The sequence below is a fragment of the Venturia canescens genome, chromosome 6, assembly GCF_019457755.1.
Source record: "Venturia canescens isolate UGA chromosome 6, ASM1945775v1, whole genome shotgun sequence".
Lineage (NCBI taxonomy): Eukaryota > Metazoa > Arthropoda > Insecta > Hymenoptera > Ichneumonidae > Venturia > Venturia canescens.
Window position 1 is genome coordinate 604,560 of NC_057426.1, and position 215,274 is coordinate 819,833.

General features: G+C 41.2%; 3 protein-coding genes and 3 long non-coding RNA genes across 12 annotated transcripts; 4 read left to right on the forward strand and 2 right to left on the reverse strand.

Moving 5' to 3' along the window:
* Positions 1-1,710: 1,710 nt before the first annotated feature.
* On the reverse strand, positions 1,711-126,924 carry sano (serrano). Of its 4 annotated transcripts, XM_043421543.1 has the most exons (7): positions 126,436-126,924; positions 100,765-100,907; positions 79,775-79,825; positions 53,169-53,309; positions 26,495-28,422; positions 26,193-26,388; positions 1,711-4,114 (listed from the first exon to the last, which is right to left on the reverse strand). In XM_043421543.1, exons 5-6 carry the CDS (start codon positions 28,204-28,206, stop codon positions 26,196-26,198), a joined length of 1,905 nt encoding a protein of 634 aa, XP_043277478.1. In that variant the 5' UTR covers positions 28,207-28,422; positions 53,169-53,309; positions 79,775-79,825; positions 100,765-100,907; positions 126,436-126,924; the 3' UTR covers positions 1,711-4,114; positions 26,193-26,195. The 4 variants fall into 4 exon arrangements, with proteins under 4 accessions (XP_043277478.1, XP_043277477.1, XP_043277479.1 ...); XM_043421542.1 differs by lacking the exon at positions 100,765-100,907; XM_043421544.1 differs by lacking the exons at positions 100,765-100,907; positions 126,436-126,924 and adding an exon at positions 101,256-101,324.
* LOC122412311 (chitinase-3-like protein 1) lies at positions 46,313-49,484 on the forward strand. The gene is made up of 4 exons (XM_043421778.1): positions 46,313-46,463; positions 47,846-48,501; positions 48,603-48,892; positions 49,033-49,484. Exons 1-4 carry the CDS (start codon positions 46,313-46,315, stop codon positions 49,442-49,444), a joined length of 1,509 nt encoding a protein of 502 aa, XP_043277713.1. The 3' UTR covers positions 49,445-49,484.
* A 352-nt stretch (positions 126,925-127,276) lies between the features above and the next one.
* Positions 127,277-128,943, forward strand: LOC122412177 (uncharacterized). Its single transcript, XR_006261300.1, has 2 exons — positions 127,277-127,461; positions 128,717-128,943. It is a non-coding gene; the product is annotated as an uncharacterized lncRNA (long non-coding RNA).
* A 13,716-nt stretch (positions 128,944-142,659) lies between these two features.
* Positions 142,660-211,070, forward strand: trc (Serine/threonine-protein kinase tricornered). 4 transcript variants are annotated; one of them, XM_043420828.1, is made up of 11 exons: positions 142,660-143,469; positions 145,380-145,498; positions 199,725-199,801; positions 203,298-203,531; positions 203,703-203,910; positions 204,216-204,333; positions 204,754-204,893; positions 204,975-205,175; positions 205,259-205,411; positions 205,543-205,701; positions 205,883-211,070. In XM_043420828.1, coding segments are annotated over exons 1-11 (1,527 nt in total). In that variant the 5' UTR covers positions 142,660-143,467; the 3' UTR covers positions 205,999-211,070. The 4 variants fall into 4 exon arrangements, with proteins under 4 accessions (XP_043276763.1, XP_043276761.1, XP_043276760.1 ...); XM_043420826.1 differs by lacking the exon at positions 142,660-143,469 and adding an exon at positions 163,311-163,903 and having other exon boundaries at positions 145,450-145,498; XM_043420825.1 differs by lacking the exons at positions 142,660-143,469; positions 145,380-145,498 and adding exons at positions 156,407-157,254; positions 163,311-163,903.
* Positions 190,022-194,986, forward strand: LOC122411794 (uncharacterized). Its single transcript, XR_006261225.1, has 2 exons — positions 190,022-190,626; positions 194,580-194,986. It is a non-coding gene; the product is annotated as an uncharacterized lncRNA (long non-coding RNA).
* LOC122411795 (uncharacterized) lies at positions 191,716-193,269 on the reverse strand. Its single transcript, XR_006261226.1, has 2 exons — positions 192,866-193,269; positions 191,716-192,716 (listed from the first exon to the last, which is right to left on the reverse strand). It is a non-coding gene; the product is annotated as an uncharacterized lncRNA (long non-coding RNA).
* Positions 211,071-215,274: the final 4,204 nt, after the last annotated feature.

Below are 215,274 nucleotides of genomic sequence, written 5' to 3' on the forward strand. Positions count from 1 at the left end.
TATGGATTGAACTGAAGAAATCAATTAATATCAATTGAGATTTACCAACGAATGTAAATGTCAAATTCGAATACCGCATTTCTATGGGGCCTTGGCAATCGGTTCTTAGCAAAGAAAAATTATCTCTTGATCAATGTTTGGATGAACAGATGGTCCGATTCAAAGAAAAGTCGTCTACTGATTCAGCTTCTTTTTTTTGTTTGTTGACTGCTTTTTAGGCACATTTGAAAATTACTCAAAAGTTTCTATTGTACGATATATGGATGGCAATACAGAAAACATTTTCCGTAATCTTCTGTAGAAAACAAAGGGGATATTTCTGTTGACCGATATATTGAGTTCCGTTTTCATCGACGGCCAGCAATACAGGAATACTTCGATCATTCCGGAAACAATGAAAGTTATGAAAAAATATACCGACCGAGTTACATTCCGTCGATAGATTAGCAATAAGCTTATCGTACAACAAGCCTACCAACGAAATTTGAAGAAACCCTTGATGATGGAATTTAATCTTGGCGGATTAATCTTGGCGGAAATGATCTCATCCAACTTACTTACCACATGTCAGTCCATGATTTTTGTTTTTTTTTCTCAACGATTCTCATTCCATCTTCCTCTTCATTGAATATTATGTCTTAACCCACGTACCGAGCAATGACGAGGCATAAAAAAAAATTCAAGGTTCAAGCCGACCATCAGATCATTCTTCCAGTACTTGCTCGATTGAATAAGTCTTATATATTCCAAGGATCAAGATCATGAATCGTATAAGCCTTTCAATATGTGCAACAATTATACGAGCAATATTTGGATAGAGCCAGCACCTTGTAATATCGAGTTACGTCAGACATTAGTTATTAAAACACGGTTGGTGACTTTGAAAAATACAATTGAATGAATTTGAAACAATTCAGAATATTCGAATAAGCTGCCTCGATATCTGTGAGATGAGCTTTGACAGGTAATCTTCCTCGGAATTTTCAGCTTTCGTTATTCATATTGTAACGTTTAGATATTCGGGAGATAGTCAATTTCCCCAATATCGGAACTTAGTTAGAATTTTCTTCTCTCACGTAGGAGAGGTGTCTGTGCAAATTCTTGCACTGACCGGCGGATTTTGCTAGGAGTGGGTAAAGAGCATCGAGTCCTCGGAAACGTACTATCGTGACGACGCCAGGCGAAGTGCAATGCCTTGGTAGTGCGTCACCGTACTTGTATTATACGGATAGACGTTTTTTCAACATCTGATCGGGCAGAGTGCAATGCCTTGATGATTGACGTGCTTAAACTTCCTATAACGAAGGGTAATGCTCCATTATCTCTTTTGTATTCGTCCAATTTTGGTAGAAATAAGGAGGAGGATGAAGGAAAGGTTAGGAGCCTTAAGACACGAGAACGCTCCGTCCGTAGCCCTGACAGACTTCTATGAAACCAGAAATTGTGACAGGGGATAAGGCTGTCCCGTTACAATAAATATATAATTTTTTTCTTATTTTCATCAAGGAACATAAATTGTTTCCAAACGACAAGGTTTGTTGGTTATTTCCGTTCTGAATGTCGGACTAACATTTATTACTTTCGTTCATAAATCAAGAGTTTCTTCAACATCTTGTTCTTACGGAATTCCCAACTCACCCAGAATTGATTTCCAGATTGCAGTAAGGATTTTGCGGATAATAATAAGATATGATTGAACACATCGGGGAGTCTGAATTCACAGGCATTTATTGAAACACTCTTGAGGGAATACATTTTAAGCTAGTCTATAAGCATTACGTAAAGTATTAAAAAAAGAGAAACGAACAAAACGTTCATTGAATCACAAAAATGGATATCAGCCGTTCTTGCGATCATTAATTAATAAAATCGACGATCGTATTCGAAGGCACCGCGATCCTCGACCCTTACGTATGAGCACGTTGCCACGAAAACGAGTGTGGTTAGTTTCAGTGCTGATGGGGGAAATACAAAAAATTGAAACAGCGACAATGGAGGTGTTAAGCAAGTTTGGCTGGTGCCAAAGTCGAGGGAGAAAGGTAATTGGATGAAAAAATATCTAGATAACTATAAAAAGTTGAGTTATCGGGATTGTTTTGTAATCGTGGCAATATGAAGCTTCCTGAGAACATCGACGCGCGAAATATTCATTCACATACTGAAGAATAAAGAGAACAAAAGGAAAAAAAACACAAAAAAAACAAAGTCACATATATATGTCGCACAGAGTTCAATCGTAAAGGGGACCGAGTGCCTTCTCTCAAAACTCACTACACACACGTAATATTACTATGATCAATACTCCCGAGGCTCGGACTTCGAGACCCTATCATACAGTTTTAAATCACTAATTTTTTTCATCGCATTGCTACAAAAACGTACAATATTCCTTATCAGCGTGATAAATAGTATTTTTGTTGTTTTTTTTCTCGGGGCTCCGAAAAAAATAGTGAGAAAATATTCTCCAAAGGCCACTTGACTGTCACTATATGCGCTTCTCCTTATTCGCTCCCTATTATGCCATTCGTTAATCGGTAATCGCTTGACTTATTGCCACGTATCGGGACGCATCCGACTGGCCCATGAGTCCTTCTCGCACGATAAAAAATCCCTCTTTTATTGCGGTGAAATTCTTTCTTTATCTCTCTCACACTCTTTTGCTCTCGCTCTCGCTCGCACGCAATTGGAAAAAAAACCTAACCTATTCTACTCTTCATTTTTAATCGTATTTCGTCTACTTCTGTAATCACAACATGAAAAAAAAACTATTATAAATGAAGGAAAAATACATGTGAAACCTGGATCCAGACATCCCACTGTGGATACTGGAAAAATTAATCGCCAAACGTGGTCCCGAGCTCAGGTCGTTTTCCTGCAATAGTTCGTTTATGGCAAACTCGCCGATATCAAATAAAATATCGATTACAAATTTCTAACTCCGTGAGTGTGTCCACTTAAAACACTCGCGCATTTTCGTGTACAAATTTGCGTACTTTCATATCGTATGAAAATTCAGTGGTCCATTAATGAAAATTTCAATTCAAGGTAATAAAATGGAGCTAATCAGAATTTAAAAGGCGGTTCAACTGTGTTTATTCTATTATTGCAATGCAATGAGAACACGTCTATACGATTTTCTCGCACTTGCATTCCTCAGCTCATGGAAAAACAAAACTTAATAAGTACGAGTACACTATTTTTAACATTGTTTTTTTTTTGTATCACACTGGTTCGCTTACATCTCGAAGGTATAATGTCGTATATCATGTAGCTACGAAAATCCGCAGATTGAAAAATATATCTTGCCCTTGGAATCGCTCATACAAGCTGCCACATTTGAGACCAAAGTTCCAGTGGTTAAGCGGGGCATTTCTCCGAATTTTTGTTCCAATAACGGCTCTTTTCTAAGGAGATAAAAAAACGATTTGATCCATTGCGCACGAATAGAACATATCGCGAAACTACCCATTGCATACCAATGAATTCTAATGCTGCAAATATTTCGAGTTACATGGTATACTGTTGATTGGTGTGTAATTACTAATCGATAACACACTCTGATATGGGAATGCGTAAGTTTCGCCGGATGTCTAAAATTCTCGAAGCAAAAAAACCTTTAATTAATATGACTTAAGTAGAACCACAAAATCTGGTCATTATTATGGCATTCTTGTCCCTCAACTGAATTTCCTTATATGCAAGAAAGAACAACAACATTCCTTTTTTCTCTTTCTCCCTCTCCCTCTCCCTCTCTCTCTCTCTCTTTCCGTTTTCTAGTATCTCTATTTTTCTAATCGTAAATAACTCGTGGATCAGCGAGGCACTTGTGTACGTCAATCCGTGTCAAAGGAGTTCGTTGTCTCCTTGGTGTCCAGACATCAATTTGTCAATGATCATAGTTGGAAGGAACGAATGAAGTTGGGAAATTTCGTGAATGGCACTCGCCAACCCGCTCGTGAGTTTGTATCATTTCCAATGATTCAGCTCTGATGCTTGCTACGAATTTTGATTCTTCAAAGACTCATTGTCGGAGATCGCTCAGTTTTACATTCGAACCACGCACTCTGTTCCCTCTTTGTCTCGCTCTCCTCCCGCTTCAGTCCTGTGGTTGAATCTGCAAAATCAAACGGAAAGAGGAACGTTAAAAATACTGATTGAGCACAAAGAATGACGGCTGCAATGAAGGATGACAGAAATGATGACATCGATACTTGATTCGAAGTTAATTGACAATTTTCAAAGGTCAGGAAAACATTCATGCCCCTGTAATCATTAAACCGTTCACTTGTGATTGAAAAGGCCTTGCTGCTGAAGGGACTGTCACTATTTTTAATCCAATATCCTTCCATCCATTACACGAATTGTTAATGATTGAATCGTGAATAAAAGTGGGAAGATGACGCATGTATTAATAGCATACTCGCCTGGAGCATATTTTGATCGATATAATCGAAGAGACTGTGAAAAAGCAAGTAGCTGCATCCAGAGGGAGAGAGAGAGGTTCGCGGTGATTTCCTCCAGTGGGCAGGAAGAGTGGCGTTCCGCGTAATGGCCCAATTGGATACATCGGGGAATAAACGAATAAATGGAAGACGATTATGGGCAACGCTATTTTCGTCCCTTCCCTCAAATTATGTTAAAACGATTGCAGTGGAACGGTAGACTTTGAACCAATAATTATGCGTAATTTAATAAACGTGCGGAGCGTAGGTACGTCGTGTGAAGAAAATGGGACGGGAGAGAGGGAGATAGGGATAAAGATGAGAATGGGAGTTCTCGATCGACGCAAGTTGGCATATAACGTGTTTATGATAAGCAACCTCAACCCCAGACTCGAAGCAACGATGAAAGAAGACCATGGCGACGAGGACGACAACAATGACGTCTGTACGGTCTAACTATGAGGCCTTTACATTTGTTGTCTGTTATTACAGACAGTTTGATCGTATCTTTGGCTTGAGGGTAATGATGATAGTAGTCACTGCCGGAGTTTCTCTCTCTCTTTCCGTCTTTCTCAATTACTGCCAATGCGTAGACGGCACGATTGCCGTGTACTTATACCACCGCTAACTGCCATTCGAGCAATAGTAAAAAGTTGCTGCAGCTGCATCGCAGGCTAGAAGCGTCAGTAGCGGGCAAACAGTGTGAATTGCTCCGGAAGTCTCGTCAACCGAAGTCGATTCGTGAAAGACAGTATACGAAGAGGACGTCCAACAACTAGATCCAGAGTTGCGTGATTAAAGACTCATCTGTTATTACCCTCGTAGAATGTCAATGGACCTGGATCCTGGAACTCAAATCCTAGACGTTTGGATTCCGGTCTCGAATGATAAGATTGTTATAATACAAGTGTGATTGATAATTCGCATCCAACTCGAAACAAAGGTATTTCGAGGTAGGTAGATATAGACGAATGGTCGCCTCAGGAACTCTCCAGATCGAAGAATGTGACTCACGACAAGGAGGTGCACACTCACTACCGAACGACACTAGTACTTTGGCTACTTCAAATCGAGCATTCACCGACCGATATGTTTGGAATAAAAGTGATTGGATTGCGTGTGCGTATCGACGGTTGCGTAATTTTATATGCTATTCAGTACTTTCATAGCCTTCTTCCGCCGGTTCTCCAGCGAGGACTCTTTTCCTACCGATATACCACTATTCTCTTTCTATCAATGGAGCTACCATAACACTTTTTATTAATTCCCTATCACATTCTCGTGGAATAATACAATGGCGTTTTTCATTTGCAGATTTTCTTTTCCAGTTGGAGAGCAGTTAATACAAAAGGACATCATTACTCCCCGAAAGTCCGCGATACCGGGAATTCCGTATCTTTCTCTCTTTTCTTCTTTCTGATTCCGCAGGCTCTATATTTTCTCTCTCATCAATTTGTTCTTGTCGATATTCCACGCCATAAATGCGTTGCGTGTCTATTCGTCGTTCACCAGGCGCCAACTTCGCTAACTTCGCTATCGGCCGAACTCTTCCTCCAATATCTTTTGTAATACGGTAAGCGATCTCATGACTGCAAAAGTCAGTGAGAACCAATATCACGTCATTGTGATCTCCGCCGTTCTTATTGAGTAGTTTCCTCGCACGATACGCCAGTAGAAGGAAGCGGATTCTTTTTTTGCATCAGCTAGACTCAAAAATAAATTGGTTTCGTGAGTGTCAAATCAATGGCGTAGTGCTCCTGGAAATAGTTACGACCGCACAGAGGTCAAAACCGTGATTATATCGGACGAGAGAGAGAGAGAGAGAGAGAGAGAGAGAGAGAGAGAGAAAGCCGGAGTAGATATGAGTACAGATGAACAAAGAGGGGAACGCGCGCATGACGGCAACGACGATACATGCTTGGCGACAGCGAGGCAGACGATAGGTCCTGAAAATCGTACCACAGCAACAGCAGGAGCACGTACCTTTCTCCGAAACGATAACCCTTCTTCGCCCCCTCTTTATACTCGACGTCACCTCTGTCACGTTTGTTTTTCTCTCAGCCTTTTTTAATTCTCTTCTCTGCATTCTCCTCGAGCGTACACAATGCCAATGTGCTTTTATACTTATTATCATACACAAAGACTAGTCCATTGACGCGGAACTCGACAAACGTCTTGAGGCACACGGACACTATACTTTTTTTTCGCTCTCAACAGTAAGCGTGCCCAGAAAGTCATGCTTAAAAATGAACCAGATGTTCTTACTCTGAAATATTAGAAAGCTCGGTACCAGACAAATACGGAATGTTTGAATCGTTGGTGTGATTATAAATATAGCCCTCAATGGGCGATCAATACTAACAATGACGAGCTATCATCGGGATCATCCTCAGAAAACCTAAAAGGGATAAAAACGCACAATCGATATTATTCGCGTTGGAATCCCTTTGGTCAAACATTCGTCCACAGTATGAGCAAAAAAAATCTTACGCATTTGTGCGACACGCAAGAACGAAGATAAGGGTATGCTCGTTTGGTGACAGTCATAGTAGTCGTTCTCGCATCCACCTCATTTCATTCAGTTTGATAGTTTCGCCAGTATGACCACCCAAGCGGGTAGCGTTTATCGCATCAAAGAGAATATGCAAGTACCAATAGGCGCGTTGTCGAATGGAACGCGCGGTGACGTTTCGAAGACGCGAAGCACTCGCACAGAGGAAGTAAGCAAGGTGTGTCGCAGGCTCAAACTCAGCACAATCGTCTAGCTACGCCATTGCATATTTCAGGGTAAGAAAGGAAGAGTTTCCGAGTGTGAGTATGTGTCAGGGAAGAAACCACGCTGGAACCATAATGGCCAATACCACATGGGCACCCGTGAATATGTGAGCGGTTGGATAAGTTAACGGAAGGAAGACAGACAGCGAAAGCGAGAGAGAAAGGGAGGATTGGGACAAAGCATATACTACAAGTCCAACCCACGCGTTCTTTCTCTCATCGTACCGACGCGGATACCTCTCATCATATTCGTATCCATGTATGCGAAGATAACAGCACTGACGGGCTTGCAAAAATACATATACGGGTTCCTTCAAAGTAAATTTATTTTGCTTAACGAGCAAAGACCTGAGCTACCGTTCAGACTCGATGAAATCCTAACAGGGTTTCTCACAGTAATTTCTAAAAACTCGTTTTTTGTTTTGAAAATTGTCAATCGATCTATTGTCCGACGGTGCATGTGCTGCTCGACTTTTTTACGAGACTACGCAAAAGAATAGCGTTTTCATGGATAACCTCAGAGATATCAGAAGTGATTCTCGTGTTCGTATCTTCGTATGCAATAACGAAAGTGGAGTCAGCATCATATAGATGAGTATGGGGTAATGTGGACCACTTAAGGAATTTAACGAGTTATATCGATGAACAAAGGGTCATTCACTTATTTTTATATCCCAAAATTGATTCCACCTTCTTGTTTGCCCCATGGTCCCGGAAACAAAAAACAAAAAGGAAAGTTCAATAATAAATCGTCAGCTCGTTGTAAATTTAATCCCCAAATAGACTCATTTGATTAGTAAGAGAAATAATCATCAAGAGAGTATGAGAAAGGTCAGCGTGATTAGAGTGTAACTCCTATTACTCGGGGATAGAGTTTTCGTTCACGATTTTGCACGGATCTCAACCTCTTACTCTTTATCTCTGTGGTCGTGGAGAACCTTTCATCTGTCATGAATGAATAAATTCTTATGGCACAGGCAAGTAATCAGTGGCAGCGGGATATATATAATCATTTATATGTATACATAAGTGCAGTATAAGTTACTGTTGGTTAGGCGCGCGCAGGTCTGCGATTACAACCCATGCGCACTCGCTTCTTCACACTACGCTCATCTCCCTCTCTCTCTCTCTCTCTTTCTCTACCATCGTTAGTTTTTTCCTCCAGTTCCACTGTGTCATCTATATCGGGACGCATATATATGCGACTAAATGTGGGACTTTGCTCACGAGTGCAGTGATGCTCTCAAAGGCATCGGATGAATAGCATTAGTCACACTTGTTAATTCGAACTATGTGTATCATTCGTAGGTTAGATTCTTGTTGTTCAAAGATATCACTCTGTGAAGTTAGAATCGCGAATGGCGCAACAGCAAGCAAAAGCATATATGAACGATGAATATACACGTATACATATCATACGAATACATGCATATAGGAAGAGAGATATACACGAAGAGCTCACATTTTACAGGACACGATGAATTAAGATTGCAGCTATGTGTATGAGTAGCTGAAGCTATCATTGGATTGGTTATGCCATCGACCGTATACTACAAGTGACGTGAGACTACATCTTGTTTACTCCCATTACTCTAGGTCATTCCTGATTTTATTTAATTACCGAAATTGTCAATTATGCATTAACAGTGCGTACTTCTATCGATGGGAATTCGCGGAGAACTCAAACTGTCAGCTCGTCGAATGATCTTCTAGCAACGTGTAACGAAATTGATGTTAAACTACCGATGGCTCGTGTGTATCGTGGCTGTGGAATGACAAATGAATCTATTATAATGGTTTCAATCGTGTTTGTAGATATGAGCTATCGGTACTATCGAATTTGAACATCTTGGGCCAGAAAAGACCAAAAATAAGTGCTCACGCCGAGGGTCATTGAGCTTCTTTAAAAGGCACGGATACTTACATCATTTCATTATTACAATTTTATGCTTACAATTATGCATTTGAGCCGCAAAGTTTAACTCGGAGAGATACCATTTTTCGGGAATTCCAGTAGTGTTTTATGACCGTTTTTATATCCGCGCATATATAACCCGAGTTTTTTACCTTGAGGGTTTCAAAGGCAGATAAAGTAGCAACTGCCACAACAATGGAATCATTACCGAAACTCGGGAAAAAAGTGGCGAACGAAAAGAGAGAGAGAGAGAGAGAGAGAGTAAAAGAACGAAAAGAGCGAGGCCAACGACCTTCTCGGTCTCTCCGATGTTCTCGGCCACTTATGCAGACTTGTGTCTGGTTGTTGGTCCTTTATTCGTTTCTGCTGCCGCTGGCTAGCTCTTTCTGCGTTGAGCTTGAGCAAGAGCTTTGCTCTCAGTATATAATCGAGGAGAACGTAAGACCACGAAAGAAGGTGCGCACGCACTCATCCGGACAGAGGGGGCGATAAACCTCAACTTTATGCACTGTTACTTTCTTCGGACAGCAGAAACGGGCGAATGCAATCGAATGAACTGTATATAATGTGCTATATACCTATATTTTCATACATGTATGTGCGTGCACGCGTACGTCCATTTCGTTTACATACATATATCGGCTCAAAGAAATAAAGAGAAGAATCAAAGCGCCGACCCTTGCAGAATATATTTTAAGGCTTACTCGAAGTGAAAAAGAGAAGCTAGCAGAGCCAAACTTCTCGCTATTTTCCTACCTTCCTCCCCTGCTGCTTTCATCTTCTACTTCATCATCGAAAGTTCACCTAGCACACTTCATTCCTTTCTTCCTATTCCTTCTTGGTACCGCTTCTACTTTCTTGCCTTCTCAGGCTACCTTCAATATGGAGAGTAAAATAAGCCGTGCGTGCATTTCACGGTTGTCGAAGCATGGAAAAGTATGCCGCAGAAATTCACTCTTTCTACGTGCATTCTCCTTTCGCATTTTACGTCCAGACACTTTCTGCCTGGTCTTCTTTCGTAGGATGGGGAACGCCCATTATAAACTCGGACGAGGAAGTCGAGAAAATTTTTTGTTCGATGACACTGACCCAACGATGAAAGGAAAAGAAAATTTCCTCGAAATAGCAACAATAGAATTAATAATAATCTCGTGAAAAGCCATAAGAAATCATGCCTAGGAAAAATACGTTTCTTCCTGAAACACCCAGGTTTATGTATGGATGAAACATGAATTCGTATTTTATGATGTACAATTGAAAACGCAACTACTTTCAAACAGAAAATATTATGCTGTGCGTTCATAGAAATTTTTCAGAACAATCGAGGCGTGTCGCATGCACTTCCATTTATAGGAATTTTGATGCTCTGGTATTCCAAAAGAAAAATAGATCTAGAGTTTGTGGATTCGACAACGAACGAGCCTTATCGAAAATTTCATTTGTAGAATACGTACAGAAATTTAAGACTCGAGAGGCTTCGGTGACCAAAGGACTGTAGTTGATTTTTTAAGAAAAAGTAAGTCATCGAATATGGTGTGCACAGAAATTCCATGCGGTGCTGTGTTCCATCAAGTCAAATCATCCGTATAGGAGGCCTCTCTTTCTTTTATCCTCGAGTTTGTCATGCACGAATATTTTGATGATCGGCTGTTTTTGACACGCCTTGTCTTACAAGCAACGTTTGGAAAACCGAGAAACATATTCTCAGAGTCTCTGAAGTACACTCGACTGATACATACGGCTCTTTTCCACGAATGAGAATGACAACATCAGCAGCAATTTGAAGTATTATAATGACACGGAGCTTCTTGGAGTATACAAATGAAGGGAGCTGATAATTTTTTACAAACTTTACGATTCAATGCCCATAATTTCCAAAAGAACGGACATCCAACAACCCTTCTAATTGTCGTTCGGTTTCTCGGAGAACTTACAATCTTGACACGTTTTCGGCTGTATAAAATTCTCGAGCTCAAGGAATCTATATATACGGAATGAACGATTATTTCGTAACTCCAGTCTTGCGTCTTGCGATGGTGACCAATTGTAGCGGTACGGTCGATCTATCCTTTCGTTGTACGACAACGAGACTTGCACGGAATTTGGTTACCTCCACCGCTCTCATGGAACAAACAATTGCTAATGAGTTACGAGTTTGCGACTAACTGGCCCTAGTTGTGCTTATATGTCCTCCAGTCGCAAGAACATTCCTTTCTCGGGGGCCTCTAGATATGAAAAAGCTGTGACACGAAGCTGAGCAACTCCTCCGGCTTTTTGATTAATTGTTACTCACTGCGAGCTCTTGCAGGCTTATTGAATTACCGGATGAAACTTTCGAAGACGATACTATAACACGTATACGAAAGCGGATGAGAATAAAGAGAAAGAGAGAACTCGTTACACTTTGATAGGTTGGAAAAAGTTGTATTTTAACTCCGTGCGTAGGCGAGGAGCAAACTTTAGTTAATCGAAAGGGCGTCCATTGTGTCACACTCAAAACGACGCAGTAACGGCCACTGACTATACGGCTATACTCGAATGCATGACGAAAAAAGTGGAAATGAGAAAAAAGTCAAACCACTCGTTCAAGCGACACAAAGCGCATTATATTGTCGCAATCGACCGACCCAGATCACATCCTTAGAAAAAAAAGAGAGCAATAAACAGGAGCTGGTTTTCTTTCTTTGCTTCCCGGAAAAACATATGTACTTACGTTTTCGGCCATTTTGTCGGTCGTTGACGATCCTCGTATATGCGCGCTTCTTATATTCTTACAATAAAATCTGATAGAAAGCATTTTGCGAAAGCGTACAAAGTTGATTATGTTATCGCAACGCCGTTGTGGGGAGGCAACTCCGGGCTATTACAACATGTCTCCATGTCGACGATCATATGGTTATGGAAAAATAATATTGCTAGAGGCAACGAAGAATATGAGTTCACAGATTTAGTACTAAAACAACCTGAAGCTTGCTCAAATTTGTAAAGTGGTGTAAGATGGAATATCGAACGCTGACGTCCATGGGCTCGAGTCTATCGACTCGGCAGAGAGTTCTCGTTTATGCACGATCCCGGTGTAATTATTCGGTGTGTCCGCGTGATGCACCGCGTCGCGATGAAAAAGTGATTGTTGGAAAGTAGCCATCGTAATCGAAGTGATGCAAGACCATTGCACCGAACACGATTATGATTATGATGATGATGGTGATGAAGATTATACCGACGATGATGTTGATGAAGCAGCGTCAAACTATACCAAGAGGCATGAACTTTCTCAGCGGAAGCCGAGAATCCTGAGCTTCGAGAAATATAATATTTGTGGATAGTTCAATGCTGGCTTTCCTCTTCGAGGTTAAAAAGAAGAAAAAAAAACCCTGTACACCGGATAATCAATGATAAAGAACCGGGAAATGTCGGTACCTATCAAGCACTTGATGTAGGTGTGCCTTCGCGCAACACAATATCGGTCTATCGGAAGCTTTTTTTTCCTATCTTCTGCACAACGTGCACACTGCGGGTAAGTTACTCCGACAGCTCTGATCTAACGTTTCCCGCATCCTGTGAACTCATGAGCCCCCATCCTTCATGGGATACGAACTAACTGCACGTTGAGGTATCGCGGTGCATCGTGCGTTCCTCAAAAGACAATGCAACCAAATCCACACATATGTACAACAACAGACGCTACACTTCACCTTACTTTTCTCTGTACACGAAGGTCGCCGTTAATCGACCCGTAATTAAAATGGAGAGATTTCATGGGACCGTATCGGTGAAGCACTTTGTAAAGATATAAAATGCACTCTGCATAGAAACGTATACCATTAACGTAGACGCGTATGGAAGGCAGAATAATGGCCAACAATACATATAAATAATGGGGGAAGGGGAGGGGGTAAAGGACTCTGTGTATTCCCGGTAGTAACACGGAGCACGTGACTTTGACCCTCCCGCAAAGGAAATAACAAATACCAATTGGATAGAAAAACCTTAAACGAGAAAGGAAAGTTAGATTCGTTGGAGAAGCTCACGGCTTTGCAAGCCTGTGTACGCATCTATTGATGGAATGAAAATGCCGAGTCAATGGGCCATTACAAATGAGCTGAAAGGAAAATTGGATCCCTAAGATTTTTTTTACGATGGTACCCTCCTTAATTTTTCGATCAGCAACATGATAGTCCAGAAGTGAAATGACGTTCCGAGTTCTCATCGCCGTGAAAGTCACTCTCGAATGAAAATATCAGCTTGAGTTATAGTTAATAATGAAAGTAATGATACCCAAGAAGAAATTGTCCCATCTTGAAAGAATAGCATGCGTTTCGATATCAGTGAGGACAACAGAGAACTGGAGGAGTACGAGGTAGCGAATACTCGAGATTGGAAGTTGGTGAGAACGGCGAAAACTCGGTGCTTCGCTACTACTTCGTCCGGTTCGTATCTGTACGCATGTACCGTTGAAACTCGAGATGAGAATAAGGAAATGATGGAGAGATCGAAAAAAAGGAAAAATGAAAGCAATCTTTCATAAACGTCGAGTGAGGTTAAAAATCGAATGCACCAAGAAACACGCGCTTAGCGGCTACAGCTCAGCAAGATAGGCTCTGACCGAGGTGCAAAAAACTTTGATGGTACATAAAGCAAAATCACTATGAGCAAAGAATTAATGTGAGCAACATGATGAGGAGAGGTGGCTTTGTTTTGTTTTTGGTGCTGTATATACACGCCTTGGATCTTCCAAGAGGCGTTCAGTTCTCGTCTGTATATTCTCAGCCACTCATATATATATATAGATACAACGTCGAGCAATAAATCCGGGAGCTGAACCCAGGAAGAAATCACGATGATACTAAGAGAAGCCCGATGTCACAAGAATAAGGGCTCTACCAACCTATAAGACAGCTCGTAATTGAGTTTTAACTCGAGAAAACGATCTCGACGAGTTTGAGCGCAAGCACACATCTGGATGTCTCAGTTTTGCTGAGTACCCAATGTTGTTTCACAAGATAATAATTAATTATGGATAATCTCCCATGAATTATGGCTTTTCTCGCTACGTAGCTATAGCTCAAATATGATAAGACTTATAAATTGGAATGAGGAGAGAGCAGAATTTCAACAGAAGCGTTATTCCTCGTGTTCTTGGTCATGTGACCTTGAATTAAGCAACGCATCAACGGATTTACGGATTTGACGATTTTTGTATTAAGACCTCTTCTAATACGTTTCTCGTTCAACGAAGTATTCCCTTTTTAATGAAATATCAATGGCAAAGCTAATCTCGAGCTTCGTTTTCTTTGGATATGAGGATTTTTATAGCGTCGGTAACGCATTCAACACTTTCACAGTTTCTCAGCAATCGCATGAGCTTCTAAAGTCATACCTTTCAATGCAAATGGTATGATTATCTACGCATTTATTAGCCGGCACGCCAACTCTCGGTATGTGATGTCTATCCAAAGTGCTCTACGCGAACGGCTCTCAAGCTGGAAAACAGCCAAGTACGTGTCTTACAGTTGTGAATAAAGGTGATGATTCGTGCAGTCAAGGACTCAAAGCTTCGTGACGGATATGCTCCGGCATTTCACGCGCCAATAAAATTATTTTTATTTTAATGTAAGATTACTCTATTATTTTAATGTAAGAAGTTGTTTCAATCGGACGATCCAGATTTGGGCTTTTGGTCCGACCGAAATCATCGCGTCGAGATATGCATCGCTCCACGTTTTTCGCTTACGGTTGACCTATCGCAATAGCTAGTAAAGAGACACCTTATTATTTTTAAAACTTCAAATTAACAATAGATAATGGATTTATATATTATTTTATTAGTATTACGAAAGTCCATGATTTTTCAGGTGTGTATCGTGATGATTTATAGAACATCATTTATTATAAAGTTTTTTAATGTCATTCTCATTTGACTCACATCGTCCAATCAGCCATACTCATAATACATATGGCTTGACCAGAAACATTGTCTTCAAACAAATTTATTTTTTCTGGCATTCTGTTTCTCGGATAAAAACCCTCAATTCAACTATTCAATGAATACAGTTTGACGGTTCACATATTCAAATCCGTTTCGTGTTATTCGAGGTTATGCAGCGATGCCAACTTTACGCAGCCAGAGCGGTAGTAGCAGAAGACAACGGCGCACCACGTAATTACTCGATTAAATCGAAGATTTTTATTTTATTTGTTTGGCAAATTTCGTTTTTTTTTTTATTCATAAATGATCCTCATCATTTTTTCAACATTTGAGAATTCTTTTTTAAAAGATATCTAATCGGGAAAATTAGTTATTCATGGCTCAAGTCTTTGTTGGAGCTTGGTCTTCATAAGCTGTGTATTAAATTTCGAAATTTTATCGATTATTTATTATTATAACTAGTCAATGATGCGCTCAAAAATTTTGCAGGCATTTTCCTGTGCACTTCAACTATGAAATAAAAAAATATCACGTTTGTATCTAAAAATGAAGTTTGCGATAGATCAACCTTAAAACTCTAAATCCTCCAAATCGCTCCAAATACATTCACGATGAAATTATCTACCGCTCCCATATCAACCTGACAATATTAAAGACTATAGATAACGTTAATTTGTTGAATAAAAAGGACCAATTTTATAAACAATATTTCCTGAATTTTTTAAAACTCAATATTAATAATCAACTCGATGGTAGCAGAGACACTTCAGGGAAAAGTTGTCCACCATCAATCTACTCGAACGATTCTTTTACAATTTAGTATAATACTTCCTTACATAATTGATCAGATACTAACGAGAGATTTTTTTCAATTTTTTATTATTATTAAATTTACAATAATAAATAGGCTTATTTTATAGATGTCAAACCGGTGTTTTTACTTCTAAGTGTCACTAAAAATAAAAAAATGCTGAAAATTGAAATTTGCAAATTGCTTCCTCAAGATGGTCAAGATGCACGGTGCTCAAAGCTTACTCTATGAGATGCTATATTTTTCATTTTAGCTTCCTCATAGAGGAAGCATTCAGCATTGTTCTAAAAGCTTAAGAAAGCAATTTGTTACTTTTAATTTTCTTTTAAATAAAATTTTAACTCATTTATCGACTTTTAACTTTTCCAAATTTCAAAAACATATATCAGCTCTATGATTTTTTTATAAATTTGTATTAGAAGTACAGACTTATTCACAATATCTTACAAAATTTCCAAAAATTAAAGCGGTTAGATGATTTTTCGAAAAACTCATATTTTCGAAAAATTCCAAAAATCATAAAATTTAAACCGCTCAACCGATATTTCCCAAATTCAATACCAACCTTCCTATAACGATAATCCATAAAAAAAAAATAAAAAAAATAGTAATAAATCTTAACATTTTCGGAAGTTGGAGCGTCGATACCCTTTTTTTGAAAATTTCAAAACGTCGTAGGATTCGTATTTTTTTTACAAATTCTGACAAAATTATCAGAGAATGGAGAGCTTGTACAGATTATCATCTGTGCAAAACCGTAGCCCTATATCTCAAATCATTTTCGAGTTATTTTTTCCGGTTTTTTTTCCAGATATGATTTTTCGATGTTTTGGGACATTTTGAGCACATTAACATTGAAAACTGAAAAAAAAAATTTCATCATCACATAGCTTACTCTATGAGGAAGCAAAAATTGAAAAAAAATAACCTCCCTTAGATATCTGGTCAAGTACGTAAGGAAGTAGTACGCAAAATTGAAAAAAAAATCGGTCGAGTAGATTTGAATGATTTATACTGTTCAACGGTGGACAATTTTTTTCAATACAATATATTATAATGTCTTAACCAATAAATTAACTTTGTATTATCTGTAGCCTAAAAAATCTGTAGTCTAAAAAAATTCTTCAAATTTGACTTTTTTTCACCGAATTGACGTTACCCTGCTCTTAAAGCAATTGGATTTCCAGCACAAATTGAAAAAAAAATATTTCGTGCCACTGGTAATAATATTATTTCTATTTCTCACGCGGGCGCAACGAACCTGCCCGGATGCTTTTTCCACCGTACAGCCTGACAGCATGGGTATGTGGTACCTGGTCATGAGAGCACGTATAAATACCTTACACGTACTAGCTAGATCGCCTCGCCTTCCGGGTGACTGTTGTAACGTTACGAACAACAATAAATCGATATACACGAGTATGGGTGAGATAGGTAAAGGGAAAGGTCGATAGAGCATCAATCTGTTTTCTCCGCTTCTCGGTATCTGTTTAAGATTCGTCGCCCGATCGCTTCCTCTCTTTCTCTCACCTCTGTTTATCTTATTCAAGAACTACTTTCGCATACAGGCTAATAGATCGCGGGGCGTAAGGAAACACGACTTTCTCATGAAGATAGTAACCAAGTGTAAAAGTATTTAATACTAGTCATAGTTCCGTAGGCAATGTGAGTAGTAAAATACGATTGTATATGTATATATTATATTAGGTTTGAGACGTGTTTATCTCTACGTGTGTATATGATGTTGCTCCTGAGAAGACATCGATTGCCCGGCTATTGGCTCCGGCTATAATTCTCTCCGGGGGTTTCGTACTCTCGCGTCCTTCGCGAGGCTACGTGCCTCCGAGAGCAAGAAGAAAAAAGAGAGTGAGAGCGTATTTCACGTTCAGGAGACGACCACAGTAATTTAAGTTGCCTCGACGTTCGAAGATCACCACAGGAAAGAGTGGTCTGTGTGTGTGTGCGTGTGCAAGAGTTTCTCGAATTAGTCGAGCGGAACGATGCTGCATGTGCATGTTTCTAGTCGCGATGCGTCTTTACACCCACGTACACCCTCTGGGCGAAGCGAGGGAGTCGATGACGATGATGCGATGGAAAAGATGACGAAGAATAATTTGAAGAAGGCAATAAGAGGAGACAAGAAAGAAAGAGAGAGAGAGAGAGAGAGAGAAAGGAAAAAATTAACGAAAAGGAAAAAGGTGGCAGTACAAGTCGATATATTAGTAATGCTCGGGGCAAAACGTACTCGTTCATTGCCAAGGCAAAAGGCGTAGTCTACTCTTCGTGCTGTCACGTGCCTATGTCGGAGCTTGCATACATGTGGTGTTCCCTAGGAATTGGGAACTGCCAGCAGGCGTACGCTCTTCCAGCGCGACCATATCTATCCATTATTTATACCTCTTTATTCATTATTCTCATATTTGTTTATCTCTTCGTCAAATTGCTTTTTCCACGTGCGGTCAATATTCCCTAAGGAAAAATTAACTCCGGCCTCAAGCATTCGTCCAAGTCATAATCCAATGAGCTCAGCTATGAAATCGGTACACGCTCACTCGGTTCGATAACACAGGGGAAAAGGACTTAAAAGCCTTTTATGAGCGAACAATTTTGTGAAACAACCCTCAAACGCGTTCAGCTATTTTTATACAGCTTCGCGACGATCATAATTGAAAACAGGTGCTTTCCTTATCTTTGCTGCTGCACAAGACCCTTCGGAGCTTTTCTCCGCTTCATTGTTTAATCCTATACCGTATCGAAATGCGATTCTCGATCAAAGTCCCACAACGATGACAATAAACACCTCTCAGGGAATTATCTAGGCACACGCGCGCATCATTACTCATCTTGACCGAAATATCATCGCGAAAAAGTTATTATGCCTGTAAGATTCACCGTCCTAATTTACTTCTTCAAAATGCAAACAGGGTCGTTGGATCCTCGAACGAATGCGAGTGTTCAACGCAAACGTTCAACACACGTGCAAGTCAAGGTAATAACAATATTCTAGAGGGAGCAATCCTCAATAAGCTCTTTTTTTTGGATTACACCTCATCGAGTTTCAGTTGATTCTAAGCATCGATGGATGGTCCTCGCTTCCGATTCCCTTGATCCTCTTATCTTCTACAACGTAAAGGTGCCTGTCCACGTGAGAGCAAATTTTGAAAGTTGTTCTCGAAAGTACTCTCACGACTAAGAGTAACATGCCTGTAGTTACTCTCGGCAGCATGTCCACTGGCGAGTACTACTCTCGAGAGTAAATTCTGAAAGCTGCTCTCGAGAGTACTCTCACGACTGAGAGTAACACGCCTGCAGTTACTCTCGGCAGCGTGTCCACTGGCGAGTACTACTCTCGAGAGCGACTTGACTCTCACGTGGACAGGCACCTTTAGTATGACCCTTGGAGACACCTTGTATATGCACACACATACGTTAATGCAAATTTGAGAGCCACGACGACCGGAGAACCAGGATCCTGGTTTGGCAACTCTCTCTATCTCTCTCTCTCTCTCAACGTGGCAATATAAATCAATAGATTCGGATTTAATGATGGAAGATGAGTAAAAAAACATGCCGTAAACCCCTTTGGAGTGAATAATGATGACGATACGGGGAAGATGCGACGAACTGATGAATTAAACGACACGATCGAAAAGAGTAAGTTAAACCTGTAAGGCGTGTGTGCGGCTCTCATATGCTTCGCTTTTGAGAAGCAATGAATAATCGGTCCTCTCTCGATCCCGATCACATTTTTTTCATTCAAATTTACGAGTCGTGCAGAGCTAGAGCAAATATAGTTAGGAACAATCAATCAACCCATTTAGTCTGATCCGTATAGATTAGATTTGTGTTTTAAGCATCGAACAAAAAAAAACTAAATGCTCGTGTGTATTCTAAGTGAGGAGAGAACCGGAGTATACCGTTATGAGATGTTGCCAATGTGCTGCCAGGAACGCAAGAGCGCCTCGGGCGATGATTCACTGATTATAATATCGATTAACATCGTTGCGCGTTATCGGCGTTCTTAGATATGTCAAGAAAGCCTCTTCTCAATAGAAAGGCTACTCAACGCTAGGAAATATTGAACAGTAAAGCGATAGAAGAAAACGAAGACAGTGACAGTATTTATAAGAGATAGCTGCAAACGAAACATTTTAATTCGGAAAAAAAATAATGTAATACCTAATATTATCCACAGATTTGCTATCAAAGTCTGAAATAAAAGCTTTGAATGGTTTCAATCGCTATTCCATTCTCATGTGTGTTAACAGATTGTAATCGATGTTTTCTATAATAAATAATGTCTCAAAGTCTTTAGAGAAGCATCCTTTATCATGTAAGCAGATACCCATAAAATCTTTTATCCACATGAACGAGAATAGCATCATGGGAGTCTGAGAATTTACATTTGTGAGCAATTCGAAGTCACTGATGGGAATTCACGAGAAATCAGATGGATCACGTGCTAAAGGATCTGCGAGGGAATTAAAGCGAGAGGGATAAGAGAGAATGGTCTGGTAACAGTAGAGAGACAGCGAGGAGCATGAAAGAGCAAAGGGGTTGGTGGCGTGTTCACGGTCGAGACGACTTTGGCATGGGACACACGAGCCATAAACATGTTTGAGCAGAGACCACCCACCAATGTGTCGTGGTCGGTGGTGGTTGGTGGTCAGAGCACACACTTTTTGCCAAGAACTCATGGCTGGCAATCGCAGCGTTCGAGGAGTTTCACAAGAGTCTTATCGCTGTCGTCGTCATCGTCGATGCTGCGAACTTGGCCATTTTCCCAAGTTACTTGCATAATGAATTCACTTCTAATATTGGCGGTTTATTGCGAGCGGCAAATGCTATCTGTATACATATATTACGTACGTTGTATAGATACAAAGAGCATGTTGTACATGCGGATATATATTATGGTCCATCATGCCTTGTGCAAGTAAGACAGCCATGAATCAAAGCTTCATCCGTGGGTAGAGGTAGATGATCCTGAGAAAAAGATTTGTGAACATTTTTAAATGTGACCAAAAGCGGGAACGAGGATCTTTAACTCCTTTCAAACTTGTATGTCTCGAAGATCTTCCTCTCTACTGAGATATTTTGCGATCGCAATCAGGGCATTAATCAGTTGAAGAGGGAATATTTACATCCATGAGAAAAATGATATAGTACCCTGAAAGTTCCCCTATCTCGGTGTAGCCGTGAGCATATCTAATTAGATTTTTTTTTCCAACGGTCTCTGGAAGATTGTCCGTGATATTCTGTGATTGGCGGCACATAGAAACCGGGATAACGGATTGCGAATAAGAGAAGGCGATCAAGAGCTGTTCTGTTGTAGCTCGTTCTAGACCACGGAGAACCGACATCCGTCACCGATGCGATTGATCATCGGGCGATACGCAAACGGCGGATGGTGATGTGGGACTTTTTAGTAAAACGAGGAAAACGTATGTCGCTTATATAGATATATATATATATATATTATATCGAAGGAAAAAACGAATTGTGATGTATTTGCTATTTGTAAATGTGTTTAACTAACGTGCGATCGAAAAATAATGTGTTCTGGGGTGTGATGAAAGAAAAACCGATCTACAGCTAAGTTACGGTATCAATGTTTTATTCTCAGGATGAGATAATAAGTCGGTCCTTGAAGAGCGGACCAAGTGTGAGCAAAAAGATGAAGAGTTGTCTCGTCGTCCGGCAATCTACCATATCATCGATCGGAGATTGTTCACCTACCGGGGACAACATGACGCGTACACGGGCATCAGTATACATTAGCTATTTCAAAGGCAAGAAGCAGAAAGCGGATGCTTGGTGGCGGCGAGAAACACTCGAGGAGAAAAGAAGGAAAGGCAAGGAAGAAAGAGAGAGAGGGAGATGTGAACGGTCAACCAAGTGGAGAAGGACGCGGTGCCATTTTAATCGGCAGATCCTCTACGGGCGTGGTTCATCAATCCTCATTCCCCAAGGGACGGAGCCGGGTGAAGGATTCGAGCGAAATAACGTGAATGACTTCTCTGGGACTCACAAAGTAAAACCCAAGGACACCCGCGAGTTCTTTTCGCAACATTAAATACTGTGCATCTTCAGCTTATCCTAATTCCGTGTTTAGTTATTTCTCGTTTAATTGAAAGACTCGGATGAAGATACCCCTTACAAATCGTTCTTGCACGCAAGCTGAATATTCCGGAAGCCTTCATGTTCATTCGTATATCCAAGATGATCGCGCGTATCAAAGAATCAACATTCTAACATTTTTGCACATACTGTGTAAAAAATAAAAATTTTGGTATCACTTATCAGCGCTATATCTCTTGTACTGTAATTCTACACCCATTTACTAATGAGTATCAAATTCCCAAGTTTATAAAGTTGCTCTCACAACTATCCATAAACGACGGATCTTTGCAGCTAGGACCAAATGCAATCCATTTTTGTATTAATGGGATTAGAACCTATGATTTTACGCAATTGTATCATAGAAAAAGCCGAATCCGATCATCGTCTCTGCTGACCATTATCATACAGGAATTCTAACAGCTTGTGAAGATAACGAAACGTTTTTGTTTGGATAGTTCTGAGACGATAGTAAAAATCAGGCAGATCTTTTTCCGCGCAATCTTCTTTATCATTCGACGACGACCGGACTTTGTGGGAATCTGAAGATTCTTGCTATGGTATATCGGTGCGAATAACGGTAGAGGACCGGATTCTGTCTGAAATATGCAGAAGCGTCCGGTCAGAGTACACAGTTCTTCGCGGTAGGCACGAAGAAGCATTGGAGTAAAGGGGGAAGGATGGGAAAGGAGCGAGCACAAGAATAAGGAATGGGTCGATATATGAGAGAGAACGAGAGAAAGGGAGAAAGAGACCGATCATCCCGAAGAGAACCTGGAGCTTGAGCACACGACCGAAGAATAAGGAACCGTGCACGCTTGCGCGATCGTTTCTATTATTTGTTCAACAAATTTGTGCACTTACTCGGGAGTGTACTAGTCGAGATTTCTATACAGAAAAGGTATGTGCACATTTCCTTCTTGCTGTTTCTCACAACATACATACACGAGGAACAAAGTGGAATATGTGTGTGTCTGTGTGTGTGTGTGTGTGTGTCTAGGCATCGAAACGTCTCGCGGAGAAAGAGAAAAGTGCACTACGAATGACCTGCTGCTGCTGCGGTGGTTTTCTCGTGCTGTATATACGATAACTTTATGCATTGTACCGTATGCAAGAAATATCGAGGAAAGCAAAGCGATGAAGAGGAATAAGAGAAGGAAGATTTGCGCAAGCTGACTAGATTCACTTGATTCTAGCTGCATAAGGTAAGGAACAACGTTTGCAATGATCGAGTCTACGTTCCGAGAGAGTTGAGAAGAGAGAAAGTGTGTGTAAGTGTGCATGCGTGCGTGCGAGTGTGACAAAGAACAGGACAAAGACAGACACAGGTAGCAAACGAAAAAGACATGAAAAATCTAGTGTATGGAAACGATTTCTCAACACACCGCAGATTATATAGATTATGTACAGTACACTCCCTGTCCCTATACATGTAGATGTGGGCGAATTTGATTGTAGAAGTGTAATAAACCCGCAGCTCTTCACACATCTACTGATCAACCATGTACTGCTGCTGCTGCTACTGCTGCTGCCCATGCATACGTGCATAGGTAGAGTAGCATACGAACGCGTATGTGAGAGAGTTCCGTACCTTATAGTACTATATACACTGAAGCTGCAAGCCAGCAAGTAGTAATAATAAAGTAGTAGTGGTCAAGTTCGTAGCACGGTGCGCCCCGTCATGGTCGAACAGGCTGATCAACCGCCTGTGTACTAAGCTGGCTACTGGTCACTCCTCCTCCTCCTCCCACGCACAAACGCATATCCATATGTATGTTAGTAATATACACAAAATGTTGCTGCCTCTACCATATTGTAGCGAGCGATACAACTACATAATCTTAACATGGATGCAAATAACTCGATGCTTATCCTCTGGCAACAAATTTGACCGTAGTCCTGTATGATTTTTGGATTTCTTTCATCAAGCCCTTATATACATACAGAGAATGAATACCAGATGAGTCCAGTATAATTCCCCGGCAAGATATTACGAACGATTCGTATCTTCAAAGTCACACTATACACGTAAGTAAACTGAACAAAATTTGCCAGCACAAATATGTCACTCATTCTTAGTTTATATCCGCAGCTTCCCTTCTTTTTTCGCATCATGCTTCATCGCATTTCCCTTTCCTGTTTTCACTTTCTTTGTAGAGCTTGCATCGCCTCCTTCGTCAAAGGTTTTTATTCGGCGCGCATGTGAATGCTCAATTAAAGGGATACGAGAGTAATTTGTCATAGAGGATTCGGAACGATTGATTCATATTCGCCCTATCACCACGTTCTCACAATAAGTCAATAAGACATGTAATTAAGCTACCCCACGTATGTACACTTTTTATCTACTTGCAGCCTGGTGAATTTGCCCAATTATCATTTACACGTGGAACTTCTAAAAGTGCGTTAGCTGCTGGAAGATCCTTGACCTCCCTCCATATAAAAGCTCCATTTGACTCCACTGCGTTCGTGCTAAATGTTATATGTATATGCAAAACGAGAACATCATTCCATTCATTCTTAATCGATCATCAGAATAATTGTCAAGCGAAGCACATCGAGAGCAATGTGATTAATAATGGTCACAAGAGAAAGAGACTCAAAGTGTTGAGGGGCATTAGACTTTCATAGAGCTTCGAATAAGAGGGTGGACCGGCTTTTAGATGAATCGAAAGAAAGTAGATCTATGATTCTTCGGCTGATTTCCGAAACCTTGAGAATCACCCCAAAAGGATTTGCTAGAAATTGAAGGAATGTGTGCTGTTTGAAAACAATTCTTATACTCGTTTTTGCTTCTTGTTGTTCTCAGGCACGTATCACGCCAAGTATTAAAAGAAAAAATTGCAGCGCAAAAAAAAGCCAGCGCGAGCCCTGCCGTACTCTTACACACGCGTATATGTCGGTTTTATGATGTGTCACAGAATTTTCAAACGGCTCTCACAAACAAACCATTTCATGAAAGGATCATTCTTATACGCCCAACAGCTCAAGTATAAGGCGACGTACTCTGACTCTCGAAAATAGGTGAAAAAGTGTTTGGCAGTGAGTCAGTGAAACACGCTGTCTCTATAGCAGCTTCTATGCGATTGTAAGCGCATGCATGCTTTCTCGTAAGCAGACGGTGAGAAGAGGGAGAAGAAAAATAGTAAGCAGCTAAGCGGGTATGCGTTCGAGACGTAGGTAGACAATGGAATAGAAATTCTTCTGTAGTAGCTGCATGCATGGGCTTTCTCTCGTCTCCTCTGTCCTTATTTCATTTCTTGTTTCCTTACGGTCTTGAGTAGAACCAAGGCATGTCTATCATCCGAGGGAGCAGATAAAAGGCGCGGCTGTTCTGGAAATATGCTTATATTTTAAACCCACCGAACGAGGCTTTCCTCATAGCAGCAATGAACCATCTGCATGGAACGAGTCATCATCGGATGTCCGGGAACGTTTCAAACATGAATCATCGATATCTCGGTTTTTATATAAAATTGCATTGCAACGAAGAAAAAAAAAATAATCGGAAGTATATTCGGAGAGAAATGAATACAGCTATATAGAGATTGTAACGAGCCATTTAGCAGATGCCACATTTTAAAATGTAAGAATTTCGCGCGTTAGGAAATCCCTCTCTAAATTTTTGAGGATAGTCGCTCGCGCATGATCAATTGATCCTCATCGGTGGTCCTCGCAAATTATCGCTCGAACTCGCTCTCTTTCGTTCTGGGGATTTCATCGCGACAACACCTCCGAGATCGCTACACTGTACTAGATGCTATACTCGCCAATTATTCGAGTGGCCACCCGAATCCGACATCAAGTCAGAGAGGGCTGTAAGATTTCCCCGGAACAGGAGAAAGAGCCAACGTCGGACCTGATCAATCACTAGATAAGCAAATCATTTATATTCTCAATATATGCGCATCCGCACCTCGAATCAAATTGTATGTGAGAATGTCGATTTTTCAACGCTATTTTATGTGAATTTGTGTACGAATGTACGTGTGTGTGCGCGTGTCCGTGTGCGTGTGCGTGTGCGTGTGTGTGAATGGATATGCGTGCTCTCCTCGTTTATAATAAATTATGTTCTTTGATACTGCATAAAAAGAAAACGAAAAATATATTCATCACAAGATGGAAACGCATTCGAAATAAAAATTTTCTATTACAAATCTCTTGTATTTATTGTGCTCAATAAAAATATTTGCTACTTACGAATTAGAGGTAGAGAGTGCCAACACGTCGAGGCGCCACGACAGTGAGTGCCAGTCTCGGTCCGCATTTAGCAAGAGGCAAAGGAGCCGCGATAACAGGCGGCGGAGTCTCGGGTCTTGTACACCCACCTCCGCTGCCGCCACGGAGTTCCCACACGAGGTTCGTCAAGGATCGAGGTCGGCTTAAGCGTCGTGATCTATCGAAAGGAGTAAAGCAATGGACAAAGGTCAAGAAGTTCGGTAGGTAAAGCGAGCAGGATGAACGATAATGGGCTAATCGATCAACCGAAAAACAGACTCTACCTCTTCTCCGGAAGTTTGGCTCCAGCACCAGAATCCCCGGAGGTTCTTCCGCCGGAGTGACTGGAATCTAGTGTTCCATCGAGTTCCATAGCTTGTTGAAGATTCGTTAGACTCTTGTACCGGATATTGAAAAGTGGTGAGCCACCCTTGAATCCGGGTGGTGTTTCTTTGAGAGGTGATGCGCTTTTCTGCCTCATGAGAGGTCTGCCACGTTGAGTTCCACTGTTCTTGACGTACAGCTTAGCGAGTGGAGGTTTCTCAATTCTCAACATCGGTGCTTCCTTCACGGCCCTCCTCGTTCTTTTTTCCGCCTGCATTTTCTTCGTTGGTATAGTCTCGATAGGTGGTGGCTCCGGTCGATCATCAAGGAAAGGCGCGATTGTCACAGTCACCGGTGTCAGAGGTGGACTCGCGTTATTCGACTGGCCAGATGGCACGCACCCGTTGCTACTGACTGGACTTTCATAGGGGGATCTAACGCTTTTTGGCAATGGCGCGAAACCCCTGACGTAGTCATAAATCTGATCAATCTCATCGTACTCCTCGGTGTAGGACGGTGGTACGCGGTTTTCATCGCGATAAGCACTACCGCTGCTGTGACTGCTGAAATGATTGTGATGATAATGATGATGGTGATGATGACGGTGTGGCTGCTGCTGCTGCTGCTGCTGAGATTGATGAGTATTCGCGCTATCGGAACTTGCTGATCTCCTAAGAAAACCACCGCCCCTTGTATGTCTCGCCTGTTTGGTTTCGCCGAGCCGGCCATCCAATACATGAGCTCTGTCGGCAACGTCGGCAACGAGACGAGATGCTCTTTCGACCAGTCGGGTAAACTCAGGCATCGATCTCAATGACTCCTCGTTTCGGGCTTTGACGAGCTTCAACGGTGCCGCCAGGGGTAATGCCACAGCGGCTCCCTCTCTCTGCAACGGTAATGCGAAAACATGCTCTTCCTCGAAAGTCGATAATAATCTTAATTCCGGTACGAATTGCGAGGATGATTTGAGACCTCTCGGTGGTTGACCGTGGACCAATCGCACTGTAAGCGGTAATCGTTTACTTAGCAGAGCTCGTGCTGTATGAACACCGCTGATGTTGTCCTCCCTCGCTAAGGCACTGAAACGACCACGCTGTTCCATGCCAAGGAGCACACTCTCACCTCGACCATCTACGCAACGGAGAAAACGTCCTCGGCCTGGTATGCTAACCTCGCCAGCGGCAACAATCGTTTCACCGGTGTTCAACATTCTACTTCCTTCCGGTATGACATTACCCGTTTCCTCGCCAACTTTGCACGCTATTCCTCGTATAGTCTCTCTCACGAGGGCTCCCTCGTCGGGACATCTGCGCGCGAGTTCGTTGACCGATTCGATACCGCGCACAGCTCGACCTTCTTCGCTAAGTATCTCGAAGTAACCGGCATAAGAGTCCGGTATGGCGAGTCTTGGCCCAACACCTACGACCCTTCGACCTTCCTTGATCTTGACCGCTTGGGCGACGATCTTGCGTCTTCTACCGGCCGACACAAGGAGCGATGTACTCTGTAGACTCGGAGCGGGTAGTGTTGGTACACCAAGACCACCATACTGACCTTTCGTGATCTTTATGACTGCCGGCAGCCGATGTTTCGTTACGAATTCACGGAGATAGGTGGCCTCGTCGGCCCAGCGTGCAGCTGCGACGACGATCTGACCGTCAGTCGCAGCCATTGCCACCAAATTCGCACGATCACTCTCGCACGATCGGCAAGCAGCAACTGGTGATGGCCTGCCAGCTCGTCACGATACGTTTTTTTCTGTTTTTAATATCGTAACAATATACGAACGACCAAATTGTCTAGGCAGTCAATGAGCATTGGCTCGCCACGAGACTCGGCACTCCTTCTGCTGCGCACTTGCCACGACGACAGTACCTCGATTCCCCATCTGTAATAGATGAAATGATGCATAAGTATTGAATCTTCCTTACTTAATCTTACGAAAATCATCGGGTTCAGTCTTGTGGGAATGATTGAGATAAGACTCGATCATTTAACATGATATAATAACATAACTGGTATACGAAAATGTCAATTTCCTTGTATAACGTTTATGCCCTCCGATAGCATATAACCAGACTCACTTGGCTCTTCGTAAAAGCCGCAAAAAATACATATTTTTTTATTAATCTATCCTTACTTTTTTTTATCCCATGGTTTTTGTCCCTTTTGGACTTTTCATAGTGGCTATTACGTTTAGCTCATTTATCGCTCTATACACGCACAAGGCATGTCGGTGAAGCGTGCATTCACATTGGATGCATTTGAATTAAGGATCCGGGAGAGAATACGCCAGAGATATCACGCTCCCTGTTTACCTTGATTTCTCGATCATTTTCTTGCTGAATCAAAACTCGTCCGTGTCGACCGATCCCGAATTATTACGGAGGAATAACGACAGCAGAAATTACGTTTTGAAAAGTTTGCAACCGCGCAACATTGTTATTCCAATGATAAACTTCCTATCAAGATTTTCCATACTTCAATAAAATTGATTCTCAACTACTGTAAGTCAAAGAAGAATATCTCTAGTACGGACATTCTGTAGTCGTCCAGAGCTGCGAGACGTCTCGGCTACAGGAAGAAATAGCGTGGTGCATATCCTCACGCGAATATGCGCGAGCAGGAATATCCTCTCCAGAAAGAGAAGAGAGTTTGGGTACCAATTAGGGACCGGTTCTATCATTTTTAACACCAGACAACTAGTCGCTCTTCCTCCATCCCACCTTTTCTCGCGCTCTTGCTCTCTCTCTCTCTCTCTTTCTCTTTCTCTCTTCCCTTTGCTATACATTCATATCGAAGCAGTACCAAGTGAAGACGAAACATAGTACTGGCACCACCACCACCACCACCACCACCACCACTTGTTCTATCGGATGTACACAACCGCTTCTGAACGAAGCACTTTGTACCCATGTAAAATGTTTCCTCTCCTATTCCCTATACCTCTTCCGCTTATTTTCATCTTTCATCTTTCAACACTATTCTACAATACCAAGTCCCTCTTCCAACTTAATCGGAGAACTTTCATTCTCGAAGAAGACAACTTTCCTCGCATAAAGAGCAAGTATTTCAATTATAATCTTTTCGCAATATGCTTACCATATCAAAAAATGATTGAAAAATTTAATTGGCTCGAGATAACAGTCGAGCGATATTGTTATCAAATACATTGCGCTAGAGACGGAAGCAATAGTAAACGGAGACTCTTTCCCGACGGTTCAGGATTATACGTGCATTTCGCCAAGAAACAACGCATACCAAAGAGCACTGTGCAGCAACTTGGTTACGCGATGCCCCGAAGACACTCAGAGATAAGGTAACAAAAGACAGAAGAAGAGAATAAGTTGAAGAGCAATAGAAGAGAATGGACCAAGAAGACCAGAGCGGACAGTCGTGACCAATAACCCTGATTCGGTATAGGTATCGTGATGAGGCCGCGCCTCTAGGAAGTCATTCGACACACCGCGATGATCTTTACGCTCTCTCATTTCTCCCTGTTAATCTGAATCTTGTAATATCTGGATTGAACATTAAAAGCATTAACACAAAAGAGAGAGTTTCGTTATTCTGGCCGGCTAACCAAGATCTCGTGATGAGTTTAATGACTCTTTTATATCGTAATTTTGCAATATCGCTGTGTGTTCTCACAGACAATTCACAGGAGAGTCACGATCATAAGGATTATAAGTGGATCACTGTTTTGAAAAATTGCCAATCTTAAATATTCTATTTGCAGTTCTGTTTCACGTGAAGCACTCAACCCTACCCTTTCGTTCCGGTATGATGGAGAAAGCCTGAGAATTACGAAACTATTTGTTTTTGTCGTTTTATTTATATCAAGAAGTAGATACCGATAAATTTTTAAACCTATGTACTGTAACAGAAGTATTTTCATCGAAGAAAATGGAATATCACTTCTATGAGTTTGCACTTTCAACATGTATGAAATCTTTTCATGTTTTCGACTATGCATATACGTGTGTTCTTGACATTGGTCGCCATACATGACTAGTGGATGCAGCATGGCTAATTCACCTCACTTATAGTTATCGCCCATATCAGAAGACAACTGATTCTAGCGGGAAAACTTAAAAAGAAAGGTATTCCGATAGGTCAGTCTCGAAAAGTGAAGAATATTAACAAAGCATAATAACGGACGAGCGCTCCGAGAATTCAAGAACGCTGATGAATTCTTGACATCCCTTGCATCATCAAACGATTTGCTGTACTCTCTTTCTCTCTCTTGCTCATCTGATCTCGTCAGCTCCTGGTTTTTTCTGTATTCAATTTTATTCTCCATTCTCTTGGAATGATCTGCGAGTGGTGGTAGATCGTCTCCTATCTTGCGCTAATTCGCGGGGCTTTCTACCGCTAGTTCAGCAATCTCTTGTCTCCGTCTTCTTTTTTTTTTTGCACCGTAGCGGCACGTTTCGCCGACTCGGAAAGCCCTCGCAAACCATAATAACTTCCTCATGAACGAGTAAGAACACGCTCGCGACCATCAATCATCCCTGTGAAACGTGACTCTCAACTGCGCTGGGAGGAATCGAGAGCAATCTCGTCCTAGAACAGGTATCAGCAGTGTATGGCCACCAGCACATTACATACTGACTCGAAGGATCAATACAGGAAGTCCCTGTGAAGAAAATGTTCAAATCGTAACTGCAGTAGGCAGATCACACGAGTCCGGACTGATTGTCTCTTGTTCATTTGTTCGGTGTATCAATTTTACGTATGTGAATCAACGTGGAATAATTCTGATACGAAGATTCAAATAACGATCGAAGCCCGCCTGGAGACGCCTTCAAATATGTTAATGCAAGATATAACCGCAAGACCGCCGCTTCGCAGAACAACTAATGTCCGGTCACAGCGCAACGTAATGGATTCATCTACTTTCATGGAAAACGTTCGATTGTTTTTTGCTCAAGTTAGATCAGCTTTTTATTTCACGGAAACGCTTTTTTCTTACGTGTTACTACCTTCTTCCGCGATTTCAATTATTTTTGTGTTGCTCATTGCAGAAATGGCAGTAAATGAGCACCGCTCTTCAGGAACGAGTACAAATTAATATTAAATTGAATTATAATGACAGTGTTTACTGAGAGAAATATCCCTCCAAGTACATCACTCGGAGGGTCTCTCTGTACTGGTGCAACATGAGATCTCTCTGAAAGGATCATGCCCGATGGATCCGCACACGCTAAGATCGTTCCTCTCGTTCTCGAGCTGTATATCGGTGTGTGCATTATATTTTCTGCAACTCAACTTCGCTCTCTCTCTCATCTCGTAATAATTCATACTGTATGCAATGCCCATTTAGATTTATTCAACTACACGCAAGAGGTGAGAAAGAATCGCGGACGTTATGAGGAAAGAAAGAAAGAAGGAAAATAAATGAGCAGAATAAAAATATTTGAGATATGGATAAACGAGAAACGAGCACTTAAATCTTAAGACTCATTCTTCACTTTTGCGCCTCGGGAAAAGTACTCAATGATGGACCAAGTATGGCTAAGTACATCAATCGCGATGTCGTCGTCTCATGTGTATGTGTTGGGCAATGCACCTTTCGAGAAGTTTCATGTCAGGTCTAAATCCGTTTATCCTCATCACAAAATTCATTCAATTACTCCCGTATATATCTCATTCGGTGTCTCATTTATAAATTAAATAATTTTATTTGCATATATTCCAATCATCCTAGTATTTCGATAGTCTTTATATATTTATATCCACACAAATCACAATTTATATTTAATGATGAAAAGTTTTGAAAAATATGGGTTTCGTGCAATTCATTTGAAATGAATTTATGTAAGGTTGGTAAACGCCTCTTCTACGTCAGGAAGTTGTTTTGCTCAAGGAGAATATTTATTGAATTTCTCTAGGTTTGAAGGTGACTAGTCAAGCATAAATCGTAACTCTAATTTGGATCGAAGATTAAGTGTACGATTGCACGATTGAATAAAACAGAACCAGTGCGGCTGAGATAACCGTAAAGTTTCGGGTCAAAGTTCTACGAGCTACAAATTTGCAGTCATTACTTTCATAGTTATCGCAGTGACCTCGATTACTCGGAGAGGTATTCGGTGAAATATAGCTGGGAATGGGAAATCCTGGAGCTTCTGGTAGTGCTGTACTTAAAAAATGTGCAGGCACCGGAGTTAAATCACTGTCGCGTCATAATTATTAATTATATATACGTCGAATCGTGACCTCGTTGAAATGAGTAAGAGCGAGGGCAACGAGAGAAACTACGGAGGAAGGAAAAGGCTTTCCGTGCTTACGAAGGACGGAAGTTCCACAGGATCACCGGGTTCACTCATTAATTAAAGTGCGCGTAATCTCGGCATGGCGTCCGCGTAATGTGCGTGTCCGTCTGCGCACTCAGTCTTGTCTCTCAACCTAAACTTTAACATTTAGCTACTTCGGCTAGAATCTCATATATTGTTTGTCTCGCCGAGGACTCGCCGCAAAACTACTGTCTCACAATTGGACGAATCTAAAAACCCTTTAATTTTCCTTTAAAACCGGCTTGTTATGTACTTATTTAATGCATTTGTACGTGCGAAAAATCTAAACCTTGACTATTCTGAACATCGCGAAATTCTGATTACGTTTCTTCTCCCCAGGATTGGTTGGACTGAGTGCCCTTTGTCATTCCTTTCACGAGAGAAGCTTTGGTCGACGAAAAATGTTATCTTTTCTCAATCTTCAAATGACTTCTTATTTGGAGAAAAAGAAAATTAATTAACGAAAATATTACGTAAAACTTTCCGGGCTGTTACAACTTTACTCGAAAGTTAATATGTTAAAATAGTAACTCTATTAATGTTTTATGGACGATTATTATTTATCGATCAATATCTGTATAAAACGACGTAACCAATATTTCTTATTCACTCTTCCACCTGACGTATAGCCCATGTGTGCTGATTCTTGAATTATTGAATTATTTTCGCCGATACAATTTGAATGAGTAACACGAGTCAAGTCATGATTTACAATCACTTGCTATTGCTCACGGTATGTTTGAATTGGCGATGCGACGCAAATGTATATCGACACCGTTCGTCGATAAACCTGAAAATAATATGAATATAACGTTCAATTTGAATTCACGGATTCAAAAATTAGGGTGTGATCATATTCTGAACTTGCAGCGAAAGGCTTTTCTCGTGAAATTTGAAAATTATAAAATATTGGAAGCCGACCGGCTAAGAGGGTCGAAAGACTTCGCACTCTCTAACCCGTAGAATGATGCTCACCTCGGTAATATTTAAAGAAGTGTTGGTCCAGAAAAGCGAGAAGAAGGAGCATAGGATGAAAGAAGTCCAAGACTTCCTTGGTGCGTGAATCGAATTACGAAGGTGGCGGGGCACAGAAAAAAAAAGAGAAAGATGTAGAAGAGAGCGTGAATATATACACTACATCGGATATATAACAGAGTCGCTGAGTGGTTTACCTGGAACGAAAGAAAAAAAAATCAAGGGGGAGCGAGAGACCGAGGGAGCGATCTCGTTGGAGATCGCGCGCAAGCTAAGGTGTACCCGCCCACAGAGATATACCAAATCCATTTCGCTTTCAACTCTCCGTGTTTCATAACGCAAAATAAAGCCGCAGCAACGCTGCTTCAACGTCTGTTGCGGAGTTACGTCCCCTAGATTTATATATACCTATATCGCTTTATACTGTGATTTTTCTGCTTTCTCTCTCGCCCGAACCTTGCGGTTATACTCGCATAAAGTTCACAGGAAAAACATTGCTAACAGAAACGAAACCAAAATGGACCAATATCACCAATTGTATCTTTGTGCCGCGCTCTGGAGGTCTCCTATCGAGATATTAAAAGTGTTCCTCTTGATGTTCGGAAGCATCCCACGAGAGGGTCTGCAATTAGAAATTAAAATCACAAATCCTTGGACCAGTGTCGAGCTGAGACCCTGCCGAAAAAAATAAAGGATTTTTCACGTTTAAAAACTCTGCGCTTCAAGACTGACTTTTGAAATTGATAGTCTCCATTGAGTAAGGTGATATAGCTCAATGAAAGAGAACAAAATGGGAAGAATTCGGATAATGCAATTTATCTTTGACTCGACTTGATTGATGGATCAAATAGTTTGTATGAAAATCTGTGTTGCACAAGCCTACTAAAAACTCGGATGATTTACTCGGAATAGGAATGATATTTGATTATTGAGATAAATTCGTTGAAATCATTATATGAAAATTATGTGAATTGTTGGAGGTGTAATGTATTTTTTTTCCAAATGCGAAGTGTACGCATTACTTTCCGGGGTAAGTGTGGACGTGAGGAAAAAAAGTGCACGATAAATGCATCAACGAGCGTGTAAGATATGCTCCATGTATATAAAGAGCTGCCGAGTGAGGATTTTGACTTATTGCTAAGCACGCGGTTGCGCGCCTCGATGTAGTAGTAGAGTATACAGCTGCGTGTCTATATAGAAGGCTTCTGCCCTGCTGGCACGGGTAAACGAGAGATGAGATTCCGCGGAGGATGACGATGAGTTAACGCTATCACTGGTAACCCAGTCGCGCCTCCACGCTGCACTGAGCTAGAGAGCGACGGCAAATAAATACTTTTATAGGCGAATAGACAGAGGGAGAGAGGGACTCGGAGAGAAAGAGAGAGATAGAGGAAAAAGGCAAGGCGGTTAAATCACGAGTCTGTTTAACGATGATGTCCTCCTACGATTCTTTGCTTCACTGACTCTCATTATCTCGCCGTTCTCTTTATCTACCCATCTTTCTTATATCTTTATGCTACACTTTACCCACTCTCCTCTCTCTATTTTGCTTCTTGTGAATTAACGAATGGATTTGAAACAATAATCATCAACCGATGCACAATTGAAAAAGAATACATCCGATCGAATGCATTTCGTTCGATATTCATATTCGATTGCATAAAATCTGCATTAATTGAGGGCGTTAGAGGATTGATGATATCACGCGATGATCCCTCCTGCGAAATAACACAGCGTGTTAATTAACGAAATTATCGAGGTTCTAGCCAAGAGGATCTCCTGACGCGTGCCCTAGCGGATCGTACGACCAAAGCATCGGTAGAAAAAAGTACAATAACGACCGAAAACAACCGAAAAACGACCAATTTCGGTCGTTTGGTCGTACAATCCGCTAGGGTATATCCGTAAAACGCTGTTGGGCGAGATTGAGACTGACTTGTAGAGGTTGTATGGACTCTATAGTCTTTTATGTAAAACAAGAAGCGCACGAACACGAGAATGGGAGCGGGTGACGCGGCGAGGAGAGACACGAAGGAAAGAGAAAGAGGAGCGATCCTAGAAGAGACCGAGCTGAAAAAAGAAGTAAAGAATAGAAGAGGCGGAGAGAGAAAACCGGCGGGTTGAATCTAAATATAACTACTTGACGGGAGCGTGAAGACACACACTGATGTATCCAGCATCTTCCTGCTCAAATCCTCTTCTGTGAGCGAGAGTAAACCTTTTCTCCCCCGCAAGTACCGAGAGGGATAGATAAGCGACCGCGTCGGCCATCTCGCCTGTCTTCTCTCCTCATTCTCAACCACCTGCATCGCTTTTCCTCCCTCTTCGAGCTCCCTCACAGATGTGCACACTCTGAGAGAGAACGAGATACCTGTTTGTAGTGGCTCGAGAAAGAGCACGGCGACGCGACGACGCCAGCTCAACCACGAGTGCACATACTACGAGCTATATGAATATACAGACTACTAGCTACACTCGGACCTCCTGGCGATCGTACGTCCGACCGCATCATACGCATATACAGGGTGTCCAGACACAGACGCTCCATGTCCCAAATTCCAGACCAGTTCGAGCTTCTGAGTCTGATCGTTCAACGTATTTGGTTCAAGCCTTGAGATAACATTCCGATACCCAAACTCATCATCCGATGAAAGTACATTCACACAAGTATTTTCAACCTAAATTTCTGTCTCCAATTCCATTCGATTTTTTTTCTTTTCAGTGAGACACCGTGTATAGTTCGATATATATGTACATAGACATGTAAAAAGTTGGATGAACTCGCGCTTCGACAATGCGAAGAACGTTTCGGTTTCTATGCTCCTACACGAACTCTTGCACCTTTCATCCGAAGAGTATTTTGTTGGTCAAAGGTGCCCGGTTTCCCCTTTTTTTCATTCTCTCACTCTTCCTTGCCTCGACTTATTATCTTCGATTCTCGCTCTTTCATGCCAGTGAGCCTCAAACTGCACATCGCATCGCTCCCCAACCCACCAACTTCTTAGTATCAATTCATCGTTTTAATTCCTTTTCGAGCTCCTTCTTCCATCTAGCTGGAATCATATTTGTGGTAAAAAAAAACCAGGAAACTCATCGCTTCCGATGTTCAACGTGAATGAGGGAATAAAAAAATTCATATTCCATAACTTGACGCAAACTTCGAAATCTGATTAGTTTTGCATGAGATCTTGAGATTCAAAATGTTTATAAGAAATTCAAGAATGTTGAATAATATCGACGAAATATGAATATCGAATCTCATGGAATAAGGTAATCGCCCCTTGATATCCGGAAAAAATGATAAAACCCGTTGACAGCTCCTAGCAAAGCGGGTCGACACGAAACATCCATCATTTTATAATTTCTAAAAACACTTGGGTAAAATGCGTTTTTTTTCCTTGGATTCGAAACGAAGGGAAAGATCGTGTAAATCCCCATAATTAATAATCTATTATGACGCGGTGGACAGAGAACGGAAAAGGGAATTGATTATGATGCTGTACGACCCATCGCCCGCTGATGCATCTATAATCGAGGCTCTCTCATTCTTCCTCTTTATCCCTCATTTGTCCCGCGCCGATAATAATCGAAATACGTACGTGGGCAATCTTTCCCATCATCACTGACGAGTTGCCTCGTTTAGAGCTTAGGGAAGAAAAAAAGAAAAAGCGTCCGAAGGTCGGATATAAGTATCTTTGCGTTCAATAAGCATGTGGGGTGTTATACGTTCGCATATATAGTGCTCATAAAGTGCATGAACACGAGTGGACGAACATATCGGTGAAGGAGAGAAGAAGTTCAGTACCAGCGAAAGATAGCGAATAGACAAACTCGGTGCTCAAGGACTCGGTGTAACTCGTTGAGAGCAGCTCCGTTTCTCCAGCGAATCGTAATACGGGTAGAGAACTCTACCGTCCTGGTTTCTGTATGCAGGGGGAGAGGAAAGCACGCTCCGTAGGGACCTCTCGCAGTTTCTTCCCGGCTACTGTATCTTTTTTTTGGCTCTTTTGCTGCTGTACTTGTATTATATACTATGTATAAGCTGGAGTTGAGCAACGAGAAGAATCGAGTAAGAGAGAGAGAAGCTGCTTCTTGTATACCCATGTTTTCCGAGTTACGCACGAAGCGATTTGTGAGTTGAATCATTAAATCGATATGTTTCTCTTTCCCTCTCTTTCTTTCCGTGTATCGCAGTATTTTTTGTTCCATTCGATAAAAAAAAGATTGGAACTTGTTGGAGCTCTTCTATGCTGTCCGAGTTAAACGAGTCGATATTAAACGTTTGCAACGGTGTGGATACGATATCATGAGCAAAAAGCCAATATTACAACCGCCCATCATCTTATTATACATTAAATGCATCATTAATTGTTGCAGCTACTTCATAAATGCATGAGAGCGATAAGTAATCAATAAATCATTGACCGATTGAAAACGTCTCGATGCACATCGTGTGGCATCATGTACCACAAGCCTTAATCATCACATATGTGAAACCGTTAGAATTTATCACTTTAATTATAATTGGCACGTGAAATTAGCTGGGAGTAGTCGTTAGGATATTTCTGTTAATAATCTGTACACCATCGATATATGATATCCAATGGTACCATGTCGATGGTTGATTTATTCACAAACATAACCCCTAGCAATGAATGTTTCGAGATAGATTATGTGGAATAATTTTAAAAATATTGAGAAGCATGTCGCAAGATCGTAAGTTTTTGGAAACGACCAATAAATCACATTGGTCCTCCGATCACAATTAACCTCGTGAACACGGAGGATAATTCACCGAGAACCACTCCCATTATCTAAGGACGTAGCAGGACACTCCGTAACAATCATTGGTAAATGTTGGAGAAAAGCGTAATTTATAAAAAGTTGGACAAAAGTAGCAGCGACAGTAACAGGATTCAGAGGGAATTGAGAGGATTTAGCGTCTCACTCAAAACCTCTGGGATTCTCACAAAAAAGGAAAATGAAAAAGGATTCGCGCTCGGGTGTACGAAGCGGCATCTGCGCTTTGAGCAGCAAACGCGCGACGCCTGTCGTTGTTCCCCGGCAAAGGAAGCCCCTGTGTGATCTAAGAGGAAAGAGTATCGGAATACACGTCCGTAAATATAAACTGTGTTACAATATTTTCCGGAGACTGAACAAAGACGACGTTATGCGGCGTTAGCCGATCTTGGCATACTATGTAAATAGTATAAAATCGTATACTACCTCGTGGTAGTTGGGACTACTGGTGTCCCGCAGCTGGTTAACAAACGACTCTTTCTCTCTCTCTCTCTCTCTCTCTCTCTCTCTCTCTCTCTCTCTCTCTCTCTCTCTTTCTCTCTCTGTGTGTCTTTCTCTGTGACTACTCGAGAGTCCGTGGTATGCGATCAGCGAGAGGCAGTGCGCGGGGCTGCGGGACCAACGCATTAAGAGGAGGGCATACTGGCAAAAGGAGACACACACGAGTGGAGTCACGCCACCGGGAGATACACAGGAAATGTAGGGATTGCATTACCACGGAGAATCTAATATACGAACACGAAAACGCAAAGCGCATGCGAGTAAGAGAGTACCGAGAGGTAAGCACGTGCGACTTTGGAACGCGGAACCTTTGATGATTGACGGACAGTATGGAATCACACCAGGCTGAGAGCTTCACGGTTTATTCACGATGCAGCGATGTTCACATGCGCGGGAATGAACACACATGCGATCAAACTGCGATTAGAGTTGAAATTGTTCTACCAAAACGGAGATATAAGAGAGTACACTTTCTTACCCGAGTTCAAATGCCGTGAGCCTTGTATCAGGGCCGCGTGTATGGTATCTGCGCTCTCTTGTGTCGATAGCCATTCAGAAGATCGTCGGAAAACCGTCAGTAACCGATCCCAGACTCGGGCTACGTTATCTCGGTTGGTTTAATTGGTGCGAGAGAGAAAGCTGCCAGAGGTACTGTCGATTATACGTAATTATACCGATAGATGGCTCTCAGGAGAGATTATTATTATGTGCCCTACGAGAATTTCATCCCTGAACCTGAACCTGAACTTGACATTGAACCTTGAAGGATCGCGAGGTACGAAGGTAAAAAGCTATGCCGTTCGGTGACTATCGTTCCTCGTGTGTGTTGCATGAGAGTCCAAGAACTGTTCACGATACTTCCAGTCGAAAGAGAATAAGGACCTCCCGAGTGAGAGGAGCGCGCAACCTCCTTGACCTCCGTGACGTCGTTCGGAACGGCGTGTACGTTTATATACTTGGCTGTGACTGAGGGGGCCCATACCAGGTTGGATTAATCGTTGTATAAGGTCTTCTTGGATATAACGGCACGTCATAATGAGACACGAACGAGTGCTTTGCTATAGGATAAGGTACATATCTAACCACCCTTTATGTATATTCCAGTACCGCGCGATGCCATACACAGTGTACTGTTTGTAATAGTAACACGGGTCCACGTGCGAGCACGTACGTCGACTTACCGACCCAGCATGCTCTGAATCATTCAACGCTGGGCTGCGTCGGGCTCACTGTGTACTGCACTTCCGCAAGTAATACATTCATGCATTAACGTACTTATCTATATATAATTAAATTTGTATTCGCGTACGTACGCGCGGGTTCGATGTGTATTAAAACGATATGAGACACACTACGGGAGCACAGAAGCAACGGTTGCGCTGACTTAGCCTCTTGCAGGCTGAATATTAAATAATGAATAATAAAGTTACGTCGAGCCAACGAGACAAATATGTACGTACTTCGTACTCTGGTTTACAAATGAATCATAACGTAATACCATATAAATGTATCAACATTTAGAACGGGATTTGGCCAAGCTTCTGCGACAGGTTTCTATATCCGCTGCCGCTGCCCCACCGCCTCTATAAGGTCTGGACTTGACAGACTAACGTCGTGGAACATGTATTAAAGTTACATTCAATAAATATTAAGTGGTCCCATGGACCAGTACACTCTGGAAGGTCCTGGCGACCTATCATTAGAGACGCACTCCCAACGGGTAGTCCGTTTATGGCATTGTACGATTTCATACAGTGAAAACCGATGATAAATCTTCAGGATTACGGCTAAGTGAGTTTTCATAAAGGATAGAAATATGATGCCGAATTTGCTGTATGGCATCGAGAGTCGAACAGAGTCACGTAACGCATCCACGGTATCGTTAGTGAACTCGATGGATTCCGATAACGTGCAGAAAACTTTAAAAATCGTTTCGCGGGAAATATGTCGCAAAGCAACGGTAATTGAGACTCGTGAACCCTCGCGATACTTAATCTCAGCAGAGGCCTTTTTTTATATCTATTGTATTTAACATTGCATAAATATAGATATATCGGGTGGATCGATATTCGTATTCACAGTCATCAGAATAAGCTTATTACTGAATTCAGAAGAGACCACAGTGAAAGAGTCAAAGTTAACACGTTGGCTACAATAATGATTCCACGCAATGAGACATTATATTCGATCGATCTACGAGACACGTCGAAGAGACCAATAGCTAAAGACTCTTCTTATCAAAGTTATACCTGGTTGGGTTTTAACTTGAATCTTCGGTGCAACTTTAGACTACCCTATATAGCTGCTCATACTTCAGTTACTTCAGTTAACATTGAGCCAGGCGAAAGGGGGCAATGCAGTTTTTTTCTTAACCTCGTCAAGAAATTCCGCAATTATTTAAGATTCTACTGTGATACGCATGTGTAACACACAACTCACCTTAACCTTTCTATGCCATACCGTACTACATCGAGTTTGTAGTGTCTCTACTGTACCTACCGATGGTACAATCCTCTTCGTACATGGCGTATTACGGATTCTTTATCTCCCCTTCCTCACCCCCTCTTTTCTCTTACTGCACATTGGTACGTGATGGTAGTTGGCATTATAGATGGAGAAGGGGGTGGAAGAAGAAGTTAAAAAAAAGAAGCAAACTCCTGAGGTCATGTTCACACGAAAGATTATCTTTCTTCGTTCCTCTCTTTCTATTTTTTTTTCTTTCTCCTATGTGATAACCGGACGCACATGAGCTGACTTATTAATTCACTCATTCTAATTAATATTAATGCCTTGTGCATAGTCATAGCGCATTTGTCTCGTTGCTCCTAAGCAGACCCACTCGACCACTCACCGCGGTTATTATTCTTATGTGTCACCAGGTGGGGTCATCATGTTTCTCTATAAACTAAACTCGTGAGATTCATTAATAAACCGTTAACTCATTGAGATACAGCGGTTTTTTTTAGAAATCGCAATTGAAATTGAAGAATCCTAAATTTCGACGAACGAAGAAACTTTAAAGATTCCAAATAGTTTTCTCCGTGTATCTCCAGCGCGTAGCTTTTTTTCGTTAACAATTGTTTCTGAGCAAAAGCGAGTTGCATATAATAATAAATTTTTTCCATGGTTGCATTGAATAACGGCGATAACGCCTACTCGGGACGTTTCACTGCGAAAGTACTGGAAATCGGGAAGCCACAAAGAACCAACATTGTCCAAGAAAAGAGTTCTAGCGGAACGTTTGAAAAATGACGTTGAGCTAGGAAGCCGACACCGAAAGAGAAATATCGTGTCGCTTGTCCAATGACCAAAGGTCAGATGCCATCGAAATCGATTTTTCATTCATTGTTCCTACGTATTGTTTCGCTGCGGCATGGCTGTTTAAATAAGTTGTGATCGGTGCAGCGCAAGTGAAAGACGTACATATATGTAGACTTTTAGATACCTTCCGATTTAGATATTCCGGACAATCTGACTTGATCTTTAATCGACGTTCAAGTACGATCCGAAAATGCTTGATTATTACCAGTGATCGTTTATTCGGACATCAATCGAAATAGTCACGTTACCAACTCAATATTTCATGATTATCACTGCTAGGCATTATCAAAACGTGACTTTCAGGCACGTTGTAAATGAATTCTTGTTCAATCATTTTTTATCTGATTTCCTTCCGGATATATATCAGCTGATTCATTGAAGATTAAAGGAAACCGTGAGTGAAACTATTACGTTTGCTCATTCGAGAAATTGACGGTAGTTTTTGAATTTGAAGTGAAAATATCATTTTTATTTACAGAGAACGATAAAAGTGATGTGAAGAGAAAAATATTTGAAAGAAAACGAGAAGAAGAGACATTGATCATTGAATCGAAGAATAATTAGAGAAATCGGTCACGTGAACAGTTGCCCATCGCAAAGAGAGCGAGAAAGAGAGAGGGAAAGAAAAATCTTTAGAGGCTCACGGGTATAGGATGACACTCTGCGGGTCCTCTGAAGTGTACTCCAGGACGTCCGACGACGTCGTCGTCTTCACCAACGTCATTGAATCGTGAGGCTGCGGGCCCACACTTCGCTCTCTTGAAACCGCAGCGCACCAAGAAACCAGCAACAGTCGCGAGTTCTTCCCGCATTTCTCTTTCTCTCTCTCTCTCTCTCTCTCTCTCTCTCTCTCTCTCTCTCTCTTTCTTTCTCCCGTTGCTTGCTTGAGAGACTCTTGGCTCGACCTTGAACGGGCCCTGTATGGTCTATGCCACTGACACGGACCAAGGACGCGAGGCGGCAGCATCGGCGGCTGAGTCTCGCTCTCCTTCTCTCCTTTTTACTCTCCCTTTACTCTTTCCCTCTCTCTCTCTCTCTCTCTATCTCCCTCCATCTCTCACCCGTTGCTGCCTTTGCTGCCCCCTCACGGTACTCACAGTAGAAGAAGAGCCTACCAAGTAAAAGGAGTAACACGGTACGTGGAAAGAGAAAAATAAAATTAAAAAAAAAAAAAAAAACCAGAGAGAATACCATCCTGACTTTGTATGCTTCGTCTCTCTTCGTGACCGCGAACAGAGGAGTGTCCCAAAATGCGGTCGAGGAACTCGCCCGTGCGCCAGCTCCTTTGGACTCTCCCGCCAGTTTTATACCAAGCTACCTGAGTATATGTAACAGAATTTTCCATAAACTGATAACATACGTTACTAACGTGGCTAACGTCCACACTTTGAAAGCCAAACGTCTCAATCATATCAAACTTCGCTCACTCATTTACCCGATTTCATTAGCAGCTTGCCAATTTCTATTTTTGGAAACTCGAGCACCAGAATCAGTGCTACGCGATCGTGTTTCACTGGAATCTAGAAATTATATTCACTCTGTTATGAATACGCGTATGCAGAATTTGCGGCGAATAACGTAGTTTCAAGCAAAAATGTGAAAGAATGTTGATTTCGTTGATTTTCTCAATTTCATGCTCTGACTTGTTTATAATACGCTTCTATTCTACAGAATGTGAAACACCACACTTATGAAAATGTGAATTTGTATGTGTTGAGATTCGTAGTAATACAAATAAATCATCGATCGCTGTTGTAACAGGGAATGAACGTATATAATGCAAAGACTGCTTTTATTTTGAAAATGGGCTTTTTTCGTGTGTCGTGCGCGGGAGCTGATGCCCTCGTAAGTGTTCTGTGTAAACTGGACGCAGCTTACCTCTCTTTCTCTCTCTCTCTCTTCCTTTTCCACTCTTCGCTTTCTTATAGAGGATCCAAAGAGGGGCATTGGCGCAGAAAACAGTAGGTAGAGGTCGCTGCCCTCTTGCTCGCCACTTAACGAAGTCGCTCCCTATTTCGCTGTCTATTTCATAGGATCGCAAAAATTTTCGCGGTTGAAATATACTCAGCGTAGCCCAGTGAAGAAAATTATTGGCATTCTCCCAGACAGCGAACACTTGAAATATCCAACGTTTAGCTTTCTCATTGAGAAAAAGCGATGAGTATAATCGAGATGACAAACCTACCTTTACATGCAAGCTCACAAACTAAAGATTGTAAGATCTTCGCTACGCCTCATTCAGCACGTTATTATATATATATCGATGACAAGGCATCCCATAATCGATCGGATAGGACCAGACAAGATCCTCAATCCTCTCTCGATACTCATCTTTCTCAAATCCTTTCAATAAAAGACCAGAAAAACGAAGAGTGAGAAAGAGAGAAAGGACGGTGCGCATGGCAAATGAGGATGAAGCAAGGATGAAAAACGAGGCATCCGAAGGGCCCAAAGGCTCTGGTCGTCTACCGCGAACCCATACCCATTCGCAACCTTAGGAATGTATGTGCAACGCCCACACGAATATTTAAAATATTTCGTTTCGTTTGAAATTTCAAGGATACAATGGTAGGCCCTCGAGACAAATTACCGAGACTCCAAAAAGAGCGTTTAAAAAAATGGCCAACATGGTACACGAGATGGAGATTCATTCCCGATCGTTTACCGTTTTCAATGACAATGATTTATCAAAGTTCTCAATATACATATCTGAAATGCAAATGATTTTCCAGCGAGCCTCGTCAGTCAACCCGGGCTCAGCTCTCGTCAGGGAAGGACAATGAGCCAGAAGTCACTGACTCGGATGGCTCATCTCTTAGCACTGAGCACTGATCCCCGGCATCATTCAGTGAGTACACTCGTGAATTTTTGTCGAAAGCAGCAACAGCAAAGGGAAATTGTAAAGAAGGTTTGAGCCGGCGAGAAAGGAGAAGGACCCAATACATCGATATGCTGCCCTTGCACGCAACACCGTAAATGTTTACGACGTATATTGTGCGAGACGCGTGCACGCAAACCCCTTCCTCTCTTGCTCTCCCTTTTTCTCTCCGAATGTGGATTTTAACTCTGTTCGCACCGACAACATCCTGTTTTAACTAGATTCCCGGTGTCTCAATTTATGCCCAAGGATACCCCGTGATCCTGCGCTCTTCTCATTCCCTGCTAGGACCCGTTTTTTTCTACACGCGCACGCACACTATTCACCGATGAGGAAACGCCTATTCACGTATAGTTATAACGTGCCGCACTCATATATATGAGACGTCCGCACTCACCGCTCAATGGCGCAAAAACGATTCACGGTGAATTTGCACGCTTGGATTAATATACTAACCAGGACTGCAGCAGCACAGCTCTCGATATAATCCAAGAAATACACCGCAAGTTTTGAATAATAAATAATGAGAAGAAAATGAAAATCCTCATGCGACAATCCTTTTTCCTTGATATTCTTATAGGATAATCACATGGATAAGAGCGAAGTACGACTAGTACGAGTAGCTTTGAAATTTCTTCTACCGTCACCGTGTATGTATCACCGTTCAAGTATCTTCCACCGGCACCGTGTATGTACCCGAGAAATTATGTACCCCAACCAACAGTACCATGTTTTTCGTAAAAGATTTATTTCAGCTATTGGATAGTAAAAGAAAGGTTCAAGGGATGATGACAGAATCGGATGAGCAATCCTCCGAATTTAAACACAATTTATTCGTTAAATTTCGTACCCAATGAGTTTTGTCACCAATTAAGAAGCCGAAGAATCGTCGTAATTGTCTTTAGCCAAGTACGTAGGCTATAGCGATAGGCTTTAGAGGCGTGCTTTAAGCTTTTATACGAATACCATGGGTTCCGAGTCATGTATAGATATCTCTCCTTACAATGCTGCACAATGTAAGGACATTTTACGTTTCACTATTCACCGCAGTTTCTCTACGACATTACGAGCTATCGCAACTGAGAAAACAAGTCAGAAAATTAACGAGCCTAACTTGGATGTACAAACGGAATTGCACGGCAGCGCGTTCTCGAAGTACGAGACCGATAAACATCAATATGACCTTCAGGAATGTCGGACAATCTTGTTTATGATTATTGGCTTGTGAGCCCTAAACTTACCGGACCAGTAATTATGCACGTAGACTTGAACTCTCCTTAAGCCGGAATCTTTGTACGAACATTTCGCTGCCATATAGTATGTCTCACCTTTATCATTAATTTTTTCAGACTTGATATGTTTATACACAAATATTGACTCTTTTCTGTAAAATTAACGCTGATTAAAACTAATTTAGAATTCGCTTCAGAAAATCCATTTGACTGAGTGAACTGCTGTGAAGAGTTCGATAATAAAAATGTCCAACCGAATTTATTTTTTTTGTGATTTAACGATAAAAAAACGACATGTGAGCTGTTCGCATCCATGAGTCGTATATCCGAAGGCTTACGTAATTTATTGAATGTGATTGGGCAGCGTAGGAGTGCTCTCTTATCTACAAATATGTTCGTACCGGTTGGTTGTCTCCTCCAGACACGTTTCATATATCATCGATTATTTATTATCCAGTCATCCAAAAAAAATTAAACATCATTTACCAGCGCCCGAAATTTATGTATTTGTACGAAAAAAATTTCAATCAAAATGTCAAAAATGTCACGCGTTACTCGAATAGGACAGCCACATTACTGACAATCCGATCGGAAATGATTCTCTAATCATTTTTATAATTTTTTCCTCGATTATTTATTAAAATTAAAATTAAAGTTTGAATGATAGATCCCGAATATAATTGATTTTCGCTTTAAACAATCTTGCTCTTCCATATTCCATCAGTCAATGAAAAGAACAGTAAAAAGTACCTACGTAATTCTGATTTCGATACCTCGCTGTAGCCTTGAACTATATTTCCATTTACGTGCCAAGTACCCTACCTGGTATCCCAAAAATTCAGATTGATTTATCATTGCAAGTTGGGATCATACTCGGAGATTCAATATTTAATCCGGTCCGAGTGATAGGTATTGCAGCAACTGTCGCCATAAATTAATGATCCCAGTTCATATTTATGGCATTCGTTCAATCGTGGAAGTGGCTTAACACATTATTATTGGACTGATAACAACTCAGCTATAAATACTTTGGCGCTCATATGGTAGAATTTAATTCGAGTTGAAATAGTATAGCAGCAACAATCCTTGTCAAGCGGTAAGTAAGACTTTATTTTTCGCTCGAGTACACGAATATCAGTCAGTGTAACAAGAACTCTTCATTTCAGATGCGTTTCCTACTGTTATTAATTTTTGGTGGACTGATTGTGGCCACTTGGGCATCAAACGACAGTAAGGACTCGCCACTAATACTTTTTTCCGTCTAATTGAGAGTTTGAGCAATCATTGAACAATACTTGTTTTCAGAGAAAGTCATTTGTTACCTCGGAAGTTGGTCAACATATCGTCAGGGAGATGGAAAATTCCAAATCGAAGATATCGACCCAAGTCTGTGTACTCATTTGATATACAGCTTCGTCGGGGTGACTAACAATGATGTGAAAATTCTCGATCCAGAATTAGATTTGAACAAGAATGGTTTCAGTCGTTTTAATGAGTTACGGAAGAAAAATCCAGAGCTCAAAACGATGGTAGCGGTTGGAGGTTGGACCGAAGGATCTGCAGGTTTCTCGCGTATGGCATCCAATCCGAGCTCGCGGGGAGAATTCGTAAAAAATGTAGTTGCGTTTATCAAAAAATATAAGTTCAATGGTTTGGATATGGATTGGGAATATCCCGCTCAACGCGATGGCGCCAGCCCTGCAGACGTAGACAACTTTGTTGCTCTGCTGAAGGAACTGCGAGCAACTTTCGATCGTGAAAAATTCCTGCTCAGCGCAGCCGTCGGGGCTGCTGAATCTTCAGCATCCAAGTCTTATAATATTCCTGAAATTTCAAAGTATCTCCATTTCATCAACCTAATGACGTATGACCTGCACGGTTATTGGGACCGGAAAACTGGTATGCATTCAGCCCTGTACTCTGCCTCTTCTGAAATTGGCGATGCTGCCAAACGGAATATCGTTAGTATACCCGCAATCAATAGCCACTGATTTTACGAACTACCAATACATCTATAAATGCCAAAATACTAACTGATTCATTATGACGCTCATTCCCGCAGGATGTCATTGTCAAGTATTGGCTATCGCAAGGAACGCCCAAAGAGAAATTAATTCTTGGTACGCCCCTGTATGGCCGATCATTCACCATCAATTCTGGTAGCAATGCAGTTGACTCCGTTTCATCAGGACCGGGCGCGAAAGGGATTTATACCGGCGAGGGTGGTCTACTCGGATACAACGAAATTTGCGAATTAATCAAGAATAGCGGATGGCAGGTCAAATTCGATGTAGAGAGAAGGGTGCCTTACGCTTACCACGCCAACCAATGGGTCAGCTTCGACAATGTCAAGTAAGTAGCAATTGTTTTATTGCTAACGCGATGATAATAAGAAGCAGCCTATGACCGAACAGGACTGGCCAGCTGCTAGACACATTGAAAATCTCAATAAGAAACAATACAATTAAATGTCTCTTGTTTTCAAACAACAGATCTATGACGGAGAAGGCTGAGTTCGTTAACAAAATGGGTCTTGGTGGTGCGATGGTATGGTCCATCGATACTGACGACTTCAAGGGCAATTGCGGTATCAAATATCCCCTGCTCAAAACTCTTAATGCCGTTCTCCGTAATGGAGAGTCAGTTACCGATCCTCGAGCTGAAGCGTCGCTAGAACCCACCAATGAAGGAACAGCTATGCCAGTGGAGGAGCCCCAAAATCCCACATACGCTGAAAATGATGCGGAATGCACGGCTGCCGGAGCCTTCCCTGACCCTACTAACTGCAATCAATTTTTCTACTGTGTTGCTGACGGCATTGGAAACTTTATCAAATATCCAGCCAGCTGTCCTACCAAGAATTTGTGTTTCAACAAAGAGTCTGGCTTTTGTGATTGGTCTTAAAACTATTGAATCCTGTTTCCAAGAAGCTGTTGCCACACTCTTGAGCTAAATAATAACATTTTGCTTATACTCTTAGTCTCGCTTAAGTTTTTTCTCAACGATTTTGGCAGTCGGACAATTCTATATTAAAATGTAAAAAAATGATAACAAGTTGCTTCTTTTCTGCTGATCAATTGGACGCCAAGCGAGAAAAGTTTCGGAACTACAACAGTTATCGGCTATTGACTAGGCGTTTATATTTTGCAATGAAATCAGTGGATCTGAAAATGTTATGCGGGAAAAGGAAGCAATGAAAGCTTGTTGCAAAAATTAACTGTCCGAATGTTCTTCCAATTTAAAAGGCGATAAGATAGGATTGCCTCCGTGTTATGCAGGTGAATATTGCAGAAAGCAGTGCGAGAGATTGACTCTAATCCCGATAAGAAAGCCGTATATAATCTACGAGGTATTTTACACGTTGAGCTGGAGTAAGTTCTCCGGAAGTTCTCTATCACTGGTTTCCACCGAAGGGTGCACTATGTGTGTATAGTCTTCCTCAGCAGGAGAGCACACACGTGCATCGAGTATACCTAGCGAGAATCTGGTGAATTGTATCAATGCGCATCATCTCCGTCACGTATGCTCTATCGGAGAAGCCCGACACGTTTAAACGTGAGGTGGACGAGCAGGAGGTACCGTTTGAACAATCCTTTTTCTCGAAGGGCACTGTGAAGAATCGGGGTTTGGAAAAATTTTCAGTTCCAGGGTGGAAGTGATTCTGAGGGCAAACGGAGATAGATTTTCAAAAAAAGAATCGTTAAAACTACGATCATGGAGATGAGTCACGGTTGAGTTTTTTTCGTTAAAGTTTAAATGATGACGAGCTCCATCCTGATGGACCTCGCACGTTAATGGGATGTATTGTGAAAAAAAAGATAAAAAAAAAGAAGAAGAAAATAAAACGATTCAGCAATGGTATGTGAGCTTGTATTTGTCCAGGTCTACATATCTTTGTTCAATCTGATCGATTTTCAACAGGAAAAAGGAGAGCATGGCAACTCTGAATGGTCGAGCAATCGTGTGAATTGCCGTTGGCAGATTTTCAAAGCAAAATTCTCTGTTCCGAAGGTATAGAAATGGGAAAGGGATAGGATATAGTAGAAGATGTGTGACTTGGGACGAGTTGTCAAGCAAGTTTCATTCTCAAACAGGAATATGATTCCTCGTGATCGTGATATATATATTTATTCGAGTTGCCTCAATACTAGTGCCGCAAAACAGATAGTGTATGCACGTCTCAGGAAAGAGGCACCAAGAGTGTTTATGGGATACAGCATAGAGAAAATAGTTGGTGGATCACGCCGTTAGAATATACGTCTAGCAAAGACTAAAGAGACCAGAAGTAAGAGGAATAAAGACGAAAGGTAGAGACGAGTACACATACGATGGCACGATCACGCGCGTGAAACGACGACAGGTCGTTAGTCATTTCTCTTCTCTCTTTCTCTTTCTCCTTTTCCCCTCTACATTCAACCCCTTTCTCTCTTTCTCGCTTTCTCGTCTTTCCCTTTTGACGGCTTGACTCTCCTCGTCGCAGAAAATATACGTGCAGTCAAGTGTCAAGTAGCCCATATGTAACGACTTATATATACACGTTACCAACCATGCACCGGGAGATGGAGACTCTTCGAGTTCTCAATCTTCCTACACCTCGTGCTTTCGCTCCAAACTAGAAAATTATTCAAATCGTACTATTCTTCGGTGAGCGAAGTTCTAAGGTTGAATGATCTTTTTCACTCTATTTGCGAACGTTCGAACTAAAAAAGTATCTGGATCTGATTGAGCGAGATTTAAAGCTAACGAACGCTACGCCTTCTGCTTACTTTCATCGCTGTTTATTCAACTACAAAGATATTGATGTCGAATGGCCTCGGGAGTTTGATTTTCTTCGGTCCCTGACAAATAATAATTCACGCTCTTGTTGTCGCACTCTACAGCATATGACGCGTAACCCGGAGCCGTTAACCCCGTGGGATTAATCGCCCCAACGGAAGTCTCGGCAATTATCAGGCTAACGACCTTCACGACAGAATCAGTATAGAGGTCTCTTTTGTTCTGCTATGTTATTGACGTATACCGTATAATACGTATGTAAGACTAAATATATGCGTGTACCTTTGGTACGCGACACGGAACAAGCGCACAAAATTTCCAGCGAGTGTACGAACCCGAGCGTCGAGCTCGAGGATTTATGCATCGTTACTTTTTGACACAGCGGGATCGGAATCACGTGGGGAAATGGACAATGCCATGCTATTTCTTACATTATAGTAGTTTGCCTGTTATCGCATTCATATTATATTCGTTGTACTACCCACTGTCTTCGCTGACCTCGCATAATCGTAAAAATGAAAGAGTTTTATGTGGAATCACAATAAAAAAGCAAGTGTAAGTTATCAGCATCGTTCGACTCCTTTTTCTAGATATTTGGATAATGACACTATATAAACATATTTAACGAAAGGATAAAAGCCGAATACCCATAGTTGAAGTCTTTCAGAGCATTGTTTCCAAACTTACAGACTCAACCATCCCTACTATCGATCGTTGTTTATCAAAACTTACCGCGGTACATGATTGCTAGTATTCTGAAGATAACGATTGGTCATTGAGCGCCGAGTCACTGTAAAATCAAGGCAAGTACAAAGGCGATACTAAGCGTCTAATTAGTGGAACACGGAGTTCATAATTTCTCGCAATTTCTTGAAATCGGTTGGCCAGCAGTGCCTATCTTCTATACGATCCCCGCACGATGAGGGAGCTCATTACACATACCCACACGTGGGTCGATGCAAACGGATGAACCAACGGGCACGTAGAAATGTGCATGAAAGAGAGGCAAAGAGGATGAGCTCACCGCCCTTGTATTCTCCTTGGAAGGATTTTACGACAAAACGAGTGTCTGCCGGTGCGTTCACGGGTCCGAAGAAAACCGCCGAGAGCCTATGTGGAAAATAATTTGAAAAAAAGTAAAAAAAATATATAAAAACACGAGTGCAAAAGAAAAGAAAATGAAATAAAACAAAAGGGAGACTTGTCCGTTGCCTTGACAAGAACGCACAACCACCACCATTCCTGGACGAATACACTCTCGAGTTTGCAAGCCGCGGTAGAAGAAAGAGAGACAGCGGGGGACGGAAAACTTAGTGGCGAAGCTCGTGTGAGCCGATGTGGTTCGGGTGAGTCCATAAGGATGTTTTATGCTCAAAACTTACTATATATACAGTACTCTTGTATTAAAGGACGCACACACAAGGAATAGGGAGGAGGAACTCCGACTTTAAGGCGGAGTTCCTCCTCCAACCCCTCTCTCAACCTCATGCACGTACGCGCATGAGGTTTTCATTCTTCGTTCTTCCTTTTTTCAAACCTTAAGGCCGACAGTTGCGGGAGCAACGGTAGCCAGCAACCGAGAACACGATGGGGTTTCATACCAGTGCGCGAAAAGATCTCTGACTGAGAAGCAGAGTATTACAACAAAAGAGGTCATCCTCCTCCTATGATTCTACTGCAGAAATATCCTCCGCACATCAGCCTGTTGCTGTGCCCAAGTCTCGGCGGGAAACCCAACTCTTCCATGTGTATATACCTACCTACGTTTCACTACTCCTATATACATTGTTAACGCCCTCGCACATTTCTACAGGATATTCCAAGCGCATTCATACCTCTGAGAAATACTTACCCGAAAGGATTCTCGATTCTGCATCGTTAAAATCTTACGGAATTTCTCTTCATCGGTATTCTACGTTGTTCTTCCCCATTTAAGTATCGAAAGCTGGTGACACTTGAGCTCGCTTATCTTTCAGGTGTTCCCCAACCGAATCTGCAAAAAACAAAATGGTAACTTAAGAGAAAAATTTAAAAAAAGCCAATTCAAATGACTCCATTTTTTGACTTCGGCTTTCAATGAATCGATTAATTTGATAAGTTTGGTTTACAAAGAAAATATTGCACGCTGCCATCAATTTTCATATCACATTTGACACGAATAAATTGAGCGATGCATTGATCTGCTCATCAATAATTTATTAAATAAAACGCTCACGATAGTATTTACAATAAGTTGTAAATTCCTCAGATTGTCGCACAGAAAACAAAACTTGAAATACAAACGATCGCAAGCCTCTGATTTATAATAAAAATAACTTATTTATACAAAAGTAATTATACATCGTCACCATTTATTTGGGGATATTTTTTCATCATTGCGAATGATTCGTTGAATTTTTGTTAATTAATAGCTGACGCGACAGATAAGAAAAAGATGGGAAGAGAGGGAAAGAAAAATCCATATCGAAGGGAGCGAGGACGAAGATCTTGGTGTTAACAATTCGCATATAATACTCCATATAATTTGTATGCGTACGAATATAGGGATTGGTGCGTGTGCGTTTATACTCGTCCATCAGGTACAAACGTCCGGAGGGGAACCGGCGTTGCGCTCGGCAAGCTATGACGAAGGTTAACCTATCTCTGTGCTCGAATCTAAACGTTTTGGTATATAGGAATAGTGTACTACGTGCCGCTCTATAGCATGCTCCCTCCGTTCCTATTCGTGGCTCGCCCCGAGCAACAGGCACTTTTATATCATTTTATAACAATTATGAAGATAATGAAAGACTATACGATGGCGAAAACGATCGTGGACGTGTCGTTAACGATCGCTTTAGCGATACTGGTACTTTGGACGAAGAAAAATTACTCCCTTCGGTCCGTCCAAATATTTTTTTATTTTTTTACATGGCAACCGGAATATACCTACGGGTTTGTCCGGCAGTTTGAAAAAACCTCGATTCTTCAACTCCCTTCGTTCAACCTCATGCTTTTTCTATTCTCTGCAAATGTTGGACAAGTTGCATATTAAGACAAATACGAATAAAATAGGTTTCAATGATTATAATAAAGGCCAAAAAAATAGTTGTTTTGAGAATCTCGCCGAGGCTGCGATCGTACAGAAAAAAAGCTCACTCGGCTCACTTGGCTCGAGCGAATGACAGGCCCGTGGTGGATTCCAAAGTACATCCTGAAGAAAAGTTTATCTGCAAAAAAAATCGAATCGCAAAGAGGAACGAAAACTTCGAGACGTAATAAGCAATGTAAACGGAAATGCACGGAAGAGGCATAAAAGTACCGAGATTAATCGTCACTAATATGGTGGGATCTTCGACCGTATCACGTACGCCCCGACTCTTCGCTGAACGTGACTTTCGAAATTTGCAAAGTTTCGAAATTGCCTTAACCGGAATATTAAAATGGAACAGGACACGAGTAAAATGAGAGAGACGCAAAATTGTCTCGCGCTACGGGCTCACGATCCATTGTCACTTTCCTGCGTGCTCTTCCCGGGTGTGTAACATACGAACGATTTGTTTCCATGACAAAGCGCGTTTATTGTACGAATACCATACGGATCCCCCGGGGTTTGAAGTTAAGGAGAGTGGATCACGAAATCAAAATAATCGCAATATGATAAAATTTGGTGATAACATTCTTTGGCATCAAGTATACAAATGCAATTTTTTCAAATTTTTTTACCACATAGTTATCGAATAATTGAGCGTTAAATCGAAGTTCTTATGCACGAGATGTATAATTATTGTATATGCGTAAACTCTATGCTTATACACGTGAACTTTAGTGTTCAATTACTCGAGAGTTATGTGCGATAGAAAAATCTAAAAAAATTTATATTGTCTTATATATTTTTAAAGAATACATGTATCAAATTTTATTAAATTCTTATTATTTTGAAATTCTTAATATTTTTAACATGATTTAGCACGGCAACATCGTATCGTCGCGATCCACCCTCCTTAATTTAGCTTGAAACTCTTACACGCCACGGAGGCAAATTTTTACAATAGACATGCTCGTTTTCATATGAAAAGAGAAAGAATTCATCCATATGCTCGAGATATGTGAGTTTTCATTGAGTTATTCTAGAATATTCTTATAAACCCTTTGGTAACCCTGGTGACAAAAATGACCGATTTCTCTTTCTCTACCAATCAAAATTCAAGTTTCTTCAACGTTCTAAATGTTTCATTCGACTATCAACGATCATTACGTCATTTCACATAAAATGAAATGAAGACTTTGAAAACACTCGCTTTCCTTCGGAATTTGTAAGAGGTGAAGAAGGATCAATGACTCGAGATTTTATCCTTGTTGCCTGCTTCTGGCAAGCGATGCAATATGAACAATTGTCCGAAGAGAAACCAGGCTTTTAATAGGTTCAGAGTTTAGCTGGCTGCCAGAATTCTGCGAAAGAAAAAATGTCTCAGTGGCAACACAGCTGTGTCGAGCTTATTAAATTTATGAAGTGAACGTATGCTTGAATTCGGTCAGAGAAATTTTTTTGTTTCTTTACGAAGGATGGATCCTACAAAATTGAATCCCTCTAAGGACTCCTGATTTATTTTATTTAATGAGTGGTCAAATGAGAGCTGCATTTCTGCTGAAGAAATTCGGGTTATTAAATAGGTACATATTTTTGAGAACTTAATTCTTTCAAGAATTTGAGGACCCAATTTTATGATCAATACAATCATTTTAACTCGAAAGTGTTTCTTACTTTTCCACCATAGTTGTTCAAAATAAACGTGATGCAATAGATGACGGAGGTGAGAAGTAAGAAAGCTTTGGGAAATTGCGACAAGTACTAATAAGACCAAAAATGGCAAAAAAAGTCATTATTTCGATCGAAGAGCATGCTTATGAAAGCGCAGATCAGTTCTATCGGTGTCTCAATAACAAAACAGACATTTCATTACTGTTTAATATCATGATCATCTCAATTTTGCAAATCCCTTTGATGAAAAATTGAACTGCATTCACATAATGGTGGAATGAGGGTCATTAAAATCATCACGTTGTCGTCGTTTTACATAAAATTGATCATTGCGAATGTCAAAGAGCTCTCTAGCGAGAAGGGGGGCGGGAGACTCGACGTGTGTGCGATGGAGGAAAAATCTCGCAGTATGAAGATAGAGAAAAGAGAATGAAGAAATGAAGAACATGAGAAAAAAATTTAAAAAAAAGGAAGAGAAGAAAAGAAGAGAAATGAGGATGTATAGGAGAAAATCCAGACGTGCGAAGGTGAAGGTGGAGTTCCGCAGGAAGAACGAGAGAGAGAGAGAAAAGAAAAGAGGTGAGTTGGAGCGAAATCGTCCGGGTGCCTCGACCTCTACCTTGGTCACCACGCTTCGGGGTCTCTTCGAGAAAGCCTGCTTCTCCGGTTACAGACACACTTTGCATTCTACAATCCGGTAATAGTCATTACGAGACGAGAGCTCACTCATATCCGTACTGTTACGAATGAAAGTAACATAATTGAGAGAGAAAAAAAAACACTTGTGAGCCCTTTTCGGAGGTCATTTCAAATACCCTCGAAATCGGATGTTAAATGATTTTTAAGCTTTAACTTTGACTGAAAAGTTAGTGATTGTGAAAAAGCGCGCTTTTTGAAAAATATTTGCATAAAAAATTTCAAGACTGCCAATTTGAAAACACTACGATCGGTTCAATTGGTGATGCATAAATATTACATTCTGATTAATGCGGAATCTTATAAAAGTACGGGAAAATAAATAATAACTGGATAATATGCGGGATGTAGCGAGCACTACGACAGTAGCGTTATCGAGGCACTATCAGGAGTGCATTCGAGTACACATGTAAAAAGAGGCTAACACCAAATATACGTATATGCATATACATGTATGTGAGTATGTATGCGTGAAGATTAACGTCCGTTCTACACGTATGTATACAGTCTCATTTTGCACTCTTGCGTTCCGCATGGTGGACGGCAGACAATGACGCAACCCGATCTCCTTGGCGCCATCGTACGTTGCATCGTTTTAACTCGTTGCAGCGCGAGATCTCTCCACTTGGTGCATGTACCAGAGAGAGATGGAGAGAGTATCTGCAGTAAGATGAGGCAATATACGTAGGAATGAGAGAAAGATAAAGATGAAGAGGGACGAAAGGATGAAAAATGTAGAGTCTTAGGGAAAATAGTGAAATGAACAAATTGAAAGCGGTAGAGTGTCAAAGTCGTGAGGAGAAAAAGGAAAGCAAAAAGAAAGAAAAAGATAAAGAGAGAAGCATTGGAGGTGGGATCGCGAGAGAAGAGAAACTCGAGAGAACATCTCTCGAGCACTTATCCAGAGACTAGTACCGTTCTCCAATTGACATTGTAGCGGACAAAGATAGAAAAAAGAAGACAAAAGGAGGAGGCAAGAGGTGGAAAAGGACGAGCCTATACCACCAAGAGTCTCGATAAGGCTCGCAGACGACAACGACAGCGACGAAGAACACTTCGATACCGATAAATTTGTCTTCCCTCTCTTTTAGTTTCCTTCTCCTCTCTCGCTCCATCTTTCTGTACATGGATTACGAAGCTTGTGGACTCAACAGATCGCTCAGTCTTATTCTCGTTCAAAAGATATAGGACTTACCTAAAGAGAGATCCTTCGCCCCCGCCCGTACAACCTTCTCCTCCTATTCGTGATCGTTTCCATTCGTCTCCTTTTCTCTTAAACTCTTTTTCATGTGCTAGCTGGTCGCATTTCCGGGTTACGATGCCTCTCTCAATTGTCGAGAGAAAATCTGCGGGAGGAGGCGAGCAGGAGAAAGAGAGAAGCATCCGTGATAAAGTTCTCGAAGAAACAACGCTCGTAAACAGCAATCGGACCATCGAGATCTGGGATCGCGATCTCTTATTCCCTTATTCTCGGTCTCTTTCTGCAAGCTTGTTGCATAACACACTCGAAAGATCTCAACAAGAGCGCATCACTGGATGCTTCTATGTCGCCCTATGCTCACGACAATCAAAGACAAAGAAGGAGCAATAAGAGATTACATTAAAAGAGACGGAGAATAAGTCCGCCGTATTTGAGATCTGCTAGACGTCACATCTCCCAGATTTATGTCATGATCTTCGAGCTAACGGTGCATATAAATGCGATTCGATTTCATTCTCAAAGTCTCCTTTTCATTCTATATACAGGGTGTCCTGACTCGGATCATTCATATCGCGAATGTAAAAGTTGATGATCGAAATCTCATTTGAAGATGAGTTCAATTATTCTCTTTCTCGTTGTTGAGATGGAATCTGCGGCTAGCAAAGAAGAAGCATCAGACTTGGCTCCGCTTCGGTATTTTGTCCTGAGCTCGTTAACGCTGTTGACCATCAAGAAATGGCATCATTCGTATACATATATTCAGCATGAACAAATGGTTGTGTCGTAATTCGTTTATCTCGACATTTCACCAGGCAGACGTATCGACACTGTGGTTACGGAACAGTCTTGCCAAAGGAATGGACACTTTGTTAGCGCTCCTTGTTTTATTTATATTTCCATTCAGACATCCTTATTTTCTTCTTCAACTTGAGGCTGCTGATAGATGTAAGAGGATCTGACAATTGCATGGCTGAAATCGTGCGACCCTGAAGCGACGGAGCCGCGAATGAGACTGAATGGGGAGTGTGACAAAAAACCAGTGCTGCCAGATACTAACAACTGTATCGACGCCACGTGGAATCTCTTTTGTCTAGCTAGAAAAATCAAGTTCCCAGGGCACGGAGTGCCGCTGCCATGAGAAAAGAGAGCCAGGGAGAAGGAAACAATGAAAAACAAGAATTGCAAAATAGCGTGTGGCACCTTCGCAAGGCCGTTGCGCTATTTTTGCCCGAATAATAACACCTCCAACCGCTTTTTCATTTACCGAGTTCTCCTCTGTCGTCTGCAACTACAGAGACCAGTTGACGTTCTCGCAAATGACGAGGCAATCATTTTGCCAATCGTCGCCCGTTTTTTTTTCTATCTCTCACCTTTTAACGCTTTACTGCCCACAACTGAGAAAAAACTGCTATACCATCGGATCAATTATACTTATATACTTTTTATATCCTGACCGGCAATTGCCCGTCAGATAAGTCAGACGTGTTTCCTCTAATTATTTATCAGTGAATCACCAATTACGTTATTACTCCGAGTCTCAAGTCACTGTTTGAAATATCTTCAGCACGGAAAAAAGGGTATTAATGTTGATTAATAAACCTGCTACTATCAGACGCATTTCATTTGAAAAATACGATAAAAAAAATGCTGAAAATTAAAATTTGTAAATTGCTTCCTCAAGATGGTCAAGATGCACGATGTTCAAGATGCACGATGCTCAAAGCTAACTCTATGAGGTGCTATATTTTTCATTTTGGCTTCCTCATAGAGGAAGCTTTTAGCATCGTGCATCTTGAGGAAGCAATTGCAAATTTTTATTTTCAACATTTTTTTTTGTATACAAGGAAATAATGTATTTTCTCTACCTTCTTTTACGAACATAAATTTATCCCTTTGTTTAAATCCATTAAAAAAAAACTGAATGACGAGCCATCAGAAAAAACAGCTTGCAACTTTCAATTTTCATCGTTTTTCTATTTACATTTAAATTAAATAATTCCGACAACTTTGCTGGAAACTATAGAGGAAGTACAGACTTATACACATTATTTTACAAAATTTCCAAAAATTAAAGCGGTTAGACGATTTTTTGAAAAACTTATATTTTCGTAAAATTCAAAAAATCATAAAATTTAAACTGCTCAACCGATATTTCCCAAATTCAATACCAACCTTTCTATTATGAAAATCTATTTATAAAAAAAAAAAAAAATTAGCAATAAATCTTAAAATTTTCGGAAGTTAGATCGTCGACACCCTTTTTATGAAAATTTCAAAACGTCGTAGGATTCGTATTTTTTTACAAATTCTGACAAAATTATTAGAGAATGAAGAGCTTGTATAGATTAACATCTGTGCAAAACGGCAGTCCTGTATCTCAAATCGTTTTCGAGTTATAAGGCGTTTTAATTTTGCAGTGTCATAACATACACACGAACACACATCCAGATATTTTTTCTAGATATGATTTTTCGACATTTTGGGACATTTTAAGCACATTGACATTGAAAACTGGAAAAAAAATATTTTCATCATCACATAGCTTCCTCTATGAGGAAGCAAAAACGATTGAATATATTTGAATCATGAAGCGTTTTTAAGCGTGCCAACATAGTCGGCTGAAGGTAGTATATGCCCACTGCCCGGGACAGTAACCAATTGTCTAGCGACACTGTTCTTTCTTGTTCCTTTCCATTGTATTAATTTTTTTACACACTCGCGATTGTGTTGTCATTCCCACGTGAAATCGAGGCACGTGTAAAAAGTTCACAAACTCTGGCTAAATAAAATGCAAGGAACGTGCTCTTGGTTTCACATGTTAACGTTTTTTTTTTTTTCATTTCATCGTTATATATTTATCTCGGTAAGACAGCAGTACAATTTATTAACCGATTTATTTACCGATCACTGATAGCTGTCCTTGGAACCAAATTTAGGGCCCGTGGGTGAAAAGAAAATTTCAAAAAATGAGAAAAATTAATGTGCACTGCCCTCGCCATATTTGTTTTTCTTCAATACGTACGATAACACTTTACTCATGAATGAATTCAGGTAACACGAAATTTTATTAAAAAATAAGCTCAATTCCGAGTAGAATAATGAATAATGAGCGATTGATAAATATCCATCCGCATGGTTCGTTGCATCAGAAGGGTTGCGAAAGGCAATATCAATTGATTTAAACGAGCTTATAGACACGTACCTACGCACAGTGTAGAAAATGATTTGATATACAGAGAGTGATAGTAATCAAACAATTGACGCAGGATTTATAGTGTCCATTTGGCGGCGATAAAATCAGGGAACTTTATGACAAGATTCAGCGCTATATGCATTTCTATTGGATCACATCTGTGAATCAATGTCGCTGTGCGAGTGTGTTAATATTAGAGTTGAAATGGATGGCGAACTGGAGGGGAATGAGCTGAGGCGTAGTGTGTAATCGCATTAATAATATTATCCAACGATCGAGAGAGTTCGGAAGAGAGGAAAGAGCAAAACGAGAGTTGAAGAAAAAAGAGTAAAAGAGAGAGAGAGAGAGAGCGCGATGCATGGGGCTGAAAGAAGGAAGAAATATCCGCACACCCTGTAACCCAGTGAACTACAAGCTCGAGGGCTCTCGGTATTGCGCGTCCGCGCGCACGCTCTCAGACAATGAGGACAATGAATTTCGTATCTCGTTTCTCTCTATCGCTTCTCCGATACTTGTGTGACTTGCACACATCTCAAGCTGCAACCTCTCTCTCTCTCTCTCTTTGCCTTTGTTTACCCTCTTCGTCTTTGTTTCTCTCTGCTCACAGCCACTGGTCGGATACACCAGAGTTGTTATAGACCTACACAACATGCACTGTGCAACGGAGGGGAGGCATGCATTGTAGCGGAGAAAGCCAGCAAGTAAAGAGCGATCTTGTGCTCTGTCCAAAAGACGTGCAACGCGGGAGCTCAGCTTTTATCTTTCTATTTCTCTAACCACTTTTTTATCTTTCCCTCTCTGTTTATCACTTGGCAAACGAATGAATAGCTAGATTACGCCACAATAAGCAAAAGACCCAGCAAAAAGAAAAATGCGGCATTGTCGTTCGGGATTTTCGAACGCATCTTCACAACTCGTTTGTCATACCGCTCGTTTTGTCAGCAATCTCATCCCACCTCTCTTCCATTTTCATTGCTGTTCTCGATTCTTGGGAGAGCACGTACATACAACAACATCGTTTGCCTGAACTAGACTAAACTTTTTTTTATTTTCTATTATTCAAGGGCGTACGGGCGAGCAGGCAGGGTAAGGGGGGACCGGTCATTTTTACGAACAATGCCGACAAAAATATCGATTCTTGGTCATTCCTTAATTCCACAAAACACGAATGACTATTCAAAAATTTGTTACACAAGTTCACAGTTTCATATAGTTTCATCATGTAAAAGAAGCTTCAAAATTAGTGGAAAAGAGGTCTAAATAATTTTCTTTACCATTTCAACTTGGAAAACTGACGCGGTTATATAATTATCGAGAGGTTACGGGGGTAGTTACTTCTGGATGCTGAAATTCTAGAAGTACTATGTACGTATTATCGGTATTGGTTAGATATGTCGAGAATTCGTGACTCTTTTTCTCGTTCCTGTGAGATTATGCAAGCGAATGAAAAATTCAACATCTCTGCTCGGGAAATGGAGTATATGGAGAAAAGGGATTCAGAGATGAGCACATCTCCGAAGAAAACACAACACGAGATTTCAACAGGCGAGATGTAATCCCGCGATATATTCTTCACAAGAAAATCGATATTACATCGCAAATGATTGCATCCGCTATAGAAATCGATGAGAAAATACATCTCTCAATCGCTGCTCCCTCCTCCCCTTCTCCCCGCCCTTCGAGAAAATATACATACACGCATGTATTTAGTATAAGAAAAAGCCTGGCCTTCTATATATTGTGGTGAAATTATTGTTTGTCAAACACACTGTATCGCATTTCTGGGTACGTGTTCATGTTGAGGGTTGAGAATAGCATTGGTTCAACGTGTTGAATTTCGTTCGATTCGCGATAGAGAAAAAGAAACTGCGATTCGATCTCCCCCAACGATATCGTCTGTGAATATACATATACAGATCGATGTTTACGTATGTTGTGTCTACACACGAGAATTGCAACGCGTAACGTATATCTGTGTATAGATTTTCTAGGCATAGAATCCAACTATCTCTCGACTATATATAAAATAAAGAAGGCGAAGAGCAACCTCGAGGATCACGCGGGTTCCTCACCGGAGAAGAGGATCCATAGTCCATCTTCATACTTCAGCCTTGTGTACGGTTTATTCGGTGTACTCGCCAGATTGTTTCTATATTCTATAACTATACAGACTCGAATGAATAATTTATCGGTCACGTTGCCCTCGTTGCTCGTTCCTGCTAGCTACAATATATATCCTCTTACACGTAACAACACGTAAGAAGAAACGATTGTGTCCATTCGTGTTTGTACGTATACACAGACTCGGGGGTATACCGGCATATGCGATCGTCGCGGAGCAATATCGCTAAACAATCGTTTCACTAGTTTTATAGCAATATAGGTTACCACTTTTTTCTATACGCCCTCGCCACATTTTGCCAAACCCGATTTTCCCCGCACGAGCGAGCCTAAAAATCTCACACTCTAAAATAATGAAACAAAAATCCGAAAAATTTTCCGATTTTCTTTTTTTTTTATTACTCAGTTGCGAGTGCTGGCACCAAAGGTGCACAAGATTTGCATCCAAGAACAATGAATCTTCGTTGCAGAGACTCGATGAAAATACTTAAAGTTTCCACTTTCAAAATAGATCGAAGGGCTTGTTGGTTACGCTACGGTGAAGACATAGCCATCACCACACAAGACTTTTCAACCGATATTTGTTCGGACGAAAACAGAAATTGGCTGGTTCTCTATGTTTGCCAGCCTCAGATATCGAAACTATACGCCTTATCGAGAACGAATCGTTCAAGAAGAGTAAATTGAATTTCCAGTCTCTGCTATACAGCGATTATAAAATCGCCCTCGTTTCTTGCAGAGCGTTGAGCGATATTCTGGTCTTTGAAAACATTTACCGGAGTCTCACGAATGTGACAAAATTTTGCCAAGTGGATGAAGCTATAGGGGAGAGAGGAAAAATAAGAAATTCGAGATCCAGGAAAGCATGCGCGTGTGTGTGTGCGCGAGCGCGGGTGCGTGCGTGTCTATATATGAACGGACTTGAGAAGATTATCTAGCACGAACAAGGGAATAAGCAAAGCGCCGCGAGAGCGCAACGAGTCTTATCGCGTTTGATCTTCACGCGGATGGCGCCTACGAGGGGAGAGGGAGGGGGATCCTCTTTCTCTCATGGTCGCGGCACGAAAAATGGCTAATTGCCCCCCACTCTTTCATTCGGTGGTCGGCGAGTATATTACTCGGCTGACCATAACGAGTTCAATACACGCATACATAATCTGTAAATATATGCATGTAAACATATGTCTTTCCGTAATGAGATTTTGTATTCAAATACACGGAACGTTCCACGTCAAATAAACAACGGTAGAAACGAGGCCTGAAAAATCATTGTAACATAGCATTGTAACAGCATTTTTTTAAATTGTCAAGATTTTGACTCATTATCTGATAATTGTGGTTGTTGGTATTATACTTTCTGCCAGGATTTGAAACTCATGCTAATTGACAATTTTCATAGAAGAAAAACAAAAAAAAAACGAGTCCAAATATTCTGCATGCGAAATCGAAAAGGTACATTATTCTATCCTTCAAATTCAATGTTCAGCGCTTTAAGGTCATCACTCTCAATTCCCTGTCAGAGTACTTTGTGATCCCCGAGAATGAAATTCGGGGTTGGAAAACACCGAAGCATGACAGAATCCGGAGATCGTTAACCTCCGAGTGAAATATCAGGCGTATGTATGTATCGATTTAGAGGAATAAAGCAGCAAGTTGCTGTGCACGTTGCATACATAATAATCCACTTCCTCATAGCCCGACGACTCTGTTGTTCGATTCTTTCATGTGACATCCCATCATCATAGATAAAAAAAAATTTATTGAAACTACGAGACAAGACGGCAGAGAAATGGACAAATCGATACTGAAGTAATTTCATTGCTGAACAATTGCATAATTATTAACGCGTATAATTGCGTAATTATATAGACATGTGTATTTGCACTTAGACAAAATTACAACGGAACTACGAATGAAGAATCTGAAGAGATATTCCAACGTTTCTAGCTCAACTAGACGAATATGCGAACGGAAAATGAAAGGTCGACGGGCCTAAAATACAGTACCTACTGGCGATTGGAATCCTAAGTACAAAACCGACGCACGTCTCGAAATACGTAGAGGGCATACGTATACAAAAGAATGGCGATTTGATGGAGGGAACAAACCTCACGTATTGAGTCTGACGCGTGAGCCCGAGGCTATCGTCAACGAGCAAGAGCTGTAGCGACGAGTCAGCAGCGCTATCGACTAACGTAACATCGACGATTCATACATGATCATGGTAGCACCGTGCATATTTTGATTACCAGATATTTGCAGTTTCATCGGCTCGGTTTTGCTGATGATATAGTCCAACGTAGCACCAGGTGTCGAGTACAATATCGAGATAATGGCGCCGAGTCATAAGTGACTAAACGCAGTCAATTGCTGATTTATTCGTTCACTCAATTATCGCTTCAAGTCCATTGATTTATTCTATCGATCCGTTCTATTATTTCTATTTATAATTATTGAAGACTGTTCTTGTTTACTGTTTTCTTCTTTCAGAATGAATCTCTCTCATTCAAACTGTAATTATACCGTATTTTTGTCCTCCCGATCACTCGCACATGTAAATATCTCACAGAGAATAATGACGAAAAATCATTCTGCGAGAGCCCACGTTAACCATTAATTCGATTCAATTGAATGTAAAGAAGCGCAAGGAATTACGTAACATAAAGTTTGTCAACCTAATATCATTCCCAATCTATATATACGCGCATACATTGCAGATATACGATGCAAATAAAACCGATATTATAATGAGCTCCATCCTATTATATCGCGGTGCTGGATAACAGAATTCTGCCTACTGCTGTTACAAATCAACAATCAGGAATCGTGTATTTCTAATCACGGGAGAATCATTAACGCTCACGAAGGATTCCTCGTCACAGCCTCAAAGACGTAGGAAAATATTTTTATCACGCGCGCGTCTTTCTCGACTCAATCCTGTGATGGATGGATTAACCCAACCTCGGGTTCAGCCTTTTTCTCTTGCCGAAGTAGAGAGAGAGAGAGAGAGAGAGATTGATTGATTGAGTAATATATTTATGCCCTAGCATAGCTTTGGGGCACAGGGTATAAAGAATACAATAGCAAAGTGTAGAAAGGTAATATAAGAATAAGCGTAACAAGTAAATATTAAAATATAGGAAATTAATTAGCAATAAGTAGGTCTAAGTAATAATAGCCTAGCACGGACTATAGTGATCGAAAAAGAAATAATCAAGGTAGAAGCGGGGTACAAACGTAGTACAGACGAGGAGGCAACTAGAGAAATAAGCTGAACAGTAGCCAAAGAAGATAAAACAACATAAGCAATTATGTAGAAATACGTAAGAAGACAAATAGTAATGTAATAACGCAAGAGTAACAATAAAATAAAAGTAAAATAAAATAAAAATAAATCACCAAAAGCCAGCGAACCGCAAGCTATAAAGACCTAGAAGATCTAAAGGGCCTAGAACAAGAAAGAAAAATGGAAACGAATATGGAAAAGAATGCATCACAAATCAGAATCGAAGAGAAATTTGAAAAGTCTTGGTTTGAAGGCGAGGAGAGGGTAACCGAAGACGTGACAGAGAGTGGTAGGGAGTGCCAAAAATACACACCGGAGAGGGCAAAAGAATTTTGAAGAGTGGTCGTACGGAAGTGAGGGATCATGAAAGAGAGAGAGAATGTTGTGAAATTCAATCATATACACGTTTTTGTCAAACTTTTTACTTTTAAAATCAACCCAATGAATGTGAAATCTATCACGAACATTACAATTTTAAAGAATATATTACCAACAGGCATTTCAAATGGACGAAAATGCTTTTTTCGCGATTGAAATAATAAAAACTTTGGTTTCAAAAAGAACGACTAATGGAATTCCTAGAAAAATACAGGTTCTATACAAGAAAAAACAACTGTTACACGCAAACGAATGCGATATTGAGGCGGAAAATATTAAATTACGCTCGTCTACGTGGTCACGCGACAAACGTGTAGACTCGTTTGTCGGTGCGATCTAACTTGAATCGTTATTGCATCTGTACGTTTTGTTCTTTCATTTCTGATGTCGTATAATAAGAGCGAAGTGAGAGTGGTTGCACGTGCTGCGAGCACGTCGGTCAACGTTATATTATCAACTCGTGAAGGTTTGTTAAACTCCTTCTCCGGAGTGCATTATATTTATACGCAAACATGCAGAGCGATCATCCGCGAGATGAAAATCTTTATACGTCTGTGCCTCGAATGTTTTTCCTTGTTCGATCGATCTGTCGTACTATGAATATAGAATGTAGGCTCCGTTTGAGCACGGCTTTTGTAGAGCTCATTGACATTTAAACTTTCGAAATTGCGCGCTATTGAAGAACTCACGTATTTCTGGCCTCGTGCATTAAAGCATACGAAGAGCACACGAATAAAACGTAAATTCACAAAAGTACGACGAGGGAGTCGTTCGCTCTCCCTCAAACTCATTACCTCATACACGTTGTACGGAGCCAGCGATCGTTACATATCCCAATATACACATGTACACATATTTGATCTTTCATAAACCTTGGTAAATTTGCCATCGAGTGTATGTGTGTGTGTGCGCGCGCGCCCGCGCATCAAAGCATAGAAAAGCGTAAATGCGACGAGTCCGCACTGGCAAATACCAACGGGAAGATCATTGGTACTCTAACATTTAAATGCCAATTGCTTACTATGAAAAACTATATAAAGTATCCGCATCCATACATTTTTATGTGATACCTAAACTCACGAATATCCTTAGGCAGATTTTTACGAATTCGTTAATACATAAGAGCGTGCCTGAGCCTTGGTAAACACGTTGCAGCTGTATGATCAAACCGTTGTGCAAGTGTGGGGGGACATTGACTAACGTACGCGTACTGGCATATGTTAATTCCTATAAAAACCACATCGAATCTGTGACACCGATTCTGGTTCCAAGTCTATTTTCTCTCATGAAATTTGGCCCCCGCCTTCGTATAACTGTATGCTACTGCTGCAGCTGCTGCCGCCGACATCGCTTAATTTTTTCGTCTAGGATCGAGCCACAATTGTTTGATTCTTGGGAACCGCAGACACGATGTCAGCCCTTCACGCATTGGAGGAAACTCAAATTGGGTGTACAAATCGAAAGCCAGCGAGTACGCGGAGTTCAGAGTGTTTGGACATTATTGCGGAGTAAAGACAAAACCGCGAAAGCCACAGTTTGACGAGGGCTCATTGCGTGTACAAGAAAGTCAGACTTGGAAATTCGTGTTGCCACCCACGTGAATGAGAGGAGGATTGAAAGAACATCGAAACCGAGAAAATCGAGACTGGGTCTGCTCGAGTGGAGACGGAGAGAGAGAAAGAAAGAGCCGATAAAGAGCAGCAGAGCGCGAAGCACGCGACCGCAATAAAGTCAACGAGGCTATAGAGCGATAATCTTCCCGAAGAGATGAGAACGAATGATGAAAAGCAAGGAAGAGAGACAGTACAAGTGAAGTGAATTTATGCATTGAAAATCTTTATCGTAGATGATCTTAAATAAGTATATACCACACCAGCTTTTTTAACCTTTCAATTTTTTTAACGCGAAATCAAGAAATTTTAAACGAAAATCAAGAGATATCATAAACGAAGATAAACAAGATAGAAACTTTATTCCAATTGTCTACACATTCTGAAACTCTGAATCCACCAAAGTTAACAAATTCATAATCAAGTCTATAATGAAAGTTTTTGGAAAAAAGTAAGTAAAAAGAAAGAATTGTAAATGTTTTATCAGCCGAAAGAAAATACAACAACGCCGTCGAGTTTGGAAAATTCTCTGAAACGCAGGGCCCGTTCATTCCTGTTAAAGATATAGGCGTAGATGGACAGAATGATGGAGAGGTGAGTGGAGTTACGTATTAGGCTAACAAGACTCACTTCCGACTGGAGAGTAAAGGGTCTCTCGGATAACCTACAGCTCCTCTCGACACAACAACGATGGAAACGAGCAAGATCGAGAACCACGCTAGAAGAGGCATGCATTGTTCCACGTAGGTAGACGGTAATGTACTCTCTTTAGTAGTAACAGCAACATATAACGACGCCAGTAGTAACGGCAGAAGCTTGACTGGGTGGCAAGCTGTTACGATCAACTTGCTGATGCCTACTCCCTAGTATGGCAGCGTAGCATTATGCTTGTACATTATGTCCGATCTACACAAGAAATAAATGCATTATATCATCTCGAGCGTGCCTGTGTCAAAGGGTTACACAACTTATACAGATCGAGCAATCTCGAACTAAAAAATTCTCATCCATTTTCAGCCACGGTTCACCCCTGAGCAAACATCAACTCGGAAGCAACAAATTCATCGCGGAAGCACTCTAAAAAATGCGGCGACCAACACCGCGTCAAAGTCCAAAGCAATGCCTCTAACCTCGATTCTTTCTTTTTCTGCTTTTGATGTGCTGTACGCAATTACTCATCAAATTTACTAATAGCTCATGAAAAGTACACCGATTAAAAATGTTCTTTCTAATATCTGACCTTATATAACGCATCGAGCATTCATCTGTAAAATCGTCTCGCACCTTATCATGGAAACGTACGACATGTAGTTTCAGCGTTTGGTAGATTTTTTGAAATACCTGAACACGAATCCATTTTTATCTTTATTTTTGTATATTTTTATTCAATGTGTATTCATCCATCTATTCAAACGAACACGGTATATAATACCGGATAAATTCTATGTAATCTTCCGTATGGTAGTGCAGATTCAACGAAGAAAGAGAAATATTGGTGAGAGGGTAAAGGGGAAGAGAAACAGGAAGGATCACAATAGGATCTTGACTCTCTTCTTTCTCACACGCTCTTCTTCACCTCCTCCTCGACCATCTTTCTTCCTATCAACCTCGTATATTTTCTTCCTGCGAATCCACACGACCTTATTGTCCTTCCTCTTATATCGGTCGCACGTACTATACGTTTTCTCTCGTTCCTTGTCCTCGAAGTTCTGATCCTCGCTGATACGACATCGTGCGAGGCATCCCTGGGTCAGAGGGAACAACCCAACAGGATTTCAATCCTAGCCACGATCCCTAACACGAACGTACAGTTTCAGCGAGATTTCCTTCTTGAAAAATGTACAATTCGTTGACAATGATAAACAAAACTGGGGCATGAATGTCAGAATATTCATCACTCGATTATACGGATGCACAGCTTAATAAACAGCTTCGCAAAGTGAACTTGGCAAAGTGAAATTATTATTTAAATAATAGGAGACATCACACATTCCCTAAGAACGAAGGAAGTAGTGAATCAGCATGCCAAGTCTCTCATTCAGTCAGAAGATGCATTCCTGTGCGTCTCATTTGCAGCTCGGGGATATAATCTTTCGCGATCGAAAAAGAACTGAAGAATGCTTGAATGAGAAGCCTTACATGAGTTACCAGCTACGTCCAAACGATTTATCCTCAGATTATTCCATATCGACAAAATCCAATGATTTTTAAACTCCTCTTTTGCACCATCAATCAAGTTTCCCCGTATAAATCCTCTTGAGGTTCAGATTCGGCAGTTGATTTGTCCCTTTAACATCTTATATAACAAATACGCTTGTGAAAAAACAATGGTAATCTTGAAAATTGAGCCTGCAATGGAGTTTAGTACTGATTTCAAAAATGTCTGTGTCACGAGAAGACGAAAAGGAGACAAAAGCGAAACTCCATTCCATCTCCATCCATAACTGTACTATTTGTATTTACCTAACAATCATTTTGAGAAATAATCTATAAATTATCATGGGTTGGTATTTTGCTTTTTTCAAATACAAAATATAATCCATCTGAACGTTAATGTGCGTTAGGGTCGAGGCTCCGGAATGGAGCCTACGGCCACCCTATCCGTTATCTTGGCCACGTATACGTGCATTCGCTACGGAAGAAGAAAAAAGATATTCTCGCTTTACATGTACAACGAAAATTGGTTTAGTGTACATGCATTAGGAGGAATACTTATACGCTGTTTCTCTCATCCTCATCATTTCTGACACACGTGTCGTGACGAGATGGAACGCCCAAGGCTCATCCGTGTCCCACCTTCAGGCGTCCATATACATAAATGCATATTTATATACGTGGATAATGTATGTGCAGCAGATGAAAGATTTGACCTACGAATGGACCACATAAAATACGAGATGTTCGAAGGAAGTCTCTCCGTGTCGTCTGTCTGATCGTTCTGTCTTGTCTCGTTAAACCTCGTACACCCGCGGTCTCCACTCTCTACTCTTCAAGCCTATACACCTATATGTATATCATTCTACGTGGTGTATCAAAAGTCATATTCAACATTAACCTGGAGTTGAATCATTGAGTATCCAGCAAAACACTCCTCAGCCATTCGCCATGCACACACACGCACACACACACACACACACACACACACACACACACACACACACACACAAGTTTTTCGAGTGTTCACATTCATTCGAGCTCATTTGGAGAGCCCAAGCGAAGAATGCTTTCTAATTTTAAGCTCGAACGAAGGAATGTCCGCTTTCATAAATCATTCAAAAAAACTGGACTTCCGAATGCTCCAACGTCACTTGATCGATGCAAGATGAACCGCGATTTAAGCGGGTTCGTTAAGATTTCGCGATGCTGCAATCTTCCGCAACGCTCCATAAACCTTTGCAATGTAAGAGTTTCGCAACACCCTATGAACGAATATATACATACGCAAATGACATTCGTATTCTCCGTTGAGACGGAAGAAAATTCTCAGAGTTCAAGCAGAGAAGAGATTCGAGTTTCCCACGGGAGAAATTCCATTTGAACCTCTGTCAGTTTCGTCTCTCTTGCTCTCCTCGCACCAAAAAAAAAACCTATGCACCGTCGCACGAAAGAATCGCGCCCTTCTCGAGCTCCGCCGGCTGGCTAGCGTCGCGAAGAATTCCCGCATCATCGATCAGTAACAAGCAAGTAGTCTTTGCAACGCTTGTGTATACGAAGGTGTCGGAGACCTTTCCCCGAGAACCGGGAAACTAACCGCAGAAGCACGTACTCCTATCGACCACGTTGGATGAAGTGGTGTGCAGCGTGCATAGGTAATGGCAAACTTGGATCCATGCAGAGCCGACCTCTTTGTGCCTTATAGCGAGATGCGCTGAGATAATTACAGATTCTTCGGCTCGCTGTTCGTTCCGTTTCAGTTGTGTCATCGAGCAACTAAGCCCGGCCAAAACTTTCGAGTGTTCGACAACTTTCTAATTATTACTTCATTGATAATTAATTTCGTTCACAAATAATCCGTTCGAAGAAAAACGTTTTGAATTAACTCTCAAAGAAAAAATATCGAGTACCTTGATGATGATGAAGCTCGCCGACTAAAAACTATTTCGATTTTGAAACACGCTTTCATCGATGGATTTACTTAACGTTCCATTTTCACGGAGTTCCACGGTATAAAAGTTTTAGGATCATATAACGTTTTAATCGTTGACCGCATACAAAGTCTGAAAAATGAATTGCATCCGAGCTTTTTTGATGAGAGGGCGAATCCGAATCGATATATAATTAACGGTCTGATAATAATCGGCCAGAATGATCCGTTATATTGGCAGGTTATTTTTCGTCGAATAGAAATGAAGCCAGGCGTAAAATTCCCGCAGCATTCTTAGCTCGCAAAAGAATTTTCACATAGGCGGAAGCGCGACACACGGCTTTTCTCGTCTTCGGGTGAAAGAGTGTGTCGCGCGCACTCGGCGGAAGAATTAATCGTCATGGAGCCAAGCGGACTCGCTGCTGACGCGTGAGACTAAAAGAATTACGAGAAATATGTTCGGGAGGCTGCCCAGAGGTGTTACTTGTATACGAGTCTCATTGCGGGAGAAAGAAGGGAGGAAGAAGTACTAAACTTGTACGTACAAATACAACGAGGAAAAACAAGTTGGTAGCGGATAAACAAAGCGATTGAATAAAACATCATAGGCATGGTAATCGATCGTTGTTATCAAAGGTCTAAGGTTTTCAACGTTTCATATTTCCGAGTCATGTCAACCGCAGATGAATTATTATTGCCGTGACCATGGTTATACCGATCACGTTGTCATTCGAAATTGGGCACTTGAGACTCGGATAAAAAATAACGAGTTGCCCTAATCGATACCAGAATCATTTGAATTTAGTCACGCGATATGATAATGATGCGAGACCTAAAAACGAAGCAGTTTTTGAGGTATCATAAGCGCGTCGGTTTTGTAAGCATGGTTATGGAATGGATCTATGAGCGTTCTGTGTGAACGCTAATGGAAACAAAAATCGTCTTCAAATTCCTGTTGTCAGTGCGGAAGAAAGATATTAATGAAGGTATAGAAGAAATGATAGCGCGCAGGCGAGTATTATTTTTGACAAGACACGAGCCTGCTGGAACGAGGCATGATATATCCCTTTAAATGAGATAAATCTCACCTTCTCAATTGCCCAGCTAATGACTGAGTAATTTGTTTTTGTTAGGTGCATATGCATCGGATTATTACTTCACGTAAGCCAACGAAGGTAGGCTATGCATTAACGATGGAAGAAAAGCCACGAGCAATTAAGCATCGTCAAAGAATCTATTCGTGAAGTTACCGTTCGGATGATACACGCGAAGAGCTGAAACGAGAGAAGAGAGAGTGTGAGAGAGGGGGATTTTTCTTCTGCTCATATTTCAAGGAGGCAAGATTTAGAGCCCTTCGGACGTGGCCAGAAGCTACTTGACATTACAGAAAACCAACGAGGAAAATTGTTCCAATGAGGCTGCTATCTCCCTCTCTTTCCCTGCTTCTGTCTCACTTTTAAGTTCCGAGAGTTTGCGATCACCGGGCTCGAAAGGTCGTGAAGACTTGTAAATCCTGCAAGAGTCCCGCAAGTCGCTGACGGTTCACCGTTGACCGTTGCCTCATCTCCGCTCGCGCGAGTAAAACATCGTTTTTTTTCGTATCTTCGTACACTTTTCCATCTCGATCTTCCGCGCTCTTTCTCTTTTCCTCTCGTATGTCGCAAGCCAAACGAGAATTCGAATAAATCGCTAATCGCGGGTATTTATCCTTCCGCAAGAGGCAGCACACGCGGAGTCCTTTCTCGGCGGATTTTGTTGTAAGAGAGTCAAGTGCAACTGTGAGCGTGCGTCTCATGTCCACGGAGCCCCCTCACGTCTTATTCATCTTAAGCCCAGTGTTTTTTCAATATCTTCTCATTTTCCATTTTTTCTCTTTTTTTTTCCTTTTCTTTCCACTTGATTTTGTCTCTCGACATCGCCTTCGTCGTTGTCATCGTCGAATACCAAGGAATAAATCTATCCGTGTACGCTGTCAAGTTCAGAGAAGTACGAGGAGCGAATAAAAGTAAAAATAAAAAAAGTTTTGAAGTGGAGTGAAACACGAAGATGGTTAAGCAGAACGATGCGAGCCGGTTCTCTTCGCGTTCGTTTTGCAATGCACCGACCGTCCTGAATTGAAAGAGGGAACTCTTTTTCGGAGTTCATAGCCCTCGATAAGAAAGCCCTTCGATAAATTTCAACAGCCCGACGTATTTATAATCCCGGTGCTCTTTTCACCGCACGCACCAACTCGCCGCCCTTTCGCGGTTGAATATTTTGTCGACGCGCAACGGACCCATACATTGTTCGCTCTCTATCGTTAGTTTTATTATACATTAGCTATACCTGCAAATACCGGGTGTCGCGAAAGGAACGCAGAGCCCAAGTTCTAAAACTCTTGATGTTAGATATGCAAGGATTGACCGTTGGAACTGGAATTCTTTTCAAAACTTCGGAATTTCCGGTGGACACCCGATACATACGCAAAGGTGCGTGAGTTATTCACGGCTGCGAATACTTTTGGCGATGTTCCTCAATTTAGTCAACATCTCCACCAGTCCGGGAATGCCGGTACATTCGTAAATATATTTGCATCCGCGAGTCCTCGCATTAACGATCTACCAATCTGTCGAAAGATGCCTGCCACTATATTACGGTTTTGTCGGCCTTCTGACGTATTTCATATTTTATTTTTCAGGCTAAAATGAGCGTGTCATTATAAAACATATAATTCGAACGAGAGGACCAAATTCCACGCAGGCAAAAACGTCGCACAAATATTTCGCCCGTTAACCCTTTGACATCGAAGTAGCAGCTAACACGTACGCGCGCACCTACATTAATTATATACGTATAAATGATGGAATAAAATTTGTATGGCTTCCAAGAGAATATCCTCACTACAGATAATATTATATACTATTTTAAGAGGATCGTTTACCGTTTATTTGACCGGGCGTTTTATCTCGGTAGCGCGATACAAACTCAACTTTTCAGCTATATGTGTATATACGACTCAACTGGATATCTTCCCAAGCTGCACACCAGGTCGCGACTTTGTACCATCAGACACGACACACTCCGAGTTTATAGTATCTGCTGTGATTCAACACTTTTTACTCCCTTAAATATCCAGCAACTCGCCAATGAAGAAGTTTCCTTCTACAGTTTTCAATTCTTTACGAATAAATATCCCTACAAATTATTTTAAACATCGATCATTATTTTAGATTGTCTCGCCACGATTTGTACCTATCATCAACTACCAAACAACGGAAGATAATTTTGGTTGGTTAGTCGAATGGGCTTTCTTTACATCAAATATTCAAAAGGATGCCGGAACAAGTTTTCCAAGATCCGTGCATGGATGTCATCCCACAAGTATACCCAACGAGTCCCGATCTCTCGATTGCTCCCGACACTATTGATTCAACTGTTTGCCATTTTAATTTAGGGCCAAAAGAAGAATCGATCGTACACTGCCTTTGTTCAGTGAAGATGTGAATCTTAAATGAATTTTAAGTCGATTTCATGCCTGTAGCACGCTTGCCGACTCTCTCTCTCTCTCTCTCTCTCTCTCTCTCTCTCTTGGATTATCGATGAGCTTCGATAATATTTTAGAGTAATTCAATGTCGTGTATTATTCCGTCGGGATAATTTTTATCGGCATTATTATATTATACATTATAATAATCTTCATGAAGATAATATCGATGTGGTGTTCTCACCACAGCGGCCAGACAACAGGAGACGATTGGATGTTACCGCGCTCTCTCTCCCTTTTTGTCCCTTTCCTTCTCTTGTCCATGGAATGGGGATTGGCTGGGCAAGCTTGTTCTCTATTACCGGTCTCTCTGTACCTGCCCACCAGACAAATCCCGGCTATTACTCGAGCGACGTTATGTTAGATACCGAACGTCGAGAGAGCTCCACGGCATTTCAGCATGCCGAGCTCTCACTGCCGCGGCCTGTGGATAACCCTGCTCGTATGGATACAAACACATGCGCGCGCGCACACACACACGCGCAAATTCTTAGATGTAAATACATTTATATATTCGTATATACGTACGGGGTGTCTTGCCACAGGTTGTCGGTACGGCAAATCAAATTTGAGCGCCTAGCCCCGAGCAGGAACGACCATATAGAGCTTTATATTGAAGCCCTCATCTTTCATTAATGAAGAAATCCAGACGATTGGTAGTAACGCATTGAGGATTTCATGACAAAAAGATTCCGACAACGTTATGGTTGAACATCCTTCAATATTTACTGACTTATCAGGTCTCAGCCTCGTCTTATTCACTTTCGAAAAAAAAACGCTTAATGGAAATTATAATCATGGATTCGTACCCTTCGGTATTAGGCAGCTGAAGTTCAAAGATGTTTCAACGGCCTCACGTTCGTCGAAAATTCTGTTGCTGCGTTCTTCTCCGAGGCCACTGAGTTTTCGAGAAAAGTAAAAGTTACAGCTCATACTTCATTCTTCGTAAGAAAAGTGCAAGTTCAATTTTGCCCGCGATGTCAAGCGTTTTAAGACGAAAACGATTCTATTCTCCAGCGCTCTCTTCGGCGCTCACGCCTATCGTTACCAATCGATAAATCACAGTGTTACATTCGGTACAATCTACCGTAAATGGTAGGAATGTTGATACGATTTTATGAAGATATCCACTTAAAAATTAGAGCTCCAACTTATGCCTATGATGATAATAATTTGTGATGGGACACCCTATACATGGGACGTTGGGAGTCTCGCGAGACCTGTGTCTTCGTCGAAGAATATAATGGTGGACCGAGGATTGACCCTTGCGGTACTCCCACCACACTCAACGTCCCTGCACGAAGCAACGCCTATGCATTCATCTCTCTCACTCTCGGACGATCGCGAAAGGAACGAGAACTAGCTATATGTATATAGCGGTGAGCAATCCTGAGAGAACTGCGGCCGGGGTCATATTCTCATCACCGATGTATGCCGCCAGATCTCTCTCTCTCTCTCTCTTTCTCTTCATCTTCGAAGACAAAGAGAAGAAGGAAGAGAAATGGAAGTACTGGACAATCATGAATATTTGACTTTCAAGTCCCGTCATCAAATTACGCGACACCTGAGCAGCAAAACAATATTTTGGTCCAAAATTTTTATCTTTGGAGCAGTGTGCCCCGATAATTTAATACAAAGCAACTCCACTCGTTGTTAACACTCGAAGAAATGGCTGTCATTTCACTGGACAATCACTGCGTAATAAATAATGGATTATAAATGTGATTTCTAGAAAGACGTCGACCGTTTCTTAGTCACGCTATGCCATGGTGCAAAATATATAAGAATGCCTGAGACACCAAGTGTAGGAGGACTTTTATAAATAAGTAGGATAACCTAACCTCAAGCGATTAAAGACAATATGGCGGTTATTATTCTCGCTAATTCATATGAATTATTTGATGTCGTAGAATCTTTTTTTTTCTGATTCAATAATGCAGATTGATAAAATGTCTAAATAATTTTTTCTTCTGAATTCCAGCAGTGAGTCAGCTTGATTTTCAATTCTGTCTCTTGTCCTGGGGGACCCGAAATTTATACAAAGTTAACTCAAGTGGCAATCGCATATGTATTTTTCAACGCTAGGGAGGGTACGTACTTCCGAAAGTTGATAACCGAATTTCGAGCTGGAATTTGTCACGCAGCTTGGTTTCGATATGAGCAAAACTTCCCTCCAAAAGATTTTTAGCGTGGTTGAATATTTTCGGAGATCTCAAATTTAGAAAAATTCCTCCTCGGCAGAGGAGAGCCTTCTTATGTCTAAACGTGCAAAGCTGTGTATCAAATTTTAGTTCGAAATTCGGTTATCAGCTTTCGGAAGTTTATCCGCCATGCAGGGATATGCGAATATTCTCTCGAAGGGATCGGCCATCCTCGGGGTGGTTGGTCATACATCGCCGGTCCCTGCTGTAACCACTGTAGCTGTTCCGAGAGACAAGAGAGGATCAACGCACCTTGTCTCGACTATGGTACAGTTACACATACCTCACTGCTCTTTGCATGGGTGGCATGTGTCCGAACAAAAAAGAAAATCATATCAGCAGATAGAGGAAAACAACGAAAGAGTTAGAGAGGGAAAGAGAGGGATGTACGAAGGAAGTTAACCAGACGGATGTACCGTAAGAGTGAGATTTCGCATCGAGAGCTTTGTCCTGAGCTTAATCCCGTAACCAAGGCAAAGAGATAGCTTATTTCCCTCTCTTACTTCGCTTTCGAGTAAACCCGCGACTTTATATATATTATCGTTCATTCTCCCCGTACCGAAAGCGCGTGCAACGTCCGGACTCACATATTCCCTCCATCTCCTACTCTCTGTCTCTCTCTCTCTCTCTCTCTCTCTCTCTCTCTCTCTCTCTTCCTCTCTCTTTCCACTGCTGTTTCAAAGCGGAGAAAAAGTATGAGGGGGCGCTCGCGAGACTTTATGTAATCCCGTTAGCAGCCCAACGACGACAACTACGACAATGCGGATGGAAGAGCCCGGCCGATAAGTATTCTCGAGAAGGGAGTAAACCCGTGCGGGTTTACCTTATCGCGAGGTCGTCATTTTTATTTTTTTTTACTCATGATTCTTCCAACCCTCTGGTCGCGAATCAACCAAAGAGGAAAGTCGATATTTACCGACACGTGAATCCGAAACTTTTTCGATGAGTCGAAACTTGTTCGACTGAAATGTGCGTTTTTACCCGCGCACGCATAAATTTTTGAATGTTAACAAAATAGATGAATACACTCGAAAGCTAGAAACGGTTTTCTCCTTTTTAGGATAAAAATATTGGAATAACTCGAATTTACCGACGATCTCATCGATCGTCGGCGTTTTTCAAAAATCGTAAATTATATCTTTTTATTCATAACTACTCCGATAATCAGGGGCTGTTGGAATGTGAGTTGAATCTAATACTCATATCCAATAACAATGTAGTCCATAAATCATTTGGTCCCGATCGAACAAAAGATTCGTCACTAAAAAGAAAGTGACAAATAGTAAAAAGATCAAGTACAAAAGTCAAATTCGTCAAGAATGATTAAATCTCATGAAACTAGGCTTTGTCGATTTGTCTGTTTGATGACCTCACTCGACAAAGAATGAAAGAACAAGCCAAGGCGAACGACACCATCAACTTACCGATAATGTAACGTATCCCCTGATTGTTATGGCGTCGAATCTTGATTCTTTCTGCAATGAAATAGAAAAAGTACGTTAAAAATATATGGACAGTGGACACGCGATTAGAAGATTTTCAATGTTTAATTTTTCGGTTTAACGTTTTCAGTGAATTTTCACTGACATTCGAAATCAATAAAATATAGGCATACGGCGGCTCTGTTCAATCAAAAACGAGTTTACAATCATTAATTCGAGTGAATTCATTTCCAAATCATTCCCATAAAAATTTTTGTTGAAAAAAGTCAAGGATAAGCACTAAAAATTCCATAAAAATGAGGAACATAAAAAAACGAGTCAAAAAAAGAAGCACACATCAAAATCGCTGAACGAATGTAGGCTTATTTGATTTTAATAAATGTATTATATATCTATGCTGGTTGTGTATACGCGATACAAGTCCGAATGCGTTCAATTCACTATTGGGACGCGAGAGTAAAATCGAGAGTGAATAAACGGAGAAGGCAAAGGCGGAAGAGCCCCGGTGAGCGCAAAATTATAATGGCTTATAAACGAACGAGAACGTTGAGTTTCGTTCGTTCCATACGCTCTACACGCTCTCTCGGTAGACTATTTATTATATGTTCGTATTACACTATGTAGGCTGCGAGAACGCACGAGAACATAGGCGGAATCTGGACCAGGGCTCCTTTCTGCTATCTCAGTCGCGTGACATCGAGACCCTCGAGGTACGTCTATACAAACTCGATGTGTGGATATCATAGAGGCGATTCAATTCAGAATTGATCCAGTTTTATCCTTGCCGTGTGCTATTATTTTGGAGCTTATTTAATTGGAGAAAGCTTCACAACGTTCGATCATTCAATTTCAGGATGCCTGCTTGAACTCGTTTCTACAAACAGTATTTCGTTCCACTAATAAAACGCCGTAATGACTTTTGAGTAATATAAATGCTTTTGCCGAAAACAAAAATAATTAAACGCCCAAAAATTAGTTTCTAATCGATGGATTGTAGAAAAATTAGAGTAAAACATACAGATAAACGAATGTTCCGCGCATACATTGAATGAATTGTTGCGCATGCACATGTGTCGTGTTACATGTAAAATGTAGATGGAGTACAGAGTCTTGAGTTGATACACAGTGAGGTTGAAGTATAATGACAATGAAACAAACGCGAATATTCTCGCCGGGCACGCTCCCGCTTACTTAATCGAGTGTCTCGCGTCGTTGCCTTCACGCTTGGCACCGCGTCGACTATCGCGCTGCAAACACTTCTCGGAGAAGGTTCTCTATCTTTCCTACTTTCTTTCCCTTTCTCCCTCCGACTCCGCATTATTAGCTGACTAAATCTCAGGCTGAACTGTGCTGGCCAGTACCAAGCCACCAATCATAATGCAAAGCCCTCTCTCGATACTTTGGGTTCAACGACGCGTGAACGTTCCTCAATGCGAGTGTGCAATTTCGTTGCATTTTCCTCACTCGATCTTGGTCGAACCGACTATCGTCATCGAACCAACAACCAAAGAAGCATCGAATTCAGAGGGATCGAGAAAAGGGAAAGGGTGCGCGAATTAACTACAAAAATAAAGAGTGACGCGAGTGGGAAAAGGAGAATGACTGACAATGGAACGATGAAGGAAGCACTGAAAAAACACCTCATCGCGGAATGTAAATTGAGGACATTAAAAGATGGAGGAATCTCGAGGAATCTGAAAAATATACTCCCAAGACAAATGAAACCATAAAAATGATTTTCGATTGGGAGTGTCGAAGAGCCTTTTCTGCCATTAAGTACGAAGCATTCGCTCCAGTTGCACAGCGAGTGTTAAGATTGAAATAAATCATCCTCACGGACAATAATAAATGATGATAACAGAAATAATAGAATGATTCATGAGTTATAACATGTTCCAGCAATACAATGAGCTCTTTTGGAGTGCGCAGGCCCTTTGAGACTGCTTAAAAATCTTAATTCACGCATTTGTTACTTTCGAAGTTGCCCCCCGAGGTATTATTGTTGTTGCAAGAATACGAGAAACCAAATAATTATATAAAACGGAAGGCGTGAACTCAGCGTGTACGTGTCAATCTTATAAGAGAGCAGCAAAACTCAAATCGATTTACATAACTTTATGTGCGTTTAAAAATAAAGACTGTCCGATCGCGGTCATTTCGTAAGAGAGGTGAAGGGAACGAGGCGAGTGTCCCAGTTATTTCATTATAGTCTAATCTGATATGACGTTCGATTCATACGACGCCGACAGAAAGTTTGAAAACTGAAAGATCGATGTTGATTTTTCGTTCCACTTCCACTACACCAGAGGCTTTCTTAGGCTCAACTCTCTATACACTTTAATTCGTAAATGATTCAAGTTGCGCAGTGAATTTCGTCTCTAGCGTAGAGACGCATTATCGAGCTCGGGAATCAGCAGAGAGAATAAAATCGACAAAATTTCGTCCATCGATCAAAAGTCATTGGTCTTATTGAACTCGATCTCAAAAGAACATATGTTTTGGAACTTGGAAAATTTCCTAACTGTTCAGTTCTTATCGACCAATTGTCCTAATTTTATGTAGCACCGACTTTTTATATTTATGCTATATCATAGCAAGATTCATATTCTTCTCAATTAGAATTAACGAAAATGTAAATTTCATATAAAAGTAAAAAAATCACTTTTACTCATCTCACTCAACGCTTGATTGCGAGTAATAAACGGTCATCTCCCACTTTGATATGATTGTTTTTTGATTGCTATGCTTTTAGTTTTATCTCACATGTTCTTATACTGGTATGTCACAAGCATGTTTGAATTGTCAGCATTTCTTAATCATTGGTTAAATTCTCAACTTTTTCTTCATCGTTATTGTTGCTCAGCAACTTCAGCAAATTGTTATCCCGATGCGATAGAGTGTAATCGAATAATTTTCTGCTTATCTTTCACTACCTCCCGTGCGATTTCACATGAAAACTGCGAGCACGATATGCATTGTCTTCGAGATCAGGAGTCAATAACGCGTGAACGAGTGACCTTTGACCGCGATGAAATATTCGCTATCGTTCTCCGGCGATTTGACATCCGCGGATGCTGAATTTGCAAAGAGTATGCATGAATGAGTCTCCGTTGCACACAATCCGAAGTATTACGTCCATAATCCCGCATCAATTATCTGTAGAACTTAGAGGAGAGAATATTTACTCAGCTCCGATCTCCAAACAATGCGAGAGTTCGCGACGAAAAGAAAAAAACAAATAACGGGAGAGAAATCGCACTGCGATCATACGACGGGTAATCGAGCAACGTATTTTGCTTCTCTTACAATGTGTATCGACGAAACGTGAACCCTCTAGTTTCAATGCAATCGGAGAAAGTTTGATGCAGTAATGCTTTACGATCAGAGTGTCACGCCTTCGGCAAAGATAGTTGTCCCTGGGCACGCAACACTACTCTACTTCGATAAACGTATCTCCAGATTGATTTGTAAAAAAACGAACGGAAAATATCTTTTTTATATGAATCCTTCGACATCTTGTAGACTCGTAGTTTCTTCAACCTTACAATATAGAATTTTCTAGCTACAATTAAATAGGATTTACCACTTTTTTCATCCACTTTCGATTATCAAATTCGATTATCACTTCGATTTATAAACGTTTCTGATATATTTTCAATAAATTTCTTGTTTTTAGATAAATGGAATCAATCCAATGAAATTTTACAAATTCTCTGCCTTCAGTCGTCGTTACTCCATGAGTGGCCAAAGATTCCAATCATTCCCACTGAGAATTCGGTTCCGAAGTTATGTCAAGGATATTGATTATTTTCGCGGAGGACACCCTGTATATAATGTCCCAACGAATGGTAGCGCTATTGCATGTCGAAATAATACGTCAATCGGGAGCAGAGAATGAGACTGAATAATCGAAAGTGACGAACTCTTTCAAACTTCTCAACTAACTATGGTAATCACCCAGTCTGGCGAACCTTATTTTACCATAGTGACGAAGAGCCACGGGAAAAAATAGAAAGAAAAAAGGCGCAGTGAGCCCAGTAGTGATTAAATAGAAACGACAATGAGGCAATTGAGGCAGACCTTGTCTCTGCATAGCTTCTCTGCGAATCCCGATTATGTCACAACTGTTTTTTTTCGAGTCTCTAACTCCCTGTCCTGGGGCGAACTTGATGTGTATTTGAAAATCGATTCAAACTGCGTGATGGAATTCTGAGATAAAAATCTGATCAAAAGCCAATTGAAATACTGAAATCCCTTTTGATCTTAATAAATGAATGTTGTAATTTTCAAAAATATTAATTCTGAAACTCGTCCAATTGTTCAGGATTGCGACTGGGGAAGACTGGAAGGTCATTCATTAGCTCCTCAAGAACGTTCTCAACAGCATTTCGGACACATTCACAAAGGACGTCGAGTGATTCTCAGGAATATGTTTGAGAATATTGTGCAGGATATCCTGAGAGCAATAATCACAAAAAGAATCCTTGAGATTCTTTTTGTGATTCCTGCTGAGTCTGTCAGACGATGTAAAGGTCATGAATGCTTTTAGAAACATAAATAGGTCGTAAACAGTGATGTTAACTTCCGGGCTGAATGCCCAATTATCGTTTAGCGAGCAATCCTTAACGATTAATTGCCCGCATCAGAGTGAAGCGTCGAATAGTTAACGATGTAACAAGCGGAATAACTCTTTTGCATTTCCAAACGATTACTCCTGGAAAATATGTAAATTAGTACCGAAAACGATCGGATGCGAAACCATTTCAGAATCATATCACAAAAGAAAGTTGCCAAGTTTGAGGGAAAGAGAGGGAGAATAGAAGCAAAGAGGAAAAGGGTCACGACTATAACTCGAGGGGTTTTCCTGCGGGGCTAGGAGAAGGCGAGAGAGAGAGAGAGAGAGAGAGAGAGAGAAAAGGTTCCACAATGACGTTTTATTTCTCTCCATAAGTTTCCCTCGGGCAAGAAATTATGATGTTTTCAGCGGTGTAATAAAGATTGCCGAGGCTCCCCTCCCCCGTTCTCATAGCCGAGTATAGTTGGTAGTATCGCCACGGGAAATCGAGCCACTCTGAATTATCTCACGGGGTTTATGAGCCGTGCGCGTGAGCCCCGTAGAGCAGCTATGGAAAGAAAGGAAGAAAGAGGGAGGGAGAGAGAGAGAGAGAGAGGGAGTCTGAGCCGCATCCTACCCTCTCGAGGGCACACCATACAGATTTGAGCCAGGAGTAAAAGAGAGAAAAAGCGCGAGTTGGTACTGATACCGATACGAAAGTTAGCGAGCGATATCTTTCAAACTCGCCGGGTTATTATACATTCTCTCTCGCTCGCTCACTCGTTCATCCACTATCGCTTCAGCCCCTTTCTTCCCTATCTCTCTTAGTCAACCGCATCTCTTCAACGTTTTTTTTTCTCCTCAGCAAAGGGTATATGACAGGCAGACTTTAATTTACTTGAACGGTCTCTCGAGGCTCTCTACCTGACTCGCGCATAAATTCTGACAAGAGTATGGTATTATATTTGTATTATACTGTGCTATACGGGTATGCGCACGGACACGTACGGAGCACATGCGTTTTAATGTTTGTATATGTTATCCGCGACGTAATAAATAATGAATAATAAACGTATGGGTGATATATATGACACGGTCACTGAACGAAATGATAAAAAAAAACATCCGTCTAGCTACATGTATGTATACATATATAAATCTACAGCTTCTCGCATCCAACGTGTACTATTGTAGTTACCCTGGCAGATAGAAAGAGGAAGAGAAGGGGGAGGGGGTGAGAGAGTGCATCGTCGTCGAGGGACGATGCGGGAGGGCAATCGCGAGGGATAAAATAAATTGACAGAACGTTGACAGGCCAGAGAGCAAGAGGAGCAGAGTAAGGAGCACAAACGAACAAAAAATATATGCATATATACATACATGTATATATACACAAGGATATACTGGACAAGGATATACTGTACAGGTATATCCTTATTCCATGTTTCAGAATGCCTCGAGAAACGAGCAGGCGACCCTCCCTCCTTACCTCCATAATTTCTCCTTAACGATTATCGATCCGAAGAATACGAGGGGACGATCGAGCGATGGTAAGGATCGACCAAAATAAAGATTTCGTTCAGGCACGTACGAAACGACACTCTGCAGGCGAATATGTTTGTCTTGTATAGCGAAATTATTCGTGTACCTACAGCCAAAATGTTACTGCGCGACTCGACGATCCTTTTGCAGCTTCTCTCGCCCGAGATCGTCTGCGCTGCTCTAAACGAAATTAACTTTTCGCGAATGGTGTGCGATACTCAAAAAGATGATCGCATTCGTTGTGAGGGAAAGTCACTGAGAGGAATGCGCAACGCCACCCCCTTCATCTTTTGTTCTTTTATACTTTTTCTCTTTATCTCCATCTTCCGCGCGCAAGAAAGGAAGTAGAAACCGATGTTCAGAAAACACTTTCGAGCCTTCATCTTCGTTCCAAAAAGTACTGCTAATGGCCAGCACAGCACTCTCGTCCACCAGTTTATATGGTCACAGAAATTAATAAAAGAAATTTTATCCGCTCAGCCTTTATAAATTCAACACTCAGCATTCGAATTTCTGTTCTGTTTTTACTCTCATTCGGGAATGCAAGCTTGTGGCGAATAATCGCAAAAGCACCTCAGGATATTAAAACTGGAGAAACATAAAATTCGTAAGAGGATTAACTCGTGAAACTATTCAAAACAAATGGGCCTGACGCTCTCGTGAGTGTTATTATGACAGAAGCAGGGAAGAAAATAGTGAAACGAAGTCCCTGAGAAATTGAATGAGCTATGCGAGCTCGCGAGAGCTATTGAGGCTTTAATTAAATTACGTGTTGTGTAGATGAAAATAGCAGTCTCTTCGCAGTGGTATTAAAGGAGAGAAAGAAAAGAAAGAGATAAAAACAGTGAGGACTAATCACAGCTCAGGTTGCGCGCACACCCGTGCCAATGATGACAACGACGACGCAGTAGAGCAGGGTGCGGCACAGGGTGCGCCGATCACCCTAACGAACTCACTCTCTCTTTATCTCTTTCCCTTTCCTTTTCCCTCTTCCTCTCTCTTTCCCTGTGTGGCCTTAACACCTTTTTTCCTTTTCACGTTTCCTTCCCCGGGGGAAAGTGTGCATACAGGGTTGGGCTATTGGGCAAAACGTGTTACACGCGCAAGATTCTATCTTTCGTTTTCACCGGAACAGTTAGTCGTATGAATTTGTGAATATTAAAAAAAGGCGAATAATTCATGTCGCGGCTAGACTCTTAATTTAATGACTGATGACGCAGAAACTCAGGAATTCTTACCGTCTGTGCTACTACCGAGCAGAGGAACGAGATTAATGTTATAAAGTGGTAGCAACTAAATCCGATGAAAATGTGATATATAATTTCGGTCATGTCGTTAGAAAGGTTTTACTGTTTCTTTGTAGAAACACTCAGGCAGGATATCAATTCTACATCGGGTAACTCGCCATTGTGTCATCTCTCCAGTCAATCTTTCCATCGTTGAAACTGTCCAAGTGTAGCAAGTGCACAAGCACGTCAACCCTCTATCGCGGGGTGAGTCCCGATCGTAGCAATCCGATATTTCCTCGACTCTCATATGTGCTCGTATTTTTCATTGACTGTACTTTTTGCACAGAACCGCTCGTACTGGACGAAAATCTTTGAAACGTGTCAATCCTTCCATATTTACCAGCGCCCGCTTCGTCAGTTTTCAAGTTTGTCGACAAATTTCTAATAGAAAACTACGAGCAAATATTCATGACAATCTTAATAAATTTCTCTCCATAATCTTTTGAAATAATAATTGTACATTGCGTAACGATAAGCATTCTAACTTCATAACTTATTAGCTTCTCGAATAAATCTGAAACAAATTCCATCTCATTATTCTAGGTATATATTTATTAGGATGTGTCAAAAAACATGTTTTTTTTTTTCAAAGAATAGCCTTCAGGTAGAATATTGAAGACTATTCACTTTTTGAAGGCTTCATTCTACTTCAATCTACAGATTGATTCTAGTAGATTTTGAATCTTTGCCACTGTTCTTTGCCACCATGGCTTGATTGGACTTGTTGGAACTTATTTCGGTTCGGATTTATTGGGTTTATATGGGTTTGTTCCAAACAAACCCGAGTATTCCCAAGAAAATCCCAAACAAGCCCAAATAAGCCTAAACAAACCGAAACGAGTCCAAACAAGCCTAAACAAGCCCTTGAAATTGGAATAATTGAGATTTAAATTGGATATTTTTTCAGTTATTGAAAAACAAGCGTAAGTATCCAAAAGGAGAAAAAAAAACGAGAAATGCAAGAATTATCGTGATCGCAGAACAAGTATAGTTGCCTCTGAATCCCGCAACGCACTAGAAATTGAATGAACTGCGGGATTTTTTCAACCAACCGATTAAATGGACTATTAAAGTTCGAAAAGTTTATTCAAGTCTCATAACATTAAACCGTATAAGCCAATATCAATTTCGACCACTATTCCAATAGTGAAGGCAATGGGAATATAGTTGGATACTATTTACACATATACAAGCGTATATAAGTAAATGGGCGTTGAAAGATAAATGTGAAAAGTTTGGAGCACGCGAGAAAGTAAATGACACGGAAATGTAGAAAACGATTTATTATCATTCCAATCAAGCTGAAAGAGAGTGGATCTCCCATCAGCCAATGTCTACAGTTTATACAAACCGCTGCTGTACATTCAAAAACTTTTCCGAGCAGCTGTTCAAATTATACACACACGCACGCAATGCAAGAGAGTCCATAACACACATAAATGATACGAATTGGAACGCTGAATACGTTCATAATAGGATTGTACACGAGGCATTACATTCACAAAGCACTTGTTTTTTTATAAATGATTTTCTTCTAATCAACACGATCATTTTTTGGGGGAAACGTTGTCGTTGCCAACGAGTAGTCAAATTCTAGCCTGGATCTCGAAAACCTAAAAAAGAAACTGTCGCTGCGAACTTGCGAATCGCAGTACTTCTATCTCCTCCAAAAGTCAATCGAAGATATGGAAATCTTGAATTTTCGAATTTTTCAACGTATGTTTCTTTATTGACAATGATAAGTATCGAACGCGCATTTATATTTAATGGAACAGACCAGTTGATTATTTGATTGCGAAGAAAACAGGAAAAAGTTAGCTGGAGGTTCAAAACAATTTGACACAGAATGACCGTTATATACGTAGTATTGTACACGATAGGTTGAACTGCGCCTAGGATGGAGGCCGCATGTATCACATACGTAAGGGGGCAACTAAAATAATTTCTCTCGCCGTGTACTTACTGTACGAGAAGAAAACGGAGAGAGGGGGGAATAAAGAGAAAGAAAGAGTGGGGGTAGTACCGTAAATTGTGGCACGAGTGGGTTGGTACTGGAGGATACTTATACGGCTCGGTCACGAACCCCACAAGCAGCAGGACTCTCCTCTTTCTCTCTCTCTCTCTCTCTCTTCCTTATTCTGCTATTATCCTTTACTCTCTTGCAGTGTTACAGGATGCACTAGGCGGATCGTAGCAATCGTGCCAATGTCCTCCTTCACCCTGACAACCTCGTGTGTATTTTTTTCCCTCATTGGTTCTCACTCTTGTTGAATGATACGACTGAATCGGAAAAGGTAAATGGATCGATCAAGTTTCACGAAAATCCATTACAATTAGAGAACCTGTTTGCATTCATTATATTATTTTCTATATAAATTAATATAGAGGGAAAAAAGCCTCATGAGGCGACGTATCAAAATTTTATTCTTCTTTACTCTTCTAACATTGTTTTTCAGGAGCAGTTTTCACTGCCACTCGAAGGCAAAGAGATTATTAAACATTGCCCCCAATAAGGCCACACACTTGGTTGATAAAAAGAATCCCAATATTTATAAAATATCAGATATGAAATACCAGAGAGCGACTGTGAAGTGATCTCATAAAAATATTCGCGCAACGCAAACGTATGATTATACGATCAACGTTTCCGTGTTTTTGACGTTATGTATTTTTATATTTATTTTTTTTCAAGTATGGCCAGGGTACATCAGGGTAAATGGCTCTGTCGTCCCTATAAAAATCACGAGATATTTCGCGACTGCCATAGTTTCTCATTTAAAGTCAGAGCGGTGATGGCAGCCACGTTTTCATCATGCCATATAATTAAAAAAATACATAGTTGGAAGAGCGCTCCTCTCTCACACGTCGTAGCGGACGCTCCGGAGTTAGTAGGATCATAATAATAATCAAATTTCCTCTTTTAATCAAGAGCCCCTGGAATTAAGACTCAATAAAAGATGATGATACGTTTCGTTAGGAAAACATGATTCGCTTTGTCGAATACAACCGCAGTCAACATCGTTCTATTATTATTAAGAGAAGCATTCTGAATCTCGAAATGATATATCAAACGAACACCATCATTTTAGCTTGCATGAAATGACGTCAACTCCAAAATCGTCAAATTACAAGAAACGTTCCAGTTCAATGAGCTAAAAAAAATAATGAAGGCATGCGCACAAGCATATTTACAAATTCCAATGCCATCCGGAATGCGTTTTTACCCTTTTTATGTCGACCTTTTTAAGTCCACGAATCGCGATTGATCGCGTAGATCTCGCCTCTAACTATTCGATGTGTCTCAATTACCGTTCATTAAAATTTAACAAAATGTAGTTACGATTACGAAGGAGATAAACGTTAAATAGAAGTATACGAGAGTTCGCGATGTCCGAGCTCGTGTCTTTGACATGACTCGCCTCATAAATATCATGTTTACACATATATGTATATTGTGTACACGTTTATTGGTGGACGCGGCTGGAGCTGTGCGTTAATTAGCGACGGGCTCGCGTTCAGGATAGATAAGAAACTATTAATGTACGGGAGAAGGAGGGAGAGAGCGCGCGAGGGGGACCGAGATAGGTGGCGAGAGAACGCCGAGTCATCGTCAAAGTCTCGCTGGGATGGTGCGTTTTCCAGCCTGGTCATCGAGCACCCTTGAAAAGGGAGGTGATGGTGAAGTCACGACGAGGGAGAGAAAGACACCTGTAACGGTGATTTCCGGTTCTGAATGTCCGCTCGAACGTTCGCATCGTTCAATAAAATAACAGACGTGCGAGGGTCAATAAAAGTAGCAAATTTCCTGATTGGATACGTTGTTGGCGTTGATTACTGATATATAATGAGATTTCAAGAAAAATCTGAAGAAAAAATGTATGCATGTAATATATGAATGCCAATTGAAACTGAATGATAATGAAACCTCGATTTTATACGCTCCATTTACTCGGATATGTAGTAATAAAGAGGCCGCACGGTTGGCTCTATGCGTGCATACCACCATTGAGTCGTTGCACTCCGGCGAGTAAATTACAAAGTCCTTCCAAATCCGGAAGTATAGAATTCATAAGATTGCGAAGAAGTGAAATTTTCGCCATAGCTAAATAGTAAACCGTTCAACAGGATTGACAGGACGACTGAAAAACACGAAGATCAGGTTCACACCGCGCGTGTATATATAAGCTCATATGCAGTTTCTACTCGGACGTATGTTGCTTTCACGGATCTGTATATACATGGGTATACCACGGGCATATACGTATGGAGGTTGCTAAGTGTGAGCAACGTATTCGCTCCGAGCGATTTCTTCGACACGGTAGGATATATAAACCCGTATGTATTATCCTCATCGCCGTGAAGAGACCAAAGTCACGTACTCACAAGGGCTGCTGCAGGGTGGAGAACCGATGAGTCAGAGGAGAAAGAGAAAGGGGACAGAACAATTAACTGAGAGAGCTCTGTGGGCCTGGAGCATTTTCTTACTTTTTATTTTACGCTACGACGCGAGGCGAGAAAAGGACCCCGAGAATATACAGCAATTAGTAATTCCTCATTTCTCCGCCCTCCCGCCCCTCTTTTTCAACATTTACAGAGTATACGCGTGAACAATGCGAGAAATCTCGACTCCAGCCGGAAAATCATGAATCGCCACGCTTATGTTATATGTCCAAGATGTGGTGTGCTTGTAATCAAGTAGAAGTACTCGAGGTGGAGGTCATTGACGGCAGAGGGACATCGGTGTATATGTATGCGTTTGTAAGTACATGAGTATCTGTGTCGGGTATACGAGTGAATTGCATGATGAGAGGATTGAGTTCGTCATACAAATTTTTGCCGAGTCACCGGTCACCGCGTGAGCAAAGTGCCCGAACGTTATTCCGCGACTCCGCACGACCTTGTTGTCCTCTCTGCTCAATCCTCTCAGAGGCATCTCCTCGCTACATCCGTACGGTAAGGACGCAAGTGCGCCTGCGGTGCGTATATACACCTGTGTATATACTCACAATACTGAGTATACCCCTTGTTAATTTCAATATCACTCGAATCTATACACGCGGATGCATATATACTTTTCGAGTTGGAAACGTACGTTCGAGATGAATCATATTTTGGCTGCACCGCGAACGCACTCCAATTTACTCACATCGAATGCTGTACACGCGGAATTCGAAACAAACGTGCATCTGTTTCTTCGTAGTTCACAAAAATGTATGATCCAAAGAACTTTGTACTAACAATGAATATAATCAAAGAAGGGATTACCTGGGAGAGAGAAAAGAGCCTAAAAGTCGAGTATAGTGCCGTTTGAGGAAAATGACAAGCCATCGTCTGATTAGTGCCAATGGAAGTGAGAATCGCGAGCGCTCAACTTCTTACCGAACGAACATGTTCTCCTTCGTTTTCTCAACATCAAATTGTCTCCGTCACGGGCATGAAGCAGACCCGGAAGTATTTAAGGCGCGGTAACTTTCAATCTATCATTTACAGTGCCACACGCGTGTGCACACACAAACGCGCAGAACCCAGTGCGTAGAATGTAGTAGACATGCAAAGCCCGGGCAAATATGAAGCGACCGTTACCCGAGGAGAAAGCATTGGATATTATCAACAAATAAATCCTTCTGTTCCAGTGACCTGAAAATATATTATTATCGTACTCATACCCGAAGCAGGTAGGCCTCGGAATGATCAAATCTAGTGAATTTCCATAATTGGATGAATTTACGCGCCGACCACCGAACTATAAAATAATATGCAAAAAATTCACATGCACCAACCGAATGGGGAATTCCTCAAATGTATGCCGCGATCATGGGGCTGCTCTGTGGGCTCTTCATTTTTCGCGCGGAATATAAGTGCACGAGGAAGTTTCACACAGTTGCAAGACGCCGGCGTTATGATGATTCGGCTTAATACAGCCGTTGAGGAGGAGGGGGGGGGGGGGGGGGGCGGGGTGAGTTGAGAATCCTCGTAAAGAGGAGCACTTCGCGGCTGTTCCTCGTTTTACAACACATTTCGTGCGTAATAACTTGGGCCCCGCGCGTGCACGAGAGATAGGCGCAACCGAGCGACTAATTTTCTAACTAACCTAACGGTTTTATTCTCGCCACTGGCAGCCCACGTTCCACTGACCTCAAACTCACATAATGGATTCGAATATGTGTAAATGGATAATTTATATACATAGGAATGTATTGCTATGCAGGAACCTCGTCCTTACAACGAAACAACATAAAAACGCCGAGAAAACAGAAGATAACACCGCGTGCGATGACTCGGCAACTCGATTTCGTTAGAAACGTTCACATAGATGAGCAATTTGGAATGTGCGTTTTACGAAAAATATATATATCAAGGAGTTGAATGCACGTAATAGAAAACGACTCAACGAAACTTTGATGGATTTCTGTATATATAAGCACAAGGAAGTTGGCCTAGGTTTTTGCTCTATTTCGAATAACGTTATACAGCAGGAAATAAAAAGGGAGGAAAATTACACCGAGAGTCTGATTAGTCGAGTGGCTCCTTCGGCTCTCATGCTCCTCATTCCTTTTTTCCTGTTTAAACTTTTATTTTTGTATTTTTCTTTGTTTTTTAGCTCTGGTTTTGCTCCCTTTTTGTCTTGTACTCTTGGGTAGAGCTCCTGATTCAAGGGCTCTGAGAGCACACACAGATTGGCCTCTTCCTGTTTGCTCCTCTTCTTCGTGTATATAGGCTCTCTGAGCTGCGCGCGTAAGCATCGCGCTGTGATGTAGCGAGGCTGCTGCGCGTGGATGGATGTATATCTCTTTGCGTTGGCTCACTCAGTCGGGGAACTCGAGCGCGCGCGCGGGCGCGGATATGTACGTATACCCTGCTCCCCAATGAGAGGAAAGAAGATCGGAGCAAAGCAGCGGACCCACACGCTCGTCGAGAATTTAAAGGCGAGGTTAAGTAATTATCCGAGACTGAAGGGTAAACGAAGAAGCGAACAAGGATGAGTGCACGAACCGGTATGATTATTACCAAGTCCAAGTCAGTCAGGGACGCGAGGCGCAACATCTCATTTTTTTCTTCTGCGCGCATTTCTTTATCAGGTACGTCCCAATGTACCACGTATCGAGCGAGTATGCGTATATAATAATTTCGTATCGACACACAGAAGGCCTTTACGCCTGTATTTATGATCCGATACAGTTTGCCCATGCAAAGAATAGTATTTACAAACATGCATATATACAAGGCAGCCATGCAGCATCAGCTTCCTCCTACTACTCGGCACTTCATCCTTCGCAAAGATGTATTAAGATCGCCGGATACGATAGACCACGCGCTTGGTGCATTCATTCGTCCAGTCATAAAGATAACGTACTCAGCCTATTCGTTCCATATTCAAGCTATATACGTATGCAGAGTTGTATACGAATACAGGGTATGATGGGTACATAGTAGCTGCTTCCGTTCGTTTCCTTTTCTTGCCTTCTCCACCGCTACTAATTAAACTTTTATTTCTCTCGCTGAGAAATGACAAAGTTAGGCTCGTTTATCGTACGATTCGAGAAAATAGAAAATCAATGCTAGCCGCGTTCGAAAATGTGTGCTGACGCATCAACTAATTTTCTCTGCGAATCCCGGAATTGAAGCCCAGCGCAGTGTTAAACGTTTGAGTTTGTACTGGCCGACAAAGAATGCGTGTATCAGATCAATATAGTACAAAATGTACGCTGAATAAATAACGTCTATTCCTGTTGCGATTTAATACGTCGGTACCTTCTCGTAGAATCCACGAATGGAATACCAATTGTAGATTAAACGCTAACGCATCATTGTTATTATGAGAATTTGTACCGGATGTGCAATAGCGTCAACCGGTTTTTGTTCTCTCCCTCTTTAACTCGAGGAAAGTATTAGATTAGGGCTAATCGCGAAGTTCAACGACGACGATGGGACGCGCCATGCAGATTTCCCGCCAACAATTCAAGCGTTTTATTGAATTTGCAAATTGAGTTACGATTATTGGCTCTTATCTCGTCCCCTTTTGGCGCGACCCTGAGTAACAACGTCCTGTTTCATTGTATCCTGCTCCTTCGTTTATGTTCTTGTGTAAAAATACCTGGTAAGTATATATTAAACTTGGAGGTTTCGCATTGAGCAAAGAAGGCGTCAATTACGAGGATGTGGAGGAGAAAAACAGAGAGGAACACGAGCAAGCACATCATACACCGAAATAAATTAATCGGGCAATTAAGTGTCACCGCCAAAATACCGCGGATGCATTGCACACGCGCAATTTTACGTGCCTTTACGAGAAACAATCAGAGCTTTGGATGCCGCGCGAGGCCAAGAACCGGTCGATCGACCAGTCTCTTTGGTCCGCCAACCAACGTAGTACCACCTCGACCCAGAGGGACAAACATTGTCGCGATGCGCTGCTCCCCCCTCCTTTAAACTGCAATTTCGGTTGTGCGAGCTATGCAATCGTTGTGTAGTATTAAAAGCCAATGTCGCTCGATCGCCTGCTTTCGTCTTTGTCCATGACTTTATCTTCGCCTTCGGATACTCTATTAGAAGCGACATGACGGCGCTTATGTATTTATTTTCGAATTGAGAAGTAAAAAAGAAAATATCCATCGAGCGAGCAGTCCAATCAAGATGCTCACGAGCATAAACATCGAGATATTTGATCTGCTGGTTATCCCGTCCATTAATTAACAATCATCCTGTTTGAGGGATTGAAACGCGGTTGAAATCGTAAATCAAATTGACTTCAGGGGTCATTCGACGACAAGCCAATTCCGTAATTCTCCACTGGTAAAAGTTGCATGTTTATGATACGCCCGTTCTCGGTGTATAGACAGTGCGGGCCACTGTCAGCCGAAGATGTAGGCTTTGCGGTCAAGTCCGACACACCACTTGTTTCGACGTTCCCACATGTTTAACGGAATGCCGTGTAACGCATCGCTGGCCACCTCCCCTTTCTCCGAGTTTCACTGGCTCCCTTGCTAAAGGATCATCAGCATCGTTGATTCAACAAATCAACTCATCCGGATATGTGAAGAAAAAAAATACGTACAAGGAAGAAGAAAGATGGCTAATCAATCAAGTCCTCATGGAGTGAATAACGTACTGGTTGAGGCGCACAGCGAGCGACGAGAGTTTCCTTGTGTGTCAGCGGTTTAATAATAAATATGAGTAGTGCGTAAACGGTACGTCGGAGAGTCCAAGGAATACCAAGGATTAGCGGAGTGAGAGAAAGAATATGAACTAATGTATTTGCTGAATCTAGGACTTAGCCGGTTGTCCTTGGGTCTTGCAACACCAATCCAGTCAGCGGAGACAATTAATCACTGGTCAGCTTATTACACTATTTATTTAACCTTTGCAGGACGGATCTGGTCGAAATATCGACCACTAGTTATTGCTCGGACACTCCACTTGAAAAATTCATCGATATTATGCACAAATTTAGTGTAAAAAAGTTCGATTTTAACGTAAAAATCCCCGTTCTTAAAAGGTTAATATCTCGATCTTCAGCACGAAATATTAGGGCGAGCCTCATTCAGCTATTCCTCCATCATCAGAAACTGATTCTATCGCGTCATCGCGCGTGTGCTCGTCGTCTCTGCAGGCTAGAGTCCCCCGAATATTCTTATCCGCATAAGAGGCTCGGATGGTGACTCTGGTTTTTTGGGTGTAATCAAGTCACTATTGTTCTTGGATGTTCGGTCCAGCCGCCATTTTTTTCCTCTCCAGCACAATACTCCGTATTATGTATTAAGCACAGAATCGAGTGAGTCGATCGGAGTTTTAAAACGAACCGCCTGGTAGATAACTGATCATTAGGCTTTTGCCTGGATGCGCGCACCCGGGCCCACAACGAGGTTTATGAAGACGAGAGTACGCATACCTACTCTCAGCCCGTATGTAGCGGGACCAACATCCTCTGACATCAAGCTATATTCGAACCGGGCTTAAAGTTGTCCCGACGAGAAAGGCAAGACGAGAAGTGAGAGAGCCTCTCGCAAGCGTATGATGCTCATCCACACATCCGGAACAAGACTTCAAAGTCTATACCCCTTTCCTCTCGTTTCTCGCCTTTCTCTCACTCTTGTGAGTTATTCATTTTGTCTCTCATTGCAAACCCGTCGCTCGCTTCAATGTATACAATATGAACAATCTTCTTCGGATCTCCATTATCATCAATGAAACTCCACCAAACTCTTTCTGTGTGAAATCCTTATTTTTTCTTCGTCTCCCAGTCGCTCCGTGTCATTAGTAGATTGTATGTTGTTTTTTTATTTTATTCTGACTAGGTCTGCCGAGCCGAGATAGCCGGTCATTACGCCTTGACCAGATAGTTGCCAAAGTAGCGGTATCCGCATCCTGGCAAAGTCAAAGAGAAAGAAAGAGAGAGAGAGAGAGAGAGAAAGAAAAGTAGGAGACTCCTTTTCATTAATTTTATAACTTACGCAAGCTCCAGAAAATCAACAATTTTATGTGATCGACATGATCAACACATTGAGTTGATTCGTAAGATACGTCCAATTTGATTCATAGTTATTAATGTCAGCCTAACTACGCTTTGACAATCGTTGCATGTCGGGCATAACATTCATGTCCATCGAACCAACTATAAAAACGCTAATCTTGTCTTCCATCTCTTTGGTTGCTGTTTGCCTTGTTTTTCGTTAGTTCCTTAGAACGTACATATCTTTTACTAAAAAGCTGGTTTAACGTACCCAGTATCGTCTCCAGCCAGCTTTCATTTGTTCCGTCATTAGCACAATTTTTTTGACTTGGCACAAAATTTCCCAGCGACGGTGTATCTCCCGGGACTTTCCTCCGTTGGTTTCCCACAAAACCACAATTCTTCAATCACTCTCATTCCCTCCCTTTCTTCCTCCCTACTTAAACAACCGCAATTACTGATGACCCAAATTTCCCTGGCTTATTTCCACATATGAGAGATCCAAAAGTTACTTTCCCAGAATGTTGTTTCTCGTATTTGTACTCCCGTGGCACCTGATATTTTCACTTTGAGTTGGCTCATTCCGAGGTCCCGTTCATTGCATGAAATGGCGTCATGCCTATACGCATTGACGAAACAATAAATCACTAATTGTAAATTGAACCATCGTATTAAATCTAATCGAGGATCGTTACGCCATGCTGGGGATTGAAATGGAATAAAATAATCCTCGTGACCTTGTCATGAAAGTGGCATTCATATAGGAGACGTTCACCGACGTAATTTTTAAGAGTCTTTGTCTCCTTTCCAAGCTTTTAACCATTAGCTCCGCAGCAACAAACGTAATCGAGCCTATTCGATCCGAGCCATGGAGAATAAAAATGCAATTGCAATGCTCGACAGAATGTTTTCACTTTCTCGCAGGTCGTAGGTTAATCCGAGAGAAACGATCTTTGAGCCCATATCTATGCCTAATTATTGAAGTCGATACGATTCCCGGGGGGTTGACGCCATCTCTTTTAGCATTACCGCGGCGTGAGCAAAAGAGCCAGCGGGGGCGGAGACGTGAACTTTTCATGGAGAACTCAATGCCACGCGAGCAATTGACATTCCCCACGTCCTGTAATTTCAGTCCGGGACTCCAGCACGTACACCATCAACTCGTTCTTTCTCTCTCTCTCTCTCTCTCTCTCTATTGCGCTCTCTTTTCGCTATAATATCGCGATGACGCCAGAGCAGCAGCAGCGCGCGTGAATTTACCATCGCGACAACTCTCTTTCGCTCATGAAACTCGTCATTCGAGCTCACGTTACACTTACATGCTGTGTGAGATTCATGCATACATTAACTCCCAACAGATGATAGTCGAAAGACCAGTAGGTACCGTAGTTACTTGGACGATTGATAGTGGTATGAGCACCTAGAGGTATTTTCTGTTGAGCATTATTACTCTGTCTGAATTACACATAGCTGAAAGCTGAAGGGACAAATTTTGAGCCTAGTAACTGGTTATATCGGCTTCTTGTCCTCGCACGTTGATTTCTTATTCATCATGGTAAACACATATCATCAAGCGCGCCTCTAGACCGATATTGTTTTTGTATCAGATATGCGACATTGGTTGAATTTTCATGCGTGCAGGTGACAATCTTCGTAATTGGCGATGTTGTAAAGTTCAAAAGTTCAAAAGCGACCCTCCTTTAACGTCAACGAGATTCGAAGAAGGAGCTGAACCAATTTCGATATACTAGGCCAGCTCAGCCAAATTTTGTTTATACATTAAAGCATCTCATCGTTTGCTCGTGAGGATCCTTTGAGATTAGCATAGTGTTTGATATAAGTATGGATTTAATATCAACGCAGTAAGCAAGTCACTTGGTTCATGAAAGCATCAAGGCTGCATGTACGCGGCTCCTGGGAGAGCCCTCATCAACAATAGGTTTCAAACCATGAAATAAAAGAGTGAGTATGGGATGGAAGCAAGAGAGACGAAGGAAACTTCTCCTTGGAGTATAATTTAGACGAAAAGAAATTACGCGTCCTTTTTATTAAGTCGTTACATCGCGTGGATGATGGACACAGCGCATGCAGCTGAAAGAGTTCAATGGTCAAATGTGCATTGTGGCTCTGATGCATCAGATTTGTTCGTGCTGCTGCTATCTCCTTTCGCCATGTTTTCGCACTATTTATTTATGCATCAACTTCTTCCACACACGTCCGTGAGCGCACTTTTTCTAAGTATCTCGAGGAATCGTTTGCAGTTTGATATGATGCAGACGCGGTTGATTACGATCGTTGATTCAACGATGACGACTAAGAATTTGGACACTAAAATCCTCGAAGGTCAAGACACGAAAATTGATGTTCCACCGGGGGGAACAAATGAAAGGTCTTTTCATTGGGAGAGCATATACTAGTTGGGTCGCCGCGGCTACACATTGTCGTCCAACAGAATTATAATGCTTTTGGAAGAGTCATCATGCCACGATATTCACGAGAACATTAATGAACTAAAACAAGTAACGCGGCATGGTTTCAAAATATTTTATGATTTCGTGACCATCTGGAAGTCTCTGCAGGAAGTTTGAGAAAAAAATGTTAGCAGAGGAGGTTCTCGATAAAAATAATTTTCATCGGGACATGTTCGGAGCATAAACAGTCAATGATGGCTTTAGAAGCAGCAGCGAAGCTCATCGACGAACATCCCAAGTAGCCTCGTAAGCAGGTGATAATGCCAGTATTGGTAGTCTTTGACTAACAGTTAAACACAGTATTCCTGCCGTTGGAGATAAGAATTTTCTCACTGGCCAGCTGATGTGAATCCCTGCTGCTCTGAGCCCCCTTATGAGCGGGACCTCTTGCTTGGGATAACCCCGGATTAACGGCTTGACCCGGGGCCTTGAAATCCACACACCCACAAAGTGAATATTAAATCTCTCGAATGGTCAGCAGATATGCCGGGTCGTTTTTTCGCATCAAGCCAAGTGATACATCAATTAATGATGATCCTGTGCCGGGGGATCGTTTGCCCGAGGCACAACATTTTCCTCTCAATCACACAAAACGAACGGTTTCTCGGCGTCCAAAGAGTAAATTCCGATGATCTCTAATATATACAACGGAGGAGATTACTCACGTATGTAACGATGCGCTGGCCTTATAGGTTTACACATATTTGACCTTCGCACACGAGACTCGACGATGGCCAGAGGATAGAGGAGGCCCCGTCACGGCGAAAGAGCATGGAAAACTGACGAATGTAGACGTGAGAAGACTTACCTGTAAAAAAAGGAGAGAAAACAATTAGCATGATTCAGAGGGCTCTATCATGGAGGTTGTGCGCCGCTGCGTTGAATTTCGCGGAGCCGAGCGCCCCACGATCCAACACTCGCATCGCGTGCATACATTTTCATATTAATAGTACACGCATACAATATCCAGTCAATTCTCATCGCGAGTTAGAGAATCTTGTATCGTTCTAACGGGAAAAACGAGTTTTAACGTCCATCATTCTTTTTATGTATAATATACGCAACACTATGATCAAACGGGGAAAACCTCGCGAATTATTTTCACGCGTTTACGAAAATATTCGTTGAAAACGCGTTATCGATTTTTCCTATTTACCTCGTAGACGATTCCCGTCGTGCTCGATTGAATATTCCTCTGAAAATAGTGCTCATCCGGCGATAGAACCCTTATCAAATCTCACAAAAGAAATTCAAAGATGCAGGGGATTTATGAACGCGGCTCGTAAATCCTGGCGCGCTGGCCACTCGCACTATTTTTTCGCCGTTTTTCCATTTTTCCTTCTCTCAGTTTCACTAACCTTCCAACTTTTAATCCCCAACAAATTCACCACTAAACTCGTACATTCTCACTCCCACGAGCTGTAGTGCCAGCTCTCTCCCGCGAGAATCAACTTGATATAGAGATTAATCCTAGTTGACACAACTTAATGCACAAAACGTGCGGTCACACATCTTCGTCTGATATACATATATTATGGACAATTGATGTATATATCGAAGGCAGGATATGCAGGCTATGTCGAGAAACTGCACTCAAGAAATAAGAGTGAGGGAGGAGCGCGAAAGAGAAGAGTGGGGGCAAAACTTGCTGCTTCGGGCGAAAGTCATGACCACTGTGCTTGGTTGCAGAGCGGTCGATGACATAAGAAATCGTGAATTCTCCTTGTAGATGTCGTTTATTCTTCTTCTATTATCATTATTGTTTTATTTCATTTTTTCATCACTCGACCAGCGTGCTGTTAGTAATTGGCTCAGTTGCTACGCGATCACGATTGCAGTGAACAATAGCAATTATTATAAATAATAACTCGAAGTCGTAGGGTCAATTTTTATTAATGCACGTTGCTTAGAATATCTAAATTAGTTATGAAAAAATTCCAATCGCCACTTGTCAACTGCAGGCACTGCTCCAAATAAGTGTTTTTATAATAACATGGAATTCGTGCAATTATGTGATGAAATGTAAAACTGTATATTGATTATTCTTAAGCTCGAGGTCTGCGATTTCAAACAATAATTATTTTTCCAGTTTTCTTTCGCGTTGAAATATCATTTCCAGATATGGGCCAAAATAAATAAATAGCTTCTTCGACCGACAATATTATTCGTTGCGTAAGATTTTGTCAAAAAATGATGGCGCGAATTACTGCCATGTTTATAAACATCGAGTCGTGAGTGGCGCCGGAACTCGTGAAAAGAATTTCATCAATTTGAATGTTAGAATATTCCGATGGACGATTCATTATCTAGTGACACATCTCTGCATCTCAATAAAACGTAACGTACTATGTACTGAACTTGGATCGTTCTGTGATTGAGCTTTTCACTATACCAATACGTTTGATGACAGCTTCAATGTTTTTAATGAGAATTACGTTTATCCGTTGCTCAATGGATTCATAACGTATGCACGCGATTCTCATGAGTAATCGAGAAGAGCGATGAGGAGGGGGGAAGGGGGGGGGGGGGGGTCGAAAGATAAAAAAGAGAATTTTCTACCAATCTACGAAATTGTGCATCTTGATTTTCCCGGATACTCGCGGTATATGAGATCGCACGCGCGCTCATATACGTACATACAGATGAAGCGCCCGTTTGCGCACCGTACAATGAAAAAAAGACTTGAGAAAGTGGGTGGAGAGGTTGGTTGTTCACATGTGAATTCCCATCGGTGCGAATACTATCTGCGTTCGTTCGCATCTCGCGATATGTTGATTACTTATACATATATATATATACATATATAAATATGTCCGACGCATAGGGTGTAATCAGTATGTAATGACACCTGCGAAAACGATAAACATGAAACTCGCATCATACCGTACGGGAAACATGAACAGTTTGATGGGTCTGTCGCTGTATGGTCACGATAAAGGGAGATCGAGCCAGGGATGGGTAAAAAGAGAGCAAATAAATGAAGCCTCTTCTCATATGCTTTTCATGCACAATACGACAAAAACAAGCAAATTGCAGTGTATTTTTAGCAAAGATACCGAGAAGTATAAGAGAGACAGAGAGAGGGACCTTTCTCGTTGAGCTTCTCGTCGAATTATCATTCGTTCCTCTCATTGCCATCGAGGACTTGCGAAAATGTACGCCCATACGTCTATTCTCTTTAGTGGCTCGACTACAGGAGGCACGCGCAAGCGAATCACGCCGCGACGAGACGCTTCTTCGCAATAAGCAACAACAATAATATGAATGTGGCTGCTTTTTTTATCGCTCCTCATAATATGGTGAGCACATGCCCCTGCGTATTACCGCTATGTCCACGTTCCTCCAGGTATATTCAAGTTTTCGCACATTCTTTATGGTCCCGTATTCATAGATGTAGCCATGGAATTATTATTGGCAGCTCGCGGGGGCGCGCCCTTTGCGTGCGTCTATGCGTAGCGCACGTATACGTCCGTGCAATAATAATGCAAATGTGTATTATATACGCCCATATAGGGGAATAGCATGTAATAAAGTAAATGTACATAGCTATAGCTCATTTGGTTCATAAGCCAGGGTGTACTTTAACACGACGTGCAAAAAGCAGAAAGTAATCAAGCATGAACGCGCGAGTAGAGAAAGAGATCTTATATAGTAAACAGTATGGTTCTGTAGATATATGGCGAATGATCCACGTTGGATCTTGCTTCGTATATATATGTGCTGTCCTGATATGGACGTGCTAAGGTCAGGGTTTGCTTTTGTCCATTGCTTTTTCTCTACTCGAAGCAGGCATCGTCGCCCCGAGCACAATCCATGACACAAGGATATAATATGCACTTCCAACGGAGTCAGCGATACTTTGCTATCAAGAAGAGCTGAGAATCTTGCGCGGAGCTGAGGTGAACGCGTCTGGAATCTCATTAGCGATGAGCTGAACTCATTTAATCTTGGACTCGATAAGAACAGAAGTACTGAAACCACCAGAAAATACATAATGAAACATCCACCGATCACTTATGAACTCAGTTTTTCCTCTTCGATTACAGGTTGCAAGATTCAAATTTAGTGAACCCAGATGCAGATTCTATAATAGTCTTTAGTTAGGAAGCTGTCACGCTCCCTAACTAAAGAGATGATAAAAAGTTCATGAAAATGATTTAGTTCATAAAAGAAATATTATTATACTTGATGAGATTTAAGGCTGTTGGATCGGACACGTTATAGGAGCTCAATCGAGAGTGTATCGAGAGAAAAGGATAAACGCCTGGGGCGATATATTATTATGGTTATACGAGTAGCGCACGTTGTCAGGAGATCGGGGACCTCATGTGCGAAGCCCTTTAGACGCACAGGGAGAATCGTTGGCCAGAAGCAACGGGGTAGAAGCAGTAGACAAGACCTCTCGAATCGGCCATTTTTGATGCCTCCTATGAAGGCTGTTTTTCTCTTTCTCTTCTCTTCCGCCTCTTTTACCTTTTACCTTCATAGTATGCTGACCACTGACCGCTATGGCTCTTTCCAAGAGAGGAAAGAGGAGAGCATTTGCATTCTCAACTCTCGACCTTCGGAATCCTCCTCCACGGATCTTTCAACCTCTATTATCGAATACACACACCAACACGTTCCCTTCCTCCTTCTCCTTCGTTGTTGTTCCTGCTCCTACATCATTCGAGCTCTTTGGAACCCGAAATTTTGAAGGCTTCGAAGGAATTTCATGTTCGCACTAAACCGCGAGTAAATATCCCGACTAAAAACGAGACTCAACTTTCGGAGCCAGCAGCGTAATAACTTTACAAGCTATTTAAATTATCCCGAGGATATTTTCCTCATCGTTTTTTTTTGTTACCGAGAAGATTCTCCAGGAAAAAAGTATTGGGTGGAAAAAATTAACGGCACGAGACGGGAAAAAGAAGTGAAGTATTTATATTCGAGGGAAAATACACGCCTATGCAGACGCACACTGACAGAAGAGAGACCGTGGCCGTGCAACGAGTGTGCATCGCATCAGAAGTGCAACGAGTCCGAGCTAATATCAGCCCCAAGAGAGAAAAGAGCGAAGTCCAGAGCAAGAGACAGAGAGAGAGAGAGAGAGAGAGGGTATATAGAGTCGCCGAGATCTCGAATAGTGGCGGAGCCCGGGCATAAAACAAGCTGCCATACATGGGGCGACCGTCAGCTCGGCGGCACAACAGCAGCAACAGAACTCTCTGAGAAGCCTCCAGGTTATAGCAGGACCAATGTTCAGGCTCTCTTGCTCTATCTCCTTCCCTCGCTCCGTCTCTCTCTCTCTTTCTTTCTCTCGCAGTCTCTTGGAGTCTCTATCGTAAAGGCCCTCGGAATACGAGAGCACCATGAGAGCCTCCCCAACCGAGCGAGATACTCCGAGCAATATTATTCGTGACGAGAGACGAATCCTTTTCTGGAGCATTTCAAGTTTGTGCAAATACTTTTGCAGAAGAGCATTCAAGAGTTACTACCAGGTTTTTATAAAGCTTTTTCAGGTACTTTTGCATCGGTTTGATGAAGAATTGCAATAACTCTAACGGCAAACAAGTAGCTTGTACTTTGTACTTCCACTCAACCATTGCTCTACCTTCTATTATTTCGTATATTTCTAGCAAAGCTTCCAAAGCATACAAGTTGTGTCCGGATCACGACGATCATCGTTATCGCATATGTGCGAAGAATGAAAACTGATGATAGTAGGTGCAGCGGAAATTCACAAATTGCTTATTCATTCATAAGTCAATTTTCGACGTCGCGCGCTTGTCTATAAAGAGTGTGAGCGAAAAAACAAGAGAGATTCACAGCTGAGTGATATGCCAGGAGAGAACGAGGAATCAATACAAATGTATGCTTCGAGGCGCCTTGCTCCAAGTACACGACTTGGAATCTAATGGACAGTGATCGATTTATAACCGGATCGATTGGCTCTGGCAGTCTTTCTCTTTCTCCATCTTCCTTTCATACACCCGAGCATACATAAAATAACTACACACACATACACACACACACACGCATACACACAACATTATACACGTATTCTGGTATTTCTACGATATTCGATGAAGCGATTATGAACGATTGAGAGGTTCTCACATTACCTGATCGTCGTGGGTGTTGATTATAATACGTCAAGTGATTTCATGGAAAATCCCACTTTACGAAACTCATCTCTTTGATATTCGACTCTTACTTTCCCTCTTATCAAGCTAGTTCTCGTTTCTCAATGGCTCTCAGAACGACAGATGTATGAAGGAGCGATTTCAGAATACGCAGCTTCGAGTTTTCATTGGTGTCAACCTCCGTCTTCAAACTCGATTATTGTATTTCAAATCAAGAGCGGTTCCCGAAATTAATTTGCATTGAAATCCCATTTTTCCAATTTTCGGACGCTTGCTTATGGCAACGTCCGATGACTCGATGTATTTTCATTGTCATGCAGACAAACCCGTTTTTCTAACAGCGGAGTTCAAGTTTAAATTTATGCAAAACTTATCAACATTCTTGTATACTAAATAGCTTAATTATATATACCATTCGAGATTCGTATTGTTTTTATGTACAAGCGAATAGTACAAAAATCTTTTAAACGTGAACTGCGAAGAGTCTCATTGTCGTATCATTGATCATCTACGACTCTATAACCAGTTTAGATGGCAACAAACGAGAATGAACTTTTACATTGGCGACGGATAGCGACTGAGATGAATGGCCCGGTTTTTCAACGAGTCAAATGATCACTTGACTATCGAAGAATGAATCGATCTGAGAGAATTTGATTAATCCCAGGAACCGTGATGAAGCAAAAAATAATCAAGCGCAAACAGAGCCGAAACATCATTGAAACGAATGAAAAGAGAGTTTCCGAAGCTTCGGATGATATTTTGTCCCTTGAAAATGTGTTATTCTCACGAAAAATAAGTCGGAGAAACGTATTTACAAGTTTCGATATCGCGGCGGTTGAAGCGGTTCGACTTCATTCCAGTGACCGAGATCGATCATTGCGAAGAAAGATAGAAACGCGAGCAATTCTCGGGGACAACTGGAGCACGGAGCGTTCGATTTGTGTTCGATGAGCCGATAATTGTATCGAGTTCTTTTTGACCAACTTTCGTGAACGTACATATATACAAGAGAAGTAGTCGAGTAGTCGCGGTCAGGATTGCTTATTGCTTGCTGTCGAAAAGTCTGATGAAGGACACGTCGCGGTAAGGGACAAGGCCCGCAGACCTTCCTACAACAAAGCCCGCTCTCCGGGCAAGCTTTGGAATGGATCGACCAGTGAATTCAACGAATGGTATATAGCGAAGGGAAAACCGCAGAGGGATGACATTGATCATTCCAAGTATGACAGCGACGGCGACTCATCGCGACAATAGTGGAAGATGCGAACCTCGAAGCTTGTCACCCGCAACGACCATCACAGATTCCGGATCTTCCATTAAGCCCAGCGATACGGAGATACAGAGATATACAGAGAGCGGAAAAGACGAGAATTTGAAAGATGTTGGTCGATGGAAGAAACGACCTCGGTGGACACGGATCTGACGCTTGGATGAACCGTTGTATGCGAAAGGTACCTTGGAAAAAGCGGACTTGACTGTGATAGCCGAAAATTTACCGAATTTCGTAGCTCCCAGGGCACGCTTAGATTCGGGATGCAATATCACTTGTCATTAAAATTATTCCAAGTATTCCTTAGGGATATGAATTATTCCGAGAAAGCGCTTAGCAGAAACTGCAACGAACGGCATGTTGGACTACACAAACCCCATTGCACCACAATGTGCAAAACAAAGTAGGTGCTCACATCTCTTTATTTCTGCCACATAGGACTCCCGCTTATCCAATATTTCATTCACCCCCGCTTCCGGGGTTGACACTAGCAAATCGCTTCCTCGGTTTGAGCACGTAATCGATCGTAGTTTCAAATAACATCGCAATCTACGAAGCTTTTTAAGGCTGAACTGTGACAGAGTTACCGCGCGCGAACGTATATTATTGTATATATTACCATTAAGATTAATGGGCTATTATCCCACCGGGATATTCGATAAAACGCTATATTCACACTGCCTTTTCTTCCGCATACTAAATCTGTTTAAACGCATCGAGTCTTCAGGATTGGCTGAGTCGAAAAGTAGCTCGAAAAACAGCCCTCGCGAAAAATGTTTCGCACCAGAAGTTGTTATACTCAAACATAACACAACGATCTTACCGTTTCCCAACTCATTCCTGATTTCATCTGACCTCAAACCTTGAGTTCCATATTTTTCTACAAAGAAAAGCCACTGGCCATCGTGGAGAAACATCAAAGAGTAATCATGCACTCGGCCGAACCGAATTCCGTTTAAATCGCGTGATTTGCCAAGTCCCAACCGAAAGCATCGTTCGATTTCATGCGAGAGGCTAATCGATTGTGCATTTCGAGAGAATAATCCCCAAGTGAACAAGAGGAATACCTACGAGGCGTACACTATCGGCTAAAAGTTTGCGGAAATATCCGAATTTCACTGTTTTCTTGAAAACATATCCAATTGAAATAATAAAATTCAATAAACACACTACTGTGGTATAGATTAGCACAAGATATGAATTCATCCCAATTGGTGGATGGTTTAATGATTTTCTTCAAAAGTATTTTTACTTCAATTCGAAGCTATGTATATTGGAATACGACGGCAATTGGCATGAATAATAAAATTTCTGTCGAAATTGAAAATATTTCGGTTCTAACGAACAAAAATAATTCACGAGATAATCGACGTTTGCAAACTTTCTGACGGTATTGTATGTAAAATTTGCTATTACGATAAAAGTCCATATGCTACAGGTCACGGAGGAGAGGCACGTCGGACTTTCGTACTTTATTACTTGGGTACAGTATATTGCAGAGAGTTCGAGGAGACCCCAAGTCTGACGTGGGTATTAAGTAACGCTCCTGCTTTCACTGTCGCCTACACGGCTGTTGAATTCCTTGCGGGGTTACGGAACACGAGAGAATGAGTAAGAACTTGCATGGAGAAAAAAATGATATTGTCGAAATATAAATATTCTCGATTAGTTAATAAAATTATTACAATGAAATATGTTGGATATATTTGTTGGGAACTTGTAAAAAGCATCGAACGAACAGTCGCGATTTCGGATCGAATAGAATTATTGGAGCGTTTTACATAGTGATTTGACTCGGAACGTATAATAACAATTTGATTGGTCCGGAATAGATGTTCTCCGTAGCTTCGGATTCTCACTGAATCCCGAGCTCAAACAGCCCCCGCCGAGTTTTGTTGCTTATTCCGATCCATTATCTGCACCACGTTGTTTGACTCGATTGTCTTGAAAAAAATGAAAAAATAAAGAAAAGAGGGAGCAATCGGAGGGAGAGAAGACGGGACTGTTCGGAATAATCCCTGACCCTGGGCAAGGTATACGCACGGAGGAAACCGAGAATTAAGCCGCCTCCTCCGGATTCCTGGGGTTCTTTCGTGGAATAAATTAGCATTTTGACGAATTATTACTTCTCACAGGTTGGATATAACTAAATATATACGAAGAGGAATGAGGGTACACATAAGTATAAACAAGATCGCGGATATAGCCGCTTTTCTGTAGAAATCAATTACAGGAGTGCTTAATGAAGCGTCACAGAGACGCGAAAGAGAAAAGAGGAAACGAGATGGAATAAAACGAACGAAAAAACTGCCGAGGACGAAAGATAAATATGTAAGAATAGGGACGAGAGAAAGAGAGCTATGGAGGCGAGACGATGAACTGAGGAATCGCGGCCACGAAGAGTGCGTTCTTTCGGAGCAGCGTCTGCAAATGGACGCGCCGACGCTACCGACAATGAACAACCTTGAATTTAGCAGAGCGGAAACACCCGGCCGTGGTCTCTAACTACTTTCTCCGGCAGAAAACTATATATACGCTGTGAGCTCGAGTATCTCGCCGAGATCGAGGCGAATAGGTGCGAAGTAACACAAAGCGGGAGAGAAAGAGATTGCAGATAGACAAAAAGGCGAGATCGTGTGCGCGAGTTCTATATAACTTCGTTTCTCTTTCCTTCTCACTCAACAAGCCGCTCGCTCGCTTGCTCAGCCTCTCAATATTCTTATAGCCCTATCAGTATTCTCATTTTTTTGAAATTATTGTTTCATATATTCGAGTCATCTTGGTATTAGTCGTCGCGCGATAATTATAGTTTCATATTTTTGTCCATCATTTTGGTACTCCGCTCGAGCACATTGAGGTTTCACGGAGTGTAACTTGCTTGACGAAAAATTCCTTCATTCGCTATTTCATTTCCAGGAACTTCACTGAGAATGCTTTACCTGAAATTCTCATAATATTGCTGGGTTTTTTTCATTCATAGTGCGCGCCGAAATCTCAAAAGGTTCATACGACAGAGAATATGCATTTGTAACAACTTTCATGACGCAACGGTAATATACATGCGGTATAACCTACTTCCGACGAGAGCTCGCGCTTACACCTCTTTCATGCATGCCTCGCGTTCATTCACCGCACACAACCCTGAGATGTCACACACACACACACACACACACACACACTTGCTTGCTCAAACTTTTTCGCAAAGCGAATCACCCGTGTGTACTTGCACTCTCGGTACATCAACCTCGTCCCTAATCGCATCTAATTTCGGTAAAGTGATTGCCTACAAATTTGAATATTTTTCTTCTTCTTCTTTCCTTGCAAGGAACGAGCTCTATGAATATTATTCTCGCACTGAATTTGTAGTTGTAAGGAACATGGCAAAAATGACGAAAACTTAAGAAGATGAAGGATGAAAAGGCGATTTTTCAAATTCGATTCCTTTGTCAGAGAAACCCAAATGGAATGAGACTTTCAAAGCTCAACTAAATTAATGAGCCACTTGAAAAAACGAATGTAAAAAGGGCCTGATCGACGATGATGAATTATTCCTCGTATCGAGTCTCCAATGGACCGTCAAGTGGCGATCCATTATTATGCCTTTATTCCCACCGACAAAACAATGCATAAGATTTCTTCAAATCGTATTGCTCAATTGGGCTCACCGAAGCAGTGCAGATAATCTCGGAAAGAACTCTTGGCTTTTAGGATTCCTAACAATACACGAGAGTAGTTCCTCCGCTCCGCACCTCTTTTCCGCGTCAATAATGCGATGTTAGAAGTTGGAAGTGATGTTTTATTCATTCATTCTTTTTGTCTTTCAATCGAAAGGGCGAAGTTTCGAATAAAAATGGAAGGTTTTGATGATCGGAGCGGCTTTGCGATCAACTTCAAAAGAATATATGGTGCAAAAAACTTGAAATCTCAAAGACGTTGAGGCTCCTTTTTCACGTACGTGCATGGCAGCAAATAAATAGAGCCGATATAGTAATAGGGCGAGAGGCATGATTCCTCACTATTCCCAGTATTATTATAATAGATATTTAAAGGATCTGACCCTCCCAAATCCTATGTCTATGTATATGTATATATGAGCTAATGTATTCGAAACGGTCAAATCGAAAATCTACGGCGTGTCTGAATAAGAAGAACTGCAGATTGGGCAGAACCAGATTCGGAGTCGATAAGTTGATTTTTTCATCGGATCTCCTCGTTCTCGATGATGATGATGATGATGATGATGATGATGATGATGATGATGACGATGAGATGATGATTGAACTTGAACGAATCATGTTTCGATCATGAAAAGTAATTGCCGCGGAGAAGTCATTGCCCCAGGGGGGAGCCCTTTCGCTTTCGTTCCGGTTGGAATTCGAGTCGACAACGTTCATCATCTCCGTCAAGACACCCTGTACATGAGAATATATTTGAAATTCGACTCGAAGCTAAGGAGTTGGAAGGGGGAGGAGATCCTGGCGAGCGATGCCCTAGCGAGAAAGAAACAGTGCTGGACTCGCCCAGCTACGAAGTTACTGGAGCATGGCCCGTTGTTCCTCGCTGGCTAATGCCAAAGAATGCATATATGCTCTCAGCATGTCTCGGTGTGTAGCCAAGCTTCTAGACCTGCTCGAAACCTTGCTCCGGGTCTGCATATCTCGGGAGAATGAAACGAGAAGAGCTTTTGTACCAGAAACCCACACGAACGAGAAAGAGAGAGAGAGAGAGAGAGAGAGAGAGAGAGAGAGAGAGAGAGAGAAAAGGGAGAGAGGGTTGGAGAAACAGAAAAAAATAAAAGAACCTCGTATTAAATAGATAGAAAACACAACGCCATAGAGAAATCGAGTTCTCCGGTCGAGGATAAAAGCGAGAGGGACTAGAAGTAGCGGTGAGTGCGTTTCAGTGCTCCTCCATCTTATAAGTTTCGTCTACGAGGCGAACATGAAGATGAAAAGAAGAGTGAAAGTTGGATCAATCAGAAGTTCAGTAGGTTTTCAATTCTTTGGCCAATATTCTAGTTTTTTTTTTTCATTATCTCGATACAGTTAATACTTTACTGCTCTTCATTCTATACTGCTTCGCACTTGGTTGCGGAAACAATAAATGGACTATTATTGTACCTCAAAATATGACTCAAACATATTGGCGCACCTTCGGAGTAGAACTTGAGTTTCTACGTACATCGCAGAGGGTTTTCTTCGGGTAGACAAGCACCCGCTTGAGAACCAGGGCACGACTTAGAAGCCTTGGAAAAAAAAATTTGAAAGTCGACCAGAATCGATCAGAGCCAGCGAGATAAGAATAGTGTATCGGTAATGATTTTTTAACTCACCGCTAGACTTGGCACGATACATATGCATGAAAATAAATCAGAAAGAGCCCCCGAAGAATTCCGATGTAAACCAAGTATAATCAGCGATATCAAAGTACGATAACAATATATGAGACAAGCTCAGCACGAGGACGTATGGCAGTTCCCGCTTTTATCGACCCAGTTATGTGAGAGTTTGTATGTAATCTCGTTGGGTCATCGATATGGCCGCTATTTGCCACGAGAGAAAAGAGAGGCAGACTTGAGACAAGATAAATTACATCGTCGCGTCCACTGCGAATCTGTCTATCACTATATGTGTGCATGCATTCATAAACCGTAATACAGATATTCATACGTTTTTTTTCTTTCGTTCTTTGTTCCTTCGGTAATTAAGATTCCAAAGCACAGTTTCCAAACGCATGTGTTTAGGAACAATTACGATCAAGCTTTGAATCTTGAAAACAAATAATATTGGGACAAAAATTGGTTAAACAACCGTAATTCAGGAGAACTCAATGGCTCCAACTGTTGAAACGAGTTGATAAATTAGTCAACCGATTCGTTCCACTTTATTCGAACGTTGAAAATGAGATTTACGAATCATTTTCTCTAATTAGAAAAGCTTGGGCTCTTTTACATTGTTTGCGGTTTGATTAGATACTTTTTTATGACTCGGTTACGTCGAAGAGGAAGTTTCAGAGTTGGTTAAAGAAATTAGAGTTCGCTCGGACACATGTGCGATATAAGATGTGTAAATAGATGAAACTGAAAAAAAGTGCCCGATACGACGCGGTGCGATGTTTGGAGTACGTCACACCGTTGATCATTCGGCACAGCTTCAAAAGAAACGGGATCTCCTCGACGTATTGCACAATACATGTGAGTCCCGCGAGTAGTGTTTTGAGAGAGTGAGAATATAAACCAACCGAAATCATGCGTGAGCTGAAAAAATCGTCGCGACAAAACGGACTGTAACGGGTTATAATACAGCCTCGCTTCTACGGACTTGGGAAGATTTCAGTCTTTCCTCCACTCACAACCTCCGCGTGGATACATTCATGAATATACATTTTATATTCACACGAAAAAGCAACTCCGCACATTTGAACGGTGCTGAGGACGAAGACCCCAAAAACGGGTCAATACATTCATTTTAAAATACTTGGCGAATCTTTCCTCGGAATTTTGAGTTTATTCGTCATAAAATCCTCCAACCGTTTTGGAATCGTTTCTTGATGAGTTTGGATTATTTTATTCGGCTGCTTGAACTTTCGCGAGTATTTGAGGAAATATCAGATAAACTTTTAATTGTTTTAACTATTGTTAATAATCTTGAGAAATAATATTCTTTTGAAAAATGATCACTTTTAATATGCGCCTTGTATTTTCAGAGCTCAAAAATCCTCAGGCGCATTCGTCGCTTACGCACAGACATATATTTAGCATCCTTTCGAGATAACGTTCCATACCAATAAAGAATTTTTCGACCCGAAAAACATCATCCAAAACGTCATTGAACTTTCGATTCAATAATAATTAAAAATGAAGTAATTCTGAAAATAACAAATACCTCGTACAGCACAAGAGGGTTCCAAATGAACAAAAAAGGTGGAAATATTTCAGGCTAAAACTCAGTGATTGTTCGACATTACAATAAATAAAGTTGGATCGGATTTGTTTACGGAAAGCTAAAGAGGTTAAACTTGACCCTGAATAAAAAATCAAGCTCGTTCGATCTCCGCGAAGCAGTAAAACTTTTATTGCGAATCTCGCGAGAGATCTATTCGTCATCTATCTGTATATGTATATATACGTAAAACTTCATATATGTATGTTGGTTGTATTTGAAAACGATTGAGGGATAAAAGTGAAGATAAACGTGTGTCGAAGAACTCATGAATAAAATCGTCCTTCCGAGGCTACGAGCACCCACAGATATAAATATAAATAAATAAATAAATAAATAAATAAATAAATATAAAAGAAAACGCTCAATAGAGAAAGTACGAAAAACCCCTGCGGCCTGCTGATGCACTTACGGAGCAGAGAACGAGAAAATATTTCCAACTAGATGAAACATTGAAAGTGGATGATAGGCGAGGGAGCTCGCCCGGCAGTCTCGTCAGTTTTCTCGATCGACTAGGTCTGCTAATTGGCCGCGTGGTCAGATAAATTCTCCGAGGAGCATGAGACAAAGGAGCCTCCCTTCTCTCATCCTTCTTCAACTATATTTCTCTCTCACTCTTTTTCTATCTAAATATAACGAAACTAATATTACATAGTATACCATTTTTATCGACTCGAATTCACACCCGTTGATCTCAAATTATTTAATTATATTAAGTTTCAAGTACTAATTGATTTCTGTAGAATTTTCGCTTATTATTTTTCGGGCGATTATTATTTCAAGTTAGTACAGTGCAGAAGTGCGATTTGTATTAATAATTGCCTGCAGCTATACGGCTAGCAGAGCACAAATAATCAAGTCAAATCTCTCTCCCTCTCTCGCCATCTGCGACATGTCGTTACCTCATTCTTTGTCTCTTTGACTCGTTTTTCCTCTTTCCAGCAGAATTCAGATTCAATGGGGACTTTCAAAACATATCCTTCGAGGCTCTCAATACGCATCAGTACGCTTTCGCTCGGAAGAGCTCGAGTTCTCGGCACCCTTTGGCCTTTCCTCATTCATTCTCCACTCCAATAGTATAATTATCCATTGCACACTCCTAATGCACATTTGCTCAACACGGATTAGAAACATCTTTCTCATCTCGCGGCCACCCAAAATCTCTTTCCCATCGCGATACACGAATAGGCTGCTTCTACTTGGTTATCGATTAATTCAATTCTCCATTTGTATTTTTAACGATATAATGGAAAAAAAGAAAATAATCTCGAATCCTCAAACTGCCACCAAACTCCAAATTTTTTTCCTCTTCTAGTTTTTCAAAGTTTTTAAGAGTTCTCAATTGAATTATGTACACATTGAATGTCATCGTCAATTATTCAAAACTCATTTTCGGAGAAAATATTCCAGAAATCCAGACAATCATCCAATTTGGATTGATGAATTTGTACAATCATAAAATATTAAAAATTTATTAAAAGAAATTGTTTAATTCTCTTTAATGTTCAATAAGATTTCATTATGCTCAACTCAATTTTGACGTTCCATTGATTCATAATTAATTTGAATGACATTCCAATTACGAAATCCCATATGTCTCTTAATCGATCAATTTCTTTATCAAATTTATCCTGGAAAGAGAAATTGAACGTTCTTTTGGCTCTTTGTGAAGTATCATGGACCGATAAAAAAAGAAATAACTTGAAAAATAGCAAGGAGATACGAAGAAGAATCGTTGGGCTGAGCGAGGTTGAATGCAGTACAATTAACGACATGTCCGATATGATTTCCGTTTGGGAAATCATACTGAAAATTACCTATTGCGATATCGTCGGTGGTCGGACAATGAAGGCTTGTCGTTGAACATCGAGAGAAATTACACCCACGTATGCTGGATTATTCATTGATCGAAGTACATAGACGCGCTCGGAGACATCGACGACAAGCTCATAACCTTTCATCGAGTTTCTTGCAAGTAGTTGAAGGGAGTGCATGTGCATTATAGAACCTTGATATCTGTTGTAAAACAAAAGAAACACCCCTGCAATCCCCGTGCAGCTTCGGCATCCCCACCTGAGCATCCTCTCAGCAATATTGTCTTTCATTCGAACAAAACGCAAGACGTATATCCCGATGCTGGGATGAAGATGACACGAAGGATTTTCCTACGCGTTTGTCGACTTGTATCGTTTCATGAATATTCAATGCTCGAAATAATACGTTTCTAGCCTTCTTTCAACTCCGCGTAGCCACGGATTTCTATATACACATGCACCTTTGGAAAGAGAGATAATTTTATATCCTCTGATACTTCTATGATAGCAGAGTGAATAGTACTCCGTGAACCTCCATATCCATGTGCCTACATTTGTATAAGACACTCAGAAGAAACTATGCTAATAGTTGCGGAAAGAGAACATTTTGTCATGACGTGTTTTGTAAGCGCTGGGGAACAAAATATAATTGCGTTCTTATATACATATATATATATATATAAGAATCTTCACCATAGCAGAGGCAAAAGGACACGGCATAAGTGATGATTATAACAAAAATGCAAACAACCCAAAAGTCAAACTGGAAACATCACATTTTCTAAATGACACCAATGAAAATGGAATTTGAGCAGGAAGTCGGGACTCGAGAATGGCGAATTGATGGCGAAAATCATCGTTCAAAGCACGTAAACGATTTAACGCTTGCAAAGGAGACTGTTCCTCACGATTCTTCCAAGTGACAGAGTTCGTTGATGAGAGAGAAAAAAGATGGCTGACGATTTTACGGCGAAACTTCTCACGACCGAGGAAAAAAGGGAAGGGGTGAGAAGGCTAACACAAATGAAAAAAGAAGTGAAAAGAGCGACAGAGAGACAACGACAACGACGAGGCGAGTTGACGCTTTTCTCTCGACCCAATTATTAAAGCGACGATGATCTACCGTTTTACAGCACAATTTCACCATGTGGCACGAGCAAAAGAGTCGAACGATTTTCTTTTTTGTCACGAGAACACGCGACACGAGTTCGCGAAAGCTGACGTGGCACACAAACAAGAGAAACGAGCACACAAGCCCAGAAAATTAACACAAACTCTCAGATTATCGCATACGTAGACAATTCTGACAACGAATGTGCACTCCAACGTAAACATATGCAGAAGGAAGACATAGAGGCATCAAAGCAAATATCAATATCGCGTACAAGAAGAAAGACGTAGTGGAAGAAAGATCGCGCACGCGGTGTTTAAGCACCTTCTCAGCTTCTGTATTTGAAACACACGTGATAAGGCTCGTTAATTGGGAACGACGGGGTGGGACAATGAGGGGAAAGGGAGACACAGCGGCAAACCGTTAATTGTATGGAACCGCATTGTTCCCGAATAGGAGTTGGCAAGGTCGGAGAAAATGAGTTCTCTCGGTGTCGCGGGTATTCGAAGACGACAAAACCGCGGCGGCGATGGTGATGGTGGTGCTGACAGCGACAAAGATGATGTGCACCTCTTTCAAAAGTACTCATTACCAAGTTTCTCCGAGACTACCGAAAGAAAAGAAAGAGAGGAAGAGAAATGTGTAAACAGCGAATGGAGGAGCGAAACGAAGCAAAAGCGTCGAATGTGTCGCCCGAGTAGGCATCTGTTTCGAATATTAATTGGAGTCATTCAGCGATAAAAACGAAGTTGTGGTTCGCGCACGCAATACGTTTGTTTCATTGATGACCAATCTCATATATATATATATATATATATATATATATATATATTAAGGAAATTCATACAAGTTCATCTCATTATATACCCGAGTAACTGGGTCAATCGATTCTGACGTATACGATACGACTATACCTATGCATCAACTATTTTCGTTTCCATTAATTACAGACTGCCCGATTAACTTTCTAAGCTCCCATTTCTTCGTTACGCATGAGCATCGTTGGAAATTGATTTCTACTCGTGTGTATCGATGAGAAATCAGAGCACTCAGTAATTTTACTATACTACAACTACTAAATTTGGTAAATTTTACTAAAGACTGACCTACGTGACAATTTATGGGAAGAACGGTTGGAAAATGTCAAAACGATAAAATCTTTTTTCATATCGTTATTCAATAACGAAGAGGCCAATGAAACTGATGATTATTGAACAAATGATTAATCTTGTGGAATGGACCATTCGGGTCCAACGTGTCAAGGAATAAAAAATTTGTTCGACCCGATGTTATTCCATTTTTGTTTGATGAGTCGGTGTTGACGGAACCTCCAGACTTGAACGACGAAAAATCTATTTGCTTAACGAACAGGAAGTGAATATTGTGCTCTCCGATGGATTTTAATGGTTCCATAAATTTCGAAGTTTTTTATAGAAGCTCTCCGTTTACGGAGCTCGCACGCACACGCACGTATGTATTTAACTCTAGGTCGAATCTGCTCGTCAAAGTCTCGGGCTCTCTCGTCTCTCCTTTAGATCGATGTGATTGCCTCGTTCGCGTTGGTTCGCGAGTTCGTTGGACCTCAGAGGCCTGATGGGACTCACGAAGAGAACCCGATCTTCCGGTTCTCCACTTCGCCGAGCCAGGTGAAGTTGTACGCGACGTTTTGTATGTAACATGCCCCTAAGCCACTTGGCAAAGCACACCGAGTATACACCACCGACTCTATATACGAAAATCCCGGGGAGCACGGGGCAAAATGGAACCCTTTTTTTCTTCAACCAGTTCGTTATCTTGACGGATAAGGAAAGTTAGTCAAAGATCGAGCATTTATGTTGGCTCATGCAATCGTTCGTAGCCTACGAAGCAAAATGAATTATTTCATTTCAAAAAATTATTATCGGAGCGGCAGAAAATTCGATAAAGCAAAGTCTCATTTTTTCGTTCACGTGACTAAAACCCTTTTTCGATTTCTCGTCGAGTTTGTTATTTGGTACAATTTTTTATGTTAAACTTCTCAAAAAAAAGTCATTCTTTTTTCATTAGAAATTGTCAAAATAGAAGCTTAACGTAGTGTCGATAAAGATTTTTACCACGCTTCCCTAATCGTGATGAACCGATCGCTGCAGCATAAATAAACTTGTAATTGCTGCACTTAAACGAAATAAAAAACGTTCTTGTTGACGTAGGAAAAATAGCCTGTAGAGTAACCAAGGAGGAAAAAAAACGTACATACGCCGCTTAATCATACTCTATTTTTTTTTCTCCGCCGATCGCCGGACCTGAAAGAAGAAACTTCGCAAGCACGTGTTAAGGTATTCCTTTCGCATGACCGTATTTTTTGGTCGCGCAAACTAGGGCATTCGAAATTTGGACTGATTCCTAACCTCTGAGAAGTCGATGTTATATGGGAAAAGCTTCTGCTTCTACCATTTTTCCAACTTCTATCGTTAATATCTCTTTTAAACATTCGGTAACCCTTTATTTTTATCGTCGCTATGGATTCCTTACATTTTTTTATATCTGTGAGACAGTTTGTATCAGGAATTTAGAGATATTCAGTGTATGAATTATTGAATAGAAATGTGGTTATGATGGAATCTCCGTAAGCTTCCGTATAAATTTTATGATTTTTGAAATTTTAATTCTTCATTAAATGTTCGATAACCTGATCTGAAATTTCGCCAATCTATTCGCATGCACTTGTATTTTAATGTAAATTAAAATCAACTTTTTGTAGAGTGTTCGGGTTCGTGAAACCTTAATGCAGAATCATGTACCTATAATATGCGATGCGATCGCACGAATTACAAACACCGGAGTACGAGACTTATTAGTCGATGAAAATCGTATTATATTCCAAGTTAGCGGCAAGACACGTGATCGTTAGCTTTTTTCGTAAAATACGCTCTGGGGGTCCCTTTTTTCTTCGCGGTTTTAATCACATTGGTAAGTTCGGTAGATTGGTTCCTCGATATTGGAGAGTCTGAGAGAAGCTCTCATCCCTTTTTGCTGTTTCTTTCCTCTCAAGATATTTGGGGATCGCAGCGGGAGATTATTGCAATGAGAGTACTCGATGGAAGGAGCGGCAAGAGCGAGGAAGGGGGTGCACGAATCGTGAAAAGTTGTGACTCATTTTATTTTAACGAGCGAGTATTGGTTCAGAATTTTTAACACAATTTTTACTTCACTTATTGCAATTCTTCTCTTCTTATTTTATTTAATGCAAATCCGCATATCATTAAGGTAGTAATGATGATGCGGTGTAGATAAAAGATCAATTTTTGATGAAAATTATATTTGGCGAATTCTTTTACTTTAATTCTTCCTCAATTACGCCAAAGTTCAACTCCCGCCTCCCGTTACGTATTATTTGAGTAATCGAGTTAAGGCATCAATCAATTCTTGTAACCTGCGAATTTTTTAATAGATTAGTCGATAAGTTTACAAAGAAGCGACATCATGAGTTGAGAGAAACTGCAAGGGAAGAGCACAAAGCACGAACGAACCTGAAAACGAGATACGGATGGAAATTAAATAAAAAAAAAGGATTGAGGGAAGAGAAAACTCGGGAAAAAAAGAAGAGAAAGAAGGAGAAGGAAAAAAATGGACAGGAAAGAGAAAAGAGGGCTCGCGGCCTCCTCGTTAATTACGGGAGGGCCTGGTGCGGTGACGGCCGTGGAGAACGCGCGCGAGAAAGCCGCAAAATTGACCGAGAGAGAGGGAGAGCAAAAGCGAGAATAATGGAAGAGAGGACGAAGAAGACAGGCAAGAGAAAGGAGGAGGAGGAGGAGGAGGAGGAGGAGGAGGAGAACGGAGAAGATGAAGAAGAAGGGCCCAAGCAGAAAATGGCCCTTCGAGGGCAAACGTAACGAACCAAACGAACGGAACAGGAAAAAACGAAGCAAAGAAAAAGGGACGGCGGCGTCGGGCGGGGGCAGCGGATAAGAGCCCAGAGATCAAAAAGAAACCAAGACTCGAGAGCAGGCTTCGAGCGCGAACGCAAAAGAGCCAGATTATCACGAATCCCAGAGGGAGGCAAGTCTCGGCTCGAGTTTTGTTAATTCTACGAAAACCCAAAGTTTCGCGCTAGCGTACACCAGAAGTTTCGGCTTGTGGAAGTCGAATGTAGTAATGAAGAATAGTTTCATTCGTGTGTTTTATCATCAACCAAATCCAACATCAGAATTCATCATCACTTTAATTGAAGACACAGCTTATTTTGACAGGGGTTTTATCCATCTTGAACATTTTACCAACGGAATAAATTATTTCGATTTGGATATTCATCTAGTGTAACCCGATCCGTGCCAACAAAAACTGGAACGTGAATTATATAAAGAAAAACGAGGTGAGGAAAAATCAAAACATTTTCATTACTCGTTCCCAAAGAAGAGGAGAAAATTCAAGAGCTGGTTTAGGTTCACTCGAGTGTTCTCGGCCATTCCGAATTCCAACAGACACTTTTCTCATACAACATTTTCTTTTTAACAAAAGTAACGATCGCAAGTGGCTTCAAGGTTTCATTTAGACATGTGAGCTGCCTGAGAAAAATGTTTCCTCATTGTTTCCTGATTCTTTTCTATTATGTTTACAATCAACCAGTTAAATTTTTTATAAAAGAAGCTCTCCTCTAAATGGATGAAAATATAAGAAAACAGCGGGGAATTCACTCTGCTGATACTCTTTATTGCAACTTTGTAAGCTGTACCAGCTTCGTTCAACGACCACCAGGCAACGACGGAAAACATATATATTCTTCAAAGAGAACACTGCACCAACCTGCGTCAGCGTTTATCGAATTTCATACTTTCTCGAAAATCTTAAAAAACCACGGCTGTAACCGAAACGAGGCTATAACCCAAACAAACCGAAACAAACCGAAACAGAACCAAAACAAACCGAAAAAGGCTGCAATTAAAATTTGCAAATTGCTTCCTCAAGATGGTCAAGATGCACGATGTTCAAAGCTTACTCTATGAGCTGCTATATTTTTCATTTTGGCTTTCTCATAGAGTAAGCTTTGAGCATCGTGCATCTTGAGCACCGTGCATCTTGACCATCTTGAGGAAGCAATTTGCAAATTTTAATTTGCAGCATTTTTTTTTGTATACAAGGAAATAATGTATTTTCTCTACCTTCTTTTACGAACTTTAGTTTATCTCTTTGTTTAAATCCATAAAAAACAAATGAATGACGAGCGATCAGAAAAAACAGTTTGCAACTTTCAATTTTCATCGTTTTTCTATTTACATTGAAATTAAATAATTCCGATAACTTTGCTGGAAAGTATAGAGGAAGTACAGACTTATACACAATATCTTACAAAATTTCCAAAAATGGGAGCGGTTAGACAATTTTTTGAAAAACTCATATTTTCGTAAAATTCAAAATGTCATAAAATTTAAACCGCTCAACCGATATTCCCCAAATTCAATACCAACCTTTCTATTATGATAGTCTATTTATTAAAAAAAAATTATTAATAAATCTCTAAATTTTCGAAAGTTAGAGCATCGACACCATTTTTATGAAAATTTCAAAACGTCGTCATATTCGTATTTTTTTTTAAATTCTGATAAAATTATCAGAGAATGAAATGCTTGTATATATTAACATCTGTGCAAAACGGTAGCCCTGTATCTCAAACCGTTTCCGAGTTATAAACGTTTGAATTTTGCAATGCCATAACACACACACACACACACACACACACACACACACACACACACACACACACACACACACACACACACACACACACACACACACACACACACACACACACACACACACACACACACACACACACACACACATCCGGACATTTTTTCTAGATAGGATTTTTCGATGTTTTGGAACATTTTGAGCACATTGACATTGAAAACTGTAAAAAAAAAATTTCATCGTCACAAAGCTTCCTCTATGAGGAAGCAAAACTAAGAAATATTACCCTACGATTCAATTACGCGAGTTCGGGTGAATCGAATAAAAATACTAATAAACTCGCTTCTTTCTACCAAAATCTATAGCCACTCGTAATATGGAATACCGATCAAGCTTAGACAATTCAACTTTATAGAAAATTTTAGCTCCGTTTCTCCAATCCACCTTTTCACCTCCCTTACAATATTTCGTAGTATGTAAATAAATGCGAATCCCATTGAATCGCGTGCTGGACACCGAACGCTCCTATCAAACTGTCTCCCGAGTGAATTGCAAAGAAAAACACACGCTCGATGAATCGTCATTTTTCATGGGGCGAAAAGGTCCAAGCAGAAACATGATTTCTCTCATTTTTCCAAAACCAGTAAACATGCACTCAGACTGGGGAATCGTGAAAAAATAAAGAAAAAATTGGACTATTACATGGCGCTTTCTCCTCGAGGAGTTGATTTTTCGAGAGTTGCAGAAAAGCGCAGCTCGTAATGATCATAATATTAGGCGAAATATAAGAGCAACATACGTCCCTGTGCGAGTAAACGGAATAATAAAAAAAGATAATAGTATATTACACACCTAGGGACAGAAGTAGACTACTTAAAACCGCGGGCAAAATGTTTGAGGTGGTCTAATTTCACTCCCGTGGAGTGTATACTATTTTTCACCACACATGCACCGAAAATTCAACCTTCCGATTTCGGAAAGTTGAACTTTCGGCGCATGTGTGGTGAAAAATGTTTATACATAGATAGGCATGGGGTTGGATAACCAGAATAGAGAAAAGACAGAGTTACAATTTGTATGAGAAAGATTGATCAGATAGCACCGAGAGTTAATTCTTAATCTCGTTGCTCCTTCATATACCGGATGTCCTGAGAGTTAGCAGAAAAAGAGAAGTTTTTCATACAATGATAGCATTTTCGAGATGTTTTGGAAATAACCGGCGAGGAATTTATCTCGAGAACTCAATGACTTATGCTACTGTACCGTATATCACCTACGATCTCCTCGGTTTGTAACCTACTCGGTATGAACTGCGTTATAATACTCGTTACACTTATCAACGAGCATATTAATTACCAGAGGACAGTGAGGTAAAGAATATGAACGCGGAGACAGTCATTTGGGTTATGATCATTATTATTCCGCAACTAACTTATTGTAAAAGTCAGGCAGATTTTAGATTCTAGGCCAGATTGTTGTGTCACTTTTATACCCGATTGTAACGTAATATCACTCGAATGACGAGAATAATCGCGCTGCTAATATAGAGTCAAGATAATACGAGTATTTGCGGTGATGCAGTTTCATGAAATCAGCAAAACAAACAAGTAAATAAACCGTATCACTAACTGCTGCGAACTCTGATTCATTTACGATCCCGTCTTTCATCAAGGGTAAATTATTATTCACCATTTGAGTCCTCATTTCTACTGCGCTATATGCAGAAGAGTTTCGAGTCACCGCGCCCAATTCAAGCTAATTTCATTCAACTTAATCTTGTGCTATCATGCGTATTATTGATCGAAAGTATTTTCTACTCAATTAACGTCAGTAGATATTTTGGACATGAAATGAAGGCAAAAAAATTAGATTAAAAAAAAGTAGCTACGACCAATACAAGAAAGAAATTCTGTAAGCGTTCCTCGCAAAGAACGAAGTTCATAGAAAAAAAATCTCTTCTTTTCTTTGCGAAATCCAGAGCATAAAGAATCTTCCTAATGTATTGACTATACACGCAGCGCACGAGCCAAATACCTTCAAACGTTTTCCTAAAACAAAAGAAATGTGTTCCTTCGCACTCGATTACCGTCATTAATAATGTTCGTCGATATCGCCTTCAGTTTAAAAAATGTGCTTTTGTCAAAGTTTCGTAAATGTTCCATTTTCGATATAAAACTCTTCCACAATCCGAGGCGAAATCTTCCATATTTTCTACTTGTTCGGTGTAACTTGAATCTCAATAGACAATAAATATAATTTAATCACAGAACAGAGTCTACAACTCGAACCTGTATAAATCAAACAAAATGCGTGCGTTCCCTTTCATTCTGGCCTCAAAACCTCTACCCGCTACGTATCACAAACCTCCTTGACTTCCATTTTATAATTTTTCTTGTACACTCTGACTAACAAAGATCCTACTTACAAAAACTTGCGCTATTATCAATGGAACATAATTTCGATCGATAAACATATTCCGAATGTCAATTGTACTACTAAACGGGCATCGGTAACTCTCGAGTAATTTCTAAATTTATACGTTTTTTCCCGTGTTCACTTTTAATATTGTAATTGATTTTATGACCAACCGATCGGACTGAAACGATCGAATTCAGCCACGGATCCCGGCCTCGGACAGGACGAAATTCAGTTGTGTGATTGTTTGTGAACTTGGGAAAATGGAATTTTATCGGTTTTTCTGTAGTGTACACGTCGATATAAAATAAATAACAAGATGGAAAAATCTACGTACGACGTAGACGTAGCGCCAAGAGGAGATACGACGACGAGAGGGAACGTAAGAGGCAATGCCTATGTTACAGCTCATAAAAAACTAGACTGGTGCTTTTTCAAGGATGTGCTGCAGGTTCAGTGAATTCTCGGGTAAACCGGTGGTGCGGTCTCTTCTTGGTGTGCAAGAGACTTCTCTCGCGAGTTGGCAAACGGTCTCGTTCGCTCTCTGGCTCTTCTCGAGAGTGCTCTCTCTCTCTCTCTCTCTCTCTCTCTCTCTCTCTCTCTCTCTCTCTCTCTCTCTCTCTCTCTCTCTCTCTCTCTCTCTCTCTCTCTCTTTCTCTCTACGTAGCTCGTCACGAAGCAGCGGCAGCAGCAGCAGCAGCGAACGGGTTGCATTTCGAGCCAGTTTATATAGAGGCTCGAGTCGTGGCCATAAGCGAGTACAGACAGAAGCGAGCGTATACGTGCACCCAGCCCTGCTCTTACTCCCTCTATCGTCTACATATTATACATATTATTTTTGAAACATATAGTGTGTGGCAGAGAAATATTCATAAAAACTATAACGAAAGTCTCTGATGATGGGTGTCCTGCAAAAGCCCTCATCATTTTGCCAGGGACCAGCTGGTTCATTGGAGGGATCGTTAAGGAAATCGCAGTTACAGTACTTACCGAGAGCGGAATTGGAATATTATCCGAGATAGTGCTCGCTGTGAGTTAGAAAACGTCAGTTCTTTTCCTTCCTTGGATCTCAATCACTTCGTTTTACATTTATTCATAAATGAACTTTGATCTCGGCCTCTTCCAAGGATCACCTCAAGTTTTGTTTTATTTTTAAATTCACCACTGCATTAGAAACTCACTATTCTTAATATTTATTTCCTATTTGAAGCACTGTGCGAAAAGCGACATGCGCGCCTTCCTTGGAGAGTTTACAATCGTAACGAACGTCAAAAAAGACCGTCGATGGGAAACCGTCGATCAAAGCGCTACCATTATAATGAATGTAAAACTAACCGAAGCTACCGGAAGATCGAGTCTTCCTGGAAAACTTTCTTTTACTCTGCCGTTTTCGAAATTACAGGTTCTCGAAAATCGCTTTATTCAATTGTAATTCATCCACGCAGGCCCTGCTCTGATAAACAGAACACTGACCAACTTCACCGAGGACTGACGCGTTACTGACTCGCACTCGCCGCCGCTGGAGAACAACAGGACACCAACACCGGCTCCCGTACCTTCGGCTCCTTTCGTTCATTCTCGACTCACCTCGGCCTCTCCAAGCGCACTCCCTACCTCTGTATACCTATAACTTTGTATCCCGGCCACACTTACTCCATCATGTATGTGTACAAATATATACGCCTTCTAAGTGTAAGGCTTGAACGCTTGTGAATACAGTATACGTTTCGGAGCGGGTTACACGAACAAAATACATTGAGACACACGTTCACTTACGAGCACACGTTTACGAACACGGACATGCTAGTATTACGGCTCCAGCTCCGTCGTCGCTTCCCATAGTCTCCAAACTTCAAAGTGCTCGTGTCGAGGTACTTGCGTGCCGAAGCTGATGCGACCCCGAGGCTCGCAAATATTTTATTCAGCAACGAAAATTTTTGGAACAAAAATCGTTGGGTTTGCCGGAGCAGCCCGATCGCACTCTCTCCTGTTGGATAATTCAAATAATAACTTGACGTAAGCACGATTTTTACAGCCATTACACCAAGTATCGCCTTATCGGTACGAATCTATTCTTAATGCTAGTTATGTCGAGGCCATCTGTACTGGTAAACTTGATTCCTTTTTTACCATAATTCAACGTTATTTGGAGAGTTCTTAAGGACGTTCACGAGTAAATCGATTTTCTATAGATTTTCTTAAAATTTAGATGACACACTATTTATAGCTTCCTTAATGTACTTGCAAAATTTTGAAGACCATGCCCGTACCAAAGTAGAGATATTCGTTGTTGAAGTTGGGAAATTTATCATGCAAATCATGAGTTTGAGAGACATTCTAATTCATAGCAGTCACAATTTTCTATAGTATTTGATAAAAAAATGCATCATGATAGATATTGATATTAGGAATAAAATATAAAAAAATAGAGATGCTCAGCCGTGCCGTTCATACGTAGTAACGATTCAAAACTATAAATTTGATGATTTTGCGAGCGTGCCACGGCATGAAAGGGATGACGCCGTTATGTAGCGGCAACACTGCCGGGCGACGATACGTAAGGGCAAGGAGGGGGGGGGGGGACTACACGCGCATGCACACTGGCAGGAATTTATTTTCATGATATTCAACGATTTATCTCATAAAGAATTGACAATTTAAGCATTTATGGCTACACATTTTGGCTCTCATTTTTGGAAACTTTTTGGGAATGACACTTTTTTATAAAAATAAGTTGTTCATTCATACATATGAATGTTCAATTTAGCAATCGAGATTATAAATATTAAAATGAGATATGAAAAATTATCAACAATAACAAATAAATTAATTTATACAAAATGGAATACTACTGAAAGTACGTGGCAGGCAAGCATAAGGTTGCCAGATCTCCGCATCGCTCTAAGGATACATGTATTAGTGTATATTTATAGGGTGCGCCAGAGTCTTATTCGTATTAGTGCATAGAGTCCGTGCTAAAAGTTTCGAAATAGGGAGAGCGGCGCGTGCTACACAGCGACAGTTGAACTAAGCCGAGAGAATACGGAAATTTTGTCTTCTATTATCATTCGTGAACGTCCTTAAAACACGCAGCCAAGTTTCTGTAAGACCCTGCCTGAGCCTACCTTCCATCGAAATTGAATCATATATAATAATTGTTCAAATTTATTTAATCATTCACCCAAGACGCCTCTTCTGACTTTTTGCAATGATTAGACTCTTACTCGTGCGGCATATGAATATTCTGGTAATCAACCGATGTGTCGTTAAGGAAAACTATAAATCGCGTTTTCGGAGTGCTCGTGCAACTATGGATTTCCGGTTCTGATTTCTCCAGCAAGTGGATCAGGCTTCATCGCGTCTACTTCGAGTCCCAATCGACCGGAAATATTGTGTATGAATAAAAACTGTCCTGAATGTTTGTATGGCTATGCCAAGTGGAATTCTGCGAAATTACATATTCTGCGTTTTATGAATAAAAAATGTGAATGATCGCGTCGAGGAAATTAAGAGCTTCGATTCGTTTTATTTCCATCTTCCTTTCCTGGTTTTCATATCGACTACTAAAAACTATTCCACAACGTTGTTACAACCGAGCACAAAGCGTTCAGTTTCGCTACGCGAGAGGCGATAAGATTCGATCTGCGGCATTGAGAACCAATTATCTTGCCGTATATAAGAATACTAAACTTATAATCACCGTCAAGCAGCGAGAGCGCAGCGCGCGTGGGGGATCAGGATCAGCCGCGAAAGGGAGAAAGACGACACATAGAGACAGAGGGCAAAGGAGCGAGACCAAGGAGATTGTGCTGGGTCGATTGAGAATTGAACGTTGCCAACAGAAGTTTGAGGCACGAGAGATCGCTCAAATAGCCCTCGGTAGGTAAATATCGCTCCAGCGGTAAAAAGTATATTATTGTAGGGCGCTAGAGTGTGGCGAATCATAGATGGACGATAAAAAATCGAGAGCAATTAGTCTATTAGTTCCCTTACGATAAAGAACATATGGATCAAGTGGTCCAGTATGTTGTCCAAAATCGATTTCCATTGACATAAGCAATGGGAAATATTGAAGTTTGGCGAGACACAAGTAGAATATACCAGAGTGCAATTTATAGTGAAATAAGGTATATGCCACGCTCGGTATATTTGCTCTATAATCGGTCAAACTTAGATCAATAATTATATTGAATGATTAAAGTTCGACCTGCCATTCTGCATCCTACTTTTATCACCACTACCCACCAAACCTATTGCCGTGAATGAAATTTTGGTCGCTTTGTCCAGATACCCTGATAACTTTGTCCAACCCCGCACATACGCCAAAAGGCTTAGTGAATCTTTACATGTGGGCATACGGGCAGGAGCTTTTAATATGTATACTGCCGCCGCGGTGGTGTACATCAGCCACAGTAAGCGTGCGTGGCTTTGTCGCGATTAAAAGACACGTTGTGCTGCATGTTCGTGGAACACGGAAACTCAATGAAGCAGGAGGAGAAGAAGGCGAAGACAAAGGGGGGAAGCACCAGAAGGAGTGTAAAACAGAGTAGATACGAGGGAGCAGAAGGGTAGCATTGTGCAGAGCGGGCACAAGGGCAGGGGGGGATGAGCGTGTGCAAACTCTCCTGTTCCCTCGTAACTTCCTTGTTTCGATATTCCATCGTGGGATAATTATGGAAATGGTTTTCGACCGTTATGGGGGCGTGGAAGAACGATGGAGCAGCCAAGGCGTACTCCCTCTGATGTACAATTTTCGTTCCTTCACCCACACGCTCGACGAAACCCACGGAGGACACTCGAGCATCAGCAACTATATCCCTGAAATTGCTGCTCCCCCCGTTCTCTTTAGCATCAGTAACGGAGCTATCCAGAATTCGTGCATATATACATGTGTACGAACGAGCCACATAATCGTGAGAGATCATTGGCCCTCATCGCTGATCGTTTATTACAATAAAATGTCGGACTCACCAGGAATGAAAAAAAAAAAAAATAAGCTTGTGATGGGGCGTATAAAAAAAATCTTGCCCGTTGTCGCACTATAACCACAGGGGAAGGCCAGAATTTCCAGCATGCATTCCATGTGCATTCGCGCAGCTATCATTACTTGGAAGCGTCCAACTCAAGTTCTCTTTCCACACTTCCTTGTACGCAGCCTACCTTCGAAAGCTCATGATTTCCTGAGAATGAGACATCTTCTCAATCCTGTCAAATTGTTAAGGAAAACGGATGGAATAAATAAAATAAATGAAAAAATAAAAAATACGATACGCTCCGTCACGATGACTGAAGCACTTCGCTACCCGGAACCATACTTCCATCAAACATCAAATGCATTTGAAGAAATCGACCATATGATTACATTTTTGAAGAAATATGTGAGCACTGAATTGCATCGGTTCAAACGAGTAAACTGTTACTATTATTGCTGAGCATCATTCTCGTACTATAATCGTTCCTTAAATTAAAATTGAACACCGATCGAATTTTTATTACTGATACTGAGAAATATGAATAAGGTGGCTGGTTGCTGCTCATCCCTATGGAATATCAAACGTCAATGGATTCATCGAGGCTAGTTTACCACCGTTCTATAAGCTGAAAATTTTTAACAAGTCCTACGGGTATCTCTAGAACTCAGGCTGAGGTGACTTGATATTTTCCGTTCGTTTCCATCAGGCTGAGGTGACTCGATATTTTCCGTTCGTTTCCATCGTTTTTTTTCTTGTCGAAAACAAACTCTTGATTACTAAAATTACTGGTATTTTCAGCAAATATTTGATTTATCGAGACATGATTGATGGAAAGCCTCAAGCACGAAAGGAATCATGAGTTGATCAACGAAATGTCACGTATATATTCGATATTTGAAGACTTGATGGAGTCGAATTACTAGAACTGCTGACAATCGATCGCACCAATTAGTGCGGGATTGAATTTTCGGTAGAAAACTATTTGCATGTTTTTTCATCCGACCAAGCGGTTATGAATTACTGCGACACTTAATTATCAGACCGATTGGATACGTGGAGACTGTTTCACGTTTTCCCTCACGCGGGAACTCGCTCTGGCCTCGCACTTCCACCAAGTAAGTAGATATGCGTGCGATTGGTTCAATTTTGCAAGTTTCATAACTCACTTTCATTCTATTGAAAAATTTTTAAATCGTTTTTTGGTAAGAATGTTTCTGCTAGTTCGTCCAATTATGTAGTTTCGCATTAACTCCAGGACATCTCTGTATTTTCAATATACTACAGATATACGTATGAGTCCGCAAAGAAATGCACTGCGGGACATTCATTTGTCGAATATTTCTTGAGTTAAAACGCAAGCTTGCGGCGTCTCTACGAAAGCTCACTTAAAAATGTTTACAATACACCAGGAAAGAGAATAGAGAATTGTTTCCTCGTCGCGTTTTTATTCCGGGGCTGCGGAGGAACTATGGCGCAGTGTATACTTGGTACAGTACATCAGAAGTCGCGAAGCGTGTGTTTCGTGTATGCGAGGGTTTTTTTTTTTATAAGAAAGAGGAGGAAAAGGCTCGGGAGAGCTACAGAGCTCTGACACGAGCAAAGACCTTCTTTCTACTCACACATGAATCTCAGATTCTTCAGAGCAATTATCCTCGTAATTATTATTGCGCCAACTGCCCTCCCCCTGGGAAATTAAATATGTTTCAGGAGGAAAGAGACGAGAGCTCATCTCTCACTCCGTTTATCCTCAGTCAGTCTCTCATGTAGTATACATAACTTAATGGGATGTTAAATGGAAGCTATCCCCGAAGAAACAAAAACTATAATTACCTCTTATTAAATTTTTGTAATTTAAATTCTGCATTCGTACAATCGCGCCAATATTTTCTGCAATTAATCATTTCCCAAAAACAAACCGAATATTTGTTACTAATTTCGTACAAAACGATCGTGTCAAGTTGACCGAGTGTTGTCCAAATTTCGTCACTATATCGGCTACCTAATGTCATTGGATTATCAGAATATAAAGTACACAGAAAGCGACATGAAAGTATGCGCGTTAATAAAGTAACCCACTGAAAAAAGCTATTAATGGATATTATTCAAGAAGAAAGTATGAAGTGTGGAAAGGACACAGCTGCAAAAAAGGATGTCGGGCAGAAGCTTAATCGCAAATCCCGATGGAACTGTGAGTTTTAGGTGAATCGGAGGATGTGTTAAATTACACAAAGTGTCAGGGCTTTCCGTCGACAGTGAAAGTGTCAACAAGTGGGAGAAAGAAAGAGAATCAAATAGGTTGACGGTTCCTGGTTTGTCTATTCACGAAGATGTGAGAAAACTAATCGTTCTTGTACGACGGTAAGTAAAAATTTTAGTGGGATCAAGGTGTGAAAAGAGAGATGATAGGCGGACAATGACGATATTTTTCGAATAATTTTAAACCCATGAAAACTATGGAGGTATATTAAAAAAATCTTGGTCGGAATCAAAGATGTTTTGAAAACACGAGCAAAAAACTTAATTTCAATGTCTAATGTACCACGTCCGGGACAAGTGAGAGTGTAGTCATTCCACACTCATTGCCAAGTGTAAGAAAACATGTAATTGAAGAAAATGAACGTTCATTAGCCACCAGGGAAATGGGGTCAAGAAAACTGGGTTAAGCAATCACTTGGAGTCTATGTGTTTCGAAGCACATCAGAATCGAGGCGCAACATAAATATCGTTCAACTGTACAAAATGTCACAACCGACGCAAATTTTTGCTTTTCTTTATTTAGAAATTATATTAGACTATGAAGTCTACATTCGTTCTCTCCCAATTTTTAACTCATTTCCCAATAACAATCGTGTTGGAAATATTGAATGTTTCAATAGCAATAAACAAAAAAAACATTTCGTGTAAAAATCGCTTTCAATTGAATAAATTCGAATTGTTAAATTTTTAATATGTAAATTCCGTATTTTCAAGTTTCTTTCATACCTTTTCCTCTTCATTAAGATAGCTCGAATCGATGCCTAGCGACGTTCGACCAAATCAGCAAGAGCATAACGTTATAATTTTCGTCTATTTATTGTAAAGTTAAGAAACTCGGTACATATGTATGGAGAGAATGCACAAAGATATAGAATCTGCGTAAAATGTATGTAGACGAATGCAGCGCGACAGTGATACAACTCGTGTATACCACAAACTCATGTGATTTCTCACGCCTAACCCAATTGCAGTATGGCTTACTTACGGACGCATCTCTTTCTGTACCAAGGAGTGAGTTAACCATCGTATGTGTAGATGTACGCCTGGTCGTGTAAGTGTTTGGTACGAGAATGATGGGAACTTTGACCTCGCAAAATGGCGTTACGATCTGGAAGCGATCAGCTGGGAAAAGGGCAATTGAAATGCAGCATTGATTAAGGTTGACCTATCGCAGCAGCTAGTCAAGCGACACCTCATTATTTTGAAAACTTTAAATTAACTATGGATGATGGATTTATATATTATTTTATTAGTATAATGAAAGTCCGTGATTTTTCAGGTATGTGTCGTGATGATTTATGAAACATCATTTATTATGAAGTTTTTTAATGTCATTCTCATTTGACTCACATAATCCAAGCAGCCATACTCCTATTACATATTCCTTTGCTTACCATTTACCATCCCTTTGTGTGAGGAGGTTATGTTTGACCATGGATCGACACAATAATGTTCGTCTTGACCAGAAACATTGTCTTCAAACAAATTTATTTTTCCTAACATTCTGTTTCTCGGATAAGAACCCTCAATTTGACTATTCAATGAATACAGTTTGATAGTTCACATATTCGAATCCGTTCCGTGTTATTCGAGATTATGTAGAGATGCCACCTTTTTACGGACCCAGAGCAATAGTAGCAAAAGACGACGATCTGTTACCCAACAAAGACAATTATCGAATGAGTAAAACCAAAGATTTTTATTTTATTTGTTCAGCAACCTTCGTTTTTTTTTTATTCAATAATGGTTCTCATCATTTTTTCAACATTTGAAAATTCTTTTTTAAAACATATCTAATCGGGAAATTTAGTTATTCATGGCTCAAGTTTCTGTCGGAGCGCGGTTTTCATAAGCTGTGTCTTATATTTCGAAATTTTATCGATTATTGATTTTTATAACTAGTCAATGATGCGCTCAAAAATTTTGCAGGCATTTTTTTGTGCACTCCAACTATGAGATCAAAAAATATCACGTTTGTATCTAATAATGAAGTTTGCGATAGGTCAACCTTAATGACTGCTCAATTCGTACAATCCATCCAGCTACACTGACAAAAGAAATTTGTTGATTCAACAAAAATTTCGTTGATGCCACAAATTTCGCGGTCACGGGCGGCGGACAACACATTTTGTTCAAGTGAAACCATAGTTCAGTTGTTTCAATTGCTTAAAAAAAGCAGTGAATGTAACCTTAATATTGTGTCCAACCGATAAAATCAGACGTTGTGTTAACATGAGAGCCGGTTTAGCCTAAGAAATGCATTGTTATTTGATCTACTTTTTACAATCGAATATCGAAACTTAGGATCCTCTTCTCTGACGTAAGAGAGGTGTCAATGTGTAGGTTCGTGCACTGACCGGTGGATTATACCAGGATTGAGTATAAAGCTTATAGTGCTAACTATATTGGAAGGAAAAGTTAGGAGACTTATAGGCGTACGGTGACACTTCACTGGCGCGATAGCGCTCCATTCATCGCCCTCTGACGGATTCTCGTGAAACGAGAAATCGTGCCAGGGGACTCTATATTCTCTGACTTTGAGGAATGGAGGCATGTATCCTTTACCATTCCATATTAGGACAACACCTCTGCCTTGAGGCCGAGGGGAGGGGCCCACTGTGAGGAACATTGCGATAGATCGTTCACGTGTTTACAATGTTTCGAGCCTTTGTTTACATCGAAAACCAAAGTCCGTTGTAGCGCGTTCACGTGTCGCAGCGTGTTCACGCAACAAATTCTCGTTTGTTGGAATATTTCGTATATATCCAACAAATTCTTCTGTCAATGAAAACATATAATTCAGTCCACGGAAATAAAAATTCAGTTATACTGGATATGAGATTGTTTTTTTAAGTTTGTTCAAGTAATCAAATATTTAGTTCACCAAATCGAAATTTAGTCATTTCAACGGCTTCGATTAATCAAGACTATGTCCTAGTTTGTTGACTCAACTAAACGGATATTTCGATTATTTCAACTACCTATATTGTAGATTGAATTACGTATACGTTTAGAATAACATCATCTATTGTTGAATCAACAAATTTTTTCTTCTGTCAGTGTACTTACTTTTTTTTTATTCAAAACACGTAACCAGGAATAGGCCTCGGCAAAATACCTAAAGCGATAAGAACCCTGTGAAAATTTTACACATTTCTTATTTGCGGGATTATTTTCGAATCTTCACTTTTCATTGAAATCCTTTTCAACGATTACATTTTCGTTTTTCACCCTTTCAAGTAAGAGTACGAGACTCGTGCAAGCTTGGTACTTATCCTTGCTCTCGCAAATCCAGTTAATCTGGTTTTCGTATGACATACGCGCGCAAGCTTCTCAAACGCTTATTCTACGGCTCGTTAATACACTTTGATAAGAACCTCAGATTTGCATCGTTCATTTACCTTCTGTTATATTTTATTACAACGTCAGGTTCTTACCTAGCAAACTTTAACCGTCCGAAATTCAGAGGCAATCAGATTCCGCGAATCATAATTTCATGAAAATGAGATATTGTAGCGCGTTATGATGTGAAAGAAAAAATGTTGGTTTCTGACAATCATTTTCATGTTCTAAGCAATATGGAGTGATTTTCTACTTTTTTTAACCACTTCCCACCCATTCCCTTCCTCGTTCCTTCCTACGGTTCTGTCTGAAATCGTGTTCCTTCTTCGTGGCTCACATCAGTAACCCTCGCTCCACTCCGAATTCTTACTCAGCTTTTTTCCTCCTATCTTCCACTTAGACTCATACACTTGGATGCTATTCCATTGGTATCAATGATGCATCGAGGGAGATAAGTAATATCGCACCCTCCGCAATTAGAAATGAAGCACGAGAGGGAGAATGCAAATTCGTCATTGGAATTGGTTCTATCATTTTAGTGAAGATTACTTAAGAAGATTCTAAACGGACGAGTTGGCAACATGTCGAATCCACCAAGGGATAGGAGCTCTCGCAATCAGTTTTCAAAGCGCAATCATTCTCACGCGAATGCTTAATTAGCCTCGATAGAAATTTCGTTTATTATCTGCTAATTAATTATATCGCAGATACTGGGGGGGGATTTTCTTCGACTGTCGATTGCACTTAATTTGAAATGATTGCGAAGACTCAATATGCGACTGTTTCAGATTCTTTACACACCCTCTTTCCCTCTTTACTTTCTATAATCTTACATCTTATCATCTCATTTTTTATTTTCTCCCTCTCCTCGCTCGAACTCGGTTTTCATCGAAGAGAGCCTCTAAAAAGGATAATAAAAAAACCACGCCATAATCCATTGTCGGAAATTCGTAACGGTACGCGGGTATAGAATATAACTTTACGAAACGTGACGAAGGATGCACTCGGTTAAGAGAAGAAGGAGGAGAGAACGAGTGAATAAAAATGCGAGAGAGCCGGAGGTGCGAAAATAACGCGTTTCTGCATCCCCACGATCATCTATACCTCTCGCCAATGCGCATTTTGTATACCGCGCAGCATCTAATAATACCACATCTCATTCCATCAAAAATACATGTATTTTACAGCTATCAATACATTTTCACTCTCGGATTCGATATTTCATCTTGCCTCAAATACACAATTTTCAAAGCTTTCATCAACGCTGTACTATCCATTTTTTTTCTTCCTCGATACCAACTCATTTTTTTAGATTCAATCAATTCTATACGTGAATAAGAAATCATATAGTGGCTGTCGCTACATTCATTTTATTGCCGTGTGGAAACCCATGCAAACAAAAAGTTGCGTACTCAACCAACTCATTATCTCTCTCTCTCTCTCTCTCTTTCTATCTTTTCGGTGCTCAAAAAAAAAGTTGATCTCCGCACTCACGGAATCGAGGTTTGTGAAGATGCGAATTCTCGAAAACACTATGGCAGCATTATATTGATCAACAAAATAGTGAAGCAAAATAGCGACAGTGAAGTTTATCAGTACGTCACGACTTCCCATCGATCTATAAATAATACTCCCGCATCAGCGAACCGTTAAATCTATTCTGATTATTCACCAGGAGAGAGAGAGAGAGAGAGAGAGAGAGAGAGAGAAAATGTTGAATATGCGTGGAAGGCAATAATCTAATAATATTCTACGCTTGTAAATTAATTCGCGGAAGTAAATGGATAACGACGTTTCAATGCCGGTCACATTAATCAAAAGTGCGTGAATATGTCCATGTGTGCGTTCAATACAGGCAAAGTGAAAGGGAAAGAGAGAGAAAGAAAGAGATAGCTCATCTATGTTATCCGCAATCATTCCCGAGAAGACCTTCTGGTACATTCAAATTCCAACATCCTCAACGTTTTCCAGTGGTGATAAAATGCTGTTTGAGCCTGCAGCCTAAAAATGTTTTCTACACATTCTTCAGCATCTAATGAGACTTTTTCTTTGCGGGAAAAAACGTTTTGAAAAACAATGTGGAAAAATATCGATTGATAATGTCACTGGATCTCGCACACAAATGTCAAATACCGACGACAGACGTCAGCGCTCCCTCTCAATCAGCCAAAGTCATGTCCAGTGTCGCTCTATTTTCATGGTTTACCATAATAGTTCCACCCGAATATCAGTAAAAATCATCTTCGATCAGTGATAGACCATCGAGTACGGTGAACTAAAAAATGGGCGGGCCAGATGTAATGAAATGGACAAAAGTGAATTGTCGAAGCCCAAACGGGATAGCTCCAGTTTTTTCAAAAAGACTACCGAATTAGCCATCACTTATCAATCGACGCTTCATCGAATCTGTATTAGAAAGAAAAGAAACGCGAACTTTCGCTTCTTTCGAATTCTCTGGTTCGTGAATTTTGATAACTCCCAAAGCGTATTTCGAGCCATTCAATATATCTAAACGTGAAGGAAGCACGAACGCTTATGAGTGAGGATTGAAAGAAGAAGAACAAAAAGCCACAAGGCTCTTCTAGTATTTTTTCGTAGTCTCGACTCGTTGCAATCTCAAGCAGTTCTCCGCTTCTTCCTACGATATCTTTTTCTGTTTCTCCCAAACATCATTTTTTCCTCTCTAAATTTTTTCCTCTCCACTCTCAAGGCTGATTATGGATAATCGCTGCGATCAGTATTAGTCACGATATCGATTTCAGTGAGCTCCACGCTGAGACTCTGATGGTTTTGCTCTCGGAAAGCCACGCGATGTGACTCGACGATAACGAAACGGATGAAGAGAAACGGAATCGAAATAAGAACCCTTCACGCGCGCATCGCGCACGGAAAGCGACCCAAGCTGAGGAAACACGATAAATGTTAAATTATTCTGATCGATGACAACGCGACAGTTGATTAATGATCAAGACTCAAAATCAATAACACTAAAAATACTTTACGGTTTTATATGAGACACGCGTGAATCCTCTCGTCCATCTCCTTGGCCACCTCGATGTCGGTGCAAGTCTAAGGAACATTTGAACGTCTTGAAACTGCGGTAAAATTTAACGAAAACACACACTTTTCAGTTTACGAAGGGAAAAACGCTAAAAATATTTTAAAAAAACTCGTGATTAAGTGCAGCTTTGGATTCTCCTTTCGAAAGAGGTCAAGACTCAGTCAGCACAGATTATGGCTACTTGTCAGCTCTACTAAAAGCTCACAGTTAGACTCTCTGTTTAGAGTGAATGTACCGAGTAATTATACGTCACTTATAATGACGGCGTTCTTTATATTAAGGGAAAAACAAATAAAATTAGCCCGATAAAAAAGAAAAAGAAAAGACAGCAAAAAGGAAACGAGAGTATTCAGATTTAACGATTCAAACGGTACACTACCAAGAATCCCTACAGTGTGGCATTATTTACTTACATTCATGATTAATGGAATATATGTGTAAGAGAAACTAAACGTAATGCACATACATGGGTATTACTAGGTACTATAAACTGTAAGCTATATTATATATGAGCCACAGTTAAATCGTAGCTTCGAATACGTGGATGTGAGACGGTCAATCAGCTGGTTGACGCAGTTATTTGCGAAGTATACTCGAACGTTAAATTAATAATTGCCAACGGATAACTCGAACGATTATCGGTTATTGAAAAAATGAGGTTGTTCTCCGTGATAATTTTCGGATCGTTCGATAGAAATTGAACCAAGTGTTTAAAATAAATTAATTAGTCGTTCCAGCAGGCGAAAAAAGCAATCAGACTTATGATTGTCGAGTTTTTCAACTTTTCAATAGAAAATGGAAGACATCTGGAAAATAAATTGCCATTTAAAAATTAAGTCTGTGATTTGATGAATGGAATAACCAATAATAATGCCACTCAATACCAGCAATGTATTCAGGATAATGCTTGAGGTATCGTCGTACATTCCCCTACCATGAATTCAGCCGGACAAGATGAAACGGTGGTAGTGAGTATCACTCGGGGGAAAATACAAGAAAGCTTCCTCATTTGTCGAGTAAAGCTTGAATGACCAAGGCATTACCTTCCACAAGAAAAGCAAGTATAAAGTGTATGTAACAAGTTCACAGACACCTTAGGAATCGGTAGGCTTAGTTTGATGCCACAAAGTTTTCAAAACTTGAATGTGAAATGGAAGATGAGTCAATAACTCTTGGGGTAAATTACCACCAAATAAAACTATTAATGCCAATAGACGCAGAACAATTCTGCAGTGCTTTGCATCGCTCTGCCTCGATAGCATACCGTGAACAAATGACTTTTATTTCGTTTTACCATTGATATGAACATCAGAGAAGTCATTGAACCCAATTTTTTTTCTGTTTTGTACACTGGCAGTTTCTCCCTGCAACGTTGTTGATTTTCGGTTTCTTCTCTATTACACAACAATCTTCGATTCTTCCACCTTTACGTTTCTTTTTCTTATTCTCGTTTTTTTTTGCCACTTGCCACTTTCATTACGATAATCGATCTGAGAAACATTGTCTTGCTTATCGGAAATTCCGTTCTGCCCCATCGAATGTATGCCCAATTTTTCAAATTTATTCTTTGTAACACCAAGTAACAGGGAGAGCACACGATCCTAAAGCCATTTCTTTCACGCCACACATGTGAAGGCGTGAATATCCTATCTTATCTACAGTCTAACAAAAACAAACCCTACTTTACCTACCAACAACACCGACGTTCGCAAGGTGATGGACCAGTCGGTATATGCAGATTGAAATTTCGAAACTTGATTTCTGCCGCACCGTTCAACCGAATCTATTGAAATTTGAACTGTGAATACAGTATTGTGCCACAATTGGGCTGACATGAGGGTTTTTTGAAATTTTGATTTTTTTTTTTTAATTTTGTATTACCGTCTGAGTAATTGTAGAATAGCTCAGTAAATATCCACCGAATCGCAATTTGGCGAATGTCAGCCCAACGGCAATAAAAAAACACACATTTTAAGCTTTATTGCATCCAAATCGATCATGAAATGAAGGACAAAGAAGCTTTTAAAAATTTATTGAAAAAAATGATCCACATTGGTTTATCGAAATGTGCGCGACCATCAGTTTCTGAAAAGACAAACGAAGAAGCATAAGAGAAAGTGACGTTAAGTATACGTCGTGGATTTGACAGAAAGTCTTTTTGCGGAGTGTAGTGCTGAAGAATAAAGGACAAAATATACGTGCTCGATGTCGATAGGTACATCAGTGAATACGTCGAAGCTCTGGAATCCGATGTGGCGAAGCCCTAGGACTCGCTGCGAGGGGTGTTGATATCGAAATTTTGGAGAAGATAGAGCGAAAGAGAGAAAAAATAACTGAAAAAAAAAACAGCGAACGAAGATATGAAATTTTCAATAATTCTGGTAATTTTTTTTTTCTTTTTTTCAATTTGACTGTTTATCGAATTCTACCGCTTTTTCGAGCGAGAACGCGGTAGTCTTCACTGCTGGAGAGTTCAATTCCCATTGAACTAACCATCGATGAAAATTGTTGGAGATTTACGGAACGAAAATCGTTCCTTCGTATAAACAATACAAATTGTTAATTCTATTTTACCGCTTTTTTAAGCGAGCAGCAATTTTTACTGCTCATCCATCACGGGTTCTTCGTTGTAGTCTGATGGAAACCTCGCGCCGCGACACTTGTCGATAATCTGCACAGTAGCTCGTTTCGAGTTCTGCAGTACCGACAGGGGATTACATCACGCGTCTCACTGATGACCGCGCAAGCGCTACAGTCCCAACCACGACAATAACTGCATTCGAAAAATAAAATTCTCTCAATAATTCATAACGATTATAAAAAGTTTTCAAACGTTCGTGGAACCTTGACTTTATGCTTCTGTCTCTCATCTTTACGGTAGCTACACATTCTCAGACTCGGCCCCGTAGTGTAGGAATATGTTTGCTGGTATCGTCAGTCGATTTGGTTGATTTTAACTGAATTCGTAAAACGTAATGCGGCGAAATTCTATTTGATCGTCGATAGATAGCAAAAATGTAAAATAAATTCTTTCAAAGAGTCTATGAATGTTTTGGTGAACAGGTATAAAACAACACTTAATAAAACATACGATGATAAGTTATCAATATAATAATAAATTAATATAATATAATAATAATATAATAATAAATTTTGAGTCATTTCAAACACTGTCGCATTCGCGGATTTTGCAATTGAATTTTGTTAAATTATATATATATATATATATATATATATATATATATATATATCATTACATCTTTACAAAATAACTGCGAATAGCGTTTATTAAAAATTTCAAAAGCCCGAAAATTCACGAAAAAATAAAAAAAACATCAATACTCGCTCCATTCGAATTTCAGCAAATCAAACATATCTTAGTAGAATTATAGAGAGGAAAATTTTCAATTCATAAATTTTATAATTTACCAACAGTTACACGTTCATTGAGCGTATCTAATATCAAGGGCTCACTGCGAGATGGAGCTGCAAAAATATTTTTGGAAGTTCACAATAAGCCCGTCGTACATGGCGAGCGGCGCCACGGAGGGGTCTCTGATCGAGAATGTTGTACGATGGTGTCGCGCGACGCCTCCGTATTTGTCAATATCTCGTACGTTCGAGGCTTTTGTTAACAAAGTGAAAAAAAAGGGGGATAGAAATCCGCGGTATCATCGAAATCGTGGATGAAGCTTGGGCAATGAAAGCTGTGCAAAGTTAATACGAACACCGTTGAAGACTCGTTAACGCAGGAAGGAAGAAAAACACGCCGGTTAACTCTCTCATCTGTACGGGAGGGTTGTAAATGAGAGAAGTGTATCTTGCTGGTTGGGTGGACGAGTCGAGAGGACTTGAGAGTGACCCAGGAGAAGGGACAGACGAAGCTCCTGAGAAACCGAATTCCTCACCCTGATCGTAAAATATTGGACGTGTATCATTCACTAGAAACGATTTTTTTCGTTCTTGGTGTTAATGTGTATATGTGTAGATGCCTGTGCGTTCGTCAACGATAGTGTCAAAGTGTGCGCGAATTTGTGTTTGTTTTCGTTCTCAATGACGTTAAAATTTCACGGAAAAATTTTATCGTGCGGAACAGTTTAAATACTTCAGTTGTCGAACAAACTCGTTTTTGTTGTGATTGATCGCGGATCTCGAAGAAATATTCTGCATTCGTTGCGTCGTTCGTTCGTTGCTGTGCGCTAATTTTTCACGTATACGTGTATACCTGGATGCGCGATTGGAAACTATTAGAATTATCGTAGACTCAATTCTATATTTAATACTCAAAACTATAAATAAACTTCACAGCGAGTTGTGAAAGTTGCTCGGTTTTCATTCTTGTAAAGAAAAGGCTTACGGATGCAGTCCAGCGCATTCTTCATGTCTTAAGATGTAAGACCACGTATATCTGTAGACTTTTATACATACATCTTTATACAGGCAGGTATAGTCATATATCAAGTGGGGACTTGGGATTTTTCGGGATCCCGTGTAGAACAGGTACGTCGATGGGTATCTGTAGGGAGTCAAGAATAACGGGATCCTAGAAATTTTTTTTCTATTCAGACACGAATTAGCTAGGAAAATATAAACTATCGGTTTTCTTCGATCCGAATGACAAAAGACTTGATAATCCCATGCGGGTACAATTGCATATCCCCGTGAAGTCTCCTTCGATTTTTGATAATTATTTAATTGCATTATACAGCGGAATTACTATTTTTTCCTTCATTTTATCGTATCTCTGAATTGACCATGTATTTATAGATGCTGCAACGACGATGAAAATGAATCATTTTCGTATAGTTGGAAGCCGCAACCAAGTTTCTGGTCATGTTAAAGTGTAGATATTTCGACAAATATTTTTTCACGATACCAACTTGGATAATTATATCTGTTTAATATAAAAAATTGTTTAATGGACATAGGTTAAATACTTTGCAAAATTCTATGTAGATAAAAAATAATCGGTGAGTTTACGAAGGGTCACGGCTCGATCCACGGATTCGTGCTTAAATAGCCGAACAGAATCGTCTGTTCGCGAAGCTGTTCTTGCAGGTATGTGAACTCTCGCGCGTTCAGTCAAGAGAGTTGTATGAAAAAGACAGAGAGTGTATCGAGCGAGCCAAAAATACGCGAAGTAGAGAGCGCTCTTTGACAATAAATAGAATGCGGGATCATATACTTGGATTATAAAACTTGTTTGAATATTCCATTGGGAATACTGTATTAAAGAAAATATCGATTAAAGAATCAATCGATTCGTGAAATAAAAAAATAGTGAATTACAAATATTTTTTTCGAATATTTCGTTGGATTCCAATGTTGAAAACTTTCAGCGTCGTCAAGAGGCGCGAGCCACACGACTCGTGTTGTTTACACGGCCACATCACTACGAAACATCATTCCGTGATATAAATTATTGCAGCGTGTTAAGTGTACTTATACTAAATTCTGTTCGTTTGTGCGCATGCTCCCCAATTCTTTTCAGACTCGATGTATAAAAATATTTTTTCGCAGAATGTCATTCTTTATCGAAACTTGGAATTGGCACGCGTGAATACATCGAAATGTTTCGTTTTTTTTCTCCAACTAACATATCTTCGAATCATCGTCATTCGTTTGGTTATTATAAAATTTCGTCTAAATTCACTCAGTTTTCGATACCCCACGTCGGCGGATAAGTGTGCAAGTGTATCCGAAAATTCAGTCCGAACAAAGAAATCGAAATTTTGCTATTTATGCTGGCGGTATGTAGGTCCCAGTTTCGAGAACTTTCCGAGTTTCGTCTAAGACCACTCGATGTGAAACTGTGACGAGTTTCCCAAGTCTCCTGGGATTGTGAAACTAATTTCATTAACGAATCTGGGCTCTCAAAATTTCAATGGGAGTATAACGACATTGAAATTTATTCTATCCAAATTTTGACCTTGGGTTTTGCAATTATGAGTTATTTTCAATTAGAGCTGAACGACGAAATTCTTCATAATGAAATCGATACTGTAAATACTTGACGTACTTGACACAGATCAACTTTTTTTTTCTCGGTACATTCGTTTTCCAACTTACTGATTTTCGGTACACGGAGAAAAATTGGATTCAACCAATTTATTTGATTTTATAAATCAACAAATTAACAGTTTTTCGTCCACAATATTTTCGTTTAATGGGACTTTGTTCGATGAAGAATTTTTTTTTCTCATCACCAAAATACTTGATTGCCAGATTTCATGGACTCTATTGGGCATGTCTGCCGATTTATAATTGAATCAAAATTGCTAATGAACGTTTTTTCGTTGAAGGTGCGAAGAGGTAACAGAAGTGGAAGCGCATCATCACCATCGGCAAGCAGGAGGTACGACGATGGGCGTCGCGGAGGATGAGACACCGAACGCGAATCCAAACAACCCCAGTCAAGAAGGTAAGTTTTTTCGTCGATACAATGATCCATATGTAGAAATGAGATTTATCAGTGACAGGGTAGCTGTAAGGAGAAAGAAAATTCTTTTCGGCGGATTACTAACAATGCAACCTGAACAATCCAAGACTCCACCTCGAATTATTGGAATTAGAATTCTTGGACGTGGCTTGATCGATTATCCAAAAACTTTGTCAGCCCCCACGGAGGATAATGGCATTGCATAAATTGCGTAAATGCACGAAAAAAGGAATCTCCTTTTGGAAGCATTTGCGTCTCGTATCACGCACACAAGAAAAGAAACCCAACTGGAACCATACAAATTTGGGCTTTAGTTGTTGTCGGGGGAACGATAAATCTTGCTTTATTTCCCCGTATCTACGTGCGCATGGTGACAACGTACACCAAGCCCGTTGCGCACTTATGCGTTGTCGGTTGTAGTATTAACACGGACGAACTATGGTTGCACGACACGATGAGCAACCTGCCTTTGTTTTTTCATCATCGCTGCGTAGCGTTGCGTTGATTGCAGAGATATGACCTGGCGTGGAGCTCGGAATAATGCTTCGAAACCCAAAAATGTGTGGACTAATTTTATTAAATTAGTCATTTTCAACTGATTAATTTAACGTTTTTTATATTCGGTCTTAAAAAAGGGATGAACTTTGCCAAGAACATTTATGTTGAAGCAACGATAGTAATAGTAATGATTAGATCAATTCACGAAATGATGATCATTCAGCAAAAAATAGACAAATCCACCGTTCATCGATGCATGGAAGGAAATGGATTCGTCTTTTCCTGAATTTTTTCTCCCGGACGATTTGCTCGAAACGAAGAACCTTGTGAGGAAATGTAATTGCGGTGAACAACAAAGGATATTTCTTGTCAACACTATTTCGAATGGACTGCTGTACCACCGTACTCAATCATTGATAGTATAACAGGAGATTGGTAAATATGAGCTATACACGGTGGTATCTGTTGCGTGCCACAGCGTTGTCGTATCGATCGCTCGTTCATGCTATAAGTTAAGGATAAACAAGGATGCTCCAAAAGTCCTTTTTATTAGTGTTGTGATACGGGCTGGATACGAAATTTCGCTGCATCCATAATTTCTGGTTCACAAAAGAGAAATAGTGCAGCGGCGTCAGTACCAGAGTATTTTGCATGGAAATGCTGTTAACCCTAATATTAGGAGCCGGACAAGCGGACGTGGTAAAGTGAGGCTCGATTATTGCTATCGTGGGTTTGGACCTCGAGGGAATTTATAATAGTACAGCCGAAGCACAGCGAATCTCGTTGAAGGTAGTTAAGGGGGGGGGGGGGGGTAAGGTATTTAATTTTTTTTTCATTTTTTTTTTTATTTTTGAAATTGAATGCATAATATCTAGTGTTTAAAACTTTAAAGCGTTTTTCCCACAACTCACGTTTTCAAAGTCGATGCCCCTCGTAACTCGCCGCTGGATCATCTGAAATCAAAGAATTAAAATTCATTCGTTAGATAATAGTTTTCCCCAGGTAACGCTGGAGAGTTTTTTTTTGTTAATAATTTTCATTTTGCAATAAGAAATTAGCCGATTTTTTCTCAAAAAATTGTGATTTTCCCTTCAAAGTGGTCCGAAAAATTGAAAAATTCGAAAAACCCTCCCAGCATTACCTGGGGAAAACTATTATCTAACGAATGAATTTTAATTTTTTGATTTCGGATGATCCAGCGGCGAGTTACGAGGGGCACCGCAAACCTATTTTTTTCGGAGATACGTCCGAAAAATTGCTGCCATTGCCATATTTTTTAATATTTTTTTCGGGAGAAGATATTCTCCAAATATCAAACTTCAATATACCACTGGTTAAGTAAAGATATTTTTACTGTGTCGTCAGTAAAAAAATCAGAAAAACATGGCTTTTTTCGTATGATTTGACCTTACCCCCCCAAAGTTGGGGGGGGTTGACAGGCCGAAATATTCATAAATTTGTAAGCCCTAGAAACTTGAGCGTCGGTTCTGTGGCAAGCTTCAAACATTCGCAAAGTCCGCATACATGAAGATGGATGGAGATTACTGCAGCGGTATTTCTCCCGATCCGGCGAGCGAGGACGGCTGATTCTTGAAACTCTGCCAGCTCGCGGGTGCTCTTGTGCCAGTGTGCACGCTAATCGCTAAAAGAGCACACGGCAAAAGCGAAGCGATAGAAAATGAGGAAGGAACCTACCTATATCGGCGGCGGCATTAAGAAAAACCTCGCGCGCACCTCTTCTGCTTCTCTCTCTCTTTCTCTCCTTATTGTAGTTCGCGAATCCTGTAATGATCGCAAGTTCCCTCTCTGCCGTCTCATATGTGTTTGCACCTTGTATATGTGCCTTTGGCAATGAGCCCGCACTCTCCCCCATGTGCCCTCCGCCAAGCAGACTCCCGTGTTGCAACTTGGCTTCTCCCTCTGCACCTTGTTTCCTCTCAACGTATCTCTCTCTCTCTTGCATATAGATGGATGTACGTTCGTAAGTGTTTGCAAGCGGAGCTACGGCACACGATGCACGTGGCTTTTGTCTGGGTCAAGTGTGCATCTCTGTGACAATCGATGTTGCCCAAGAGGTTCGAAGGTTCCGCAATGCTTCGCTGCGGTAGATACCAAAACGCTGCTCCTCCGTGTGCATGTGTTTCTGCCTTTGCACCTATTAGCTATTCCCACACGTCTACGTACTCCTGTAAATACACCATGCACCGCGTGACCTACACTTCTCACAATCTTTTGCCTGGCAAACGATCTCAACGGCCCCCTTTTACAACTGCAATCATTCAAGTCCCTTTATCGCTCCTTTTACATTCTTCTTACTCCGCCGTCACGTCTCTCTTTTACATCTCCTCATTTGAAGATTGTTTATGATTCCTGAAAGTCCCTTTACTTTCATGTCATCGCGAAGATTCTTGCGTGGAGGTCATGGCCATCGTGTGTTGATTCACCGGCTCACTCAGTGATTTTCATACCATCAATTGAAAAATATTTCGGCTGTTTTGAGTTGAAGGGTAACCAAACGTTTTTTCCACGAACCCTTCAAAAAAGAAAATTTGTCGATTCAATGGAATTCATTGTCGAATCGAGTTACGTATTGGCGAATTTATTCATCGCCATTCGTTGATCGTATAAAGAAATTGGTTTAAAGAAAAGAGTGCAATGCTTATTATAGGCAGCTGGCGACGGTGATCCTCGTTGGTACCGGGATTCCGACGCCGTCGGTGTTATTAAGTTCATCATCGTGCGCCGCGCATTTCGTGCGTACCCGCCGGGAAGAAAACACTCGACCGCACTGTTCTTTCGCTTTCTCACTTTCTATCGGTTTCCCTGTCTGTCCGATGCGCGCAGCAGTCCCAAATATAAGAGGCTAAGGACGAATAGAACCTCGTCGGAGACGGCGACGAAGAAGCTCTATCTTGTCTTGTCGTCGAGGAAATATAACCTACATACAAGATAAATACTTCGAGCTCCATCTGAGGAACTTATCGTACGCAAAAGTTGAATGCCATCATTGTTCGGAGGCCTCGTTAATCGGGCGACTAAGCTGCACCGGCGCGTTAACTATTGCGTTACATGTTCTGAAAATGTATAGTACTTCTTTGGCATCTCGAATTACGTGACAAATTGAAACGTCTGCAGTGAAAAAATCGAAATAATGAGAAACGCGCGCTCGGTTGTAAGCAGCTATACTCATAGAATATTCACAGTCCGATTGACCCGGAGCGTCGTTGGGTCATTTGGACCCGCTGCGGTGTAGCGTGTTATATGCGTGTCTTTGATTCGCAGTCCCAGAACAATTGATTCGAAAACCGCTTCGATGGCCCCGTTCTCGAAAGCACTTCTCCGCTCAGGTGCTGCTCGCTCATTTTTTTTACTAATTGGGCAGGGTGTCAATTCTGCATCGGGCAATTCGACATTGTGTCACCTCTCCAGTCAATCTTTCCATCATTAAAACTGTCTAGGTGTAGCAAGTGTACAGCACGTCAACCTTCCATCGAGGTGAGTCCCGATCGTAGCAACCCGACATTTCCTCGGCTGTCATACGTGCTCGTAGTTTTCGCACAGAACCGCTCGTACTGGACGAAAATCTTTGAAACGTGTCAATCTTTCCATATTTACCAGCGCCCGCTTCGTCAGCTCTCAAGTTTGTCGACAAATTTCTGATAGAAAATCCTTTATGATTTTGTCATTTAATAATGCTACGAGCAAATATTCATGACAATCATAATAGATCTCTCTCCATAGTCTTCTGAAATGATAATTCTACATTACGTAGAAGGCTATTCACTTTTTGAAGGCTTCTCTCTACTTCAATCTACACATTGATTCTAGTAGATTTTGAATTTTTGACACTGTTCTTTGTCACCAAGGCTTGATTGGACTTGTTGGACCTTATTTCGGTTTGATTCAAATTAAGCCCAACAAACCCAAGCTTGGCTACTAGAATCAATCTGTAGATTGAAGTAGAGTGAAGACTTCAAAACGTGAATAACCTTCAATCTTGTACCTGAAGGCTATTCTTTGGAAAAAAAAACATGTTTTTTGACACACCCTAATAAATATATACCAAGAATAATGAGATGGATTTTTTTTTTAGATTGTTTCATGAAGCTAATAAGTTATGAAGTTAGAATGTTTATCGCTACGTAATGTAGAATTATAATTTCAAAAGACTATGGAGGGGAGAGATCTATTATGATTGTCATGAATATTTGCTCGTAGCATTATTAAATGACAAAATCATAAAGAATTTTCTATCAGAAATTGTGGACAAACTTGAGAGCTGACGAATCGGGCGCTGGAAAATATGGAAAGATTGACACGTTTCAAAGATTTTCATCCAGTACGAGCGGTTCTGTGCGAAAAGTATACAGTCAACGAAAAATATGAGCACATATTGGAGCGTCGACTGAGACGCTAAAGTTCAAAACACGTGGATAATAGAGGTATGGCTAAGCGCTCATATTATAAAGAATAAAAAGAGATACGCATTTTCATTGGGTTTTTTCCGCCTTTCAAACCGAAGTCGACACATCTGCTTAATTTATGCCTTAATTATCCATTTTAACTCGAAGACGGAGGTTTTATGGTGGTGAACCGATTAAGGGTTCTTTCCCAAATCTCACTGTCCACCGGGATTCCCAGGTAAGGATCAAAAACTGTCTTCCCTTCTGGCGACCAGATATTTTACGAGTATCCTTAGTTTTTTATCCTAAGGCGACCGTTCGCGAATTCGGGTATTTCTTGTACGGACTAGCAATCCTTAATGAAATGCTCGTGAAAGGTGGAAATCCAATGAAAATGCACGTCCAGATTTTATACTAGGTGTCAACCCCGATCTAAGTGGGGATAAAATCAAGACTCGTCATTTTGGTAAAAATGTCGAGTTAGTTCTCGAACAAACGTTGCCGAGTCAACTAAGAGACTCTAGAGAAGCCGAGTCTACTCTATATCTTTTTCACATCTTCTAGCATTGCCGAGTCGTGCTTGAAAATTGATTCATGGTTGCCGAGTCAACCGATTAAGTATATATCCGCCTGTAACCGTTTTGTTCGCAATTAAAAATTACAGTCTATCAAATATCCGAAGTTATAAAAATCATTTTGAGAACTAGCCACCCCCGATTAACTTTGTGTGTGGCATCGTCGAGCTTCTGCGTCACACCAGTGTAATGAGCCTTACAACCTCATTGGAAGAATAAAATCACGAAGAAGTTTTGTACGAAACACATATGATAGTCGAAGAAATGTCGGGTTGCTACGATCGGGACTCATCCCCATGAAAAGTTAACGTGCTTGTATACTTGCTACACTTGGCTCTCATCTAACGGATCATTGATATCAGAAAAATCGCATTCGGTGCAAAGTGATGATTCGATTCCCACCGCGGATTTTAGTATCTGCTACCGTCTCGGCCGTGAGTCGTTGCCCGTAACGTAGTGCCGCGGTTGCGAAAAAGAAGTAACCTCATCGCGCTCACCGAAAACATGCAGATCTGAAAATATCATCCATAAATAAATATTTTCAAATTCAATCATCATTTTTGGTCCCGTATAGCTCACCAGCTTCTCAAAGGAGACTCCTTCCTGCGGAGAGTTGGAATGTTTCAGGTAAGAACCAAGTTTCTCATCAGTGCGAAAATTTAACATGTGAAAGAGGTTAAAAAGTATGTTATTACGGCAGGGAAAACGCGTGTGTAACAGCAGCATTTCCACGGTCAGATTGGGAAAAGGTTTTTTTACGACAGAACCGAGCGAAACATATGTTTTGAGAAATTTGAAAAATGTCCTTGAATATGCGTGACGCGCCCACCGGGTATGCCATAATCACGCGATAAACGATGAGGCCGCGAGCTGTTTACGTGATCATTTTCGTAGCAACGAAATTCTACGCAGTGAGAAGGGTGGTGAGAGGAAGAGCGCGGTGAAGGGAAATGAGGAGTGCTATCGTGGTTAGGTTCGACCGAGGCTCGAACTGGAAACGTATCGCTTTCTTTTTTTCATCATTGTCAGTAACGCAGCGTTTTATTATGCCGTTAACCGGTGTAAGAGCCCGCACAGTTTGCGAGGCTACGGCATATTGCGAAAAGAATATGAAAACGTTGCGGCGCTTACAGATTTACAAAGTTTTTTGTCTCGGCAAAATTGAGAATTCAACATCGAATCCGTCCCTTCGGAATGAAAATCTCGAGTCCCCTCGAGACACCTGTATAAAATAATCTGAAAAGGCTGAAAACTCACCTCGAAGAAGATCGAAGCCTCGCATCGTTTCCTTGTGTTTTTCCCCCACCGAAACGTTTCCCAGGTGGTGCATAAACGGAAATTCGTCATGCAGAGCGAAAAGTTGCGCACGGAGGCGTGCGCGAAAAATCGGGGCACTGGTCGCAACGCTCGAGTATAAATATCTGTCATCAATCCTTCACCATGCTAAGGAGTCATCCTGGTGAACTCGCTCTTCGCGCGGCGTAATACTCGAGTCCACCTTCCGTTATAGTGGAAGCCACGGAGCGCGGTGCCCCGTTAGGCGATATATATACCGCTGCTTCGTATACCGCTCCGAGATTCGCTGTAGACTCGCACAAACACATATGTATGAGAATACGTAAGTACCTACGAGGGAAAGAAGAAAGAAACGAATAAAATGACCGAGTTAGATATGGAATTACGAATCTCCGGATGCGAGAAAGACCTCTACATCCGTATGCCATATCCGCGTATATAGTTATATATGAAATAATACAACGACAAACATTTCAAAACGAGAAGGAAAGAAAAAACGAGTTGTTTTGTTGTCAGTATAGGAGCAGTATCGCAACGTTTGGATTGCTATTCGCACCACTGAACTGCATCGTCCGATGAAATTTCGTTTCGTCCGCAAATTCAGGCCGCAAGTTTTTGCAGAAGCTCACGAAGCTCTAGATCTACGAAAAACGATCGTTACTTTTCGAGATGATATTCCTACGGATTTCTGATCCTGACATTACATAACTTACATAAAAAGTCAAATAAGCTAATTATTTCATCGAATCATTTAGTAATAAGAGATTCGTCTTCTCACTGACCTTTGTGAGAATAACTTGATTTCGAAAAACGGGGACATTAACATGACGTTACTCAATTACGTTTCGTCAATATTTTTATTACTCTGCCCACGTTCTTTTCATTTACATTGCGAAGCGCAAATGAAAAACGCTCGCTCGCGATTGTAATATAATAATAAATAATCAGTAATTAGGTTAATTCTCTCGTATCTGTACATGCTTCGTTGTCACTGACGCGCTCGCCGAATGAATTCAGAACTCGTACTGTAAATCATTCGCTTATTATCAATTTACAATTCTATCCGAGTACAAGTGCATTACTTTACTTTTAATATACGAACAAAGAGTGCTCGATACCGGCAGCGTGGAGTCCGCGATCAGCTGCGACGACTGCTTTTCTCGTAATGAAACCCAATGTTGACTCATTTCAAATTCGGAACACCAGCCCTCTCCGTCGGCCTCTTATTTTTCATGGTCGTCAATTTTATTATTCGAAGTGAAGTAATGAAAAAAAAATGGAAATTTTTTTTCGAAATTCATATTTCAACGCTCGCAATACCAACCTGCATGTCTGCCAAGAAATTGCATCTTATCGCGCACCTCGAACAACGTGCCCTAACGAGGCTAGAGCTGTAAAGCTTGTGCTTACAACGGTTACGAATTAAAAAACCTCTGAAATAGCACTTGCTTTATCTTATCTTTTAAATAAAACGAAAGTAACGCGTTTGAAATTCTGGAAGCGTTTCTTCCTCGGATCTGTTTTGCATTCGAATGTCAACGAGAAACGTCGCGCGTTGGTTTATTGACTCTTCGCTTTGCAGTGGAAACTCGAATTTTAATGTGACGAATTCCAATTCTTTTTGAATTCTAATCGTCTGCGTACCCAGACGCAGATTTCATTTTCATTACCGCCAGTCGTGTTGATAAACTCGGTTCTTCTTCGATTCCAATCGCAAAGAATTTAGACTCCTGACAAATGCTTCCAAAAATCAAAGTTGGTTAAAAAAAAAATATCAATCGATCGCGTATATCAACTGATGGTATCCTCCAATACGAAACAAATCGATGCAAAATAAATGGGCTGCTAATGTGGCGTGATAACAAGACAAAAAAACGATTTATGATATTTTAGTGAAATTCAAACGACTGATTGTTCGTGCAAGTGGCGTTTCCAGTTCCGCAACAATAATATATGAGCACTCGAAAACTCATGCATCGACGAAGACGCAGTGTACGTCGAGTGCGGGCGAATGCAGTAAAGTATATGCACGCGTTACAATGCAACTGCATGATGAGCGTTGCATGCACGAATTGGCGAATTGCTGATGATGCGGCATACGTGCGAAGCACAGGGAATCTGAGAATCAGCGAGAGTGCATACGAGCCGAGCGTGCCGATTGATTCGATACTCGAACACCGCGGTAGATTATCTTCGTATTACAAGGGGCAGACGCCTATTTGCCACAGAACCTCAATTTACTGGCATCACTCTTTGTTTCTCGTGCCGGTTACTCGCCGGATTTTAAACAAAAGACCCTTCTTAGCGAATCCGCACCGCGCTCATCCAGGATTACAAAACTTACCGGTTTGCGAGTAGTATACATTGAAAGTTGAAAGAGAAAATCGTGGGTGGAGTACCGAACTCGAGAACGACCCCATTTTTTCAGCCTAAAATGATGCTCGTAAATTCTGTAAATTAAAAAAAAAACGTTGGATATAATAGGCAAAAAATATTATTTCCACGACGAAGAAATATGCCGGATCGGGATTGAGTTTTGAAACTCCATTGGAATTTGTTCTCATGGAATCGAAACAAAGTTTTTTATCTCTGCAAAACGAAATCGGAGCCGCGACGAGGAATTGAATCCGCGCGCGGAGGCATCTAGGTAATTCCTCCGGAACTTTGTTGCTATACGAGTAAAAATATAATTGTGGTTGTTTTCTTATTGCTGACTGGGACGAAATGAAAGCCCACACGTCAGCCACAGTTATGGGGGCATTTACCTCGTTGCTGCGTGAGCCACCGTGAACCGAAGAAAGCGAGCGGCAGTACGTGATAAGAGAAAAAATAAAGAGAAACAATGATAAAAGCGTACAGCGAAATAGAGCGCGATAGGCTGTTCAAAGAGTCAACCACCATATGCTCTTTGAGATAACGAACGATGAACCGTATAAACAGTGTACGCGTCAAGAGAAAGAGCAGAATGAGATTTCAAAACGGAGCAGGGAGAGGGAGAGCAATAAACATTTCATCGCACTGTGTAACGTGTGTACACAGATGATCATCCAGCAGCCCGCAGAGATTGGCCGTTGAAAACACAAGAATATTAAAAATCAGCGAGTGACACACTCTTTTCGCTCTCTACCGCTCAATGTAATCGGTCGCATAATAGCTTCGTTACTTCATACGAGTCAGAAATGAAAGAAAAACGCGAATACTCTTCTTCCGGGCGAACTTTCGACCGGGAAATCCGTGCGATTCGAATCCAAAGTTTCCTGACTTTGCATGGGTATCGTAACCGTATTATTTTATGTAAAAAAATTTCACGTGCAGCCACAATCCATTTTTAATTTTTTTTATTTTTTGGAATTGGCAAGCCATGCAGGATAAAATAGCTCGAACGACTGATAAGTAACGCTACTTACGAATGAGCTCATTTATGCACACATGCGAGAACGCGTTCGTCCAAGTTAAACGTGTGTATGGAGAGACTGCGTACGATCATGAAATTTCGATACAATTACTATAGTGTTTAGTCTGTGGCAGCAGAATCAAGACGTTGAGTTTATCTTCGAAATTCAATAAACTGTTGATAATTGACGGTTCGTCGATAGATGTGGAACGTCGATTGAAAGCAGCAATTTTTATTTCGTAAATAAAAATTTGATCAATTCGGAGGATCGTCTTTTATCGCTAATCGTTGTCACTGTAGTAATTCATTCTCGAACCGATTGGAAGTTCGATGCATATAAAGCGAATAAAAATAAAATGTTTTTCATGTATTTGCCGGTCGATAGACGCGTTAAATGTGACGTCACTATATACGACGGTCAATGGAAATTTATCAATATTTTGTTTTCTTTTGTTGAAACGTTCGAATGCAATGACGGGCATCTATGCAAGAGACTGCCAGCAACGACGCACACTTCGAAAGAGGTTGGAATCGTAGTGTGTAGCTGCACGCTATCCTCTCTCTCTCTCTCTCCGTTCGACTGGCTCTTTCTCGCTCTCGTTCTCTTGCGGTGGCCCGAGCTCTCGCGGCGAGTGTTGAGGTGGGTACGGAGGAAAAGACTGGTAACTTGGCTATACTGACTATACTCGGTCTGGCTCGGTCTCATGTAGTCTCGCGTCGACTCTCGTCCTCGCGCGGTTCGCGCAACAGTCGTCGCCCGCGCGCCTTCCTTCTCGTCGACGTCGTCGTCGTCGTCGTCGTGTCGTTCTGTATACATAAGCATTGTCAAGCGTTACGCATGTTTGAACGATCTACATATGTCTAACTTTCCCTCGCACACGGATACGAAGTGAAATATTTTATCGCACGAAGCTTATCGAGTGTTGTGTACGCGGTGGATCATTGTAATATAAAAACGTTTGCTCCGCGCCTCGAACAACATCGAGCTCTCGCAGACGAGCTTGTGGTGCAGTTCGAAAGATCAAATCTTTCGTCGTCGTTAGACCGCTTCAAAGTTCTAATAACCGTGCAATTCGTTGATAAGAATTAATAAATATAACAGCCCGCCGAAAGAGGCAAACGATTATCAAAAGGAAAAGATTCTGTCCTTCGTTACATCCGACAGCTTGAAATCGACGACGAGATTAAGTCACTAAAAATAATCAAGCGTGACCGAGATAAGCGAATCGGAGGTAATAGTATCGATATTTTCGGAAAATCTCAATCGGTGCCTGCTCGATTACGATACAGATATTTTTGTGGTTTTGTTTTTTCAACGGTTTAAAATGAGTTCAAAGATAAGAACGAATCCGTGATTTCCTGGGCGAATCTTGATGAAACTACAGAATTATGATTGAAGAAACGCGGTACACGACGACGACTCTTGTAAATTGTTTACTCGGAGTTACGTATGTATCTTATTGGTCGTGTGAAACGAGGTGAAGAGATCAACAGGAATACGAAATTTGTGTGCTGTGCGTTGGAGGCTGTTTGAGATCTCCTTTGGTGTTGTGCTCCCGTGTTTATACTCATGTGCGTATTTGTAGACGACTGACAAAAAAGAGAAAAAGAATGAGATTCGGTGAGCGAGCTCTCGTCCATTCGTTTCAGTTTCTCGGTCTGCGTTGCAACTATTACGGGCGGGATGAGCTGCGCACAATAATAATAAATATCACTGCCCATTCGTTCACATTCCTCAAAAACCGAAATAAAAAAATGACAAGGCAAAGATTCTATTTCCTCCATTAAAATCACACATTTTTTCATTTTACAAAAATTTTACCAAAAACTTCACGATTTACTGAATTTATCATTTGCCACCATTAGAAATCGACAGAATATGATAGCAAAAAAAATTTGATGATTTGGGAGTTTTCACAATCGAAAAATTAACGGCTGAAGAGAAAAATTTTCATCATTTTTTTAGTATTGCCACCGTCGTTATCTTTTTCGTAGGAAGCAGATTGTTGTTGATCATTTTTTTTTTACCAAATGATTTGTTGAGCGAGCAGAGATTAGCCGAAAAATGAGAAGAAATAACTTTTCTGTCCAATTTCCATGTCCGTGAAAACGAGTCGAAAATCTTAAGGAACAATTTGACGGGATTGCACTTTTTCCAAATGCTTTATGGAAATAATGATAATTTATACGTTTTTCGTGCTCGGTTCTTCGCCAGGCGGACACAAACTTAACACATCGAGCTACGTTTCCTCCAGCACACCATTCTTCACTAACGTAATTAACTCATTACTCGTTCAAAAAAAAAATGAGCTCACAAACGACGTATACTCGAGAACACATTCCAGGCTAATCGTTACCAGTATTAAAATGACTGCATTGCACTATTCGAGAGTACACAACGGCTCTCTTGCGCAGCGTAAAAAAAAAACTTGTACTGCCGCTATAACTCGATTCGAGGCGGCTCGTGCAGTAAAACGCTAATCAATTTTTCTGTAGCTCAGATTTCACTCGTGCCTCCAAAGATCGATAATCCAAAAGAGATTTGAATTAGCATTTGTATTACGAGGTTTCTGAGTCACCAGGATCCCATGGCACTGTTCATGGACCGCACAATGTTTGGAGTATTCGAGGGGAGCTCATTCGTCTCGCAGCTTCGGATTCGAATAAACCTTTTTAGACGAAGTCCGCGCGTTCTGATGTATTCGAAGTTTAAATTTTGTCACGCCGTTGATCGAAGTTCACTGAATCATGGTATAAAAAATCGTCCGAATTTTAGGTGATGAAGGTAAAAAGCTTTGCAACCAAAAAACGCATGATGAATTTAATGTAGAAGTCTCGTGTGGACTCAAGCAGCGCTTGCAGTAAAAGAGAGTTTTACTCAAGACCGCATAAGAGAGTACCGTGTGCGCATACAAACCTGCAGGGGAACCGAGACAAACGAAGGTACGAACGGGTTTTTCGTCTTGCTTTGTCTATAAACACACGTTATTATACACACGAGTACGCTCGTCTTCGCAAGACAGAAGATAACATTAAACTGGTGTGTGGGTTTTACGTGCCAGTGCTTTCACAACTGACGCGCCTGTGTCGTGAATGCATGTACGATTGTACATTGCATTTATTAAAAAGTCCGAAATCACATGATAATCATGATAAAGTTCAATGAAATGAATCTTCGTATTTTGCTGTTAGAGATCCCGAGACTTTCCCTGTTGGAAAATTCGGTGAATTTTTTAAATGAAAATCATATCTGCAGGACGATTTAGAAAAATGAATAACGTTTAATCGAGAGAATAAAACGGCTGGTTAGAGAAAAAATCGTCATTTTCCAAGATCATTTCGTGTCTGATCAACAGTTGTCATATCATCTTTGTGTATATCTTTGCTTAAGAAACCAAATGTTGTGGCAAATATAATATATAGAAATACCGAAATTCTTCAAGGAAACCATAAATATTGATGCTTCGTTCGAAAACTTTCAGAAAAAAGGACAAAAGTCAGAGAGGGGTTTGTAGTAGCGAAAAGTAGATAACACGTTTATCAAAGCAGACTTGATAAACCTTGAATTTTAAACACGGAAAAATGTAGATAGACACGCGAAATATTCGTGACAAAAACAAATGATTTTAATGAGCCCCACTCCGCTTTTCAGAAAGTTGTGCATAATCGAAAAAAAAAACAATTTTGATGAGAATTTGAGAAATAAAACAAATGAAAAAGCTCGTCGGATCGAGATGCACCGGAAATCGTGGGTGCAGTTTGGAGGGAAAAAACTCACTATATTAGCACGTGCACTAAAACGAAGTATTTTTCAGTTGAAAAACGGATTTTAAAAAAATGTTGTCTCTCGTTCTGTTCGCGGTTTGCTCGATTCGCATCCGCAGCATTACGGAATCACTTCGATGGTTTTTGTGCGAAGATTTCTGGACGTAAGCTGCGGTGGTCTTTTTGCTGGTCTATCGTGTCAGCGAAAGTAGGTACGGTACGTAAAGCTCGGACTCACCTCACGAAGGATTCTGGCACTCGGTGAGAGACGAGATCCTTCCACTATAGCGTCCTCGAAACATTCACTGCTTCGAGTGCCGAAATCGTAATCATAATTTTTCGTTCGCCGTTAATTACCATGTTTTTTAGTCTTTCCACCAAACTGAGCGGAATAAAAAATAACATCAATGGTAGCGTTGAGAGTCGAACTTTCGTGGCGAACGCATTGCGGCAGCAATAGAATGGTGCGAATTCAAAGTGAACATCGAGTCCTTACAACCGAATTAATTCGCTCTGGCTAATAATATCTCGTCCAGCAATTATGAATTTCATTGTCCGTATCGAACTGGATATTTCGGTCGAAACAATTGCAATTTCTTTTCGTCGCATCAATTATCTTTCTCTCGTTTTTCCTTATAAATAAATTTCCCTTATTCGCTTTACGTATGGTGACACAGGTATACCGTGACTTTAACATATTTGCACCTTGTTCACGCTGAGAAACAAAGTAACGAGATTGGTCCTAAAACAAGACGTACATTCATAAAAGCAAGAAGCAAGGTTACTTGGCTTTGTCACCGGGCGTGGACTGCCTCCCTATCTCTGTCTCTCTCTCTCTCTCTCTCTCTCTCTCTCTCTCTCTCTCTCTCTCTCTCTCTAGTCCAACTCGAGGCGGAGAGGCGGAAATTCGATCGGGGTCTGGCTCGAGGTCATGCGAGCATACGTACAATAAAACGGAGTAGCGAGTTCTCAACACATTTAACCGGAATTCGCGTGCACATGGGTACTTTTTGTTAAAAGTTAGGCGCGTGTGTAGCATGAATACGAATGAATTAAATAGACGTGTACGAAAAAGGGAGCGCGCGTTATGAAATTTCTCATTTCAATCGCAATGAATTTGATTCGTGTACTTTGCCAAAGTGAAAATATGAACAAAAAAAGAACACTTTCGATTGGAATATTCTTATAATAGATGAGAAAACTACTTTCCCATCACTCAACACGTTACGAAATAGTACAAAAAACAACAATTTCTGAGGTCAGAAAAAAACATCATGAAAAAGGACTGTTGATTGCAGACGAGCTTAATTCTGGGTCTACGTCCAGTATAGTCTTTTTTGGCCAAGTGCTGATCATGTGAAATTGAATGATGTTTATAATTGAATCACAAATTTCGTCTGTGGAGCCCAAATGATTAGAAGGAAGCAGCTCTTTGTTTCGAGTAGTATCGAATTAAGCAGTTTTGGGTCGAAAAAAAAAACAATTCTATTCCAACGTCTATTCCAATGTTTAGCGTGAAATTCATTGTAAAATATATAAGATGTGTCTGACAGCGGGGACAAGTTAACGAAAAAAAATTAATTACTGTAATGCACTGTAAAATTTCAAATATTTTACGAAATTTTCAGTTTTATAACAGTAAATATTGCAGATAGTGAAATTTACGGTGCGTATACTAAAATTTACAAAACAATTAGTAAATTTTACGGTGCATCACGGTGAAATGTCTTTGCCCCAATATAGGCATCGATCTCTCGCTTCTGAATTCCGTAGCACACTAAATCGGTGATTTACACACTTCAACAAACAGCTGGATGATAAAAAAAATGGGGAAATAGGCCGGTATAGCGAAAACATAGCCCAGCAATGTCCCTATTGTCCCCGCATCCTGGCGTAAACATTCGTACGAAAATTTTGATAGTGCAGCACAGTAACGTTCACCGTGGCGCTCATGTAATATTTCGAAAAAAATATTGAAATAATCTTCAAAAGTACGGAATCTTTAACCGGACATTACTTTTAAACATACTCCGGTAAAAGTTCCTACTTTAAACAATAAATAACAATGAGTATAGGAAAATTCAATTTTTTTCCCTATCATAATATGATGAATTGCGTTCATAAACGGTAATGTTTCAAATTTAATTTTTTCCGTGTGTCCGTTCGAAAAGTGTAGCACAGTCAAATAAAATGATCACGAGGAGATTCTCCCTCTTTGAAAAGAGCGTGTGTGTCGTAACGCTTGACCTTACTACTTGTAATTCTTCACGCATAAATTACGTGTTATTCTTTGTCTGACGTCACGAATAATCAACGCGAAGTATCACAATCGAAGGAATAGTGTTTCTCTCTCTCGCTAGCGGAATTTTTCCCCATATAATTTTGTGCCAAATGTTTCTGTCAGGGATGACCGTCCACTTATTGAACGGAGACCGCTCTTTCGTTGATCTGTTTGAATGAAAACATGTTTCGTTACTCATCCGAAGGTACTCAAGATATATTGTCGAACCAAATACGGTCCGACAAATATCGCAGTTGCAAGATTTTCTAGTGGAAAAGTTGAAAACGAAGCAGCAGTAGCTTCAACGGACGAAATAGTGTTGCGAGAGCCCCATTTATACGAGCAGCAGTATCGATACGCGATCGTGCTATTTAGGGAAGCGCGCAAAAATGTCAATCATTAAAGCCTGAAAAAGTTCTATCTGGAAGAATTACCTTGAGAAAGGTTCTTGCTGCTGTATTTGGATAAAAATAGTCTGACAAGGGATCCGCGGAGGAGGGTTAATCCGGCTGTTGAACTTTATTGATGGGCTTTATCAATTCGGCTCACTGAGGTGAGCACAGTTCTCCAACGAGTTAGCTACGGTTTTCAACTCGTAAGATTTTTACTTGAGATTTTACTTGGATTACTTTCGGAATAGTTGAAGCGACGGTTTGTAAGGTCAACACTATTAAGAATAAAACAGTTCGTTTTGCTTTTATACAGAAAAATAGAGGGTTCGGTAGTTCAATGACGTATTTTAGAATGAACTTTTTTGCACCCAAGTCAACCAAAAACTCTTCTCAGCATCCGCGAGTCATTTAGTTTCATGTCAAAAATACTTCTTTGCCCCATCATTTTTGATCGGGCAATGAAGTGGACTGACTAACGATGGGGAATTTCCATATCGATAACTATTAAAAACAGTCACGTATACGCGCGACGCGTAAGATATAATCCGTGTCTATAACAACGGTGCTCGGTGGATTATTCGTCTGCTCATCTATCGAACGATACTCCGACAGCCGGTCTTATCTCGCCAAGTTGCGAGAAAATCTCTGATAACGAAAGGAGGTGGGGGATGAGAGCGAGATAAGAGAGAGAGAGAGAGAGGAGGAGGAGGAGTTCGGGCAAAGATTTCTCACATTTATGGCTGGATTCACTTAGGAGTTTGACAGTAGAGACGGAGAGCGTGTCGCCCGCGGGTCACTCCTCGATCTCTACGTTTATGGTGAAAGATACGGTGATCCCGCTCGAATTAGTTCAGATCTAATTCATCTTCGCATCACACACATGATAAACACAAAAAAAATCATATTTTCGATCAACGCATACCGAGCGACCAAACGTTCAATCGCAATCCGCAAATCCGAGTGAAAATGTAACATTTCCCCGGCAAGATAGAAACAGTGTTTGCTCACCGAAACTAATTCTTTGTTATAAATCTTGCGTGGTATGCCGCGCAAGAAAAGTTTCATTGGATTGTGCAAGTGCTTCGACTCGCCGCGCGGCAACAAAAGATCGAAAATTATCTTAACGATAATTGCAATAAATATTATTCCGCAAAATTTTTATTGTGGCTATCGTTTTTTACAATCTACAGACGAATGACTTTTCTATTCTGCGGTTTCATCTTCGACTCGTCGGACGAGGAGGAGACAACGAAACGATCACAGCAGCAGCAACAGCAGCAACAGAATCAAACGATGCCTGTACAATCGTCGAATTACAACTGGTTACCGGAACCAGCTAAGATTAATTTGAAATCGTCTACTACCTGTAACGCCTGGATGTCACCGTACACTCGTAATCAGAACTGCGCCGAGACCTCACCGACCGAACGCACCAACGTTCGCGGTGGCCTTGTCGATTCAACCGTCGCCGTTCTTACCGACGACAATCGCCTTTTGCACAATCTCCCAACCAGCATTACGCCCAATTCAGGAACCCCCATCAACAACAATATACATCTGAACCATCAAAATATCCACAACAATTTACACCACCTCCATCACCACCACCATATCAATCTCAATCACAATAACAACAACAATAATCGGCACAATAATAATATTAATCACAACACCGGAAGTGGGATTGTAATCCTGGATGGATGTCGGCCTCCGAGCGCCACTACGGCTAGAAGATTTCTCAAATGGTTCAGCCGCATCGGTCAACCGCCTACGGAGAAGTCAGGTGGGCCCAATACTTTTATTCCCTCGCGATGCGAACACGGCACCGAGAATTATTTATCTTTTTTGTAATAAACGCGCACGTTCTTATTTTGAAATCAGATTCATGTTTTCGTTTCGCTCCAAAAATCTTTGAAATTGATTAAAACGTACCGAGAATGATTGAAATGTTTTTGCAAAACGATTTCACGTTGGGTTGAAAAAGTTCTAATCGTCGGATCGACACGGATCCGTTTTTTTCAGAAAGTTTTCAACGCACTTTTGACAATTTCTCGAATCAAAGTTCACGCAAAGTAATAAGCACAGACGAGTTCTTTCGCGTTTCGCGTAGGTAGAAATTTCTCCAAAAATCCATAATTCCGCGCCCATTATACGCGAGGTGAAAGATCTAACGATAAAAAAAGAGGATTCGGGACATCCGCGCTCGTCGCGGTGTTTCTTCTCCCAGGAGAATAATTGTGAGTAACCCAAGTATATAGTTTTTCTTTTTTAAGATGACGAAGTGAAAGTAAATTGTAGTGAGGCGTAAAATAGCTGCGAGCTTCTCTGTGTTTCGATTCATTTCGCAGTGAGAAAAATTCTTCCGCGTGTATGATTTGCGGTATCGCAGCGAACGAATTTTTGTTACTCTTGTATCACGAGCCTTTTCGATATTATACGAGTCTATTGAAATAATGGCTATTTATTCACGGCGATTATTGAGTGCGAGAGATAAAACTTGAAAACACGTTGTTGTCGGGATGGTAAATTGGTGAGAAGAATCGGCTACCAGGCTTGTGTTTAGCTCCGTATATAGAGGCGATCATCAGACGGTATCGAAGACACGGGATGGATTCTTGCTCGGTGGAGCAAACACCCGCGAGAGGCTCATCTTTCTCACTCTGTATGTTAACGGGCCGCCTGGCCCCAATAACTGGGCCGGAAAGAGGATGAACCGTAAACTCGATATAAATAAACATTAGATCGCACGCACGGGTAGAATTTGCTGCCCCCCCCCCCCCCCCTTTCGCATTATACATATACATATATAGACGTTCGTATATATTATGAGTTTGCGATTGCATCGCGCCGCGTCAGGATCGCGGCAAAGCTAAATTAAAATCCTTCGTGATCCTCGTTGCTTATTCGTCTTTTTCTATATAAATGTTCTACACGGAATTGACCAACTTACCGGCCAGATTCACGGATGCACGAGGAATTTCCGCTTCGGATAGTCCCGACTTTATGGCTCGTCTGCCTGCTTCCACGCGGCGGAATCAAATGCTCCTATAGAACGTACTCGCGTCGCTATTTACGACTCATATTCGCTGATAGACATCGACGACGTTCCGACCTACATTTCAACCGACTTCTTTCGAACTCTCGGAAGGTCATACTTCGAATCCTTTGTTCGCTCATTCTTTTCGCTTTTTCAGCAAAAACATTAAACTCGAAGGATCAATAGCTTCCATAGCCGAATGCACATTTGACGTTGAAAAATGCTTTTCTTACGCTAGTTATTCTTGCATCGAGTTACACGCTTCGAAATTAATCACCACAGTGCGGATTACGTTTCCAATGACGTAATCTCCTTTTGACCTCAATCGCGAATAAATTATATCCCGATTCCCGATAATCCGTTATTATTAAGCGATTAGATTCCGATCAGCGTCACAAAATTCGAGTCAATTATTTTCTCCGTTCAACTCAACGCGATTGCTGCCGAAAATCGTTTAATTTTACCGTATTCTCCGAAATCGCGGGTGCTGTTCCAAAAGATTTTTCATTCGAAATATCATTTCACTCCATTCGTCCTGCCTCGAGGCCCAAAATTCTCTTGAATAATTGTCAGAATAAACGAAAAGAAATGTTATTGCTCCCGAGATAAAATCGATGTGTGCGAGCAGGAGGATTGACTTTCGATACACGAGACCAAATTGGAGTCAAGCTAAGAAGAACTCCGAGTGAAGGCAGAGTCGTTTCTTTTCTATGTCAAACCGAATATAAAAGCTGGGCCTTTCTACACATGCACGCACGGAGGTGAAAATGTGTCGGAGAGCTGCTAGCTACAAATATAACGTGCTATATTCGAGTAGCCGAGCAAGAGCGATGCTCCGCGCGTACATCTCATGTAGAGACATATAGATCTGCTATTTTGCACGGATGTGTGTATAAATCCATGCACACACGTCGGTTAGCCGGGCCGTTTTGATGTATGCGCCTTTCCTCGTCGCTCCATTTGGTCCGGGCGTTTTTTTCGCTCGCTCGCGCGCTCGCTCGCTCGCCCGCGATTTACAGTTAGTCGACACGAACACTCGTGGCGTGCAACTTTGTGCCAATATGACGCCACTTCGCATTTACTTTATGAATATAAACGTGCTCTTAATACGAGCAGTACAAGCTAATTTGGATGTTGGCTGTGCCCTTGATTCTTATTATCCATAAATAATGTGAGGAAAAAAGTAACTCGTAATAAGGAGAGATATTATAGTTTGGAGTAATGCGAGAGAGCGTCGAGAATTCGATCGGCACACGATGTTTCGACCAATCAAATTGGATCGCTTTTTTTCAGCTTTTTTTCAGAGCGATCAATTTACCGCATCGTTCACAACCTTTTTCACGTCGACCGTAGAAAATTTTGGGCCCCCTATTGGAATTTCATGCTCCGCGTTCCACTTTCAATTGCGGCCTTGACTGTCTTATTGAAATCGTATTTCGGAGTTTGAGGCTTCGTCTTCCTGGACGAACAACTTACGAAGTCTAACGCACTGGCACAAATTTTAATTTTTATTTTATCATGGAAACCGCCTCCTCATCCTCCTGGTCGTTGCTTTTTCCGGAAAACGAACCGTGAAATATAGACGAATACTCTGCGCAATTACGTTTCTTTTTAATGACCTCCCGCGTACGTATTAATGAAGTTAATCGCCGCGTTTCGTACTGATTATTATCCTCACGGGGAACATTTTTTTACAGGAGGAAAAGTGTGTCTCTCTCCGCGTCTGACATTTACGTGTGCGCCACTCCGCACGTACGTTCCTCGAGATCACATACCAACGTAGAATTGTATCTTTTTTCTCCCACGCTTTTGAATGCGGAGGATATTCGCGAGCGGGTATTGCCAACCGCGTGCAAGACGCAACGAAATTCCCACAGATATGAAAGATACGAGTGCTCTTGTATAACACAACGCGGCCAGAGGAGGCAAGGGATCCCGATACAATTAGAACAATCGTCAAAGCGATTGTTATAACGTAACCCCGAAACACTATTATTCGCTGTAACTCATCATTCGAGCTTATTAAGCATCGAAGATAGTTGATGCAACCGCGATGATCATTTATATAGAAACTATGCGGCAAAAAGTTATGAAACAACGTTCGCGTTTCAATCGAATTTTTTCACTAAAAATTTGATCTTTCCAAAATTTTCTCGCTATCCGACAGGATCGTCAGAATGGCCAATCGCGCGGTAAGATTATGCTCTGGTAAACGCGTCGGCTTTAATGAAGTTTAATAAACCCGATAAAAAGTTAAATTATGTTTTTGGGCCCTTCTGCATCGCCGAATCTCGATATTTCGACAGAAAAAATAACTCGGTTCCTTGGCACAGCAGACCTAGCAAAGATACATTTTAAAAATGTTTTATTAATCGTTGTATCAATAGACACACATTTCATTTTTACTTGAGTGCTCGGTTTGTTGGCGAGGTCACAAGCTCACGTGGTGCGAGTGTGTACGGAGCTCCACACACAGATGCATGTTCGTAAACGAGAGAACGCGTAAAACTATGTTTCTTCTATAACTGGCTGCTATACTCAAGTTTCGTGTACGTGTGTTTATCGCCGGGCAAGAAGAAAGAGAAAGAGCCCTTGATCGTGCGTTGCCTTTGGTGCTGGTACGGCTTGGATCAAGCGTGGGCACGAAAACGTGCTCTATACGCGCGTTCCTTTTTCTTTTTCATTTACTTGTTTTCGACGATTTTTTAATTCTTTTAGTCGACCACGAGATCGACTACGCTATGTATACATTATGTACAACAATAATGGTAAAATCGAGGTGGAGTGTCGTCATCGCGCGAGATGAGAGAGCTAGCTCATATATTACTTCGAGGACGGTGACGATCGTCACCACCATTACATACACCGTAATCACTAATACTCCCGCCAAGAGCCGCCAGACTCTTGACCAGACCCCATCAAGGTCGCTATCACCAGCTACCTCTTCGCTCCTCTCTCTTCCTACTACCACCACGCTTTTCTATACGGTTTGTTTCGATGTTTATTTTTAATTCAGGCTCAACTTTCAATTACGATTTTATTTCAATGTGAACTTGCAACGGGATTCTAAAGGCGGATTTTAGTCAAGTTTAAGTTTGCGAGGGCCTGAAACCCGTTGATTCAATATTCCAGTCTGTGCCCCATGCCCACAAGCAGTCATCGCGTTACTTCCATTTTATCTCAATGCTTGAGTTGATCTTGGCTTGGCCTTGGATCGAGAATTTAAGCTCGAATGAACTTTCCTATAGATCGGAGCAATGTATATTGAATTGAGAAAACTATCGAGTGACAACCGATGTTCGATGGTAATTCATTTTGATCCGTAGAGTCGAAGCGGAATCAAAATGCATTCGAACCTCGCACTCGAATGGGACGATCCAGATGGAATTAAAGAAACATATTATGACCCAAAAAGTTGAAGCAAGAGAAGTAGCTGAATCAGAGCGTCTTTATACGAGAATCTTTTTCACAACGATTCCGTCTCCGATCCACGGGATCCCGTTCGATGATGAAAAAAGCAAAGAGAATGTTTACCGAAAAGTTTTTTAAAGAAAGAAACAAGAAAATGAATTCGTCTCCGATCGACGCTACTCCGACGCGAGCTCAAAAATATATTTCGACCCTGAAACTGGCGGACTATGATGAGAAAAAGCATGAATCGGGATACCGCGAACGTTCTCGAAAGTGGGATCTCCTCGTTCTTTATAAACGACGAATCATATGCATATGAATAGTTGGCGGTGCATATGCGAGAAACTCGAATGCAGCGTAATATACCTACCGTGACATATCGCTCAATGTACGTACGAAAAGAGACTTTCGTGGGAGAATGTATATATATATATAGGAATGTGAGTGTATTCATTGCGTGGAGTACGGTGAGTTGCGGTGGGTTGCGTCACACATAGGATAGCAGCCTCGTCCGTCCAAGTGGCTGTCGTTCTTGTTGGTTCGCTCGGTCGTCGTGCATGGTCCCCCTGTCAGTAGCGAGTTAGTCAGTCACGCTCGGGCACACGCGGGATCGGGCAATACCGTAACACGCTTCTGCTCGCGAGCCTATAGTACGAGAGTCGTTTTGGTATCATATGTACAAGTTCGTATGAAACCTCCGGGACGGATTTCGCCTGGCAAAATCATTATCACGGCGACTAGTTTAACGCGAAGAAGGATCAAGAGTCAAAATGAAATAAACGAAGAGCATGCAGCGAGGGAAAAAAAGGAATCGCGAAATATCGTGAAACCAGCAAAACTGGATTTACAGGAGCAGTGATTACGTCGCGGATATATACAGGTGTATAGTTGACCTGTTGCCGCGATATAAGCGATGTGAAATTGTCCGTGACAGAAGCATTCGACAACTCGTGAAAGTACAAGACGCATCTCGGCATTATTCTCATCGCCACGAGTGTCTATTTTGGTGTTGAAACGACAGAAAAGTGCTGGTGTATCATTGAACGGTTTGGTCCTATGCGTTCTCGAAACTCGATATTCTTCCAAGAGAATTTTCTCCTTCCTTTTGTTCGGTCTGCTCGTGATGCGAGATATCCCAGTGGTGCTGGTAACTGGATCCCCATCATGCTTCGCGAAGAATTCGTGTGCTCTTTCGACACGATACATCGGGGATAAAATGTTATCACGCGACGCTCGGCGGATTGGATAAGCGGGAGAGAGAGTGAGGGCGCGCGAAATGGCTGAAGGGAAAGACGCACTCGATAGAATTGAAACGAAATAAAAGGAGGAAACGCGACGGAGAGAGCAAGGGAAAGACGGCATCCTTCTTGCTGCAAAGTCCTCGAGGACACAATGCTCGTTGTCTTTCATCCGCGCTATATAGCTCCGTGTGTACATGTGGCCTGACGAGAACAACTGGGAATCTCCGCTTCGCGCTCACCGGATTCACCGTTCCATATGGGCTGCTCGCGAGTTCGCGTTATATCTCTTTTATACACTATACTACCGGATTTACACACATACACGTTTTATACCTCTGGATCGCTAAGAAGCTACCAGGAATGAGCTCCGAATTATAGCTGTGCGTTGTGACTGTATATAGTAGAAGATTTCATAGAGCGTTGTGAGAGACACGTCAGTCCCAACAGCAGACATCGAACTCGTGCCGCGCACGGACTTTCTATTTTTTTTTTTTTTTATGTGTGTGAGTTTTCCCTTCCTCTTTTTCACATTTTTATTGTCCTCTAATCACAACAGCGTGACGGGAGCCCGTATGGAACGTCCGCGTGTGTATAACGTCCGAGAGATAAATTTATAGATGTACTACACGCGTGTGTTCGCAAAGTTGGCAAATACAAAATCAAATTATTCCTCTCGTTTGATTATTTCATTAATTATTCGTTCGTACGTTTTTCGACGTACTTCAATAACCGTACGAATGAAAAATCTGGAAACTCCGAACGCAACTGGTGACAGGAGCCAGATGTACAGCTCGGAAATTCTCAAGACTCTGTGGACTAAGATCGGCCAAATGTGCGGTTACATCACTTGTGCCAAATCCTATCTCTCAGGTTCGTTATACTCAGTGAGAATATGCAGCGTCCAAAAAAACGTCAAAGAAACTTCAGTCATTTGAACGAATAAGAAACGACTATTCTTTTTCTGCTACGAGCCTTTAAACGCACTTTTCAGTCGATTCGATCTCCCAAACGAGCAGAACTTGCTTGAAATTTATCTTATTTTATATTCTTCGATCCAATGAAGATATTGCCTTTAATGAAACGTATTAACGGCGCATTATTTAACAATTATCTTTCGTATAGCGACTTTCAGACTTGTCGCAAATGCGTTTCAACTTTTTCTTCTACGAACCGAACGTATATTGGCACACAGGGCTCAAGTTATAATTGAGTGAACAGTTTGGTGTTGGAGCTTCAGTAACGTGAAACGGCTATCGCGACATTATTTTATGCCTTTTACGAAAAGTTGTCGCTCCATTAATAGTCACTCGAAGCATTCGTGTCATTCGAAGGACCTCCATTGTGCTAGAATCGTTTTTGCACCGGTTTACTAGGCCTGAATTACGACGAAACTGAACATATAGCGAGTCTTTTGTTTCACTTATCATTGTGTTTTTGGTGAAATGAAAATTCTCTTTTTGCCTCCATTTCGTCAGCTTTACGCGAGGAGACTTATTTTCGTTTGTTTTTTACGCTCATTCGTTTATTCTCGTATTCTTCAACAATTATATAACGCGTTCGACTGCTTGTTACTCGAACTCGAAATTCAAGGTGTCACATTGTCCTCGTGAATATTTCCAGGAAGTATAAAAACCGCGCGGAGATTCAATGATTTTGTGACTCGTATCTCGGAGAATATGAGAAATCTTTTTACAATAGTCTCTCCGAAATTCTCAGGTTTATGAACTCGGGGCTTCGAAGATAGCGTTGTATCGCTTCTATATAAACACTCCCCGCATCTTATTCGGGATTGAAATTCATTCCGAGAACAGTGTCTTCGGAAGAGGATGGAAATAGCAATGACATAGTATTAATAGAAGCGGGCGATTCCCGATGGCGAGTCGATGCGGCTATAAGAGAATTGTAAAAGCCTCCGGGGTTACGCCCTTCAATTCGTAAGCCGTTTTCACGTGTGCGTTATTCGATAGAAGAGATTAAGTGGTACTTGAGCCCTGTATGGGCTGTTTGAAACGTGACGCAAAAGAGCCCACACTGTTTGTCTGCGAAATCGGGTCTCGCTCTTTTATTCGATCGTTCGCTCGTTCGTGCGTGCCGTGAATTAAACGATCATCGGGAGAGCTCGCGGGTATAGCGGTAATACCACAAAGTTGGGCCTCGCATACACGATCGAGGTACACATTGTTGTCAACTCGCCCCCGTACTCTCAATCCGCAGCGCACACGCATACACACATTCATATTTATATATGTAATCAACGAATATCTCGACTCGTGTAAACGCGATCGAGCTCCTCGACTCTCCGATTTGTGCTCGCTGCTCGCCCACTTCTGTCCGAGCTCGATCCACCTCGCGGAACCCTCGAGTTAGGAATAACTGTTGTTTGAGCGATCGATATGCAACTCTCGCGACTCTGGCTATGTATCCTCGATCGTCTGTGCTTCATGGCTTTCCTCGTCTACGTGGGAATTATTCGGATGCTCGTCATCCCAGAATCAGTATTTTCTCGAGGCATCCGAATTCTTCAATTCGTTTTGATGCGGGAATACAAAATAATTCTGTTGAATCGTCCAAATACTGGAATCAAATTTCATTTTGCCCGGTGATCGCATTTTCATTCATCGATTTTGGATACAAATATCTCATTCCGGGTTGTGAGAAATTCTTACTCGTCAATTTTGTTTCCTTCAAGCAAATCGAATCGATGGTTGAATTAATCGAAATTGAGATTTTGGTACAGTGAGAGGGAAGTTCCCGAGAAATTTCCGCCCAACGAATGAGTTCTCGTATACATTAGAATGCGCGAATGTATTACCTAAATTCAATACCGTATCTCCCCGGGTCCGACTGAGTCACATGATATTGAAATTTGCACAGCGAGCCTCCCGATGTCTCCGTTGAATCATCCTCGCGGGCAACTACTTCGATCGGCGCGTATATATTAATTTGCTCGACTCGCCAGGCGTACAAGACTCGATCATGGCTTCCATGAAATTCGGACTTGGCTGCATCAGTACCGGGTTGGTTTTTCAAGTTACAGACCAAACCCGATGCACACTCTGCTGCAACTAAAATATAACTGTGCACGGCTAGCGAGCATTGAGCAGAGGAACCTAGCCGACCTCCCTCGTAATACCTCCCACGTTCTGTTTCCGACTTGGCGAGTCACGACTTTTAGCTCTCGTACACGCGGATATATAGCAACATATATAGTAAGATATAGAAGGAAAATTACATACACGGAGACAAGAGTTGATATCGCGTATACGTCTCTCCTCTCGCTCTCGCAGACCCGGCATATAATGCATGCGCACTATAACTCTTTCGCGAAATCTTTCCTTATTTTTTTTATTTCTCTTTCCTTCTTCCTCTTTTTTTCTCCGTCACGAGATCGTGCGTGACTCGTGCCAGTACAAACTCTTCTTTCTCCCTCGGTCAAATCCATCTTTCTCGTTCGCTCTCCTCCGTCATTTGCCATGACAGCAAATGAATAAGAAAGAGCTACAGACGCCTTTCTCAAACGAGGGATAACCATTCGAAACGATCCGTGCCTCCTTTCACGGGATTGTGCCTGCTCCGTTCGGTCTGCGTTCGTTGACTCTCCGCGCACCACCACACAATATCACATTACATTTTTCTTTTTCCATTTTTTCGCACACCAATCGGAACTTTCGCGTTGACAAGATTATTTGTCGTTTCTCCATTTCGCCATTTCGGAGCGCAATTCACTCTGTTATCGCATGCGCTTGCTCGATTTATTACTATACGGCTCCGCGACAGAGACGAACCTCGCACAGACAATATATTGAAAGAACTCTGTATTTGCTTTCTCGAGCTGAGCCACAGGCCACGACGTTCGATGCACTCTGACACACGAGATTAAAAGAAACGGGGCGCGTATAATAACGATCGTACGACGTAATTAGCTTGCGCTCCGATAAGACACTTTGCTTGAAAATATGTCATCGATGCGTTTCTCACTTTCGTTGCGTTTCAAGTTGCGTGTTTCTCGTTCATTGCTTACCGACATTTGTGTTTACTCGTTGATAGCCTTTTAACTGCGGTGTTACGAGGGCTCAATTTTCCGAGTCAATTACATTATTTCCTCGTTATGGGAACCAGCGAATCGTGTCAACGTCCGAAAAGTATCGTTTACAAATATACCGTCTTTATCCTCTCTCGAATTAATCAAAAGATGAAAAGAAAATACGGTAAGAATATTGTCTCACGTGATCGCGGTGTCATCCCGAGTGTAGCCACGCAATTCTTTATTATTAACTTTTACGTGTGCATATTACGTACGAGCTTATACTTAAGTTCGTAGATGGGCGCGACTAATCGCCATATGTGTATGTAAAAAGCACTTGTCCGTTCGATGACAACAAGAGTTTTTGAATTGAGTATGCCATGAGGCATACTCTACGTTGCGGGTGTATCGGGAGGTACGCGCGTTGAGGTACGTAATCGACGCGTTAGGCAACCCACGTTTCTACGGTCTTCTGTATTTACGATGATACAAATCTTCTTTCGTATATAATTATGATTGAATATCCGATGAAAATGAGGAAGATAATGACTTTACCAATCGATGGGAGGCTTGCGAACGAAGCGCTTTTCTGAATTTCTAAAAGTTTTACCTGGCGACGAAAATTCTTCGATTTTTCAGCTGACAATCCGATTTTTTGACTACCGAATCGAAACTAACTCGAAAAATATCTCAAATGCCTGCTTCAACGCGAGGAAAGCATCGATCATTTACCAATAATCGAAAAACGTCGATCAATAACATCAGTCGCAGTCGAGTAAAAACATTTATCAGTAGCCTGGAAAAATAAATTTGGTGTAACCGCAACACAAACGTAGCACCGTAAAAAGAAACAGATTTTACGCGCAATAAAACATGAGTTAGATCGTTGAAAAGTTGAGATGATTTTTTATCGGAAATAATTTGTCGAGCTTGTTCACGAATTTCTGTGAAAAAGATTTGTTAATTATCGAAGCGTTGAGTTGCGATCGTCACGAGTTGATGAATATTTCATCAACTCGAAACGGATAATTAGCACCTCAACATGATGATCGAGTTGTTTAGCCGAGTGCAGATATCAATGAAAAACGATTGGCAATTACGGAAATAGATAAGATTCAAGGCTTTTCGCGGTCAGTGTTCAAAGTAGTTGTTGGCAGGAAAATATGGAGATACATTTTTTAACAGCGTATCAAAGGCTCAACTTTATGAGGGACGATAATTACGAAATATCGCCTGAAATCTCTTAATTATACATAGATATACCACCGCATGAGAATGCTCCGTTAGTAATTGCTCTCGCGCGCGCTCGCGTCCCGATCGGTTTATTTTCAATTGAGCATCGCTCAATAATCGCGGTGCACTTTGCCAACCCATGTATACATACCAACGAACCCTTGTGTATACACATGGATTTCGTCACTGAGAGAAGTACGTAAAGATCTGGGTCGATGTGACTGACTATGTTGCCACTAGTTGTTTCTCTGCTACCATTTTCTACATTCTGTTTTTTTCCTTTTCTCGTCTTCATTACAACGATCCTACGTCCGATACTTGTGCACTAAGTGCCGTTCTATCTTATACATGCCCCGTGTTCAATTAGAGTTAATACTGCGGAAAACTCTCGAGTGCGCCTGCTGGCCATTCCATCCCATCTCTTGTCTATTACGAGAATGACGATAGTCTCCTCCTCTCTGCAGGCTCGCGGCTCGCTTAAAAAACACCAGAAAGTCGCTCACCGCGATGCCACTTATTTGCATAATATATTTTTACCATTTGCTTATGAGACGTTAAGAGACGAATTTTGTCGCTATTCCTAAAATTATTCTTATTTTTAAAGCTTACAAAAACCTCCCTCGAGGCTGCCTTTTTGACGTTTCAATCATATTCGCCAACGACTCGCACGAAATCGAACTTGTCGCATCATCAAAAATTTATCTCGCAATATTCGATCATTTGAATACCTCGAAAAAGCTGACTTCATCATTTTCGAGCAGGTTGGTTACAGTAAAACTATCGTGTTTATTCGTCAAGTGCGCGATAGCGAGGGCCTTCGTTCTGGGGGCCCAGCGTCGTCACATCGGTGACATAATTGGACCGTCATCCTTGGGCATATTTGTTCAGAGACAAAAATTTTTTACAATTTTCATACGAGTTTTTACCATTAACTCGATTCGATACAGGTGGTTGTCAATAACGTTGGTTCCGGTTGAGACTCTTCCAAATAACCGCTAATAGAAGAATCCATTATCGTAAAAACGGCTTCTTGAGTGATCCACTGCACCAGACAGCACGAGATAGGAGGCCCGGTAGTTGCCCATCCGAGTAATGGACACGAGTATACTGCAGTTTGACTTGGAAAACCGCCAGAGTAGCACAACAATCGAATAGCTATACACCACCCGAAGCGCCTCTTAGGCTGTGTGCTCTGCGGAAAAATATTCACCGCGTGCTCGGTCGACGGGGCGGTGGTATATACATATAGGGCCGCTTGAAAAATATGTTGCTCTCGAGATTTGACAGCCTTTTAAAGATTATTCTTCGAGCATAGGGCAAACAATTAATTGAGTAAATTGAGCCTCTGCGACGATGTACACTCGGACAAATGTATGCTCGAGGCTTCGCAATTACTCAACTTGCTTCACTAATCAATAACTCAACGACCCTCGTCATCGCTCACGTTCCCTAATCGATTTTACTCTAATATTACAACAAACCTACCCTATGATTATTACTCGAAAGCAATTCCGACTGCTATTATCTCTCTTCGTTCCTCGCAATCACATAAAATCGTTACCAGAAAAACGCTCAAATTACTAACAATCGCGGTTCCATCGAATCAAATTAAACAGTCGCATTCGTCGTCAAAGCTACAAATCATACGACACTGAAGTTCGCAACGTTGGAGTCCAACGAAATAATCTAAAAACCTCTTCAATAATTCCAGTTCCAATAATTCTCCAATTCTAATTTCTTTGAAATTTTAACGCGTTAACCGAGATGGTAAGCGAATACCTCTGAGCCCTGTTGTGCCCTATTGCTCAAGTGAATATTATTAAGTGTGTTGACAGGTGACGATCTTATTTGCACAGGATAGAACATAATAGTTCACATTAAATAAACATTCTGGATACGTCACTTTTATTTGCTGATATCTGCGCGATAGATTTTCATGTCGAAACAAGCTCTCGGGTCTTTGAATCGACACATTCGTCTCGGTGATATACGCATCGACGATACGCATTCCAAGAGCCCAGGTTCAAGAGTACACGAGATCGTTGCTGTCACGGTAGATAACGAGGCGCGATACAAGCCACGTCCGTATGTGAGCTTTGATAACGTTATCGCAATATTTGAATCTGGAAAAAACTACGGAAATGGATGACTTTGTTTGAATGATATAAAAACGTTATTATCTTGCTGTAATCGATATAATCCTGAAAAGATATGACACTTTTCGTTGGTACTCGCAATGATCGAGCGCGATTTACATTTTCGCTTCGTTGTTGCAGTTCTCATTGCGAGGCTGTCCACGCAGAAATGTCAAATTCTTAAAAACGAATGAGCAGTGTCACGATATTTTTTGGATGAAGTTCGAACGTTCCGTTGTCGTCGTCGATGAGTCACATGCCTCGCTATATTAATAATAATATTTCACGATGAAAAAGTCAGACTCTGGGAAGCATTTTAAATTCGAAAACTTGATTGACGAGGATGCTGCGGCAGTGTGAAATGGACGATGTTTTGTTTCTACGTGAAAGGAAAAAAGGATTTTTTGCTCTTGGCTCATCGTAATTTCTTCCACATCCGGGATAGTCGTCGCTAAGTCATTGTTCACGGTAGCCTTCGGTTTCGCGTTTCCGGTTAGACGAACCGAGAACCCAGGCTTCTCGCATTTCCCGCTATGTATGCCACGCAGTGCGGAAACTTTTGGAGGATAAACAAAAGACTGTGAAAAAACGTGCTCCAATTTCGATGAAACAATGGAGCGCACGCGAACGCGAGATTCGTCACTAAATGACTAATTTTTCGGTATAATGACGTGGACGAGTTTGAAATCGAGTGCTCGCGGAACGTCATTGAAACGACACACTGTACCAGTGGCTCGATGAATTGATAAAACGCGCGGCGAGCGAAGCGATTCCTTGGTTCACACAAATTGTTACGAGAATCGGTTAATGGGTTTTTTTTCTTGAAGAAAAACGTCGAATTTTGATCGCTTCTTCCAGACGCAGCGATATCAAAATTAGCAATATTTCGGAGAATTCTCTCGATACATCATCTTTATCATTGCGGCGTTCTCCGACATCGTGTCAGACGCTCCAAATTGTCTACTCGATCACTCTCGTTCGCGTTCGACTTAATTCACCTCGAACCCTTCGCGCAAGGATCTGCTCGACCTCGCATGGGCCAAATCTAGGCCGTTGCCGTGGCGACGTACACCGAGCATCGACATCGAGGATAATCGCGATGAAGGAAACGCAAAAAAAGCAAGAAATGTGCTGGGGAGAACTCACAATCGAGTGAGAAAGATGGGAAGAGGGCAAAAAAAAGACGAAAAACTTGGATAAAAGCGAGATGAGGAGTCAAGAAAATGAACGCATCAAGTGCCCTAGCATATACGCGCGCCTGAGAAAGACAGTCTCTTGATGCTCCACCAATGCTGATCGATCGGGTACTTGTTATTTCAAGTTTCAGATGCAGTCTTCAAGAGACGCTCCGCTATATATGTCGTTTCGAGTATAGTTCAACAAGAGTGCGCCTACCGCGTGGGCGTCGGACATCTTGCCACATCAAGTCCGCCGCGTGCGTGTCTCGGACTAATAATCCTAATCATTGATTAATATTTGTGTAACACACTGCACCAGTTCTCATTGCGATATATTTTATGTCTTTCCACACGAAACGGAGCCGCGATGATTAGCCGTTTAAGAAGACTTTATTTATTCGTTTTTCACGTTGAGATAAAGTCGTCACGCCGGCTCCGCGATTTTGTAACATCGCACTTGAATTTTCCTCCTTGAAGCGCTTGATTTTAAGAAAAATAGGGTGCATCGACGTTAAATTTCTATTTTGCGTATAAATCAACATTTTGTACATATAGCGCGACTAGAAATATGTATAGTGGTTGGATATTGCATGGTGGATAGCTCAAAAGGTGCGCGTGATTCGAATCTCGACGGGGCGAAGTAGAAACGGAGCCTGATATGGTCCGCCGGTGGCGTGTAAAAAGAGAGTGGAGACTCGGACGCGGGAGTGCGAAACGTTGGGAGACTCAAAAGCGCATAGTAACGGATAAGCCGCGCGGGATCGTTTAACTATACGTGCTGAATATACCTTTTTTTTCTTTTTTTTTTTTTACAGAGCGGCTTTTTCACGTCTGGATTCATCGGATTCGTTTTTGGACCGGAGTTTTATATTTTGTTTCTCTTTGCGAATATGCACATCTGCTTCCAGCTTGCTTACACATTTATTCTGAGTCGCGGAGGCGAAATTTTCGTCATCCAGTGCTGGGTCGTTAAAAATTTTCTATGAAAATACGAATTTTTAGCGCAAACGCTAAAAACGCGATCGCTCGTAAAAGGAAATCGCTATCTCTTGGATATATGTGTAAGAGCTGCCGCATCGTCTGACTCTTATATCTCCTCTTATATAAGCCATTTTTTACACTTCCTAAGAATTCATTCTGCGCGAAAAGTATGCGTTTAAAAATATAGAAACGCGCGGTTCCACGCTGAGCTCAACGTCTCGACTGGCCGATCCGCTTCTTCTGAATCGTTATATTTCAAAATGTTGAGCTTCCTCCATTCACGTTTCTCTTATCTTGAGGATCCAAGAGCGCGATATATGAGTCACAAAAAATCATTTGAATAAATGCGATTGATCGCATTTAAAATGACCTTTTGTTGAATCTTGGAAGAATTTTACACAAAAAATGAGTTCGTCGACGTCACGCGGTGTCGAACCACCTCGACGCATGAAATTCTGTCATCGCGAAAAAAAAGTTATTTTCATTCGATCGAAACTTATCTATGAGCCGAACGAAATTTTCTCACCTTGTGGAATTGTCAATATATACGCAGTTTCGTGAGTTGACGAAACAAAAATTGAGTGCTGACGCCTTAGAAGCACTCAACGTTCCGGTGAAAATGGCGTTTGATCACAATCCAGGAAAAATGTACGCAAACAACGTTGAGCAAAAGTATTTAAAAAATCAATAAACATACGAATGGTTGCGAAAAAAAACGGTTTTCGATATAAAAGTGTCGGAACGAATTCATTAGCAGGTGTACGCGTTTTATTGCGTCGTTCGAATAACGACACAAAAATAAAAGTGCAATCGATAAAAGTGCCAAATTTATTTGTCGAGCGCGATGGCGGGTCGTATCGGTCGTTCGGCTCGTTGTAAAAATAGCCTTGGCAGTATCTCGAAAACGGCGCGTTCCATCGGGAACACATTTTTCAAGTGCAAAAAACTCGCTTGAATATCAAAGCGTTTTAAATAACGTACACGAATTCCGTTTCGGAAATATCCTCGTATTCACAGCATCTCAATGCCTCTTTAAACAAATAGTTGTAAAGTCGGTAAATTTATATTGGTGACGAAGATATACGCGTACGGTAGCCCGAAATCGAAATCTCCGAGGAATTTCGTACCGATTTTTGGCCTCTTTAATATTATACGCAGAAACACTCATTTATGCGAGAGTATAGTAACGCAACCACGGGAATCTCCGTCGTCATCACTCGGACGATTTCACCTTCGATAATTCCTCCCTCGATTCAATATTTATCCATCAATTCGTCATTTGGCTAATCTATGTGCTTATTAATATGCGTTTTCATGAGAGTTGATTGATGCCCCGCGCGTTGGCCCATTAGAAGCTATTTTGCCGGAGGGCGTTCATCGCTCATATTAGTATGAAAAACGTACGACGATGACTCGTATTTTCTTCGTAGCGTCGCTGTCGTCGCACCGAGCGACGACGAATGACGAGATGATAGATCCGCGCCGCTCCGTGTCGCCGGTGTAAATAGAAAGGGCCGGAGAGAAAGAGCGAGGCGAGAGCCAGACGAAGATAGAAAGAGACTATTTCCGCTCCGTGGACCGGAAAAAGTAGAGACGCGGAGAGAGAGAGAGAGAGAGAAAGACACCCCACGGAACCGAGGAACAATTATAAACGAACCGTAAGAGTACACAACTAAATAATGCACACGCTACTTGCGCTCCAACGGGACCGAGCAATAAACTCTCTGCTCTCGCGAACTTGACGACAAGCGCCCAAATACCATTTTTTCCGTACGTCCACGCGCTTATGCATCCATATATTTTAGGTTATACAATCGTGATGCATCCAAACGCACATCGAATATAGTCAGTGTCTTCGAATCCTTTTCTCCGCAGCACGCGACTATCACTCGTAAGATGTTTCAGTAGTAATAACTTTTACAAGTTTTTCACTCAAACAAAAGCTTAGATTCAGGACTGAATTTCTGTATGTAAAGTCCGCAAATAATTTTTAAACGTGATTTTAAAGTGGCGTCAATATTTTCCGAAATGACTATTGGAATTGCCATATTTTTTAAATGTAGATTGAATTACAAGGAATTCGCCAATGATGGCAAGCTCAAGTGCAGATTAGCAGTGACTCGTTGGGAGCTGTGAGTCAAAATAGATGAGCCCAGGATAAAAGGAATGGGCAGACCGAGTAACAAATAAGTATAATGAAGACGATACGAATGGGATGAATTGCGCAAGACAGAGCTCGGTCTTCGTGGTTCAATTTCGTTCTAGATTTTTATTTAAAAAAAGTCAATAACGAAAGAAAAGTGAGAAAAATGTTGAAAGAAAACGATACTTTTTGCTCAAGAATTGGATGAATTGAATATAAACGTGTCGAGAAAGTTCATGGTCGAATCACTTTAGTACAGCGCTTGAAACAATACAATGCGGCAAGATTGAAGAGAGACAAAAAGCTTTGGTTGAAGCAGTGTCGGTTGAAAGAGGCGCGTTTTTAGTCGGTCGAACGGAGAGTACCAAAAGTTTCAGTGGAGCATGACCTCGATGAAATCTAACGAGCTTCCCTTTGCCGCCCCCGCGTCGAAATCTCTGTAGAGACTTCTATAACCGTGTACACTTGCGCAATAGCCGAGACATCGTCGACGTCGTTGCCGCTGCTGCCGCCTGCCGTCACCCGCGCGACCGTTTATTTCTCGATTCTCTTTGCTCTCCTCAACTCGGCTGATAGAGCTGGACTTGTCCGGTTCAGCTCGGCGACCAGCACCACCACCGCGGGTCAGCTGTTTTTCGAGCTCCATCGACTCGGCAGATACGGCATCTAGTGCGCCTAGTCGAAAAACAGTTTGATTTTTCCGTACCAAAATCGCGTTCTTATGTTCCTTGGAGAGAGAGAGAGAGAGTTTCGTGCCAAGTCCTTGATGCATATTTTTCCGTGTGCCTGCACCTTTCTCAATGAAAAAAGGGGCTCGAGCTGTTGTTTTTATACCGCGATCGAGCACTCCTCTCAATCAGCAGAATCGTTTTTTTTTTTGAAGCACAAAATTGGCCGGAGGTAAAATTTTTCTGAAATAGCTCTTCGGTCCTCGAAACTTCTCTCGTGGAAAACGAATAATTGAGCAAACTCATTGGACAGGATTTGCAGTATAGAGGGAGTGCGAAAATGTAAATAATTTGTCAATATATGAAAACTCGAGTCTTAAAGTCTTCGCGAGATCGATCGATACCTATAGAAAAAACAAATTCCGGAACGTCTGCGCAGTGAAGAGATCGTTGCTCCCTCACCTCCGCAGATTCCAAATCACGAATTTCATGCGCCGTTGCGACTGTCAAAAAATACTTCGGAACCTCGTAAAGTCAAACCTCGACCATGCGCAATTTGCAACTGTAGTCCAAATCTCTTGCAGGCTCGCATCGAAAAAAAAGTAGTTTGGAGAGTTGTTTCAGAACCAGCGGAAAAAATAGCGCAAAACTTTTGACGTTAATTGCCAGAAAAAAGTAAGGCGATCGCGTTTCGCGAATCTCCGCTGTAAATAACGAAATTTCGTACATAAACGCTTACGAAAAAAAATACTCGTTTTTCCAAGGCTGATCCGAGCCGTTGCGATAGATTCGATCATTCCCCCTCCACGCGCTGACGACTTTGATCGTCCGAGGTTCTTATTACCAACACTTTGACCACCCACACGTACGTGAACGTATTTTTCATAATTTGATGGTGTACGTGGTGGAAAAACATCTATAGATATACGCATTAATGTCAAAGGTGTTGCGGTGCCTTTCTCCCCGGCTTGCCCGCATAGCCGAGTGGCTAATATATGAGTGCCGTGTCCGCATGTGTTTCTGCCGTTGTACACTTACACGCGCGTACACCAAATAAGCCGGGTGTATCGTGAGAAAGCGAGGAAACGCTCTGTTATTAGGCGATATAAATAATACATTAATTTATCGTTGGCACTATAGCACGAAAGTTCCTTTTAAACTTAATAGCATTATAGGCGAGCTGACATTGAAAACTTCCACACAGGAATAAAGACCTTCGTCCGAGCCTCCGGATTTAGAATGAATCAATTTTCATTTTTCTGCCACAGTGAATGAAAAAATGTCGATTTTTTCAGTGAATTCGACCACCGTAAATTTCATTAATTAATTAAATTTATAATTATTCGATTTTTAAATGCAGTCAAAGACTGCAAAGATGTTATTTTTTGGAGAATTATCAAACCGATCCCAGGTAATATATCGGGAAAGTTTGACTCGACTTTTGGAGTAATATTTCTCCCAAAAGATACTAGTCACTTGAGAAAAACGTGCGCAGCAATTTCGGAGTTCGAATATAAGCAATGAAGATGTACTCAAATATATATTCGACTGTGCAAAATTGTCTTGAGAAAAATGGAGCGAATTTTCGTGAACAAATAATCAAGGAGGTGGCGAGAGCGTCGACTTTTATAATTTCGCAAACGACCCGACACCGCGCTGTCTCAAGTCGTCGTATAATGGATAAAAGAATGAAAAACATTCCGTCAACACGTTGATTTATGCGATCTGTACCGCCTTAAATGAGCGGCGCGGGCGCGCGAACGTGTGACGCCTCCGAAACGCGGATATATAAACAGTTGGAAGGGAATGTAGGTCATAGTGCGCGCGGAAAGGGTTGCCTCAGCTTCAGCCTTCTCTTTCGCTCACGTTCTTCCTCTTTTACTGAGCGTCGAGCCATTCGCGTGTAGCAGCTTGGCAGCGAACATACATACACGTAGGAGCGAGCGCTGGATTCTAAAGCTATCGCACACGCCGCGTTCCCTCGCCACACCACGGCGACTCGGCCTATGCTGTTATATTACCCGTGTAACGAAAGACCGCGAAGAAGTTTCAACACGAACCCACACACACACATTCACTCGTATGGAGGCCGAACATTTCGCAGTGTGTCTGCAGGGCTGCAGTGCACTGCAGCACCAAGACGAGGATTGAACGTGCTTTAAAACCTCGCTCAATCGATACGTCCACGTGTATCGTACACTCTCTATTCGCCTATTACTTTTCCCCGGGTATTCTCCGGGTACGGGGATATCCACCGAATAGCAACGAATCTGTTCCTACGCATGTAGGAACTTTTCGTTCTCCGAGACGAAAGACTTTTAACGCTGTTCCATATGTTTTTCTTTGCTTCATTTTGATCTGAAACTCAGATTCTTGTCAAGGCGTACTCCCGAATAAGTGCTTCGAGGGCGAACCGCTGGAGCGAAGATACAAAAATGCTGAATCGCGTGCTTCAATCCACTCGAATCGCTCCAAATAACAATGTAACTAACGCCGGAAATGATCGAAACGCAACTCGCTCGTGTACTTCTTACGCTCATGAAATCCAAAAACTTCGTTTCCGCTCCGGGAATTCCCCAATTTATATGTACAAATGAGACCGACTCATGTGCATAATCCACACCGGCGAAGCTCTCTAAGACTTAAAATGCGGCATGTATATAAGAGAACCGAGAGCTTAAAAGCTAATGCAGTTCTGTGACTCACTCTCGCGGCGGCTACGAGTCGAGCACACTGCTCTCGACGGTACCGGCATCAGTAATCGCGAGGAGTCCGGCACCGAGCCGGCACACGGCACACGGGCATGCATTTTCGCTACGGTTTCGTGTCGGTGTCGCTGCGGCCTCATCACCAACCTCTTCATACTCGTTACTCTTAGCTTGAATTTTTATGTGCAGCATCGATATTCGTGGCCGCTTCATCCCACGATCGATTCCCTCCGTTCCAATCCTTTTTAACCTTCCTGCGCGAGGAGTAAACCTAGCTCTCAACCTCTCCCTTTGCGTTATCGAAGATTTAGGTCAGATTTGAGAATCCAACTCTGCCTCTCGTAGAGTCAAGTCCGCGTGTGCCGATTTCAATGATCGTTTCGCGAGAGTGGTAAGTTTTTTATTCTTGCCTTTTCGTATCTTTTTCTTTCATTTATACTCATTTTTTCGGACATTTGATTGGATGAAAAATTGCAATTTTTGGTTTCGTTCCTGCGGGATAGGTTCGGTCTTTTAGAGGAATCAAACTTTTTACTCGCTTCCGATAAAGAGACTCTTTCGGTTCGAGTAGTAGAATGATGGCGCATGTTCGATATTCCGCGGTAGAATAGAGATTTTTCACGGTTTGCTTCCCCCACTTTGTTGACTCGGTTGCTTCGAGGTGAAAAAAAGAAATATCCCGATTCACTTCGTTAAATTTTTTCTAACTGCGCGCGTGGCTCCGCGAAGAATTTACGCTTTCACGATTTCAATCAGGCATAATTTTTTACCGGTTGAGGATATTGCGGACGCGAAAACATCGTTCTTGAAAAAATAATGTTTGTAGCAATTGGCTGGCACTTTGAATCTTTACTTCACTCGCACGAAATGATTCTGCAAGACGCGTCGAAGGTTCGGTATTTCTTTTGTATCGAATTGATGAAATTTGCAAATATAGCAAAGCCCCGTCGTGGGGTTATAATCAATGAAACCGACGATGATTGTCCAGCCTTCGCGGCGTAAGCAAGCAACCGTGTCTATGGTATTTATACACATGAACGAATTCGTTTCCCATCGACATCGCGTTTTTAAAAAGTTTCGATACATGTCGAGAACAAGCAAATGCTTCTCGTATTCGAATGAATTTTCTCCCTGATTTTGAACTCTTGTCATCGTAAAAGCACCTCCTCGGGATCTCAGATTATTTCATAATCTCTGAGCGCGCGGGATCATCCCATGCGTTCGCATTTGAATCAAAATTAAAAGTTTATTTTCATCCAATGATAAGTACCGTTCGACTCCGTATACAGCTCTTTCTGGCTATATCCTTATTACGTATTCCTTGTAGCAATTGGCACAAAATCAGCAGCTGTGATGTTTGCATATAGACATTTCTAGGCACATGTATATATCCAGATGTCTATGTAACGATGCGCGAATAATGTGTACACGTGCGCCCGTGAATTGAAAAAAGGGGGCAACCGTCACCGGGTGACGGAGTTGCTGTACTTCCGGCTCGCCTCCTCCTCTTCGTATCCGCATTTACGTATGCAAACATTTATCTATTTTCTTCCTCGATCAATATTACTTTTCACTTATAGCTCTGTCCAATCAAAAGTGGCGGATGGTCTGCAATTAAGAGAAAAGAAAGGCAAATGGCAGTGACGAATCGGTTGGATTCTTAGTCATTGAAGAATAAAAAAAACATTGGAAAATTTATTTTTTCAATGTTCCCAGTCGTTTTCACTCCTACAATCGTTCGAAGCAGTCGTATTTTCTAAAATATCGTTAGTCACCGTACATTAACGCGTGTTTAAAAAACGAGGAAACACAGCGATGATGTCACGCGCGCTATGATCACCGTGGAATTATAAATAATTCTTTATTATCCTCTTAATCGCGTATTTCGCGCCATGTTTGTCGTGATTTATAACTCGATTTGATCGACAGACTTTCTGGAATAAAACTGCCACCGTCGTTAACCTGAGTTTTCTGCGATAACACGTACGAACGGTCAGAATTGCGATCGACACCGCATCAGCTTTTACTACGTGAATTCGAGATACGCGCGCACTTGTATGAAAAGATTCGAAGCAAGAAGGCGAAAAAAGTATTTTTTTTTTCATCTGCTTGAAAAGCTATGAGTGACAGATAAGCGCAATGTTTTTTAACAAATTATTATTCAAAATATTTTGAAAATTTTTTCTTCCTCCAACCGGCGAATGGAACGTGCGTTTTTGCCAGTACTTTTCCCAGTGAATCATAATCTGACGTTACGTCGTTTGACATTTCATTATGCACGAACGCCACGAGAAATTGTGAGACAAATAAAAAAGGAGATATAATTGAAGAACTAAGCACAAAGCAAGAGAAGAAGAAGAAGAAGAAGAAGAAGAAAGAAGCGACGCTGATAATTCTTAATCGTCCACTTTCAAAAACACGCTCCATTTATCTACGTATCTATGTGAATGAGTAAAATTAGCTTACGCAGTTCGATTGTAATCGAAGAGCATGTGGCAAGTTTCAAAGTTATTTTTGCTCATCTGTCTGACACTGCGCTATGGACTCGGTTGCTAAAATTGGAATGGAAACGTCCCGTGTGTGCACGGACTACGCGTACGTATGTGCCCGCTGCGCGCGGGGCACATCGCCGGTAAAAACGCCAGGAAACTTCGTATGCTGAGAGAGGTAGAATGCGCGAATTGCTCGTATGAGAAACCCGTTCTCGACTGTATTTTTATACACTGGAGTACTTGAGGATGATTCATGCGGAAGAAAGGTGATAAAATAAAAAGGAAAAAAATCATGCAGCCTAAATATATGCGACAGGGATACAGAAAAAGAGAGGAAGCAATTGAACGTTGCATTCATGCAACGAACAAAAGGCTCGAGTCAAAAAATATTTATTAATTCAGTCAAGTTCATCGATCCGAAATATTTGAGAGCCCAAGTTTTGTTATTTGTTTTCAAAGTGCAAACTTCCGGTTATCCGACCAATCTTCCTCATTCGTGAGCTCAAACACTTTCGTGAAGTTGGCGTTTCAATTGTTGCCTCCTCACAAATAAAATTCGTGTAAAAAACTTTTGAGTCTGCATTTCTTGCCTTTTAGAATTTCGTTGGGCCCGGAACAAAATCTCCTATCGTCGTCTCAATCGGTGTCAATAAACGTAGCTTCGAAGTACAACAATTACAGTGCATCGTAGTACAATGATCATCCATTAGGCGATCATCGTGCAGTTGTTCCGTTCTTGCAAACGTGCAAAGTTTTGAAATACATACTTCGAAGAGATTTACAAGGGAAGAAGCGGAGATCTCTGAACGAGGATAAAGTACGCTTCTCGCTCGAGACAATCGACATCTGGTTCATTGTCTTATTCCGAATGCTTCAAGTCCATTATACTCAGACTTGATACTTGAACTCTAGTGCGAGACAGATGAAGAAAGAGCCTGAAGCAGGACAGCAGAAACATTCGATCAACAATAGCGACTCTGTGTATGCGATGCAAACACGTTGTTTGTTCGGAATTTGGGTCATGGGGAATCGATGTCTTGAAAGTTTTGATAAATATATGATTATTCGGCGGAGTGGGAATCTTCTTCAATCGTTTGAACGAAATACAGAGATCTTTAGACGCTTACCACTTTGTTTTCGTTGGATCTTTCAAAATCAATGGTAGAACTCAGCGGATTTTCTTGCTGCATCGAACGCGCATTAAAAGTCATTCATAGAAACAGACTCTGAGACTACCGAGAGAAACTTGATTCTTTGAAGATCCAAAGCGAATGGAGAAAATTAACAATGCATGACTTTTGGACACTCGCGTGTCGGACCGTTATCGGCTTCGTTCGCGTGCTACGCTCTCGAGTTAAAACCTTTCTAATATCTGCATCGATTCGCGCGCGATCAACGGCTCTATTAGTTTTTTTCGCAGGAAGCATGTATACATTCCGAAGTTGGGGTTACGCGCTGACCCCAAACCCAATAGGCAACACGTGAGACCCGATTCCCAACTTCCTTCTTTCTCTTTTATTTTTCGGCTGACGATCAGTGATTTTCAACGTCCCTTTGATATATGAATACGATTCTCGTATCGGCTATTCGCTCCACCATCATGATATCTCATGTAACACTTGGAGACATTGCGTCGTGAAGCGGACCTATCTCCTGTGTATCATTTTTGCGCGAGGGTATCGAATGATGCTTGCATGGTATTTTTCTATATAGCATCTCAATATGTAACGCGTTCCGTGAGACTGAGTTTCATACACACTCGTCGTAATTTTTTCATCGAACAGGATTGATGTCCGATGGACACAAAGTGTTGCGTTGCACGAGTTGGAAGCTCGCCGTGCATTTTTCGATCGGAGCAGGCTGAAAACGATCGGTGCATTTCGAGTAAAAATTGAGACGCGCGGTAAATAAAACGGTGGCGCTATATGATCGGAATCGATTTTCAGCTGGCGCCGAATTTCTGTTTTCGATTCTGTCGGATCACGTGTGCTAAGGATAAAGTCGAAAGATCATTCGGTCGCGGTGCGTTGTAAGTCTAAGGAACTCTGTCAATGAGATGCGAATCCGGAGAGGTTTGCAACCGATTCACGGCTACCTTCGGACGCTCTGCTAGCTCAAAATCTTTTATTACTCGACGAGTCAATCGCCGAGGACAGAGTCGCAGTAGAGTTCGGGTATGCAACTTTTTTCGAGTTGAACGCGGTCTCTAGAATTCTTGAGCTCGGGAGCGCGTTGTTCTCCGTCTCGGGGACTGAGATAAGAGAAGGGAGAGGAGTGTCGCGATACGACAATGAAACTGGACGCGCAGCGACGGGTAACGAGTATAGCTCCGAGCAATGTTTAGCCGCGTGCACGCAATGTCGACCCTCGCGCTCCAATGATCGGTCATCTCCGGGCCCGATGATCACAAGACGTTTGCTGTGATAATGGGGCACTGCTCCGTGACGAGTCTTGGTTCATTGTCTCCCGATGCTGCGTCGCGACCCTTCTCCTCCGGTTGCTCGCTGACAGTCGTTCGACTAGAAAGAGCAGAGGTTCCTGCGTCGAAAGATACTGGGCATAGAGGAGAGTTCGAAGTGGCGCGAGCAGGAGGGGACCGTAAACCGAGCGAACTGCAGGGCACGACCCGTTCCTTCGTATACACGGCACGGCGACTTCCGACACGCCGCTCATTCGCTTGTTTTCTCTCTTCTTTCAACCTCTCTCTTGCTCTCTCGGACCGTATCGTCTCTTTCTTTATTTTTTTTCTCTCCCTCTCTCTCTCTCTCTCTCTTTGGTACTCGTGCCACCGCGAAACCCGTTCCTATACACTCACTGTACCGTGTAACTATGAAACGCCTCTGATGCGGTGCTATATACACCAGCGCATATATCGCTTGCGCATGGCTGAAGAGTCAGCCTTCGAACTCTCCGCCGCGCACCGCCAACATGCAGCTTCTCTTCTAGCCGTCGTCGTCGCGGTCGCTGTCGCTGTCGCCGTCGCCGTCGCCGTCGTGCACACGCGATATACGTCCAAACTTTCATCCGTCTCCGCGGGAGCTCAGATGCTTCGGTTCCGCGACGACTCACGCTTCGTTCGAGTCGAGGTTTTCTTGTCGAATGGCGTGGCTAACGCCAGTGACAGTTGAGGGCAACGAGGAAGACGACGACTCGGACGAGGACGACGCTCGCAAAAAGGCTAATCAATTCCTCGATCGTCCGGCTAACAAGTGGGATTTCGTGCTCATACGGAGCGGAGGTCACGCCAAATTCGTGGTATATATATATATGATCTAGACACCCTCGGGATACGAAAACACACGTATTATTTTGTACAAGTTCGCTCGCACTCGTATCCTACCGCCCCGTCATTCGTCGCTCCTGCTCTTCGTGAAAACACACGTTTTTCCTCAGAGACTCGAAGAATTCACGAACAAGCTAGATAATCTGCATAATAAAAGTAATCATGATAAGTGCCCTCGTGTTCATGACTCGGTTACGCGAATGAAAATGCTTCATATGCATACTTTCCCGTTATTAATCCGCACGCAAACTTCGTTTGGATATGAAGCGCCGTCGTTGAACACGATTTTCATACTATTTTTACGAGGACAAACATTTCGTTGGATTCTTTTTTTTTTTCTCCCGAGGCGTATTATAACGACGACCGTGAATGAAGTGTATAATTGTGTCTCGCCTAATGAGATGAAGATTTACGAGAATTTTATCACTCGCGTGTTACTCGCTTTTGTCCATTAGTGTAAATGAAATCGTGGCTGGTTCGCGCGTGGTCCATTTGCCGTGTGTAACAACGTGCATGAGTCACAGTTTCCCCGTCACAGCTCGCGGACAATCGGTTCGAAGCCGCGCTATTCTTGGCGTCCGTCGTTCCATGGCGCTCGCCATAGTCGCCTGTCACACCGCTCGTAGTGCTCTTTGCTCTTGTCAAATTACTACAGTGCTCTTCAAATGTTTGCCATGTTTTTTTAGCTTCGTCACCGTTCTAACGTCCGTGGAAGTTTCTCAAGAGATTTCCAGTGCCTTAACGTGTTTAGTCGTTTCAAATGCGACGATCGTTTTACTAAAACGAGCCGAAAGTAACAACAACCCGGATCTCGGGTGCCTTCAAAATCCTTCAAAATCTAAGCCAATCTCTTGTCGCTCGTTTCTTTGTTGCCTGCGAGACGTAAATACTCTGAAAATACGAGGCACACGAAAATTCTTTCATCGTTTGTACTTTCGTGTTGTGAAGAAGCTCGAAAATTGAACGCAGCTATACCGAGTTGTTCGAGTTTCGAAACGTCACAGGAAACAGGTTTCAGCTAGTTTGTAATTGAAAAGATCCGTTAAGGTGGCACGACACAATGGCAATCCTGTTCCAGTTTTATTACGAAAGGAAGGAAAAATGATGGATTGTAGAAACTTTGAAAGATTGCTTGTTACCAGCGTTCGAGTGACGTTATTAATGGCACTTTCGAGACAATGTTATTTTCACAGAAAATTGTAATATTAATCACACCTCTGTAGGAATGACAATTCTACTTGATAATCTTTGAAGAATGAAAATAAGTTGATACAATTGAATTTGAACGTTGAGCATTTATCGCAATTTGCGAGGTGGAAGTAGGAGGATGATCACTGGGTTTCATCGTCGTATTTAATCCAGTCTCAGCAAGTGTCTGATTTCCCAATTTGAAATCGATTCTCAATTCAGTTAGTCGCAGTCTCCATTATCTATTAACATTTCTGTAACACCTTTCGTATATTCATAGTCGAGCCAGTATCACGAATTTTTCATCGAGCGTAGTTGAGCTTTCGAAAATACGAGGTTTGGGCGAGAAGCGAACGTTTAAATAATTCAAAACTCCCCGAAACATCATTCGTTAATTCATTAACATTTTGATGAACGCGACATTCACTTGAACGAAATTTTTCGATATATTTTTCATTATTACTATTAATATACTAATTATACTAATAATATTATTATTATTTTTACGCGATGCTTCTCCGAAAAGCTGCATGAAAACGCTCTTATCGTGAAACAGATTTTCCGTATCTTCCTGTGCACAAGCTTTTTACCGAAGCTCGATTCAAGAGTCATCGAGATCGTATAATAAGAAAAAGCTGAATAGAGCGGTCGAAATGGTCATAAGAAGCCCGCAAGACACACGATGGAATACCTCGAATAGTTAGTTAACGAGAAATACAAACCAACTGGGTTATTTTAAAAATTCCGATGCTCTCTGCGAGAGCTGAGAGTAATCCTTTGATAGGCTGGAGTAACAGGAGTCTTGCTGCAAGAAGTATATTGCCCCTATGATGGCGGCTCGTTCCGTACGAGAGTTGCGCGAGAGATCGTCATCCTAGGAACAAAAAAGAGATCCCGTTTTAGCCGTTGTCCCTGCACTGCACTTACCGCGTATATCTTTCGCTCGTACATAAAGTTTCAAGCGTTATTGTACTCTTTGCGAGTATCGCGCTAGTGCAAATGACATATAGAAGCTGAATTCACCATAGTTTACGGGGAATTCCAACTCGGAAAATGGGCAGATCGAGTTTGAATTCGAAAACTTTGAAGTTGTGCTTTATTCAGGCAATTTCGGTTGGAGTTTCACCGAATTAATCATTTCTGAGAGCCATAAAAACCCGTCGGATCGTCGTCGAGAGGAGAGTGACAGCGATTTTTCATGGGGCATCCTCAACGTGAATAACCCACGAGTCAGCTCCGAGTATACACTCGCTTACTCCGTCTCTCTTTCCCTCTCTCTCTCTCTCTCTCTCTCTCGGCGCAGTTTTCGCTGTTGCGTGAACGCGTGAAACTTTCGAACGAGGTGAAAAACGTCACTGCGTCGTACTGTTGAAACCTGTGTTGTTTATAGATATTCCATTTGAGTTTGAAGGAACAAGCGAATTACCATTTACTTTTGTCGTACGTGACACACGAAGCTATAATAAATAGCGATTATAGTTTTCTTTTTTTTTTCTTCACATTTTACAAATGTCTTGGGTCAAAAACAACGATTATGTTTTGCCAATCCGCATTGAAAATGTTGTAACTTGCCTGGATTTGGAATAGTGAATTCGGATCGTCGGCGCGCTCGCTATGCGGACCACGGTGTAAAATATGGAAATTATTTTCCGCGATGCGATTCTTGAGGATTTTTGTGCGATTATTATCACGAGCTCGCACGTCTCGCGATTGGTTCATTCGCATCTCGTAAAGACATCGAAACGATAGTGCATGACGAGCTCTCGCTCTCGTTGTAAGAGCTAGCGCAGGGAGTTTTCACTTTCACACGATTTCCCATAGCTGTGGTGCATCAAATGCGGTAGTAATCCGCGCGCGAGCACCCTCGGCCAGAGCCATGCGCACATTCCTGAGCCAGGGCTATATGAGCGTTTTTACTCTTTACCCGCCGACTCTCTGTTATAACATCGTCATCGTGCATCAACACACCCCGTGGGTTTGCACATCGGAATATCGTGTGAAGAGAGCATACATAACGCGATTAACGCGACTGCGATTCGAAAAACCATCATTTAACTCGCTCCGTATTCGTGCGAGGATGATAAAGACGACGACAACGTCGACGTATAGGTACCGGTTGCTATCTCGCTGCATGCGCTGGCGCATCATCAGATCCGATTTATTTTAGTCTTAGCAGTGCTCGCTAAGACACACAGCCGCTCAATCCAATCACGTTCCATTTACGACTTTGCCGTCTGCAAAACATTTATACGGACTTGTATCGTGCTTGGTATTCGTCCGTATACGCTCGTCGACCCGTTGACGGCCCACGGGGTTACTTTCTTCACACCGGTTTTCACCAAGACGATATTGAACTTAAAAACTCTCGAGGCTTCGACCGTTCCTGCGAGTTCCTTTTTCAACTCGATTCCACTTTTGTAATTGGTTGATTATGCAAAAAACAACCGATTCGTGTTGTTCGACGAAAGTAAATTATTCACTGAAAATCTTCTTGTCGCGCAGTAACAGAAAATCTTTCAACGCACTCGCGACTTACAAAGTAGATGCTCGCTTTGCGAGCTTACATGACTCGAAAACATGCAATTATAGAACGAACAAGTGTATGCACATTGACGTAACAAAGCAGTGTCTCTCTTTTATCTCAACAGTTTACCGCCGCATCATTGATTTGATTTTCTTCAAATAAGCGTCGTTGAGAACCCATTCTAACAAATGTTCCATTTACTTTTATTGACAGAATTGAGGGATTGCGTCGCAATCGAAATTGCTGACGTATGAAGCGAACTGCAACTCGTAATCTTGTTGATCCGTTTTGAACATCGTTGGCACTGGATCACGGTTTTGTGATGGATATGCTAATTTAACTGACGCGCGAACATAAGTTCGGTCGAAGCGAGCCTCAATAATTGTATCCGTAACAATAATTTATAAACGCTCGGTTATAATCGTTGCGCTTGCATTTTGGTATTCTTTATACGCGTATTGTACGCCGTTACGCGTGTGTTCGAGCTTTTTATATCAATAAAGAGCGGGCATGAAAGAAAAACAAAAGTATGATCGAATTAGATTGAAACGACAAATGTTTTATTGAGTTTTGAATGTTTTACGGATCAAATTACAAAAATAAATTAATTTTGTTTGAAATCGCGTTCCGCTTTATTTTATTTCGCATGAATTTTTTTTTTATTTCCGCCATTTTTCTCGATAATATTATAATTTTATTGAAATTTCGTAATATTTTAATTTTTCGATACTCTTCGCAATTGTAATAATTATTCTCTCGCCAACGCTTATTAATTTATTCTTGATTTTTAACAATTTTTAATCGAGCTATAATTTTATAAACTCACTTTTTTGATTCTATATAATACACAAAAGTTTGACGAGTCAATTTTATTCGCTTTTTCACTCTTGATGACCCGATATAATCTAAATAAATTGTTTTTAGTGAGTAAAATAAATTAATTGGCTCAATTTAAATCGAAAATGATAAATAGGTGATAAATGATATACGAAATTGTCTCGTCTTGAAAACAAAGAAACTTGCTCAGATTTTAAGTTAGAAAATTAATTTAATCAATCGAATCGCCACTCTGAAAATAAATGATGTTTGCTGGAATAAGAATCCAGCCAGAGATCTTGAGACAGAACGAAATCGAACAGCCCCGGCCCTCCTGGATAGATCGGACACTCACCTAAGAATCTTGAGCTCAAACGAAGCCGAATGAGCCCGGCCCTCTTGGCGCGAGGAGGAAAGGTGCATTTATTTTGAGTTGTGAGTGTGGGATTGTAGCGATGTTATTTCTTATTCTCTTATTCTTGTGAGCGAATTTTGGATAAACGGAAAATTTATGTTTCTTCGTTTTCGTTAATTATGGCGAGTCTGACGTGGCGAGATCTCGAGGCAAGACTGGTAATTGCGTATGCGAGGTTCGAGACGAGACCGGCCTCTGCGCTCGGGTTTTTATACCCTCTCGAACAAAGGAAAATAATAATAATTAGTCTCGAATCAGGGATTCCCACTCTAAATTCTCTCATTGGTGTAGTGATTCCCCGCGTGTGGGTCCCAATTGGCCGAGTCGAGCTGAATTCACACTGCGCATGTGCGAGAATTTCATAAAATTTAACAAAATCAATTTTCATTCGTTTTATGCACAGTTCGTGTCTTTTTCTATTATTTTGTTTTATTTGGAATTGATTTTTTCATCAAGAACGTCTTTATTTCATTGTAATTGTTTGGTCATGACTACGTTTCTTGCACGTGCTTATGGAATTGGGTTATCGCGCATGCGCACTGTACACGCTCGATCTCGTAAAGAAAAGTTTTCTTAAATTTTTGAATAATTTAAATCTGAAATTTTCACCCTTTTGTTCGGAATACATTTTTCTAACAGTCCGTATCATAAATTTGATCAAGAAAAAGATTGTTTTATTGAAATTAAATAAAATCAAGAATTTTGAGAATCTAGGGAATTTCGGTCAAACGAATTTGAGTTGGCAGCACTGAGAGCGCCTCGCTTCCCGAGCGCCGCTTCCAAGGAGACTATAGGGAAGGAGTCCAATCTCGGCAATCGGGCACGTCCGTAAAAGTGTCGGGAAAGAGGGTTCCTCTCGAGCGGCGCTGTTGCAGGTAGTGTACGGGTTAACGCATGCGCATTATGTGCGCGTTATATACGCGCATGCGTTGCTGCCAGCTGACACTGTTGATAGTTTTTGTGGGTCTAACCTATCTTTGTAAAATGGAATACACTGACACAGTAGCTATTGCTGTTAAAATAAATTAACATATTGCAGTTATTTTTTATATGAATGAATAAAAAAAAACATAATTCAACAAAATCAATTGATTTTTTTAAACTTCTGCTATAGTCAGAACAATAACTATCTATGATGAAAAAAAAAATAAAACAAAGGAGGATTTGAACCGTGGACTCCACGGGTATCAGCCCGTCATTGAACCATTACACCACGTAAGCTAATGGTATCCTAAATGGCAGAAAATGCTACTGGTTCATCCAGGCCGCTTGATATTTTAAGGTTTTATGAAACAGTAACTATGGTCACAAAAGCTATAGTTATCAATATAATTTTAAAATATTCATAAATATCATGCAAAAAAAAATTTGTGACAATAAATTTCTTTCGACATGAGTATGTGAACCGGCAATTTCCCGGATGCTATGGTTTTCTTAGCAGCGCGACATACGAGGGGAGATAAGCTGATATTTGGAATGTGTAAAGCACAGGGTTTTACGTTGCTGGAGAATATTATTACAATACATATTAGTATTTTCGATTACGAGCACTCATAATCGTTGATTCAACAATTTTTGACAGGCGCGAAAGCTCTTTAAATCCACGATTCGGCCGCCATGGCGGTCAGTTTCACCAACGACATTGATTTTATTACTATATATATCCGTACACAAGCGACAATGCGACGCGAGTGGCCGTTCCTCGAACCCGGGTTCCCGACATTTTCACGGACGTTTTTCTAACAGGCGCCCAATACAGAGATTGGACTCCTTCCCTATAGTCTCCTTGGCCGCTTCGTGTAATGACAGTTTTTCAAGATGGCCGCCGATGTAAACACTCGTGCGTGCGTGCCGTGTCGTCAAATTAAACTAAAATAAAGTGCTCGGAGTCGGTGTGTTTCGCTTCAGTATAAAAACCTCAACTGCAAAACATTCGTTTTCTCCTTTCCGTTTCGGCATTTCTTCTGAAAAAAAATTCTCCCAAGTGTTCCTATATTCGAACAAATGCTGATCCTCTTCGAGCCCTCGAACAAGCCTTTTCCGGATCCTCCCCGCGATTATTGCAAAAGCTTTTCTAGAATCCTCATGCAAGTCCTTCTTCAATTTCCCTCTTCTTCTTTGACGTATCGGCGCGTTGAAGCTACCGAAAGCTTGACGAAGATGCGTCAGAGCGATGGCACAGCAACGCGGCTGTCCGCAGCATATTCTGACCGTTCTATCGGTCTAGTTCGAGGTCGGTGGAGCGACGTCTGCGCTTGTCCCAAATAAGCGATCCTCTCGATTCCGCGCTGTCAGGGTCCATTATATCACATCGTTTAACTTATGCTGCAGTGCGTATCTCGCACGGATGCTATACCTGCTGCTGCTGCTGCTGCTTCCCCTGTCATAGACATAGTAGAATTATACTCTGTGCGAGCCTCCTTCGTATATAGGACCGAGAGACCGCAGCCTCGCGAGAGAGGTACGCGCGCCGTGTTTGAGGTGCACTCTATTTATCAGCTCGTGTACCCTCCGCATCCACCTCAATCTGCTGCGCCCACTCTCTTGAGCGCGGAACCCGCGATCTCTCGTCTTCTCCTTTTTCCTCTATACGTTTACGTCGAGCGACCGGCTGCTCTCGCCGCATGTACACACGCTGCTCTAACGTATCTCTACGAAACTTACGCAACGAGCGTAAATTTCGTTAACTCGCTGCAAGGTCTACTCGCTCGAGCTAGTGCAACTCTCCTGGCAAACATTCGTAACTGTATATACGCGCCTCTTTAAGTATCTGATAATGACGTTCCGCGAGGAGAGCGAAGCCCTAGCGGGCATGCTCGACCTCGTGTACATTCACTATAACGCGTCGTATTTATGTATATATACGTATATAAATCTATACGAAGACCCGTGTTTTAAAGCTATTTTGTGTTCGCGCCACGCGACATCCGAGTGTGCCGGCGACGATTGCCGAGTGAACAACACCACGGCGACTTGCGGCTATCGCACACTCTTCTCGTTATCATAAGTAACAAACTGCTTCAGACTTGTACAGTAAATCTGCTTTCCTGTGCGCCGGTCGCCGCTTCGTACGTATTTCCACACTCATTAATAACCCGAGGTATTTTTGTGCCGAAGTTTGCACTGCTGGGAACGCGCTCGCCCCGCCGCGCTGTGTAATGCGATTGATAGGCTCTGAAAAAATAATGTGTGCCAATTCGCAAAGTTGGGATGTTACGAAATTTCAGTTGTTTTTCCTCATTGGCTCTTTTAGATATTGGCCAAATCCTCGATGCTGAAAATCAAAAGCTCGATTTTGATGATGACAAGAAAAACTCTTTGGGATTCGAATAATCTCAAAAATACTTTCGATTACATTAAACAAATCGCGATTTGCGGAAACAGCGAAAGAAGCTTGAATGAAAAAATGTGATGGGAAGCCATCGCGTCGAGTTACTTCAACGTACACCTGCTCCTTGTCCGCTTGCGATTGTACGCTAATACATCTCCTCTTTTTCCAATCCAACGTTCTAACGGCACCGCGACAGATGTGCATGAAAAACCTCGCGAAATTTTTAAACGCGCTTCCATAAAGCTTCGCAAACCTAATCAGGGCTCGTAGTTATATATAGCAACTTGAAAGATCCGTAGTGCCGGAGGAGTTGGTTCGCGGAACGTTATTCCCTGCTGTTGTTCCCCCGCCGCTGCATCACTGTATCTTTATGCACTTGCACTCTTCTCAGCGAGCGTACTTAATATTTGCTGACGCAGCGGGGCTGCATAAGCAACAGGTGCTGAAATTTGCGCATATACACACACACACACACACATATTTTGTACTTTAAATGACGTACTACGCAAACTCTATCCCCGTGAATCCTCATTTATCGATTATGTTATAGTTAAGGAATTTTGCGACGTCGGAAAGGGCTCTGCGAGAGTTGATCTCCGACGATTAATAATGCGCATACCATTGAAAAGTCAAATTGGAGGAAAATACGCGACATTGTTTAAAAATACGAAAATCACGCGTCCCCGGCGAATGGACACTTTTTTGTAGTGTATCTTAAGGCCGTGTGGACAGAAACATTTGGGGCGGATTCGACGAGCCGTAATGTAAAACGAAAAATGTTTGTTTTTTGTTTCAGGGGTTTTGGAGATGGCCGCGACCGAGAGCACGATTCGATTCAGCGGTCACACATTGGACAAGGCAACCAAGGCCAAGGTAAGCTGCAGACTTCCAAAGAGTACATATAAAAAGTATTGACTGAGAAACATTTTTCGGCGCTTGCTTCTTATCCGAGTGTAAAAAGTTCGTCGATCGCTTTGAGAGTTCGTGGAAATCACTTTTCCTTTGTTCGTTTTTCGACGCGCGGTTCGAATCGACGTTTCCGGGTTCAACGAAAGAAAACTGAGGCTCATCCAACGCGAAATTTCTTTCGCCGGTCACATCGAATCAAGCCTCCAACTTGGCGCGCGCACCGCGTGGCTATTTTATGAAGATTGCATAATGCGAGAAAGTCGTTTTTAACGAATGAGTTTTCATTAATAATAATTGCGAAAATGAATTACATTGGTCATTCCAGCCTGGGTTTTGTTGTGGCAAAGTTGCGAGCTCATGGCGAAGCTCTAACGGTGCGGCCATAATCGCACTGCACTTTGCCGCGCGAACGATCTTTACTTCGTCGCGACCCGAAGGAATTTGATACTCGGACTTTCATTCAACTCCAGATCGGACCAAATTCCCCAAAACCCGATATTTTTCGTTTCGAATACTTTTTACCCCGATTTGAGTCCTCGGCAAGAATTACGTTTCAGTTCGAAACAATCGAAGCATGATTGCAAGTAATTTTTTCGTCTGACAATTTACAACGCTTCGTCAGTTTAGACCTGCAGCGAAAGGCAGTCAAAATAGTGAACCTGAAGCGGTCAACCGCGCTACTGCGTGAAAGGCAAAGACGATTCGGTCGAATGACAATGCTGCGGTTACGCTTTTTTTTTCTTCGTACCGACTAAAACTATGCTTATTCGATATATTTTGAAAAAAGAAAAAACAATCAAATCGCGTTTCGATTGAAAATCGATGTTCCATTGGAAATTGTACAATGTAGCAGGAATATTCTTTTTCCTTGGAAATTGTTTTCCGCACTTCTCACTGGTCCTCTACATCTTTGTTTTTGTGAAAAAGCACTTTCTTAGAAATTCAATTGAATATTGTGGTCACCGGATTGACAATTTGAGGCTATTTCACTCGACGATTTTGTGAAGTAAGCGAAGATCGTATAAAATGAAAAAAATTCTTTACCGCATTCGAATAATTGGTGTTAAATTTTGAATTGACGATTTATCGTGCCGGTTATTCCAACGAAAAACTCATTTTTTTGTATATAAACATCGTCTGTTGATTCGAACCGGCATCATCAACGCAGTAGTTTATTCAATATTCTGTATTATCTTACGAAATATCTTCAAGGCGATAATAAAGAATATTTAGGTCGAACCACATCAAACAAAGATGGTCTAAATTTGAGGCGCAGCTTATTGCGTAACATAGGAGACCGAGCTGCTTTCAGATCTGAACTTTCGTGGTTCGGAACTACGATAAATCGATACCGCGATGTAAATAATGAATTTTAATCATCAATAAAAATCTTTTTTTTTTCATGCGAATGTCTCCAATTCATCAAATTCAAATTGGTCAATTTATTTTTTAACACTTTTGTCGAAAAACCAGCAAGAAGTTTACTCAAACTCCACTGAAGCTACGTTCGCACACGTATTGAATTTCGTTGGCTTCGCGCACGTGACGATACTTCATTCTCTGTGTCGAGGCAGATGCTCGCATTTCAACTTTCTTGCTTCGTGAATTTTCGAGTTTTTATTAGATCGAGAGCAGCTCTATATGAGCAAAAGTTGAGAAATTCAAACCAAAATGTTGCTAATTTGCTGAATTTCGATTAAATAAACGAATGAAAACGTTGAAAAATGCTCGAGTTAATAAAATATTACAGTCTCTTCAAAAACTTTTAGCATTACTTCTACTACTGTTTCTGTATGGTATTACGACTCGAAAATCGCTTTAATTTGATCTGAAAAAAGCGTGAATTACACAGTTAGAGTTGATGTTACTCGTAGCGTAACATTATTTGGTCCACTGGACCGAGTAATTGTTGAAAGCACCAAATATATTTCGTTCCACTGATTAAAAATTCATTAGGCCGCCCGTGTTCGCAGATCAAATCGATCTTCTTTATTCACCGGAGTAAGGTCATGTTCCAGAGAATAAAATTTTCTTTTCGAGGAAGCGCCGGAGTATCCCCAACTCTCTTCCTTCGCTTCGTGTATCCAGCTGCGAGGAGAAAATAGACCGTTTGAAATGCCGAAAGTATTTTAAAAAAATCTTTCACAAATGGCCATCTCTCGACCCATGGAATTTTTTATTCTCGTTTTTCGATATTCTGTTCCACAAAGTTACAGGGAAGTAGATATATGAAATGATTTTGCAAAGTCTTTTTCAGACCCAGCTCATAGGAGTGTACAAAATCTTTTCGGGTTGGGCTGCACGTATGAAGACTTGGCTCGAAATCAGATGAAAATCGAAAATTACCAGCAAACGTTAAATCAAAAAAATTCAGCCAAATAGAAAATAGGAAACGAACGAAGCGATTTTGTCGTTTTTTTGCAACAATGTTTTATTCACTAAAAATTCGGACGGTGTTCATGCTCGAACAGGCGCTTGAAACGTGCCGTTGAACAGGAAAAAAATCTTGAGAAAACTCGATCCTTGCCTAACCAGATTCCTTGCAGCTACGCAATATTGTCTCTACGTTATTTCTTGTCGAATTCGTTCCATTTGGATAATTATTGTGTGATTCATTGAATAACATTCGCTGCAGAATAAACACACGAACGAAGGAGAATGAAGGTACAGCACTTGGAATGCCAATATACGTCGTCGGAACTGGTTAATGCCGATAATTTATTACCGAGCATTGTATTTCACGAAAATTCTCAGCATTCCGTCACGTGTTCTCTCGATGAGAGTTTCACAGCGTACGGCGAAAATGTTTGGGTTTCAATGTCATTCTATGTAGTTTTTTTTTTCTACCCACTGACCTCGATCGCTTAATATCCCGATTGTCCGGGACTCCCATTTCGGAAAGTTCGTAGAACGTTCTCGTGTTTAACACTCTTATCGTATGCTCGATCAACGACACGAGTCCAGTTGATCACAATTAAATTTCACGCCGTTTGAAAATACTGTAAAATTGAACTCTTGTATGAAAAATGTTTCCACCATCCCTTGCGTCACTCGTTCGAACGAAATTTCATCAGCGTCGCTGGGCATGTAACTGCGATCACGAAATTACGAATAAAATGTTTTTTTTTTTCGTTTCTCTCCAATTTTTCACACTCCTCGTCACATTTGTATAACGCTCTTCGATGCTTCTTTTGTGATGATCGATCATTGAAAAAAAAAAAAATGTAACTCTGTTGCTCAAACCAAGGTTGTAACGGTCATTTAAACGATATTATTATTTGCTTATATTTACGCGTTAAGCTGTGCGCGTGGCTCTGGGAGATGACGTACTTCGTTTCCAAGAGTGGGTGTATATACTAATAATGTCCAGTGTCCTCGTAGCTCGTAGCCACGCACGGACGATTGAGAAGAGTGTGGAGATTCGTGAGATATGACATTGGTGTGTGTCTTTTGTCAACAGGTTACCTTGGAGAATTATTACAGCAACCTGATAGCTCAGCACATAGAGCGTAAGCAGAGGTTAGCCAAATTGGAGGAATCGTTGAAGGACGAAGGTCTCTCGGAGCAACAGAAGCAGGAAAAGAGACTTCAACATGCTCAGAAAGAAACGGAGTTTCTACGTTTGAAACGTTCGAGGCTCGGTGTCGAGGACTTCGAGCCCCTTAAAGTAATTGGACGCGGGGCTTTTGGCGAGGTAATGAAATAAATCTAACGCCGCCTTTTTATCCTCAAATTTCAAACATCCAGCGTCATTTCCTCGTTGCATTTCCGGCTTTTGCCCTTCGCTCGCGCCTTCTGACAAAAATGATTAATCTCGTCACGCTCATTATCCACTTATTTCTAACATTGCTGGCTTTTAAAACAGGTGAGACTCGTCCAAAAGAAGGACACTGGTCACGTTTACGCCATGAAGATTCTACGCAAAGCTGACATGCTGGAAAAAGAACAGGTCGCTCACGTCAGAGCCGAGAGAGATGTTCTCGTCGAGGCTGATCATCAATGGGTCGTTAAGATGTACTACAGCTTTCAGGATCCTATCAATCTCTATCTCATTATGGAATTTCTTCCCGGAGGTAACAACTTCACTTTTATATTCACAAATGGTAAAAGAAATTTTCAAGCTTTAGCTCATTGAGATCGACCCGGACAAGCGGCGTTTGCTCCAGCCAATTATTTCCGCACATTATCTTGATAATTATCAGCCTCTTAAGGACCAGGAATTTCCACGTTAAAATCGACCTTTCTTTACACGAAATTCGTGCATATAATATCGATGAATTTTTCATGTGGAGTGTCCGAATAATTACGAAATCATTGGCTAGATGTTTCACCGAGTTACATTGCGCAGATAAAAATGTATATTTCTTTCCATTTGCAGGCGATATGATGACACTTCTTATGGAAAGAGACACATTGTCCGAAGAGTCTACGCAATTTTATATTTCGGAGACGGCTTTAGCGATCGACTCGATACACAAATTAGGTTTTATTCATAGGTACGTTGATAGAACTGTACTTGGTCTTCAAACTGTTGCCTAGCCAAAACCTAACCATATTTTCAAGGAAAACCAAAATTTCATATTACTTTAAAGTATATATTCCTCAAAGAGTATCCAAACGAGTGACAATAGCGTTGTTGACATTCACTTTGGATTTACTCTGCTGGATGTGCTGCCGCGGCTTATATGAAATTTGTTTGAAACTTTGTTTAAAAACAATAGAATCTCTGGCAGCGAACTCGCTTTCATAAATGCGTCTCCGATGTCTTATCGACGAGTACTCTAGATGGTAACGAGACTCCGTAATTTAGGAAATTAACGAGTTTTTTTGTTTTGGGACTGACAAATATCGTGGAGAGTTACGCATACCCGAGTACACTTTACGGGTTAAACGTTTTTCTTACCGATTTGTTTCAGGGATATAAAACCTGACAACCTGTTGCTGGATGCACGGGGCCACATAAAGCTCTCGGATTTTGGTCTCTGTACGGGTCTGAAAAAATCACACAGAACCGAGTTTTATCGTGATTTGAGTCAAGCAAAACCTTCGGATTTCAGTAAGAATAAAAAATATAGGTCAGCGCGAAAAGTCTATTTGGCCTTTAAACGTAAAGCGCTTGTTTACACCGATTTTTCAGTGACATCTTGTGGGAGTAGTAGCGGTGGTGCTATGGATAGCAAAAGACGAGCAGAGAGTTGGAAGAGAAACCGAAGGGCACTGGCCTACAGTACAGTTGGTACACCTGACTACATAGCTCCCGAAGTCTTCCTTCAAACCGGCTACGGACCGGCTTGTGATTATTGGTCTCTGGGTGTCATCATGTACGAGATGCTAATAGGTTTGTATCACTTTTTTTTCTTTCCATGTCAAAAAGCAACGAGCTCTTTTTCTATTGCAACACTATATTTATCCTCGTTCCAGGTTATCCCCCATTCTGTAGTGAGAATCCTCAAGAAACTTATCGAAAAATAATGAACTGGCGAGAGACATTGGTCTTTCCGCCGGAAGTACCGATCAGTGAAGAAGCCAAGGATACGATTGTTAGGTTTTGCTGCGAGTCCGAAAGAAGGCTGGGTACGTGTGTTATCTCAAAGATGGCAATCAATTCGTTTCACTCGTTCATTTATTTGCGTTGTCAGTTGTTATTCATATCCATGGAATATATTACTGAATCTACCACTTTTTTGACCATATTGCTTTCGCAGGTTCTCAGCGGGGGATCGAAGAGTTGAAGCTCGCTCCGTTCTTCCGTGGTGTCGATTGGGAACACATTAGAGAAAGACCCTCGGCTATTCGTGTAGAAGTTCGTTCGATCGACGACACCTCGAACTTTGATGAGTTCCCGAGTGTCAAACTCGAAATTCGTGAGTTATAGCAGCTTTTAATTTTTGTCTTGTTAAAAGATTCTGATTTCATTCTGATTCGTCGTTAAACATCTCAACACTTTGTATGTGCTCCAGCAAATTAATCGGTTTTCGAATATGAAATAAAAAAAATGTTGGAATGCCAAGATTGCGATTTCAATGGAATGTTCGATCGTTGCAGCTTCGGCACCGTTACCCCAAGACGGTGAGGTGACATACAAAGATTGGGTCTTCATAAACTACACGTTCAAGCGTTTCGAGGGTCTAACACAACGGGGCACGCCGACGAAAAAATAGCAACTCTCGAGCGCTTGCACGGCAATCGGCAACCAGCAAAGTGATTCAATCGGTACTCCGGCCCAGGTACATCATAATCCGCATTGAGTGGCTGTTGATAAAATGTGGATATCGGTTCAAACGGACAGGAAAGGGGACCTGGAATGGCCTATCGAGGCAGAGTCCGAACGGCGGTGTGAATCGTGATTATAAAATTGCGCTAAACCGCATGAACTACGATTACCATGGGCGTACGCAGTTGTATTGTGTGTACGTGTGTGTCTCTTTTTCTTCTCGCTCTCCTGCCATCCTCGACTAAGCTCTTAGAACATCGGTACTCAGAGATGATGAACTTTCATCAAGATGTACCGGATGAGATTTCGTGCAGCGTATTTGCACTTTGAAAATTAGAAGGATAAACCAAGACGTATAATTTACTACGACTAAGAACTACGATACCGTGGATAGTAAAGAAAAACATTCGAATTGAGGCAAAACGATGCACGATCGAGCTCTCTTTCTCTCCCCTTTTCTTCGCTCTATTATCTTTAATTGTTGACTTTGGAAAATAATCCTTTATTCATTCTCTATCGATGCTGCTTCTTTGGCGCTTTTTCATTGCTTATACTTTTACCTTTCGTTCCGATTATCGACGAGGCGCGCTGTGATAATATAATTCTCGATGAACATTTACGATTTTCACGAAAGTTCAATTTTTTCCTGTGTTCTTTACTTTTTTTTGTTGTTTTAAATTCTTTATCGGTTCGCACAGGTTGGATCGGACAAACAAGTATAGAGATAGGACAAGAAACTGGGAAACGCGATCGTGTGTGCTATCCGTGTGTTTTGTTTGGAAAATATTGGATTTATAATCGATTTTCATCATGCTTTAATGCATTATCGAGCGGGGCTCGTTCATTTGTTGCCCGATCGATGTTCCTAGCGTGCGCTTAATGTATTGTACTCCAGGAACGATAACGAAATATTGAAGATGAAAAATTTGCGAAAAAATCTGGCACCTTCGCGAGAGCAGGCGTCTCGAAACATCTTGTTCTGTCGCCCTCGGCACCTAAATCTCATAAGTTTGATGATTCCCGGAGAATCGTCTCTTCACACGCTTATGTTAAAGTAATTTTAACGTTGCGGCTTAAAAATCGGGTGCGAATTTTTCCCGCAAGAAATTCAATAAAACCAGGGCACCACACCGAAAGAGTTGCATAAATGAATAATAATGAAGTGAAAATGAAAACAGTTAATTGTAGATACGTTCTAAATAATGAAATAACTGCCGTCGTTCCAGAGTGGAAATTCCACTCTCCAATGATTTCCCGATATCAAAGCAGCGAGTGGACGAACATGCGTTATAAAATACAAAGACATTTTAGCTCGGGCGAAAAACATGAAGAATCGGAATCGATTATTGTAATAAACGAATGAATGAACGAGAATAAGCAAAGAGTATAGACGCGTCGCGTCACACGTCAAATTGGCGAATGGCCACAAACACACACATACACACACGTTGATATTGTATAAATTCGAGACGATGAATTAGTTTCGTACGATTTTGCCAGCGTTGAATATGAAATAATTATTGAATATCATACTTAATAGGAGCACCACAACAGTAACGAGTTGAGAGGAGAAAAAGAAATAATATTTAAAGTTTCAGTATAGTTTCGGTGAAGCGGAGTGACTAGATTTACTAAATTAATTTAGATTATTACGTACGACAATTTGAGCTACGTTAATATTAAAAGAACAAAGAAAAAGTAAATGAGATAAAACAATGATAAACCACACGATCTTGAGAGACTAATAATGAAATCAACTATTTTCTTCATTAATTGAACTATATAGACTAGGGATGATAAAATCGATAGGCCGTTTGGCGACTCGAGATCCGATGCATACATATATAAACAAATATATGCGTGTAAAACCTAAATAAATTTAGTCACTCGATGCTATCATTACAATCGTACGTTACGATATACTTAATCCAAAACGACGTCCAATTTAATCGAGTTTAGGGTCAAATGAAAATCAAGCGATCGCAAATTATTTATCTATTCAATGAAAAAAAATAAAAATATAAAAAAATACGAAAAGAAAGAATGAAAGAAATAACAGAGAGAAAAATTAATACAACAATAGCCACGAGATGCCTTTGACGCAAGAATCTTTGGTGCCCTGGAGCAGCGAACGAAATTACCTTAACAATAGATCGACATTTTATCACTACGTTCGAATATCTGTGAATATATTATACAAGTGAAGAACGAGGCGTTGCACGCCCTCGAAGACCGTTTGCTTCTCGGTTTGTTCTTTCCAAAAAAATTATGTTTCAATTGGAATTATTAAGCGGTTACGCGATACCCTAATTGGAAACTCATCGATTGAAAATTCAAGTTCGATCAATTTTTACATTAGACGGATTGAAACATCATGAGATTAAGTTGTATTTTAAAGAGTGTTTAGTGCCCATTTACCTAAGTGTTACTCATCACTTAGAACTCAATTTGGAAGCGTCGCTCAAGCGTACCGTCATTTGATCATTTTTTAGGCTGGGTTGTACTTGGGAAGCAACTACAACCGCACTCGACTCTTTTTTTTTTTATAACACCCGAGAGCCAAACGTCTTTCGAGTTCACGCGGAGTATGGTGTCTCATGTGTAGACGTGAAAAAATATACGTGAGTGATAATTCATCCATTTATCCATGCCGCACATCGGATTTTCGAGTTTCCACACGTTAGACAAAACTGTCATTGTATTTATCTATGAAAATTACGAGAATATGTTCGATGTTCCATATTTTTTGCTCCTAAAATAAGGGATCAAAACTGAAGGCAGAGTCTTCTCTTTGGATTATCGAGCGCAAAATTCGTGTATTGGCCATCATCGATAGGAATATCAAAATTCAATGAAATGGAAAACCGAAAAGCTTCGATGTGTGTATGATTTTGAGGATCACTTTTCAACGCATTATTCTTCCAAAATACAATATCCCCGGCGCTCCCGTAAGCCCCATGAATGCGGGTTGTTGGAAAAAATATGAACTGAAAAAAAAAAAAGAGAGAAACAAAAATACCAAAAAGAGCGTTATCACTAACTGTGACTGTAGCTTCGTTCTAGGATCTCAGATGATTTAATGGTACAAAGTCTTGATGACCAGGCGCTTTTCTCTGGCACAATTGGGCAAACAGATAATTGAGTAGCCACGTGTATTGTGAGACCGCGTAACATGCGCGTTCGATTAACTCGTTGAAATTTTCCCGCCAATCAATATTATTCTGGCCTCCACGTCCCCGCTCCATTTGACAATTATTTCTTCGGCAAAATCCTAGCAAGTCGGAAGCGTGGTACACCCTTGAAAGTTAAATTCGTATTTAATCATTGTTGCTTTTTGTGCTAATTATCATACGAAATATGGAACGAATTATGGAGCTCTGAAAAAAGTGAGTCAATTGCTCGTTCACATCGAACAATTGCGAGGGCGAAAAAAAAATAAATCATGTATATTTGGATATAGATATCTACTTATTACGCATAGATGTTTACTCGAAACAGAGCACTTTTCGAATCTGCTATTGTCAAAGGAAGGATGAGACATTCCTCGAAACTATCGTTTTTTCAAAAACTCAATCGTGCACAATTTCTCCTTCTCTTTCTCTCCTCGATTCATCTTTACGTATACACTGTGTCTTGCGCTGTCCGAATCTCCCATAGTACGTATAACCCAACCTTCTCGCGTGAAGCGACTGTGTTAGAAAAAAAAAGAAAAAAAAAACAAGACAAGCGAATGATCGAAGGATTATTTAGCAGTAAGTGCTGCAGCGAGTAAGTTGAACTGGAAAAGGAGAATCATTGGTAGCGTTTCACTCGCTATCAATCGTAGAGGGAATGAGAGACGCGTATAGAAGATTGAAAAAAAAACTTCGTTTTTTTGTACATGTGATAATTAGGAGAAAATATAGACTCGGCGAGCTTCGGGCGAGCGGACGACTGCAATTTTTATTTGTCCCGAGGCCCCGAGTCTCTTATGATTGTGCGAGACGCGTGATACGTATAGAGAGGAATTTGCCGTTATTAAGAAACCGATATCGTTCATATACGTTTATTCGGCGATTAGATTCCGAGCAGCATCTCTCGTCCATTGCGTGACGACCGTGACGACGTCAACAAAATACGAAAAGAAAGAAAATAAAAATAGCGATAATGATCCCAGCAGCACACGCGCGCCACCCAACAGATTGTATATATTTTCGTACTACGTCTCTCTTCCTCTTTGGTGTTTCATCGTTTTTTTTTCTTTTAATTTTTATTACGAATCATGAAAAAGGACACACGCGCACATGCGTACACAAACACGACGATGGCCGGAGGATGCTTTCCCACGACACAACGCAACATTCTTGATTTTCATGCCCACCATCCCATTATTTTGATTGTGTTGTACAGTGATTGTATTTTCTTTTGCCACTGTTTTTTAGTTGAATTTGAACTGTGAAACTGACACGAGGAGATTATTGTAGAACGATATAGTTTTTAAGTAGAAACGTTCTCGTACGGTTGTCGCGGATAGATCGTAAGAGTACACATATTTCGGTAGGCCAACGCCAGCGAAGAGAGAAGGGAGGCGATGTTGTGGCAACACATCGAACGAGCGCGTTGTTGGGCCATGCAGCGCACACTCACGGGCGTCCGATGTTGAAAAAAAAAACCACGAGTAACGGATCAGCATCGATTCCAAGTATTTTGCACGTTTATTGTGAGGACGCGATGAAAAAATAATATTAATAGAACGAGGATTCAGAGTAACGAAATAAACACGGGAGAGATCGCGATCGTCGAATGATTTGCGGTGTGAATGAGAAGAATATTGTGTAAACGAGAAACAAAGTGACGAGTGGATTGAAATATTTTATAGTAGGCTTGTGATAAAATTAAAGAATTATTATCGATCGATGAAATGATGAAAAAAAAAAAAAAAAACAACAACAAAAAACAATGTATAAAGAAAAAACATTGCTTTCCACATGCAGAATATACTATTGTAATTATGTCGTTAATAAATTGTTTTTTATTTTATTCCAGATTTTTTTTATATAACATCTATTATATAATTAATATGTAGTACACAATATCTACGATGACATGATCTCGTAAACAGGGGCTACTCAGTAATCGCTTGGAAATTGTGTAAAATATGGCGTGATACGATCTTCACATATCCCCCGGTATTCCTCCCTCCCCCCTTATCCTCCTCCTCCTCTTCGCTATTTCTCTCTGATCGTGGTGATGTTTTCTGATTTCGTTCAACTATATCACTGATAACCTTTGTAACTCGTGCGATACGGATGAACGTATTCGTCGAGTGATATATTGATATACTGCGTCACCATAGGAACTCTTCGGGATAAAATGTATATTTTTTCTCCATTGAAGATTTCGAATCAACTATACTTTTGGTCTGTTACACAATTGAATTTTCTAGTAAAAACATCAGAGAAACGTTCGCAACTTTTTTTTTCATTGGAAAAAGTGTTACGCCGCTGTGATACGACGATAGTATATATATGGAGTTCTCATTGGAATAATGTCTTGATCACGTCATAACTCGATCTTGTTGCGTGTTCGCAAAGCTCGAACATCAGACATTATCGTCCGGAAATTTTATCTATTTCATGTTCGAGAAAAAATGGCCGTCATTATCGTGACACATTTACTGAAAAATATATAAAAACAAACGAAAACAAATTTTTAATTTCTAGTTCGTCGATTTTTAGCTAAAGTCTCGATAGTTCGACGGTTTTTCCGTCCTTTGAAAAGTTAAAGTGCTGAACAAGACATTCCCACTGACTCGCTTGATAATTTTGCAAACAGCTGCGGTCGGTAACATACCTTCGGATGATATTATCAACATCTCTTGCTATGATAACATACCCATATACCTTTTTATCGTGCAGTTTTCCTGAAGTGAGTACTAAACTCCCATTAAATCTCCATCGATGGCGTTTATATACACGCATCGACACGATTAGTCTGTGATTTATATCAATGTGATATTTAATGCGTACCTTCTTGATCAACGTGCAAATGTAAGCCGGGATGTGAGTGTACACATCTGAGGCTAGATGGCGATGCCGTGGCCTTCTCTCTTTTTACTCAATAAAAAAAAAATAAAAAAATAAAAAATAAGGCATTTCATTATGACTCTACCATTTTCGGTGTCAGTGGTGCATGTGTGCCGATGTTTTCAACCCTATGACGATTTGACTAAAATCAAATTTATATATGATAAATATTTTCACTAGATTCTTCTTCCAAAGTTTCAATTTCGGTAATTCAAAGAAAAATGCTCGCGTTCAAAATTACCTTCGAAGTACATTGAATTCTCTTATATAAAAAGAGAGTAATCAAACGCGTTGATCAGTCTATCGCGTGATTTGGATAAGAAATTTATAGTAAAAAGCCGATGAAGGCAAATAAGTATGAAGTATCGACGGAAGAGAAGGAAATAAGTTGACGAACACACGATTTAACATTCGAATCTACTACCGAAGGGGGGGAGTGTGCCGAAAAGAATGAACGATATAGGTGCAAAGTGTATTTTCGTGTCGCCCTACATCAGCGCTAACGGGGGAAAAAGTAAATGGTGAGAGGTACGGCCCCCGCGCGGCCGCGTCCCGAGTCGATGTGGTCGTCATGTCGTCAAACGTTCGATGTCCGCCGTCCTCTTTCTATTGTTTCGTACAAAATCGGATTATTTTTGTTCCGTTAGCTCGATCAAGCAGATTGACGCGTTGAAGTACAGCTCGGAAACATAAGAAAGCACACACACACACACACACACACACACACACACACACACACACACACACACACACAAGAAAAACGGAAACTGCAAAAATAAAACGCCGAAATGTTATGCATCATGAGGCAACGGTAAGTGCACGAGTTTTTTGTGATGAAATTTACGCGGACAACGGAGACACGTACAAATTGTGCGATTATGCGCCACCAGACTCGATTGCCGAGCACTATATGATCCTGTGTATCACTGTAACACAACGTTGGTTCGCTATTCGTGTTACCGAGTTTTTTTCATCCACGACCTCTCTCATGGAAAATGCGATTGGATTGATTCCGGTGATAAATCGTCAGTTCCCCCGAAACATACACCGAATAAATTTTATCCTCACCCCCTCCCTCTCTACCACCTCATCGCGAAATGCTTTTTTCCCATGAGCCAAACGAAATAACGAAAAGTGTCGTTTTCGACGCGCTGACCATATCCACAAAAGATTCTCGGGCTGTTGCGTGTCCTCTGGAACGAGCGATACATCGGGGGAATTGGTTTGAGGGAGAAAAAAAATCCTCGCACAAGCGTTACCGGGCTTTCTTATCGTCGAGAGAAAATATATCCCTAACAATTCTTTTCATACGACGTTCTAAGAAAATCCTTCGATTTTTCGACACCTCCGTCTAAACCTCAATACTTTTGTTTTATCATAATGTTTTTCACGGGTAATTACGTTGTTTACGGAAAAACATGGGAATATTTCGATCCCGGACAGCTGGCAAATGGTATTTTCGGCTCTCAACGTTTCTTTTTCGACAAGATCGCCAGCATATTTTGATGCTAATTATTTTAGCTTTAAAAATAGATTGATTTTTCGGTCGATTCTTTCGATTTCGTGTCACGCTCATCAATCGACGCCGAGTCTCGCTTTCCTGAGAGCTGATGGCAAATTTTTCAGCTGAGCTCGCAGCAGCCTCTTGCTGCCCCCATCTCTTCTTCATCGCGTATAAAGAGGTAAGTCGAAGCGTGCGCGTAGTAGCTCGTTCCTTCGTTGCATATATATTGCGTCAACGAGTGGTTATCACGAGTCCGCGATTGGCTGTGCCCTCTGACCCGCGAGTATAGCTCCGCCTCTGAGTTTCGCACCGACATTACACACTGACCGCCTCCTTTTCATACTAACGATATATCTATGAAATCTTCTGCTGAATGCGTACGAGCAAAACACAATTGCTGTTGGCTCAGCGCCGATCTTACTCCTCGCAAATGACACCATCTTAAATTGTATTTACGGGCTAAATGATTCCACGACTAACTAATCGGTTGTGCCTTCGTATTCTCGATTCATTAATAATGCAATTAAATATAAAATTTAACTATATCTTTCTTATCTCGACGAATTGACTTTACGTTTTTTTTTATTCAGCAGTTACATTTTTTAGACATCGTTCGGGACCAAGTTGAGAATTATGTTGATGCAACTATTTTTGTTATTTGAAATATTTCGGGCGCAGCAATCGTTTTATCGATTTCTTGAGAGTTGCATTATTTAAGGATTTAGGAAAAACTTTTTTATTCCATAGTTGTCCAAAAAGTGACGCACACTTTATACTCGGAATTTGCGTAATATCGGTAAAATGAGGATGATGGAAACGATTAGTATTTTGCAGGTCGTAGCTACGTCGTCTCGCAAGGGTTGTGTCGCGTGCTTCTTTGAAAGGGAGTAGAAGCGCCCTTTCGCAGTTTAACATTCTGTGAATAAGGTTTTATAAGGTCAACACAAGGGGCAGAACTCTTGATGTAGGTCATGGTAAGGTCATCAGTCAGCTCGGCTCAGATATCATGCACTTTTATCTGCATAAATATCGCACACGCTTCATTTTCCTCTCCTATAAAGTTAAATGCCACGAGCAGGACTACCAATTAAAACTCGAGTTTACAGCTCTCAATTCTGGTTGTTGAGTCAGGGGAGCTTGATTGTACGCATTCAGAAAGCAGCGCGAATAGATAAGTGGCCAGAGACAATTTCGTGGCCATTGACGAAGCGCAGACTCGCATTGCACGGTTACTTATGAATGGATAACTCATTGCTGGAGTTCTCCAAAGAGTGTTGTACGAGCCGAAATGCCGAGAACTGAAAAGATCCTATTATGGTTGAAACAATTAATATTCTGTGTATAATGAAGAAAATTTTTGTAACTCATCGAGTTTGCAGGTTTCCGGAGGACATCGTGCCTTTTTGCCCTTCGTCGGATCGAGCACGGTGTTAGTCTTCTTTAACACCTATGAAAAATACCACGATAGTTGATTAGTGAGAATGACAAACGATAACCACTGTGCAGCAGCAAAAATAGAGAAAAGCTTCAAGTTTTTGTCATTATCACGACAACGTTAAAATTTCATGGGAATTAATTGAAACGAGGATCATCTGATTTCACGGAAAAATTGGTATTGCTTTGCGGAAGACTTCCTCTTGTAAGGTTGCACAAC

Excerpts from the sequence above, each read along its gene's own strand:
- sano (XM_043421542.1), bottom strand. The coding sequence starts at position 28,206 with ATGGCTGCGACTGACGGTCAGATCGTCGTCGCAGCTGCACGCTGGGCC. Across the intron at positions 26,389-26,494 it reads GCCAAACTTCCGGAGAAGAG|ATCACGACGCTTAAGCCGAC; the intron begins GTAGAGTCTGTT and ends TCCTTTCGATAG.
- LOC122412311 (XM_043421778.1), top strand. The coding sequence starts at position 46,313 with ATGCTGCACAATGTAAGGACATTTTACGTTTCACTATTCACCGCAGTT. Across the intron at positions 46,464-47,845 it reads CACGGCAGCGCGTTCTCGAA|AGAAAGTCATTTGTTACCTC; the intron begins GTACGAGACCGA and ends ACTTGTTTTCAG. Across the intron at positions 48,893-49,032 it reads GTCAGCTTCGACAATGTCAA|ATCTATGACGGAGAAGGCTG; the intron begins GTAAGTAGCAAT and ends TTCAAACAACAG.
- trc (XM_043420826.1), top strand. The coding sequence starts at position 163,315 with ATGACTTTTCTATTCTGCGGTTTCATCTTCGACTCGTCGGACGAGGAG. Across the intron at positions 204,334-204,753 it reads AAATTAGGTTTTATTCATAG|GGATATAAAACCTGACAACC; the intron begins GTACGTTGATAG and ends GATTTGTTTCAG. Across the intron at positions 205,702-205,882 it reads GAGTGTCAAACTCGAAATTC|CTTCGGCACCGTTACCCCAA; the intron begins GTGAGTTATAGC and ends CGATCGTTGCAG.